This window comes from Teleopsis dalmanni, chromosome 2 (assembly GCF_002237135.1).
Source record: "Teleopsis dalmanni isolate 2A chromosome 2, ASM223713v2, whole genome shotgun sequence".
In the NCBI taxonomy this organism is placed as follows: domain Eukaryota; kingdom Metazoa; phylum Arthropoda; class Insecta; order Diptera; family Diopsidae; genus Teleopsis; species Teleopsis dalmanni.
The window spans coordinates 158,429,391-158,679,681 of NC_051847.1; the positions used below are offsets into that span (position 1 = coordinate 158,429,391).

Here is a 250,291-nt window from a genome sequence, read left to right on the forward strand (position 1 = left end):
ATATAATATTATAATATATTCTAATAATATTAGAATATATATATATATATAATATTATAATATATTCTATATATATATATAACACAGAAAAACGAGTGAGCAAATGGATGTTATGGTAAATGAGGACAAAACAAAGTACTTTCTGTTAATAAACAAATCTTCTAAGCGTCTTAGGTTCCACGCCAAAAAAAATTGTGAAAGATTTAGTTTATAATGACCACACCATAGAGATTCAACGAAGAATAACTCTTGCCGATAGATGTTACTTCGGGCTAAGTAGGCAATCGAGAAATAAATCCCTCTCTCGAAAAACAAAAATCACACTCTACCTGGTCAATTACCAACAGTGATGAGAAGGTGTTAGGAGCATTCGAGAGAAAAAATTTTCAAAAAATCTATGGTTCCTTACACGTTGACAATGATTATCGAATAATCTGGAACAATGAGCTATACGGTGATATTGACATAGTTAAGTGCATAGAAACTCAGCGACTCCAAGCTCGACTCGCGTATTGGCCAATTAAATAAGTAAGTATAAGAACAATTTTTGTTTGTTAATTTAGATTATAGATTTGATGTTCTTAAGAAAATAAGCCGCATACACTTAATACATGTAACGTAAATTTCATATACAAGTAAACTTTTGCTGCAAATAGCATAATTTAAGGAACACGTTTCCGTAAAATACTTCGTTGAAATACCAGTCACGAGTAACGGTTAAGGAAAAAGTACAAGCAACCAAATTAATACCACGGTAGTATTTGAAATTTAATACACCCCAAATTGTTAGATAAAAAAATTATTTGAATACTATAAATTTTAAATAAATTTTGTTTTTATTATTGAGATAAATGCTTTCTTACAATGCTTCATAATTAAATTTGAAAAAATTAAGAATTTGAAAAACTTTACTATTCATTATATATAACACATTGTTATACTAAAAAAACTGAAAACAAAATTTTAATTGTAATAATTATTTATACGAATACATTATAAAATTTATATACTAAAAATAATTATTTTGCCTGTTACGCCCGTTTTGATTATTTCTATAATCCATGTTTCTGCCATTAAAATTTTGGTTCATTCTATTATGTGGTTGATATCGGTTTTGATGTTGATAGCTGTCATTTCTTCTATCATTTCTGTTCGGTCCACCATAATGATTTCCTCTGAAGTTGTTGAAACCTTAAATTGTTAATTAATAAAATTTGTGCATATAATGTGATATCAAAAATGTAATTAATTTTTTACTTAAATGAAAGTAGATAGTGTTTATGTATTTCAAAAATAGTTTGATGGAAATATTTATTTTTAATAGAGCAAAAATTAGAGAAACAATAAGACAAAATTAGCTTTTTGTAGCTTCAGTACCCGTTATACAGATAGTGGTACAGTCAAATTTCCATAACTCCAACTCCAATTTTGCAAAGAAAAGGTTCGACTTATGGAGACTTTGAGTTAGAGATATTTTTTATATTTTTTTTATTGTTGAAAGAAACTAGAATTACATTTTAAGATATTTATTTATTTGCAATTAAATAAAACACAGAAGTTACAGTAAAGTAAAATATTCAGAAATTGGGGTTTGGGACTTTAATTTTTTTCTTATTTTCAATAAAAAGAGATTCCACTTTTTTCATATTGTTATAGTGATCATCATTTGTAGTATCATGCGTTTGGAAATACAAATTCTGAATTTTGAATAAATCTTCTACTTCATTCTTGGAAGGCTGATAAACAATTACATCCACCGAACCCTCATCATCACTTTCCGTTGCGCTTAGGTTTGGATGAACTAATTCAGAGCTATAATGCTCAGTAATATCGTTATATTTAGGAAAGCTTGATGTACAAATTTCATTGTCAAGCTCAATATAATCGTTAAGAGTAGCATTGGAAGTTATTTTATTTACTGTAAACCACGCTGATAGCGACTGGCATTGGCACAAATAAGCAACATAAGAAAGAAAAAATTAAATATTTGGTTTGGAAAAAGGGATCTCCGCTAACAGCAAAATGCATTTAACTTAAAACAAAAATCCGACTTATAGAATGCACTTTCCCATATTCCTATCGGCACGGAACAAAATTTTTGTTCGAGTTATAGAAGTTCGAGTTATGGAAACAGAATTGCATGTAATTTGCTCTCTAAAACCTTGGTGCACTGTTTTTGGTTCGAGTTATAGAAAATTCGAATTATAGAAGTTCGAGTTATGGAAGTTTGACTGTATATAGAGAAACTTAAAAAGTGTTTAATCGACCCTATGCGTTCGTCCCGTTGGGCCTAATTAATTTAATACAAAAATCAAAACATAAATTTATAAGTGTAATTTTTATTTAAAAAAACATTTTTATTTTTTATGTGTTACATTTACACATATTATTTTAACACAAATTATTTTATTAAAAATAAGCACAGTAATAATTAAAAAAATGTTTTAACTTTTTATTATTTTGACAGAGAACGGTACGTGTATAAACAAAAATGATAACTATTTAAAACCGAGTGAGAAGAAAAATTATAAACCAGTATTTCTTATTTTCAATAGTTTAAGTTTTAAAGCTTTTGATGAGAAGGCGATTTTCACTCTTCATTCACCTAGGTCCCACAAAAATGATTAAATTAGTTTCATAACACCATTACCACCCATTGACAAATCGATGGATTTGTAATTGAAACTAGGTACACACTGAAATTATGTTCATTTATAGTTTATTTTCTAATAAACACATGTAGAAGTTCCCAGATCCTCAGAGGGAACTAGTATCAGTTTTGATAATGCCAAGCACACATTCTGGGGTTCAAGACTAATAACACCAAGAGGACGGAAACTTCTAGGAGTTGTGAAAAGTGAAGATCTCGATGTAATTTCAACTGGACAGCCAACTTACTGGCCTTCTGATCGACAAAAAGTCCCAGATTTTATTGACTTTGGCCTAAGCAAAGATATTAAACTATCAACAATCACCGCATTTCCATCAGTTGAACTGTCATCAGACCACTCACCAATAATAATAACAGTACAATGTCAACAGAATAGAACTATCCAAACGCAAAGTCTAACGAAATATATAAACTGGTTAAAATTTCGTAAATGTTTCTTGCCATATGCCACAATATGCTTCTTTAAAAGAGAATAATGAAATTGATGCTAGTGCTAACCAATTTTCTAAAGTAATCTTAACGGGTGCTGAAGTAGCTTCGATAAGAACTGAAAAAACAACCCAAAAAATTGGTGTGACAAAAACAATATTACAACGGAAGAGGAAAGCTAGAAGACTATGGCAACGACATAGATCCCGAAAACATAAAGTTCTATTTGCTAAATGTACTACTGAACTCAAATATGCATTAACGGAAATACATTAAAAATCCCTAGACAATTTTCTATACAATTTGGCACCTAATGAACAAACTGACTATTCACTTTGGAAAGCAACAAAGTACCTCAACAGCCTATCCAGCATGAATCTCCTTTTAGACTAGAAAATTGTGACTGGGCACGAAGTGACTCTGAGAAAGGGGACATATTTGTAAAACACTTGAAAAATGAATTTACTCCAAATGATGCTTCAAATAACATATCTTTACCAATAACAAACCTACATCCCTCGAGCAGCCCACTTATCTTTAAATTAGAAAATATCATTAAAATTATAAAAGATTATAAAATCTCAGTTGCAATGATGAAACAGTTACCACAATGTGCCATTTTACATCTCAGGCATTTATATAATATCCCAAACTTTGGAAAATGTCACAAATAACAATGATACTTAAAGCTGAGAAGGACAAAACCAAAGTAGAATGTTACAAACCAATTAGCGTCCTTCCAGTATTATCAAAAATATTTGAAAAGCTGCTAATAGCAAAAATAATATCAATACTCTCAGCTAATGAAATAATTCCGGAACATCAATTAGGCTTCATAGCTAAACATCGAGAGATGTAGGTTTGTTAGATAATGTGTCAACTTTCTCTCTCATGCAATTGTATTATACACAGCTTTGCGTTTGCGTGACACATTGGAATCATACACAAAGTTATGAAAATTGGCACTGAGAACTTCAACTGGATGTTATTTACAGATATTAGGTCATATATTTCATTCATGTTTTTGCGTAACAGATTAACGGAATTCATAAACAACATATAATTAAAACTACGTAAAGTTAAAAAATAACACGATATTCACTTCACAACTTGCTGTATCAAAGAAAGGGTATATGCAATTTTAGTAGGGAATAAAATTATTCTTTGTTTTGAAATGCGAAATTAAAATGAAAAATATGTTTCTATATTATTGTTTATAAAACTCACCTCCTTGTGATTTATAGGAATCCTGACGAGAGGAATAATTATTATTTATTCCAGCACTTGTATTAACCATTCTATGACCTGCTGGAGCTAAATGTGCACGATTTGTCGATCTATTGAAACCTGTAATTGAATGTTTATAATTATGTTTTAATTATCAATTTATCAACAAAGTAATATATTAAATTTTCTCTTTTGTACTAATAGTATATCTAATAAAAACAACAGTAATAGTCATTTAAAAGTGTAAAAATAATTAATGATATTTAACATAAATTTTGTTAAACTACTTTGGATTAAGATAGTCTTTTAAAACATTCAGACTTTTACCAACTGACTGTATCTAGATTTTAAGTCCAGTCAAAATGGAATGTATAGTTCAAACATGATGAAAACTCACTGGCGCATCGAATTTTTAAGTTAGCGTGTGTTTTCAAAACCGTTTTTCCGCCTGTATATAAGTCAGTAATTAGTAACATTATTGCAATATCGTACATAATGTTAATAATTAAAGATAACATTGTTGTCAGGAGAGATTTGCGTTGATAAAAAAATTGAATACTGAAAAACCTAGAGAACTAGAGCAGTTCGAAATGTAATTCTACATATTTAACTTCAATTTCAGTTACATATTATCTAAATAAGGAAGTCGTGGACATTTCACAACATTGCACACATACTGTTGTGCAATAGAATGGAAATACAATACAATTTCGATAAAAGTGCTCACACTAAAAAATGTTTTGTATTGCGAAAACCTTAACTGAACAAAAACCTCTCGGTCTTTTGAACAAATGTCTTCTCCAGAATATGTTGCATTCAATAGGAATTTATAATTCCATTTAGACGATAACATACGTTTTATATTCAAATTACAATAAGTGTTAATCAATAAAATATATAACATAGTATTAAATAAATTTACAACAAAGTTTTAAATAAAAATTGATACACCAAATATTGTAATAGAAACATTAGGGTTAAAACGTAAAGTGGCCATTAAGTCAAATCTTGCTGACTAGCTTTCTAAGCTTGGCATCCAATTACACTGAACAGCCAGGTTGACCTTGACATGTATATGAAACATACTTTTAATGATATGGTATATTCGGCAACAAAAAGTACAAAGGAAAGATGGGAAAGGCTTAACGCAAGTAAGGTAACAAAAACTATCTGGGAACTTTACCACCAGAAAACTAAAAAATTTTATTCTGACCCTTTCTAGAAAGTGTTACTGAGCAATAATTAGCCACTAACGGAACAGTGACTATTAAACATGCAAGATTGGCTTGATGGAAACTATAACTACAATAAATTTAACAGAACTTGGAACATAGACATGCGCATACCCTAGAAAATATGGTAGAACCCTAAATTTGCATAGGAAGCAAGAATTTTCTGCTAACATAATAATCAAACTAGATAATTCGCTATTGCGTTAAGAAGGAACAATCAAAATCAATACGAAAATAGTGGGCTATGCCTGCATCAGGTCAACTAAATTGATCGTTGACATGTAAACTTCATTAACACTTTTAAAAACAAATATTCGTCGCAAACGTTTGGAGTAGGTCGAGTAATTTGAAAATTGGGCTGTTACTGATACCATAAAAGTGATATTCTCAGATGAGCCTAAAATCAATATGTTCGGATAAAACAGAATGCCATTCGTGTAGTGAGAGAACGAATGATCCATACAATAGCATATGTATTGAAGGAATTGTCAAATAAATAAATGGTTTGGAATTGGTTTTCGTACTACGGAATTAAACATCTGAATATACGGAATGAAAACTTGATACCTTTAATTGAAAGGTAGTTTTAAAGGAAGATAACCTGATGTTTAAGAATAACTTTGATCTTCTGAAAATTGTACATGTAAATATATTTTAATTGATGTATGTTAGATTAATTTTAAAAATTTTATTACCTGCTTTTATTTATTAAAAATAGGTATATTTTTGAGTTTTTATTGTTAGTAGCTGGCGCATTGACTTTTGCTTTTTTCATGTACATATTTGAGCTAAATTGAGTGCTGACTGCTTGCATGAAGTGGAATGAATGAGGTTACTGCTTAATTGATATCAATTTATGTAAATTATAATAGGGAAAATCAGTGTACCAATTTCAATTCTAAGCAGTAATTACTTTTGTAAATAATAGTGAGATTTTTATATCTCAAATTATATAACACATATAAATGAATTATTTAATTTTTACTATGATTTTATTTTTCAATTCAATAATTGCATAAATTAAAAGAAAAAAAACAAATAAAACTAAAAATTTTTTTGAGGTTAGTTAGTATTCGTACGGAATCACAATTTTAAGCAACCTACTATCCTATTACAAAAAAGAAGTTATTGTATCGATTTAAGAAATGTATTAATTTTACTATACATAAAGCCTTACCAATTACTGGATTGTAGTTGTGTGGTCTTGATTCAGGAGCCAGAACTGTAGGAGGTTCAATTGCATTTGGAAGACGATCGGCTGAAAAAATGAATCCTTCTTCATATTCTGGATCTTTAAAACAAACAGTAATAACTTGGTTTTCACTTATATCGTGAAGACCAATAATTGGGGATCTTAAACATCTATAAAAACAGAAATAAATAAAAAAAATTAAAATTAAATTATATGTTTTGCTATAACTGATGTAACGTTTTTAAATTGAAATAATAATTAATATGTAGATTCAGTTAATAACATCGAGTCCATGAAGAAAATGAACTTCATTTAAGAAGTGATTCTCTTTTCATTAATATTGAAAAAAAATTTAGAAAAAATTTATATCTACTATATCAAAGTATTTTTACAGTTTTACAGGTTCTCAACCTCTTGAGAATTTAAATCTGTAAAATTATTTCTAACAGCATTAGTCAAGGTAAAACCCAGATTATTAACGAGTTCAGGGCATAACAACAAAATCTTTGCTGAACTTATAGAAGTGTAACCATTATACAAGCTGATAAGATTACGGTTTAGCAAGAATGAAATATTAAATTATGTTAAATGGAAATAATGGACTACTGAATTACCCGTCCGTTCTTGCGGACTCCCCAGAAGGAGTCAAAGTCATAACGTATGCAGATGATTGCACAATTTTAACTACAGGTTAGGACACCTCTATCGTTTTTGCATAATAATAATATCTTCACCTATCACAAAAATCCTGAGCCACCCTCTTTACTTCCTGGACTAAAAGGTATCTATGACGTTGCCCATAAATATCGGTGAATTCAGAATCCTCATCACCACCAATCAAAGGTCAAATATAAACGTGGACTTATAGCCCTCTACACAGATGCAGTATCCTTTTCGAGACCAAAGTTGTCAGACAACAAGGTTCTCAACAGGCCTCGCCTAACATCTCCCTGGAAGAACGATGTCTCCCCCGTGCAGCAAGAAATTACCTAGCTTAATTGAGACCAGGATATAACCGAGTGCTAAACAGTTACATGTCATGCATAAGCACGACTATTCCTAATGTGTACCCAAACTACAGCTCTACTCCCCATGACGTCGTCCATCTGTTCTGCTGTCCTACAACTCACATAAAACTCCGTTTAATTGACCTTTGGACCCACCCCAATGAAGTTGCCAGATATCACTGTCTCGACCCGGATTAATGTTCAATTAAATCGCACCCACTCAATCCATCCTATCCTCTTTCCGCTACCATCACCTGCAACTATTACCCACCCACTTTCCCATCCATATATTCGTCTTGTATATCCTTTCATGTTATTGGCTTACAGGCCCCCGCGGGTTACAACAACATAAAATGGTTAACATAAATGGAAGAGATCCACTACAGCGTTATATCAATTTTTTTAATATCTTTTAGCTAGGGTCTATTAACCTTGCTAATAAATAAAACTCTCAAAATTTATGATGTAAATAATCTTTTAATCAAACTTTTTACACGAGAGAAAAAATGGAAACGTTTTCCACAATCTCAAACCGAAACTTCAAAATATTTAAAATTGAATTTTCCTTTTTAAATTCAATAAAAGCATAGCCTACTGGGTCGCCACAATCTATTGTATTGTGCTTTCTATTAGCTTTAATTAAAAATACCACCGCTTCATAATAGATAGAAAATTTTTGGAAGCATTAATCAATCAAAAAGCAGGTCAAATATCAAACATTAGCAAAGTATAGAAGTTTTCTCTCTATAGTTTACTAATTATTTGAGTATCGTGTTAAAGTTAAATATTTATCTCTAGTATAAAATTTGGAGCTAATTTTTACTGCTTAATTAAAATACGGAAACATATAACACATAACAGTCAACCAATAAAAAATTTTTATTTTTGCTTAGAATATGCCTTTTTAATTATATTTTTAATTAAGTTTATGTGATATGTTCTAAAAAAAGCTGAATTTCTTTTGCTTAAATTATTTGAGGCATAGAAACACCACTATTAAATTTAATATTCAATTAATGTTTACAAGAATAATATAATAAATGATTCTCATTATCACTCAAAAAAACACTTTATTTTTTGTCAGTACATACCCTTGTAAATCAATATTTTCTGTTGCTGGAAAAACTAATCCACGTACTCCATCTATTACTATTGATTTACTATCTTTTTTTGCATTTGTTGTTTTCATCTTAGATAGTTGTCTAAATACTTCAAACTGTTTCTGTAATCTTCCGATGTACAAACGACATTCACCTTGCGTATTACGGTGAACTAAAAAAAAGAAATTAAAATTTATTATGTATTCTAATTACATATTATACAAAATAAAGTGAATTTTATAATACATTAGTTTTATGTATTATTTGGACATTAAACTACAAAACTAAGAAGACCTTAAAAAATACTTATTTATTAACAAAAACTAATAAATCAACTAAATATATGAAAAAAAATGTAGCAATATATTTATATTTTTGTTATCGAAAATATATCGAAAATATATCCACTTGTAATTCCACGTTTAGACCCAATGAGACACATAGAGCCAATTTTAGCAACCATAGTTAATTATGAATTATATTTTAATTATGGATTTTTATTAAATAAAATTTAAGCTTGTATTTGAATGACTGCAACTGACCATTTAATTATGGATTATGCAACTCTATGGTATAACTTCGCATACAAAATGAAGATGAACTCTAGACCTTATGAATTGAATAGAATTAGTTGCAATTCGCGGAAAAAATAAATATAATTATTAGAACTAATCAAATGGTAGAGAATATAAATACATCATTAGATCGCCAACTATCGTAACAGGTAAATATGGTTTGTAAATCTGGCTCTAAAACATTATATCACAAGTTGTGAAAGACCATCGTATTTGGGACAAATACCGGTAATGAATCACTGTCAGAGTCAACTAAATATATATTATCCTCTCTAATAAAAGACTCCCAACAAAAACTTTCGTTTATACTCTTGGTTTAATGTACTCAAGAATCAGGTAGAATATTCAGCAGAAAAATAATAACTACAAAGGTTTTAAATTACTTAGTAATACATTTTTTAAAAAATGTGGTATAGCACTTTCTACAAATTAAACATTATAGCTAATTTGCTTTGTTCAGTTTCGGCACCAGTCTATTTCGTAGATTAAGCTTTGTGCGTCTGATCTTTATTTCCTCGTTTCAAATTTAGAGTAGAACAGAACCATATCATTGTTTTCGTTACAATTACTGCTCTGTAGTAAAAAAAATGAAATCCTGTTTCGGATAACTACAAATAAAAATTTAAAATACAGTGCTATGTGTCTTACATAATAGCACCCGCACTCACTTTACCAAACAAACTGTCTTCTAAAAAAATAGTCCAGGAACAATGAATAGATAGACATACTATGATTTTATATATAAAATGAAAAATTAATTAGAATTGTACATTTCATATCACATCATAACCGCCATATTGATACCATTCAATGTAATTCGAAAAAATTAACAAATATTTTATTTAAAGATATACAAGTAAAATAAACTATATGTTAACTTATGTTAACGTTTAACTTATCTTATAATTTAAGTGTTGAGAATATTATTATTGTTTTAATTACTTATACTTACTTTCTTCTTTTGTTAGTTTATCGTAAAATGGTGTTAATGCTTTAAACAATCGACGTTCATCGACGAATGGTAATAAAGCAACACCTTGCCAAGCAAATTTCTTTCCATTAAGATCTATTTTGAAGTCCTCGGGATAAAAGTCGATTATTGGTGACTCCTAAAAAAACAACAAAATAAGTTTTGATGTCGATTATTTTAAGAAACTTAAAAAGTGTTTAAAGTTATAGTTATAAAAGCATTTTCTACTCAATTTATTACACCCTTATAAAGAAAGGATATTTTTCAACTTGTATATTATGTATACGTACGAATATTTTATATTACATTTTGTAAGATCAAAAATAAAATTATGTTTATATTATTTAAAAAAAATTAAAATTGTACAACTAGTAAAAGAAAATATATATATATTAAGAAAATCATCAATGATTTACTTTATAGTACTTACTGGATTTGACATAAGATCTGCCCATGGTTTTGGAACATGAGAACTACTTGCGGCTGGAAATACTCCCATTAACTGCTCCAAAGGATTAAACTAAAATTTAATATTAAATGTTAATTGTATATGTTATATTTTATTTATGATACTTTTATAATAATACTCATATCTAAGGAAATTTTAATTTGAATTTTTAAGTTAATTCATAAATCAAAACAATGTCATTCAAATTTAAAGATTACAATCTAAAAAAAATTTTAAGGAAGATAACGTTAATTGCGGGAGTCTAGCATAAACAGCTACAATTGAATCTACCTTAAATTCAATTGCTTAATACAAATAGGCTTATTAAATAATAAATTTTAAAACATCTAAAAATCAATAAGTTTATTGAATGGATTCATGTTCTATACATGAACAAAAGCCTTTAGTTAATAAGGACAACATGCTTTTTATATAATAAGTACGTGTATATAAATTACATCACACTTTTTGTATAAAATGTATCTCTCCAAATACCAATCACCTTAGAATAAATGGAATGAAGAATGGAATTTAATTCTATTAAATTTTTTTTTGTTGGTATTTTTAGATGTTTTGAAAACTTGTTGAATCTTTAAGAGTTTGGTCACATACTAAAGCTGCTTTTGAAAGATAAGATCCAAGAAGCGTTTTATTTTCATATCAAGAACTAAGTCATAACTTGAAAAATAGTTTATCGTAAATTGTTCTGAATAAAACGTAAAAATTTTAAAGAAAATTTCAATGCAAGCCTATATCCAACGTATCATTTACATCAAAGAGTTTCTGGAATAATATATCATATATTGAACTGTTGTGTTCAATCTTTGACCTAATAACAATAATAATAACTTTCACAGGATGCAGACAGAATATAATAAATACAAAATTGTATATAAGCATTTAAACTTATATATATATATAAATGTATATAAATGCAAATGTAAATATATATAAATATAAATATATATATATATATATATATAAATATATATATATATATATAAATATATATATATATATATAAATATATGTAAATATAAATATTTTTTATTGAAATTATTACTTACAGGCTTGGTACCTCTTTCGAAATTAGTCGATAGTCCAACAATATTTACAAAGTCCGATGCAAATGGTGCATAGTGATAAGGAAAATACCATTTCCAGGATGCACACCCCTGATAATAATATTTAAGTACCCAACACAAACCACGAACATATTGCAAAGCAACCGAATACCTAAAACTATGATTTTCAGGTGCAACGTCAAATTTTGATTCGTAATATCTATCCTTAAAACCAAATTCCCATAATCGAACTTCATCATTGACATCATCTTCATCATCATCAAGCTGAGCATCTACAGCAGACCGTTTTCGAATTTGTCCTTGTGTTTCACTATTTCTTAAAGAAGCAGCTTCGCTTTTATAGTTTGTTATAAGCTGTGGCTTTGAACTTCCTGGACCCACTGGAGAAGGACCAAAGACAGATTTTTCAAAATTCCTATTTTGAAATTCGTCTTCACGCCTAGATTTCATCTTCTCTCTAGCTTTAAATTGTTGTTCTCTCCGTTGCCTATCCTTAAATATTTGATCTTCCAAGTTTCCTAGATCAGTTAAAATTAATTGTACTCTTGATAAATCTACTTGACCTGCATTAGTTATGTAACCTCCAGTCTTATAAACGCATTTTTTATAAAGTTCAACTAAGCGATCAACCGCTCCCTCCCTAATTTCAAGACTGGGTAAATGTGGTAAAAAGTCGTTTCCAACAAAGAAACACATAAAAACCCAATCATCAAGAGCTCGTTCAAATACATATTTGAAAGGCAGATTAGGCATTAAAAGAGTTTTCATTAAATATTCACGTAATACACTTAATCGAACAAAGATAAATTTAACTTCTGCTCCAACAGGAACATCAGGCTGAAAATTTTTGATGTTTGAAATATCTGCAGAATTTAAACCTACACATTTGTCCATATCATGACCATATTGCAAACAAAGATCACAGGGGCGCGGTTTGTTTGGCAAAAACTCTTCCCTAATTATAGTAAAATTAGGTTCATGTGTTGCAAGACCAAGCATTATAAGATCTGCATCAGCACCACAAAGTACATGTTGAGTGTTGGGATCATGATCTGGTTGAGCTCGCTGCTTTCTGATATAATCCATTATCTTATGTTCTCCTTCTCCAGGTACATTAGCATCAGAAAGAATAACTTTTATCCCTTTCCATGCGGGATTATTATTCATACGATCATGTATATAATAATGTAAACATTGACTTAATCTATCCATGAATGGTGTGCCAGGTGTTATACAATTAGAATCGAAATGCTCTCCTTTTTCTTTTTCCGGTGGGAGGACATAACCTACATATTTATTAAAATAATTCAAATTAATATTTTTGTTTAAATATCATCTTGTATACCTTTTGATATCAGTTCATTCCGGAGTTTACATAATTCTGCACGTTTTTCAACAGCTTCCTTTGCCGATCTAAAACGTCTTGATCTTTGTTGGTTCATTTTTGCACGTGGTGCAACTCCGTCAATAGCCATATATAAAAGCTTTCGAGGTCTTACAATACCAAAAATTCTATCAATGCAATCGAATATTGCTGTCATCATTTCATCTTCATTTTTGGGCGGAGGTTTATCTTCTGGATGAGTGCATGGATGAATTATACCATTCATATCCAGATATAAGTTGTCAAACTCAACACCATTTGGATTCGGTAATGTAGCATCTTCATAAGTGTTCTTTCCAGTTTCTGTATCGATAGACTTCAAAAAATAAAATTATTAAAAAGAAGTTAAACATTTATTTCTTGTATGATATGTGTGAAGAATTATATTGTACAAATATTAAGAATAAACAAATTTATTTAGGAAATACATTTTAATGGATCCCAAACTAGACACTAGCAGTGTAAAGCATATGAACGAGATTTGTCGGAATTCGAATCCGCTATATGGTAAGGCAAAAATTTTATTTCACTTATAATTTAGAGAAGCAATGTCAAGTTTGCCTAGATATGTGTAATATAGCAACAGTCATTGGCGATCATTCTAAATAGTATCTCTTAATTCCTCGATAACACAAATTCAATTATATCTACATAGAAAGTTGCGAGGGATAATTATAAATATTATCACACAACTTTATTATTATTATAATACATCTATTAAAAATCAAAGAAAACAAGTCGATGCATCTGTAATCTCATATTTTATATATAAGTGTATATATACTTCTTCTAATACCGGAAAACATTTTCGTTGACTTGTTAAATAACCTGAAAGGAAAACGTTTACTCCACAAGTTGTTCAAATCATTCGAAATATGTTACCAAATAAAATAAATTCTAGCAAAATATTGGTTTAAATGTAGTAAAGACATGGTTTGGGAAAACAGTAAAATACCATTAATCTAAATCATTTAAAATTGTGTTCAATTCGGATTACTAAGACATTGGGATTGCACGAGTCATACTACAACTTTTGGAAATTACACTGTTTTTCCACTGGCGGCTATTTTATTTTTGTTCTAGAGAATATATTTTATATGATTAAATAAAATACGAAATACACAAAATTTTATATAAATATTTCTGTGTTTTTATGTTATATTCTTTTATTCTTAAATAATAAATAAAGAAATAACATTACTTTACTATAAATTTATTCAATGTTTAGTTATGTTCTGCAATTAATTTTGAAAATCACTCTACTATCATGATTTATAAGGTTGAATTTATGTAAAGAGCTCACTAATTAATCATGCGGATGTAATGCAGAAATTTACACCTAATTTTTGATCATTTGATTTTTTTAAATCGTTTGGAAACATCGTGAAAATGTATTCAAGAATTTTCAAGCTAGCACTCTGAACTGTCAAAAACAAATATGCATAAACATGCGCCATACGATGCTACGATAATGAAGATTATAAAAACGCGTCCACATTTAGATTGCATTTTTAACACCACACTACTTATATTTTTTAAATATTTTACCTTATTTTCAGTGCATTCAATTATAACACTTGGATATTTTCTGCTTAACCAACGGAAAAATGCCGGAACTCCCATTATTTGTCCACTTTAAACTGTTTACGTTGAAAAAGTAAATATAAACCAAAAAATAAATGAAAACTATCACACGCGTAACTAGATTAACACAAAAAAATGTTGATAACGAAATTGGCACAGGGTAACATTTATATAAATAAATACTTGCATCCATCGTGATTTTACGCAAACATGAATGACATTCATTACATTCATTTATTTGATTGCTATATTAGAGTTAAATTATATAAAGGTGCATCAACACCAAAGCGAATGCTTATGAACGAATAAATATTCTCATGTATTCGAAAGTATTCCAAAAAATGCATGTTGACCTATATTGGCTACGCGAGACATTGGCATCACTGTTGTAATTTGTCAACTGTTATGTTTTTACAAATAGCAAAAATAGCATAATGCAAGCAAATTACATTTTTTATAATAATAAATAATTAACAAAAATTGAAAATAATTAAGGAATACAAAATGAAAAGGATTACTAAAAATGTTGGAAATTTCAAAATAAAACACAAATTTTTGTTTATATATAATTTTTGACATATGATTGCAATATTCGTTGGAATTTCCAATAAAGGATCACAATAGTTCGCTTATTGCGTTGGTAACACTTTTTTCTTCACTAGCCGAAGTATGTGGCCAGTATACAACTACTGGCCTAGATAGAGAAAATAGTGTTGTTGTTTTGCGTACATATGCAGCGTTTTCACCCAGCCACTGTGAGCCAAGGAAAATGTCTATTAGGCGTATTCGGTGGCTCGCAAGTACGGCAAAAAACAGCAAGTTGTTGGCCTATGCAGGCCTATACTGGCCGCAATGTACGCAAAACAACAACACTATTTTCTCTACCTATGCTGGCCAACCACATCGGCCAGTAAAAAAAAAAATGTTACCAACGCAATAAGCGAACTATTGTGAACCTTCATTGAAAATTCCAACGAATAGTGCTATCAAATGTCAAAAATTGAGGAAATAAAAATTCAAACAGAATTCAAAAATTTGAAAAATCTTGAAAAGTAACGAAGAAATAATAAGAATAGAGAAATCGTAAGTATTAAGCACATTGAATTTTTTATTATGTTAGTTATTACCAAGTAACATTTATTTTATTTCATTTAATTTGTAGTTTACATACGTAAAATTAATAAAACAAACATAATTTTTGAAGTTTTTCTAAAAAATTTTTTTATAGAAATATACGCAAACTATGGACCACAAAGGAAACGAAGTGTTTTCTAGAGTGCTACTTGACACGAACATTTATAACATTTAAAAAATACATGAAATAACTTGCATTCCTCGGCCGCTGCAAAACGTTGCTTTCTTCTCCCTACATCGACAGTACCTAAAAAAATTTACTTATCTTAGTGTTTTATTTTTAAATTTCCAATATTCTTACCATTCCTTTTAATTACGTGTTCATTTTAATTTTATAATATTTTTATAAAAATATATTTGATTTATATGCACATATACAAGATTTGCTGTTTGTCAAAACAAAACATTTGACAGATTACAACAGTGATGCCAATGACTCGCGTGGCCAACATAGGCCAACATGCATTTTTTGCCGTACTTGCGAGCCACCGAAAAGGCCTATTGTTATTGTTAAGTGGCCCTTAAGTGGCCCTTAGACATCAACGCGCGTTGACAAACACACGAAGTCTTCTCTCTCCATTACACATTAAATTTACCAACAATTTTTTAAACACGCCTCCAGCAAACAATGCAAAATTTGTTCACTCATCAGTATTAAAGCAATCGCTGAAGTGTCAACAGCGGCTGCTATGCGTAATTTCCTTACGAAAAATGATGTTCTACATTTAATTTATAATTTTAATTTATATATTTATTTTTATGATTTCAATTTATATATTTATTTTCATATATATTATATTTTATATAATTTAATTTTTTTTTGGTATATTTTAATAACAAATTTTCCGTAGGTGCACAATGCAATTAAATTTAAAACAAAATTCTCATTGTAATTTAATGTTTGGTTATTTTTTTTTAGCCCAAGGTTATTAATATTTTAATTCTTCTTAATAACATGTTTTGGAAATTAAAAAATTTTACCTAGGTAGAAAATACAAATATTTAAAATAAAAGATACAATTCATTCATATTTGCAAAGCATCGCATGCTAACGACAAATCATGCGTGCATTTAAACGATGTTTACGCTTCCATTTCTCAAAATAAATTAAATTTTGCATGCCGACCAAATCCGACTGTGTATGCAAAAACACGAGCATGTTTGAAGAAATATCAAAATTTTTTGATTTTCGTCAACACATTTCTTAAAATTTCAAATGTTACTATTACACAAACAAATTTCGCATTTCACAAAGTAGGAGAAAAGTAGGAGAAAAAATTCTCATGTGAGAGCGATTTTTTAGTATATTTGTTGTTTTATCTGAGGCGTGTTTAAAAAATTTTTAAAAAATTGTTTGTGTAATGGCAAGCGCGCGTTGACAACGAACGTTGCTGTCTAATGGGCCCTTTAGACATCAACGCGCGTTGACAAACGCACGAAGTCTTCTCTTGCCATTACACATTAAATTTACCAACAATTTTTTAAACACGCCTCCAGCAAACAATGCAAAATTTGTTTACTCATCAGTATTAAAGCAATCGCTGAAGTGTCAACAGCGGCTGCTATGTGTAATTTCCTTACGAAAAATGATGTTCTATATTTAATTTATAATTTTAATATATATATTTATATTTATTTTTATGATTTCAATTTATATATTTATTTTTATATATATTATATTTTATATAATTTAATTTTTTTTTTTTGGTATATTTTAATAACAAATTTTCCGTAAATGCACAATGCAATTAATATTTAAAACAAAATTTTCATTGTAACTTAATGTTTAGTTATTTTTTTTTAGCCCAAGGTTATTAATATTTTAATCTTCTTAATAACATGTTTTGGAAATTAAAAAATTTTACCTATTTAGAAAATACAAATATTTAAAATAAAAGATACAATTCATTCATATTTGCAAAGGATCGCTTGCTAACGACGAATCATGCGTGCATTTAAACGATGTTTACGCTTCTACTCCTCAAAATAAATTAAATTTTGCATGCCGACCAAATCCGACTGTATATGCAAAAACACGAGCGTGGTTGAAGAAATATCAAAATTTTTTGATTTTCGTCAACACATTTCTTAAAATTTCAAATGTTACTATTACACAAACAAATTTCGCATTTCACAAAGTAGTAGGAGATAAGTAGGAGAAAAAATTCTCATGTGAGAGCAATTTTTTAGTATATTTGTTGTTTTATCTGGGGCGTGTTTAAAAAATTTTTAAAAAATTGTTTGTGTAATGGCAAGCGCGCGTTGACAACGATCGTTGCTGTCTAATGGGCCCTTTATTGGTTACTACGGGCGTGTGCAAATTGTTCTAATTTCATGCTAAACTGGCGACTTTTCTATTTAGGCTCGATTTAGTCACGTTGATAATATTCTAAATACGAAAATACGAGTACAAACATTTCACTACATTATCGGAACAATTTAGAATTTCTCTCAATTAGAACTCAAATTAGATCAACTCACGGTCTATATATTTTATCAATTTCATATCTCGCGATTCGTTGCTGCGTTTCAAGCTTTTATTGTTTTAATTACATCAACCCCTCCACAGAGGTAAATTATAAAATTGACAGTGAGAGAAAAAATAATATGTCGGTTCAAATTTCGGCATGAGAGACAGGAAGGATGTAATTTTTTTGATCAGGCTAGCCAGAACCTCCGTTTCAGCTCGCATAACAAACACCATCGTTTCAAAATTCTCAATTTGTTGTCGGAGACGCCTTGCACAGATTCTTGCAGTGACGTGTGAAGAGAACCCTCTATTACCAGCTGCGCTGATTTTAGTGCCTTTTTGTCGTTTAGGTCATGACTCAATGGTCTGAGTGGACTGGAATTGAGCGCGGCTTCTATCGCGATGAGCACCGTTTGCAGTTCTTTGCTGGTAAAAAGCGCACGGTGTTGATTGTTGATTTTGACTACCGCTGCCCATAATCTTCCAAAATAAGGTGCTCTGGTTGGTATGAAGTTAAAGTCAGTGCCCCCTTTGTGCTTAATATGCCAGATGGTCCTTATGTTCTCGGAATGCCTACATCAGCCCTTTCAACTTTCGATCTGCTGCGACAAAATTTGTCGCATTATCGCAATAAACTTTTTTTTGGGAGTCCTGGAAGTTAGGTAAACTTTTTCAGACATAAAATAAAACAGTTACTAGTCAAATCTCTTACAAGTTCTCATACTGTTATATGTATACTAGGGTGCCATTAATTTTCAAAAGTCGGAAAATTGCCCGCGGCACCCCCACAGATCGGTTTATTTTACTTAAAAAATAATCTGTGTAAAATTTTAGTTCCATTGGATAATTGTAAATGGTATCTCCGACATATTTAATTTTACATAGAAACTATCTTCCTAAAAGTTATAGATCTATTATAGAAGTTATAGATCAGATCTGTAAAAATAAACAATTCACTCATACAAAGTTTTTCTGTATTTTTAATAGTTATTGAATAAAAGATATAATTAGCTGAAATCACCCGATTGAATAAATCAGTTCTATGAATGCGTTTGCCCACATGATTGTACCTATGTTGTTTACTAAATTTGCTACAAAATAAGTCCAACATTTGGATAGTTATATACATAAATGAGTTTCTGTGTTATTCTTGGAATATGGAGTGAGTTTTATAATATTTTATCGTAGTGATTAATTCAAAGTGATTACATTAAAAAGTGTTACCGAGATGTCTTCTTTAAGTTTGTGTAAAAATATATACCTTGTTGGTTATCATTCTAGTAGGTTAACTAGTAGTAAATTACCATCTAATAGGGAAGTATTAAAAGCCCTTTTTTACCATGCTTGTGGTTATGGTTAAGCGAAAGTGCTAGATTAACTATACAAGAAGTTATCATATTTTGGCAAAAGGCACGAATACCAATAAATGAACGATCACAAAGAGTAGAAGACTTAAAAATAGTTCAAAGTTTGTGAGCTAAATACAGCTAGGATATGTGCATTAGGATGGAAAATTGCTACCAGCTCTAAAAGGAAAACAAATGTGAACCGTCCACCTATTATAATCTTATGTGAGGTCATTGAGCAATTACTTGAAATACCTGCACTGAAAAATGGTACCGGAAGAGCACGTGCATCTGCTACTTGTAAATTAATTTTTGAATGGGGTTTACAGGATCACGTGCAAGCTTTAGTTTCTGATACGACAGCTGTAAACATTCGTCCTTTTAACGAAACTTGCTAAATTATTGAAAAATATTTACAAAGAGATCTTTCATATTTAGCATGCAGACATTTACGAAATTATTTTCAAAAGTGTCCTCCATGCTAAGATTTGCAAGTCTGAAAGCCTAAATGTTAAACTATTTCAACGATTTCAAAAGTTGATAATTATACGGCTTAGAAAAAGACAGAGTAAGAAAATCGTTGAACACAGATGATGTGTTACGAATTACAAGTTTCCTTAATAAGATTCGTAAGGATAACCACCCAAGAGATGATTATGGGGAACTTAATTATATTTATATATATTTGCATTAATATATTTAGGAGAAAAGCCGAACTGCAGCGTAAAGTTTCGATCTCTTGGGACTATACATCACGTAACATGGATGGCCAAAGCCATGTATGCATTAACATTTTTTTTATTTAGGAAAGAGTTCAAATTATCTACAGAAGAAGAAAATGCTCCTTCCGATATATGTATATTTATTACTAAATGTAATGTAAGATAAGAAATAAGAAAGAATTCTCTAACAAAATGGCAAATGAAGCGGAAAATGCAGCGGCATCAAATAATATGAAAAGTCTCTTTGATATAACGAAGAAACTAACAGACGAGAGCGTCAAAAGAACCTTACCTGTCAAGAATCTCTCTGGTGAGCTATTGAAAAACGTAAATGATCAGCTAAACCGATGGCGTCAACATTTTATTCAAATATTGAACCTAGAACGCGAAGGTATCGTGATAACGCAAAATGACAACGTAAATGAGTTACCGATTAGGGTTGATCATCCCTCAAAAAGAGAAATAACCAATACAATAAAACTGTTAAAAAACGGAAAGCTGCAGGTCTTGACAATATTCCGGCCGAACCGTTGAAAGTTGATTTGCAACTAACAACGAATATCTTATACCCGCTCTTCAAAACCATTTGGGAAACAAAAACTTATCCTTCTGACTGGCTTCATGGAATTGTAATCAAAATACCCAAGAAAGGAGACCTAAGTGACTATAACAACTGGCGCGGCATTACGGTTCTAAGTTCTGTGATGAAAATATTTATGAAAATTATTCTAGAAAGAATGGTAAAAGTTGTTGAAGTACTACTACGACCAGAGCAAGCGGGTTTCAGAAGCGGAAGATCCTGTATTGACCACATTAACAGTCTTAGAATTATCATAGAACAATCTATAGAGATGCGATCCCCTCTTTATCTGCTTTTCATCGAAAAGGCGTTTGATTCGTTAAATCGAAATTGCATATGGGCAGAGTTGAAAGATATTGGTGTCCCAGCTAAAATGGTCTCAGTAATTGCAAAAAACTATGATCAATTTAAGTGCTCAGTTTTACACGATAACAAACTGCCTGAGCCCTTTTGTACAATTTTTGGCGTACGTCAAGGATGCGTCCTTTCCCCACTGCTGTTTCTAATTGTGCTTGACGCAGTGGCCAAGAGCGCTTATATAGGAAAGGTACGAGGTATTGTATGGAACCCACTGTCACCGAACATTAGGCTAGAGTGTTTAGACTATGCTGACGACAAATGCGAGTTGTCACATCGGCTTGATAATATGCAACAGAAACTTAATGACCTATCTTAAGAGTTGTGCAAAGTCGGACTAAAAATGAATGCACAGAAAACAAAATAAGTTCGAATAAACAATCGAATTAACGAACCTTTGAAGTTGGAAACGGAGACCATTGAGTGCGTAAATGAATTCCAGTATCTAGGGAGTATTGTGTCTGAAAATGGAGGTACAGCGCAAGATGTGATAAGTAGAATAAAGAAAACCCTTGGTGCTTTTACAAGGCTTCGTGAAGTGTGGAGCTCCAATACTTATAGTTTAAGCACAAAGATAAAAATCTTTAAAGCATGCGTTCTTTTAGTTCTCCCGTGTGGTTGCGAAACCTGATTTGTTACAGAAAACATACAAAGCAAACTGAGAGTATTTGTTAACCGCTGTCTCCGCAAAATTTTACGTATCTTCTGGCCAAACAGAATGTCAATTCAACGGTCAACGTCAATGAAATAAACACCATTTTGCAGCCCCTAGGAAGAAACATAAGCAATATTACAGACATAAAGGACGTAGCGTTACGCCGCGAAAGATGGAAGCGGCTTATAGACAGCCTATGCCCAGTATAAGAGGCTGCTCAAAATCATAGATGTCGAGCAAGGCGTATTATTATTATTATTAAAGTGAATGTTAAAGTATAGTTTAATGTATTGTCATCAGTCAAAGTTCATTTCCAAGATTTTAATCTTCTTTCTATTCTCAGTCAATATTAAAAAATTGATGAAAATATATCTGGAGTTACTTTGGAGAAATTATGTAATCATTTTTGGTATTTAAGCTCAGAGCTTGTTCGTTTTGCTTTTTTGGATTTAAATACAAAAACAAAGATGGTTTCGAATTTGAATATAGACAAGGAAGTCAGGAGAGTATCAATAGATCGCACAAAAATAACTGAAATCGCCGAAAAGAAAATTGAACAGTTTGTATACAAACATACTAAAAACATTTTTAATCGTTTCAAGTTGTGCGATGAGTTCATGAAAATATGTCCCATAAAATGGCATGAAGAACTTAGTTTTATTCAAGTCAAGAAAACTCTTTTAAGCTTAAAAGTAGTTAATGATACGACAGAGCGAGGAGTGAAACTTATGCTGGACTTTAAGTCAATTTTACCAATAATGTGATCCGAAAACAGTACATATTAAAAGTTGTTAACGATTACCGTCGTCGTTTTCCAAATTGTAATAAGGATACTTTGCTCCAGCTACTTTAACTTAAATAATAAAAATGATGTCAGAGAAACCTAGAATTAGTTCTTTTTTATTATTAGAAATATTAAATTTTAAACATATTGAATTTATTTTAAATTTTTTAGAAATATTAAATTTTTTGTAAAGCTGAAGCGGACAATTACATTCATAGTACTTGCAAAGCTAGCAATCGAGTGACTTCAGCTTATATTTTCTTTTACACAATAGTTATTAGAAATACAGAAAAACTTTGTATGTTTCTCTGTTTCTATGTTTCTATGTAAAATTTAATATGTCGGAGATATAAGCAACCAAAGATGAATTTTATGGAAAAAATCGTTATTTTCTAATTTTGGGACACCATTTCCACTTATCCAATTGAACTAAAATTTTACACAGATTATTTTTTTAGTAAAATGAGCCGATCTAGGGAGTGCTAGGGAGTGTCGAAAAAAAAAAAATGCCCATATACCTTAATGGCACCCTAATGTATACATTTTAACCGGTGGTTGACCACGAATTTTTAAAGTAGTGTATACAGGACCACAAAAATCGACACCGCTAATTAAGAAAGGTCGTAGTACTTTTAACTGATCCGCACGCAAGTTTCCCATTATTTGTGTCACCAGCATAAGTCTGTATCGAAAACCATTTTTGACTGTATAAATGAATGAAACTAGTTTTTGTATGGTAGCTGATAATTTAAGTGACTTCTTCATTCTTTGGATTTTATCCCTTAATTCATGATTTTGAATTTTTAAGAAAGCCCAATTTAGTTCCTTTGTGGTCGGATTAAAAACGACAGCTCTCTCGTTTTTAGATACGAAAAGTAGAATATAAGCGAAAATTCTTAAAAGTCTTGTATAAGATTAGAAGTTACAGCCTAAATTTGCAATGATGTTGGATTCACTTTTATAAGCCATAAGTCCTACCTTGACTTTTCGTTGTTCCAAACTTTTTTTATCTGTTGATAATGGAAAATGAATATTTTTGACCAGTTAATCGCATCTTGAAGCAGGAGGACCTTTGAATCATATGGAGCTATTAAGCTCGTTAATAGTACAACCTCTGGAAATTATGTATACTGAATTTTGTTTTGACGGAGCGTGCCTCCATAATACGTCATATGACTATTCTTGAATTTCTGATACTTTATTTGTCACAAATGTTATGAGTGTAGACGGATGACTCTTGATCCAATATAATATAACTTCTGAATCAGTCCAAAAATTTGCATTCTTGACATCACAAGTCATGAGTGACTGTACTCGAGTCAATAGTTTAGCCAGAAGGTGGATTGCACATAATTCGCATCTGGATAAAGACTTTGTACTGAGCGGAGCGTCCCTTGATTTAGCAGTTAGTAGCGCAATAATCCATGTTAAATTTTTGTAAAACGGAGTCTTTCCATTTTTTGCTATTTAGAATGATAGTACTAGAGAACTAGAATCATACTTAAAAGAGAGTCTAACTTTGAAGCGTCTTGATAAATATTATCATGCAAAGTTATTGCTAAACTGTGTTTTTTTAACCTTAATCTTCTTAGAAATGTCTTCAAATTCCCATTTTTGGACATGAGAGTTTAGAGAGCAGTCATCTGTCAATTTTTCGTTATGCAAGCTTATTAGGTTACAAATCTAATTTTGGGATTTTCGGTATGTTTAAATGTTTCAGATACAATCCATTCAAGTAACGTTTTCTGAAGCGTTGGAAGATTAGTACTTTATGTTTTTTATCCAATCGACAACAGTTCGAAAAAGGACTAAACTCTTTGACATTGACCAACATTATAAGAAAGTATTAAATGTACCGGCAGAGAAATCATTTAGTAGTATCTATGGAGTATTGAATAGCCTCAAACGACAAGAGTATTAGTTGGTTTCATTAACTTGGTTATGAGGTAAAAATGCATAATTATGGTTAAAATTATGGCTAGAAAGGTGTTTGAATCGGTTCTCCTTATTGGAAAACACAGTCTAAGAAATCCGTATTTTGGAGGGACGACTATGTGATTTGAAGATGTTCGGTACTACCTGGTATTACCTGACGCGACAAGAATATTAGTTGGTTTCGCTAACTTAGTTATGTCGCAAAAATACATACTTATGGTCCGGTTAGAAAGATGTTTGAATCGGTACGCCTTAGTGGAAAACGTAGTCAAAAACATCCGTATTTTTGGAGGGACGACTATGTGATTAAAATGTATTCGGTACTACCTGGATTACCTAAAACGACAGGAGTATTACTTGGTTTCGTTAACTTGGTTATGTCGTAAATATACACAATTATGGTTCGGCTAAAAAGGGGTTTGAATCGGTACTCTTTAGAAGAAAACGCAGTCAAAGACATCTGTATTTTAAGAGGGACGATTATGTAATATAGGTGTTCGGTACTACCAACTATCGACAGCAAGTCGCTGAGCAGTATGATTGTTAGAAGTAACTTGTTGCATTCAAGGATAATATAGTAATAAATAAATGATTATGCGAAAGGGCATCAACTTCGTAAAGTAATTTAATACAATGCGGTGAAGAGCAAATAACGGAATAAGTACATTCATGTGACAGTTAAATTGTTACTGGGCATTGTTTTGCAAAATCGCCAATGATTCTTAATAACAACAATGATATCCGCCTTGATATAAGACAAAGAATAATTGTTATCAATAAGTTTTACTATGGTATCTTTCAGTATCTGGAATTCATCTCAGAATCAGGGACAATATCATAGAATCATAAAGTACCATGGGAGGCTTTTCATTAGATAATTAGTCTTTAAGACACTGGCGACGACTAACGCAAACGTTAGTTCATGTTGTTGATGTTTTATCACGACATTATTGTTGTTTATGTAGATTGAAGACAATATTCCAGCGAAAAAAAAAAGATGCAGAGAATATTGTAAAATAATACAATACAATATCAATATCAAAGCAATATACACCCAAATCTTTTTTTACACGGTTTCTTTTTACACGGATTTGAAGTTACACGGTTGAAAAAAAAAATTTTATTGGAAAAAATTTTTAATCTAGTACGGTTTCAAAATCACTGTCTTGTTTAACACTTGGCATTTTTTTTACATGGTTTTCTTTACACGGATTTCTGAGGAACGTATCTACCGTGTAAAAAAAGAGTTGGGTGTACTATTACATAATTTTTTTTATTTTCTCGTTTACAAACTATAAAAGAACAATACAATTTGTTAGTGTAAACTTGTGATGTATAGCTCGGATTGCTTATTTGTTTTTCTTTTGCTTGTTGCTATATAAATATAGTAGGGCCGTATTCGCCCATGCTCACTGATAAGGTTTGGTGAGTATAAAAATTATTCTTCTAGATATATTCGTGGTGTATAGTCACAAATAATTTTTAAAGTTTGTATAATCAAGCAGAATTATGTCAACACACACGAGGATCACTTTTCAAAAAATAAAAACAACATTTTTAATGTCGATTTTTGTTTTTTAATATTTTAACTTTTACTTCGCACTTAGTATTTTGTGTATTTATACACGTGTTTCGGCAAATTCGCTTTTCCCTTAATCAGAAGAATTCCTAATATATTAGGAATTCACCTGATAAAGGCAAAGGCGAATCATGTGTAGAGATACGTGTGTTTCGCCGAAATAAAAGGTAAATTCGCCGAAATAAAAGTTAAAATATTAAAAAAACAAAAACCGACCCTAAAATATTTTCGAAGCAACAACTCAAAAAATTTAAAACAAAATCAACATTTTTAATATTTTTATACAACATATTTTTCTATTATGTATTATTAATTGAATTAACATCAACTTTGATGTGTTTTGTTTTTACAAATACTTATACTAATATTTTGTAAATTATGGTAATATAATAAGTTGCATTAATAAATGTTTTTATAGCTTTCTCTAAGAATAAGTTTTGGGCTTAAGTCGTTTATTTGACACATAAAAATTATAAAAAAAATTATACTTATAAAATTGTGTTAAAATTTTTTATTATATTTTTAATATATATTTATAATACAGATATTTCAGTCTAATTCTTCAGGAATTAGAAACTTACATTGTTTAGCGAACTAATAAAGAAAGTAGCTACATATTTTTCTCAAAAAGTATTTCGTCGAACTTTACATTACTTACTTTACATTGAATTCTTTTGCAATTATAGTTTCTTTTTTGTCGTGTTTTAGTTCAAATGTACATATAATATTATTATTATATTATCAATAATATAACTGCTTTTTAAGTTTTTCATGAAGTATACACCTGTTTTGTGCATAATGATTCTTACATCAAAGAGATGCGTCTGAAATTTTTGATTATGTTATATTTACCTCTTATCAGTTCCGCTTTGGCAAATTTTGCAATAGACGATGATTCTTTGAAATATAATTCTTCGAATTATATATCTGATCCGATAACAAATGAAAATAGAACAAGTAGATTTTTGTTTGATGCAATATTTCGTATAAGTTCAGGAATATCAAATGTTTTTGGATATCAAACAGATGAGGATAACGATTATAGTGAAGATATTGATGTGAAAAGCTGTGACTGTGGTAAGCTTTTTAAATAACATTATAGTAATAAAGTGTTAAACAAAATTTTGAATAGTAAAAATAATGAAGATATAACAAATTTTAAAAATAAATAAATTTTTAATTTCGAGCAAAACTTCGCAACTTTCACATTTTTAGTTAGGTTAGAATCGACACAAAATATAGAAATTCAATAATTTTACTAAATTTATTTTACACTTCTAATAAATTTAATAAAAAAATGTTTAATAATATCTTTGCAGTCTACATTTCTTAATTATTTTGTTTTTGAATTTAAGTTGTGAAAATTTTAAAATGAAAATTTTGGGTAATGTTTACCACAAATATCATTCATATACACATACATATTAAGATTGATAACCTCAACAATAGCCTTGTATTGAAACAAAACAATGTCGAAACTGTTTTGATTCAGTGTTAATGTTCACAGTGACTTCTTGGGCTGGGACAACATTGTTTCAATAGAACCCCTGTTTGTACGAAAGCTCTATTTAGTTCTCCAGATAAGACTTAATATTTTTATTAACAAATAGTCGTACGACAGGCAGATCCCTAGATTCATTCGTTTGTTTAAACTGATAAAACATATTTGTAAGTATATAAAGATGTCCGCTGTCTTCCAATATTTCCAGTTACAAGTATTTCGATATAGTAACACGTTCTATATTCTACATACCATACAATGTGAATGGTATTATAAAGTATAATATATGGTAATATGTTAAGTAAATTGACAAATCATATTTTAACATTTGTGAGTACATTTACTATACATAGGTAACTGATTTTCAAGTAATTTATAAACAAGTCTCAACAATTTAAAATACAACAAATTCCCATGTATTAAACAATATACGTAAAAATAAAATAAACAAACGAGGTTTTGTATTTGACGTTTTGTATTTAAAACCGAATGTTTTCCAACAAGAAGTATTAACATATAATAGTTCTTCAAATATCAATAATTAAATAAATGTAATTATGAATATATAAGTCAGGATAGGTTGGCGTGGTGGCCTTGTGCCCAAAATCCCCTTAAGCTCAAATATGGCTCGTTTCGCTGAAGGTGAAAGAGAACTCACATACCAAGTCCCTAAGTAACAACTTGGTCAAGTCCCTAATTTTACAAGATAACGATTCTGTCAGCTCTGTAAGCCAATGATGGACACTGACACATGAGGTGGAGTACAGTGTGCACATCATCTGTAGAACCACAGCACCTACAAAGTCATTATTAAATAGACTCAATCTCATAGCATGTCTTCTTAATACGCAGTTACCTGTGCACACTGATACCATAGTTCTGAGCAGGTTACGCCTTAGATGAAGCAGCTGGTACATTCGTTGTCCAGTTTTATCCACCAGATCTTGAAATCTGACTGAAGTATTCTTTTATACAACTTTTTTTAGCTATATTTAGATTATAGCTAAATATATTTTGATATATTTAAAACATTTGTCACTAATTTAACTTGCTGTTTTACCAGAAGCCAAGAAGGCAGCCAATGTACCAAAGCAACTTTCGTGGGGTTGGAAAGTAGAACTGCAGTGATTTGCAAGATAGCTAACCTTTTGGTGTCGCTCAACTTTTCAGTTCCACGACACCAAAAGACAGGTCTGTGAAAAAGGATTGATTCAATGATTAACTGTGATTCAAGAATGAATATGTAACATTTATACATTATTGGAGTATATTGGAATTTAAATTAAATTAATGAAAGCAACATAAACAAGCAAATAAAAACTCATCAATTATGCAAAACGAATGGTCTTAATCATGCTTACATGGACGACAAGAGCTTTTTGTGTTTGTTTGTAGATGATATTTTTTTTAAATTATTGTCTTATTAATGTTATTACAATAAGGATGTATAAAAACTGCACGGCAAATATATAAACAGAATACGAATTCAGCAATAACTTATATCAACTAAATATATATATATGTAGGTATAGTTGAAATAATAGTTAATATAATAATAGTTGTTTATATAATAGTTCAATTTGTATTATTCAGTTAAAAAGGCTGTTGTCGGTTATCAATCAAATTTGGTCATACCGAAAAGAGTTTAGGATTTGTTTATTTATTTAGATCAAAAGAAACAGGTAGGGGCGTTATTTCGATTACTGATATAAGTAGTTATACTTAATAGATGTCTTTCTTACTGTCTTTTTCACTACAATGGAAAAATATTAAAAATTCTTAATAACATTATTTCACTCTGAATGAAACTTCAAGAAAAGATTTAAATCTAAATAATTTTCTAGCAATGGAATTATTTTTTGCTAAATAATTTTATAACAGAATTTTAAAATAAGATCAATTACAATAAATTTATAAAATTAGAGAAAACTAATCTTAATTTATTTTTGATAATCTTTTTAGATTGTGGATTGTCGAATGAAGAAATAAGAATAGTTGGTGGTAAGCCAACTGGTGTAAATCAGTATCCTTGGATGGCACGAATTGTTTATGATGGAAAATTTCACTGTGGTGGGTCTCTCCTAACTAAAGATTATGTATTAACTGCAGCACATTGTGTTAAAAAACTTCGAAAATCAAAAATTAGAATTGTTTTTGGAGATCACGATCAATTAATTACGTCAGAAACAAAAGCAATTCAAAGGGCTGTGACTTCAATAGTTAAACACAGAAATTTTGATCCGGACACATACAACAACGATATAGCATTGCTTAGATTAAGGAAACCGATTATTTTTTCTAAAATAATTAAACCTGTGTGTCTTCCACGTTACAATTATGATCCTGCAGGTAAATGAATCATTCTAAGTATTTTAATATTTTGATAACAATTGCTTTCAAAAAAAAAATTTTTTTTTCAATTTATATATGCATTTACAAAACACAAATAAGTATGTTATTATTTTAAAAGTTTTAAGATTCGAATCATGTTCGGTAAAAACTATTTACTTTTAGTTCGATATAGCTTTAAAATAAACTATTTCAGAATATCCGAATGAAAAAACACTGCAGTATGTTTGAGTAAACACCATTTTATCAACGCGAATGAGAAGATAAATCTTGTCCACTTTAACTAAAAAATGCATAACTGATTTTAGATTTGTAATTCCAACCATTTTGAGATAATATAGAAGTATTATATGAAATAAAGACCAAGTTTATTTGTAGATATACTCGTAACATCATGGTTAAAAGTTTTTATTAAATTTTATAATGTGTATTTTTTAGGTCGCGTTGGCACAGTTGTTGGATGGGGACGAACATCTGAGGGAGGTGAATTACCATCAATCGTTAATCAAGTTAAAGTACCTATTATGTCAATAACAGAATGTAGAAATCAAAAATATAAAAGCACACGAATCACAACAAGTATGCTTTGTGCAGGTAGACCTAGTATGGATTCCTGTCAAGGTGACAGTGGTGGCCCATTACTATTATCAAACGGCATTAAATATTTCATTGTTGGAGTAGTATCATGGGGAGTTGGCTGTGGAAGAGATGGTTATCCTGGAGTATATACCAGAGTGAGCAAATTTGTTCCGTGGATTAAATCCAATTTAGCGAATACATGCTTGTGCTCATAGAAATATTATTACACAAATAGTATACAATCATTCAAGTTTTAATAATGTTATAAAATATTATGTTACATAATATCTTGTATAATAAATAAATATACATCAGAGAGTAAAACTCTTCCTTTTAAATGTTTTTTTTTTACTTTACGCATAGTGAAGAATAAATTAAAATTTACTTAAATTATTATTGTATTCCGGAAAGATATTGAGATGAGCGTGAAACCATCTAAAAGAAAAATGAAAACAATAATTTAATTATTATTCTTTTATTTACTTTTTATTTTGTTAATATTTCGAGAATCAGCGCTAATTTGAAAATTTCAAATATGTATTTAAACAATTTTTATTTAGTGTACGTATAAAATTTAAAAATATAAAATTGAACAGGTTTCGAACAGTATTGAAGTGCATCAACAAAATTTTTTATTTATTTTTAATAAATTGAACTCTTTGTTGACACCTGTTTCAAGTATTGCCAAATACCCATCATCAATAAGATGAAAAATTCATAATATATATATATATATATATATATATATATATATTTGAAAACATAAGTGAATATAAAATATTAACTTCTTTAGCTTAGCCAATAGAGTCAAGAAATTTCATCTGTAAATTCAAAGAACAATAGCTACTAACATAATCACACAAAGGGAATGCATTTTGTTGTGCAATTTATTTTTGCTTTGTGAAAAAAAAATTTATACTTACAGCATTTTATTTTTACATTAAAAAATATAATAGTTATTTTTGCGTTTTTTTTTATTTCTAACCCAAGCGTTTTTTTTCTAGCTTAAGAATAATAGTTTTTTTTTTTGTAAAAAGCAAATAACTTTTATTTCTGAAAAATATAATATAAGCAAACTTAACTATTATTGTTTGTATTATCTTAAAATGAAAAAAATAAGACATAGACATTGAAAAATAAATGTTACAGTCTATACTATTGGTCGTTAAACAAACACTGATTGTGTTTATTTATTGTTCGAACAACAATATTGGGACAACAATTTTTTGCTTCAGATTTTTTATATCAGTGCGGTTTATTTTTTTACTTTGTAAATATATAAACAAATAAATTGGTTTCATCTGTATAGTGAAAACTTGGAAGTAACTCCATCCACAAAAAATTTTTTTTTGACATTATATTGAAGATATTTATTGAAGATATGTAATTTCAATACAAAGGTACCACAGCCATATACAAAATCCTGTTTGAGATTTGTTTAACATGAAGTTTCCCGATCCTGTAAAATTATGATGGGATGATGTTCCAACTATGTGTCAACAAGTTATGGAAAATTACCGTACAATTATTACCGTTATAATTAATTTTGTAATATATTAGCGAGATATCTGTAAACATTAGAGTGTTATAATCCTTTTTTGGTAATATAGTATTGTATGTACAAATATGAACAAATGAAATGAACAAATATGTAAATATTGACTTTGCAGAATTTGTATAAATGAGAGTATTTGATAAATAATTATTAATAAATTAGTAACAATTAATTTTATACTGAAATTTTGAAATTTTAAAAAATTTTATAACATCTCAATATGTCAATAAGTTCCAAATTTAAAATAACTTATGGATTCAAACATTGTATTTACTAAAATTGAAGTATATGCAAAGTTATATCGATGTAAACCATGTAAATTTCCATTAGATTTTACACAACCTATTTATTAAACATGCATAAGCTGTAAATATTTCAAATTAAATACTTTTACTGTTAACAGAGAACATTTGTTTTCGTTGACGAAATGCATATACCTTTTCGTTATGGTGTAAAGGGCATAATTGTCAGCCTATATTCATTCAATTCAATTAAGAACGTTTTTTATTTAAAAATATACTATTGGAACTTTTTTATACAATGTATTTTGCATGTATCTGTTTATAAATAGTATACATTCTTTGCGTTAATGAACTTTAATTTTTAAATTTTCATTAAAAATGTCTTGCATTGTAAATATTTTGATTAAATAAACACAGTAGCGGCTCATGTCTCATTATACATATTTACGTAATATAATATATTACTATCATATGAAATTAAATAAAAGGTAATATGTTATTTCACACATTCCAAAACTGTAATATTACAAAAAAAAAATTGAGTTTTATTTCAATAAAAAGCAATATTAATGTTATCCATTTTTTGTATCCAAAAGGAAACGTAAATAAAATATACTTGTAATTTAAATCAAACTTTGATCAAACTTTTGTTTCAATATATTGTTTTTACTGTACTGGTTCCGTTTGAGGAGTTTTTGGATTATTTTTTTGTCGGAACAAAGCTCGCAGTGGCTTCGGTCAAAACTTAGCGAATGCGTTACTTCACAAAAATAAGTCTAGTTGATGACAAATCGCATGTCCTTGATAGCCAATTCACAATACTAAAACGTGAAGTTGCATACCCGGGAAAGTTCTTGCACAACAAAGTCATAATACAACGTGTTGTAATTATGATATGGTGCCATACCATCTTATTAAAACCACATACCTTCCACATCCACATTTTCAATTTCACACAGAAAAATTATGAATCATTTAGCTATAGCAATTTAGTTTTATCGTTCGTGCCAGACCTTCGTCATTTTCAAAACAGTACAGACTCATCACACTTCCAGACCAAACACCATTCAGTGTTATACAGTGTTAACTTTTTGTGAATGCAATAGTATTTCGACAGTTAGTTTTGGATTAACACTACCCCAGGTGCGACAATTTAGTTTGTTAACATATCTATCAAACGAAAAATAAGTTAGATTATTGAAGAAAATTCGATGCCAGCAATTGTAAAGCAAAGGCTATTACTCGTGTATCCTATGCCCTACGCTTTGAGTGATCCGTGTTATAAAATGACAAACCTAAGAATAAAAAATGATATCCTGGATGTCCAACTCAAAGCTCCGATCATTTTTATTATACATATATTTTCCCTAATATATTCCTCAAACTATAATTGCTAGAAATGCGCTATAGTTAAATAAACAGACTGATGTTGTATGCTAATATTAGCTGCATTTATATGACTTTATCATTATAATTACATTTGTCGAAGAAGTTATGTGTGCGCTAAAATTTTTAGCTCTACTCGCCATACATTTTTATAATTTTTCGTATTTCTCCGATGGAACCCACCAATTTTCGTTAATAGGTGTGCGATATAGTTTGCCGCACATTCTTAGGCTGTAAATTTAAACAGGTTTGTTGTATATTTTTTTTTATATGAAAAAAATTTGTTTCATGTCAGAAATATGTGCAAAGTCTTATTTATTTATTGTTTAAAAATTTAATAATATATATAGAATTAAAAAAACTAAATAGACACATATACCATATATATATGTTTATAGATTTATATCTAAAAAATATTCCTTCAGAATTTAAATTTAAATGAGCTCAAATTTATAATACTAATTAAAAGTATTATAAGTTTAATAATTAACTTTTACAATAATCTATAGTAACGGAGTGAATTTATATTTATAATACTATTTTTGTTTAGTATAATTGACGAATGAATAGGAAATATGTATAAAAAACCGTCATAAAAAATAATTATACAAGATAAGCAGCTTTCATTTAATATGTTGTAATCCAATTAATTAATCCAGGGCTGACCACACCTGTTTCGATCGCGGACCAATACAATTTACTGTACAGATTGGAGGGCCGCAAAAACAAATCCATACGTTCATAGTTGTTTTCGACAAAAATAAAAATACAGTTATAATGTTAAATTTAATTTTATTTTTTTTAATTTATTAATTTAACTTCATTTATTTAGTATACCACAAAAATAATATAATGTACTTTTACTGTTACACCAAAAAAAAATTTGCGTAATTGTAGTAGATTAAAAACATATCTGAGGCTGCACAAACATTAGTCGCAGGCCGTACTTTGGAATCTATCTAATATGTTATATAGTTAATATGTTGTTCAATTATATTTAATTGTTTCTATATTGTTATATAGAATTTAGTAAATAAGTAAATACTCAGTAAAAAAGTTTTACAATTTACTAAATACATGTATAAAGAACAATATAGAAAAGGCACACAATCTTTCAGTTATTCTTTAAGCAAGATCTCAGAAAAAGTAAAAATTATTATAAAATTTAAATAATTTCTTTACTTTTAGCTATATCTTAGAAATTTCAAACTGCAAAAGAGTTTAATATATAATACACCAATAAATGGTTTACAGTTAAGCAATAAATTGAAGTCAAGAATTTTCAAGTGGCCTCCCATAATATTTTGATGTTTACCTTATACTTATTGTATTAGTGTTCAATCTTTTCTTTAACAGGGGCTCGTAAAGCTAATGTCGTTAATGTCACTGTTGGATTAGCGCCGCCTCTGAATAAACATTAATGTGATTAAAAGAAGTACATATTTTAGATTTAATGAGTATTTCTGTAAGTAACAGAAACATATTTAAATCATTTGTAATTAACATAGAGTTAACATACAAATCATTAACACATTAATTTAACATAAAATTTAAATGCATTTGCAGTTAACATAGGTAGACTTAACATACAGTTCATTAACACTTTGTTACCGTTTATGTACCTTTTAATAATATACCTTTTAATGAACATAAACAAATTTTTAAACGTATTTTTATATATTGCATATAAAGTATATGGGAGTTGAATAATGTGCATTATATTGTTGTATATTCTTATATGTATCATTTAAAAACATATTGGACGTGAACAGCTCATTAATTCAGAAGTTTGACATATATACCCTTTGATCTTAACATTTTATTGTACAGAAAAGTAAAACATCATGGATATATGGTGGAACATAGTCTCTTTTGAATGAATAAGGTGAATGACTAACTATAAATTTAAATTCATTTCTGTACGTATAAATTACCTTTGCTATTTCTACTTGAACTTCTATTGAATTATTAGACACGATTTTTATATATAAGAAACAATATTATTCTTAGTTCATTTAAATATATGTATATAATTTCGAATCAACAAGTTATAAAAGAAGCTTTATTTGCATTTATAAAATTATTTGCAATTGAATAAGCAAATCGATAAAGTCAATTCTTATATTGGATTCGCCTGGATATTGAATTCCGCGGTTCACATGTATATAACGCTTTGCATATCGAATTTATGAAGGATATTAAGTGAAAGTGAACATTAAAGTGAAAATAAAAAAATAAATTTATCAGTTACTTAAATTTTTTATAAACAATGGCATCGCATAAGTTTAATAAAAAATACTCGAGAGTATTTCCGGAAACGGATGGTGATGATATTGTTATTAGTGGAATTGCTGGAAAGTTTCCTAATTCTCATAATACATCTGAATTCAGATACAACTTATATAATAAGGTATATGATTTTTACTCAATAAATTAAAACCTTTTGATTTGTAATACAGCGGATAAACCGCAAACGCGAAATCATATAACGCAACGTAAATTCAAAATAAAAACATGACAGAAATTACTCAATAATGTCCTAATGTACATTATTTTTTTACTGTAAGCAAGAAAATGATTTGTAATTAATTTATAATAAATTCTTCTTCAATCAATAATAATTTGAATGATACTGAACCATTTTTTTTTATGAAAATCTACAGTGCAGTGAGTTTCTTTTATTGATTGTAACGGTTATCATTTATTTATTATAACATAAAATACTCATATATTATATTCAAAAATAACTATCAAATTATTATTCAGTTATGTACGTATCTGGCAAATTATCACAAAGGATCACTTTCGACTGTTCATAGAATACAATTTATATCTTTTATTTCAAATTTAGATTGATATGGTTGATGATGATGAACGCAGATGGAGGCATTTTAATTCAGAAATTCCAAAACGCTCTGGGAAAATTTATGAATTGTCCAAATTCGATGCGACATTTTTTGGAGTTCATTTCAAGCAATCACACACAATGGATCCGCAAACTCGAATTATAATTGAGACTGCATATGAAGCAGTTATTGATGCAGGTATATGTCCAAAATCTTTACGCGGTACTAAAACTGGAGTTTATGTTGGATCTTGTATTTCGGAATCTGAAAAAACTTGGTTTTATGAAAAGGTGCCTTCAGGTGGATTTGGAATTACTGGTTGCAGTCGCGCAATGATGGCAAATCGAATATCCTATTCACTTGGGTTGCAAGGACCATCATATTTATTGGATACTGCTTGTTCAAGTTCAATGTACGCTTTAGACAATGCTTTTAGTGCTATACGAAATGGTGAAATTGATGCAGCAATAATTGGTGGTGCAAATTTGTCACTTCATCCTAATGTAACACTTCAGTTTGCTCGGTATGTAATAATAATACGTAATATTATAAATAAACGAATTCAAAATTAATATATTTGTTAAATATTTAAAACTTTTCAATAACTTTACTATTTCAGGCTTGGCGTTCTTGCAGCCGATGGATATTGTCGTCCATTTGATAAAAATGCTTGTGGGTATACCCGATCTGAAGCTATATCATGCATGCTTTTACAACGCAAAAGAGATGCAAAACGAATATATGCCAGTGTACTATTGTCAAAAACGAATTGTGATGGCTATAAACCTGAAGGCATTACTTATCCTTCCGGAAAATTACAGGAACAATTACTTAGTGAATTTTATAAAGAAATTGATATCACACCTGATCAATTAGGATATTTGGAAGCTCATAGTACTGGCACTGTTGTTGGAGATCCCGAAGAATGTCGAGCAGTTGATAGCGTATTGTGTAGTAAACGTAATAAGCCACTACTTGTGGGTTCAATTAAATCAAATATTGGTCACTCTGAAGCAGCTTCAGGTATATGTTCCTTAATAAAAGCTTGTTTTGCATTTGAAACTGGAAAAATTTCACCTAATCTTAATTTTGAAGAAGTAAAACCTGAAATTCCAGCATTAGCTGAAGGCCGATTAAAAGTTGTAAATGATCTAACGGAACTAGAGCAGCCATACATTGGAGTAAACTCATTTGGCTTTGGCGGTGCCAATGCGCATGCACTTCTGAAAGCACATGAAAAACAAAAAATTAATTTTGGACTGCCAGATGATAACCTACCTCGCTTGGTGACCTGGGCTGGTCGAACAGAAGATGCCGTAAATGTGGTGTTTGATGAGGTGGGAAAAAAATCATTGGATGCAGAATTTATTGCTCTACTACAAAACACTCAAAAAGATGAAGTGCCTGGAATGGTTTTCAGAGGATATGGAATCTTTAAAAAAAATGATTCCGAGCCGGCTATTACTCTTGCAAGAGATGTACAACACTTTACAGGCATTAAGCGACCCATTGTATGGGTTTTCAGTGGTATGGGCTCGCAATGGAATGAAATGGGAACATCTTTAATGAATATTCCTTTGTTTAAGGGAACTATAGAAAAGTGTCACGAAATTCTATTAGCAAAAAATATAAATCTTATAAATATACTAACGTCTAAAGATCCTCACATATTTGATAATATTTTACACTCATTTGTTGGAATAGCAGCAATTCAGATTGCGATTGTAAATTTATTACATGAATTAACTCTTAAACCTGATTACATTATTGGGCACTCAGTTGGAGAATTAGGTTGCGGTTATGCAGACGGCGGCTTTACACTCGAACAAATGATTCTTGCAGCATATTACCGTGGTAAAGTTAGCTTAGATGTAGAAAAAATTAAGGGTTCTATGGCAGCTATAGGCATTGGATATAAAAAAATTATTAAACTCTTACCAAAAACTATTGAGGTAGCATGTCATAATAACGCAGACTCTTGTACAATATCTGGTCCTACTGAAGATGTAACGCAATTTATATCAGAACTAAAAAATATGGGTATATTCGCTAAGGAAGTACCTTGTTCAAATATTGCTTATCATTCACGATACATATCACATATGGGACCACAATTATTAACATATTTAAAAGAAATTATACCGATTCCAAAGAATAGATCTAATAAATGGTTAAGTACAAGTGTACCTAAAACAGACTGGGAGAAATTTGAACATAATCTTTGCTCTGCTGAATACCACACAAACAATTTATTAAGCAGCGTTTTATTTGAAGAGACTCTATCATTATTACCAAATAATGTTTTAACTATCGAAATAGCACCACATGGCTTACTACAATCAATACTTAGACAGTCCATTTCTAGCGGAGTTCACATTCCATTAACTAATCGGAACAATATTCATAATGAATTGTTCCTTTTGACAAGCTTGGGAAAGTAATATAACATATAACTCTAATTAATATACAAATATTAATTTTAAATGATTTTTAGATTATTTAATAATGGCATCACATTTCCACTTGATAAGCTTTATCCAAAAATTGAATTTCCAGTATCACGGGATACAGCTAGTATAAGCTCGCTTATAAAATGGGATCATAGTGAAGATTGGTTTGTAACAAGATACGAGAATATGAAAACGAGAGCCAGTGGAGAACGCATTTTAAAAGTTAATATAGGAAGTGATGACGATGAATATATTAGCGGTCATGTTATTGATGGAAAAGTTTTGATACCAGCAACTTGTTATTTGCAATATGTTTGGCAAACGTTTTCCCTTATGTACCATGGTCCCAGTTATATGGATATACCAGTTGAGTTTGATGATATAAGATTTTTGAGAGCAACAAGTATAAGTAAAAACAGTAACATTGAGTTAACGATTATGATTCATTATGGAACAGGCAATTTTGAAGTGAGTAATATTTATACATTTTTAAATTAATTATGGTATTCGTTACCAGACACTGATAATTAAAAAGTTCAATTTTTTTTTAAATTTGAGCGTAAATATTTCAAAAGGTGTAAATCTATATACATAATATGGTAAATATGCTATGGTAAATCATCCTCATTAGTGATTATAATGAACAAAACTACCTAAATGAATATTTAAGCGATTATGTTTCTCATCAAAAGTCAGCAAACTCTGCACCTAAAGCACGGAGAGTTTTTTCATGACATCACATTTCTTGTTGTTTTTTGTAATCGTCATCTATATTTTTATTGTTTAAAATTTTTTTTGAATTTAAAGTTAAAACAGAATCGTGAAAATTTAAGTGCACTGTATATACTGAATTAATATTTTTGAAAAGTTTAAAGAAAGCATCTTCGCATCAATATACTACAAGTTAAATACGAGCAGAAATAATATGGATAGCTAATAAAATAGCATAAACATACTTTCATTTTCACACTTTGAACTACATATTGATAAAATTAAATTACGAATAATTGCAGATTACGGAATCTGGAACTTTAGTTGTAACTGGCAGAATCACTGAAATTGAAAATCCAGTTCCACCAGTACGATACAACTTTAAGGAAAACAGTGAATTTCCAATAATATCAAAGAAGGACTTCTACAAAGAATTAAAACTACGCGGATATCACTACAATGGTACTTTCAAAGCAGTTCATTCTGCGAGATGTGATGGATTATATGGAAATATAGAGTGGGACTATAATTGGGTAACATTTATGGATGCCATGTTGCAAATCCAAATTTTGGGCGTTGACTGTCGGTCATTATTAGTTCCAACAAAAATACGTAAATTACGTATTTTCGGATTACATCACTTTGATGTTATGAGTAAAATGGATCCCGAAAATAAAGTACTTGAAGTATTTATAGATCAATATAGTAATCGCATAATATCTGGTGGAATTGAAATAATTGGAGTTGAAGCTAATGAGATTCAAAGGCGCAGACCTACAGGAAATCCAGTCTTAGAAATATGTCGTTTTGTTCCACAATTTCCGACTCCACTTTTAAGTCTATCAGATGGTATTAGAATTTCCATTCAGTTAGCTTTGGAAAACACCCCTGTACGAAAACTTAAGGTTGTAGAAATCGATACAAACGGCAAGGAACCAATTATAAAATATATTCTTGATGCTGTTGAAGACCTACCACTAATAACAGGCGATTATATGTATCTTACCAATCAAGAAATAGAAGATATTCCTAATATTCACATAGAAAATGGAAAAATAACTTCACAATCGAACTGTAATATTATTATTGTGAGTGGCATACTGGAGGAAGAGAATGAAAATAACTTGACAACTATAAGTAGATGTTTGATAAATGAAGGATATGTAATTATTCGTGAAAATCCTGATTTTGATAGTGATTGTAATAGCATTTGCAACAATTTTAAAATAATTTCAAATATTCGTTTGCATGATAGTAATGAAATTTTACTTCTGCTACAAAAATTACCAGTAAATAAAGAAATAACAGAACGAATTATTGTTGAAGTTTCCATAAATGACAAAGAATTTAAATGGATTAAAGAAATACAAACAGCTTTGTCGAATAAAAATGAAGTCATTGCATATGCGTACAATGAGAATTTAAATGGTTTGTTAGGATTTCTTAATTGCCTCCGTAAAGAACCGGATGGTAATTTGGTTTCCTGTTTTTTCATACAGGATGAGTTAGCTCCCGCTTTTAGTCTTGATAATCCGTTTTACGCAAATCAATATGCTTTGAGATTAGCAGTTAATGTTTATCAAAATGTAAGTAATATAAAATTTGTTGTACTAACCACATGCTTTTTGACTAAAACATATCATATATATAGGGTCATTGGGGTTCATATAGACATTTGAAACTACTATTAAACAATGAAGCAACTATGCGACAGGACCATGTGTATGGCAACGTTTTAAATAGAGGGGACTTATCTTCCTTACGATGGTTTGAAGGACCGTCCAATCCAAAAGACTGCGATGTTAGAGTTATGTATTCTGCAATTAACTTTAGAGATGTGATGTTAGCAACAGGTCGTTTATCTCTTGAAATGGAATGGGCCAACAGACATGATTCTAACTGCGTATTAGGTTTTGAGTACTCTGGAATTAATTTACATACAGGGCGCCGTATAATGAGTATGGTACAAAATCGTGGCTTCGCATCATATGTGGAAAAATCGTCTCCACTGATATGGAATATCCCAGACCATTGGTCTTTGGAAGAAGCTGCTACAGTCCCAGTAGTGTACCTCACCGTTTATTATGCTTTCTTTATGACTTCAGATATAAGAAAAGGAAAAACAATTCTTATACACGCAGGCACAGGTGGCATTGGTCTTGCTGCAATTCGTATAGCTTTAGCTTACAACTTAGAAGTTTTTACAACATGCAGCAGTGCACAAAAAAAACAGTTCTTACTGGATAAATTTCCCCAGTTGAAAGGTATAAATTGTTTTTTTATAAAATTTCCACTATTCATACATATATTTTTTTATAGAATCACATATTGGCAACTCAAGAGATACATCATTTGAATATATGATTCAACAAGAAACAAAAGGAATGGGTGTAGATTTTGTATTAAATTCGCTTTCTGAAGATAAGCTTTTAGCTTCCATACGCTGTTTAGGTTCAGGTGGTACCTTCATGGAAATAGGCAAATTTGATATGATGAACGACTCCAAACTAGGTATGAGTAATTTTCTAAACGAAATAAAATTTCATCCTATACGTGCTGATAGATTACTATATGCTACAGAAGAAAGTGTTAAGGTAATTTTACAAAAACTAAAATATTACATTTTAAAAATTTGTTATAATATATTTCAGGACTTAAAAAGTTTAATGGATACTGACATAGAAAATGGTGTTATTATACCTTTACCTAGTACAGTATTTTCCGCAAATGAAATGGAAAAAGCTTTCCGTTATCTCGTAGGTGGCAAGCATATTGGTAAAGTGGTAATACAAATAAGGGAGAATGAGGGAGATGCCTTAACAGTTCCAATCCCTGTTCTACAACAAGTGTATTTTAATCCTCATCTTAGTTACATTATTGTAGGCGGTCTAGGTGGTTTTGGATTAGAGTTAGCTGATTGGATGGTCATTCGAGGAGCTAAAAACGTGGTACTTAGCTCTCGTCATGGTGTCAGTAAAGATTACCAGAGATACAGATTAGCGTAAGTTAAAACGTTATTATTATTATTATTATTATTTTTATTTAATTCTCCTTAATGGGTTTTTTGGTAAGTTTTGGTGGCCTAAGCCAGTACAAAATATAACACATCATCTATATATTTATTTAAACTATTTTAACTAGTATTTGATTGGTATTTTAAATTAATTAATATTTAAAAATTTGCCAGTAATATGACAGGAATCAATTATAACACTTTTCTGGATGTCATCAATAATTCGCTGGTTTAATTCCAGTCTTCGAATATGCGACAATAAACTTTTTGGCGTTACACCTTCAGCACTAATTATAATTGGAAGGATTTTAATTTTGTTTAGGTTCCAATTACGTTTTGTTTCCACAGCTAATTCTGCATATCGACTACATTTCTCAAAATAAGTCCGATCCATGTTTTTAGTCATTGGTATTGCAACATCAATGAAGACTCCTTCTCGACGTCTTTTATCAACAATAGTTATATCTGGTCTATTGTGCAACCTCGTGTGATCGGAATAAATAGTTCGATCGTAATAAATTTTTACGTCTGGATTATCATATACTGCTTGTGGTGTATACTTATAGTATGGTACATTTTCTCTATCAATAAGTCTATATTTATTGCATATTTGCTTATGTAAAATATTAACCACGTTATTGTGTCTCTTTGTGTATTCTTTTTGTGCTAAGCATGTACATCCTGCCAGTATGTGATCTACAGTTTCCGTTTGTTCTCCACATTGCCGACATTTGTCATTAATTAGCGAAGGGTCTGACATTATAAATTTGCAGTAGTTTCTTGTCGGAATTACTTGGTCCTGTATTGCAATCATGAACGCCTCAGTTTCAGCAAATAGTGTTCCACATGTAAGCCATTTGTGCGACATTATTTTATCGACATTGTCAGCGTTAGTGGATCTATAATATCTTCCATGTAGCGGTTTGATTGCCCAAGCTTGCTCTTTACACTGCCGATCTTGTGCTTTTCTTTCAAAAATTCCTTCCAAATTTAATGGTGTGTAATGCTTGTCTGCTTCGGTTAAAATTTTAAATAAGATATCATTTTCAGCATTCTTTAAAAAATATTCTCTTATTGATATAGTTTGATTGTTATGTAGTTCTTGCAGATCAATAAGGCCTCTACCTCCTTCCTTTCTAGGCAAAGTCATTCGCTCACAACATGACTTTGGATGGTGGAATTTGTATTCTGTGAGCATAGTTCGTATTTTTCGCTGCATCGCTTGTATCTCAGTCGTTGTCCATTGTATTATTCCGAAACAATAAGTCAGAATGGGAATAGCAAAAGTATTGATGGCTTTTATCAAACATTTACCCTGCAGATTCGTTTTGGCTATCTTATGAATACGTCCTTTAAATTCACTATATACTTTATCTTTTACAGCTTTGTGTGCTATTCTTCTGCTTTGAGATACACCAAGAAATTTGTACAGTTCGTCTTCTTCCATGTCTTTAATAATCGATTCGTTTTGCTCAAAATTTTCGAATTTAACGATTTTTCCACGAACAATGCTGATTTTTCTGCATTTTTCAAATCCAAACTTCATTCTAATGTCATTACTGAAGTCCTCGACTATTTTAATAAGCTTATCCAAGGTTTCTCGCGTCGAAGCATATATCTTTAAATCATCCATATACATATTCTTCTGTTCTACGCACATAATATCGTTTTGTGTAAGGTATGTATTTATAAGATCGCTAATACAAGCAGTCAGTATCTTATATATTGTTGGGAGACAAGTAATTGGACGGCCATTTGCTGGGTTTCCTTTAAATCCATTATTCTTCGCCATTAGATATGTTTTTCCTTTCGTAAAAATGATTGGAAATGTTGCAGGTTTTATAGACATTCATTTAAAAGTTCAGTTAATTTTTGATGGACTGTAGTAAATCTTTTAAACCAAAAGTTTTGTATGTGATCAGGTCCAGGAGATTTCCAGTTGTGTGTTTTTGCTATAATTCGTTTGACCAGATCACATGTAATTAGACAAGTTGACATTTTTTTTTCTTGATATTTCTCTTTCTCTTTTTTAATCCAATGAGCAGATTCATTATGTTTTTGTGTTTTGGACCACAATGAACTCCAGTAATTTTCTGCACTATTCTTAGTTGGATATACGTCGTCTGACGTATTGGCATTGGATCGTATTTTTGTATAGAATTGCTTTTCGTTGCTGCTAAAGAGTCTATTGTTTTCTCGTCTTTGATTCGACAACTTGTATTTACGCTGTCTCGCTACTTGTAAACATAGTTTCTGTTTTATAGTGTTTCTTGTGTTAATAATATTAGTGTGATTTGTTTCGTAGCGTGTGTGAAGATTGTATGTTTTTGATATCTTATTGATCCTGTTTTTAAGTCTTCTTGTAGGATTACCATCAATATACTTATTTATTCTTTCTAAGTCTCCTCTTAAATGATCAATTTTAATTTGTATTCTTCGTAGCGTATTACTCTTATTTCCATAAATTGCAGCTCTTCGTGGTCCATCTCAATTGTTATAGCTGATACATATACAATAGTATGTAATTCTTGCAAATTGCTCACATTGTTCAGTTTTATCAGGATCGCATCATTGTTAAGTGTTTCAATAAGAAAACTTAGCTTCTTACTAGTATTAATTTTCGGAATGCGTGGCCTTAAAAGAGGGTTAAGGTTACTGTAAATGTAAAATTGTTGTTCAAAAATCTCATTTAAGCTATGCTGATTACTTCTAAGTCTCATTTGTTCATTACTTACATCTTCCTGCTGATCCGTGGTTTCATCGACATCAATTAAATTTACATTTAAAGCAGGAGGTGGTTGTTCATTTTCCATTTCTATCGTATTTACATTATTACGAGTTCCTGGTACATGTACGTTTGTAGAAGTATTAGTTGATTCAAATTGCACTTGCTCATTTTCTGCAGTTTCTGTCGATTGATCATTACTTACTTCGGCAACCGATTCTTTAATAGCGTTTCGTCTTAATTCTGGTATAAGATTGTTTCTATGAATAACCCGTACTTGATCCGCTAGTCGCTGTTCCGATACATTATAGTCCGGATGGTGCCCAACGAATATTGTATGTAGTGTAGTTCGATATGCTGTCATATCTCTTTCATTGTTTGTAGCTATATAGTAGGCGCGTAATAAACCTTCATTTATAGTATTATTCCATTTTCTGCGCTGTCGTGGTATGCCAGCCACGGTGAGAGCTATATCGGAATGTATATGCTGTTCACCGGACTGCAAAGGTGTTCTATTTCTGTTGTTCTGTGACATACTTGTCGAACAGGACCCAGGTACCAAATCCTGCACGCGAGAGTTATGCGATCCCGACGCGGTGGGGTTATCCGATCTCCCCAGATTTACATTATTTTGTGACTGCATTGTGTACTATTTGTTCACACCTCGTAGTACACGGGTGGTATTTTGTACCTACTACCAGGTATATCGTCCAGCCGCTCCTAACATGGAGTCAGACACTGACCTAAAAGCCACCCATTCTGAGTTTTAGAGATTCTATATTGAGATAGAAGGGTTTTAGAGATTTTGGGGAGACACTTCTTCAAAGGCGGTGCCAGCTCGCCTTGTCGAGGTTGGATTCGAATCTTGTGATCTTTTCTTGGAGATAAAAGAGCCCCTTCGTTTACCCCAATCACATCCATAGACAGCCTCCGCTCATTGTCCGGGACTGCTTATTTAATTTTCATCTTATTCGCAGCTAACCATCATATCTGATGGCCATTCCATTATCCGCAACCTATGGACCCGTCCGCTTGTCTGAGCTCGGCATCCCACGGTACTTTCCAATTCCGTGGGGCGGATTATTATTATTATTATTATTATTATTATTATTATTATTATTATTATTATTATTATTATTATTATTATTATTATTATTATTATTATTATTATTATTATTATTATCATTATTATTATATTATTATATTACTATATTATTATTATTATTATTATTATTACTATTATTATTATCATTATTATTATATTATTATTATTATATTATTATTATTATATTATTAATATTATTATTATATTATTAAATTATTATTATTATTATTATTATTATTATTATTATTATTATTATTATTATTATTATTATTATTATTATCAATCATCACTGTATCAATTCGTATTATAATGCTGGTCATACGAATGAAGTTTGTGATGTTTTCTTAACTGCAATACATTACAAGTATCTTGAAAAACTAATGCGTACCACACGATTAACTACAGAAGCTGGTAATATCACAAATGAAGTTAAGCAAAAGCCTTACTGAAGTACTAAATACGATTAAGTTACAATTGCTAGTTACTCTATTTAATCCATTTGAGAGTAGCTACTGGAAACAGCGACTGTAGTTTAATCATATTTTGGGCATAAACTTAATTTTTATTCACAATAGCACACAGAGTGTAATAATATAAAGATAAAACTCTAAAATAATAAGAAAAATTAATGAATTAGTGATAATATTTAATATTATTTTAATTTTTAACATTTTTAGCTTGTGGAAGACTTATGGTTGTAATGTGATTGTTTCTACAGCAGATGTTTCCATTATTAATGGTTGTCATGAACTGATAAGTGAAGCTGAAAAGTTGGGACCAGTTGGTGGTATCTTTAATTTAGCCGTAGTGCTTCGAGATGCAATTTTTATTAATCAAACAGAACAAATGTTTAAAGAAAGTTTTGTACCTAAAGTGGTAGCTTCAAAACATCTTGATGAAATATCGCGTGTTAATTGTCCTAAGTTGGAATACTTTGTTGTATTTTCAAGTGTATCTTGTGGTCGAGGAAATGCAGGTCAAACTAATTATGGAATGGCCAACTCAATTATGGAACGTATCATAGAAGACCGAATAAAACAAGGATACCCTGCAAAAGCTATACAATGGGGAGCTGTTGGTGAAGTTGGTTTAGTAGCAGAAATAGCGGAAGATAAAATTGATATAGAAATTGGTGGTACTTTACAACAACGTATATCATCATGTTTGCGAGATCTTGATACTTTGTTGACTGTAACTGATGCAGTGGTTTCAAGTATGGTAGTTGCGGAAAAACATATACGCTCTGGAAATCTTAGCATAACCGAAACAGTGATGAATATAATGGGCATACGAGATCTAAAAACAATTTCTTTAGGTACTACGCTTTCAGAAATGGGTATGGATTCTCTTATGGCCGTAGAAATAAAACAAACTCTTGAAAGAGATTTTGAATTAATTTTAACACCACAAGACTTACGGTCTTTGACATTTCAAAAATTACAAGAATATTCTGACGCTCGTAATCAGGATAACACTAAGAATGTTAAAATGATTTTAGCTTCAGATATTCAACTCACAGGAATTGATATGTTACTAAGAAACCTTGGTGATGAATCGCAATGTAATGAGATCATTGTACCACTTAAAACAGCTTCTGACTTATCAAACCAAAACACATCGTCAATTATAATACCTGGATTAGAAGGTACATCGGGTCAATCTTGGTGTAAAATAGGCTCTTATTTAACTACAAAAGCAAATTTACTTCAATACCATCAATTTGCTAACATGACAAATCCTCATGATATAGCTGCAGGCCTTTTAGAGGTAAATCAATTTTTTCATCATTTTTATTTAATGCAATCAAATTATTTTTTAATAAACTTACAGCATACAAAATCTATTTTAAAAATTTCGGAACCATATTATATAATTGGTTATTCATTTGGTACTCTAATCGCCATTGAACTCGCAGCAATGCTGGAAAAAGCTGGCTATCGTGGACAAATATTATTAATTGATGGAGCTCCTCATTTTTTGAAAAAATTAACACTTGCGCGAATTGGCGAAACTATATCAGATAATGATCTCTATAATATAATAATATCTACAATTGTTCATCAAATATTTCCAGAGGAATCGCTAGAGACAACATCCTTAGTATTTATGAAGTTTAACAAACTATCAGAAAAGATGGATAAATTTATGGAATATGTAGCTAAGCAAGATATGTATTCTGAAAATTATACTAGGATTATGATAAATGCCATGTTTAATCGTATACGTATGACAGCCAAATATAATGTAGACGAAGTTAAAGACTTAAAATCTCCTATAACTCTTATACGTCCTGCTGAAGTGTCTCTTCTGGATATAGAAGATGATTACTGTCTGTCTGAGTTAACTTCTGGAAAAGTTATCATGAAAATAATTGAAGGTAACCACAGCACCATGTTAGATAATCCAATGTTACCGCAATTAATAAATGAATATCATCCTGCACGTTTAGATGATAAAGAGTTTCAAAAACATATTTTCGAAAAATGAATTAACGTATTTTTTTGAACTATACCAAAAATTAGTCTTTTTCATCAAAAAAAATATATTTTTTATGATTAATTAAATATAATTTTTAAATACGCTTTAAAGGTTGAAATTTGTTTTACTTCTATGAGCATATATATATGAAAAAGAAATACTTTTTTATGTTAATAAAATTTATACTACAGAATACATTTTTTATATTCGTTTTATTATACACAAAACTCTACATCACAAAAAAAAAAACAAAATTACAACTGTAGTATTTTTTTATATACGTAGGCATTAAATAATATAAATATATTTTATAAAATATTTAAAAAAATTTACATTATTTTAGGACATCATAAACGAATTATACGATTTATAGTTTTTATCAAATAAAAAGTTTTTATACACAGTCTGTATAAAGTTTTATACTTGCCAAAAAAAAATACAAAACGCTTTTTTCCAGTTTTTATTCAAATGAGGCCCTTGTTGAGTCAACATAGCCCTGAAAACGTTTAACAAAATTATCGAAACATTTTTTATACTTGTACAGAATTAGCTTTAGCATATCTGTCGAAACTTTTTATGTGGTCGAAGTGATATCAATTCGTCAATTTAATTTTTTATACTTATCTAAATTGGCTTTAGTACACCCATCGATACCTTATAGATGGCCAAGATTGTATTGATATAATTTTCTCAAATCAGGACTCAAATCAGGTAAATCAGTAATGATCAGTAAAAATACAATTGGAATCTGATGATACACCTTCTGCAAATCTATCTTCGAGAACACGTTTTTGCCTTGGAGAATGCACGTTACATCGTGGATGAACGGTATTGGATAACAGTTCCACTTAGGCTGCACATTGAGCATGCAATTATTGCCGTACAGTCTCCAACTTCCATCGCTCTTGCGAACCATGTGCAGCGGACTTGTCCCTCAGCAGATTGCCAAATATCTGCTTCAACTGTCCTAACAGTCTTTGTCGTTCTTCCTGGGAGATGTTAGGTGGATCTTAGGGATCGACGAATGTATCTTAGAGGAAAGGCTCTACTAGACATGGTGCCATTGGGATGTATTGCTTGGATAACAGTTGACTACGATCTTTTAAAAGAACAATATTTGATTCAGCATAAAGCTGTGTAGTGTAACACTTCAGTAACGTGAAGCGTACGAAAAACTTAAATAGCGTCATAAATAATTATTGCACTTTATAGCACATCTGGCATCTCTAATTAGTTCACAGTTCGAATTTTCGAACAGTGCAAAAGAGAGACAAAAATTGAACTAACGAATTAGTTAGATATTCATTGCAGTTCGAAGCGTTTGTTGGTTCGACTTACTTTGATGCGTGTTTGTGTTGATTTTTGTTATTAAAGTTTAATACTTGTTTTATCTCACTTTAAATTTGTGTTTCATGAATAAATTAATAAACACGACATTTGGTGACCCCAAACTTGAACGAAGTAGCAGCAGAATCTCGCAATTCAACTTTTTAACAAGCTGAAACATGACGACTGAAGGCGAGGCAGTAAGTGCAGCAATCAGCACGACCATACAGCAAGATACAACACCAGCAGAAATTTGTCGCATTGGTGTTAAGCCACCAGTATTCAGCAAACGCGACCCAGACTTATACTTCCTGCAGATGGAAGCACAATTTCGCAACGCACATATCACACAAAACCAGACTAATACGACTACCTTCTGATCAAAAAAGAACGAGAGGCCTATTTTTGAATTCCCGCCCATATTCAATCGGTGCATTTCTTTTTATTTTCATGTTGGCAACACTATTATACACATTCTGTCAAAGTTTAACGCATATCGTACGATTAGTTTTTGTTTGGCGTCTATACAAAAAGTCGAAAAATTTTCGTGTGGCAATTTTTATAATGGATCAAAAATTTAAACAACGTGTGTGCATCAAATTTTGTGTTGCAAATGGATTCAAGTGTGCCGAAACTGTTAAAAAATTTTAAAAAAGGCCTTTGGTGATTTGTATGTGTCGCACCCACGAGTATACGAACGGTTTAAAAGGTTCAAAGACGATCGTAAAAACTTGGACCATGATGAGATCCCTGGCCGCTCAACAACTTCTGTTACTGAAGAAAACATTGAATCGGCGAAGCAGATGGTGTTGGAAAATCGTTGTGAACCGATTAGAGAGATTGCAGTGTTTTTGGGCATCTTGTATGGATCGGCCGAACACATATTAACTGATGTTTTGGGTTTGAAACGCGTCGCTTCTCGGCTGATGGCAAAGAAGCTGAATTTTATTCAAAAAAAGCCTCAGTTTTTGGCCAAAAACTTGACAGCAGGAGCCATGAACGATGGCGCATTGAAACAATTTTGGCTAGATCGATTGCCCGTTGCAGTGCGAGCCGTCGTGTCCATCGCTGATGGCGACCATGACAAATGTGCACTTCAAGCTGATAAAATGATGGAAATTGAGAGTTATGGTTCCATAGCCGCAGTAGAGGGCTCAAAAATTTCTCAGTCATCGCCATCATCATCGATAGAAGAAATGCAAGCTCTAAAAGACGCCGTCTTGCAGTTGAGCAAAGACACAACAAAGTAAAAGAGCGACAGCATACAACTAGAAGATCTGGGTCTCACATTAAAACATATGGTTGTAAACTCCTAACACTGAACCTGGGGCTGAGGAAAAGTTTCTCCTGGCATTTCACTATCGCAGAGGTATCAAAACCAATACTGGGTGCCGATTTCCTTAAAAATTTTAAGTTATTGGTTGACGTCGCTAACAAGCAAATTATTGATAACCAAACGAACTTGCAGACGTTGTGCATTGCCAACAACAAGCAAATTATTGATAACCAAACGAACTTGCAGACGTTGTGCATTGCCAAAATAACAGCCTACTCTCCAGTCTCTTCAATGAATAGTGACAATAAATATCAGCTACTCTTATCCAAATTCAAAGACCTGACTTTACCACTTTCATTTAATTCGTTGGATACAACAACAACAACGGTTCAACATCACATCTACACTAGGGGACGTCCTGTCCGACAATGTACCCAAGTATGTCGCTGATAGTCAACATCACATCTACACTAGGGGACGTCCTGTCCGACAATGTACCCAAGTATGTCGCTGATAGTCCGTCAAGAATTCAAGCACATGTTAAATAAAGGAATTTGCACCCTTTTGAAGAGCGAATGGGCTAGCCCCTTAAATATGGTTCCTAAAAAGAACGGCACGTAGCGACCATGTGGGGATTATCGACGACACAACGCGCAAACGTTACCAGACCGATACCCTGTCCCGCACATCCAAGACTTTGCACAAACATTCAACGTCAAATCGATCTACACTATTATAGACATCGAGAAAACATATTTTAATATACCGATAGCTGCAGAGGACAAGAAAAAAATCGCAATCACCACACCATTTAGTCTTTTCGAATTTAACGTGATGACATTTGGACTACGCAACGCCGCACAGACGTTCCAACGTTATATGGACCAAGATCTTTCCGGTCTAGAATTCGACGTCTGCTATATCGACGATATTTGCATCGCGTCCAGCAGTAAAGAAGAACACTATCAACATGTCACTACGGTATTCCAACGCGTTCAACAGCACAGGTTAAAAATTAATGTGAGTAAATGTATTTTTGGTAATAATGAAGTCCTCCAACAGAGAAGATCAATCACATTACAAAGTTTCAGAAGCCGGTACATGCATAAGAACTACATAGATTTTTGGTCATGCTGAACTTTTATCGGCGATTTCTTCCCAACGCAGCAGTGATCAAAGGTCAGTTACAAGCTATTATTAAAGGCAACAAAAAAAATTACAAGAATCTTGTTGTCTGGACACAAGAAACCTGCATTCCGTGCCAACGTGCAAAGGTCATCAGATACAACAAAACAGCAATTGGCAGCTTCACAACGCCAAAACAACAATTCGCAGCAATCCATATCGACATAATTGGACTACTACCTACCACAAATGGATATACATACTGCTTAACCTGTATCGATCGATTAAGTAGATGGCCGGCAGCAATTCCAATCGAAGACATCCATGCTTCAACAGTTGCTACTGCACTAATTTATGGCTGGATAACACACTTCGAAGTGCCATCGCAAATCAGCAGTGATCAAGGCCGTCAATTTGAATGCCAACTTTTCAATGAGCTGGCACATACTTTAGGCGCGTTTTTGTCTGAGCATAGCAGGGGAGGCAGAATTATTGGAAACGTAAAGGAGGTGAAATTGCTGGGCGCAATACTTGGGATCAGGAAAGGTGATGGTGTTTCTAGAGATTTTTCTATTACACACAGTCAAGAATAAGAGTGACTGGTGAAAAGAATACCAAAGGGTGGGGTTGGGTAACATTGATTGGAAAAGGGCTGCCAGAAGTATACGAAGAGAGAGAGTGTTTATATAGGGGAGTTGTTGGACAACAATAATTTTTAAAAGCCGGGTTCCAATCGATATAACATAACTATGCAATCCTAAACTATTATGAAGTTGGAACCAGTTATTGCAACTATTGCACCTAACTGAAGTTCGTTTTTTGCGGGAATGTGGCAGACAGAACTGTGCCAGGCAGAATTGAGTGGCCCTTCAGGACCAGGGTTATGTTTAATCCCGACCTGGACTTGCTTCTTTGTGAGAGAAACACGTATAAATGACATATGTCAACAAGCACATACCAGCTTGTGAAGTCTTTTTGGAAAGTGTCGAACGGCACTTGGTCGTCAATAATGACGAGTGACTCTGGGAAATAGATACATCGTTCTTAGAACTATTGGCAACGCATTATAATTGTCAGGTGTATTTGTTTACAAAATTTTGTAAACTGTTTGTTTATAAAACTTAGTTGCCATGTGATCAATATCATTTCAGCGAAGAAGATCCAGATCATTGTTTGCTGAAACACGGATATTCACTCCGTTAACATGAACCTTAAAAACTTAAATACTCTAAACTGAATTTTGCTTAAAAGCACCTTTCGCTTACTAAATGTAGTTTAACATAACTTTTAGAAAGAAACATTACTTTTTAGCATATTGTAAACACCTTAAAAGCAGTTTAAGGTTTGAATTGTCAGCTATTAACTGTCAATAGGTATTTGAATTTTATTACAAATATCACTGTTAACAAAAAAAAACTAAAATATGGAGAAAACAAGGAAATAAAACGGAAAAATTTGATAAAAGATGAGGAAAAGTATTTAATTAAAGTATTTGCGGAAAAAGAAATAGTAAAATTGTTGGACGCCAAGAAATATAGAAAAGAGACAATTTATAAAATTTGGACAAGAAATTTAAGTCGGAAATATTGCCATTTTATTAAAAACCTGTAATCGCATTACTGGTAACATTGTAAACTATATACGGGATATTCCTAAAATGTTTATTGTTGTTTTATTATTTTCTTCTACTATTTTCATTACAATATCTTTCTATTTATATCTATTTTTAAAATATTTAAAATCAACATTTTTGATTACCAGCATTACATAAAACGACTAAAACGTAAAACACTGTGGCAGTATAACATAAAACGATTAAAACGTAATAAATAATAAATAACATTCCCATTAAAGTGGTGACCCCGAACACATTGAGAAAAATCATTGTAACGACTGGTCTCATCCAAACAAAACACTTTTCAGAGCTGTAGTAAAGAGATAAGACTACAAGTTCCTGTACCGTACCTAAATAACATGTCTTTGCCAGCTGTCAACGAAGCCGAAGTGGGGCAGCGACTGTGCCGCCATTTTGGCATAAACGGCCAGAGATCATTTTTGCGCAAATCGAACAGTTTGCAGTTGCAAGCATATCTAGCGATGTTACAAAATTCAACACCGTCATTACAGCGATCGAGTCCAGCGTCGTTGCCGATGTAGCTGATGCGGTTTTACACCCTCCGACAACAAGTAAATACATTAACCTTAAAAATCAGATTATAGAGCGGTATAGCGAAAGCGAGCAACGAAAGATACAGCGGCTACTCTCAGAAATCGAGCTAGGAGATAGCCGACCAACGCATCTAGTGAATGAGCTGACAGCTTTATCGGAAGACAAAGTTAGTAACGAGTTCCAGAAGTCTCTCTGGCTCCAGCGTCTACCACCGCAAGTACATGCCATCTTACAGGCATCCAGCGTTGAACTGGTAAAGTTAGATAAGCTGGCTGACAGAATATGGGAAGCGGGAGACTATCACCAAATAGTTGCAGCTATGTCTAATGTGGGCAGCAGGTCAAACGAAACAGACATGCTTTGCCAGCGATTACATCAGATTGAGCAGCAGTTAAGTTGATTGAATTTTGGCGGACACCAGTCGTCGAGAGCTCATCAATCATCACGCAGAAGGAGCCGAACGCGCTCGCAGTCCTCAAATCACTCCGATTGGTGCTAGTTTCATAGCAGATTAGGGAAGCAAACTCGCAACTGCAGCCAACCATGTGCTTAAACTACTAAAGTAAAGTCAAAAACTAAGCATGTCTCAATCGACGTCGAGCCGATTTGGGGGCAGAGCTGTAATAACTCGACTTACGATACAAGATCCGGCAACGTCAACTTGATTTCTGATCGACACGGGAGCGGATCTATCGGTACTGCCTAAGAAATACGGTCTAAGGCGAGGTAAACCAGTTGCTCTTCCAACACCCAATTTATTTGCTGCAAATGGCACACCCATACTACATACGGCACAAAACGTCTGTTGTTATCCCTTGGATTACGATGCGAATTCCCATGGACATTTGTAGTTGCAGACGTTAATTATCCCATTGTCGGCGCAGATTTTTTGAAGCACCACGATCTACTGGTTGACATAAAGCGGAATCAACTGGTAGACAACAAAACGGTCGTAGCAACAAAAGGTTCGGCAGTGAGGGGCAAGTGAGCAGCATCCGAGCCAACCGTATTACAGATGAATACAGCTTCTTGATGAGCGAATACCGTGATCTATCCACATTGAGAGATAACCATCGCACTTGCAACACGCAAATCGAACACTTCATTGAGACTACTGGCGCTCCAGCGTTTGCTCGACCACGACGTCTTTCCGGGGCTAAATTGGAGGAAGCAAAAAAGGAATTTCAATACTTATTACAAAAGGGGATCTGTCAGCCGTCAAAAAGTCCTTCGACAACCCCATTGCATATGATGTTGAAGAATGACGACACTTGCTGACCATGCGGCGATTATCGTATGTTGAATGCTCCAACAAAGCCGGACCGGTACCCGATTCCTTTCCTGCATGATGTAACAACTATCCTCCACGGCAAAAGCATTTTTTCAAAGGTTGACTTACAGAAGGCGTACCACCAGATTCCAGTGGCCGAATGTGACATACGGAGACGCGATTACTACTCCTTTTGGTTTGTTCGAATTCCGTTTCATGACTTTTGGCCTATGAAGCGCAGCCTAAACATTCCAACGATTTATCAACGCAACTTTGGCTGGGCTAAACTTTGTTTCACATACATCGACGACATGCTGATTGCTCTAAAGACGCTACAGAACATCGAGTACATCTTCAAACGGTTTTCGAGCGTCTTCGCCAAGCTGGTCTGACGGTAAATTTTGACAAGTGCGAAACAGCAACCAGCCATGTTTATTCAATCTTACTCCTGGAAATCGCAAAAACGACAATAGAAAAATTATCTGGAAGCCAGAAGACATTGCCGTATTCGAGACTTACAAAGCAGATTTAGCGCATGCTACGATACTCAACTTTATGGCGTCGGATTCACAATTAACGCTGACCACTGATTCTTCCGATACGGCAGTCGGTGCCGTCGTGCAGCAGATTGTAGAGGGCAAGATTCAACCTTTAGCATTCTATTCGAAGGCGTTAAACACAGCACAGTTAAAATACAGCACTTACGACAGAGAACTGACAGCCATCGCCCAAGCTATACAGCATTTCAAGTATGTACTCGAAGGACGTGAATTTATCATTAGAATTCATAAGTCAGTTCTTTACTGATATCCGCCAAATTGCTGGTGCAGACAATTGCGTGGCCGACACGCTTTCGCGTATTGCACAAATCGAATTTGAGGCAGCGAAGGTGGACGTGATAGCAAAAGCACAAGGTTCAGATGACGAGCTGCGCACGCTACTGGAACATCAACCCGACACTTCTTTGAAGCTATACAATACAAAACCGAAGTATTTTGCGACATATCCAAAGGTAATGTTTGATCGTTCGTTCCAGCCAGTTGCCGTAAGTTAGTAATGACAAAACTACACAATTTAGCACACGCAGGCGTAAGAGCGACACGTAAACTGATTCAAGCAGGTTTTGTCTGGCCAGGTTTAGCAAAGGACGTAGCTAAGTTTGTTAAGAACTGTATTTCATGCCAATTATCTAAAGTTCACCGTCACACCAAGTCACCTATAGGTAGTTTCGCAGGTGTAGACGAACGTTTCCAGCATGTACACATAGACATGATCGGACTACTTCCACTGTCGCAGTGTAAACGATACTGTTTGATTTACATCGACCGTTTCTCACGGTTGCCCGTGGTGGTGCCTGTATCAGATATAACTAGCGAAGTCATTGCCGGCGCCTTAATCGAAGGTTGGGTAGCGCATTATGGTGTGCCTCACACCATCACCTCCGACTTAGGACGTCAGTTCAAGTTGTGACGACTAAATTTTAGTTATTTTGTTTTGTAAAATTAAAATTGTAAAGTATCAAATAAAACTTTGATTTTATTAATAAAAAATTTACTTTGGTGCTATTTTCTTAGCCAACTTTTGCATCTCGGGATAATAGTGTTAATAGCCACAGTATAAAAGAAGTAGTTGACGGCTTTAACAGTGGTCAACTAAAAGATTTTGTACTGGTGCTCGTTCGAACGTATAAACGTGTTGACACCACAAGCAAAAGACGTGGCGCGGCTTTGGTGTCTCTTTGTCTCCGATACGTGGCAAAGTTTAAGTTGAATTGGCGATTCCTGATAATCAACGCTGGATATTGTAAGCTGCCCTGATGTACCAGAGAGGGTAAGGCTTATATATGTATAAAATACAGAAGTCAACAAATAATATGTATAAAAATCGAAATTAAACTGAAAACAAGATATTTGTGAAAAAAATGTATTCTGTAATATGCAAACATAATCTTAATTAATTATAAAGTGTAACATTAAAAATTTAATTACTTAATCCACATTTAAGGAATGTAAAAATATTACATAAAATTCTAAGTGAAATATCAAAGTAATCTTCACACGACTACGCTTAATAGAAATTCTTCTTCCCTTATATTTTTATTTAAAAACATTTTATGAGTTTTTTTTTTTATAAATTTTGTTGTATTTAAGTGAACACAAAAAAATGCATTTATAAAACGTTAAACTTAAAATATGATTAATTAATATTATTTTTTTGTAAAAAAAATTGAAATCAGTGAAATATTATTTGCTTATTATTAACTATGAGTAATTGTAAAGACATTATTTGATAAATTGTTTTTTTTTATATTTAAAATACATTTATGGTTATACATATATTACAAATTGTTCAATAAAATTGAAATCAGTTAAATATTATTTGATTATTATTATTTACGAGTAATTGTAAAGATATTATTTGATAAATTGTTTTTTTTTTTTATTTAAAATACATTGATTGTTATACATATATTACCAATTGTTTAATAAAGAAAAAAACTTGAATTCGAAAATAATTACTTTGTTACGACATCTTACTTCAACGGTAGAAACGACATTAGTTGAACGCTGGGTCCCCGCGAATAGAAATTTTCTTGTAAGACCTTGGACTAGGCTGAGAACTACCCCGGCTAGGAAAAAGTAGGTTCATTACAAAGTCAACAATCTTCCGCGAACTATCCAGACTACTGTGTATCAAACACATCCACAAGACAGCATACCACCCCCAAGCGAATGGAATGGTGGCAAGTATGCATAGGACGTTAATAGCAGCTTTGCGTTGCCACAACACTAACGACTGGACGCGTGCACTCCCATTGGTACTGCTGGGGTTGAGAACTACCCCAAAGGAAGATCTTGGTGTCAGTTCTGCTTAAATACTATACGGAAATCCTCTACATGTACAAGGACAACTATTGTCACAAAAATGCCAAAAACCAGGTGAAACCGATTTCGTTTCAACACTACGTAAAACATTGGCTCAGCTGAAGACAATCAACGGTAGCAGGCATGGACATCATCCAGTCTATGTTTCCAGCGACTTACAAACCAGTAAATTTGTCGATCGAGTAAAAAGATCGCTCGAGTAAAAGCTCCACTAGAACAGCCATATGAAGGACCTTTTTAAGTACTGCAACAAAGGGAAAAAAATTCATGATTAACAAGAGAGGGAGCAGGTGCACCGTCGCAGTAGACAGATTGAAACCAGCTTACCTCACCAGCAATGAAGACATCAGCAAGCAGCTTTCGCTACCCTCCGTAGACAATCTTGAGAAGGAAGAAGTATACGATAAGAAGGTTCCTAAACCACCAGCTGACTTTTCAAAGGTTACACGTTCTGGCCGATCAGTGTGTTTTCCAACGAAGCTGTGCGACTATCGCGAGTAGCTGCAGCAATTTCTCGACAATCGTAGCGTACCGTCATCCGAACTTCAACGCTAGGAGGAGGGTACTGTGGCAGCATGACATAAAACGACTAAAATGTAAAACACTGTGGTAGCATTACATAAAACGATTAAAACATAAAACACTGTGGCAGCATAACAAAAAAGGAGAAAAACACAAAACGACGCTTGAGAGTTTTTTGGACAGCGCTCTTTCGACGTACTTGGCTTGCATTTTCGTAGTTGTTTAAATAAAAGTATTGGCGGTAAAAATCAGCAACGAAGTCATTGAAATAAATCTGTCTAAGTGTTTAATAATAGACTAAGCAAAATCGAACACACATAGTGCAGTGCAAAGCAGGTCAGAAGTCAATTCAGAGCAGTGTTCAGTGTTCACAGTGTTTAATGGTTTAAAATTTTGTGTATAGTTAATAAATAATAAATAACATTTCCATTACACGCTCAATAGCTGACTGATTGACAACTACCATAAAAGTTCTTCTATTTCTTGTGCGTAAACGCTTTAAAAACTAATTATAAAATCACTTTTAAAAGTGATTTTAAGACTCGAGTAAACATAGTGTTTATTGTTCCACAAAAAAATCGCTCTGTTTATTATGTTATACAGCAAACGTTTTTATTAACTACCACATTTGTGTATGGAGAGAATCAACTTAAGTGGTAACTAGATAATTTTATTTTTTTTTAACAATTTGCTCGGCCAAATATCATACATTAACTTAAACCAACAATTTTTTAGTTTTTATTACAATGTTTATTACAAAATTAAAAAAAAACTATATGAATATTTCAGCTTATCATAAACACGATAATTTAATTATCTTCCCCACCGTGTAATTTAAACTCATTGGGCTGTTCAAATACGATACACCCTGTTTTATTTCTTATCCTGGAATAAAATATCGATAATTGTATGCATTAAATTGATATCTGCACAATCTTTAATGTGTATTTGCGAAAAGTGCATAGGCTGAGAATTTTTCAATTTGAATTTTAAATATTCTAACGTTTCATCAAGGATAAAAAGAAAATGTCACAAGTTGAACAAGTATAAAAAATCAGGACTACATATTTTTATATACTAAATAATACAATTTTATATGTTACATTTATAGAAGCGCGCTTTTAATAAACTCAAACACGATTTGGAGCCATGGCGTAATATAATTGTTATTTTAGACAGCATTTTGACTTGGGAGAAGACATTTTATCCGGCTACAATTTTCGGCGCCGTAAGCATTTTATTCATCACTTTGTGGTTCTTGGATTTATCAATTGTAACCATGCTAGCACTATTGGGTTAGTGTTTTTACGTACTTTCAAACTCTTATATCAAATAGAAATACTTTCCAGGTCTTTTAACTTTCGGTTTTGATTCGTTCTATCCATTTATTTCGAAATTTTTGTTTTCTCCCGATAACTGGGATGGTAAACAAGAAGCTCGATTCGAACGCGCATGCAATGAAATATGTTCCATTAAGATGTCTATTCAGAATTGCTATGAATTTCTTTTTATTGCAAAAGAACGTAGATCAACTGCAGTAAGTGTATAGAATAAGTTTTATGTGATTATATGTAATTTAAATTTATATTGCTTTATAGTATGCAATTATTTTGAGCATTGCTTTGCTTGCATTGGCTTGGATTGGTGCAGTTATCAATAACTTGTTGTTAGTATACACTTTAGTGCTCATATTAACTTTGTATCCCGGTATACGTGAGAAAGCAGTTTTTAACAATGTGAAAGAGAAATTTGGGGACGTGGTTTCTACAAAGATACAACAAATTTCTGATAAAGTTATGAAAAATGAATAAGCATTAATATATTTAAAAAAAATAAGAAAAACTCATTACTACAGTTAAGTCATCAATTTCGTATTTATTTTATTCTTTATACTACATATATATTTAAATACTTAAAAGATAAGTTATGCACATATTTTATTTATGAAATCTAACATTGACCAAAGTCTCATTAAATTAATTTAATCACGTAAATCTGATATAAATTTATATATTGATTTATTACCAATATATTAAAATAGTCTTAAGACATATGCCATTAAAGAATCTTATATAGTGCTGAATGTAATTATTTCAGCAAACTAAGTTGATAATTATAATAAACTAATCTCATATTAGTCACAAATTTATTGTTTATGTTAAAATTTAATTAAGTAGTATATATGTGTGATTTATTTAAACTTGGATTAAGAATATGCTTAGCATAAGATTCTAAACATATAAAGCATCTGTCATAATATCATACCATGTGTGTCATTATATTATGCCTACAAATCTTAAAATGATTGAACAGAATTAAATTGCGTTAATAAAAAATAATAAATGCATTTTTTTGGTAGATATATTACTATTGTAAGTATAAAGATCTTCAAAACATTTTCAAATTATATTATCGTAAAAAATTTACTTAATTTATAAAAGCGTTTACCAGCAAATTGTATGAAATATTCTAATAAATAATTATGTCGCTTTAAAAATATATTATTATTTTTTACTGCTCAAATTTTAGTTTTCGTATTTATAAAAATAAGTTTTGAGTTCGCTGAACGATAATTAAAATTACCGCAAGATGAAAAATAGAATTGATAATTTTTCTTAGTAGATTGTTTGAGTTGAATTCAAGATTTCCCTTAATGTTAATTTTCTCACCAATATTTGAGCAAAGTAAATATTACTGAAACAAAATATCTAATAAAGATAGGACCATTTATTTTTGTTGTAAACCTTTTATTAGAGACAAAGACGTTTAGAATAAAAACATATCACTTAAGTTATGATCTGCACCTTGACCGTGATCTTGAATGTCGTTCTTTTTTGCTTTTTTTCGATTTTTTATGAAACTTTTTGGAGCGTTCGTTGCCTGAGTCAGTCGTTGTCGAGGAGCTATATCTATCACGTTTTCTACTTTTTGATTTAGCTTTATTTTTCTTTTGTTTACATTTTTTATTATACCTGCTTCGTTCAGGTGAAGTATCAGAACTCATTTTATGTTCGTTACATCGAATCTCTTGGTTACTGTTACTTATATCATAGTAATGAGTATTTCTTTTTGGCGATCGCGATTTATATCTCTGCTTATATTCTCTACGATTTTTTTCAAAACTGTGTGTATTCTTACTATGCATTGACTCTTCGTAAGTACAACTTTTTTTTGATGATGACGGTTTATGATGCATTTTATTATCTATATGACCGCTATGCCGTTCAGTTTTGTAGCTTTTCATTACCTCTCTGTCGTCATTATATTCTTTTTTATGTTCTTTTGCATCTATTTTTTTGTATATATTATTTAATTTTGTTTTATAATTTACATCATCATCTTGCGTTTTTTTTTTTAACTCTAACTGTTCTTGTTCACTTTCTAACGTTTTATATCTTTCATATTTAGCAGTATCTGCAATGATATAAAATTTCACTTACAACATTCAAATAATAAAAATTTCTAAACATACTTATGCACTTCCCGTATTCAGCGTACTCCTTTTTAGATACAGGTTGACATAAAAATTCATTAAAAGCTTCCTTCGTTCCACCAATTGCTAGTTTTACAATTACTCTTCCAGCGTGATCATCAAAACCTTCGATTTGACCGTACATATCTTTATATTTACCACCTAATATTCTGACATATGCCTGTTTCTTAATGACAAGAATTTCATTTTTCTCAGGCTCTACTAATAATGGCTTCACTTTCAATGCTTTATCAGCGCCTAAGCCCATACCTTTTGGTCGAACAAATGGTGTGTCATCTGCGGGTTTATTATCATCTTTTTTAGGAGGATCTTTCCATCCCATTCCACGAAGCAACGCAAACCCAAATTGTTGAACTGGCACGGACTCGTAATCTTCAATCGTCGATTCTTTAGCACCATCTAAAGGCAAATCATTTGCTGTTATGATTTGTAATATATTTTTATTTTCTTGTACATTAAATTTCGATTTTGATTCAGAGAGTAACTCTCTGGCAGCTCTCTTATCCAAATTTTCTTCCGTGGTAAATTCCGTTACACCCGACATGATTTCCTTAACATCGTCTTTACTTTGTTTTACATTAGGTTCATCTTCGTCCAAAAGAACAGCACGCCGCTTTAATAAACTTGCTAATGCATTGCTCGTTTTTTGACATTCCTTTATTGGAATTACCAAAGGCAAATTATCCACTTTTTCACTATAAAAAAAAATTGAAATGTATATATTATGTTAATTCAGTAGTTAAAAATTTGCAATCATATTTTTTATATACTCACTTAATTAGTTTTATTTGTTTTCCCTCTAAACATTTTATTAATTCGATATTATGAGATGTACTTTTAATTTTATTATTTCTCAACAAATTTGACTTTTTATCTGTTTTAGCAAAACCAAATGATACTTTCTGTGAATCCATCTTTATTCGACGCTACAAATTATTTTCTGAAATATAATTGCCTTAATATTGTTCATTCATATCTGTTCAATTTAAACATATGTTTTTAACAGTGTTGCAAAAAATTTGATTTTGTTGGGTTTATTTACTTAACATATATTATGAGAAATGTGCACATTATAATTGAATAAAATAATACGGTATTCTTTGCATGGCATTATTAGATATTCAGACATGCAACCCTGTTGAAAAGTTACCAACACATTTTATTTTATTTTGTTTAAGCAGAAGTCTATAGCGAAAATACTTTATTCTACAAATAATGGGCAAAACATCTAAGGATAAAAGAGATATATATTATCGTTTAGCTAAGGAAGAAGGCTGGCGAGCGAGAAGTGCTTTTAAATTGTTACAAATTGATGAGAAGTTTAATATATTAAAAGGTATATACTGCCGTAAATTTTATATTCTAATTCCTATAGCAAGTTTTTAACAAATATCTAAATGATATATTATAATCATACAGATGTTACTCGCGCGGTCGATCTTTGTGCTGCACCTGGTTCATGGTCTCAAGTTTTGTCCAAACGCCTTTATGAAAATCGCACCGATGAAAAAAATGTTAAAATAATAGCTGTTGACTTGCAAGCAATGGCACCTTTAGCGGGCGTCACACAATTGCAGGGTGACATTACAAAACTTAGTACAGCGTATGCTATAATTGATCATTTCGGTGGCTCAGAACAGAAAGCTGAGTTAGTAATTTGCGATGGTGCACCTGATGTAACAGGACTTCATGACATAGATGAATATATACAAAGTCAGCTCTTATTAGCAGCACTGAGCATAACAACACATATTTTAATGCCTGGTGGGGTTTTTGTAGCAAAGATATTCCGCGGAAAAGATACGAGTTTGTTATACTCTCAGTTACGTATATTTTTCGAAAAGGTATCTATTGCAAAACCGGCAAGCTCTAGAAATTCTAGTATTGAAGCTTTCGTAGTTTGCCAAAATTATCATTGTCCAAAGGGATACGTACCACAAATGATAAATTCAATGACAGACGATATTCAAGATTTGTTAAACGCTACTGAATCCGTTGTAAATCGAGAAATTATACCGTTTGTAGTTTGTGGAGATTTAAGAGGCTTTGATTCTGATATGTCATATAGTTTAAACGTAAGTCAAAATACTCATATACGCATAGGGTTTTTTAAGTTTTTTCTATTTTTAGCTAAACGAAGATGAAAAGTACACTTATCATGAAGTAATCCAAAAGCCCATTTCCCCCGCTTATAATGAAATATTGGAAAAATTAAAAAACTGTTCGATTAAGCATTCTGCTATAACAGTGCAACACAAATCGAATGACAAAATATGAAATACCTAAAACTATCAAATCTAAAATTTTTTTATTTCAATTTATTGTAAAATTTTTTTAATGTTAAATTTCAAATTTTATATAAATACAGCTATTATTTACTTGTTGGTTTCGCGCCAAACTTATAAACCTTTTGACCTTCTGGGAAATCAGGCAATAAGTTGTTGAAATTTTCCACTTGATGAATTTGAGTTTCAGTCCATATACCATCTCCCGTAAAATGAAATTCACACTCAATAAAGTATAGTACTAAACTAAGTAATTTGCACTTGTCTATATCCAATATATTTAAATGCATCTCGGCAAGAAATTGGGGGCATTTTAACTGACTTAATTTTTCCTCGATTAATTGACTTTAATAAAATAAATTAATATTTGTGATAAATATTTAAGGATCATACTTACATTGGATAAAATAGTAAATGAACATTTTTGTATATCTGTTCATTAGAGAATTTCTTTTTTGTTAAACATTCGTATGTGCGTTGAATATGTATAACTGGAATATGACACCAATTTGGATGTCTTGACAGTAAATTGCGTAAAGTATTTCCATCTTTTTTTAAAATGTTTGAAAGAAAAATTATAATATCACGACCTTTAGTCCGATCAGAACCTTCTCTGGCAAATCTTTACATAAATATAAAGCATTTATTAAAATATGTTTACTAATATGCCAATAAAACCCATACTTAACGAATGCATCTGAACCACAAGACAATATATGCAAAGATGCACAACGCACTTTCAAATGTTCGAGATATTCCAAACGTAATCTTGCTTTATTTTGATAATGAACTAAACGTAAAACACGAGGATTAGTGGCCAAAACCTTAAACTCATCAATTTCATGTAAGTCCCGCAATCTTCCCAAAATAGTGTCTGGACTTAATGTTAACAATTCTAAGCAACGTAAAATTGCATTCTCTTTAATACCAAATTTTTTAACATGTTCCATGCTTGTCAACAAGGCGTCACACGTAGACATTAGTATTTTTGGTCGTCGATAAACAATTTCTCGAATATCTATTCCATCTATCGTTTTTATTTCTGTAATTATGCGTTTTATATTTTCTGGCTCAGCATACAACAAATAACCATTTTTTATAATACGTTCCCTTGGAAAAAGAAGATCGTTTTCCAAAAAATCTACAACTTTTTGTACTGATTGAAAACTTTTATGCCGTACACGAGAATAAGTCGTCCAGTGTTTTTCGAGATCTTTCTCGTTCATACCTAAACGTTGTCTTAAATAACAATTTAAAATATTTTGCCGTAAAACCTTAAGCTCGACAGTATCATCACTTTTTAAGTTCTTTGGAGTTTGTAAATCCATACTAGCAAATTGATGTTTTAACTGTGTTAGCATTGATATATTCTGAGGTATATAATTATACATTTTTAATACCGACAGCCTTTTGTTCATAATTGTTACATATTTTGATAATATTGATATGTTTATTGAGCTAAAGCCGCATTCAGTTAGAACGCTATAACGATTTTCTATGGTAGTTGCATTATAATGTAAAATCATTGGTTTAGCTAAAATGTCAGCTATTGTATAATTATGCGCTTTAAGTGCATTTGCAGAATTGATTACATCTTTTCTTTTTGCTGATTTTAGTTCTGGATATTTTTCTAATATAGTTTGCCACTTACGATGAGACGATCCTAACATTATATAAACAAAATAGTATTCAAAATAGTAAGAAATAATAGCTGTTATTATTACCAATATTATGTGCTAGAAAAAACGGGTTGATAGACGGTATTTCATTTAAAATTTCATCATTTAAAAAAACCGGATTTGTTCTATATGTTGAAACAGTTTTACAAAGAGTAGAAAAGTATGTGGTAAGCAGCTTAACTCCTTCTTGACCTCTACTTATCAACATCTTTTTCAATTATAAATTTGTTAAATTATTTACTTTAGTTTATACATAAATTTTTCAAAATGTTAACATATTTACTGGGTAATCAAAATCAGCTGTAGAAAAATTGCAACTTTTTAAAATGTCATGCAAGATTGACATATTGATTGTAACTTTGCCTAGACTAGACGAGATATTTATGTTGAAAGGAAGTATTATTTTAAAAATTGAGGATTTAGCAAAAATCTTGTGTGACTGTGGCTAATGTCTAGTTTAGTCTATTATAATTTAAATTTTATGGAGAAGTTTCGAAAGGTGGTGATCTATAACAACAAAAATTCTTTTTTATGTTATTTCATTTCAATAATTATTTTTTTGCTGACCATATAGGTGTTTTGAGTATTGCCAAATACTCATCATCAGTGGTCTTAGAATTATTTCTTATATTTAATTATTTGTAAATAATTTTTTTGGGCTGCAAGTACCAAAAATTTAACTTTTGCTCTGCAAAATTTAAAATTAAATTCGGCAAAGCAGTGTTGTTCAGCAATAAATGTTAGAATTTGCCCCTTTTAGAAGCAAATTACTACAATTTCGATAAGTTTTAGAGAAAAAATGCCAGTAAGCAACACAGCCTATTTTATAATCCGTTAATAATCTAATTCTTATAATAATAAGAATAATCTAACTTAACTAATTTTATTATTAAAATTGAAATAATATGTTGTCTGTTACAAACAACATATTATTAAAAGGATACAGGTCCGAAGTCCCTGCACTTCGGATTTTTCCTTCAATTGTCTTTACAAATATATTTTTATTATCATAATTAGATACGGTGCCTTGAGTTTATAATCAATAATACAATTTTATCTTATAAAAGCATTTAAAAACATAATGGAATTTTCCTTTAAATACTTAAATGATCAACAATGTCCTTTAAAAAGGACATCCGGTACAGATAACAAGGTTTAGGATATTTATCATTCAAAATAAGCAACATTTAAAACCGTTTTTGTTGCTTGTCTATTGGTTTGTAAAATGGCATTTACACTGGCCTCAAATGGCTCATTTTGCTCAAAAATCGAAAATGAGAAGCAAATGGCTCATTCTTGCAATTTCAAGCGCGAGTGTATTCCAACGAGGTTCGAATGCATTCCAAATATATTCCAAATGCAAAGGAATACATTGAACATATCCTTCATAAAAGCTTTTCATGACATTTTAACAGTTTGAGAAAGCCGTTTTTGGCATATTTACAAAAAAATGTAAACAAATGTATGCTGGTTGCATTTGCTTGAAAACGATGCACCTCTTTTTAGAACTTCTACTTTCCAAAAAGTAATTAATCAAAGTTAAAATTATATTTTTAATTTATATTAGCTGCATTTCAGCAAACCTGATCCGCTCAATGATCTGAATCATCTTTGCTGAAACGATACGGATCACGTTTGAAAATAATTGGCAACGCATGAAATATGCCAGTTGGGTTTGTGTACAAAATTTTTTGATTTATGTGAATAATTTTGGCGCTAAAAAAAAAAGTGAGAAAATTTTGAATACAAAAAATCTAAAACTTGGAAAATAAATAAAATCTGTTGAAATCTCTGAAGTATGAAATGTAAGTTTTTATTTAGTTTTTACTTAAAAACTTAAATTTAATTCTATAGTAAATAAATGGAAATTGCAGATTTTATTAGAATTATCGAGCGAAACTGACTCTTCCATTCCATTTTTAAATACTAGTTCAAGTGTATTAAGCTCAAGGGATGAAGTGCATCAGCATGGATATAGTGGAAGTTTTGTGGAAACGATCAATAATTTTTCCGTTAAAGATTATTTGATTGGTATTTGCGCATAAAAAATACAATGGTTATATATTAATTATGTTTCATATTTTAATAGATTTGTTAATAAATTCCAATCAGCGAATACAAAACAACCGTGATGATCACAATCGGACGAGAGCAATGAAAGAATTTTATATATTTTTGTGGTATATGGCAAATATGAATACTTTTTGCGAATTTGGTATTTGTTTTGGCATACCAAGAGCTTCTGTATGGAGAATAATTGAAAGAACTAGTGTTTAGCTTATATCAATTGCAAAATTTCCATTCGTGATTGACAGCACACATGTTAAAATAAATGCACCTCACCTTAGCAATTAGGCTTATTTCAAAAGGAAGCATGAATATAGCTTAAACTTGCAAGCAGTTTTCAATGGTTTTTTTTATAAACGTGTATGTTGGAGAGCCTGTTTCCTTATGTATTGTTCTGTTTTAATTAAATAAATGTATTCAACTTAATGTTTATATATTCATTTCAAATTAATTGATTTTCATAAATTATCAAACAACACTTTTTTAATAATAATAAAACGTAAATAATTAAAGTAATAATTTTAATTAATTTTAATAATTTTAATTTATAGTAATAGTAATAATTAAAACATTACTTCAAACAAAGAAATAAATAATAATGACATATAAAATAAATAAGTACATAAAATAAATAATAAATAAATAAAATCAATAATAAATAAATATAAATGTAGATTTGTTTATAATTTTACTACACCGTTGCATCGCATTGCCAACCTCATTTGCATTAAAATACGTTCCACTTTTATCTTTTACATACATTCCACATTGAACCAGAAAGTGAACCAGATCAATTGCTGGTTCACCCCATTGTTTTTGTTTTGCATGTAAAATTGAGCGGATCATGTTTGCTGAAACACAGCTATTGTAAGGTTTGAAGGTATATTTAACCTCCATGCAACGTTTTTTTGACACAGGCTAAAAATCAAAATAACAGACAAGTTGAAAAATCAGTTGTTTGAAATGAGAACAAATGAATTACAACGAATTTAAACACTTTCAAATGGCTCATTCGAAATGAGTCATTTTCGGCCAATCTAAACGCCATATAAGACAACCTTAAATTGATAAATATGTGGAATATGGAATAAATAAATATGATATATAATGCCCGCTTTACACATAATACTTGCGGCACGTTTATGTAACTTTTTCACTTCGTTTTCTCAAACGATTTTCTCATTTTTGATAATTAATTACTCGCAATGTTTGTCACAACTGAGAAAAAGCGTTGAAGTACGAAAGTTGTGCTGTCTCATGTGTAATAACAATATTTGCAAGAATGACGAGGCAAACTGATGGAAATCAAAATATTTTGATTTTTCGTCAATCTTGCTCGTTTTTTTCGTATACAATCGGATTTTTGTCGGATTCCACGCAAATTTAATTCTTTTTAAATTTATGAAAGCGAAAACATCGTTTAAATGCACTCATGATTAATTTATTTTTTAGTATATCTGTTGTATTTTTTACTGAAATAATAGTTCCGTTTCAGCAAACAATGATTTGCTCAATTTACATGCAAAACAATTGCAATGGGATGAACCAGCAATTGATCTGGTTCATATTCTCGTTCAATGTGGAATGTATGTATAAAATTAAAGTGGGACGTTTTTATGCAAAATGTCATTGGTAACGCTATTTTAACATATTATACTGTGCAATAAAAAATATAAATAACACAACAGGTGAAAATATAGAGCCTGACAAAAAAGGTAGCACTTCATATTTTATTTTTAAAATGATTAATTATTCTGCAAATTTAAATCATGAAATTCCTATTATTTCTATGCTGATACACTTTATCCCTTGAGCTTAATACATTCCAAGTTATGTTTAAAAACGGAGTGAAAGAGTCTGTTTCAATGTCGTTCGATAATCTGCAATTTTCATTTATTTACTACAGAATTTAAGTTGTTTTAAAGTAAATAATAAACAAAAACTTATATTTAATAATTTAGACATTTTAGCAGATTATAAATTTGGTTATATATATTTTTTATACACAAAATTTTATCAATTATTCTTTTAGCGCCAAAATTATTCATACAAATCAAAATAAAATTTTGTAAACAAACACAGCTGACATATATAATGCGTTGCCAATTACTTTCACATGTGATCAATATAATTTCAGCAAAGAAAATTCAAATCCTTGTTTGGTGCAAACTCAAGATTTACAAATGCCAGATCAAATCGTTAATTTCCGTTTCATACCACTCGAGTGTGAATACGTAAAAGTAGTTTATAAAGAAAAAAACAGTTATACCCATTTATAGTCGAATTTTGTGAGTGTTCTCTGAGTGTTAAAATTATTATGCGTAGCAGTCATCTGATCCATGTACACGAGATTTTGTGGAAATTTCATACTTCGGCGTACTATGGTAAGCATGATGTCTGATACCGGTTAAGTTATATTTACCCAGTGTATGAAGTTTAAGTTTGCTGTACTACCGTTTGAAACGTGTATACTTTTTTAAGAACAATCATTCATGGTTATGTGTCAAATTTTTTTAACTGCTTCATGTACTTGCTGTTGTCGAATATATTTGAATTTCAGAAAGAGTGAAACACAAAATTATATACAAAGAAATACTAGAACACATAATTGTAAAGTATTGGTAAAATTGTGGAAATTTTTTTTCAATTACAAACACGATTTTATCTTTTTGTACTGTTCTTATTTTTCATAATTAAATAATTTGCTAAAGATTTTTTTTAAATAGTTAAATCTACGAGTCATTATGTCATTGCTAAAACTTTTTTCAAATAATTTACTAATAAAAACAATGCAATTGAAAGAATACATAAAAAAAAACCATTTCGTCGAAGTTATTGGATCAAATCATATCTGCAAAAACAAAGTGATTGGAAAGCACATTTACTAAAAGAATTGCTATAGAATAAAAATAAAACTGATATGCGAAATTTTACTTATATGAATGTTTCGCAATTTGAAGGTATTTTGTATTGTAAGTTATAAATTCTTTACATAATTTGCAAAGACAATAAAAAAAATTTCAAAAAAACGTTTATAATTCTTTACATATTTCATTCTTTCTTTACATTTTCTTTATGCGTGCCGCCGTTCCTGTAAAATTGAAGTTAACAATTGCACTGTGCTACTTGGACACTGAAAACGCTTAGTATGTCATGAAGAATTATCAAAAGTTTCCAAAAGGACCATTGATATTATGTGTCTGAGGTGCTAAAAACATAATTTTAGAGACTCAAGCAAAACTATCTAAAGGTGAGTATACTTATGTAGACATTTTAAAAATGCATTGTTATCTGCATAAAATCGCTTTTTCTAAAATAAATATCTAGCACTTTTTAAATTAAAACAATTATTTCAAATTATTATAATTGAATTTTAATTATTTATGGAAGGCACATTCGATTTAATTTGATTAATATCGGTTCAAATGAAAAGAAGCATATGACAGAACTACATACTTCGACAGTTATTTACAAAATGAAATAAAAAACCGAACTAAATATACGCAACAATAGAACAATAATACCCGGTCAAGCAGTCTATATACCTTTTTTAATCAACTAGCTGATGATACCAATGCCAGATGATTACAAACACAATTATCAGTTGCTGGAAACTTTTTCTAACATTGAATTTCAGGACACCATCTTATATATATGTATGTATACTCAATCAGATATGAATTGGCAAATTATTGTGAAATTAATTAATAATAAATAATCGATGATATATGCATTATAATATACGTAGTTAAATCATTGTTTCCATAGTTATACTATTATTGTATAACTGTAGTATATTATAATATATACATATATTTTACATGTTTTTGACTTTACCAAACAATCAGCAATTTAGTAAAATAAAACCAAGCTTATTTTCCTCGACACTTGTTTCTATACACCGACTTATTATTAACGCATCCAAAAAAGTGATATCGGAAAACCAGTGTATAGAGTGTGTCACATAGTATATAAAAACTTATTGTATTTTGAATTTTCTTTTTACATTCTTCACCCATTTAAGGTACAATTTCTTCAAGCAGAAGATTTTTTAAATCATTAGAGCGGTAGTTTTGACTGTTTGAATTCGGCAGTAATTCTTACAATTTATCCTTCTTAGAAAATAAATTACTGTTTCCGTAAACTATGTATTATCTTTTTTCAAACAAACAAGCCAAAATCATATAGAACACAGTACTATTTAGCTATTCGAAAAAAAATAATTGAAATAGATAAAAGCATGGATTGCATTATAAATCTGAACCTAAATATTACATAGTTACCACAATGCCATATGATTAATTTATTTCCTTGTTCGAACTTTTGCGCTTACTTTTTACATAAAAATTTCCCAGTAAATTTTTAAAAAAGTGTAAGCAAATTAGTTCTAACTTACTAAAAACTTGATCTCCTGTATCAATAACTGACCATAATTAAAATTATGTGTTTATAATATTTATTTAGTAACATAGTAATTGTGTCTATATAGTATATTAGCTTATCGTGGAAAGCTGTTAATTATTATAAATAGTATCATCCCAATATTTTTTTCACCTTTGATTGTAAAGCACAATTAACATTTAAATTGGGGCATTATGTATCTTAATTGAAAAGTTTAATGATTTTGTGGACAAATATATCACTTAATTCATCTTCGTAATAGATACCACACTCATCTTAAGATCTAACAAATAGAAACTTAAAAAATTATTATAGTAACATCATAAAATGTGACAAAATGATGCACCATAACAAATAACGTACTTTTATCATTATAACAATGTTTCTACTTATATACCAATAACGCTGGCTATTGAAAAAAAATATACGTATTCTTAAACATTGCACCAGACATATGTATAACGTCATTATTTTTATTTTATAAAAAATTGTATAAAAATAGATTTTTAAAAATTAGTAAACTCGATTTCAAATCCATCACCATAATAGTCAAACTTTAAGTTTGGTACAATTTTTATTTAATTTTTCACAGGAAACGACGGCACCCAACCTCCAAATACGCGTTCCAATTCTTCTGCAACAGATAAACACAATCTGTCGTTCATTTCATTTGCAACTACTTGTATTCCTAAAGGCATGCCACTATTATCAATACCCATTGGTACTTGAGTGACAGGAACATGTAATACATTGAAAATAGCAAAGTAATAGAAGTCTGTAAACTTAACAAGTGGATAATAATGAAAGGGCGCAGTGCGCGGCGAACTATGATAAAATAGGACTCCATTTTCACCTAATATTTCCTTCAAAGCTTCTTTACATTTGATTGTAGCTTCTTTAATGAAACTTTCTTTTTCTTGTGGTAATATGCCATCTATAAGACCAAAAATTGCAGCCATCGAAAATTGACTTCTACCAATTAACTTTTTAAATAGCTCGACAAAAGGGTTTAGCTTAACTCCATTTCCAAGTAGCAAAGAAAAATTTGCTGGTTCCTGTGTCATCCAATATCGCCACATTTTACCACTAATTTCTGAACCTGGTAGTTTAATACATTTTACTTCCTTTCCAGTTAATGACTTAAAATGATTCCGTATTTTTAACATAGTCATTTTAGTTTCATCATTAATGGGATTGCACTGCGGCATATCGTTACATGGTATATAAAAGTAATTTAATTTTTTGAGGTCAACTTTTTCATTTAGTTTAAGTATATCACACATTTTCGGGCCAGCTATTACTTTTAAGATTGGTAATAAATCAGTTGCGTATTTGGACATGGGACCAGCAACTACCATAGTTTCCTTTTCATTTCCTGTACGGAATGTACAACCGCGCATATTTACAACATTCTTTGTTGTTTTATGACCAAAGATCCCACAGTTGAATGCAGGTATTCTAATGGAACCACCAATATCAGTTCCTAAGCCGAACGCTGTGCAGCACGATGTAATAAGCGCACCCTCCCCACCAGAAGAGCCACCACAAGATCTCCTTAAATCATAGGGATTATTGGTATTTCCAATTAACATGTTCCTGGTCTCCATCCATTTATTTACTTCTGGTACATTACTAGTAGCAATAATGATTGCACCACTTTCTTTCATTAACCTAATACATTCCGCATCGTCTTTGGCACGGATATCTTTTCGTGATACTAAACCTAATGTATGTAGCTTGGTGGCAACTGCGGTACTATCTTTTGTTGTAAATGGTACACCTAAAAACGGTTTTTGAATAAGTTCCTGTTCACTTATATCGCCTTTTGCAAATCGAACATCTATTGCTTTAGCCTGCTCCAATGCTTCTGGAAAAGGACCATCCACAACGGCATTTATTTGTGGATTCAATGTTTTTATACGCTCCAAAAACACCTTTACCACTTCATATGACGTTAATTCACGCTCTCGGATGAGTTTTGCTAATTCAACTGCACTTTTCAATACTATTTTTTCTTCACCGGGAGTTAAAGTTGAAGATAAGTGTTTACGTGGACCTAAATACCAACCAAGCAAAAATTCTAACAATTTATCAACAATTATATGTACAATTACTAATAATATGTCCAAAATTGGTTTTAATTGTAATGATAAAGCCATTGCTAGATTAATTTAAATTTAATAATTATTCAAATTATTTCGAATTGCATTACAGCAACAGAGCTCTTCTTTATACTATAAAAAGTGAACTACTGCTTTGCAAATTTTGATGGTTAATGATATTCGAACTTTCGAATTTTAAATTAACCAGAGTTTACACGTGTCAGTTTAATATTTAAAAATTTTAATTTACAACCTTAAATATAATTAGGGCATAAAAATGGTAAAGAACCTGATAAATTTTTGAAAGTTCTTAACATATAACACCTTTTTATGATGTTTATTTAGCAACCTTAATTCGTGCAAATTGTTAACATGTTGAAAGATATGCTAATTTTCGAAATTTTTAAATTCAATCTGTTAAACTAGAATGAGCTTCGCTCTTGTTACAAAATCTGCAATCATGTTTCTGTTTAGCATTTTAGCACATGTTTGGCATGCCAAAAAGAAATAAATGAACAATACAATAAAGCATAGAAGAGTAATATAAAAAATGAATCGATTTGTACAAAATGTTTATTTGATATATTTAAAAAAAACGTTTATCAAGCATTTTTTTTAAATTTAATAATTTAATCAGTTAGCAATTTAATGAAAATAAAAATCATACTTAAACAATTTTCAAACAAATATTAATTGAAGTTATTGATTATACTAAGGGCCATGTTATGCAGAGTGTCTCGGGCACGACATGAGTACAATTGTTGTTGTTTTCAATGCAAATTTTAAATTTGAGAATGAGAGAAAAAACAATATGGCCGTTCAAACTCCGGCATGAGAGCCGGCGTATTTTTGCCCCGGCACTAAGGCAAAACAGTGTTGTTTAGTAATAAATTTTAAAATTTGCGCCTTTTAGGAGCAAACTACTACAATTCTAGTACGTTTTGGAGAAAAAATAGCAGTAAGCAACACAGCATTTTTTTTATAAATCGCTAATAATATAATTATTACACTTTCCGATTTTAAAAAAACGCGTAAAAACTGTTAACAATTATTATAAGATAATATAATAATAAATTAACATTATTACAGCCTCTATGAGTTTTTTCATGCGAGTTATTTTTGGTGGCAAATTGAAAGTGAGCATATCTAAATTTCCTTTTAAATTTAGGCACAACCAAGAAGTAGTAAAAATACAAAATTGGCAATACTGATATGACACTCTGCATAACATGCATTTTCGGCATAGCCCGAAAGAGCTTAATTTGCCGTGCCCATAGACACTCTGCATAACATGGCCCTAAGGGCCATGTTATGCAGAGTGTCTCGGGCACGGCATGAGTACAATTGTTGTTGTTTTCAATGCAAATTTTAAATTTGAGAATGAGAGAAAAAACAATATGACCGTTCAAACTCCGGCATGAGAGCCGGCGTATTTTTGCCCCGGCACTAAGGCAAAACAGTGTTGTTTAGTAATAAATTTCAAAATTTGCGCCTTTTAGGAGCAAACTACTACAATTCTAGTACGTTTTGGAGAAAAAATGGCAGTAAGCAACACAGCATTTTTTTTATAAATCGCTAATAATATAATTATTACACTTTCCGATTTTAAAGAAACGCGTAAGTACTGTTAACAATTATTATAAGATAATATAATAATAAATTAACATTGTTACAGCATCTATGGGTTTTTTCATGCGAGTTATTTTTGGTGGCAAATTGAGAGTAAGCATATCTAAATTTCCTTTTAAATTTAGGCACAACCAAGAAGTAGTGAAAATACAAAATTAGCAATACTGATGTGACACTCTGCATAACATGCATTTTCGGCATAGCCCGAAAGAGCGTAATTTGCCGTGCCCGAGACACTCTGCATAACATGGCCCTAAATAAAAAATTATTCAATTAAGTTTTCCATTTCCATTTTACTAGTAATTTTAACTTTAATTTAGTGCTAATTCTAATCCTTATTATAATGCTAATTCATTCAGGGAGAGACCCGCGGAGGGTCCATTCCGCAACTGTGCAAACTGAATTGTACATAAAAATTTGCTTACATTTTGATTTTGTTATTCCTCAACTGTGAATAGTGAGTTTTATTTGTCAAAAAGTGTATACTTTTGTCAAATTTTCTTCACCGTATATTTGGTCGAGAGTTTTAAAAACAAGAGAAAATTTTGTGCAAAATTAAATATAAACTTGTATCATTATTTTTTTATAGGTTTTAAAAATGGAAAAACGTAAAAAACTGATATACCAGAATGCTATCATGTTATATATGATATTGGGGGTCGATAAAACCAAAACTGTGAAAAAATTTTGTATACACGCAAACGAAAAATTCATTTCTCATCGTGCTGAATGTATTTTTGACAGCTGTCATTGAAGAAATTTGTATTTACATTGAATAAAATCAGTTATTGAAAATAAATAAGTAAACAAAATAGCAGACATTATACTAATTATTATGCAATTTTATAATAATTATTAAAAATTTTTATTTTATATTTTTATAATTTTTTTGCAATTATAACATAAGTTTCAAAATTTTACTATCGTTAGAAAATTCTATATTAATATTTGAGAACAAATTTTTGCTTCTTTTGCTTTTTCATTTTTAAAACCTATAAAAACATAATACAAAACTATATTTAATTTTACCCAAAATTTCCTATTATTTTAAAAACGCACGGTCAAATTTACAGTGAATAAAATTTGACAAAAGTGTATACTTTTTGACAGAAAAATTCATTGTTCACAGTTAAGGAATAGCAAAATCAAAATGTAAGCAAATTTATATGTACACTTTAATATGCAGAGTAGAAAAATAGACCACCTGCTGTGTTCAAGAATTTATCTACAGAAAGAGCAATTCAAAAAGCAACGCATCTTTAATATAATAATATTTCTACTACTTTTTTACTGCAATGTTTTCTTGATATACCATACTGGAAACATGTCAAAATTCGATGTTATTATCGATCTCAGCGGCAGAAACATTGTTTCGCATAAATTCCGTTTAGTAAATTTCTCCTACTAAACTATATGAGTGAAAAAATCTGAGTGTGCATTTACGGATTTAATGTTATTATTTAAAAAACGATTTTTAAATTTTTTTATTATATTTAAATATTTGGTAAGTTTCATTGATTAATTATTAAAAGTTGTAGGCTTATGTTGTCATCTTCAGATATAATTTTTAATTAAATGTTAGGCCGAAAGATTTTAAATTTGAAGTGTTAAAAAAATACAGTGAAACAAAATTTTTTTTTTTTATTTATTTACATTTTGCATTCACTGCAAAAATTGTTTAATAAATGTCTGCATACTAATTTGTTTATTTATATTATTTGCTTATATGGTATGATTTTAGTTCATGCATTTTTAAATATGAGTTGCCATATTTCTTTTAAAATTATTTCGATTTAACCGTTGAAAAACAAAATATTTCTTTACCGCAATAAAAGTATAAATGCTTGCGTCATAATACTTTGAAAACAATTGTAAAATTATATTTCAATTCATACAATTATCTGCTCAGTAAAAACTAGTTACTTATGTAGTTTCAATTGGATGTAATATGAAGAAAGCTTTACTTTTAAGCTTGTAGCGCTTGCTATTTGTACGCATTAAAATTCGCTGAAAACATGCACTTATACGGTTTTTATTGTAATTTGCAATATGTACTATAAAAGCTTGATCTTTGCCCCGTTTTAGGACTTATAAGCATTGAACGAATATTTTATATTCACATTATTTTGTTATTGATCTTGTGTACTTAGTTTAACAATGCATTGAATATTTGATTTAAGTTACATGACAAATATTATGTTTAAAATGTTGAGAGGTGTACTTGCTGTCTATTTTGAGTATGATATTAATAACTATTGCTTTAAAACTACTCTATAAATTTTTTTTATCTTTTACTTTTGAAGTGAAAGAGCGATAAGTGCTCGTTACTTAAATACATATCTAAACGCGTTTATATATAGCTAATGTGCGCGTGCTAATATCTTGTAGATTAATAGTTAAGACGGTGAATGTTTTGTAAACAATAGTAACGAAACATGTGCTAGCCTACGACATTTTCGATGCTATAGGCATGAATAGTAGTCATACTATTTCATAAATACTGTTACTACTGTTATCAATATTAATTAATCGAGAGTGTACGTTCCACACACAATTAGTTACTTTCAAAGCAAATATTTTAAAAAAATTGTTACGATACTGAGTCAGCACGTTATTTTATTTAGCTTAACAAATGCATACATAAAAAGTTTAATAAGTATCGAAAAACATAACGAATTATGCTCAAAAAACAATAGTGCAATTTGTATATAAATTACATGTTAATAAAATAAATAAAGTAAAACATTATATGTATGTTAAAGTAAATAATTGAATTCTATATATATATATTTTGTTAAAGATATTTTAAAAGTTAAAAATGAAATCGGAACCGCCAACGTTAACGTCAATGTTATTGACTTCACCGGTAACAGCATTGAATGGAGGTAGCAATATATATAATACGCCAGTAATAAAAGAATCTACATCAAGTAGCTCTCATTATATATCAAATTTTGAGAATATCTTAGCGCCTGGAAATGAACCTTCCATGACAAAAGAATATAAGCCAAAAGTTGCTTATAAATTCGAAAAATATCTTAATCCTCATAAACTGAAACTGCACGTGTTAAAAAGCGAAAAGGTATGTAAAATTATTGAGCATTATGCGATTCAAAACAAATGCTCCCCAGAAGTTATAAAAGAGCAAGTTAAAGATATAATCAACGAAATCGGTTTGGATCGTAGTTTAGCAATTATACGTTGGTGTGGGATTGCTATAACAGCTATAGGAAAACGAATAAGTTCCGGTATTTATGTGAATACAGCTAGCATCGAGAAAGTCAAAAAGAACTTAGGTTGTAATCCAGTTCTATATTTACCTAGTCATCGCAGTTATATGGATTTTGTACTTATGTCCTATATTTGTTTTAAATATGATATTGAAATACCTGGGATTGCAGCAGGAATGGGTGAGTAAATAATTTGTACATATTTTTATTTTCTAATATAATAACATATAATAATTCATCTTCTTAACATATATACAAATTTTGACATATTATTTTTGTACATGTATCTTAGGTCTATTCACTACAATTAATTAAAGAAAAACGAAATATTATGTTTTTATAAGTTATATCAATTATAAAATTATATGAGATTAATTCTTTGGTTACCCATTTGACAATAATAGTTAATGCCAGAAAAGCTCGATATTTATCTTCAGATTTTTTAAAAACAATAGATAATATATATATATTCTCGTGGTTATACTCATTATAAAAGAGACCAGTGGTATAAAATGATACTAGCTTTCGTATAACAGCTTTTACTTTAACATTCTTAGCAATGTATACAATATACAAATGAGTCAGTAATTTGACTCATATTCTCAGTTTATAACATTTATTTTTATTTCAAGTGTTTGGAGTTTAGTGGCAGAGAGGTGTCATATACCACGCAACTAAAACTCATGTGCCTTATTTGATATTACGCAAGTCATTATCTGTAGTAATATTATAAAAATTACCTATTACAAACAAAATATTAATTACTTCGAATAAATACTTTCAGTTTAAACATTTAACTCCATACTAAAAATAATATGACACTAGAGTATGGTATCTTATATAATACTCTATATATACCGTCTAATGAGAGAAGCTACGATTTTATTTTCGTCGCGTCACATTATTTATTTTATATCATGTCTATATTTTGGTCGAGTTTGTAACAATGTTCTTTTGTGGGTAGAAATGTTATCAACAAGCAGTGTGACTTAAGTTTGAAATTTGGATTAATGGAGTGCAGATCCTGAAAATCTGCGCATGAATAAAAGAAAGATAATCTCTTAATTTGATTTATTTTTCTCTCGCAAGATGAAATAAATATTTTATAATTAATACAGTTAAACTTCCATAACTCGAACTAAGTAGAGTGCAACAGGGTTTTAGAGAGCAAATTACTCGAACTCCTATAACTCGAATAAAAATATTGTCACGTGCCAATAGAAATATATAAGTGCATTCTATAACACGAATTATTGTTTTAAATATGAATTCATATTGGTGTAAGGGGAAGTCCCTTTTTCCAAACTAATTGTTTAATTTTTTCTTTCTTATGTTGCTTCTTTGTGCTAATGCCAATCGCTCTAAATTGCAACCACTTAATAAGGGAGTAAGTGTAACTATCGCAACAGAATCGTAAAAGAAGCACTTAAGCGTATAGAAGCAAAGAAAAAGCAGGATATTACATTTATGGATTGCATAAATCATCTAACAAAAGCTTGAGATATTAATCTAAGTAGTCAAACGATAGCGTACTGCTTTAAAAAAGCTGTATTTGACCAATTTTCTATATTAGACGAACAGGACGACATTTCTTCAGTTTTGAATAACATTGATGAAAACAGTGAATTTGAAACAGAAATAAATAAAATAACTTCCAACTCTTAACGATTATTTTGAGCTTGGCAATGAAATTTGTATATCAAACTTTTCTACAGATGACAATATTATTGAGCATTATAGCTCTGAATTAGTAGATCCAATTCTAAGCGCAACAAAGAGTGATGATAAGAGTTTGGTGTATGAACTTGTTCATCAGCCTTTCAAGGATGAAGTAGAAGATTCATTCAAAATTCTGAATTTTTATTTGCAAACGAATGATAACACAACTGATGATCACTATAAAGCTTGAAATAAATTGGAATCTCTTTTTACTGAAAATAATTTCTGAAAGTTTTACTTCACTATAACTTCTATGCTGTGTTTAATATCAAATGAATAAATAAATAAATATCTTAAAATGAAACTCGTTTCTTTCAAAAAAAAAAAAAAAATTCTCTAAATCGAAGTCTCCATATCTCGAACCTTTTCTTTGCAAAATGGTATTTCGATTTATGGAAGTTTGACTATATATGCTTTCTCTTATATTGAAACACACTGTAAAATTTAATATATCAAAAACATTGTATATATATATATATATATATATATATATATATATATATATATATATATATATATATATTTATATATTTATATATATATAAACACGAAATAAATTAATGGACGTAAATAAAGTTCTAAATGAAATGAAATATATGAAAAGTTTGCTATTGGGGTCATAAAAACGTAAAATAATGAATTAATGATTAATTTAATCTATATATTTAGGAAATATTACGATATGCAAGTACCAGCACTTATACTAAACCTTATTAGATATGAAATTCTTCTTCTTTCTTAGCATAACAGTCCTCGGTGAACCAGTGCTTCCTCAACCATTTTTACCATCTGACTTCATCCGATGAAGTTATAAAATTAATACATTCGAACTAATGACTTGCTTTAAAAGCTGTATCAATTACATTAAACGTTTATTGATTTATTATCAAAGGTTTATGTATAAATCTTAAAACTTAAAAATAAATAAATATAAAATAAATATAAATATAAAATAAATAAAAAAAATTTATATATATTTTGAATTTAATGCTAGATTATAACATACTCCCCTCCGTTAAACGAAAATGCGTCAAAATAAAAAATTTTTTATGAAGAGATATTGTTGAATAACTATAACATGTACAATATTAATAATTTGTTTCACTGAACAAATGTAATGTTTAAGTTGAATAGGCGGTATTACCCAATTGTGTGGCATTACCTGAGCTCAGTGGTTTTAATGTTAATATTTGATTTTTATATTCTATATTTCTTTGTTATTATTTACTAAATAGGTACATACAATTCTGACATTTACTGTGAAGTTCTTAAAATATTTTCCTAGTTAGATTGGGTTGGTTTTATGACTGCTGATACTGTATCATCAAATGATAGTATTGAAATATCGTTTTTGGCTGATTTTTGGATTGATGATTTGCGATTGTTTTGGTATAATGGAGTCTACATATAATCACCTTAAAAAGTTCGAATCTTAAACGTTGAACTGATTTTGTAAAAAAATAGGTTTTTTTATGAAGCTGTGAAATTTGGAACCGCTGTTAAATTTGGCTTGTTTATTAAAGTATATGAACTGAAATAGCTTACCTTATACTACTTGCTTTTAGTTCGTCTAAACTAAGTGTAAACTCCTGATCTCTGTGTATATTAGGTGCAAATACTTGCATATCAAGTTTTATTGCAACTAACGTGTTATTACTATTGTAGGAATGGGCACCAAATGAAATAGGTCAAATTCATTCTAATCAATTCAGAATTTAGGGCAATTTAATGATAATTCACACACTATTCTTTATGTTTCTCGATGCTTTCATCATGTTAATCGTATTTAAAAATGCACGTCTAAGTACTAACCTAATGTTTTTAAGGAATAATTGTGGTGTTAAGCATAATCTTGTGACAGGTATTTATTTTTTAAATACTTACTTAGTTAGCCATTACATACGGAAGTCGTTCTAGGACGCGTCGTGTAGCCAACGCCCGATCAGTGGCTTGCTGTCACATATAATGTCACAGAACATATAATTATTAACAGTGACTTGGATCCCAAGACGCTCAGAAAATTTGTTTGTTGACTGAAATTACTTTGTTGCAAATCTGATGTTAATAGTTTATAGAGTATTGCGCCAGACTTCAAATAATTTGTGGGTATTAGTTAGCAACAACGATCAAACTTTGTATATTAATCCTGAATAATTGATTTTTGATCAATTAAAATGAACAGTACATTTTATATTTAAACGCATTTCATATTTGGTTTGTTATATGATTTGCTTATTCTATTGTTTTCTGCGCAATCCAAATTAATAGCTTAGTATAATTTCACATTGTTCAATACGTGGACGTATTTTTTTTTTTTAAATAATTGTTAAATTAGTAATAAACTGATTAGTCTGCCTTTTGCCGATTTTCTTTCTAATCGTAGTGGAACAGTGCGTTCATTAGGAATTTTAATTTTTTTATTTGTCTTCCATTATAAGTTGCTTTTAAATTATCTATCATATCTTAATTAAGTACCGCGGTAGTATTTAATTTGTATCTTATTTATTTTTGTTGTAATTTGAGATGGTGGCGTTGCTTTTATTGTGCAACCTCCACCAAAACTTCGTTGAAATATTCGTTACTTCGTTATCTAGCGAGTGCTCAATATCATTGTTAGTTCCCATTGATATCATTGGTGAAGCATCTAGTTTGTTAGTTTTGCGGTTAATCTGTTAGCATAATGCATTCCTACTAACTATCGTCAGTATTTGTTATTTTTACAAATAACAAATTTAATAAATTCAGTCATTTCTTGGCTTATGATGGCCACTTAGAATTTATTAATCAAAATCGCCAAAATAAGTGCTTGAAAGCATAATATCCTACTGCAATTTATTTCCCAATGAATTGAGAAAACTATTTCAGATGCATTGGTTCCTATGAAAACAGAAAATAGCACTTGATGTGAGTATTTTTCCACAGCATTATAAAGATATGAAGATTACCTATATATATATTTTTTTTTATTGCATTTATTAAGTTAATATTGGGTAAAACGATTTTTTATTAAAATATTTGATTCATTGTAAAATTTATCGTCAGGGTGACAAAATGTCGTAAAACTTAAACTATGGTATTTTAAAGTAGATTTTGTTGTTTAAATATTTCTGATAAGTTGCAGTTGACTCAAAAATCATTTATTTTGTTCATGCTGCAGATAAAATGAAATTATCATATATTTTAGCTCACAAACTGGATGACGGTGATGGCGAAAGTGACAATGAGAAAGGTCAAGCTTTCATAAGAAATTTAACAATGTGGAATAGTTAACAACGCTGTAAAATTACCGTACAGAAATAGAGTTTTATTAGATTACATTTAAATTAATATATTTGGGCTATGTTTCATAATTTTTTTAAACTACTATTTTCAAATTTGCTATCACAAAAACATAAAACTATGGTTTATATGACATCGATAAATGATTTTCCTTCTATATGATCTTTGGTGTCTCTAACGTTGCTAAAATATCTTGTTTTAAATTTTCCTTTTATTCACAATAATAAGAGTAGTTTGTTGCAGATAATAAAAGTTTGTTGTAGATTAGTAAATTAGTATTTCCTATGATTTGTTAAAAATTAAAATTGAAAGAACTTATAGCGCGGTGCAAACTATAATTTTTGAATGTCATTTAAGTTGCGCTCTCTTTTGCTCAAATTTATTCTAATGTATTTTAAAATTTTACAAATTAATATTTTATTATTATATTGGAGCTGTTTTGAGCTAGTGCACTTAAGCACTTATACTCTTTTTTAACTCCTGTTTCTTCAAAACCCCTCTCTACACCTTGACTAGATTATTGTTTATCACTTCATCACACTAAGCAATAATTGACCTCAGATCTACATACCTCCCCGAGGAGCCTGTAACCATTCTGAGATTTGATAACGAGATGTTGGTAAGTCTGTCAGATTTCGCAAATAGTTTCAGGGCTCTATCCTTTATGTATTTTTTGATGGGATCAATCTTGATGTCCCTGAGGATGTCATTCGTCCTAATGTACCATGGAACTTTGAAAAGTCTTCTCAGAGTCTGGCTTTGTGCAATTTCTAGCTGGTGAATAGTAGTGTTTGAAGCTTTGCTAAACGCTACACAACCATATCAGTTTCCTGTTCTTAACATTGAGATTTTGATTTCTAAATAGCGGTTGGAGGTAATGAAGAACAGCTAATGCTTTTCAGTTGAACATGTTTAAGCCATGTGAATCGTTTGTCCAACGTGATGCCGAGATATTTAACGCTATCCTCCCAGTTTATCACCATATCACCCACTCTCACTCTCGACGAATTCTGTTTCCACTTACGCGTTATAAACAGAGCCTTAGTTTTTTGGGTGGAACTGAAGTTCAAGGGTGTTCGCGAAGGCTTTGGCTTTTCCTAAATCTGTATATACCAAGCCTGTCACGCTTTTTTATTTTATTTTTTTATTTTTATTCCATAAATATTATAACTATCATAGATATCTAGTAATACTTTTAACAAATGAAAATTTGGAAGTTTGAGTTATCTTAAATCATCATTTAAGATAACATGTTAATGATAATGATACATTTCATACAAATTTCAATACAATTCATAAATAAATAAATAAATAATAATAATAAATAAATAAATAATAATAAAAAATTAATAAATATAAATAATTTTTTTTTTTGTGAAGTAAAGAATTCAACTTAATATAATACTTAATACTTAAATAGGTTGGAAGTGAATGTTTTAGACTTCCTTTGTACCCAGCTTTTGGTCTAATAACATACTTGGGCATGTTGGCTTTCTTGTAGATTGATATGTCAATGTTAACAATTTTCAGTTTCCGTTATTCAAATTTCCTATTGGTGAAAATAACTTGAACTTGGAGTTTTTTCGGCGTTTATCTTAATCCCCCAGGTGTCAGACATTGGCCTGGGGTGTCAGACCATTTTTTCACTTCGTTTAGATGATTTTGAAGGTTTGTGATGTCATGGTTTGTTGATAAAAGTCCAATGTCGTCAGCAAACGTTATAGTTAGTATTTCTCCACTTTTTGGCGTACGAATGTCTGAAGTGTAGAGTAGATACAGAATCGGGCCTAATACACACCCTTGAGGGACACCGGCTTCTATTTTTATCATGTAGGATGTGTCGTTTTGATATTGCACAAGGAAGTATCTATCTTTAAGGTAGCTCTTCAGTAGTAAAAAAAATCATTCGCAATATTGTTGATAGTTTGTAGAGCAATCCTTCGTGCCAGACGCTGTCGAATGCTTTAGCTATGTCTAAAAACACACCCACAGTGATTTTCTTAGAGTCTATATTCATTGCAATTTTGCTAGCCACCCGATGAATTTTCTGAATTGTAGAATGCTTTATACGAAATCCAAATTGGTGATTTGACAATAGGTTGTTTTCTTGTATTATTGGTTCCATAAATGAATTTTTGTAAATGAATTTTTTGTTTCTTTTGTTACAGATTTTCATGCTATGTTCGGTATGGGTACGATGCTACGTAAAACAGGCGCATTCTTTATGCGTCGATCTTTTTCGAATGATGAACTCTATTGGGATATTTTCCGTGAATACATTTATTCTTTAGTTTCTGCGTATCATATTGGTGTTGAGTTTTTTATAGAAGGTACTCGAAGTAGAAATTTTAAAGCTCTTGTTCCAAAAGTCGGATTGTTTTCGATGGCGTTGCTTCCATACTTTACTGGAGAAGTGCCAGATATAACCATTATACCAATAAGCATTTCATATGAACGTGTACTTGAAGAGCAATTATTTGTCTACGAATTACTAGGAGTTCCAAAACCAAAAGAATCAACAAAAGGTTTCTTTAAAGCATTAAAAATTATTGATGAAAATTTTGGAAAAATGTTTGTTGACTTTGGTGAAGCAATATCGGTGAAAGAGTTTTTCAGTCATACAAGCGTAGATCGCATGCAAAGAGCTAGTATTGGTACACATCTTCAAATACTTAACAAATATGAAATCGATTTAATAAAAAACTTGGCAAATGAGGTAATGTAGAACTGTTAAATTTAATAATTCAATATAAAAATCTTGTGATTTTTAGATAATTTATCAACAACAATATCGCATTGTTATAACAACATTCAATTTAATAAGTTTATATTATGCTAGTCGAATATATTTGAATTATGCACCTAATATCGATGAACTAGCGCGAGGAATTCATCAATTGAAAAGTATTTTCGAAGAACTTGGTGCGCATGTAGCCGTCAATATGAATCGAATCAAGGCGGATATAATTGAAACTGTTGAAATACATTCCAATATTGTGCATTTTCGTAACGCTCGACTACAGTACACAAAAGTTGCTATTGAACAATTAGCACAGGAAATTGAAACGGAAAGACTGAAAGCACACATTTTAAAGCCTCAAATAATGGCTATTGCAGTACCCACCTTAGCACTACAGTTGTACATAAATCCATGTTTATTTTGGTTAGCACATCCGGCATTTTTAATTTTATCCGCATTACAGCTACGACAGGAACATCAGCAAAAGAATATAATTGAAATTAGCTATAATGATTTAGTTATTAATTTAAAAGCTCGAATTGCTGAATTGGATAACATTTTCAAACACGAATTTATTATTGAATCAAATAGAGAATCAGAGGTAAAATATTAAATATTTTTGGTTATATATTTAAATAATTTTTAAAAACATGTATAAACTAAACAGTAGTTTATGTTAAATTATTAATAATGTTAGAAATTTATAAATTGCAGGTTTCTAGAAATGTTCAGTCAGTAACTATTCTGTTGGTAACTTTTTTACTGTGTAATATATACATTTGAGTTAGGTGCTAATTAAGTTGAGAGTACAAGAGAATATAAAGCAACAATGCAAATGCACAACAAAAAATATATAAATTTTCAACAAAAACAATAATGTTATCTATGTAATTATCTGCATATATAAAATTCATTTAAGCGGATATTAGTTGTTTTTTTTTGCCGCAGATGTACATGTTCTTATTTTTGTATGAGAAACGGTGATCATAGCCATATGTGACAACTTTGCAGAAGAACATATAAAAAAAGGCATTCAGTTTATGTATGTTGAAAGCCCATACAGAAAAAAAAATTTCATATATAATAATAAAATTAATTATAGTACTGTTCTTCATGACAGTAAAATATCAGTAGATCTATCAATCATCGATATTACTCGGTAATATATAATCTATTTTCACAACGACATTTTATCAGCTATATACATATTTGCACCACTTTTTTCGGTTTAGTTTAATACTGTTTAGTTCCCGTATAATTTGTCAGGATATATATCAGATATAACTATATAAAATAAATTAAGAATAACAAGCTTATAAGTAGTTTATAAATTGAAAGTTCACGAAAAACCCTTTTAAGTACAATCATATGAATGAAAACAGAAGTTCTTCTTCTTATTTGTCTCAAGATGCCAGTGTGAAACTTGAGATTTTCAGATTATATCACCTATGCTCGGTCGCCAGAGCCTCGTATGCGAGAACAGGATGCACTACGTATAGGCGAGATTGCCTATTGAGGAGGCTAGGCTGTGTATTCGCATTACTCTTCTATTGAGGCACACACTTCTGCCCCTTGCATCCCGAAAACAGAACTTAAAACTAACAAATCATTTCTATATTCAATTTTTTAATAAATTTTATTGAAAATTTTCTAGTAACTTATTTGAAATAAATGATTTAATATTTTCAGGAGTTCGAGCGCAATCTCAGATTATTGAAAATGCAGGGTATTTTAAGCATATCCAAGAATTCCGGACAATTCGAAATATACGAAAATGATTCTAGTCGAGTGATTTTATCCGCCCTAGCGCCATTTCTTTGTATGTATTATCAGTTAGCTATTACTTTGAATAAGGTAAAAAAAATAAAAGAATATATGAATTAAAACAAAAATATATTTTAATATTCTTTCTTTTTTAGTTTTCTTCGGAAGCCGAATTTACACCAAAAGATGTACTCATTCAAATGCAAGAACGAATAGAGAGTTTACTTCAGGAAAATGACAGTTTATATGTACATCCATATTGTTTTGCTCTAGATAACTTAAATATTGCTTTGAATGCATTTATTCAAGATGATTATCTTAAAAAAGTCAAGGACACAGGCATGTTACGACATTCCAATGGAAAGTCTTTAAAAAGCTTAGAAGATCAAATACTTGTGTATTGTCAGTTGATGCCATTTAAACAATATTATGACGCAACGGCTCATTACTCAATGCAGTTAATGTCTTCTAAATTATAACCGCAAAGTTTTTGCATGATAAGTTTGTTTTCATTTCTCATTCAGTTTTTATATTCATTGCTCAAAAATTATCTAATCGTTGTTATATTTATAGTCGTAGTTATAGTAATGCCAGCGTTTAGCTTTGTTATAGGTTGGTTAAGTAAAGTTTTATAAACAGAAAGTGTGTCCTATATTACATCTAATAGTTTGTGATGTAATTCATAATGTAAATTAAAATTTAAATATTCGCGTCATACAAATTTAATTAGTCAAGCCAAATGGTATTTTGTTAGTATTAAGTATGGATTAATCTAATATAAAGAAAACTTATAACTTAATATGAAATTTAATATATGTAACTATACTAAATTGTATTGTAGTATTTTAATATATGTAATTTATTAATTATATTGTGGACAATAGCATCAAATATACTCTTTTCATACAATTATAAAAACATTTGGTTATATTTATAAGTTGTATTTAATAATAAATTTTCCCAGGAACTAACAATTGCATATTCTATAAATTGCAGCTTCGCAAGTGTAAGACATTCCCAATAAATTAAAAATTTTATTTACACTTCAAATTTGAACACAAATCATATAATGGCTTAAACAGAACTAGTCACTGGTGCCTCCTTCTAACGTAAATGAAATGTAAATCCCCCTTTTGGCATTTCAAGCTCAAGAACTATATATAGTGGATTATAATAGGACACAAAATTAAATAATCGAAAGTTTTAACCACTTTTAGTTGTATTTATAATGTTTAAAGCATTGAATTGTATAATTCAATAATTTTTTTAAGCATTTAATGCAGTAAGAAGCCTTGAAAATATGTTTACAGACAAATGACATAGATTTTAAGGCAAAAGTGCAACGAACCACTAATAAATAATATTCAAACCAGAAAATTTACAAAAACTAATGGACGTTACTTTTGTAAGTAAACAAAAACAACAAATCTATCTTTTTCTAAATTTTAGGATTGATTGTTTTAAAATAAATTAATCAAATTTAAAGAAGTCTTTAAAAGTTAGACGAAAGTCTTTTTTTTGTAATTAAATAAATAATCAAAAACTTGTACGACCTCAAAAAATTAAAAATTAATCGAATTTGTTTTTCAGTAACTCAAGAAACAAGAAACTCATAAAGCTAATAAAAAGTATTAATGTATCGTATTTTCGCAATGGTATGAATGGTTTAAAAACTTAGATTTTTAAAAACCTGATCAGACATTCAACAGAAATTTATATAAATTTCAACTCTGCCTCTTTAACCTTAAACTTATATTTAAAAGTATTACATATTTAAATCAAAACTACAAAACTGAAAGAGAATCATTTAGAACCTTCAAAAACATACAAATTTTATTTTTATAGTTTTTATAAAAAATAGACTTTTTTAACTAATAAATTTGTTATTACTGCTATAACAAATTTTTTATTTATAAACAAACAGTTCAGTTCTATGGCTGTTTTGCTTATGGTAAGACTCCCAAAACGTTTTCATCAAAAGTAGTGTTAAACCGCCTTGAGACATCAGATCTACGGACTTACATATAAATCCCGAATCGAGCGTTTACCACAACGTGACGACTAGTCACTAATACATGTCAATATAATCGACTCGCATTTGAACGTTACATTCTCTTTGCTGAAGACACCTTTCTTTACTCCTAGTAGTTATGTGTAGATTCGCAAAATAATAATTTAATACCAAATTCACATTAGCAACACACATATATGTTTTAATTTATTTTTAAATGGTAAATGTTTTATATTTTGAAATATTTTTTCCGATTTAAATTTAAAAAAATTACATTAATGTTAATTTCTGTATAAAATATAAATTTTAAATTTAATAAACTGATTTAAAACTATTTTAAAAAAATAATAATTTTATGACCTTTTAAAATTATCGTAAAATGTGCAAGAAATATGTATATATATTAATTCATTATATGACGTTTTTCTTAATCATATAATCCGTTTTTTAATTAACTATACTTTACATTCAAAAAAATTTGTCTTATAATTAATACTCTACATTGATTTGAAGTAAAATTATTCAAACCTTTTCCAATATATTATTCGCAAAATAATCGCCGAAACTGTGACATAGCTTTGTCAGCAATAACTACATCCATTAGTAAATATTGAACGTTTGTTTCATCTGCACGTGTTCTGACAACAGCAGCATTTTTATAAAGCCACGTCATTTCATTTCCTCCATTACAAACTTTTATAGTAATTTTTTTCCTTTTAGTTGACAAAAGAATTTGTTTTTCAATTTCAGTTAACAAACTGTGTAAACCAGTCTGCTTTGTCGATGACACAGATATCATATTTTGATTAAGTTTTTCTGGAACTTGTACTAAATCAATCTTATTACCAACATTAATAATTGGTGGTAATGAATTCCTTTCTGCTTCATCTGATAAAATATTATTAACCAAAGATTTTAATGTTTCCTCAACATGTTGTGCTTGTGCTTTACAACAATTATGTGCTAAATCTTGAACATGTATAATAACATCCTATAAAATAAATAATTAAATTTAGTTTTCTAAGTCTAATATATTTTTTTGTTTTTTTTTTTTTTAGAAATATTACAATCAAAACTTACTGCAAGCATAGCATCTTCTAAAGTTGCAATAAAGCATTCTATTAGACCAGTAGGGATATCCGACATAAATCCAACAGTATCCATGTATATAACTTCTAGATTGCAAGGCAAAACACCAGAATGTGCAGTTACATCTAAAGTTGCAAACAATTGATCACGTGGCTGCATTTTATGTTCATTAGTTAAAGCTTTTATCAACGATGTTTTACCAGCATTCGTATAGCCTATTACAGCAATAATTGGGTAATTATTTTGTTTCCGTTTTTTACGTAGTAGCTTCCTGTGAAACAAAGTTATTATATAGAAAACATATAAAAAAATAATTTGATGCTAAGTACCTGTGATGTCTAATCGATTCGAGTTCAAGTTTTAATTTCCGCTCACGTGACTTCAAAAGTTCACGTTGTATATCAGTAAGAGAGTAACCTTGTTTACGAGAAATAGACAAATTATCATCCTTAGCCTGCGCCCATATATATGGTAACTCTGCCATAGCTACTTGTAGACGTGCTTCTGCGCTTGTAGCATGTAATCGCAATATCTGTATTACTACCGAATATCGGTCCATAATTGGTAAATTTAACTCAGCAGTTAAGAAACGTTTCTGTACAAATGAAAGTGAACTCTTACTAACGAACACACATGTTAGAGGTTGTTCATTATTATATTGTCTAGCATTTTTCACTAAATTTTTAAGTTCCTCTATTTTACCCGAGCCAAATAACGTCTTCTTATCTAGGGATTCTATGGGTACCTTAATCGATGAAGCTATATTCCAATTAGGTAATGAACGAACTAATGCCTCAGCTTCTTCGAGTTGTTCATCTGGTGTTCTTTGCTTATTCCGATTAGGACCCCATTTTACGTAAGGTTGTAAAATAAGAACGTTTTGTACAGCATTACAATTTCGTGAAATATTCATTGTCACATTTGCTACCTCATCATACTCTCTAATACGTAAATAATAATAATTTTGTCTAAGTTAAATAGAATTTATATATAAATCATTTCTGTAATTTACCGATCTTGCAAATTTAAAGATTCTACTGGATTACTTTCCGTAACTTCTTCGAAGTTTACATTTTCCTTTGCTATATATATACTTTTTTTACTTCGGATTCCTTTAACTCCTTTATACTGTGTGTACTTATAACGTTTTTGTTCTACATTAATCACTTGAATATATTTTTGGCATGTCCTTTTAGTATACAAATCACTGATTGTTCTTACCGTCGAATTTCTTAAATACAGCATTATTGGCTTATACATTTTGAATTATTTATTCAAATACTAATAATCTTTTAAAGCTGTGTGTTTTCCTTCAGCTGCCATCCAACCGGCTTGGCATGCTTTCGTTCGTTGTGAAGTTACTTGATATGCTGTGCAAGATGCAATAACTGTCGATACTAAAATGTTATAACGGCCTGGGAAACGCGACTTTGCTTCTAAAACTTTCTGTGCAAAATAGCAGCATGAAAAACCTAAAAATTAACATAACAAAATTATTAAATTATACTCTGTATTTATATTTCTTTATAGTTTTTACTTAAGCAGAAAGATGCAAGGCCTGTGAATAGAGAACGAGTCATGCAATTTATATATGAATCAAACCCCGGATGATTGCTTCTTTCCTGATCTTTTAATTGTTTTATGTTATTCATATTTATATTTTAATAAATATTCATATTATATCATATAAAATTGTATAACCCATCGATTTTAAATGAATACCTGCTCTGTACGTATGATAGAAAGAGTGTTTGAAAGTTCATTTGTCCATAAAATAATGTAAAATTAAGAAGCGTTCACACTAAAATCTGCTAAAATTTTTTATTCAGCTCATTTTGAATGAGCCATTTGAAAGTGTTTACATTCGTTGTAATTTGTTTGTTCTCATTTTAAACAGTTGATTTTTCAACTTGCCTGTTGATTTGATTTTCGGCCTATACCAAGAAAATGTTGCATGAAGGTTAAATATGCCTTCAAACCTTACAATATAAACTTAAAACATATTTTTAACTTCGTTTAATTACTTTTTGGGAAGTAGAAATTCTAAAAAGAGGTTCATCGTTTTCAAGAAAATGCAACCACCAAACATTTGTTTACTTTTTTTAGTAAAGATGTCAAAAACAACTTTCTCAAACTGTCAAAATGCCATGAAAACCTTTTATTTAGGGTATGTTCAATGTATTCCTTTGTATTTGGAACATATTTGGAACGCATTCGAACGTCGTTGAAACACCTTCATACAGAATGTGATGAAATGGATCGCATTTTGTTTGCAAGAATAATATGGCGTTTACATTGGCCGAAAATGGCTCATTTTGGTCAAAAATCGAAAATGAGTATCGAATGGCTCATTCTTGCATATAAAATTTCAAGCACAAAAATGAGCAATTTTCTCACATTCTGTATGAAAGACGTTCGAATGCATTCCACATATGTTCCAAATGCAAAGGAATCTATTGAACATACCCTAAATGAAAGCTCTTCATGGCATTTTGACAGTTTAAAAAAGCTGTTTTGACATATTTACAAAAAAAGGTAAACAAATGTTTGGTGGTTGCATTTTCTTTAAAACGATGCACCAATTTTTGGAACTTCTACTTCCCAAAAATAAATAAATCGAATCTAGAAACAAGTTTTCAGTTTATATTGTAAGGTTTGAAGGTATATTTAACCTTCCTGTAACATTTTTTTGGCACAGACCAAAAATTAAATCAACATGCAAGTTGAAAAATCAGCTGTTTGAAATGAGAAAAAATGAAATACAACGAATGTAAACACTTTCAAATGACTCATTCAGAATGAGCCATTTTCAGTTAGTGTAAACGCCATATAAGCCATTTGCTTCTCATTTTCTATTTTTGACCAAAATGAGCCATTTTCGGCTGGTGTAAATGCCTTATAAGATCTATTGCGCGTCTGCTCATTTGCACATATGAGATTTTGTATGTAGAAATCAGTTATTTGTTTCTCATTTGTGATTTTTGACACAAATCAGACATTTGAACCCAGTGTAAACGCCAAATAAGTTGCGGGTATTTTTTTTACATCTCTAAATGAAAAAAATACGACATGTCATATCATATCAATATTTCTTAACTTAAAAATCAATTTAACGTTTTACAACACTACTTGCAACAAAACTGTGGAACGTATTTAACATCTGGATATAAATTTTATTAATGTTGATTTTTGTATGCTTGAATTTAGAGCTAAACTAAAAAATATATTTTAAAAATGTTCGAAGCTACCTCTATGGAACCGCCTCCACCACCATCTGTTCGACTTACAAATGATGATTTTCGTAAATTGCTTGCAACACCCCGCTCTTCAGGTGGAAGTTCATCTTCGCAAACTGCTGGTCAATTTGGGATTGCTGGTAGTACTCCAACAACAGATAGAAAGAAGACTACTCAAGGAACCAGTTCATCGGAACGCAATGATTTGCGCCGTAAAAAGAAGAATTTTTATGCAGCATTAAAAAAACAAGAAGATGGAAAACTACAAGAGCTTTCTGAGAAATATCGAGACAGAGCACGTGAACGTCGTGATGGTGCAAACCCAGATTATCAAAATGTTAGTACGCCAGGTCATGGTAACACAAATGCTTACCGTGCAGTTGCACCTGATATGAAGTCTGGGATAGATGCAGCTGAGCGTAGAAGACGTATTATTCAAGAATCAAAATTCTTGGGAGGTGATATGGAGCACACCCATTTAGTAAAAGGTCTTGATTATGCACTTTTGCAGAAAGTTCGTTCTGAGTTGCAAAATAAGGAAATAGAAGAACAACAGATGGCTGCAGTTGCTGCAGCAACTGAGAAAATAGCAGAAGCAGCAGCTGTAGAGCAACTGGAAGCAGAACGTAGGGAGGCAGAAGATACTACAGCTTTAAAAAGTGCACTATCACGAAATATTTTTAATGTGATACAAACAAAACGTTCGAAAGAAGTACAGCGTATCGACCTTTTTGCACCCGGTCGTATGGCATACGTAATAGACTTAGAAGACGAAACAGGTGAATGTGATATACCTACAACGCTTGTTCGTTCCAAATTTGAAGTTCCTGTGAATCGAGAAGATGTTGCTACATTAACAACAAATGACATTGTAATTAATAAATTGTCACAAATATTGTCATATTTACGTGCAGGAAGCCGTAATAAAAAAAATAAGAAACGCGATAAAGATAAACCACTTTTCTTTGAAAATGATATGGAAGAAATTAGTAGATCTAAAGTAATCAATGATAAACCACTTGGCGATAATATTTATGATGACATTGGTGATTATCAGCCAGCTACTAAAAATACACATTCAATGCATGTTTCAAACAATACCGGCAATAATAAAACTACTTCATATTTTGGTAATTTAACATCAGCTGATGATACCGAGCCAATAGTTTCATTCATACCACCACCACCAAAAATATCTAAAGCAATGGCATCTCGCTTTACAAATGAACCTGAAGGCTATGCTGAATGTTATCCTGGTTTAGAAGAAATGAATGATGCTATCGACGATTCTGATGACGAAGTTGACTACACAAAAATGGATTTGGGCAATAAAAAAGGACCCATAGGTCGTTGGGATTTTGATACACAAGAAGAATATTCAGATTATATGAGTACGAAGGAAGCTTTACCGAAAGCAGCTTTTCAATATGGTGTTAAAATGCAAGATGGTAGAAAAACACGTAAGAATAAGACAGAGAAAAGTGAAAAGGCTGAGCTAGATCGGGAATGGCAAAAAATTCAAGTATGTATATTATAATTTAATTCAATCAAATTTTTGCAGTTTTCATTTTTTATTAGACAATTATACAAAAGCGAAAATATCCGAAAGGAAGTGGCGAAGAACCAGACTATAAAACAGCTAAATATTAATCAACATTTTTAATCTATCTATTTACATTGTATGTTTAAAATTACAATTTGTATGAGATAAGTAGTAAAAAATATTTCGAAGTTTTTAAAATTAAATAAATTCACATAATCACATATTTAAATATTTTATATTATTTAAAAATAAGGGGCATTAAGTTTTAATACTACTTAAAAAACATCTTTAAAAATGTGACCAAATTTAACTTGAAGCATTATATGTCAATTCTTATTAGTAGACTTGAATGCATATTTAAATATGCTATATAATTTTTAAATAAAGATTACTAAGAGTTAATATGCATAAACAAATCATTTTTGAAAATAAAATGATTTAGAAAAGCTATTCCCTTTGTAATATGACGGTAATTTAACCTGGAGCATGTTGATTTAAAATCCCAATTCATAAACTTTTTCATTCTTCTGGCAAATGATAAAACTTACAAATAGTAGTAATTGAAATAAAAATTTTTTATTGAAATTGATCCGGGCATAAATTAATAATCTTCTAATTGTAGAGACACATTCAGTTAATTGCATTGTTAAATTATATTAGTAGTTGTAAATGTTGCGTTTAATTGGTAAATGCGTTCATAAAAAAAAAAAATATAAAAATAAAAATATAAAAATATTCCACCACAATATTTAAGTATTTAAGACATAATAGAGATTTGAACATCTCAAGACGTGGTAAAGATAAATTTTTTCGTTAGTATAGCATGATATAATATAAAATTCTTTTTAATTGCTATATATTTAAAATACAATATAGACAACTTGATTATTGATTCTACTGTTAAACAAGATTCAGTAAAATTTGAATCTATTTTTATGCTTTATACTTAAATGAACACCCTTAGATGTCTTGGCGCATTGTGTTAATATATAAAACTTAAAGTATTTAATAAAGCTTAAAATTCTCTTTGCAGTAGATCTCTTTCCGCAGATCTATTAATATAAAAATCTATAGAAATTTTAATCTTCCTTGCGCATACGATAAGCAGTAAAAAAGTATATGAAAAACTTTCTACTATAAAGGAAGATTTAATCTTTTAGCACGATTACCTAAACCACAGTTACCCGTCGACAAATGTACTATAAAGTTTTAGATATTCCGAATGAATTCTTGAGGCTTCTAGCAATCTTTGTAATAGCCTACGATATCTTTACGACGAGGGATACAGAAAAAAAATTTTTTACAGATTCCTTAAGTTGCGCATTTTAAAAACTGAACGTTTTTTTATCAACAATAATATTTTGAAATTATTTTAGATATATACTAAGCTAAATAGTATCGTTTAATAGAATAAATTATAGATAATATATAACAATTGGAAAATAAATAAAACATTTTGCAAAAGATTAATATTCTTAATACTTGTAAAAAATGTTAATTTTTTAATGAAGTTTAAGTAAAGATATCCAAATCAACAAACTAATGCATCCTTTTTATAAAATGGACAATGTCTCTAGCTTTACATTGTACAATTGTTTTAAAAATGAAAAAACCTGCAATGGTAAATGCAATGCCTTCTAGTGATTTTCGTACAGTTAAAGAGTTGACAACGAGATATTTCTAAAATTTTGGTAGTTTATAATTAAATATTCTCTCTTAAGTGCCTTATTTTCTATTTAAATATTTTAAATCAAACAAAGACACGACTCATTAGTGGTACTATTGATAACTTCCGAGAAATGTTTTATTTCTTTTATAAATTCGGTATATGAATCTGGTTATTTTAAATGATCATTAGTCAGTAAATCAATAAATGTATAATTATATTTATGTGCTTATTATTTTAACATCGACTTATAGAGAATTAATAAATTGTGTGTTATCTCATAATATACTATTGATATTTTAGCAATCTTTGGTTTGTAGATACAATTTTTAACTGCTTATCTATAAGTTTAATACGTTTAAATGTAATGACAAACATATATATATATATTCAAAACAACTTCATTTAGTTTGTTACAGAGTTGAAATTATATACTAATTAAGCGTTACGAAATTATATAATTAATTTTATTTCTTAAAATCTTAACATTAAGTAATATAAGAAATTATTTTAAAACATCAGCGATTGTCCGATTTAACTTACTTTTTACAGAAATATACATTATGTGCAATACAAAACTATTCTTATTATAAAATTCTATACTCATTTCATCATAAATTTCTATTAAATTAAAAAGTAAACAAATTACAAGAATATTGAAAGCTTATCGGAAATCTATGTCAAATTATTTATCAATGTAGGGAGGGACATAATCATGATACATTTAATTTATTATAAAAATTTATATTTCTTTTCATATGACACATACAATGCCAAAAACAAAAATTATACATTTAAAATTTTTAATAAAAAGTTCTTTCTTACAATCATTATTTAAACCACAATTTATTTTAATTCAAAAAAGTAAAAATTTTAAAATTATGAGAACAATTGTATTGATGACGAATATTTTTTTTATATTTTCAAAATTAAAATTGATAAAAATCTTGTAATTTAAATTTTGTACACCACTTACATTTACAAATTACACTTACAAATTTGCAACATCAATGTTGTATAGTATATTACGGCAATTTAATAAAATAGATTTATTTTATCTATTTTATATAGTATATGAACACAAAAAGAAAATAATTAATTATAATACTTAAATTTTTAGATTTTAAATATGAATTTTATTCATCATCTCATTTTTATATTTTTAGGCTAATTGTAACATTTACTTTATTTTTATTTGACACTAAATTAAATTAAAATTGAAAACATAATAATTACTCAGTGACAATTTTTAATTATTTGCGCGTAAATCTCCAACTAGGAACGCCAATGTATACATCAGAGCACTGCAACGAGTCGTAATTTTAACACGCAGAGTACACTCATAAAGAACCAAATATAAATGCGTATAAATATTTTTCTCACACACTACTTATATGTATTCACATTCGCCTTAGGATTGATTCATAAGTATATTTGTAAACAAATGCCGGTGCTAATGAATCGGCTTCACAAGAATGCATACACATTTCTAAGTAGAGTAACATAAATCGCAAATAATTCACGAGTCATAGCACATACTTAAGTAAGTATGAATATACTCATCGAAAATGAATTACTCGATCAGTTGTAGCATTCGTATAAATTTTGTAAGTGCTATTTTTTGTTTAGCAAAAAATTTGTGTGTTTAGTTTTATACTTTTGCCATAAAATGTTGTTGTTAGCATTATAAATACATTTTTTTTGTTTGTGCTCTTGAATATTATGTGTGCATTAAATTAGGTGTTGTTTTAGTAGGAAATTAAATGCACAGTAAACAACAACAAGCCAATTTTTCCCCGACAGAGACGTAATACTCCTGAATAATTCATAAATCATCTACATCATTTTTATGTCGAATGTCAGTGTTTATGAATATAATAGGAGCAGAGTATAGATAGTTCTAAGTGCTGTTAGTTGTATGTATCAGATGGAGTTGAATATACAAAAAAAAAAAGAGTCATTATGCATATAAATGAAATACGTCAATATTTCGGGTGTTGAGAACTCATTGCAGTTCTCTGGTATACATCCTCATAATAATATTTGTATTATTCGATATTTGTATATAAATTAATAAATAACTAATAATTATAATTTGATGTTCGATGATTGATAAGCCGATTAAGATAAATTAAATTTAAAAAATATACACCCATAAAACATTTAAATTAAAAAATATTTAAATATTAATTTAATATTACTTTTTATTACATTGCACCAAAAGCAAAAATGTTTTGTAAACAATGAGCATCCAATACTTAATGGGCCTATTTACACTAGCATGAACGTAAGATGAACTTGACGACAACATGAACTAACAGTTAAGTTTACACTATCATGGACTGTCATGAAGTGTGAAATTTGTTTCGTTTTGTGTAAACACATAAAACTCTTGTGTGTAGTAGTGCATAGGTCAGAAACCCAAAAAACCAAAATATAACATTGTATATCGGTTTTCATGTTCATCTTCATGATAGTGTAAAAAGGCCTAATCGCTTATTTCAAATAGCCAACTCTACACGAACCTCCGAATTGGTGAATTTTCTGTGCTCAAGGATTAAGTTAGACCAACTATGTCACCACAAGGTTAATCTGTAGCTAGAGCTATGCAGATACTTTACCGTAAATACGATAATAATCCTTTGGATAGCAAAAATAAATTGTAAGGAAAAACAAAAAAGTCTATATAATATCACATTTTATATTCTGTATTAAATTACCATATATACTGTAAACAAATATGTAGTGACAACAAAAATAAAAATTCAAATTTGGATATATAAAATAAGTTAAATTTTAAACAATTAATTGCATTATATTACAACTAACCTAAAAATATAGGAGCAGTGTCTCACTCTAATGAGAAGATGATTTATAGTTTACAATAAAGTATAAGTATTACGTATAAAGCATACATGCAGTACATGAGAATATAATAGTTAAAATCTTAATATTTTCAAACTTATCGAATTGATTTTTTTGTACCTAATGGAAAGTATTGTGATATATTGTACATTTTTAAAAAGAAATGTTTTCTGTATAATATTTATATATATACCATACATATAGAAAATTTTGTATATGTACATATACATATATATCTGGAAAGGAAAAAATATTGTTCATTGTTTGTTAATATTGTAACAAAATTTAGAAATCTAACTTTCTATTAAATGCAAATTAAAATAATAAATATTATATTCGATATTATGCAAATGCTGTTAATTTAAGACATATAATTTAAGAGATAGATTTTAATTGATAATAATTCTCTTTTATCAAATTGCAGTAAGAATCAAATCCAAAAACTGTTTTTAACGTAAATGTTAAAATATATATTAAATGTAAACAATAATTATGGGTATATCTACACTTTAGATATCTTATAAAATTCAATGACATATATGACCACTAATATAAGGATATTCAGATGTGTTCTATAACTCATTATTACTATTAAATTATAATAATATTATTACTAAATTTTTTATTATGAAATTACAATGTTATTGAGATAATGTAGTACATAAGCATTAGATGTGATCATTTTTTTAAGTATTCGTTACATCAGTCAATTCTTTTTATTGCACAAAACTTTAATTTTTGAATTAATTTTAATAAGAACGATTATATCTCATATCGTTACCTTTCCTTGTCGCTAATACCTGCAATTTGTGCCAATTATTCATTATTTTCGTGAGTGGATTTTAGCATCTTTCAAAAATATATATTTTTGATATTACCTTTCAACATAATAGCTCACATATGGTTGACTCTGTGATTGAAAAAAATTTAGATCTATTAAGAATCTTATACAGTATGCGTACACAGTGCAGAATAGTATGTTAGGTAATTAATTTAATAAGGTCGTAATGAATCCTCATAAGACTAAAGCAAAGAAGTCATAAAAAATGTGATTAGACGTCTCATCCTATTCCAGACACATAAGACATTCTGCCACTTTGAACAGACCTTGTCAGTTAGTAACAAGAATATACAATTTGCATCCACTGGTCACATAAATTTTTGACTATAAATATATTATTAATAATAAAAAATTTTAAATATGTATTTACCGATAACAAAACCGTTGTCATACATAATTGTGTCCAAAATCGAATGTTTGAATTTTATGTGTTAGATTTCTTTAACATTAAAAATAGTGTCTGTTGTTTACTGTCTATTGTCAATAGACAATTGAAAAATTTCTATCGTTGATAGACAGAACCGAATTTTGGTGCTGTAAACTGCAAACGGATAGAAATTATTTTATCAGCAGTAGATAGATTTGTCTGTTGCGTTTAAGCAGTAGAAGTTCAAACGCAATAGACAAAAAAATGGTGTTGCAACGCTTAATACAAATCTGTTAAATATTTTACACAATCAATTTACCATATAAATTTAATATTATATTTGTTTATTTCATAATACGAAATTTGTCTACCTATCGACTCAGTAGACAAATGTCTATTATCTACCAAGAGGCATTCTATAATAGGTACTAATGTCTATGCAAACGCTTTATTACAAACATTTTTTGGATACAATTATTCTTCTGCTTTGTAAGTTCTGTTAACTGGCATATTCTTATATTTTCTTCGCGTTTTTGGTAGCTAACTTTGATTTGTGTTTATTTAAATATATATATTAAAGTTTAACTAGGCACGCACTGTAAACGTGGGTAGCAGAGTATAGAGTTCTTCCAGAAATGAAAAACAAAAATTTAACAAAGACAAAACTTAAGCCCTATGCATTACTCGTAAACACAGACAACATCCACCGAGAGTGAGAGTTGTTGATATCGCAATTAATTGAGTGAACAGCATTAAATACCTTAGTCAGGCTCTCCGAAAACTCTTCAAAGTGCCATGGTACATCCGCACGAATGACATACTAAGAGACCTTAGAATAGAATTAGTCAGTGAGATGGGTGGGACTTTGCAGAAACCCCCAGCTATCAAAGAGTAAAAGTGCTCAGATGCATTAACTCGGAAAAGGCTCAACATTAGGGCATATATGCATTGCAACCTATTCAATGTGTGACTTTATTAATATTAACCTTAAGCAATAATGGGTCTTTTGCATAGAAAAAAAAAAGAGTTCTTGCTTGATCTCATACTCAGAATTTGCTTAAGATGGTATGCATAAAAATTTTGTGCCTGTGCTTGTGCTCGCAGAAAAGAGTTAAATAAATTCTCAATTTTATTGATTGAACTTTTGTTGAAAAGCTTATTGTGAGTAATTGGTAGGTTTCGTATGCATAAAAATCAAGTTTCTTGATTTTTTGTGAACAGTTGCTTCGAAAAAGTTAAGCTGCTGTTTTTGTGCTCACATTTGCTGCGTTGTTACTTTAAAAATATTTCTCACAAGAGGTCGGAGTTTTGTTTAGAGTTTTAAATAATTTTCAAAAGAAAATAACTTAGTTTCTAATTAAAATACAAACAATAAATTAAAAAAAAAAACAAATAATGGCAGAATTTTTGAATGTGAAATTAAAAATAAAAATTATTAGCAGCGTTTAACTATAACAAATATTTACAATAATAAAAAGCTGTATACATTTTCAAAGGAAAACATTCAATGGCTAGTAGAAGTGAGTTGCAACCAAATTTTTTAGCAGTTACTTGCTTTCAATTTCGATGCCACTAACTTCTTTGTACTCTTTTTTTAAATTAGTAATGGCTTCAATTTTTTTAATTTTAAGTATTGGCAGTTACGATTTTTAAAATAAAATCTGATAATTATGAATTTAGTCTGTCAAAAAAATACCAAATCATCATTTTTCATTTCACACATTTTTAATTCTTAATTCAATTTTTTGCATAAAATAAAACACTTGAATTCAAATTCGAATTTTAACTGAAAATGAATGAAAGCATTTGCAATAACAAATAAGAAACTTTTTACCATGAAATTACAATAACAAATGCATATGAAACCTTTGAGCATTATCTCGCTTAGATTGAGTTGAGTTCAAGCTTCTTAATCTCATTTTTCTGCATACCAAAATCAACTTGAGATTGAGGTTTTGGTGAAACTCTGAAAGTTGAGATCAAGCTTACTATGCTTTGCTCGAAGCAAGAACTCATTTTTATGCATAAGACCCAATAACGTTGTTTTAATTTTGTAAGGCCGCTTAAACAGGATGTATTTTATATATGATGGGCAGGATGGGTAATGTAGGCAGGATCTACTTAAACAGATATCTATATTGTGCTTTGTCGTGTTTTTTCAATCGAACTTGTTCTTTTTCCTTATTTACTGAGCATCCACATTTGCTAAAATTTGGCAAGATTATATAGATCTGCAAATACTTAATATTTTTGAATTCTTTCTATTAACTTAAACCATGTCAAATTCTAGACAGTACAGATTCTGCATATTTTTTGTGCCATATTTCTGAATATATGTTTTTGTATGTACATATATATTATTCAATGAAATCGAAAAAAAAATTGATTTAGTGATTTCTGTCTATTAATATACAATTATTAGCCTATGAGTGGCTCAGACGTGCTCGGTATTTAGAGAAGTAATCAAATTTTAATCGAATTTTAACATCCGTTTTCACGAAATAAACTATATTCCTTATATAAACTATTGTTTTCAATATAGAGGTATTTCGAGCAGTATTAAATTACAACAATAAAATTTCATTATTTTATTAATTAATTGAATTCTGTATGGTCACAGTTGTTTCGAGTATTGCCAAATACCCATTAGCAGTGGTCTTAGAATTATTTCTTGTATTTAATTATTCGTAAATAATTTTTCGAGACTGTAGCCTATCAAATTTAAAGCTCAGAGTCAGTGTTCATTAGCCAACTGACCCAAATCTGTTTTAAACTTTTATGTTCGCACATTTTTCTGGAGTTTTGTTAATTTGCTGTGAAAGTTCATCAACAAATTTACTTGCTGTGTTATATTAGAACGAAATCATAAACAAGCCTGATTATTGCATGATCAAATTATAAAAAATTAAAGCATTTTTTACTTCTTTTCTACGGTTAAGAGTGGCATAAGAGTAGACCATCTTTTTACTCTGCTTTGCGTTACATATATTGGACCAGTTTATTGGACCTTTTAAGAGAATTTATATATATCAGACATTCGGAAGACACAATTTTGTATTCTGTCATTATTGACTCCATAATGTGACCAAAAAGAGCTATTACAGTAAATACGGTTAATTTCTCTATTTTTATAATTGGCACAGTTTAACACATTTATACACAAGTGTAACAGGTCTTACTAAACAACACAAATTTTCATTATTTCAATTCGAAATTTCGAAGATTTACCAAAAGCTGTGATCATGATCGTGTGTTTTTTAGGAAGACCGAAAATGTATGGTATAAAATCGTTTAGACTAAATTTATGTTAAGAGTTTAAATAGTATTAGAATTAGTATTATTCTATTTGATAATGCTTAAGAAAAATACAATTTGGCGCAAATTTTCCAACAAGTATAAAACTTAAACGTTTCACACGAATTCTTGTAACGAATCTGTTTCATTTCAATTTAAAAATATTTAGTGCCAATTATTTTCAATCGTTAAAACCTTATAATTTGAATTTTGTGTACGCCTCTGTTCTACTAACTTTATATCTTTGACACACAAATCGTGCTTTGATTTAGCAGCGAATTTTATTACAGCTTGAGTGGACACTTGCGGAACATGACGTAAATCTAGCCAAACAAGTTGATCACATTTAGACAAATATTCAAGTGAAGACTCTGAAACTAATCGACAGGCACTTAGATTAAGCTCAACTAAATTAGCTATCGCAGTTGATGAAGTACCTATTTGAGCTACACCAGCATCAGTAATACGCTGACATGATGATAGATCTAAATGCTGCAAATGTGGTAAAGCTTGCGTAATGTAACGCAATGCTACATCTGATATATCAGTTCCTGCTAATTTTAAAATTTTTAAATCACGTAAACGAGTTTTAGAATTTGTTAAACCTGGCCTGGAATCCTTAGGTGGTGAGAGTATATCTCGTATTGCGGCATCATTTAGACCACGAACAAAACTTAAATCTAATATTTGTAACGGCGGGCAGAGGCAAGTGTGGAGAGCAAACACTGCTTGTATTGGACAATTTTGAAGTGAGAGATTTTTGAGAGCAGGTAGACGTGCAATTATCCACGCTAATTGTCTTTTAGCAATTTGTGTCCAGTCTAAAATTAAATGTTCTGGTTGACGTCGTACTATTGCGGTAAGTAATGAAGCAGATAATTTATGTTCAGCACAATTCATTGTTTTCCAAAGATCTGGGTCCACCGCTACATTCGACCAAGATTTGCAAACAGAACAACATGCTACTAAAGTTTCTTGTGGAAGATAACGAAATATAATTTTTAATAATGTTGCATCTAAAGCTAAATTTGATGAAGAGGAATGATTGCTATTAGATCCACTGCAAGAAGCATTGTGATGTCCCGCAGGTCTTACCACATACTGTGGTTTTTTTAAAACGCGTGTGGAAGAATTTAACATTTGTTGGGCTAGTTGAGATCTTATAGAATTTTTTTTACGTGAAATTTGACCACCTATATTAACCCCACTCGTATTGCAATCGATTGAAGCGCTAGCATCGACACTATCTTGCATACTACTGCAGATACTTAAACCGTCATCACTTCTTCGTCTTTTAATTTTATCACCAGATACACCAGGAGATGAAGTTTCTTCGTAATGTCGATCAGATTTTCCATCCAAATTATGATGACGTTTTGTTCCATGTTTCCAATTTATCAAATTTGACCCTGTTTCCATTTCTGACTCACTAGTAAAAACAAACTCGTTATATTGACTTATAGGCGGAGGCAATTGATTACTATCAAATTCATTTGCTCCTAGATTACTTCCACCTACAGAAGTTCTTCTTACTTCTGATGATTTTTGACGAGCGCGAAAATGTCGAGGCTGTAAAATTATTTATATTCAAAAATTATAGTATAAAATATGTAATTTTATATATAATTCTACCTTATAGTCATTATTTTTGCCAGATCGACAACAACTTGGGCATTCCCAGCTATTTGGTAAATCTTCATTGACAATTCCCTTGGTATCAGAAATTTCCTCTGTATCCTTAAGTTTGGACAAGGCGCAATCTGGATGTGCAATTTCATAACACACCGAACATTCCATAAGCGCAGACGGCCCCTCAACAGATCCTAATTGTTTCGTTTGAGGCGAAATAGGTGTCTGTCGCCAACCATCTAAATGGCAAAAAACACATTGTGCTGTAACAGGCAACATCGGTGATAAGCATTGACGCATCATACAGGTTTGTTTAGCTCGTCCAGGTCCTCCAAATTTCACCATATCTAAGCAAAAACTACATTCCCCACAATCAGAGCGCTGACATGCAGCACAAACCTTACAGCGGGTACGACGTCGACGTGGTTGACCTGTACCTGTCACATTTGCTGATAATTTTGAATCACAAGATTGAAAACAGTTTTCGCTGGAACTCATATTTTGCCCCAATACATTGAAGATTTGTGTAGAGTTGTTGAAACCAGAACATGTAGCAATAACACTTACAGTATTATTAGTAGAAGTGGCTGCTGCAGCAACTGCATTTGCGAGATGCATCTTTTTCGGTGGACGATATTTTAAACTATCAGTGGGCGACACAAATGTTGCAACTACAATTCATAAAATTAGAATATATTATAGATATAGATGAGTAAAGACATATTTTTTACCTGATTGAATACCATTTGTACCACACTCCTTTTTAATTTCGTCTACTACAGTACTACCATCGCCAAAGTATTCACTTTTGTTATCTGTAGATTCCGTAGTATTCGCAGACTCTAATTGTTGTATTTCACGATTTAATTCAGCGTTTTTACGAGCAATTTCTTGTTTTATTTCTTGCTTAACTTTTGAACGCTCATATATATAAAATGGAGGATACATTTCGCATTGGGGTTGCAATACTGATACACCAGTTACTGCTAACTCCGGCTTATCCTTGCAGTGACGCTCAACTAACGTACGGACATCTTTAATTAAAGCCACGGGATCCCGCACTAAATCAGGCACATTTTTCTTCTGTGGTGGTAAATCGTATAAATATGTTACTATTTCTTTTAAACCAAAAAGCTCATAATGTGTAAGATTAATATGTGGACGTGCTTCCAATTCAATATCGCTAACAGATTCCTCACCATCCAAATGAGCATGTCCTAATAACGTATACACATAACGTGCTAAAACATACCACAGCATCTCAGTGAAAAAAGGATATCTAAATTTTTGTGGAACTTTTGTTGAATCTTCAACTTGTGCTGTCTTTAACTGTTTCACTATTCCAAAAGAATGAAGAAAATTGCCACCAAAAACTAATGACTCGCTTGGGGTGTAAACAGCATGTATCCAGCCCGTGGGAATAAAAAATGTGTTACCTATAATATTTAAAAATATTTAACAATTTTGCAATATCTTCAAATTATACATTTTATGTATGTATTTTAAATACAAACCGGCTGTTAAATAAACTCTAGCACACTTTTCGACTGTATCACCAAAAAATATATCTGACTGCTTGCCGGATAAAACCCACTTTTCATACAGTTGTAAATTTTTCTCTGAAGGTGGTATCAACCAAAAGACCTTGCTTCCTTTTAATATATGATACCAAACACTAGTACCTCCGAAATCAATATGAAAGTCAGTGTAGCAATTCTTCACTGACATTAAACAGTATTTTTGTACTTTTGGATACATCATTTCTCCTATAACATTTGTACCTTCTTTTTGAGCATCTTTTAATTGTTTTGGCCAAACAACATCTACCCAATCGATTTGTCTCACAATCTCAGGACTCTGTATGTATTTGGCTAATCGTGTATGAGAAAACTCTAATGATATGACATTAAGTAGTAGATCTTTTTGTGGATTATCGTAATAATGTTGCCATTCTTTCATTGTCATTTGTAAATTTTTCTGTGTATTCACATCCATTACATCAAGTATTCGACGAGAACCAACGCAAAGTCTAACATCATTTACTGTAAATTCATTTGCATCTGGCATTCGCAAACCCAACCCAGTTTTCTCACGAAATAATAAGGGTACGTTAAAGCCATGTTGTTGCAAAAACCTACAGTCATAATTGAATTACTCTTTGAGATTTATTACATTATAAAAAGGTTTTATACATACGCAACATTTAAATCACATCCTCGCATTTCACGCACCATACCAGATTGTGCAAATTTTGACGACTCAAGTTTCTCAGCAACACTGAACCCACGAGCCCCTTCCATATCATCGTCACCTATGGCCCATTCTTCTAAATAGAGTTTGCGCTGTTTTCGTTCACGCTAAAAATACGATTTTTGTTTTTAACAGGATGATATAAGATGATCATATTTTATAATAAATAAATATATATACTACATATACGTATTAATTAGATTGGCAATAGATCTAAGATTAAGTTATTTGGTCTCTAGTTTTACTTCAACGAAAAGATGTGTAAAGAATATATATTTGGTTCCACTGTCGGATAGTTCTACCCTCATAAAAAAACTTCGACACTACCCTCTAAAGACATTGATGTATACGCGAATTGAAAGCACATCTAATACTCTATGCATATCACTGCAAAAGAAGTGAATAATTATCATCATTGTGACGCTGCCATAGAAAAGGTCACAAAATATTAAGCTAATATGCTGTAAGTTGCGATGCATACTGAACGCTAATTCGAAATTTGTACAAATATGCATAATAAAAAAAGCATATACTATTGCTAACAAATATTAATTTTGAACAGTCCTAAATGATCCATATGATTTATGTATATTACGGATTTTATTCTCTATTCACCGAAATGCTAAATTTCTTTTCTTTTGTGCAGGTGTTTTGTTCAGTGCAAGATTTTATGCAGTCATTCATAAAATTTCGGTTTCGAAAAAAAATGATAAGTTTCAATTCGATTTAACGTTCTTTAACGCTCATGTATCCTGAGTTGACATGGCAATTTCAGCTAAACATGCGAGATAACATGCGACTCTCTCATAGACAGATCATTTGTGGATCTTAGAGGTACGGTCGGAAGTCAGGAAATTTAAACAAGGTATCCCCCAATGAGTGTTCTTTCAGCGATGTTATTTCATATTTATATATCCAAACTCCCGCACTCATTAGAGTGAATCAGAGTCATAACGTATATCATAACGATTGTACAATTTTAGCCACGGGCCAAAACCCTTCCTTATGGTGCAACATGTGGTACAGCATGTGGGCACTATGTGGTCTCATTCTTTGATAATAGAACTGTTCCCGTATTACCAACTAAATCTTCCGCCACCCTATTTACTTCCTAGACTAAAGAGGCATCTTTGACTCTGTCCATTAACATCGATGAATACAGGACTACTACGTCCACCAAACCGAAAATCCTGAGAGTCGTACTGGACAGCATGTTGACCTTTTCTGCACATGTTACGGCGATACTCTTGCAGGTTGGAAAAGACAAAAAAACACATACAAAGCAATAGGCCGTCCTATTGCAGCCTATGCAGCTGAAGTTTGGATCCCACAAAGCTACGAGAAGCAATGGAATAACATACATTATCTTCTATTGGTGTGCAATTATTTTATGGATTCCTTTTTACGTTCGACGTAAATGATCAAGACAAGAGTGCATCGATCAACTTACCTACTTCTACATTTAGTGATGAAGCTCCATCCTTTGCCTCTGTATAACACTGGTACAATAATTTTAATGGTGACCGCAGGTCGCTCACTGACGAAATTCATGAAGGTCGTCCAAAATCAGTTGTTGTGCCAGAAAACATTGATGCTGTGCAAAAACTGATAGTGCACGATCGTCATGTGACATATTGTGAAATTAAGGGAACCTTAGGCATTATTTCCACCAGCATATATAAAATGTTGCATGATTATTTAGGCATGAGAAAGGTTTATACTCGTTGGATCTCCATCCCCCATCATGTGACAAAATCTCAGAAAGATGCTCGTGTGGATTAGTGCACACAAATGCTAAAGTACAATGGTTATGCTTCATCTTGTTCCCGAATGTCAGGAATAAATTGCATGGACAACTATTTTTGTCGGCGAAAAAGGCCGTTGTTGAATTTAAAAACTATGTTTTTAAGGTATCTGAAGAGGATTGGAAAAAATGCTTTGAGAAATTGTTCGAACGCGTTTAAAAAAACATAAATAATAACTCTCGTAATTATAAAATATATATATACGACGTGTTGACTTCGGAGTAACTATTGATTGTTCTTGATCAAGTGACTGCGGATGCTCTACCGTCGACACAGATTACGATTGGTTTCTAATGATGATATCACATCGAAAACACCAAAAGCTTCGGCTAATGTGGACAAACTTCTCGACTGTTCTAAAGGTGCGTAATTGATTGGTATGAGCTCAGATTACCTTTCCGTTTTCCAATCTAAAATTGTACATCACTTTTCTAAGAAGTTCAATAATAGATGTATTCTTTTGACATGAATACTCATATAGAACACGTGTCGCTTAAAAATTAACATACAAAGCAAAGACAAAGTTCGCAAAAACAAGTTCATTTTACTGAAAATTCTTAACTAATATGCCTTTCGCACTACACTGATGGCAAATCTTAAAACTGATCTATTGTGAATGATTTTTGGAAGAAAATGGAAAACTCCAATCAGCTGTTTAATTTAAAAAAGTAATTTTTTTAATAAAATTTGTGAAAACGACTAACAGGTTAGTAATTATAAAGTTCATTAGTTATTAAAGAATTTTCAATTTCTGTGGTCATTAAAAAGCGCAATACATAAATAATTACAAAACACAATCGTTGAAATAAAAGCAAAAACTTATAGACCATTACAAGAAAAATAAAACAGTGCTATATATACTGCTTTTTTAGCATTAACTGCTAATGTTAGAAGTTTGAAAATTATTTAAACGAATTTATTCTCGATCTCATATTACCTATGTGTATATTTATATAAAAAAACTTTTTTATAAAATTCAACAGCAAATTTGTTTTATTTGTTATATGTTTACTGGTTTTGGCAGTGATGCCAAGTTATTCTTAAGCACCAGGAGTTCTTCTATTGGAGCATTTATGTTAAAAGAATACACCTAATAAATAATAGGGTTATTCAGGCAACTGATTTGTTGCTTAGTTGATTCAAAAATTTCATATAAAAAAAATTTAGCATTTTGATGTTAGCGAAACATATGTTAACAGTAAAATACTCATATATTCGTAAATTTATATATCATTAAAAACTATCATACAATTCATCATATAACTAAAATTGCAAACGTGTCATATATCAAGAAGCAGAATATTCAATTTTTAAATTTTTAATTATATTTTAACCCTTTACAAATTATAATTTTACTGAATTTTATTTCTTAATTTATGTTATTATTTTTGCATTTTGTTTTTAAGACAACCTATGCTTATAGCGCTCACACTTGGTTCTGGCAGCACTATTAATCATATTTTCACTAATCTGAGAATCTCCGAAATAGTTGATTCTCTGCTTAGTATCATTTTTGTATGCAAATTTTTGTTGTAATCAACTATTAAGCAATTTATCAGTTGCCTGAATACCCCTTATATAAAAACAAAGCAAAATGATTTTACTAAAAGAGATAATAATAAAAGTCTTATGATATTGTGTAATAAGTTACAAAATAATATTTCTAAAGAATTATTTTAATAAGTCTGGCAACTCTACTAAATAAAATGTAAATAGCATAAATAAAATAAAAACATACCAAACTACATTTTTGTCAATTTTAACATAAAGAGCAACATTAAAGATTAGTTGAAATCGAGCGATAGTGAAGGGTGAGTGATACGAGTTCGCATTCAATGTAGCCATTGCGGCAAGTGTTCTGCACGTCTTTGGCTACAATGCATTAATCACTGTTCGAACATATATTAACACATTATACAAAATTATTACTTTATACTTAAAATTACTAATTTAGAATTTCTTTTTGAATTGGGTATTAATTTAATAGGAATTCATCCAGCGATTTGGAGTTCTCACAGTTGAAGTGGTTGGACACATCCCATTAATTGTGTTACTAAGATTAAAGATTGGATATATAAGATCAACAATTAAGTATAGAATATATAAAGTAAAATACAATAATTCATACAACTCTTGTAACTTATACGAGAAAAACAGTAACAGTAACTAATAGGAATTCATCCGCAAATTTATTATATATTTCAATTAATTTCACTTCACTTACCAATTGGCGACGTTGACCACCTTTTTGAATTTTTCCAGTGGAACCCGCTTCGGTCATAACCAAAATCTATGTAATATTTCAAAGATTTATATTGTTTGAATTTTTATTGTTTTAAGTATAAGTGCCACGGCACACGGTAGTTTACGGCACAGTATTGCCTATATAATGATGTTTATTTATTTTGAAAATGATTCGCGTGAATTCATTTAAATATCTAAATGTGTGCTATCAATTTTTTAATAGATATGATGCGAAGTTTTTAATTCTCAATATAACATTAAACTCCAACACTTAATGTTTTGGGTTGCCAGGTCCAATTTGAATTAAAAATTAACTATTTACTTTTGCAACATTTACTTTTGTTATTTAATAATCATATTTCTGTGAAGTTTAAAAAGAAAAAACAAGATATTATGCTATATATATACCTTCTTAAACTTATTTATTGTAATGTAGTTTCCACATTTTTAAAATAAATTGTAAAGTCCCTGATTTCGGTAACTTGAATGAATTACTTTGTAATTATTTTACTCTATATTAAAATTGAAAATTTCAAGAAAAAATTATTCTCATCGCGTAACAACTTTTAATTGAGCACATCCTTTTGGCGGTTTACTCATCATAACATGTATGTAGATCGTAAAAGCATTAATTGGAATTATAATAGTTGTCAACCCTAGATATCGAGAGAAAACAATAACTAATTAAAGAGCATTTAAAAGTATTGCTGAGAAGGTACTATAAGAATTTTGTATTAAGACTATTCTTTAAATCTAATAGAATATTAAAATTTGGAAATGATTTAAGATTATATGAACTACATGAAAACTTTAACAGCTAAACTAATATTGAGATTTCACAAAAAAGTATGCGTTCATATAATATTTTGCACCTCAACAATTCACATCATAGCACATTTTTCACATTTCACAGGTCAACGAAAATTCTTCGCGTCAGTAAAGCTAGAACGTTGATCGAAATCATGTTTTTTTGTTGTGTCTGCCATTTTGGTCGAAGCACCTTGGCGTTACAGTGAATTTTATTTTTTATTCAACTCGAATACTAGAGGCACAGGACTTCGTTTATCTCAAATACAAACGAGAAACACAGAATATTTTTATGTTTGGAAGTTAAATATTATAATTTATTTGAACTATATTTTTAATATTAAAATTTCCATAATTTGTTAAATTTCAAATTTATCTACGGAAACACATTTTAAGAGCATAATTTTTATTATTTTTGCTAATACACCAGTCATTTCATGGGAATATGTTCACTTCTTTTTGTAATATGTTTTTCACTTTTTTAATAAAATAATAAACATTTAATTTTAACCGTATTGGAAGTTAGATTCCTTCTACTTTTCTCTTCTTCGTAATAATTTTAGCTTGGTGCAACAAAATAGATTTAACAACACGTCCACACCTTTCAATGACACTCGCACAACGAAATTGAAATTTAATGAGAAAAAATGATAGAGCATAGCAAAGCTTGAACCAAAGAACACAGAATTTTAATCACCCAGTACATAGTAGTAAACCAGGGTTTCAGGCAACATTTTTGATGCTTTGTAGTTTTTAGGTAATTGAATATAAAATTTTTACAAGGTTTTTAGTTTTTTAAAAAATTGTTAATACTTTGAATTTTTTAAGTTCTAATTATAAATTAGAAGCATTAACATAAAATAAAATATATTTTAAATTGCACAAATAAATTGCAGGAAAAAAACATATAGTAGGTCTGTTCCACGAGCTTGTAGAAAAACTTACATTAAGACCGAAAAGTTTTCGGAAATTCTCATTTAAAATTCGCGCGCTGTATATTTTTCGATATTTTAAGTTTATGTAGTTTGGCAGCAATTAAGGACAATTACTATGCAAAAAATGAGAGCGATCTGTCAGACAGTTCGTTTACGGCAGCTGTTGAAACCAGTTCACCTCAGTAGTGCGTTGCGAAAAAAACAATGGAAAAAAATATTGAACAAAGAGTTTGCATCAAATTTTGTGTTTCGAACGAAATTTCGTGTGCAGAATCGTTGCGAATGCTACAAAAGGCTTATGGGGAATCAGTTTTATCGAAAACTCAAGTTTATGAGTGGTACAAAGCTTTTCAGGACGGTCGTACGACCGTCAAAGACATTTCGCAACGCACTACTGAGGTGAACTGGTTTCAACAGCTGCCGTAAACGAACTGTCTGACAGATCGCGCTCATTTTTGGCATAGTAAATAAGGACAGTGCTGCCAAACTACATAAACTTAAAATATCGAAAAATATACAGCGCGCGAATTTTAAATGAGAATTTCCGAAAACTTTTCAGTCTTAATGTAAGCAAAACACAAGTAAAGTACAAACTGAGAGTGTAACACAAATAAATTGCCAAATTACACTCTTTATACAGATTTTCATGGTACATCTTAGTGTAAAATCTGATGAGAACACCAGTGCCGCGCAAAAAAACAAAACAAAAATTTAAATTCAAACCAAAACTGTTGATTCATACATCACACAAATTTACTTGAAATAAAAAGTACGAATAAAGTCTATGTAGCATTTTCAAATTTCGACAAAGATGTTACGCTCTCTCAGATGCACTTCTTTACTCGAAAACTTGCTGATGGATCGCACTTGTGTATACACAGTGTTACTCAAAGTTACTACGAGTAGCTCGTGGAACAGACCTAGTATGTATTGTTTATAAATTCAGTTGAATATTTTGTTACACCATTGACAAACTAGAGAAATAAATTATTATTAGGCACCTTCCTTAAATAATAAGTATGACCATCATGCAAATTACTGGAACTCTACGTCCCACCCCAACAAAAGTTTTTTTTTTCGCTTTTCTTCATTAGATTACTTCTAGGCTTCTGGTAAAAACGCAAGCTAAATTAGTGGCAACCAGACTCAATGCTCTTTTCTGCTGGTCTATAATTGATATAATTGATATCATACTGAATTAGGATTTGTCAGTCCCTATCTCAGTGTACTACATTTGCACTTACTGAAACCTCGATACAGAGATCGAATTTCTTATACCTAATAGAAATGACTGGATTTTAGATAGAGTAGTTTCTGTTAATATGGTACACATTTTCACTAACGGCTTCAAAATATACGAAAAGTCGTAAATGGCATAATTTTCTAAAACTGAATGGTTCGGAAAATAAGGAGGAATCCATATTTTAATCCAATTTTATATATGAAATATATACATATAAGAAAACACAATCAAAACGGTATTCGCTTTTGTAAAAATGAGTCAGTTCTACTTAGCAATTGTACATATATATAGAATGGTTCTGCACCTATATAGAACCAGGCTCATGTTTATAAATATACTTTATCATTTATTCTCTATATATAATAAGTGAGCGATTAACCGAACAAAAAATGTAAATTAAAAAATGTCACTGTCTTTTACACCCTTTACACAAAAAAATGTAAAATGTAATGTATATTAGGTTTGTCAAGATTTTTATGACTCACTAAAGGACATACTATAAAGTATGTATATTCTTGATCAGTTCGCATCGATGACTTTATTCAGCTCTGTCCATCTGTCAATTTCATTCAGTCGATCATTTGTTGGATTGACGAAATTTGAACCACAATATTCTACAGCTGATGTGAACACTCAACAATCATATGAGAGAATTATAAAATTTTGTTCATATTATTGAACGTATATACTTTAAATTTTGAACATAACCATAATTAATGAAATGCAGTCTCTTTATTGGCTTTGTCGAAATCAGACCAATATAACCTATGGTTGGTTGCAATGACAGGCTATCACATATTTTTTTTATTTACCTCAATTAGCGGTTAATTTAATAGGTTTTTCGTTACTGTTAGTGAAATACCTCCATAGAAATCTATTTGAACGGCAAAGTCGGGCATTCACAAAGAAATGGTTTACTTTACCTCTAAGTTTCCACAACTTCTGCAGTAAGAACTGTAGTAAACCTTGCAGTATTCACATGATCCTTTTTACAAGTTCCTAAGATATAGTTTTATAGCAGTTCTTATTAGTGTTATTATTATATATATATATATATATTATTATTTCTATATATATTATCATATAAATGAGACCCCAAACTATATTTAAAATTCATAAAATGAAATATGTATATTCATGTATCTAAGCTTCGTTAAAACCAATGCTCGTATCTCTATTTTTTTTTACTTATAATACTATTATATATTTAAATAATATTAAATATTTAAAATAAAACTATTTACGAAAGAAATTAAGTTAGATAGTTGAAATGCTCTCTTTACGAAACATATTTAGGTCAAAGATATTTTAATTATTTTATTTTCATATAAGAACTGTATCAAAAAGTTCAAACGATGGGAATAACGCAGTACTCTAACTTTAAGAAAGACGTACTTAAACCGAAAAAATATTCCATATCTTTCCAACAATTTATATCATTAAAGGCGAGTATCCAATATTTCAGCAGTCCGCGGCTCGACGGTTGAAACACCCTGCTCTAAACGATTTCCTTGGAAATTTTTAAACCAATATTAAAACTGAACCATCTTACCATAATTTTCTTAGTTGTATAAATTTTACTATTTAGTTTATTATTAATCATTTCTAATAATAATAAATCATATAAATGTTTTATATGCTACAGATATTGCAGCAATAAAAATGGACATTCGTCTAGATTGTTAATATTTTGTATTTATATAGAAAAATTTCGCTTTAATACCTTTGTTCTACCTATGGTAATGGCTGTACCAGCTGACTTATCCATTATGTTGCGAAATAGTTTCTCTGCTTTATTCAAATCCGCGGGAACAATAAAATAATGTTGAAGTCTTGAAAGAAGCCTATAGGTTCTCCTGTAGTAGATGGGATAATACTATTTCAACACTGCAATTTAAGCTCAGGGCTGGCGAAGCTAACATTTAGAGGTCTAGAGTAATTAAGCGTTACGCTAATTGGTGAGTCCTCATTAAGCACATTAAATGTGCATTAAATTTGGGTTGATTATAGCAAACCCCTCTGATCTAATAGTAGGTTAGAAAACCAGACTCAAATGTGTACGTTTTGTAGATATACGATTTCTTAGTTTGGGGCCTAGTGCAACACCAATTACTTTAGCTCACATTTATTCTACCTGAAAAGTTGATTGGTTGGCTTGCATCGAATTTGACGTAGCTAGCAGTTTAACCGAGACAGTAGCTCGGTTGAAAAATACTAGGTGTATTGAGTCCAGTTCGAATTTAATGACAACTGATATAAAGTAACCAGTTACGATTTGTCAACATGAAGTTTAATTCACTTTCATGCATCAAAGTTTGAACCATTCTCAGATATATCTTAAAGTTATGCGTTTTTCAATACTCTACTCGTTTATGGGAAATACATATATCATAACTTCCGGTACGGTTAAAATCAATGCAAATATAAACGAATTAGTAACTATTCAATACACATTTAAAAATATGAACTACTGAAAATAATGTGTAGTGTTATTTTATTTTTATTAAGAGCGATTTAATGCTTTAAAAAATGTTATCATCATTATTATTATTAATGAAAACTTCCATCATATAGATATCATCATGTGTTTATTTTTATGTTTTTATTAATAAAATTATTATTAATTGAGAAATAAGCATTATTATGTTAAATACAGCTTAAACACTTTACATACAAAATATATCTGCATCAGTCCATCATAATAATTTCCTAACAGTGCGCAATGAGTAAATTAAGGAAATACACTTCAGTCCCATTCACGCACTGTCGAAAAAGTGTGGAATAAAGAAACGATGAACGATGCTAGAAAGTGTTTCCAGTTAAAGGAAAACTTACTTGTATCACTTACGAAAATATTCATCCTTTTTAAACTACATCAATGAGTGGCATAAGCGAATTTAAATCAACTTTGCCATCAAATATAATAAAAAAAAATTTAAAATAATGAAAATATATCAAATATTTAAAATCACAATCACTTAAGTTTATAAATCTTCATCCATACTATCTGGCTTTAGATTGTTTAAGTCTACCGTAAATATATTATTATTATCAGAAAACTCAATTGGGTCTAGTATTGAATCTGCAGATTCAAAATCTTCGTCAACTGGAGAGTCAAAATCATTTTTCTTGTTAGTAAAAAGTTTGTTGTCGTTCTCAGTTGACAGTGACGAACGTAGTGCTAATGTTGATGGTGGCTTCCAAAGAACTAATGCAGTACAGGGCTTTTCATATCTATTCATTAATACTTGTGGTAAAAATGTTGAATTTTTTTGTGGCCCTTGTAGTTTTTTTAATTCATCACATACACTTATGCGATTAGCATTTTTAAGTTTTTGCTCTAGTTCTTTAGCGGTTAGTTGATAATCTTGATAGCTTAGATTTGTAAAACACTTTCCGGCAGATTTTTTCATGTTTTCACTATTGTTACTTTCGTCTTGTATATATTCACTTGAAATATGCAATCCATTAAAATGCGCTGTGAATTTTTCCTCAGATATATATTGCTTCGTTGGTCTAAATAAAACATTTTGAAAAGCGATAGAATTTCATAAAACAAAACTTACCTTGACTCAACAGGTAAGCCTGATTTACGTTTCTGATGCAGTGAAACACGATTTGTAGTTCCAGTGAATTCCATTACACCGCTATTAGCTGTAGTGCTTGTAGTGGCTAAGTTCCATGGCATTTCCTCCAAACTCCATGGTTCTCCAGAGGGAGGAGGCATTGTGTGTGCTTGAGGTGATATTGGTATGAACATGTTGTCAAATTGGTTGTACTGTTTTTGCTGTTGCCTAGTGGAATAATCATACGTTAAAAGTCTACTTTTTAAATGATAAATTACGTTAACCTTTTAATGGCATTATTATAAACTTACTTTTGCATTTTAAGTGTAATATTCTTTTCATATAGAATATAAGTTTAAAAAATATACAAATTTCGTTTTAAAACTCCCAACCCGTCTCAATATAATGTCAAAGCGAGATTGTTTATTTGTGAATTATAGAAATAACAAAATAATGCTACCAGATGCATTTACATTGAACAAATTTAGCATGTATAACTTGAAAAAAATATATAATATTATGATTTATACAATAGTGTTATACACTAAACATCACTTTGTGTTAAATATATATATACCTTTAAATATTTATATTTAATAAAATTGCATGCCTATGATATTTGAAAAACATTTTTTCTCAATAATATAGTCTGGCAACTAACGAATATAAAATCGTGCTTACTGTGATATAAAAATAGATATAAATAAAATTTCTTTAAATGTTTAGAAAATGAGATACGCACAAATTGTAATAGGACCTGCAGGGAGTGGAAAGGTATGTATTGTTATGATTATTATTAATTATATTTTAGTTAAAATTTTTTTTTTTAGTCTACATACTGCACCTTTCTTCAACGGCATGCATATGACGCAAAACGCACTATTGATATTGTCAACTTGGATCCGGCGGCTGAACATTTTGATTACAAACCAATTGTAGACATCCGCGAGTTGATACAGCTAGATGATGCAATGGAAGATGAGGAATTACATTACGGACCAAATGGTGGCTTGGTTTTTTGTCTTGAATATTTAATGGAAAATCAAGATTGGCTCAAAGAAAAATTAACTTCTGATGATTTTAATGATCCAGATGATGATTACATACTTTTTGATATGCCTGGACAAATTGAATTATTTACACATTTATCTATGGGAAAAGATTTTGTAAAATTATTAGAATCTTGGAATTTTAGAGTGTGTACAGTTTTTCTAGTAGATTCACAATTCATGATCGATGGTGCTAAATTTATATCTGGTACAATGGCAGCTCTTAGTGTTATGGCAAATATGGAAATGCCGCATGTAAATATACTAACGAAAATGGATTTATTAAATAAGTCTGCACGAAATAAACTAGAAAGATACATAGAGCCTGACCCAAAAGCTTTATTAAGTGATGTAGAGGAAGAGTCTATGTGGGGTCTATCGCATAGAAAATTGTCTGCCACAATTGGAAATTTAATAGAAGACTTCAGGTGAGTGAAAAATTTATGAGGAAGACTATGTTTTATACCACTTTTCTAAAAACAAGACAAGACGTTTCTTAATTTAATTTAAGCAAACAATTCGTTATAGATATTTATTTTTTATTTAATTTATTATATTTTTTTAACTTTTTGAATAATAGTGAGTAACAAAATTTTATTAGTTGATTAATTGAAATTATGGCTGACCGACCATACAGCCAAATACCCATCATCAAAATTATTTTAGGAAATATTTTTTATACTTAATTATTCGTAAAGAATTTTTATAGATTCCAAGTACTAAGGGTAGAAATTTTACCTGTCAAATTTAAAGCTCAGAGTCAGCGTTAATTAGCCAATTGACCTAAAGCCGTATTTGAGTTATATGTTCTGACTTTGAATTTTGTTAATTTGCTGTGAAAGTTCATTAAGAAATTCACTTGCTCTGTTATACTTGAACGAAATCATCAACCAGCTATAGTATAATTGAATTAATTATTTATAGGTTTAAATATTTAATTTCAGTATATTACAACAAATTTCAAATTAAAATGTAGAAATAAAATAGATGTTGTTATTTTTAAGTTAAAAAAAACTATTACAAACCTACATCATAAAATATATAATACAAATTTTTTTCCGTTTTTCGCTGAGGTTTTGAAGCTTCGTAACACTTATACTTTGAATGATTTAATTCAAAATCTATTTGAATTTTAAAAATTTTCCGTTTAAAAAGAAGTCAAAAATAATCAATAAACATATGCATTAAAAATATATTACATTTTATTGTGTTTTAACATTTACAAAAAATTTTATTGATTTGCTTTTCTTGTTGGATGGAATGGGTGATTCATGTGTGATAGGTCCGGTGGATTTTTTTCAAAATGAGTTATTTCTTCCATACCTCCGTTAGCAATATTCCAAATATTTGGATTTTCTTTTTTGAAATTGTCGTACCACTTTTTGATTAATTTGTATGGTGATAAATCAAATTTAATTGCTTCCAAGCATAATGTTGCTGAGACCAAAGCAAAATCTGCAATTGTTACATGATTTGCAGCGGCATATTTTGTACCAGATCGTGTTAAATAGGTTTCGAAAACATCCAATGCATTTTTCACTTTTTTTAAAGTCATATCGTTTCGTTTATAATCGAAAAATATTGGAGCCATACTGTGCATTGATATAGCAGAATAATAAAAATTCATATTGAAATATAGTCGATGATTAACAATAGCACGATCATCCACATTTTTAGGATAAAGACTACTATTATCCTTATATTTATCGCATAAATATTGCATGATTGCAACACTCTCAGGAAGGTAAAAACCATCATCATCTAAAACCGGAATTTCTTTTTGTGGATTCAACTGTAATGTACAATATAAAAGTAATTTTATAAATTATTATAAGGCTTAGATCTTATACATATCTCCATACAAATTTATATGATATGGTGTATTAAAAATAGCTTTATCGCATAAAAAGAAAAAAATTATTAATTTCAAATGTTTTATGCTTTATGTTTTTATTGAGGAGGGATCAAGTATATAGGTTCCTCTTGACAATATAATCTAAAAATAATAAAAACTATACAATTCTGACATATTTTTGTTCTCATAACAACAAAAACAAAAAACTGTCTTTTGGATTTTTAAAGTTTTTTGAATTTTAATTTCGCAGATAAACTTTTTTGATCACTATATATATTTATATACATATGAATATTTATATAAATAAAACTGTATATTTGCTATATATTTTATTCAACTTATTAAGTTGTAAAAAAAAACCTTAAACAAAAAAATTTTTTTAGTATTCCACACAAAACGCCAACTGTTTTTATAAGTACTTTAATATTAATATTTTTTAATATATACATCCCCCTTGGCTACGCCACTGACTTTTATTAATGATTTAGTAACTCAATGGAAATCCATAAGGTATTATTAATTATAGTTGGGATCATCATTGCCTTACCTTTGCGTATTCTTCCGTCATATGTTCCGATGCTATATAGTCAACATTAATCAATTCGTAAGGTATTTCCAGTGCAGCCAAGGTCATTCGCACAGCTAGTGAAGGGGGGCCATCGGACACAGCATATAACTTCATATTTACACTTAAAAACAAATAAAAAAATTTATTTAAATATAGTTTGTTATATTAAAAAAGCTTATATTAAAAAAACCAGTTTTCTGCAAGTTTTCTTTTCGAAAGTTGTTTTGGTTTTGTCGTAACTAAAATGCTTCTGAAAGGTAATCATTGAGACTATACCAAGACATATTTTCAGATTAGAACCGCTAACAGGGTTTTTTTTGTGTTTCAAACATTCCGGTATATTTATTATAACTTTTTTAATCTATCGGCAGAACGAGCATAATAAAATGTTTATATTTGATTTCTTTCACAATCTTTCATAGTTTTTTTTAGTATTATTAGATATGGAATATGTTTCTATTTAGACTAAGTTGTAATTATAAAATATTTTTTACTTTATAACAGAATTTATTTCACTCACATTACAATTCTTTAAACTAAACACAACCAACCAAACTATACCGAAACTTTGAGTTTACTGATTGTCATAGAATCTAAACGAAAAATTGTATATTATAGAGCACGAAAGCTTTCTATGTTCAACCTAAACAAGTTACTATTTCTAAACGTGTGAGAATGTAATAATTTGTTTGTGCATAACGATATATGTGTACGGTAATCTTTTATATTTTTTTCATACGTTCCTTGATCTTTTTTCAAATTCGGATGGTATTTTATTATTTTTAAAGCTTTTGAGCTTTTGTATTAAAAAAAGTTTCTTACAACATATAATAACGTTTTTATCTCTATACTCATTCATATATTTATGTGTGATCAACGTTTAAATGTTTTGTGTAAAATTATTTCAGATATAATATTGCAGTTGGAGTTTTCTTATATGGATTTATGTATGTTTGTGTTAAAAAATTGTGTATTAATTATTACTTAGGTTCACTGAGTTGTTTGTAATAGTAGAATAGGAATAGGAACATACATATATACCAATATTCTTGATTAGTTCGACGAGTCTTGTCGAATTGCATCCCAACAAAAAGATTAGGCCAGCATAAACAAAGCTTATCTTGAATTGTACTTTTTTTCCATTTTTTAATTATTAAAAAAAAAGTTATTTATTATTATTTATTATATTATTATTTATTAGAGTTCGGCTAACGCTGTTGGAAGATCTGAGTTTATTTATGAATTAGATATTGTTATACCAAATTACAAGAAGTATTATGAGACCTTATTAACTCGACATGTAGTGTAGTGAAAATGGTTCCTGAGAATGATAAAGCTTATAAAAATCCTTTAATATGTTAATGCGATGTATATTATGTATAATATATACATAATATATACATCATATAGATTATATATAACCTGACATGCTTTTGTTGTTAATATGAAAACTAAAATATGTCAACACTCAATTTTAAAAATATTACAGCTACTGGTGCCAGATTTAAATAACTTCAACAAAGTTTATATGAACTTACTGAGGATATATAGTGGTTATATATTTTATTACTCTTTTAGTTTAAAATAAAATCAGACTAGCTTATAATAACATTATTTTAATTCTCATATGAATAACTGATAAATGTCATACGTACCTATTATTTCGTACAGTATATAAAATATTTGCTTGTGGCTCTCCTTCCGTTTGTTGAGATTGTTTTGTATCAATGCTACAAGCAGTATGTGAATGATTTCCATATAATTTAATTAATTTAACTTGACCTGATTTAGACTTTCTTGTTATTGCATGACTCTTACAGTGTAAATCATGATCTTCTCGTTTAATGCATGTCCAATATGTGCGACCTTCAATAATTTTTCTTGAATAAAATATATAACCATCCAAACAAAGTAATTCTCCTCCTTTTGCAGATCGCAATATTGTTATATTAGAATTTATCTCAGAAGTTGTCGTTTGACTTAAATTATTATCAATTTCCTTATTTTGTGTATTTAATTCGCTAACACATACTTTTCCATTTGAAAATATATTGACAGACTTATTTTGAACATATACAGCCTTCTCCTGGTGTAAGTAGTCGATACTGTTAGAAATGCAAGGTACTTTAACTCGCATCTCATCTAACTTAGTTGGTAATTTTTGTGTATCCTGTTCTTCATCTGATATCGAATCCAATTCACTCTCAAAACTTGATAAACTGTTTTCGGAACTATCGTCATCATTAAATAAATGATTTTTCCTAAATGAATTAGTACAAAATATTTAATTTAATTTAATCAATATAAAATTAATAAAATAACACATGTATACCTATTTATATTCGTACGAATTCTACAGATTCTTCGTTCAATCGCTTCCTTTGATTTGACAAGTATATCGTTGAAATCGTTGCCTTGTGTCTCGGAGTGGGATTTCCACACTTTGTCTGTACTTGTTATTATATTATTTGCGTTTTCTGGGAATAAGTATTTATAAATACGTCGTTTTAAATCTTGTGAATTATCAGGATGTGCGTGTTTGCCAGTTATTTTAACAATCACTGGCCCCTCGTATGTCATTTGAGTTGTAACACGAGCACAACATTTATAAACTTTATGTCGACGTAATGTGCAAGTCCAATATGTACGATTTTTATTGGAACTATGAGAATCGAAATGAAAGATTTGATTTTTCAAACAAAGTACTTTATTTCCCTTAGCTGATGGCAAAAAAATAAATTTAGTTTTTCCATTAATAGTCTTTGCGTTATCTGTGAGTATAGATAGGGGATCATGAGAAAGTTCATAAAGACATGGTGTTCCAGTCGTTCGTCTCTTTTTTTCTGTATTAACAGCTATGCAATCCTTATTGAAATTTGTATTCTTGCTGAATTCTTGAACTATTTTCAAATTTTGTTTGGTTATGAGCTCCGATATTTGCTCTCGACTGTATGGCTCATGTTTATGTTGATTTACGTTTAAGTTGTCTTTTAAAATATGGTGACCACTCGTAAGGCGGGTTGATTTTATACATGCTTCACATGCTAATCGTCGGCGTACACAATCCCATAAATATATCTTACTAGTTTGATTTTTACTTTTTAAACGATATAGAAACCCATTAACAAATATCATATACCGTCCGTATGAGGTTTTAAATATATAGGTTTTTTGTTCCTAAATATATACCAAATGTATTTTACTTATAAGATTATAGGAAAAATTAGGTAAGATAATTTACCTCAAAATCAAATAAGACTACTTTGTTGTCATATGTTAAGGCACAAGGTGATTTTTCAATAATTGATGTTATAGCTTCATTTTGGTTGCAATTGCTTTCTTCTAAACAATTTTTAATATTTTTTGAATTGGTGTTTTTGATTTGGTGTTCATCGGCATTATGTTTAATTTTTTTTTTTAAATTTTTTGCTTCTAAAGTACATGGTTTCCCAGTCAAGTTTGCCTGACGTTTTCTTTCGTAAACCTTAAAAACATCATCAACAGAGCACTTTTCATGTGTATGTTGTCCAAAAACAGATTTAACCTTGTGATTTGATTCATCACCATCTACTACGGTAGTTATAATGCGTGATCTACATGGGGTAAATTTATCCTTGCGTTTATTGCACACCCAGCGATAACCATGCTCTCCCTTGTTTTCAAAATGATATAGAAAATTATCAACACACAACATATCATATCCTTTGGCAGATCGAGCCATAAAGAGTTGTTTTGTATCCATCGGAAATCAACTATAAAAACAAACTTTAGTATATTGAAGGCTACAGAAAATATATGTGTAAAACTCTTTTTTAAAAAAAAACCCGTTCACTTCTTTCCCTTAAAATCCAGAATATTAAGTCAAATACAAAATGTCTGGGATTACGAAAAACAAGATACAGCTGATGGTGATGCCATATGATATTAAATAAATACTTTAAAAAAATGTTTATTTCTACTCTCATATCTTAGATAAGAAGAAAATGTCTACTTAATACCTATTATGTTTTGTAAATGTAAACAAATAGTATAGTATAATAATTCAACTACTTAACCAATAGTTTTTTTATTTTACAATTTTCTTTATTTTAATAATAATATGCGTAATTTTGAACATACAAAACATCATGGAGGCACAGCAATGTCTGTCGTGTATCAGTAAATTAAAATTTATTCTGCATTACTAGAAGTATGAGAATAATTTTAAAATATTACAAAAACTTAAATTGAATACTTATATATAAATTTATATATTTATTTTCGGCATTTGAAAACCAAGCTCTTTCATATCGTTTTTTAAAGAAGACAAGCAATTTATCTATTCAAAATTATGAACCAAGGATACAATTTTAATCGTTACATAGCTCTTTTATTAGCATATATATATAATTGGCAAAAACAATATTTATTAATTTAAAACAATTTTTAAATTATATAATTTTTTCCATTTGCGTTTCTGTTTTGAAATTCAAGGACACAATCTAGTACTATTTTAATGAAAACACAGCATAGTCATCATTTAATTACAACAATATTCACAAATGCCTATTTAGTAAAATATATTTTAACGATACTTACTTGGTTGGCCATTACAGACGTAAGCTGTCCTTGGCTGCGTTGTGTAACACCCGCCAGCCAGCCCGATCAGCGTCTTGCTGTCGCCAGTTGGTTGTACCTAGCACCCCCAAATTGTTGGTCACCAAACACCTGCCTAGATGAAGCACTTTCTTCCATTCGCTTAACATGATCAACCCAGGGAAGCCGCAGGTATGATAAGAGGCTTGTAGAGCGTAATTTTTGTTTGTCGAGTAAGGGTTAGCCTACTTATCCAGAAGTAACATGTGCTTTCAAGTGTTTACGCTAGTTACCAAATAAACAAAGTCTTTTACAACTTCGAACTTAAAATTGTCAACGTGGGTCCCAAGATGCTGAATAGATTTGTTTATTGACAGAACGTTTTTTGTTTTATCCTCATTTATCACAAGATCTATTTGTTTCGCTTGTTTTTTTAAGTTTGAAAATGACACGCTGACGGCATATGCACTTTGCACTTTTGTAGAATATTGTAACAGTGCGGTTTAAACCTTCTGTTTGGATTACCGATTCAAATATTTGTGCCTATTCTGAATCGCATGGGAATGGGAGTTTTTTCCTTTTTCCCAATTTTGCTATTCTGAAGATTATGGGAATGGGAGTCTTGTTCCCTTTCCTTTTAAAAAAGTGTTAAAAAAGTTTTATTAATATGAAAGTAACTTATAATGATCAGATTTTTGAATATATTTTAATAAAATTATTATAATAAAGTTAATATTTTCTAATTTTTATTTTTTTATTTTATCCACACGGGTTGATTAATTTTAATAAAATTATTATAATAAATTTAATAAAACTAAATTTTTATTTACTCTATTTTATTAAAATTATTATTTTAATAAAAGTATTATAACAAATTTAATATATTTAAATTTTTATTTATTTATTTTATCCACTAGGGTTTTTTTCACAAATTAAAGCATTAACTATTGTTATTTAAAACAATGGATAATGAAAGAAACCCAAATTTTGAAATGAATGGGATTCCTAGAATAAGTTAAAATAAACTTTTGCAATTATGCGCAGGTAAAACATTGCTTTTTTTTATTGTAACATCTGCACAATCATAAACTATTATTATTATTATTATTATTGTTAGGGGATGTAGTCCCGCGACCGTCGGGTCTATTATGCCCCCTTTTGGGTTTAGAGTAGGTCTTTAAGCCCTGTTGCGTCTATAAAAAGTATAGTTTTAATGCCTCTTCCGTAAGAATATACATTGCTAGGAGGCTATTTCGAACGTGCCCTGCGCTAAGGTCATTCTAAGAGCACATGTGTGGCCGACTCCTCATTCTCTTTACAGAATCTACAGTTTGCATCCATAAGTATACCCAGTTTTATGAGATCACTAAACTATTTTTACAGTTTATTATATTAAGGGCATTTCTATCCTAACTATATAAATAAATTTGAGTTTTGGAGAGGAACTCAAATTTTAGTTAAAACAATAATTTTAATTAATAATTATATTAATATTTTCTATTATTTAAAATTTTCATTACATAAATTTTTGACAAATAATGCAATTTTCACTTTTAAATTAACATATGATACGCAATTCTTTTCTTTGTTTTGCTCATTTTCGCACTTTTAGTCATTAAAAAGTGCCATGGTTGCCAAAATTCAACAAAACAAATTTGAAACTTTTGTTGTTTCCAAAACAGCTGTCTCCCAAGTAATTCAGAATAAGGGAGTTGTGTTCTTGGGAAAAGCGTGGAGACTTGTTCCCTAGTAGTATTCAAAATTGCTGATTAGTTTAAAGTAGTCTCACGACAAAGAGTCACCCTGTCTGAATCCCCGTTTGGTATCAAACGGCTTAGAGAGTTTCTTCCCGATTCTAACGGAGCTGATGGTGTTACTCAACGTCACATTACATAGTCGTATAAGTTTTACTGGGATACCAAATTCAGACATAGTGGCATTCGTTTTAACGATGTGGTAAGTTATTTTGCACATCGTAATGATGTGGTGCCCGGAGAACATCTATTAAAAATAATGTAGAATTTTTGTGTTAAATAGTTATAGATCTCTAGAGTTAATTCATTTGTATAGATAGACTCAAAAATACTTTTAAATGTTTAGCAAGTAAATGTGGCTGAAAATTAAACGGAAAATCTTTGGCCCAATAATAATTCACTTAACTTTAATTTCTTTATTAATAAAAAATATTTACTAACTCATTTTAAGCGTCAGCTTTCTAGAAGCTATTAATTTTTCAAGTCTAAAATTGTTTCTTAATTAAAAACTATATTTTTTATTTATTTTTAGTCTTGTTCGTTTTATACCTTTGAATATTGAAGACACCGAGAATATACAGGATTTACTGCTGCAAATCGATAATATCATACAATATGGCGAGGATGCAGAAGTTAAAACACGAGATTTTGATCCTCCAGAAGAACTTGACGATTAAAATATATAATAGTAATATAATAATTAATATAAACCAGTAAAGTTCTTTAAAATAAATATTAATTTTTATTTCAACTAATGTTTTTATTTATTTAATAAAATATGAAACAACAATTTAAACATACTCCAAGGTGCATAATAAAATTATATTTTAAGCGAATATGACCATTTAAATATCTTGCTTCTAGTCTACTATCTAGACAAATCAAATTCACAGTTTCATTGGAATATTAATTTTATAAAATATAAAACATAAATTTCAACATACTCCAGAGTCCATAATTAGATTACCATCTTTATCTTTTAAGCGAATACGTCCATTCGAATATCTTGTTTCTTGTCTACCATCTGGATAAATTAATTTTACAGTTCCATCGGGATATTCACGCCTTTTATTTAGTTTCGTGTGGATTTCTTTTTGACCATTAGGTAATGCAATAACTTTATCACCGTTACGCAATTTTATTAAATTTGTTCCGTCTACAAATCTCCACTCTTCCAAGTTTTTTTCGTCTAACGGATTGATAATTTTAATAGAATTATTCGGAAAATGTATTTCAACAACACCATTTTTACGACGGTGCTCTGTTTGTCCATTTGGAAATTCAAGTATTTCTAAACCATCCAAGTAAGTCGTATGCCAAGTATTTGTCTCAGCATAATAATACCTAACTGTACCTTGATTTATATCAGTTTCCTTAATGTCTTTGTTATAATAAAGCATTCGTGTCAGCAAACCATTTGCTGAAACTTTTTTCACATTTCCATTCGGATACAAAATGTCTCTACTACCATCTGCGTTAACTATTTCACGCTTTATATCTCCATTATTTTGAGATATACTTTGTGAATCTTTTTTAATAAGATTGTGTCCTTCGATAAGAGGAATTCCGGAAGACGGATAAGTAATTTTAGGATCAACATTTTCGTTAGATTCTAATGAAATGCCGGTTGCTGACTGATCAGACAATTTCACTTGCGTATTTGTTATTACCTGCTTATGAGACTTCTGTTGTAAACTTTTATTTGTAATATTTCTTGGCGGAGCAGCTGTGTTTACTTTTGTTTCTTTCTGCCGACCATAACTTTCTTCATTGTTTGTAGACTTAAAAAAGAAAAAATAGTTTATTTATTGTTATATATATACGTTATACGTGTACATACTTATTTGCGGGCCATATAAAAATAATGATAATAAATGAGAATCACCAAATACGAAAGGTTTGCAAAAATATTATAGAAAGTTTTATTTAAGTGACTCAAATATATAACCAATAAAATATATAATATAGAATTATTAACCTTTTATAATAAATGTATTTGGTGATTTTAAATAAAACTTTTGACATACCATTTTAGGTGTTAGTTTTGCAATGTTCTTATTAATTTCCTGTAACATTTTTTTATTACTGTCATTATTCAGTCTTAAATTCTCATTTTGTAATTTCTTATTTTCCTTGTTTAATCGATCAATTTCTTCCATTAATTGTCTTTGTTCTCTATCTAAATTTCGCACTTGTGCTCTCATGCGAGACTGAGCTGCTGTATGATCTTGATCTTTTTGTTTCATCTGAACTTTCATGTCCTCAATCTCCTGTTTCATTCGAGATATTTCTTTACGATCTTTGCTAAATGTTGAAGATTTTTGCATACGAATTTTTTCTTCAAACTTACGTTTATCTTCTTCAATTTTCATTCGTTCATCATGCAAGTATATCTCTAACTGTATTTTTTCATCCTTTATTCGCTCGAGTAATTCTGCTTGCTCTTCGTGGAGTTGATTTCTTTCTTGTTCTAGGTCTTGTTTAGCTTTAATGAGTTCTTTATTATTTGTTTTAAAAGTGTCTATTTCCTTCTCCAACTCTTCTAAATGTGTTTTAACTAATAATGTTTTTTCCTGCAATTCTTTTATTAAAGGGTCAGATGAAATAGGAGGAATTGTATTGTCCACACTTTCATTATCTGCTAAAATAAAAGTTATTAAATAAAACAGTTTAAGCAAAAAATTTGTGATCTACTTACATTTTTCTGTTTGGTTATTGATGGTAAAAATCAATGCCTCTTGAAATTTTTTAAAAATATCTTGTTGCTTAAATAAGTCATTTTCAATTAAATTTGAAGTCTCCGATTGATTACTATACACGGTACTATTATCAATTTCGTCTGCGAATCGTACTTGTTGATTATGCTTTACACCACTTCCTTTATTGACAACATTAATAGGAATGCACAAGCTTGACACGTCCATATAGTCGTTTGTATCTTCTTGATCAGAATCATCTTTATTTGGAGATTTATCAATTTCTGGACTTATACCGACATTTTTCATCTTGTCACTTACAGGAATTTCATCTTGTTCTTGTACTCTATAGCAAACCCTATTTTTTAAAAAACGCTTAATAGGTGTATAATTCATGTCAATTGGGCCTTCATCGCATTTTTTTTCGATTAATTCAAAAATACTTAATGTACTGTCGTCCTGCCCCGTTTCATTAAAAATGTTCTTTGGGCGGATTTGTTTTAAAGAAACTGGTTGAATATTTTGTGAATCAAGAACTTTAGCCCAGCTTATTGGCTGTTTTAATTTTGTATCAGAACAAATTGAAGAATTAAGATTTTCTGCAGAACTATGCCTTTCAAATTCATACTCGCTGTCATATTTCTCTGGATTCATTTTCCCAGTTGATAAACTTGATTTAGCATCAAGTTTAGATGTTAACTTTAAAGCACTTTTACTACATATAAGCTGATGCTGAAAACATTTACCATCCTCATCTAGCCGCTCTAAGACGTTTTCTTTTACGTTAGAAGTAGAATTGCTACAGTTTTCTCGTTTTTTAAGTGATGACTTTTTTTTTTTAGCATATTTGTACGACGGTAACTTATCTATACGAAATGTTTCTGGGTCAACCTTAAAACGTGATTTTATACCTTCACCCTTCTTTAAAAAAGGCCTCCTTTGCACTTTTGATTCTGCAATTTCGACATTTTCTGATGTATTAAGAATTTTTTCAAAAACCTCATGCATTGTTCGCCCAAATTGCTTACCAGGGTTTAGTTCACCACTATTTTCCTCACATACTTTATCTGTATTAAATATAAAATAATACAATTTTATTTAATATCTCTAAAATATAAATTTTTACCTGATCCATTCTCTAGACCACGATCTCCACACATTAAACCCATCATTTGGTAAATAGTTTTTTGTTCCATTTCAAGCAATTCACGTTGTTTGCTTTGTCTTTCCTGTAAAAGACATTTTTGTTCTTCCTGCCATTTATTTAACTTTTCAAACCGTTCAATAATATTTACACCTTTGTAATCAGATGAGCAACCAATAACATCATCAATCATTCTTTCAATTTTGAACTAGTAATTTTCAAGCGCTTATATTAATAGCATTTATAAACAAGTTTTGATGTTAGTACAATTCAGTAGTGACAACCTCAAAAACGAAAACACATACACTTTAACAAATAATTGAAATAAAAATATGTGTAGATAAGTTCTTTAATTGAAATATAATATTTTACACACCAGTAAAGCGTATTTTATTTTAAAAATGCTGTTGTGAAACTATTAAACAGAATTATATAATACAACTATTGAATACAACTTAATTTTGACAGCAAACTGCGCTTTGAAGAATATTTTTGTATATGAATAATATAAAATAAAAAATTATTAATTTTCATGTTTAACCCTCTTATGACACATAAATAACAAATTATTTAGCCTACTATATATGTGGTACATATATAAACACAAACTTAAAATGTTTGATACTAACTACATGTGAAAATACAATTAATTAAATGGTTTTTATAACTTAAGAAAAAAATGTTTATATCAATAATAATACCCTTTCGTAATTTTTAGAAAACCCTTATTATAAAATTTGTGATTTTTACACGTTATCATATATATTAAGGCATACGCTATGTTGTATGGTGTAAAATTTTTTTTTTAAATATATTATTATTTTAACCAATATAAATATAAATTCGTAGTCTAATAAATGTAGTTTAATTCAAATTTAATTCAATGTTAATTAATACTCCGTAATACAGTCAAACACGCGACAAACAAATAAGCTTCGTGTAAATGTAGTATACAAAAAGTGGAGCTAAAGAAAAACGAACAAACCTCAATTATCTTGACATATCGAGAAACTCTATTTGACAGTATTCTAGTTTTGGGAAGTAATTTTTCCAAATATATAAAAATTGGACGAATTCGTTTAAGGATAAGTTTCTCGTAATCGTTTCCATTATGCCAGTAAGTGGTTTTGATGTATTAATATTACTTAATAATTTTTTATGGCTAAGCAAGATGATAATAATAGACATATAATGAAAAATGTTTGTTATGCTCATTTTATTCCCAATCCAGGCATATCATTCTCAAATTAAAGAATTTCCACAAGTAGTTGGAAATTTGGCGATATTGCCAATACGAACACAATGTCGTGGCCCAGCCCCATGCAGCAATATTGAAAATGATATTATCGATGAGTCACTTTATTTTTTCAAAGCTAATGTATTTTTTCGTACATACGAGATAAAGGTAAATACAATGAAAAAATCACTAGTTTAAATTAACATGTCATTTTTAGTCTGAGGTGGATCGAGTGCTCATATACATTACTCTTTATATTACCGAGTGTTTAAAGAAGCTGCAGAGATGTTCAAATAAGAATCAGGCTTCTCAAGAAATGTACAGCCTTGCAATTTCAAAATTTGATATACCTGGTGATGCTGGATTTCCTCTTAACGCAGTGTATGCCAAACCTTTAACAAGTCAAGATGCTGGTAAAACTTGATATTTATTGAACGAATATCCTTTTGATGTTTGCTTCTTCTAGACTTAATGCGACAATACTTACTTCAACTTCGTCACGAAACTGGCAATCGTGTATGCGAAAAAGTATTCAGTACTGAAGACGGCAAACCAAACAAGTGGTGGATTTGTTTTGCAAAAAAAAAGTTTATGGAAAAATCTTTGTCTGGACCTGGTCAATAAAATTAATTTATATTAATATATCAATTTATTTCATATTAAGTTGAACGTTTTCTATTGTTTATTCATTAATAAAATAATAATGACATTCTTCAGCATCAATAACTGAATACTTTAATTGTATTCACGTCTTTCTACTTATTTTTAATTTCTAGAATTATTGCATATTTAACGATAAAGATGGTCGGCTTGGATATTAGAAGCTATTTCGGATTCCCATTTATCACCATTGTTTAGTAATTTCTCTTTGTTATAAAGTAATTCTTCATGGGTTTCTGTAGAAAACTCAAAATTTGGTCCTTCTACGATTGCGTCGACAGGACATGCTTCCTATTATATAGTAACATGTAAATAAAATAATTCTTCTTTTAAAATATTAATTACAAACCTGACAAAAACCACAATAAATACATTTAGTCATATCGATATCGTAACGTGTTGTTCTTCGACTACCATCTGCACGTTCTTCCGCTTCAATTGTAATGGCTTGTGCTGGACATATAGCTTCACAAAGTTTACAAGCAATGCAGCGTTCTTCGCCACTAGGATATCTCCGTAAAGCATGCTCGCCACGAAATCTAGGGCTTAGAGGACCTTTCTCAAATGGATAATTTATTGTAGCCGGTTCCTTAAATATGTGAGCTAATGTGACAGCAAATCCACGCACTAATTCTGACAAAAACATTGTTGTGACAGCACGGTCGGTTATGTCTTTCATATCCATACTTAATTCTTTGTTGTTGACATACACATAACCTTTCGGTACAGCGACAATATCTTTGCATTCTGTTTCCTTATTTAACAATCTGCCACTAGATGAGATGGTACGTTGTCCTACAATTAAACAAATGATTAAAATCGAACTTTAAATAAGTTTTTGATATTAATCAATGATGACATAAGTAATCATAACCTTAAAATAGTACACAATTGTGCTTAATTAATAATAATTCACGTTATATTTTCACATAGAATAGTATATTTTACAAACCATTTCGAGTGATTGTAAAAATCCTTTGAGGAAAATATATCTTAAACATGTTTTATACTTTTAAGATTATTTTATGCAACTGAAAATTGAAGTGTCTGTCCTACAAACAAAACAAAGTAGTTGTCAGTACTGCCATTTACAAATGTCAACTTCGTTTCATTGTTTTGCTATAATGTTTCGTGTACAATTAAATTAAAACAATTAAGATACCGTTTTGGTAATATTTAATTTTGAATGAATTAATTTCAATATTTCTTATACTTTACTAATACTGTTTAGAAAATTATCATAGTTCTTTTTCAACTAAAAATAATAATATAGCACACAATATATTTGAAATATTTAGAGCGAGACAAACCTATTTTACATTTGTTGGCAGCGCACCTAACTTAGCAAATATTCACGTAAGATTTTTCTAAAGTGGCGTTCCTTTTATATTTTGTTTTAATATGATTTAATATAAGTGTTAAGAAAATTTCGTACCAATTTGTTTAGTTTATAAATTCTCTTTAATTGCAAAGTGTTTAGAAAATATTATTTTGCTAAGAAGAAAGTTTGATATATAATCTAATAAATGCATGTGAGAAATGTATATTGAAATATAACAAAGAAAGTGAATGAAATGGAAAACCTAAAAATAAATGATGGTTTATTTGCAAAAGTTCAATATTATGTTGTGGGAAATTTGGATGATGAGGTAAATTTATAATCAATTATAAATCCTTTAAAAAGGTTATTTTATTATAATATGTGTTTGTTTAAGATAAACAAAAATTTTTTGTAATTAACTAATTACTAAAATTTTTAGTTTAAATAAATATAGAATACTCGCATTTTACACAAATTGTATTATCTTCTTTTAACGGCCTTATTACTAGCAATGATTTTAATCCACTTTAAATATAATACAATAATTTTATATATTAAATATAACAACAAATATAAATTTATTTCTTGGTTTATCATAATATCACGTGTAGGTTGAAAGACTTCTTAAAAATGGTGGCGCTCAGTCAAAACTGTATCCATCAGATATGGTTACTCACTTGGTGTGTGCGCCAAATTATACTGAAGAAGAACTTATCATGAACTTGGATTTGTATACTTTAATACCTGTAACAGAACAATGGATTATACACTCCGCTAAGCTTGGTCGTTTAGCATCTACAAAAGCTTTCGATCCTAGTATATCTCGCCTATTCAAAGGGCTTAGAGCGGCAATAACAAATGTTAGCATTAATGATCATAAAAGCCTTTATGCCATACTTACATTTCATGGTGCTTTAGTAACTCCCACTTTTGGTCCTAGTAATACACATTTAATATGTGGACAAGCATCAGGTAACGAATATTCTAAAGCTAATTCACTGCCAAAAGGCGCTGTAGTTAACGTTGTAACACCTGATTGGATCATTGATTCGATAAAACAAAATAATGTCCTTTGTTGTGAAGCCTATCATCCACGTCTGCTGAAGGCTGTTGAAAAGCCAAAGAATAATAAACCAACGCAGATAAACAAAATAACTGCACCATCAAACATTATTTCAACATTTGTTCCAGAACCAACATTATCCAACATTCTTGGATTTGATGACATAACTGATAAAACGAATATTGATCAAACCATAAGTAAGACTGATGAAAATGCTGCTAAAAGTATCGAAAATATAAAACTACAACTACAAGCATCTATTCCCCGTAGTATTAGTGACCATACTAATACAAAGGGACAAAATTTGATTAATATGAGTTCTACATTGGCCAGTCAAGATGCAGTTTTAATAAGCACAACAGCAATTGTTAACGATTCAAATGATAATATTAATTTACAACAACAACAACAACAACAACAACAACAAAGTCAGCAGCAAGAAACTCAAAATATAATGCATCAAATTCCTCATTCATTACAGCAACGGCCGCAAAATCATCAACAATCATCACAGATAGTTTTTATAAGACCTAGAAATCTTCAACATAATTCACAACAGCAACAGCATCAACAGAACACAAATCAACCAAATATGCAACAACAAATTCAACATTCCCATCCACAGCCACAGATTATTCTGCAACAAAAAATTATACCAAATGTTCCTGCTACAACTGGTGTAATAGGTCAACAACAACAAAAACCTAACTTACAAATACAACAGCAAATTCTTCAGCAACGAACACAACAACCTATTCAAATCATTCAAAGTCAAGATAGTTCTCAAATCATATTACAACAACAGTTACAACAAAAATCGAACTTACAACAACAAATTCCGAAACAATCACCAATGATTATACACCCTCAATCACCACAAACACCTCAATCGCAACTTCAGTCACAACCTTCCACTCCTCAAACACCACGAATGTCCCAATCACCACAGCAACAACCGCCCCGTACACCTTCGACTCCGACATCAACTGGCAACAACATCCAACAAATTGACTCACGCACACCAACACAAATTGCTATAACCTCGTCTCGTGCCTCTCAACTAGTTATGACTCCTTCACAGATGAAATCACCAACTTCATCTGGGCCACCTCAAGCGCCACGCACCCCACAACCTAATTCTAATGGTCGTCAAACTCCAGCACCACGTACACCACAATCAGGTAATACTACACAAACTCAACAGTCCCAATCGCATCAAAATATTACGATGTCTCCACAAATGTTGCACCAACAAATTTTACGTCAACAACAAATACTCCAACAACAACAATTACAATTACAACAGCACATACAAAATGGACAAAGCTTAACTCCTCAGCAACAAGCGTTACAACGCCAAATACAGCATCAACAGCAGCAATTAATACAACAGCAGCAGCAATTGCAATTACAAATGCAACAAATACATCAGCAACAAGATCAATCACCGCTGTTACAACAAAACTCATCACCAATTGTGTTGCCACAAACCCCATCACCTTCATTATCGCAACAGCAAACACCAAATTCAATGATGCCACCACAATCACCGCGGCAATCACCTGCTCCACAAATGACACCCCCACCTCCTCCGCAGTCCCCACAACAGCAACAATTAAGCAATGGTTTAACTGTACAACACCAATTAAGACAGCAAATACATCAAGGTCGTCACCAACAACAGCGCCAACAGCAGGGTATGACATCACCGCAGCATCAAATTGTAACTCAGCAACCCTTTCAACAACCAATTCAACAACAACAGCGAGTACAATTACAACAGCAGCAACAACAACAACAGCAACAAAGTCCACAACACAATCAAACAATTACAGTGAGTAAAAATATATTTGAAAAATTATATTTTTTTATAGGTAAATTTTTTCTTGCCGATAATGGCGTGTCTTTTTATGACGAAAGAAACTATTTAAAAGTTAGACCGATTCGAATAGCAAAGAAAGGCAAAGACAAAAATTTTTTATTTAATTTATTGAAATTTGGCTGACCATACAACGCTGTTTCGGGTATTGCCAAGTACTCTTCATCAGTGGTCTTTGGAAATAATCAAATTTTATTTAATTAGTTTATAGTCCGTATATAATTTGTTGGACTGCAAGTGCCAGGCTTAGAACTCGTGCCTGTCAAATTAGAAGCGATGACTAATCGTGTTTATCCACAAGAAGCCAAGGCTGCACAAACTTTCAATGCTCAAGTTCCAGGTTTTATTTTTTATATTTTTAAAAAATATTTTTTTTATATTTTTTTATATTTTTCACACAACTCCTGAGTAGAGAACAATAATTTTGTCAAGACGTTTGTTAAACGGTGCATACATCAAAGGCCATACAAATAATTTACAAACTATTTATCTATATTATAGATACTCGTATCTGCCTTGATGGTGATGAAATTTTTAGTTGTATTTTTTGTGGCTATCTGATTTTTATATATTTCAGGAACATTATATTCCTGAAATATATTGTTTAAAGTTATATAATAAGTCTATTATTTTATTGTAAATTTCATTTAAATTATTTTTTTAAAGGTGCATCAATCTAAACAGCAATTAATTTCGTCACAAAAACCAATTGATCCCACAGATCCTGTACAAGTCGCACAGATCTTAAGTAGATCTGCCCCAAGTCCAAATCATGAGTCGCTTATTATGCGTCAGCAACAAATTAAACAGCAACAATTGCAACAGCAGCATCAGCAACAGTTACAGCAACAACAGCAGTTGCAGCAACAACAGCAATTGCAGCAACAACAAACAACACAACAGCAATCTCGTTGTCAGTCACCCATACAGCAACAGCTTTTATTAAATCAACAGCAACAAACTTTACAAACGCAAACTACTATTCAATCGCCTTTACCACAACAGCAACAACAACAACAAATTATACTTAATCAAGGCAATCAACAAGTACTCGCCCAACGCCAAATAATCAATACATCAACTACGCAGGGTCAGCAAATTATACAATCCCATATGATCAACATACAACAGCAACACACTTCAAATCTACAAAAACAGCAATTGCTTCAACAACAGCAACTTGTTCAACAACAACAACAACAACAAAAATCCGGGTTGGTTGTTGGAACACAGCAAACTTCAACACAGACACAGATAACGCCGCAACAGCAATTGCATTATGCTCAACAACAACAAGGCCAACAGAACGTAACAGTGACTACAAATAGTGGAGGGCAAGTTCGTATAATTCAACAAACACTACAGCCTGTTCAACAAACGCGGCAGTCCTCACAAATACTTACACAACAAGTTTCAATAAATAATAATTCGCCACAACAGCAGTTGCAGCCACAACAGCAAGGAAATATTACACCAACGCAACAAAATAAACCAAAATTTATTATAAGTCAACAGCAATTTAACCAGTTGAGCGCTCAACAACAACAGCAAATTTTACAAAGTCAACAAAATCAAAATGTTTTCATTGTAAATCAATCTAATATCGGTCAGCAACAACAAATTATGCAACAGTCACAAATATTGCAACAGCAATTGCAACAACCAGTTCATCAGCAGGCCCAACAACAAATTCCACAGAGTCCCACTCAAATAGTGAAACAGCAACCATTACCACAACAAATTTATCAACAACGTCAGGATTTGGAAGGTAATGTTTTACAATTGCAACAAGGACAGCAACAAACTCAGCCATCAAATCAACAACAATTGATAACTCAAACTCAGGTATATAAATTTTTATATAATTTGATATTTAAGAATAAGAATATTTAAGAATTTAAATATACAACATATTTACGTTATTTTTCTATTTATTAGGTTATTTTAAATCCACAACAACAGCAGCAGCAGCAGCAGCAACAACGTTCTCAACTTCAACAAACAAATGCACCTCAGCAACAGATTGTTATTAATCAACAACTCGTAAACAACGTACAACGTTTACAATACATACAGCAGCAACAATTACAATTACAGCAAAAACAACAACAACAAGGCGCTATTATTGTTAACCAACAACAGCAAAATACTATTATTATTAATCAACATCAGCAGCAACAACAGCAACAGCAACAACAGCAAATTGTTCTTCAACAGCAACAGCAAAATAATACAGCACAAATTCCAAATCAAATTATTGTGCAACAACAAACACAGCAACAACAAAAGTCATTGCAAATTCAACAAATAGAACCATCAAAACAACAACAGCAAATCATTATTCAACAACCAATACAACAAACAGTGCTTATACAGCAACAACAACAACAACAACAACAATTACCGCAACAAGCAACACCTCCAATACAATCACCGCAACAACAGCAGCCACTTTGGTCGCCTCAAAGCCCAGCAACACAACAACAACAACCGCAGTCTGGACAAATTAACGTTGTAGGTAATCAATCTAATAGTAACATTGCAGTAGGGGGTTTAGCTTCACCTCTGCAACAACATCAACTTCAAAATACATCCAATCAGCAAATACATCAGCAACAACAGCAACATTTTATTAGAGCTGTTCGTCCAGGACAATGGCAAACAGGTATACCACCAAGTGGTTCACCTCAACGTCAATTAATTCATGTAGATGATAAGACACATGCACATATTATGACTTTGGATCCTGTCAAAAAAGTTGAATATATAACTAAATTACAAAACAAACAACGTGTAATGTTAAGACAACAAGTACCATATCAAGCTCGCCAGGCGACACCGAATGTAGTTAGCACAGCTTTAAATACAACACCAAGACCGATCGGACCTACATCACATATAATTGTACAAAGCCAAATGCCGGCCGGATTAACTCAACAGCAACAAATGCAGTGGTTACAACAGCAAGGAGCTCGTCAAGTTGTAGTTCGTACAGGTATTTATCATTATCATTCATAAATTATTTTATTTTCATATTGTTATAATTTGGTATGTACTTTAATTTATTCCATCCGCATATCTCTTATATATTATTGTTATACATACAACAATATTGTAACTTCTTAAGCATTTATTTTTTTCTATACAAATATTTGTATTCGTATTAAAATCAAAATCAAAATCATCTCAAATAATATTTTCTATTATTTGCATGTAATATTTAAACAGATTAAAATTTTATAATTTATTTTTAATACAATTTTAAAATATATTTTTTTAGGTGCAGCTCCTGGGTTGAGTCCAATATCTCAGCAACAAGTCGGAACTGCAGCACAATTGCCACCTCAACCACAGCAGCAACAAACATTTAATGCAACTGATCCTAACCAGCAAATGTTAATGCAACGACAACAATTGCGTGTACAGCAAGTGCAATTGCAGCAGCAACAACAGCTGCAACAACAACTTCAACAGCAACAAAAAACTCAGACATTACAAGTTGTGTCGAGTAATGTTGTAGAACAACAGGCAATATCGCAACAACAACAGCAACAACAGACAGTGACTGTAGGGTCCAATAGTTTAATCGGAGCGATAACACCCCAAACTGTTGTTATGTCTTCCAATCTTGTTGCCGATGGGCAACAACTACAACAACAGCAACAATCACAAATGAATTTAAAAACAAAAACTGCGCTGGCTAACATGCTTAGTAATCGATTAGGTAATAATGGTGGAAGTGTATCGATCCAAGTAGGTGGATCAGGTAGTATTCAACAACAAACACAAATTATTGGAACTCCTATTGATCAGATACATCTTCAAACACAGCAGCCGCAACAATTAATACAACAAACTCAAGCATCAGTATCTGTGCCAGCACAACATTCAACACAGATGTCAGTCACACAACAACAACCGCCACAAATGCAAACTAGTGTTTTAGCTACAGGAGTTGTCCCTTCTCAAAATGTTGTGGAGCCATCAGCTGCTGGAACATTACGCCTGATGACACAGCAACGAAATGCAGTATTGCAACAGGCAGTCTCTTCTCCAGTAGTAAATAATGTAGGTGTTGCTCGAACTCAGCAAGAAATGTTACTTCTACAGCAACAACAACAGCAACAATCACAAGTTCGGCGACCTGTGTTACAGACTCAAATTTCTACTACTGTACCTGTAGCTGTAGGACAGCAAGTTGTAGTTGCGGGAAATCAGCAACAAATAACCTCAGCTGTTGTTGGCCATCATCAAGTCGGAGTTGGCCCAGTTGTTGTGCCACCTGGGTTTATACAAGGTCGACCTAATTTGCCAATTCCACCACGTCCTCAATTTTATGGACACAATCCCAATTTAAAATTACCACCTGATTTATTTTTACTTGGCTGTACTTTTTATATAGTTGAGTATGACGAAACTGATGCTGATGAATTGCCTATTTGGAAAGAAACAGTACAACACTTTGGGGCTGATATTGAAAAAAATTATAGTCCACGTGTTACACATGTCTTGTGTCGAACACAACGTCATGGTGTAGTTATGCAAGCGCTGCGTGATTCTAAACGTTGCATCACTGCTTACTGGTTAAGCGATATTTGTTTAAAAAAACAATTTATACCACCTTGGCAACCACTGCATCTACCATTTCCTAGCCAATTTGGATATCAAAAGCCACTAGAACGTTATATTGTGACTTCGAATGGTTTTGAAGGCGAAGAAGCTATACGGATTCAGCAGATGGCTGAGGAGTGTGGCGCAGTGTTCTCCACATATCTCTCGAAACTAACAATGGTTTTAATAAGCAAAAAACCAGAAGGTGAAAAATATAATGCAGCAAAGGAATGGAATATACCAATAGTAAATTCGTTATGGTTAAGTGATATTTGCATTGGAAATTTGAGTGGGCTGTCACAATATGAAAATCAAAAATATCAGCAATATAATTTGGCCGCACCGTTTAGAATCGATTACGGTTTAGTACCGCATTTAATGGGTAAGATATAGTATTCGATCATTTTTATATTTGGTTATAGCTTTAATATACTTAATTTTGAGGAATATATATGAAATGTACTCATTTTTAATTTGTTTTGTATAGCAAATATCTTATTTTTAAGTACAAACATATATATCATTCGATTCATTGCTATATTTCAATGTTTTTTTTTACAATATCCTGTATTATAAACACACACAAGGTGCATTTTTTCTTTATAAATAATATATATTCTCATTTTATAGATATTTTATAAAATATATCTTATTTACAGCTGCTTGGAAATCGCCGATAAACTTAACTCAAGAGGCGCATGAAAGTTTGAAACGTTATCTTGCTGATCCACAAGTCGAGCAAAAATCAAAACGACAAAAAATTTCACCATATAAAGAAGAGCTACCGGACTCCATCGTATGTTTAGAGTATCCACAATCTGAAAAACCACCCAAAGTTTTATTTTCACAAGTTTCAGACCTTGATGGATTAAAAAAAGCTGTGATGTAAGTAAACAAAACAAACGTAAATTGAAATCATAGTTTCCTATCGTAAGGCGAATATACTCAGGTGTAATCGAATTTGATACAATCGAATTCGTAGTAGAAATTAGGTCTGTTCCACGAGCTACTCGTAGTAACTTTGAGTAACACTGTGTATATACAAGTGCGTTCCACCACCAAATTTTCGAATAAATAAAAGCATCTGAGAGAGCGTAACATTCCTGCCGAAACTTTACTTTTACATTAATTCACGGTCTTCATAAATGTTATTTAAGAAAATTAAAGGAATGTCGTTCTGTTCGCTCCATGTAGAAAATTGGCCAAATCCAGCTTTTTAAAAGCAGTGCGCTAACGTTTGACTACCGTTTGCCAGCGACTGGTATTTGCACAAAGAAGCAACATATGAAAACAAAATTGAAACATTTGGTTGGAAAAAAGGGTCTTCCTCAACACTATATTCCGAGTTAAGGAAGCAGAATTGTATGTAATTTGCTCTCCAAACCCTGTTGCATTTCTCTTAGTTCGAGTTATAGAGAATTCAAGTTATGCAAGTTCGGGTTGTGGAAGTTTATCTCTATTACAAAATTACAATTTAGTCAGTTTTATCCAAACTATTAGTAGAACTGTTTTAATAATTAACATTCCTTCATAATAGACTTGTTATTGTGATTTATGTAGACTACATACACAAATTGTTTAAACTTTATCAAAATTTATTTAATAGTTTAATATTTAATAACTTGATTAGCGCTCATTTAATACCTTTGTTTTTTTTATTTAAATCAAATTTAACTTTTCTTTTATAGAACTCTTGGTGGTATAGTTGTGGATAATCCCATAGATGCCACGTATTTAGTGATGACACGGGAAAGCCGAACCTGCAAATTGATACAGGCAGTATGTCACGTTGATTATGTTGTAAAATCAGCATGGGTAGTGGATAGTGCGAAATCTGGAAAATTTTTACCCTTAGACTCGTATAAAATACAATACATTCCAGTAGATGAGAACTTGAAGTTTGATTTGAATACAGTACTGTGCTCTCCAACTCGACAAACATTATTCTTGGGTAAATATTTTTACGTTACTCCTGATGTTTTTCCATCACGAATGGACATAGTAAGCATGATTGAATCATCTGGTGGCAAGGTTGAAGAAAAACGACGGACAGGACTAGCTATTACGGAAGCTTTTTCACAAGACCCTGGATCTTATGTAATAGTAACATGTCCCAGTGACATGTATCTATGTGCTGATCTGGCTAAATATGGAAACCCAAAATGTCATATTGTTTCAACTGAGTTTGTAATGAGTTCAATACTTAAACAGAAATTAGAAATTGAGCCTAATCTCATATCATATTTATATAATAATAATTTTATTAACAACAACAAAAAAACCAAATAGCTACAAATGGATTGTTAACAAGTAATATTTGCATACATTATTCATATATTAGCTATACTAATGAACCAGTATATGTATGTATTTGCATGAAAAAATTTTATAGGATGTTCTGAAACATAATTATTTTTCCTATCAAGAAAAACTTGTAGAGAAAAATTTATAAATTATACATTTTTTTACAATCAATTTATAATTATAAGCAGAGTGTATATATATTTTTACAATAATAACATATATATGTTATATTAATAACATATATATTACTTTGGATATTTATCTATATGTATATATATATACATATATATATATATATATATATATATATATATATATATATATATATATTAATATATATATATATAATATATATATATATATATATATAGATGATAATATATGTATAAGCTAAATATTTTGTTTACTTTGTTCTCAAACACATACGTATATATTTATTTATATGAACATGTGTATATATATGTAAGTAGAAATTAACCTAAGAACTCTAGTAACTAGTGGTCTTCAAATCATTATTTAGCTTTTTAGCTTTATCTTAAAGCCATATAAATATAATAAAAAGTCTAAATGTAAATATATTAAATATATATTTTTTATAAGAGCAGTAGAAAATATTATCTGTATTAATCCGTGTTGTTTGTGTTATTGTTGTATCTGGATGAAGGAAATATTTGACACGTCCAGGCTCAAGATGCTGTATACCTTTCGTTGTTTTGTAGTGTACATGATTTTACTAACATTCTATAAGTTTCATACTAAATCCTAAACGTGTTCTATGATAACACATATCGGTGTGATGTGTAGTAGATTGAGTTTTAGATTGTCCTTTAGAACCGTTCGCTGTCTACTCCTGCGGCAAGGTTAAAAGGGTATCAAATAAAACAATAAAGTTATTATTGTGAATTATGAGGAATTTTTGTGAGTTATTAGAATTCTAGTATCACCGATCAAAACTACTACAAATTTCTGCTGTGGATAGTCTAGTTCAAAGAATAAGGTTTATTTTTCTAAAATGCTTAATAGGTTTGGATTGGAATTGATATAAAATATCTTAATGCTTTTATTATTAGCTATTATTATTTGAATGGCAAATACATCTCAATGTTAATATTGGTAAAATTATCTAGACGAGGTAAGACTCATGTGACCTCAGGTAAGGCGAGATGTGACCTCGTTTGATTGAATGGTAAAAATTTTGGTCAACATCGAACAGGCGTTGTTTCGTTGTGCAAAATAGGAGAAATCGAAGATTCAAAACATCGATTGGGTAAGTGTCCTATCTTAAGAATGCACAGAATGCTATATTTTGAGAAGGCAATTCTTACAGAGGAAAATTTTGTAAATATTATTAATGATGCAGCAGACAGAAGTGAGTTAGTATAATGGCTTTTCGTAGGAATTCACTAGCATGCAGAAACACGGTATCAAACCTCCGACAAATAACCAAACAGGTCGTAGTTGTACATGGTTTATTTATATATTTTTTAAGATATATTAATTTCATTTGAATGAAATAAATAAAACACAAGTTAACATAACCGAAATTATGCCTACTAAGGTACGGCTAGATTGATACCTATTATACCCGACTCGGGAAGCAAAAATGATTGTTTTACTCAGATACTGACCGGGATGATGCATAAGAAAGCAGGGATGTATTTATGGCGACAGAGACTGACCACGCACAACACACCTTTTTTCTGTAATAGGTGACTTCCACTAAGCCAAGAGATACAAGGTCGGATTGGACCAATTAATCCAGAAAATATGGTTGAAAAGATGAAAACGACCACATACGTGGTAAATGATGGAATCAAATGTAATTAAAATCCTTCATGCATAAAAATTAAACCTCGAAGAGGCAGAAACTATTGGTTATTAGTGATTTTTGTCTGCAACTATGTGCAGTCTATATACCGTAAAGTGTCATAAGAGTTTATAAATTGATTTCAGCATTTAATTTTACAAAGAAGCTATACTAGACCAAACATGTCAGGCCTAATAGATTACTGCGAACGTAATAACTTTTATTAATAAAAGTTAATTAAACAAACTAAAGCTTGAGTACCTATTAATAATAATAGCAAATTAGAGTTGTGGTTAACAGAATAATAGGCATGTACTTTAAACGTCATCAAGATCCAGCCTTACACTAAGGTTTATTTCTTTTTTTTTTAGCACAGTATCATATATCTTATAATATAACAATAAAACGTTGAGAAATTTTTTATAACATACTTTCGGTTCGTTAAATTTATTAAGTTTAGTCATGACTTAAGTCAAAAAGTTGACTTAACTGCATTGAACTTTGTTAAAAATATATGTTACACAAAAAGAACATATTATTTTATACTAATTGTTATTAAGTTCTTTGTATTTATATGAATGTTTTGTTCATCATAATGTTGGTGTTTTTACAATATAATTGTTAATTACTTTAGTGGTTAATTTAAACTCAAAAGAAGTATAAAATAATTTAAGTTGTGTTCGTTGAATTTTTATTTTTGAAAATTTTAACACAATCGATCATTTGCCATTTAGCTTAATATAATAATAATTTTACTCATAAAAAAATTAAATATGCAAATATTCAAAATTTCAAAAATCAGACATTTTTACCACCTTTTAATAAATAAAAACCTATACCAATTATACATATACCAATTATTGAATTATTGTTAACAAATTCAATTTTGTCAATAAAAATATATGCTAGGACAATTTTTAACAATTTTAAGAGGATAATAATCAATCATATTTATATAAGTATTTAAGCGATAAGTTGATTTGAATTTTTTATTGAAGCTCCCGCTGCTATTTCTCGGTATTCTTTGCCAATTCATTCAAATATTGCGCTAGCATTCTGAGAAAGCTTGCATGGATGATAAATTTATCTCTAAGCAATACAATATAGGAACTTACTTAAAATTTTATAAGTACATCGACAAAACATCGATTTATATATAATATTAAAAATACGTGATAAACTGAAAATTTTAATTTGAAAGGTAAAATCAGAAAAATAGAAAACAATAGTGCTGCCAACTCGATTTAAATGTTTATCTTTGATAGTTTGTTTTTTGACAACTCAAATAAAAAAGCAATTATGAAAATCTGACAAAATCTTTCAGTTGCAAATATTTTGGACACATATTCAAAATTCTCTATGTATTTCAATAGTTTTAACTAAAAACAATCCATTATATTGTGCAAAGGGGCTGTGGTTTAAATATAAGTGAAGGTTGAGAAAATGGGCTTTGGATTATTACGAAAACTTAAAAGCAATACACGACAGCTGATATTTACCGCTGATATATTTTTACATACAATAAAAAGAGATTTAACAAAACAGCCACCTAAAAAGTAAGTCTGAAAGTGCAAATAACATATTTTTAGACAAACAGCGTTTTTCAATTAATTTGATTTTAAGTATTAAATTAATTGCATAACAAAAATTGTGATACCACTTTATGTGAGCTAAATGCAGTTACATTGTTTACCATTCATAAAACTAGATTAGCTGAAGTAGGACGACTAGAACCAATTAAAATAGAGGGAAAATATGAAACTGGACAGCTCTTTTTGCATCGTATATTTGGATACCGTGGCGTTGTGTTATTTCCATGGTCAGCACGTGTGTATGATCGCGACTTGCACAACCCTAGTAAACAATCTACGGAAAAACAGAAGCTAACGGAATCAGCTTTTATTATAGACAAAGGGAAAAAAATTCCAAGCAATAATGCAGATGTAGAAAAGGATAAAAGTGGTATTATAGACGTTGGAACATCCGACAAACAAACAATACGACAAGATTCAGCAGTTAGTAATACTGAGACGAGTTCTAAAGAGGTTAAGGGTAAATTACATACGTTTTACCAAGTCCTTATTGATTCAAGAGATTGTCCTTTTATTGTGAGTATAAATTTAAAATTCTTTTTATTATAATCACTCAAACTGTATTAATCCAACATAGAGGGCACAAACTGAAGCTGTAACATTTTTAGGCAACCAGGATTCAAATCGGAGTTTGTATGCTATACCTGGCCTTGATTATGTTGCACATGATGATATTATGCCATATTCATCAGCTGAAAAAAATCCCCTTCATCATGAACTGTTTGAAAAATTCTTAGCACCAGATGCTGAAAAAGATCCACCCTTTAAGGCACATGATACATTAAAAGCATGGCAAGAGAAAAATCATCCTTGGTTAGAATTAAGCGATGTGCATAGAGAAACAACTGAAAATGTACGGATTACTGTCATACCCTTTTATATGGGTTGCCGAGAAACACCAGCGTCATCTGTATATTGGGTAAACCTTTACATTTGTCTATAAGTATTTAAATAAATAGTTCAACTTTATACAGTGGCGGTATTGTATTCGATTAGAAAATCTTGGAGAAATGAGTGTGCAGCTACGGGAAAGACATTGGCGTATATTTTCACTTTCTGGGACGCTTGAAACAGTCCGTGGTCGAGGTGTAGTTGGTCAAGAACCAATATTAAGTGCTCGCTTACCTGCGTTTCAATATAGTAGTCATGTGAGCTTGCAAGCGCCAAGTGGACATATGTGGGGCACATTTCGATTGGAAAGGGAAGATGGTCATACATTTGATTGCAAAATACCTCCATTCTCACTTGAAAGTAAACCCGAAGATGGTACTCCTGAAAAGATCGGTACAAGCTCGAAGCATGATGGTACGGAATGAGGCCAAATAGTAAAATCTTTTGATTGATGAACTCTTGTAGCTTTAAAAAAAATACATCTTGTTTTTAGAAATAAAATATACCAAATTTAAGTAGTGAACAAATTTTGGTTGTTACAGAAGCACAATTTTAATTTTAATATAATGCTCAACATTTAGATGAATCATTAAATTGATTCGCTTTTATGTTAATTTAATTTCTGTTTTGGTTCTATTAATAATTCAAAATCAAACAAACGTGCATGCTCATTGATTGAAAATAAATTTCGTAATGAATCAATAGCTGCAATTTCAATGGCTGTTGATGCATCTTCCCCGAAGCCTAAAAAGATTTTTGTTTGAATACTTAACAATTTATTAATATCTACCTATATACCTTTTCCTATCATTTTCTTATTAGCATATATACCAACATTGTAGGTTGCCAATACAGTGTTTTTGCCACAATCCCCAATGAGTCTGGGCTCTGGATTAGGAATATTTTGCAATTTACACGTATCTTTAAGTAGGTTCCATGCGTCTTGAATATGCCAAATTTCTAATAAATCTCGCTGATTTAAATGTGTGCAAATAAAATCTCGTACGAATAAAAAGGAACGTTCAGACCCACTGGATTCCTGTAATGCACCAATAACAGCAAGAAGAGAGCGTGAAAGCGCCTCGGAGGTTGGAGGATATTCCGTATCAAGTAATAAATCTTTCATCCCAAGATGTAATGCAATATACGCCAATGTTTCGATGCTAGTTAAATATTTTAAGATTGCATTTCTTCCTTCTTCCGGAACCTTCGGCAAGGAATACTGTAAATATGTGCTAATGTAAGCTTTTGCGATATTTTCGCCATGTTCAGATAACTTTAAATTGTCATTAATTTGTATATCTGTTTCTTCGATGCCTAAATCACGTTGCCGGTTCGCTTCTTTATGGATGTACGACTTTTGTGTGAACGCAGTCTGCAGTAGGGAAATATCAATATTTTCATTCAATCGCTTAGTAAAAGCATATAATTCTGCACGATAATTCCATTCAACAAAACCAGATCTAGGATTTGGTTGATTTTGGAGATCTATTTTCTTCGCTCGTTTGCGAAGTTCACGTAACGTTGGAGCAACCCATCTCTTTATCGAACGCGGTTCTTAAAAACAACATTATATTATACATAACATATGAAAATAATATTAAATTACCTGTAACTCCTACACTTTTTATTGGAGTTATTAACAACGATTTACTCAACGACCTACGTAACAAATTCATTTTAACAATTTTATCGACCACCGGAATCCAAACTACATATTCCAAAATAGAGTTGCCACCCTAAATTTATTACAATAATATAATCACAAACACTATTAATTAATTTAAACACCATGTTTGTTAATAATCATAAAATATTCAATTAAGGCCGTTTGCGAGTTCGAGTAAATTGAGTTCACACAAAAAAAGAATTAAATATGTAGTTATTATATTAAATTGTGGCGGTTGCATATTCACCATTTAATATTGAAAATGATATGAGTTGGCCATGCAAACATGAACAAGTAAATACTGAAAATGAGATGAGTTGGTTATGCATGAAAATTTGTAAAAAAGCTAAGAATATTTTTATTTAGTAAAAAAGGATTGTCATTCTATTTGCGATTCGAAAACTAAGAATCAAAAACGAACTCGTATAATTTTATCACACGAAATTGAATTATTATTTCTTGTTCAAGTAAATAAATACACAATTAAATTAAGTAGGGTAAAGCCTACAAAATCATTTATATACATTTTATATATATCAATCCATTTATTTTACTTTACTTTTCATTGAAAAGTACATTGGTGCAACGCTTTGCATTTTCAATGAAAAGTAAAGTATGAAAAGAAAAGTGAAATATTTGACAAAAAACTGGTTTCTTTTCACTTTCTGTTGCACCAACACTTTTTACTTTGCGCTTTGCAAAAGTAAACTGCAAAACTTTACAAAAAAACTGCAAATGATTAATTCATTTTGCAAATTTTGCAAAGTGATTTCTTTCAATGCGTAAAATGAAAGAAATCATTAATAAATAAATAAAAATAGTTTTAAAAAAATAGAAATAGAAAATTAGTTTAAGCAAATATTATGTGAATTATTGTTTAAGCATGAACACTTATTTATTATAATGATCAGTTTATTATTATTATAAGTCTGTTATCGTTCAAATTCTCCGAATTATGAACTAAGAAAAAACATGGGTAAAAAATATCCTATAATAGCTAACATTGTAACATTTTTAAATATCTAATTATCCGTATCTAATTATGATAAAATAAAAATATATTTCTATAGACAATAGAAGAGCGACTTCCGTCGTTTTTTGAACCTTGTTTGAAATGTAATTAAAAATAATACAATCCACTAAAATTTATAAAATTAGTTAAGTTAGTTATAAGGTAATTTTGTATAAATTGAGAGAAATGTTCTAAATAAAATCAGTAATTTAGGCCCTTTATGCGTAGGTTTCTTTTGTATTAGGATAATACACAGCGACAAGTAAACTATACTTTAATAACTTATATCTTAAAATTAATTAATAATAACAGATTTTCAACTAAATTTTTATATAAAAGCAACTTATTATATTTGTTAACTTTATTTTTCACTATAATTGTTTTTAAAACAACTCATACTCATACTCTTTACATTTAAATTCTTTTTTCATAACTTTTCAAACTGCAAAAAAAATTAAAAGCATAAAAATGCTTTTAATGGATATACACAATATATGTATATGAATATACACAACTTCTTTATCTACGATTCAATGTCAATAAAAGAAATCATATACAAAAATTTTGTGTTTTGTATTAATATATAACATATAGTTGTACTAAAATTATACAAATATTACAAATTGTAATCATATAAATTATTAAAATAAAATATTATTTTAAAAACTTTTATTTTAAACAAAAATTAAACTCATAAGTACATACTATGCATAAATCATGTACTCATAGCATCAAAATATCAAACAAACAAAAAACAAGCATACATACAGAATCGAAATGCTTTCAAAAACCAATACAAAATGAAAGTGATCTAATTTTTTGGTGCAACGCTTTGCTTTGCATTTTATGCAAAGGCTTTGCAGTGAAATTTTTATTTGCAAAGTGCAAAGTAAATTATGTTAAGTCTTTGGTGCATAACTCAATTCTCAAATTAATGCTTTATGTTCTCAATGAGAGAAAAATGCTCAAAAACTCATAAAAATTTGCAAAGTGAAAAGTGAAAAGTGTTGGTGTAACAGGGCCCAGATCAGCTTTTGCGGCTGACTCAAAAGTGTTGCATGTTTTTACATGCAAACCATATTCAATTACTGAATATGGTTGTCATCTATGCGGAACATTATTTCATACGATAACGATATGAACGTATGAAATACATTCTTATTAAAAAGCGTTTTTGAAACTATTGAATTAAAAATTCAATGTATTTAAAAAAGTAATCGATTGATAAAAATAATTGATCAAAAAAATCGGCGGTCTTGGCACTTCAATTTTTTTAACTTTTTCCAGAAAGAATTAAAAGAAGTGTTTAGAGTTTGTTACATATTTTATGACTTTGCCGAGTAACCGAGCAATGTCTACATACTCCTAATGTTTTATTAAATTTTAAATCATGTTTATGATTTATTATAGCTTCAGTTTTGATAACAATTCGTATCATAGTAAGTACTTGTGCGTGAAGAAAGTCGTTTATTTATTGTTCTGAAGAAATTAAGCAAAAATAACTTCTGACAATATGCATGCAAATATTCTATTATCGAAATTAAAAAAATATACTTTGTTATATTTTGGTTTATATGAAAATGTGAAAACTATATATACTTCGACACCCAAAGTATATTGTAAATATTAGAAGCAACGATAAATTGCTTTTTGGTAAATTATATGAAATAAAATGCAATACATATAACGAGGTGCATTAAATGAGGGTATATATGTGAGGAAAAAAAAAAAACAATCATCTTAACGAACTTTCAATCATTTATGTTGTATATGGTATAACATATATGAATTGTTTTATAGGGCATTTTTTAGAAATCTGTAAATTTAATGGACAGATCTACAAATGCAGTAGTTAAGATAAAACTTTATAGAATTAAAATTGTAAAATACTAGGAGATAGTAGAAGAAAAGAAGAGTTACTGTTTTAAATTTATAGAATAATTTTGGATGTAAATAATTGAATATAATTAATTTTATTTACCTTCATTTAGGTGTTAAATTAAAAACAAATTAGTTTTACAACCTTTATTTAAAAGTTAATATCTTGAAATTAAACTTGTTAACGTACTATATATTCAAAACTTAGTATACATATATATAGTATATATATTACTTGAATGTGGTGTCGCGATAATGCTAGTAACGTGGTTGACGTCCAAAATTTGATCCTTGAAAGAATCCACTACTGGCATTAGGAGGCATTGGCGGTGGAACTCGATTATTGACATGAGGCATAGGACCTGTAGGTCTGTGAATTGGTGGTGGTACTCTGGCATAATGCGCATTGGCTAGCGAAGGTGCCCAATTATTGTTCGGTGCCATTACATATGGTGGTGTTGGTAAAGGAAGTGGTAAAGATGCGAAATTTGATACGTTACTTGTTGAAGCAGTATTACCTGTTGCATACTCTGACTGAGGAGGTGGTGGAGGAGAGACAGCATTAGTCAGCAATGTATGAATTTGTGGAGGCGGTGGTGGAGGTGGTGGGGGATATAAGTGGTAGGTCGCAATAGGCGCTGGAGCAGATAGTGATTCTGTAGACATTGAGTTTGAATTCGCTAGCGATGTAATTGTTTGAATGTTATTTATTTCAGCGCTAGTATTACTTGTAACTGCATTTACCACATGTTGGTCATTCGTTTTATTTGTCAGCATTTTTGTTTTAGTAGCATTAATGGTCGTCTGCCCGTTTTGTAAACTTTTATGATCTGGACTATCTGCACGACTAGGTGGTTTCTGCGGCGGACTACTAGAATCAAAATTAACAATCTTCTGATTTGATTGATATAAATCCAACACTTGATGACATATATCTTCAAGTATCTCCATTGTTACATCAGATACAAACATGTCCCACCATCGTTGATGTTCTGCAGTTCTGCCAACCCAGTCCGCAATGGTAATTTTGCTTAACTTACTTGCTAAATGTATGAGAGCTACAGCAATTATTTCGGGTTCCCATTGCAGGCATACAACTGTACTTAAAGAATCATTAACAAAATTCCATGCCATCTGTACCATCTTCTGTAGTCGTTGTGGGTCACCTTTCAAACATTTGGCATATTTTAATAAAAAACTGTATGGATGTTCGACTTGTAAATCGAATTTAATTGTCTGCAACAAAATGCGTTCTAACGTCATCACCTCTTCCTTAGGATCATCTCCAAATGAATAAAAAAGACTGTCAGAAAGCAATGATCTGGCTGTTTTTATTATATCCCTACATTTCTTCGGTGTCTCCTCAACTTTACCAGCAAGGAATAAGCAGCAACAAGCAGTAAGATAACGTGGAAAACTTTTAAAAGATCGAAATCTATAAAAACGATGAAAATAAACGACTCCTGTAGCCATTGTATTATGCCCCAACCCCATATTTGTACCACATGTCATAATGAAACGGACTCCTTCCTTTCTGTAACGCTGCTCCGTTTCAGGCGGAATGCCATCTCTTAGTGACGGCGTTTCACGCAGTTCCTTCTTCGTATAATACCAGCAAGGCATTGGTTTACTTATTTGCTCAAAGATTATATATTTACGAGTAATACGTTTATTTTTGGAAATTTTTTTAACTTAAAAAGAAAAAATATCGTGCGTTGCTTTTTTTATAAATGTATATGAAATATTTTAAACGAAATAAAAAGAAAACATTAATATTTAGATATGTTCCCGACACCAAAAATTTTTATTTATTGTTAATATTGTAGAGTTTTACTTGTCAAATTATAATGTAGAGTCTACATCGGTAACCGGACTTGTTTAGTATTGCCACATAATTATTAAAAACATTTTTTCTAAGATGGCTTTTAAGGATCGGCAAAAACACATTGCTTTGCTTCAACGAAACGAAATAAGTGTTTTTAAACATAAGCATTTTAAACAACATAAGCATATAAAGTTCTTAAGGAATTTTGACATTATCAAATTTGCTTTCAATAAAAATATTTGAAAAATTTTAACATTTTCAGGGATTTTGAAAGACGCAGCCACATTTGCAAGAATGACAAGCAGACAGCAGGAAATCAAATTTTTTTTATTATTTGTCAGTCTTGCTAGTTTTTTTCGTATACAATCGGATTTCTGTCGGTTTCCATGAAAATGTCATTCTGTTTTAAATGATGGAATCGAAAACATGGTTTTATTAGAAAGCAATTTCAAATTGTTTTAAAGAGTGTTCAAAGTTATGTTTTTTTGTTGTGTTCTGGACCTAAAAAATAATTGATTTGAATAAAAGAGATCAAAATGAATATTATCCTTAAATGAGCTGGGCCCTGTTGCACCAACACTTTTCACTTTGCAAATTTTTATGAGTTTTTGAGCATTTTTCTCTCATTGAGAACATAAAGCATTAATTTGAGAATTGAGTTATGCAAAGTTTTGAAAACACTCAAAAAATGCAAAGCGTTGCACCAAAGTACTTTTCAATGAAAAGTAAAGTATGAAAAGAAAAGTGAAATATTTGACAAAAAACTGCTTTCTTTGCAGTTTCTGTTGCACCAACACTTTTTACTTTGCGCTTTGCAAAAGTAAACTGCAAAACTTTTCAAAAAAACTGCAAATGATTAATTCACTTTGCAAATTTTGCAAAGTGATTTCTTTCAATGCGTAAAATGAAAGAAATCATTAATAAATAAATAAAAATAGTTTTAAAAAAATAGAAATAGAAAATTAGTTTAAGCAAATATTATTGCTGTTTTTGAAATAAATTTAGTTGCAATAATTAAAGGGATATATTACCGGACAATACTTTTAAATTGTGAATTAAAGAGTTCAGTTTCTAAAAAAAATTTATAATACATTTAAAATAAATATTTTATGTGAATTATTGTTTAAGCATGAACACTTATTTATTATAATGATCAGTTTATTATTATTATAAGTCTGTTATCGTTCAAATTCTCCGAATTATGAACTAAGAAAAAACATGGGTAAAGAATATCCTATAATAGCTAACATTGTAACATTTTTAAATATCTAATTATCCGTATCTAATTATGATAATAAAAATGTATTTCTAAAGACAATAGAAGAAAAAATCACAAGTGCCTGGACTTGCGTCGTTTTTTGAACCTTGTTTGAAATGTAATTAAAAATAATATAGTTCACTAAAATTGGTGATAACAGACAACATATTATTTTAACGTTGATAGTAAAATTAGTTAAGTTAGTTTTAAGGTAATTTTGTATAAATTGAGAGAAATGTTTTAAATAAAATCAGTAATTTAGGCCCTTTATGCGTAGGTTTCTTTTGTATTAGGATAATACACAGCGACAAGTAAACTATACTTTAATAACTTATATCTTAAAATTAAATAATAATGACAGATTTTCAACTAAATTTTTATATAAAAGCAACTTATTATATTTGTTAACTTTATTTTTCAATATAATTGTTGTTAAAACACCTCATACTCATACTCTTTACATATAAATTCTTTTTCTATAACTTTTCAAACAGCAAAATAAATTAAAAGCATAAAAATTGTCTCTATGGATATACACAACTTCTTTATCTACGATTCAATGTCAATAAAAGAAATCATATACAAAAATTTTGTGTTTTGTATTAATATATAACATATAATTGTACTAAAATTATACAAATATTACAAATTGTAATAATATAAATTATTAAAATAAAATATTATTTTAAAAACTTTTTTTTTGAACAAAAATTAAACTCATAAGTACATACTATGCATAAATCATGTACTCATAGCATCAAAATATCAAACAAACAAAAAACAAGCATACATACAGAATCGAAATGCTTTCAAAAACCAATACAAAATGAAAGTGATCTAATTTTTTGGTGCAACGCTTTGCTTTGCATTTTATGCAAAGACTTTGCAGTCAAATTTTTATTTGCAAAGTGCAAAGTAAATTATGTTAAGTCTTTGGTGCAACGCTTTTCACTTTTACTTTGCAAAAAAAAGTCACTCATAAATTTTGCAAAGTGAAAAGTGAAAAGTGTTGGTGCAACAGGGCCCTGATTATCAATAAATCATATTATATAATATAATTATATATTATTTAATTAATATATAATTATATATTAATTATATATTTAATATTTATATAAAATGTATAAAAATGATTTAATGTATCAATTATACAAATAATTTTTTTTTGTGATGTATTATTTATGAAAGTTTATACAATTTTTTTTAAAAGCTGCATAAATGAGCTCAGTATAATGTATAGATATCTGAATATTAAATATTTGTAGACTTTTTTCTTAAATTCAACTATACGGTAACAATCAGTATTTGTACAGTGTGGCAATTTCTTAAAAGTGTGTATCAAACATTGTTTGGCTGTATTGTCCAAAGTTTTTTGAAAAGATTATAAATTCTTTTTTCTGCAAATTAAAAATATTTTACATCTATACGTTTATACTTCTTTATGATGTCACATCAAACTTATGGGGAGAAGCCTATACCATTTCAATTGGAGGAGGGCGGAGAGTATTATTATGTCGGATCGGAAGTGGGGAATTATATGCGGATGTTTCGTGGTATTTTGTATAAAAAATATCCTGGAATGACTCGTATTGTTCTTTCCAACGAAGAACGCAAACGTTTAGCTGAATCTGGTTTGAGCTCTCACATATTGGCAAGTTCCGTATCTTTGTTGCGCGCTGTTGAAGTTGATGAAATAATAGCCGGCAATGATGATAAGTATGTAAAAAAATAAACAATATAATTAAATTAATCATTTTTTTCTTAGGTATCGCGCTATATCTGTGAATACATCTGAAAATCCACTACCAAGAGAAAGTAAATCAAAAAAGCAACCACAGTATGTACCAACAATGCCAAATTCGAGTCACTTGGATGCTGTGCCGCAGGCTACACCTATTAACCGCAATCGGGTGCATACAAAAAAAATTAGAACTTTTCCAATGTGTTTCGATGATACAGATCCCACAGCTAATTTAGAAAATGCAGCACAGAAGGAGTGTTTAGTTCCAATTCGTTTAGATATGGAATTAGAAGGACAGAAACTAAGAGATACTTTCACTTGGAATAAAAATGGTTTGTTTTATGTTTGTGTTTTAAATCGTTATTAAAATTTTTATTATAAATATAGAAAGCATGATTACTCCAGAACAATTTGCTGAAGTCTTATGCGACGATTTGGATTTGAATCCTGTACCATTCGTTCCGGCAATAGCTCAGGCAATACGTCAGCAAATTGAAGCCTTTCCATGTGAACCACCTATATTAGAAGAAAGTTGCGATCAACGTGTTATTGTTAAATTAAACATACACGTGGGTAATACTTCACTAGTTGATCAAGTAGAGTGGGATATGTCAGAGAAAAGTAATTATCCTGAAGAATTTGCTATTAAGTTATGTGCTGAACTGGGGTTAGGAGGTGAATTTGTCACAGCAATTGCTTATAGTATTAGAGGACAATTGTCTTGGCATTGTCGTACATATGCATTTAGTGAAGCTCCTTTGTCAACTATTGATATACCGTTTAGAAATCCCAGTGACGCAGATCAATGGGCACCATTTCTAGAGACATTAACAGATGCAGAAATGGAGAAGAAAATTCGCGATCAAGATCGAAATACAAGAAGAATGAGAAGATTGGCTAATACTACAACTGGTTGGTAAATTAATATAAAAAACTATATAGCTTGAAATATATGTAAAATTTTTATTCGTGTACTCTTTCATAAAAACAAATAAAAAAAATCTATTTATAAATAGGCCGCATCATTTAATTTCAACTTGCAAATAAAAATAGTCATTGTAAAATTTTAATAGTCTAGCTTAACATTGATAATTGTTCAATTCTTAATATTCAGCATAACAAATTAGCAAGATTTTTGCAGAGACTTTTTAGAAAATTATCATTTAATATTTTTATTGCTCAAAGTAGAAACAAATTGAAAAAATTTAACATGAAAAAAAAAACTAAGTATTTCTCTTCTTATATTGCATGAACCAAATAAATGCTGTTTTCGTTCTACTTTGAATGAAACTAAGAGTTACTTAATAATAAGCTATAAGTCTTAATGACTTCATAAGCTTAAAATTTTACAATTTAATGAATCCTAAATTTACAATTTGTTTTTAATACTAAGCTTAAGACATAATTTGAAGTTTGTCCCATGTCTCGTTTTTCGCACCAAATACTTCCTATGTTCGAGTCAAAATTGACAAACTAACTGTCAGTAGTATCGGCTTTATCTTGATCTTGATCCCCATCGTAAAATTCATTTTTGGGCTCTATCATTTTATCCTCCTCTGTTTGTGAAATGCGAACTTCAGGATCCGGTTCTTCTTTTATACGTGTTTCTTCCATATCAATGGCGTCTGGAGGAGTTTGTATCATTTGTACACTTGGCGAATGTTGACACATTTTTAAATTTTCATATACATGCTTAACTATCAATTCCAAATACTGTTTAGAATTGGCATTTTCTTGTCGGTTATTTGGTTCTGGGTGCAATGTAAAATCAGGCGCAAAGTATTCTAGATATTCATTCATAGGTATTTCATTTGATATATTTTCATCAACTAAAAGCGAAGTTTCGTGAGTCCAACATCTTGCAACATTGCGTAATGTATAACCACCACCACCAACAACTAGCGTTGGTACGTTAAGACCTTTTACAAATTTTACACACTCCCCATGGCCTTTTGTACTTAGATTAAAGCATCCTAATCGATCACCTGCCAAAGAATCCGCTCCACACTGAAGTACAATTGCTGTAGGGCGATAGAAATCCATAACGGCGGAAATAATCGGTTTAAACACTTGAAAATAACTTATGTCATCAATGCCTTCTTTTAATGGAACATTGACACTATAAAATCGTCCAGCATCCGCACCAATTTCATACATATCTCCAGTGCCAGGAAAAAAATAATTTCCATATTTGTGAAACGAAACTGTCATTACACGATCTGTTAAATAAAAAGCTTCTTGCACTCCATCACCATGATGAACATCTATGTCAATGTAAAGAACCCGAGGATGGTATTTCAATAGCTCTAAAATTCCAATAACAATATCATTTACATAACAAAAACCTGTAAAGACACATATTTGTCAGTATATGATTTATGCAGTGTTTAATAGTTAATAACCAGAAGCTTCAAATTTTTTGGCGTGATGTAAGCCACCAGACCAATTTATGCATATGTCACTATGATTGTGGTTTAGTTTTTGTGCACCTTCCAACGACGCTCCAGTGTACATCGAACAAAATTCAAAAAGGCCATCGAAAACAGGACAATCTTCTCCTACGCTAAAATGCGATAAATATTTTGTATATCCAACAGCTAAAAATGAATCCTATTTAAATATGAACTTTAACTAATAACATAAAACAAATAATTACAGTTGCACTGAATATTTTGCGGTGTAACTTGCTGCAAAAATTCAATATATTCTTCGCTGTGGAAGCGTAGCATATCCTGTGCGCTTGCCCTAAAATAAATTAAAATATTAAATTGTATATAAACATTACTTTATTTATTACTTATAAGGTCTATAAATTTTCATCTTTTTGTGTAGTCCATAATTCATAACCAAACTATGAGTTACTGATAGTCGATGTGGTTTCATTGGGTGGCCAGGACCATAATGAAAATTACCGACATCGGAATTATAAAAATAAGAAACACGCCTATTAGTAGCGCTTCCCATTATATTATAAATGTATTTAACTTATTTAATATTAAAAGTAATTAGGTTCCGTAAATATAGCGTTTTTCATAAACAAAACTAGTAGTAAAACAGCAACTATAAACAAAAGTTTACGCGTTAGTGTAAAATCCCAATCAATAATCATAACGAGTTTAAACTATACGATACAGAATTTACAAATTTACTTGTAAAATAATCAATATTAATTTAGTTTATTAACATTTTGATTTCAAATTGCTATTATTACTTATATATATCTAAATTTGATTTATTGTAGAAATCAAAGAGTATTTTATAAGACTGGAAACTCTATGGAAAAATAAAATACACTTTATTTAAAAAAAAACTAATAACTTATTTCATTTTAATAATAAAACTGTAATATTTTTCGAAAATAAAAATTGTTATTTGTCTTTTAGTTTACACGTACAAATAACTTGTACACTATGCCTTTTATTATAAAACTCAAAAACTATGAGCAAATATGACTGCGAATCAAAAATCAAAATTTCAAATAAAAACAAAAAACAAGTTTACAAAAAAATTTACATAAAACTCCATACAAAATATATGGTTTTTACCCGAAAGCTAAGGGAAAGGCACCTATTACAAAATAACATTTAGAACGAGGGAATAACGGAAGCGAAGAATGTTACTGTTTAGTATAATTAGTGACTAAAAGTAAACTTTTTGGAAACGATTATTATAACCAGTGTTATACGAGAGCCAAGGATATCTTAGTTCCGTTTGATTCTATGAAGATTCACATCGAAATGCTTGAACCTGACTAAGAGGATTCTTTGAGATAGGATGAAGTCGCCATTCTGAAGAATAGCTCAAACAAATTATGGATAAGTTGAACCATTCTGTTTAAAACAGTAAGCCGGTCTTGAGTGGTTCCAAGCGATAGGCAACTTTTTCAGCAAACAGCTGAGAAGCGGCGACAGAAATTGACCTACTAGAGAAACTGGCGGCCTTAGATTTGACAGTAGAAGAAAAGAGTCTTTTAGGAGGATCAGTAACCATAGAAATGGCTGCGAACGATTTTCCAGGCTATACAAAATTTTATTTAAAGATTGCTGGTAATTTGTAAGTTGCTACCTTGAAGCTGAAACTCTTTAAATATAGAGCTGGGTATGAGGTACTCCATACCCAGTGCTATGATACTACCACTGGCAGTTGTATCACTGTGGTGCCACAACTTGAAATTTACACTAGTACAAATTATTAAAAAGTGTGGCTACGGTAATTGCGATTGGGTGCAATTCCTATATAGATGAACGACCCTGTTTTTCTGGGTGTGTATTTTAGAAGCAAAACGACGAATTTCACTATTTGAGTGAAAGAAAATGGTTGTGAATGCTGTCTTTAAATTGTCTTCATCATAAGAGGAAAAAATGTTTTCAGTAGAACAGGAATATTCATATGCATATGCTTAGAGGAGCCGTTTTATACAGCTCCTACATTTTTTTATATTTATATCATGGGCGGTTATGTTAGGAGGAAGTCTTTATTGCACACATATCGGTAAACATTTTTTAAGAGTACGTTATTCATCCAAGTTCAGGTCTAAATTTAGTGTGAATACATCCGTAAAAAAGATGAAGTTGATACAATCGTGTGATTTGATATTTGTGTAATTACTGAGTGTTATTTATATATTGTTATTTATAACAAATACATTATTATTATTATGTTGAAGCTAGTTGAGTCAGTTCATTATGTTATTTGTGTTATAAGAGTGTGTTTGGACTAGACATATCAAATTATATATGCTAACAATAAATTCATGAAAAATGTGTTCCTACATAAATTTTCAAGCTAAATTCAAGTATTTATATGAAATGGTTCAGAAAAATTTTTAAAATATGTAATAATAAAATTATTGTTTGAATATAGACATTGGAGTAGAGAAATTATAAATTTTTATCGTAGATCAATTTTATATTATGCTAATTGCATTGATTTTTAATTAACAACAATACAAATAATAAACTTCAGTATTAAGTATTTATTAAAAATATTCGTCGTACTGTACACTAATGTTCATTTATTTGAAAGTTGACAGCGCTTGACGGTGTTTCCAGCTCGGAATATAAAAATGAGCTAACAGCACAGCTGTTATACAGCTGTTTCAATACAACAAAATATAGTGAAATACGAATAAAAATAAAACGACGAAAGTAAAATCAAAAAATGAATTTGGAGTAGTTTTAGTAGCTGTTATTAAGAAACACAGATTATTACGAAACTTAAGAGCCTAAAAAAATAAATACATCAACTTTGATTTTCATATATAAAATAATAAATTATTAATTATGTTGATAGACCTCTTTTAATGAAATAATTTTAACTACTCTCGAAAATTTTGTTGAATAAACTAAGAAAACTGCATGAAAAATAAACATGCTTACTCTTTTCTATGCAAGTGCGACATTTTTGCAATCATGGCGTATTAAAAGCGTTTGTTGTAAAATAGCTGATCAATTGGCACAGCCAGCGAGTGTTGCGTTCTACGTTTTATCCCCTAACAATGATGGATTTGGTAATTTGCTAACAATACAATTTTATAAAAAATAACTGGTTATAAGCGAAATGAAACTTTTCAGATGCTAACTTGGCTACGTCTGATCTATGTACCAATCGAAAAACTGCAAAAGTTGCTGAAATTTTGTGGCTTATGGGTAACTTAAGAGGATGTAGCATACGCCCAATACAATCATTGAACATAACGCCTTGGATTTCTTTTTCTTCAAACTCAAATTGTATACCGTTTGCATATAAACGTATTCCGGCAACTTCTCTTTATTTAGCTAACAAAAAAAATTTATTTCACTTGCTAATAGAAGCTGACGTGCAATTACATCCGAAACGTGATAATAACCAAGAAGATATTCAGGTTAATATACATATCACATATACAATATATATCACTTCAACAATTTTTGCATGTTAAAAATATAGGATTCGTTATTTTACCCAATTTTTTAATGTTTTCTTCGTGAAAACATAATGCACACATACGATTGTGTTATTGATTAAATGTAAATGTCTGTTGAAGCTAATAAGTAAACTTTTGCAGATTGAAGATTATGGCAAACTTATTGCTTGGAAGATTGATTCTCACCTAGCTGTGTTAATTGAAATAGATGTTGAAAATTTCACTAAATTGTTGATTTCAACCTTTCTACAAAATAATTTATTTATTAATGATCAACTATTAATGCTTAGGATTGAAAGTAAGTTGACAAATCATCATTGTAGTTTTTACAAACATATATTATTGTGCATAATTGATCGATATATATATATGTACAGCTGTAACGTATGACGGAAAGCCGCAGCCATTTGAACTTTTATCTGGGCATTTGCGTAAAGCAACACGGGCCACTACACAACAACTTAACGCAAAAGAGTGGCAGAAACATTTGGATGATTTAAGAGCATTAAGTATTTTAGCAAATCAAGCGACGGAATTTGAATATAAAAAGAATCTTACTGAAGGCAAAACGGGTGTTATAAAGCCCGATTTAATACCAACCGAACAAAAATCCATTGAATTAAGTAATGTAACAGAAACAAGAGCATCAGCTAAAGAAACAAAAACAACAACATATTCTTCTAAAAAAGAATTGAAAGATATTCAATTGTTAGATGTAAAAAAAGAAGAAACTAAAGGCTCTTCCAATAAATTAGCTAGTACATTTGAAAAAACAAAAGATAAACCCACTGATATACAAAAGCCAAAGGATACAGTTTTAAATACAAAATTAAATGCACAGAAAGTAAGAATCGAAAATTTAAATATATTTTTTATATAACTTAATTAAAAATCTACCTCTTAACATCAATTTCATTGAAAACGTATCGATATCGTCATCACATACACCATCGGAATAGTGTTTCCGAAGTAGTTTTTTTTTTCTTTTTTATTACCTCTTGATGTCACAAAATAATTTTTATCTTCCTTTGAATTTGACTTTATTTTCAATTATTTTGAATTTCTTTCTTAGATTACCGGTCAGTTTTTATTTGCTTCCATTGTAGTCCACATTTCCACAGCATAATATTGGTAGCATTTTATACAAGTGCGGTATAATATATAATATGTATATAACTCTGTTTAACCACGTATGTATACTTGATTTTAGTTGTTTCTTAAGAGAAGCAACTAAAATAAAAAAGTTTTGTGATATTTACCCTTTTTTATTTTTACTTTGATGCCTTAAAACACTATCATCAGAATGCCGTATTGCGTTTCTGGAAAATCGAAAAATTTTTAAATCAATATAGTAGTTTGGAGTAAAAAGATATGGGTTTTGAATAGTAAAATATACATTCGGGTTATGTGTGACAGTGGCGAATTCCATTAGTTTCTTCAAAGAGGTTTTTCGAACAGTAGTGAAATACAACAATAAAAATTCATTTTATATTATTTTAGTTAATTGAATATTTGGCTGACCATACAACTGTTTCGAGTATTGCCAAATACCTATCATCAGTGGTCTTGGAAATAATTGTATTTAATTATTCGTAAATAATTTTTTGAGACTGCAAGTACTTGGAATCGAACTTGATTTTTTTAGGTATAAATAAAAATAAGACGAAATAAATTTCAAACTTAACATAATTAAACATATGTAGTATTTTAAAGTTATATTTTTTATTACTGAGGCGTAGAAGTACTAGCATCCTTCAGCAGACATTACTACTCTAGTAGTAATGCTCTTAAGTTTGGCAGCACATCGAAGAAAGGGTCTTTCCTTATCATAATTAATTAAGTATTCCGCACTCTGATGTTGATATTGTAGTATCACATAGTTTACTATTATCATTTTAATTTTATAGATTTTATCATAACCAGTTTACTTTGATATTTTTATGTTGCAAGTTATAGGCATTCTTTTATTCTATGATTAGTTAAGCGTTTTATTTAAATTTATAAAACATTTCACCAATTTTCATTAATTTTAGGATATTGAAACGACTACACTTTCTGATACTGCTCAACAATCTTCTCCTGCAATTAAATCCAAAAAGAAATTGGAAATTTCAGTAAGTGAACTTGAAAAAATTGCCAGCGCTACAGTTTTATCATCTAACGATAAAGCGAAAATTCCTGTTATATCTGATAATCAATCTATGGTTGAATTAAAGTCTGATAATGAAAGTTTTGTTTCATCACTGAAGGAAAAAAATGTATCCACAGTAACATTAATGTCAAATGAACCTAATAATGATGATATTAAACATTCGAATACAAAAATAATTAAAAACAATTCCAAACAGGGTAAGCCTTTAAATATTTTGGTTTATGCAGAAAGTCCTAGTGCCAGAGAGAACGCTTTAACAACCTTGAAAGACATATTGGAAATTGACTTGTAAGTTTTTCTTTTCTTTCTTTTATTATTATAATCTTTTAATTGAGAAATTTTGTTTGTAGATATACAGTCTATGCTATGACTACAGAGCAAGTGGAAAAAAAATTTTGGGTTGATAATACAGCATTACTTGTTGTATGCGGCACAGTGGCTTTAAATATCGGCGAGATTTTTGTAGACTATTTCTTGCATGGCGGTAGAGTTTTGTCTCTTTGTTCTGATATTTTACATTTCATATTACCAACTTATCGTACTGCTGAAGTACGTTTTTTTTTACCAGTAGGGATTATTATCAATATGGTTATTATGATATGCTTATATTTCACAGGTGCGAGAACATGAGCTAGTTCAGTTTTCCTATAATAAATGGCCCAAAGTTAATATGATGCATCACATCTTCTGCTACCAACCGTCACCGGTTAAAAAGAACTTTTCAACCGACAGTGATGATTCAACTCTGCAAAGTGGAAAAAAGCCGTAAGTTCCAATTTCCTGTAATTTATTTCCCGTCGTTTCCTTTTTTTTTTTTGGTCTATTTATTTATTTTAGACTTATTAGACTTATTTATTTATTTTCTTTTAGTATAAGCATTACACTATATTGCATCAGTATTTAAATAATTTTTACAAATTTTTTTAAAATTAAAATATTCATTTAAAATAAATTTTTTAATGAGCTATTATAATTGTGTTATACATATATGATAATTAACTGTCGGGTACATTTTGACTAAATTTGTAAGAAAATGGAAAGTTAAAAAAGTATACCATGTTTACGTAATTTATGTGTTGGGCACAATAAACCCGTGTTACTGTTGTTGTTATCCGAAAAGGTCCCTCTTGGATAAAACTACACACTTCGATAGTTGCAGTACATAATTATCAAATCCATCAATATAACATCGAACCTCACCTGAACAAAAGCAGGTAGCTTTTCAAATAAAGCTCAGAATATCTTTCATTGATCGTATACGGGTTATATTCCACAGCAGTATTTATTATCATAAGGCAATCCAACTAGCTCACACGGGAGATTTTTTTTATTTTCACTAAATTGTTAGCAGATTTCTTAGTTTAAATATATTAATAACTAGTTTCTTTACTTCAAGAGCTCTTGTCAACTATCATTTTCTAAAAATAAGATTAAAGTCATGAGCAAATTCTTTTTATCGTGCGTATAGACTTTTGGCGTTTTGAGCTAGAGATATTGTTATGTTTATTAGTATATATAGTTTGCTTAATTAGCTTACTTTTTCCAGAGACAGCAAAATAAATGTCAAATGTCTTAATGCACAATTGGAACAATTTTTATAATAATTAAGTCACTTAGACCCCAAAACAATAATATTCACAATGAAAAGATATCTTCAGTTCCATTATTTGAACGAATAATTTTACTATTAACATGAAAAGAAGTAACTACATATATAATTATCATATTTAAATGAACAGAATTATGTTTTTTATAATCCGCTTTTTGCGTTTCTATGCAATGATTGTGTATATAGAATGCGACTTATTTAATCTTTAACATTTTTGTTGTAGTTTAAGTCTATAAACTATAATGTTTTTTAATGCGACTTTCTATTTTATATCTGATACATTTATTTTTCAATGAATATCTGCTTTGATTGTGATATCCTTATATATATATATGTGGTGGAACTTGCTTTTTTGTTGTCCTTTTATTTTTTACGTTTTACTTGCCCGTGTGTGTTTTTGTGTATGCATATTTCTGAATTTATGTGGTCACAATCCATAACATACGACGCTTAGAGCTCTAGTGTGTCCAAGGTCAATTGAACTGAAAGATCTGCATGGTGAAGTACATAATCTTGATGTCAAAGTCTTAGGAACAGAAGAGACTTGGAATACTCCTAGTTTGTTATTAGCAAGTAGTGATATTAGCGGCGGGAAAGCTGTATTCTCCCAGGTGAATCCAATTAAAACTTGATATTTTATTTTCACGCATCAAATTAAAATTTTTTTATTTAATTATAGGTTCATCTTGAAACTAATCCAAATCAGTTCGAGACTGATGAAACAAAGTTTTTTATTTTAAAACAAAATGAAAGCTTTCGTTTAGAAATACTTGGGGACTTACTTATGACTTATTTAAATATAAATGTTAAACAAAATATTTCTGCACAACTTGGAGCGAAAAATCATTGTATTTTTAAAAACGCCTATTTTCTTGGTCACCATGAGGTAATTAATATATATTTTCTAAATGTCTTTTTTTAGTATTGGTATTTTCTGAGAAACTGTTTGATAGCTCCTAATTAATTACTCTAATTTTGCGAATTTATAAAAGATTCTGCTAGATAATATTTTACTTACTGCTTACTTATTATTATTGTTAGGGGATGTGGCACTGCAACCGTCGGGTCTATTGTGTTCACTTCAGGGTTTAGAGTAGGCCTCTAACCCATGTTGCGACAATAAAAAGTAGTATAGAACCTACTTTACAGAGTTTTATAGTCTCTTCCTACCGTGTCTTTTGGTTTTAATTTTAATTCTTACAAGAATTGAAATTAAAACCAGAAGCAACACATAGAATCTTATTAATATAAAAGTTGAAAAAAGATAACAGTTGTCAGTTCATTGTGATTTGTAACAATCGGCTAGATATAGAAATTATTGGCGAAGAATTTAGGATAATAGAAAGATTGCAAAAAATAGAAAACTGAATATAGAATACACACATAGTTAAAGTAACTATCCTGATTTCAAAGAGTATGGAAATATATTTTCCTAATATACTCTCTAAGTTATCTGAATAAAAAGTATGTACAGAGCAGGAGGTCGGCTAATTGCGATTATTATATCTTCAATTTGACCTATATTAAAGACATTAAAAGAACAGGTTTAGTATCTTTCATATTAATATGTCAGATTAATATTTTACAAAACGCAGGATTGCATTCATTGACATAGCTGTAATAATATATGTATATATATGTATATATGTGATATATGTATGAATAAGAGAAAAAAACTATAAAAAACTAACGATGGATAATAATTATCCTATAGTAATAAATGCTACCGGACTGGTAGAGAAAAGTCTAGCGGTAATATTTAGAAAAATTTTAAATAAAATGAAAATAATTGATGCAAGACCAAAAGCCTGTAATACTCAACCCAATATATATAGTTCTGTTAATCCAACATTAATATACTATTCGGATAAGTTCCTCTGAAAGAAAAATCTATGTATTCGTGAAATTCAGAAATAAAGGAGATAATAATAATAACATTTTCTATTTATTTAAACTTCTTTAATTATGTTTCTTTTTTATTGAAATTTTTTTCAGGCTAAGTTTCAGCTTCTTGAGAAATTGAAACCTAAATTCACTTCAGAAAATACACTTAATACATCTAAATTAACAATGAAGTTTTTTAACAAAGGAGAAAATCCTGAAAATATTAATATAAATGAGCTTCCAATACTTATTCATTCCTGCCCAGATGATTTCTCTACAGTGGATTATTTCGATGTAATTATAATAATAACATAATTTTTATTTCTTTAATCAATGTATTTTTGTATCGTACAAGTGCTTAAAAACTAAATACATTGGTCGACTTGTTATTTATGCCCCGATAATTAATAGTTCAATGAATATAATAAATGAACTTGATTTGACAAATGGAATTGCGATTTTGCCACGTCAACAAACGGAAGGAGTTGGACGGAGCAATAATCAGGTATTATATTTGAGTTAACATCAATATTTTGTAATTAATGGAAATATTTTATATTAAGTGGTTGAGTCCAATTGGCTGTGCTATGTTCTCATTACAATTGCATATATCCTTAAATTCAAATCTGGGATCGCGGCTGCCTTTAATACAACACATCATTGGCGTAGCTATCGTAAATGCTTTAAAAACACAAAACCTTTATAAGGTAAGTTTGTTGTAATTTGTTGTTGTTATGGGTATGTGAAATGGGTATATATAAATAGGATAATGAGATTGATATATTATTATGTTATTTTTTCAATGGCATCGACGTTAAATTGAGACAATATTTGTGGCATGTTCATGACTTCAGTAAGCAAGGCATTACTCTAAACAGTTATCATGTGTATTCGGTTATAGAAGAGCACTTTAACAAATGATTTCTTAGTTTTTAACCTTTTATGGACGTTAGTATAATTACTAGACAAAATAAATATAATTAATAGGCAAATAAAGTATAATTACAACACGGAATTTAATTGGCCATATGAATTTTAATAACTTCTTTTCCTACATCTATATAACTTCTTCCTACTAAAATCACATTTATAAGTTAAGTTTGTTTGTGATATTAACAGTGCAGTCATCTATATGTGTAATAAATACTTGACTATTTGGATGTGGAATAAAGGAAATTAAACGTAATGAGTAATAAATTGTTACTTGTAGTTAATTGTGAAAAAATTGCAAAGATCCTTTATAAATCGTTAAAGACTCACAATTTTCAATTTTTTATAGCTTTATTTTTGTATTAATATTTTTTAGAGCGAACTTTTGTTTTATACTTTCATTCTGAGTGGGTATTTGTATAATATTTAACTCAATGTAATGAGTGAAATCGATCTAAACTGCCAAATTATTTGTGTCCACTTAACAATTATCCGACAGTTAACGCAATAGGACAATGGAATCAATTATTATTTAATTTTGTCTTTATAGAGAAGTTTCGAACAGTAGTGAATTGCAACATAATTTTTATTTATTTTTTAATAATTGAATTTTTGGCAGACCATGCAACTGTTTCCGAGTATTTTGATTTTATAAAATAATACAGTTTGATTTCAATTATTTATCATTTTAAGTATCACAGTTCAATTCTTAAACTATAGAACTTAATTGTATGTTTGTGGCCTGCAAAGAAGGTGTATGAGATGATGATGATTGTGAAGTTAATAATACAATGTGGCTAGTTGAGTTATTCGAAAATGATAAGAACTCATTAATCACGAATACATGGAAAAACTCACTGTGTGTGAATATTGTCTACACAAGCGGTCGGAAATCAACGTTTATCTTACAAATCTTAAGAAGGCGTACAATATACGTGCATATACAATCTAAATGTTGGTTATGACCGATGTGATATACCTGTATATGCCTTTATGCTAGATATTGATAACAATATCATGCTGACATTAATAGAATTCGCAATTTTTGGCTACGCGACTTCAAGATATAAGGTGTAAAAAGTTTTGGTGAAAATTAGTAATTACTCGTTTTCGGTAGTCTCGGTATGATTTGAAATGATATCTTTTCTTTATCCATTTTATAAAAACCGAACGGTATTTTTTTTTTTTGATATTGAAAAATCTTTAATATAGAAAAATAATTTTCAAGTACCAAAATGATAGCTTTATTTCAATAATTAGAAACGCTCTTTGAAGTCTTTCTTAGAAACGTTTAAAAAAAGAAGTGGTTATTTATAGTTTAATGTTTATTAGATTTTTTTGTTTAATTTTTAATATTTGTTTATCTTATAAATAATTAACAACTTTTATTATATAGTTAGTATTAGTAAATTTTTTTTCGTAATTTGTCTTATATCTATTGCATATATTATTTGGTTTAAAAATATTTTAATATTTATTTTGAAGTTGTCTTTTCTCGATATTAATTCAAATAATTTGCAATATAAATAATTCATAAATATAATAGTGCTCATAATTTCATATTAAAAGAGATTAAATTTAGAGCTTTGTTATTATATAAGAAATATGTGTTAATAAAATAGTGATTACTGAAGGGAATGGTAATATTAATTTTTTACATATTAAGAACTTACACTATCATATATACATTATATAAAATTATGTTAATTATGTATATTAATTTAGCAGCTTAATAAAAGCATACACAGATAAAATTACATTCAAATTATAATATATGAAAACTTTTTACATTGCTTACATTTTGTTTTGGTTTTATTTTTTTAGCACACATTTTTATTTTATACCTGTAAATTACTTAGCACCAGAGTTACTATCAAAAGCAAACCACATCTGCTTCATTTTACTATTTTTATTCTTAAAATACTGATTCAGCAGAACGAGATAATTGTACTGGATGCGAAGGGCTACGAGCAAGACGTTTTTTTGGTAAACGCTCTAAAAGTGTTAATAATTTTGGGAAGTCGGGTCTATCGTCTGCTTGAAAAGACCAACATAACATAAGAATATCTTTTACATCTCTGGAAGTTTGTAAATTCGCCAAGGTTTGTTTCATACCGCGTCCTACTTGCCAAATAATCGATTCATGTGGTTGCATCTTAAATGGAAATTCTCCGCACAAGAGTTCGTACCAAACTGTGCCGAATGAATAAACATCGGATGCTTTCGAATATGGCAAAATCTCTTCATTTGGACGACGTGGCAATAATGCACGCATTAGTTCTGGTGCTAAATAACATAGCCAACCATTAGGTACTCCTAATCCTATCTCACAGTATAGCAACTTTGTCGAACTAAACAAGCCGAAATCTGTAATAATCACTTTTCCGTTCTCGAGAAATATGTTTTTGGTACGAAGATCTTTGTGATAAATGCCTCGTGCATGTAAATATCCCATACCTTGTGAGATCTGTTGAGCAACAAGAGTTGTTTTATTAATTGTGAATTTGTCGCGACGTGTATGTATGTAAGTAAACAATGTATTCCCTTTGCATAATGAAGTAACAATAGCCAAGTATGGGGGATTCATACAAGCACCCATAAACAATACTAAATTTTCATGCCGCGTTTTCTTGAAATTAGCAACTTCAAGTTTAAATGCTTCAAGCATGTGATCATCGTTTAAATAGTCCTCTTTAAGTAATTTTACTGCAACATCACCATGCCATAAAGCACGATGAACTGTACCAAACCGTCCTTTACCAATCTGTTCGAGCAGCAGTAAATCTCCATATGGTATATCCCATTCTTTCAGGGACAATGAGTTTTGTCGTGGCCAATTTCCCGAATCGCCATCTTCCGTTGAATCGAGTCTAACAGGTGTTCGGTCGGAATCAGTACTAGCTGATGTACTTCCAGAAAGAGAAACTGTCTTGTCGCTATCGTTCGATTTATGTGTATCGGACAGTTCGGAGAATGGTCCACGTTTATCTACACCAGCTGAGCTTAGTTTTCGCTGATAAAATGTACCGGTACTATTCACTATATTGCTTATTGTAACAGAATGTGTTGTGACACTTACTGAATTGCTTATGTTTGTGTTGCTATTGCAATTAACGTTTTGTGTTTGATTAACTGAGTTGATCTGTGTTGTAGGTAGACTATCAATTATAGTACTGATTCTTGAACTCGTTAGAGATGTGATATCGTGAAAGTCTTTTGGGGAAGTTACAAAATCTGCGACATGAGATTCACTTGCACTAATTTGCGATGAGTAAAGTGTTTGAGTTGTGCTACCAGCAGCTTGATTGAAGTTTGATGTGATAGTAACATCAGGAAAATTAAACTGGCTCGCATTTTTGTGAAACGATGAAGGAGTTGAGAGCATATTGGAACTTGTGCTCGAACTGCCACCTCCGGAAGAACTCATTACATTTGCACCTGTCATGTAATTACCACTAATATTGTGCTGTGTGACATATTGTTGCTGTAAATTAAAAAGTGCTGGGCTTGAAGGACTTGAGCTATTGCAGCTGGAACCAGGGGAACTGCTGTCGGGATGTGTATTAACTGTAGTTCCAGATTTATTTTTACGTATCGCAGTAGCTCTATTTTTTCCAAGAGTGTTTAAATTAGGAGATGTGTTAACCGTTGGTTGGTTATGACTAATAGCAGAGAATCCAACTTGATCTTTTAAAGTTTTTTTGAACTCGTCCACAAATTCACGTGGTAAACCACAAGAAGGTGGTACATTGGGCTCACAATCTTTATGGCAACGGTATTTGCACTCTTTACACTTGAGGCCAAAAAACATTTGCTTTTGACATAAATCACATGTTGACATCATTTTAAAAACTTTTGTGAAACGATGTGATATAGTGTGACCCATGCCTAATGGCACAATAGGTGTACATGGAGAACGCGGCACTTGTAGATTGTTTGGATTATTATTATTCTCTATGAATATATCTGAGCTAGCAGAAGAATAACTATCTGGGCTGGGATCTGTATGCAACCGGGACCGTGGTACGGTAGAATTATTTGAACTTTGTGATGAAATTAGAGATGGCGGAGAATTTGCGGTTGGAAACGGCATTTCATGAAATTGTAATTCATTCGATTTTGATTTAGACAATGCTATGCCATATTCTTGCTGATTAGTTGCATGTGTTGGCGTTAAAGGTTGTGTATTGCTCAACAATGTTTGATGCTTTTTCATTGGGGGTGGAGTACCAGTCAGTTTAACTCTTTGTGGAGTACCATTTAGACTGCCACCACCAACTGTACTAAAATTATTTGTGTTTGTTGGTGGAGTGAATGGTGAATTGGGCGGTGATGGTGTGAGTGTTAATGTAAGTGTGGAACTTTGCATACTTGTTGCATCATCTGGAGTAGAATTAATAGCAGATGTTGACTTAGAACTGTTTTCGTTATGTGTTGATTGTCGACTATTTTGAGCTTGTTGTTGCTGCTGTTTAGCTTGTTTGACTATCATACGATGTGTTCGGGGTGAAGCTGTGATGCCAATATTTCCCATGCTACCCCGATGGTGATGGTGATGATGATGATGGCGATCCCAAGAATCCCAAAATAAGTTTTCTGTAATTGGTTCTTTACAACCAATACTGTTGTAACTGCTGCTACCACTTGAAAGATCCTTACACTTTTTCAAATTTTGCATTGCTCTCGTTAAACGGCGAACTTCTTCTTCACGATAATTTGGATTGTTACAAAGTATTTGTTTCAATTCATCATCCGTTTGCTCCATAAGTTGCTCAAGAGTTGATAAGCGAGTTAAACAAACATTCAACGATTCTTGACTTAATCCAACAACTCGCAGCCATTGTTTTAATTCACTGCCTGTGGTATGAGGTAAACCGGTTGCTGGAATTCGTTCATTAAGTCGTGCTTTTGTTACTAATAATTCGGAAAACATTCGTACAAGTTTAGCTTCTAGACTTCTAATTTCTTGTTGCGTAAGAGTAACACTAGTAGCACACTGCGTTCGTAAGCCTTCTAATCTGTCTGCAGATATATCAATCATATCCTGTATGACATCTAAATGGTTGAATGGCAATGAATCATCCAATATTTCAGAAGGGGAAGACACGATCTCTGAAGAAGTACTCATAGCTAGTCTGTTACCTTAAAAAAATAATTTAATCCATAATATCCTAAGATATAATTATTATGAAAGACTGAAATTGCATATAGATTATTTATATATGTATAAAAATTAAGATTAAATAAAATAATTTTATTTGAGTTTTATACGTTGAGGAAAACTTTTGCAAAAATAAAACCGACATTTGTCAATTTTCTCTTTTTGTTTGTAAGGTATTTGACGTATATCGATTTTTCATTTGTACAAAATTATTACAAAGTATTTTTAGTATTTGAATTCAAAAGTATAGACAATTGGAAATTTTTAATGCATTTTTTAATGTCTCTCATCATTTTTAATTAATAAAAAATACTAACCCTTAAAAACAAGAATTAAAAAACTTTGTAGGCTAGTTTAACAGTTGACAAATTACAAACGTTTGTATTATCGCTGTTATATTGCGTTAGGAAATCTCAAGTTATGTTATAATTCTAATTATATGCAATATTGATTGTACTCCCAACAAATAATTGATGTTTTTTATTTTAACATACTTTTAAAATCGTTATTGTTGTACTTGAACATTTTCGCGAATTTATGCTGCAAGTGATTTTTTTCATTGGATATAAGAAAACCGAGACATCGAGGTATAAAATTTTTATTTGTGTGGATGGAATTGAGTTCCAAAAATCAAAAATACATTCCACAATGACAATTGTTTAAGGGCTGGAGTATAATAAATTACAAAAGAATTTTATTTATACAACATACAGTGATAACAGACATTTTATAAAATTATTATTGATTTTATATATTTTGTAATTTTTGAAAATCTATTTTTACCTTGTCGCAATATGTGTAGTTTAATATTTAGTAACAATTATGTGCATATATTAATTATTATAACATTTTTTTATAGGACCTTGAAATAAGTATCAAATGGCCAAACGATGTTTATGCAAACGGAGTCAGTAAAATTGGAGGTCTTATTATAAAAACGACAATATTTGGTTCAAATGCTGTTGTTAATGTTGGATGTGGTATAAATCTTAATAATTCAAAACCTACTATTTGTATAAATGATTTGATTAATGAGTTCAATAGAGAAAATCACAAGAATTTACCACATTTAAGATATGAAACTTTCATTGCGCTAATTTTTAATGAAATCGAAAAAATCATCGAAGACGTACAGTCAGGACATTTTAAAGACTTTTATGAATTATACTACAGGTTATGGTTACATAAGTATGTATTATATTATTGTATTTGCATTTTAATTATTTTTATTCGTATTCCTAATAAAAGCCAACAGATAGTTACAATTCTGGACAAAAATGGTACAAAGGAAAGAGCTAAAGTTGTTGGGATTGATGAATGTGGATACTTGAAAGTCGAAAATTCCAATAGTTGTATAATCACTGTTCAACCTGATGGCAATAGTTTTGACATGCTTAAGGGCTTGATCGTACCTAAATACAATTAAATTAAGATTATACGATTTTTTGATGACATATGCAATTATAATTATTTTATGAGAATATTTAAATATATATTGTTGCATTTAATTTGTAATTACTCAACAACAATAAGCTTTAAGAAGATTTAAAAAATTAATTGCGTTTTAAATGATAATTAAAAAAACCATGTTTTATTTAATTTAATACCGTGGACTGCCATTTATCAAATTATAACTTTTCAAATAGTTAATATTATACACATATTGATCTTATGTATTCAGCATTAATATCTTAAAAAATGCCTTTAGTACTCCTTTTCTGCTAATAATAAAAATTATATATTAATGACCTTATAATATTTTAACCTATCTATTTATCTAGTTATTTAAAACATTAAATAAATATATAATTTTGGTTATGAGTATCTTATAAATTTGTTTATTATATATTATTGTAGTATATTCAAGTTGACACAAATGTGATATAAATTTACATCCAATTTAAGTTTCATAAACAACAAGCCGATTTAATATAAGTCCTTTTGGGTGGCTTGCAAGTACGGCAAAAAGTACATGCTGGCCTATTTTGGCCACCCCAGCCATTGGTATCACTGTGCAATCTGTTAAGTGCTATGTTTTGGCAAATAGCAAATCTTGCATATGTGCATATGAGTTAGATTTTAACTTTGAATAATTTAAAAACATAAGCAAACTTTTCCTTGACATAAACATATTGCTTATAATGTAGTTTGTTTTGATTACTTTTAATTCTATTCTGGAAACATATTAATTCAATTATGTTCAAAACATTCCAGATATGTATGCTTTATAAGCTCATAAAATATGTTCAATTTTAACAACAAATTCATTGCTTTATTCAGCCATGTGATATTAACTTATATTAAAATAAATATTTAATTACATTTCAGACAATCCATTTTAAACTTATTAATATAGAGAAGACGGCAATAAAACGCTTTTGTAAGAATAAATATTTTTAAACATTTAAATACAACCCTGATAAATTTTCTTCTGCCCGTTTACTTGCACACAATTTCTTTGACTGCTTGTCTAATTGTCGTCGTCTCTGCAGAAAATTTATTATAGGAATTGCAAATTAAATGTTTAAATAGTTGTAATTAAATTAAGTCGCAAAGAGATTTTTAAAATTAATTGATATATAATTTTTCGTGAGCTGTCGACCTATTAATACTATTTTTCGTCATTTACATAAGCAAAGTCTGCAAATGAATGTTGTAATATATGAATTCACAGATATTAAAAGAAATTAAAAAAAGTTTAGATCATGTCCCGAAATACTGGTCGTATAGATAGATTTGCTCAAATGAGCAAACAAGAGGAGCTAATTGCAAAAAAACGACAAGAGATATTAGATCGGCAAAGAACGAGTCAACTGGCCAAGGCGGTGGCGGAAGCCCAAAATCTTGCAGCGAAACAAAAAAATCCAAATGATACCGAAGTTGGTACTGAGCAGTCAACGCTGTTTTCCCTTTCATCAACAAATTCAGTGGTTTCTATATCGTCAGATTTAGTGGAGATGGATGAGAAAAAGTAAATTCTTTATTTTTTATATGTTAACATAGTTTTAGATAGTAATCACATTGTTGTGTTTATATTTTAATTTTTTTTACACTTCTATACTTGAATTATACACTAATTTTATTGGTTATAGATTAAAGACTGAGCCTGAATCAACTAAGCCAATTAGTAGTATAATAGGAAAAACAGGTAAAATTTCATTTGGTGTTAAAAGAAATCATGCACCTGTTCCTATAGCTGAACAACCTCAGCCCAAAGTACAGAATTTTTTTTGTAATGATGGTTCCTTTTTGGATCATTTTAAAAAAATTATTGAAAAGCATGAACAACCACAACCATCAATTATTGTGTAAGTTTATTGAAAATAACTAAAATAAAAAATGAAGCTTAATTGATGTTTATTTATTAGACAAGCCATTAGCGATACTGATATTACTGTAGAAGATACATGTGTAACACCAAGTGAAGAGAGTTGTGAGGATATTTATCAGAGTGTCAATCTTTTGAATCAAGAACAAGAAGAATCATTAATGCAGCAACAACAGCATCAACAACAGCAACAACACATTCAGCAACAAAATCAAATTCAAGCACATCATCATTTACAAGCGCAGGCACAATTGCACTTGCAACAGGCTCAGTGTCTTACAACTGCAAGTTCGCAACCTATACCAGTACCCTTGCCGGTACCAGTTCCAGTATCTGTTACAGCAACACCTGCTCAATTTGCATTTAATCCTAATATACTACAACAACAACGACCTAAATTATCGAATTTCATACCGCAACCACACGCATTACAAGCAGCTTTTTTTACTACAGCTCCACCTCAGTTGGTGCCACCGCCACCTCCACCAACAACACACCAGACTACAGCTTTTCCTGTGTCAATGACAGTAGCATCTGTTACACCTCCGCCACCACCACCTCCACCTCCGCAGATACCGCATTTACTAGCTAATTTAGCTCCAATTTATATGATACCAGCTCCAGAATCTTTACAACTGAATGCAATACCACCCCCGAAAGAATTTGATTTAAATGCAATTCCGAAGCCGCAATTAAAATTGGAAGCAATTCACATACCAACTGAACATCAACAGACCATAACATTTTGTACTTCTTCTCCACCGCCACCACCTCCACCGCCTCATAAACACATTGAAGAGCAAGTGGAAGACGAACAAAGTACACTACATGAACAAGCGCAACATCAACAAGGTGTGTATTTAAGTTAGTTAATTGACAAAATTGATTGATTAGAAAACATAAAAATTAGTAGTTGTTATGCTATGCATTGCAAAAATAAAACAAGAGTAAAAAAGCAATAAAGTAAAGTAATAGAAAAAATATAATATTTGCTTTGCTCTTTGTTGATGAAATTTTGCAAAGAAAAAAAATTAAAGTTTAATTAATTATTTTATATACGCTAAGCTCGATTTTAAAGGATTTTATGTAGTTTTTTCAGACAACAGTGAAAACAATAGCATACAAATGCCAACATCTATAGATAATCTAATCGATTTGGTAACTGATAATGGAGATGAATATGAAGATAAATTACGAATGCATCAAAATGAGTTGCATCCATCAATGTGGTAATTTTTTTATTTGCATAATGTTAAAAGTTACATAAGTGACTTTAAAGAATTACTAGGCTTAGAACATAATATAGGCCATCATTAAAAAATGATGAATTTCATTAACATTCATTTCAAATATAGAAATAGAAGTGCTTCCGAACAAAAATGGAAGCATTGTTTATAGTTAAATAGCACATTAAAATAAAATTTTTTATTTAAATGTTGAATTGTGTATATTAATACGTTTATTAAATGAGACCTGCAAACTAAATATTATAACAAAAATGTATTTACTATTAAATGTAGATCAGTTACTTGTGTAAAAGCTTCTTCTAAATATCATTTATCATCATTTCATAAAAGATACAAAACTAAGCAATTTTATTAAAATTTGAAGATATAATACATTTCTCTCTTTATTTAATATGACATCGTTAGTTATATGCTATTAACAACGGTAGTAGACACCAATAAATTAAATTTATTTCTGTGTTACAATATTAAAAGATTGAAACTGCTTTTAAGTTAACTATATTTTCTTATAAGTTGTGTTAAGACTGAACTCATTTTGAAATGTTATCCTATATGAAGTTTATTTATATAGTTATATGCGTAATATTAATGCAAAATTGCTGAGCAGGTTTACCGGTAAATTAATGAAAAATATTTACTAAAAATAAAATCGTTTTAATAAAATTTTACAATAGTAGCATACGATAGTAGCAGATTTTGAATGAACAGAAACCAACCGGAAACAAACTTTATCATATTAATCTCAAGTTCATCCCTCTCATTAGTTAAATTCTAAATTAGGTGTAGTGATTCATTTAATAATTCAGTAAGCGATAAAATAGTTTTTTTTATATGTATTGTGTAATATTTTTGTAAAAACTTACCACCAACATCAACGCAGCATTATGTATGACATTCAACATGTAGCTGACTAATCGCAATGCAACCTCATCATGGATTTCTTCAAAATAAATTTCAAATAATCATACTATATTCCTAAGGATATGATATGAAAATATAGTTTTGTATTTGATGTTCTTATTTCTTATCAATTCAATTTAAATTTCAATTCAGGTTTCTATTTGATAAAAATTGCGAGGAATACATCAGATACAAACACGAATTAATTAAACGTCGGCTAAGCAAAGATATTTCTCAAGAGCAAGAAGTGCAAAATAATTCTAATAATGCAGGGTGTAGTAAAAGTGTGACACAGGAGCTTAAATTATTAGATGATGATGAAAAATCTTCTGAAGAATCAATGAATCAATACTTAGTGCAACGTAATAAAGCGGTTGAGAGCAGTTTTTCTGGATTTCGTGCACAATATGGTGAAGATAAATATGATCCTGAATCTGTTATTAGTGGGGGTGAAATTGATTCGGATGATGAGTACAAACGAGGGATGTTGGATCGCAATCGTGACAATATTAAACGACGTATAGAATGTCGTAATGAATTAAGTGAGGAAGAACGTTTGGAACGTGAAGCAGATGAACATGAAGACAGAAGGCAAGATAAAAAAAAATTGCGTAAAAGTCGTTGGGGAGAAAAAGTTAAAATAACAGAAGATTCTTCATCTTCTTCAGGTAAATATAGTCGTTTATTTAAAATTTGAATGACATTAATATATCATTTTATAGGGCTGCCCTCTACCTTTAGCAACCAAAATAAACCAGTTTTGTCTACTATAACTCGAAATGATCCTGCACTCTTACAATATGCACGTCTTAATTACGGATCGACTGAATTAAATGAAGAAGACTGGCAGAAGTGTGAAGAACATTATAAAGTAAACTTGCTTTATCAAGATATGATACGCAAAAGGGAGGAAATAGATCGCTTGGCACGCAGTGGTAAATTTAAATATGAATATGATTCTGATGAGGATGTAGACGGCGGTACCTGGGAACATAAATTAAGATGTGCAGAAATGGAAGCAACACAAGCTTGGGCACAGGCATTGACCAAACAAAGTGAAGGAAAGCATCATATTGGTGATTTTTTACCACCAGAAGAGCTAAAAAAATTTATGGAACAATACGAAGCAAAGAAAAACAATCGACAACCAGACTTAAGTGATTATAAAGAATATAAATTAAGGGAAGACAATATTGGTTTTCAAATGTTGCAAAAGTTGGGATGGAAGGAAGGTCAAGGTCTTGGTACTGATGGTGCAGGTATTGTGGATCCCGTAAACAAGTAAGTATAAATATTATTAAGGTTTTTAAATGACAGAAAAATTACAGTGTTCGCATAAATGAGTTAAAAATATGCCTTGATTTATATTAATAAATGAAATAATATGATTCCTTTGAGGAATGTAGAAAAAGTGTATTCCCCTTGAAAATTAAAAACGTTAAAAATTCACAATATTTCTATTAAACCCAATTGCATAAGAGTAAGTTATTACTTAATTATTATTAAATAAAAACCGTTTTCCATCTACTTTATTAGGTAGTTTAAAATTTGTAAAATACTATTTCTATCTAAATAGTTTTTTAATAAAAATCAATTTAATGTATTAATTTTGAAACTTAAATAAAATATTATAATGCGCTGTGTGCTGAGTAGATTGGCATGCTTCCTAGTTGCACTAGCAATGTGTTCGACTAATTTTAAGGCACCTACCTTTGGATGTTTGGCAACTTCTTTTAAAACCAAGCTGACATCCCTACGTGTGAGTTTCCTTGGGCGGCCACTGCGAGGCGTATTTTCAGTATAACCAGTATTTTTATCATTTCTTATTATCGTCTGACCTGTTGATCGAGTCAAATTTACTAATTTTGATATTTTTACCATAAGATTTTTTTTCATTTCTATGCTTAGTAACCAGATTTCGCATATTACTTGAAATTTCTTTTCGTGGACCCATCGTGTCAATTAAATACCACTCACAAAACACAACTAAGTGCATTATATAAATGTATGACTTATGCCACAAGCATGAAATATGAAAAACGGTACTTTCCCGTTTAACATTTAAATTACTGTCGACTAAATGTAACAATCAATGAAGTGTATGTAGACTTTTGTCAATGATTTTTTTAGTTTTTTTTTTCGAATAACTTTGTTAATTTATATTAATGAATGAATTTTCTTTTGTTTATTATTATTAAAAAACAGTTCTAAACAAAACTGTATCATTACTTTTATCTATTATGTCTTTGGATTTACGAGCTAGCAGAAATGGGGGGTGTATGTAGAGTTTTGTCGCTCACTGTATGTAGGTTTTACAATTTTTCTACCTTATTTAAAAACCAGAATGCAGCGCAGACATATACATATAATTGTCCCAATTATGTTAAAGGTACTCCAAAACAGTCAATTGTTAGAAAATTGATTGTATGTTTTTATTCTGGAAATGTTGGAGTAATCAAATTAAATTTTAAATCTTTTATTTATTATATATATTGTATTTTTTTTTAAAAATAAAAATATATATGAAAATATTTTTTTCATTGTTATTCTTTTATTGTAGAGGTCCACAGCGTGAAGGTAATCAAGGTTTAGGCGTAACTAGTAGCTCTACGCCTGAAAACTGTGACAATGTTTATGATGCCTACAGAAAGCGTATGATGTTGGCCTACCGATTTAGACCAAACCCATTGGTTAGTGGATAGTTGTTTCAAAATAAAAATGTATTATAATTTTTCTACTTTAAATTTTCAGAATAATCCAAGACGAGCATATTACTAATTTATAAGAAAGACATAAATTTAAAATATTGGTTTATTTACAAGTCTATAGATATATAGTTTTTGCAGGCATGTAAAAGTTGGTAAATATATACATACAAATATATTATTGAGCATTATTAAAAAGTTATTTTATAAAATCCTTTTATAGTGGCGTTTGATATTATTAATTGATGCCAATATGTATAATATACCAAAGTTAACTTAATATCCATATAACTTACTAATAAAGACTTTTCGGATTTTCAAAATTGTTAAAAATCAATAATTTACTCCACAGAATCAAATAAAAAGAGTTCTATTCGTAGCTTTTAAAAGAAATATCACCCGTTAGATATTTCATACTTCTTTTCATATGTTACCCTTAGTAGATTTTAGTGTAAAATATAACTATTCTTTGATATTCATAACATACATTATGTTAGAATTGCTAAAATAAAGATAGAAGTTTTTTTAAGTTTTTATAATTAAAATATAAATATAATTATGTTGAAAGCAGATAATAATACAGTAGATCCTCTATAATTTATCAAGTTATTGAATTATGAAGATTAAATAATAAAACTCGAGTTTTTTATTTTTATTATATCTAAACTTTTCGAATAGAAAAAATAAGAATACTGATACTTTTTATGTATTTTTATTTAATTATATATTTAATGATGCAATGTTTCAATTTCGAGTTCTACATCAATTCATTATGAAAAATGTAATATTTGTATAGGTTAGCTTTCCAAAACATTGAATTATGGAGGTAACTGATGCTTAAAATTTATAAAAATTATTGCATTGTTGAGACTAACACCTTTTTTTCTATTCACTTAGAACTGTGACAAATTAGAGAGGTTCATAATTATGAAAGATTTACTGTAATAACAAAGACAGGATATAAATATTTAAAAAATTGTCATACGAGGTTCGTAAATTACAAGAAGAAACCAAAAATATTAATAAAATAATTGTTTCTGTTACGAATGCATCATAGGAATTTAAAATTAAAATTTTAAAGATATTTCTTTATTTTCTGTTTAATTTATTTATATAAAAATTGTATTTATGTAGGCTGTTTACATAATCAAATATTTGAATCGCGTATATATTAAACTGTTTTTTCTTAAATTTAAATTTTAATGCAAACCAAAGCAATAATTTGAAAATTCGTTTGTAATAAAAATAAAAAAGATATAAAACTTATTTTTGTATTGTTAGTAAAAGTACTAAATATTGTATGAAAACTTAACATTTGATATGTTGTAAAGAACTAAAGCTCATAACCGTTAAAAACAATTGCTATTAAAACCGTTTCACTATCTAAAAGGGAATGGGTAATACATAGAGTCTTTAGTCTGTGTTATGGGTAATATTGTGTTTACATGATAATTGCAAAATGTATGAGATTGTAGTCTGGTAAAACACTAGCTAGCAAAAAATTAATATTTATAGAGGAATAAGCGGTCATGAAAGTAATTGCGCTAAGCAATATTTTGATTAGTAAGCACGTAAAATAACAAGAGTATGTAGAATGTAAGAATTTCTTGATTATTTATGTTTAGGATATAATAAGTTTGAAAATAACTTTTTCTAGATTTTAGACAGAATACTTTGTTTAATTTACTTCATTAATTTAGAGTGAAGCATGGGCTCTGTAGTACTTTTTAAGTCCCATTCTATTTACCCTACACGAGTGATATCGCACAAATGAACGAGTGAAATAAACAAAATTGCCTCTCTTTCACCTTAAAATGCGTACCTTCAAATGCTTTTGTGCAAAATACTGTTTCCAATTGCATCGACTTAAATAATTAATATAATAAAGAGTGAATATAAATAAAAAACGAAAGAAACGCTATAACTAGATCGTTTTCATGGGTCATGTACATACTTCTATAGCAGTACTGCTTATACATTTTGGTTGGTTGAATCCATAGCTTTATTTTTTAGGTCAGAGAAGGACAACAAATATTTGTTAGATATTATTTAAATATTTATAGGTATATCTGTAACACATCGGCTGAAAGTTGCTTGGCTAAATTATAAAAACACATTTTTTTGGGCAAATTCGACTTTATAAATCAACATAGTATAGTATCCTTTAAGAGCAATATAGTTATTTTAGCGTTTCTGTCATATTTCGATACCATTCTTGTAGAATTTTAACTCAGTAGTATAAATCTGTAGTAACCTCTGATGTTGTATATATGGACAGCGTTGTTGGTTGTTAGATGGTTTTTACGAATATAATTCATGGTTTTGTGTCATTCGAATAGGTAAGATATGAACAATTATGACAGTCATAAGGGATGAGAATGATGATAAAAATATTTAGCATGTAAATGATATAATGAAATAATTCAAAATATATATATTCAAAATTTTTAAGCCCAAAATATATTATAAATTGTATAAAAATGTGAATATATTTTATTGGTTTTTTTGTTACTTTTACACTTTTATCTCAAGTATTTGTTATTAAAATAATTGTAAGGTTAATGTGCTTATTACTAATTCTATGAATAAAATGTTAAAACTGGAGTTTGATTTCCACGGGCAAGAACAATTGGACACTTGATATCAGTCGTTAACATTTCTAGCCACGACATATACAATGGCGTTGATATTGCTTCCTTAAAAAAAAAGATTAATAACATTATTTAATGAATAAGATTGAGTTCTTCATTTTCACATTTAAAATCAATAAAATGTACATTCAAAACTCAATCTCTTTACAACAATATTAATTCAATAAAAGTACTTTATGGATATAAATGTTTATAATTCTTTTACATAATTCTAATGACTTGCTATGCCTACTGACAAGAAGTTTACTTCCTGAAACACATAATAAATATGTTCGTCAATCCAAAATATGAATAAACGTAGTTATAATGGACCATACCTTGGCGGTAGATTTTGATATGTATGCTCGATGTAAAAATAAAATTTCGCGGCACGTCTTTTCGTTTAAAAATATAAAGAACTATTTGTTATATTTGTCTCTGAATCGCTTTTAATAATCAGTCTCTGTTTATCAGTCTCTATTTTGTATTATATGTGTCAAGTTTTGTACGGGTATTTATTTAAGTCTTTTATTTACATTACCTATGTCAATATACCATAATAAAATATTCTTACCCTTCGTGGCATTGGCAGTGACATAACAACCAATGATGCCTTGAATGAGTATTCAACTATCAGCTCATGTATTCTGAGTTGTCTCCATGTTTTTTCTTCTAAAGATCGCAACTCATGCTCGGTAATAGAAAACTCGTTTGTTGCTTGTTGACAAAAATTTTGTATTAGACTTTTGTGCTTGTTGATTGTTTCCAGTTTTGGTCGATCACTAAGACCTTTAAGCATAATAAGCTCAGAGTACTGGATACGGAACTTTATCAATAAATTGGCCATGCTTAAATTTGTAAAGAGATCAGCAAAAGTTATAAAATTAAAATTATATGTACCTTTTTTCTTCGGCTTTTTCGTCCTTGCCATGGCTAAGAGCAAAAATTCGAAGATCGCATTGCTTCCAATTGGAACGCATAGATATAATGTGTGGAAGTAACATTGTTAAGCCTGAAGCATATTTTTCAATTTATTGTTTTACAAAATCAAAAAAATTTAACATTACCTCCATCATCGTATAACCAAAACACATCAATAGTGCTTTTTGGCTGTTTGCGTGTAAATACGGTTAACATGTTACTTCTCAAAGTATTTACAGAATCGTTTGAATTATCGTTTCTATTTTCGTTAAATTCATTAAGATCTACTAAGTTTGGTTCTGATTCTGCTATTCCTATATTTGGTGTATCGAGACTTGCTAAATTAAGATTAGAATCAACGTGCAACAATTCCGAAGCTGTTACTGAAGCCACACTAACAGGATTGTTAAATCCGAAGGTTCTAACTATTTGAAAATCTTGCATAGGTGTTGTAGGTGTAGTACATTCTAGTTTAACACCTGAAAAATCAAGTCCATTGTTTAAGCGTAATATTACTACTCCCAACCGTTGTGAAAATGAGTTGCTAATAGAAAGAGACATCATTATATATAGTATATAATTTCAAAAGAACTGAAAATTAAGACTTACTATAATATATTGAAATAGGTTTCCACTTCTTCCTTTCGACAATTAAACCAATTATTTTTGTAGCCAATTAATACAATATTTGGACTCATTTTACCCAAACCTGTACATTTTGCCATTATTTTAACACCATCATCCATATTGAACCCATCAATGAGAGTGTAGAAAGCTTTAATTTTGCGTTCATCTAAGTATTTTTGACCTTCTTTAATAATTTTTTGGCTATTTTTATAACCTATACTTTTCTTTTAGTAGGAAAAAATTAATGATAGTAAAATTTTATGAATAACTAAGTCAACTTACTGGTAATATGTTTCCGACAAACATTAAAGAATTCTGTTTGGTAAGTAAGTAACCAAAATCTATCAGTGGTGGACGTATTTTTGGATCACCTGATAGTACTAAAACTTGTGGATTATAATTTTTAACGTGATCAGATACATTTTGCAAACGATACACTGATGTTAACGTAGCTTTATACTGTTGCGCTTGAGTTGTGGAGCCCCAATTTGCTTCAGGTTTACGGTACATTACCACCAAATAGAGTGCAAATATTATGACAAGTGTAATAAGGGAAGCCATCCAATCGATAAGAAACATTATTACAATACATAACAGAAAACCAAATAAACTTAACCAAAGGTTGTAATACTAAAACGAAGAGTAAATAAATTTTTAGACTTCATTTAACATAAACTAATACTAAGCGAACTTACTTTAAATGTGGGACGCCATCCAAGTGGCTTTACAAACGCTGCGTGGAATGTACAGAAGTTAATAAGTGCATAAGAAGCCAAATAAAATGTGGAAATTAGAGGTGCAATTACGTTAAGTTGACCAATGAGCAAGAATCCGGCTGATATAATGAAGGTTAGTACGTACCCACGATATGGTTCACCATGCTTTCCATAAGGTTTCGAAAAGAATATTAGGCCGGGGTATATTTGATCAATACCCAAAGCTTGGACAAGTCGTGGTACAGAAAGTAAATTAGTCAATGCGGTGCTGAGAGTAGCAGCAAAGCAGCCAGCATATATTAATGGTTCCCAAAGCGACATTAGCTGCATCACTGAGTAGGAGTTGGCCAATCCGAACTCGCAAGTCTGTATTATATAATTGCTATTAATATATATGTATATAAATATACATTTCTTTTGAATAAAATTGCATACATTATTTAATTTACATGGTAGTGATGAGCTGATAATACTACCATTAACAAGATCAGCTACATTCCCCGAAGCATCACGTACAGCAGCACTGCCCGCAAAAAATGTAAAAATAACGTACGAAGACATAGAAATCAAAAGTGCCCAAAACGTGCCTTTTGGTATAGCTGCGCCGGGATCCTTTAAATCCCCACAAATATTTGCGCCAGCCTGTATTCCTGTTACGCTTGGGAAATAAATAGCAAAAACACTAAAGGAATTCTGTTGCACTCCTTCTGAAAATCGGTAGTCGGATCCGAAATTTTCTTTAAATACATCCCCTTAAAGATTAATAGATCGTAAAAATCAAAAAACTACGTAATATGCATTTAAGTTCAAAACTCACATGAAAAACCAACAAAGCCTTTGGAAATATATTCTTCATTACCTAGTGGACCAATAGCAGCACCAATTAAAAAGTTAAATATGGCGATAATTATCGTGGCTAAAAGAAAGTTTTGTGCTTTTGTTTCCCATTCCATACCCACACAGCAAATGAATGTTAATAGCAAAATTGCGCACACCCCAACTATTCTTATGTCATTAATGCCATTATCAATAATTTTTAGATCATTTTGCTCTATAATACATAAATTTTAAATACTACTAAAAGAATTTTTTATAATGTTTTGATGTACTTAATAAATCATTTAAAGATTCACAAAATCCAATGGTATTCATTGATGCAGCGACAGCATTCGCGAAAGCGAAAACAACGCCTACAGATGCGCCAAATTCGGGACCTAGCGAACGTGATATTATAAAGTAAACGCCGCCGCTTTTAACTTCTCCATTTGTACAAATCGCTGAAAGTGATAAAGTCGTAACGACGCATACAACTGCAGATATCGCAATAATAGCAAGAGTTTGTAATATTCCAGATTCACCAATCACCCAACTAAGACGCAAAAACAGCATGACACCCCATATATTCAGCAAGCAAGGTATCATGACACCCATTATCCAGCCTAATTTAACAGAATGTCCAGTAGTAGTTCCAGTTTCAGAAAGTGGGTCGGGAATTGGTAAACGCTTGGAAAAAAATATGATACATATATGATGGTAAAAGATTTAAATAAAGAGTCTTTATGAGGAAATAATTTGAAAATGATTTAGTTTTATGATAATTTATGGCAATGTATTATAAAACAAAATAAATTAAGTACTAAATTTTTTTAAATAAGTAAATTTGAATTTAAAATTGAAAACATGGAGGTGTGTCTTTTATTAGAAACTCTTATTAAAAATAACTCTCTTATAAGGTTTACAAAATTAATAACATCCAAAAAGGAGATTTATCAATATAAGAAAATCGACTGAATAATATTAAAATGAATAAAAATTATAAGTGCTCAAATCCAAGCTGAATCAGTAAAAACGAAATACTAAAGTATCCTTGAAATTAATATTCTCATCAGTTTCTTAAAACAGATTGCTTAAGTTTATTGTAAAGAGCTTTTCGAAAAGTGGGTAACTACAACAACAAAAATTCTTTTTTATATTATTTTAATTAAGTAAATTTTTGACTGAATATACAACTGTTTCGAGTATTGCCAAATACTCATCATCAGCGGTCTGGAAATAATTTTTGTATTTAATTATTCGTAAATAATTTTTTGAGACTGCTAGTACCAGGAATCGAAATCGTGCCTTGCCAAATTTGAAGCTCAGAGTCAGCGCTTCTTAACCAACTGACTCAAAGCCGTACTTGACTCGCACATTTTTCTGGGGTTTTATTAATTTCCTGCGAAAGTTTTATTAACAAATTCACTTGTAGTGATTATATTATATTTATAAGTTTATTATTAAAATATGTGAAACTAGCCATCCAATTAAAAAAGCTTAATATTTTAACTTAAAAAGAGACCTAGTCAATCTGGACAGTTTCTTAAAGACTGGGTCAGCCATTCAATTTCATGCATCGCAAACTTAATGTGACTTTAAAAGAAACGTATGTAAATTAAAGATTTTACTATTCACCAACACTCCGTGTACTACTTAGCTAAAAAGCTGGATTACCTACAATTATGGAAAAGCATCTCCTAAATAGAATAGAGGTAAGGAACGTTACTATCTCAACAAGGTGGGAATGTCAGATGTATTTGGAAGCAGATGAAAAGTTAACTAGGTCGACAGCTCTTATCTTCATTAGAAATCAGAAAATTAACTTTAAGTGATTTTTTTAAATTTTTCATAATTTTTTGCATATTTTTGTTTAATATACTTAATGAAATTCCTCAGTTGTGAATTTCGTATAATTAGAGTCACACAAAGACTATTAAATTTTCGGTTTAATATAATCTGTGTACACTTAACATTTTTATTACGTGTGATTATACTATGGATTGGGCTCGATTATTATGGTCATTCCAAGAGATTCATTCATGACTGTTTGTAATTTGTGATACTGCAGAAATATCACAGGGTTTGATATTATTTTGAAACATTAATAAAGCTTAAGATGCTTTTCAAGGGGAGGCATTGTAAACAAAGCAGATGTGAAACACATTTCTTACCCATTCACACCAGCGGTAAAAGTCGTTGAAAGGAATTAAATTTGTAATATAGTTTTGTAATTAACAGCAATTTCATCATAAGACTGATACTCACGGCAGGCCTCTCAATGCGATCGCTTAGGACATTGAAATCCTAAAAAATGTATAGACTTTAATTAAAATACTATATTCAATTCAAGCACAGATAATTTCTAGCTTACTACTAAATTAAAATACTTTTGGTCTGTATAAATGAGAATCTAATTTTAACTTTCATATTCACAATATAGAATATATAATAAAAAAATAAGTAAAAACTATAAAATATTATAAAGAAGTTATTTTTTATTCTCCATCAAATACCGACTTTCAGGTTCAGTTATAGCAAAACGTAATGAAGACCTAATCTTATTTTAATTTTTTTTTTTGAACTAGTAACTATCGATTGAGTAATTTAAAATATTTAATAATAATATTTAATTAATGATGTGCATTTATAATTTACAACTACAAATTTTAATAGAGATTATCATAATGATATATTCTGGAAAGTTTATATACTGGCAGTAAAAATGATTAATAGCTATTGTCAAAAAGAGGAGGCATTCAGAAAAAGTTTCAACATTTTTAGTATGATATCAGCTAAAAAGGTGACAATATTGCTAACATACATATGAAAGACATTTAAGCAAATTGCTGTTTGATTTTATCGAGTAGCGATATGTTAGTTAACTGTCATTAAGTCAATATTGTGTTGACATCTTGACTACGTAATACATTGTACGACCCATACTCGTATTCTATTAGTTGAATAAAAATATTTGGTAACGTACGCTGTCTTATAAACAAAAATTGCTGAGATAAACAATTATGTCTAATTAAGTACGGAATGAAAAAAAAATATAATTCATTAAAAAAAGGACTTATATCAGTGATAACAAAGGAGATAAAAAAGAGCAAAACAAACACATAACTAATTCTCATCTTTTAACCTTAAAAATAATTTAATATATTTTAAAACAGAAATAAAAATTTTTTGACACTATTGATCCAGACTGTGTATATATATTTTTTTTAAATTCATAAAAGTGAGGAAACGTACATATAGTCACTTTAAAATTTATTTTCACTATGTGAGATAAAAAAATTTAGCATAGATTCTTATATATTCTAAAAAATGTAATAAAAACTCGTTTTACTGATACATAAAAAACTTAGCGGATATAAAAGATTGTGTAAACGATCTTAAAGTCTTAGTGTACTATCGCCGAAATTGAATGAAAGACGATACGCAGTAATGTAGATCAGGCTATCGATGCGAAAGAGCTCAACAACGCTATTCAGTAAACAATCCAAAATCTCATAGTATAAATGAGGGTATATGGTACATGAGTTGGGTATGCGTGAGTGAGTGACGCAATATCAGAAGGACTATACAGTTCAGAAGGATCCAGAAAAGGTAGCGGTCAATAGTTTGAAAGCGTCAGATGAATAGACATACTGTTATCCCTAGAAAATCTCTTTCAGGTATTCACATTCCTCTCTGACATGATTGGAAAATAGGTCATGAAACCCATAATGTTTGGCACTGCTCAAGAATCTATACTCGGCCCGATTCTGTGGAATGTCAGCTATAACGATATTTTCAAGATGAAAATCCAGATATACATTTGTGGTTGAATACTTCGATAATATAGCGGTGGTGATTACATTGCGAACAACACAGAAACCCCAAGTAAGCTAACATGGGTAATGTTGAGTTCAAAAATATGGGTGAACTCGCATGGATTAGTTCTAGTCAAAGAAAACAGAACTCCGTCTATAAGGACTTCTCACATGCCGCAAGAAATTAAAATATGATTAAATAATTAGGAATTAAATACACAAAAGGTTGTAGAGTTTTGAAGTCAGATAAGATTCTTACTAGGTCCAACTACAAAACGCCACAACCAAAGCAGACAAAACAACACAGATTCTGAAGTAGTTAATAGCGAACCATAATGAAGTAAGAGGAAACTCATGATAAGTGTGACACATTTGATACTACTACTCTACTACTCTACAGATGGGCCGACTCACTAAATGCATACAGTCAAAAAAAAAGCACCTATTGCATACCATACGGCTTTGAGCGTGGCGGTAATGCAAAAAATTTCCGGAAGCTGTTCTCAATAAGAGACGAATCAAGCAAGTTAGGAAACAATCATCGCCTTTAAAGAAAGATGAATCTATTAAAGTAGTGGTAGAGGGACCGGCAAACTAATAACCACGATTTGGTTATGTTGAACAGCTACCAAGGGAAGTAAATTATTGCCGTACACAAATGCTAACGTATTACGGATACTTCAACAAGTTTTTGAAAAGAAACTGAAAGTTCAAGACTTCGGACTACATTTATAGCGACGCTGAAATAGATGATGCGGAACATTTTTTTCAAGGTGTAAGATCTCGACCTTAAAGTGGAATATAATTAATATATAATATATTCCACATAATATATGGAATATAATAATAATTAAAATAAATTTTTTTATATACTATGAAATTTAAAATCTTACAAAATTATTGGAAAGCATTTGCAAAAATGTTTTATACATAAAAAATAATAATAAATAACAAATAAATATAAAACGTTTAAAATGTTTCATCTAAAACGAAAAGTGCATAAACGTTCCTTTCAGTGTTTAAAATTTAAATAAGGTTTTTATCATACTATTTGTTTATATATATATGTACAATGTGTTAGTAAATGTTAGTTAGTATAAATGTTAGTTATACATAAATGCTAGAGATGATTCCTTGATTAAGTTAATAATTAAATGCGAATCGTTATTTCGTAAATCTAAGAGCTGACAGGTTCATTTTGTAAAATTATCTTAAAAATAAGGTGTTAATGAAAAGTTTTTATAAACTTTTGTACGTTTACATTTTAATATAAAGATTATTTTTTTAAAAAAAACTTTACATTATGTACCTTTTTCTAATTGTCTTAAAATAAGTTATTACATATTACATAAGTTAGTAAATGGGCTTCTCTACAAATTTGTCGTTTAAATAATTACAATGGTACCATAGAATAGAATAAAATACGACAGAGTTCTGGACTCCCAGTGGAATGGAGTATTGTGACCATAGCAAATTCTGTAGTACTAATACTTAACTTCAGTACTATAAAAACTACAAAAAATTGAATCCGTTAGTTTGTGTTAGAGTATATTTTAAAGACGATGTTAATACATCATATAGTTGAAGGTAAATAAAATGTTTATGATTAACACATTAGCCCAAGAATTGTTTCCTTATGTCATTTTACTCAAATCAAAAATTCCTAAAAATCCATTTAATCCCTCTTAAATTCTGATATTCGTGTCATATATATCACATATATAGTTTTAATTTAAAGAAAATGATTGAATTATAATTCTGTGCTAGACCTAACGCCAATATTTATGTATATATATAGTTACTGTATAATTTTTTAATTTCGACAAGTTTTTTCTTAGAGTTCATTTACTATAACATAATCTTTTTAATTCAACAATTTTATTCGTTATCAGCAATTAAGCAGTGTTCTTATCGCTTTTGAATATAGAGTGGTTTTTGAAGTTTTACTACTCAACAGGGCTCCGATACGATTCTGTAGATTTTAAGTACAGACTGAGTATAGCAACCTTGATAGTATAGGAAGCATTAATATACTTGTCCTATAATTATAATTAATTAATATAATTATTTATATATAAAAATGTTTTTAATTGCAATTTATAACTGTTTATAGTTCTCTATAAAGAAATTAGTTTCTTTGTCATAATTAACTTCAGAACAAATATATTACTTGTTTAGTTGAATTATATAAAATACAACTATCATAAAGTAAACCACTGGTATGAAAGTCTTTTTTTATCGAATAAAATTATAGCACTTAAGAAGTTATACTAAAAAGGTATATTTGTTTTCACAGCAATTTAAAAAACAATTAATGAAAAAAAAAATTAAGTGGAAAAAACGTGTCTACTTTATGTTAGCATGCTTAAGTGTTTTCTAAAATTTCAATTGAAAAATAAATAGTTTAACTAAAGGAAACTTTGTTGGTAATATTATATTATAATGATATTATTGTTATTTAAGATTCGGAATTCTTACTTGTTCTCGCCCGGGTTCTCCATGCATTTCACCAATGGACGGTCTTTTAATATTTCTTTTCGATGCTCTGTAGTTATCTAATCTTGGAAGTGATTCACTGCAAATATAAACAATAAATATTAGTAACATCTTTTTAAATATTTTGGATATATGTAAAACGTTAAAAAAGTTTTTTTATATAAATTATTACCAGTATTAAATTAGTAGTAAAGTATGAATTAGTAACACATAAAAAAACTTCTTCTGTTTTTAGATTTGTATAAATATTAAATTATTTGTTTTTAACCAAAATCAACAAATCAATCTATGAGTTGTATTAAATATCGTAATTCATAGATTATCTTTTAGATCGAAATGTTTAGAATTTTTATAAACAAAAAACTTTTAAGAATAATTTGAATTCTATGGTAATTTGAACTTAAATTAAAATTATAAATATTATAAACTGTTGTAAGACTATCAAAGAGAACAAAGAAAAGTGAAAGTGAAAGGGTCTAAACTGCTCTAGTTAGATATGTGGTTTATTATATACGTACGTCTTTAATATTTTTCTATACGTGATTATATAACCAAAAGTACGATCATTCCTATATCTTACTTGGCTCTTACTCGATTTTCGGTAATAAATGTTGTTGTGAAGAGGTGTGTCGAAAGTGTACATCATTGTTCTACAACAATTAATAACGAAATGAAGGTGTTTTTTACAATATGCCACTAGCGGGATTCTTTTTTAAAGGATTTAGGATTCATATTTCATAAACACATATTAATAATAATATTAACATAATAATATTAACTAATATTAACATTGGTTCACAACTTAACTACTATTCGTGAATTTCTTCTTTTTCACAAATTTTCATTATACATAACGTTCTTATATGCACAAGTTGAATTAATAAAAATATTATCAACTTAAACTTAGATTTAAATGTGTTATGATGTTTATAATTTTACTACTTTTATAGTCATTTTTTGTGCAAATGTTTTTTCTTCCTTAAGCTCGATAAGCAAATCAATTTCGATAAGTTGTCATTAGAATTACTCAAGTAATCTTATCGGGTAAGCCCTTTAAAGTTTACCAATCAGTGTAGGAACGTTTCTAAGAAATTTTGAATTGCGTTAAAATTCTTAAAAAAAAAATGATATATTGTAAATTTTACTTGACTTTTTGATATCTTTGATTTTTTTAAGAAACAATCTAAATATCATCGTTGGCATCAATAATTAACTTAACAGATAAATTTAGCTTTGACCAAATAATTAATAAAGACTCCAGAATTCCTTCTCCATTCGAATTCGATCTTTGAATGCTTGATTCCAATGTTGTTAAAGGAGAAGCAATACGAAGCCAAACGTTATTTACATTCATTGATTGATTGAGGATCTAATAAAGTAAACGATCTATTTTCCATTTTGGTTAGATTTTAATTTTCAATAAAGTTGAAAATATATCGTTATTATGTTAAAATATTATAACCAAAAACAATTTGTATTGAATGTTTTTAAGTTACCATACAGTAATAATCACTTAACAAACAAATTAAAAAAAATAAGAAATAGCTAACTTTGAGTAATTTATTTTTATTGTATTAAGTGGCATCTTTTAGATATAATAACTCGTCAACTAGAACATAAAGAAGAATGTTAAGGAAAGAAGTCAATCAGTCAGTTATTTCAAAATATTAAATAGAAAATATAGATGGCTTGGACACACGCTACGTAAGCAAACAAATGATTTTACGCGCAGTGCACTTTCCTGGAATCTTCAATGCTACAGAAATAGATGACGACCAAAAAATACATGGCGTAGAACAATCACCAATGAAACATCAAAAACTATATATAAATTAAGATTTTTGGCACGAAATCGTCAACTTTAGAAAAACTTTGTTACGGATTTACGTGAATAGGTTAAGTTCTATATATTAATTTTATTGAACATGCTTATAATAATAATAAATAGAAAGTATATATTTCTATTTCTAAATATTGTTATATTTCTAAATATTTTAATAAAAACTAGGGATATTGCAAAATTAGATATAGCTACAGCTACGCAAAACTCTGTTAGATTCGTAGCGATAAATGCAGACAAACATTTATGCATTGTTTTTACAAGGAAAAGATATGCTTTAATTATTAAATTTTTCTTCAGTCACTACTCACATTATATTTATTAAATAATCTGAATCAATTAGTTGTGTTTCTTTTTATCTTGATAAATCATAATTAAGTAATCCTAACTAATTTGTTATATTATTTTGAAATAATTTTTTTTTATTAAGGTCATAGCCATTAAATAAAACCATATTTACAGCTAATTTTTATTTTATTTTTTTTAACTCATAATATAATACATGTCTTCCAAAAGCTTTTCAGCACATCTTTATTTACCATAATATAAGTCACTCGTACGTATGAGTTACATTTACTCAACAACGTTTAACTTTTGTTATACGTGCGTATAATGATTTTTAAATTTCTTTACAGATTACGAAGAAATGAAATTTGCTTCCCTTTAACACAATAAAGAATTCTTTTGTCTTACTGAAAAGGAAATAGCATTTAATCAATAAAGGATATATGGTACATAGTCAGCGATTGCAATAGAAAAGTATATGATAACCTCATGAAACGTATTCGCCTGGTAAGGTTAAGCAAACAAATATATGTGCGTATGTGTTTATATAAATATTTTCATTATTTTATGTACTTAAGAAATGTAAACAATGTTTTTGTATGTGTGTGCGATTGAAAATATTTCCACAGCTATTTAAAAACTTTTGATATACGACAATAGAAACTAATTTGAAGAATAATGTGAGACAAGCAAAGTATAAAGATTCAATTTGTTTCAAATAATAAAATGATTACACACCTAACGGTAAATATGAATGGACGCCATTGCGAAATTAAAAACAGCGTTATGTTTCTATTCTTTATATAGTTTATGCCATTGAACATAAATCAATTTTAGATAGTATTAAATAAAAATGACTATCCTTTTTAATATAAAACCATTTTGTTTACTTTAAAATTTTCAAACAGTTCAAATACTCAAAGTACATAAGAATGTGCACCCGTGTTTATTTGAGAAAAATGCAAACATTTGTAATCAGACACACTCACATATTTACTTGCACTAAGTACTTGTTGCTCGTAAGGAATTAGGATATTAATTATATTTTAAATTAATTAAATGAAAATTTTTTAATAAACTTTAATTGTTGAGTTTGACACATACTTTGTTAATTGATATAAACTAAATTTTCGTTCATCCCGTTTTTTTCCTAAAATACTGCCAAAACCGCGTATCGAAAGTCTGGAGTTTCTACGATTTGTAGTGGGGGCAACATTGCTGGTGACTACGTCATCTTCGTTTACGTTGTAGTTGTTGTTGTTGCCGTTTTGTTCTACATTTTCGCAGATAGTGCTCATTTTATTGTTACTGATATCAACGTCATTGTTAGCTTTTGAAGCTTGCGACCGCGAAAACATTTTATTAATAAAATTTCGTTTACGTTTTAATTATGAAAGTCTTAATTGTAAAATCATAAATAGAGTTAATTTTCACTTTTTTAACTTGCTATTGTTTTCATAGTTTAATGCGTATTCAATGAAGTTCACACATCGAATAATTGTAAAAATTAACGTGTCTTCCTTTTATTGCATATTCTGTCGTTTCAGTGCTTGGGTTATGTTACTTTTATTATTTCGTTTGAAGTCGTGTTAGCGATAGGAAATTGATAGCCTCCACATACATGGAAGTAAACCACTCTTACTCATGTACACATTTTTTTGAATGCCGCAAAGTATGCAATATTTATTTGAATGGTACGTGAATCATTTGAGTGGAAATTAAATGTTAGAAAAAAAATATATATATACTTCGATAAAGTGTACATGGTGAATTAAAGTAAATAATTGATATATAATAATTAGATTAACGTTAATAAAAATCTTATGTTTTTAAGAAAAATTTAAAATGTTTAAATATATTTCTTTGTTCAAGAATACAATTTTTAGGCACTAACGAAAATTTTCTGAAAAATTGTATGCATTTTAGCTGTACCACAACTGTTTATATTATAAAAATTATTATTTTTCAATAACCCTTCAAATTCTTTGAGTTTGTCCAGAATTAGAATTATTTTTTTGGCAAAACAATTATTATTGAACGATTTGATATTTCCTAATAACTCCCATCGATTCCATTTCATGCGCTGTCCTATTTGAGGTTTTACTGTTTTAGTATTTTATGCTAAAGTTGCAAAAACTACTTTGTTATATTCTAGTATAAAATATTTAGTGTTATTTTTAGTTATATTGAGGATTTAAAAATTAGCTATAGAGAATATTTCTCTATAGCAATATTTTATATTGCAATATTAATTAATTTTATAGAACTTAGAAACATAGTTACTATAAATATATTTGATAAAAATAAATTTTTTAATAACGATTGAAAAAAATATGAATCGCATTAAATTTGCATTATTCGGTATACCAGGTGTAGGGATACGTTTTCCCGGGCTCTGAACTAAGAGATAAATTAGCGTCTTTGTTTTATCGTTCAGTAATCATGTTGAATTTTGTACCTGAAAAAGATTTGATTTATTTTAAAAACGCAATCTAGAGACTTTCACCTGATTAAGCCGTTCTTCAACAGCAAGCTGAGTCATTTTGGCAGGAAGGCCGTGCTTTGTGCTTGGTTGGAACTTTTGAACTCCGGCAAAACCGTTAATGTACAAAACCGTTACCGCTATCGCAAGCAATTAAATGAATTAAATCAGGCATTAATTAGAAGGTGATTGGAATGGTGCAGAAGTAAAGTGTTTATGTTACTTAACAATGCACCGTCTTACGCAACAAAAACACTGAAAGACACCTTGATATCGCTTGAATGGGGAGTTTGCCGCAAAGACAAGCAGTTTTTTTTGGAATGAAATTATCTGAAAGATGGGTGTAATGTGTAAAAGTCGATGGTCAGTATTTTGAATAAAATAATTAGTTTCCCTTGTAATTATTAATTGCGTGTTTTTTATAAAAAAAAAAAAAAACGAAAACACTTATGCATACACTTGGTATGATGATGGAATAATTTTACTTTTTTAACATTGATAAAAAAATTTTAAAATACATAAACATATTCAACTGCATGCCATTTATCTAAATTAGGTTTAGAAATTAAACTATTGAAATTTAAAATATTGTTTCGATAACCAAAAAAAGAATTAAATAATTAAAATTACATATTCTTTAAGCATCTCAAGAAAAATTTTTTAATTATACGGTAATGTACTCTAAGTTTTTATACCATCAAATGAGTTAAAAAGCTTTTTTAAATTTTTTTTACAAATTTGTTAAAAACACACAAGCTATATCAAGTAAAAAAAGTTATAATCTATTTAGTTTTTAAAATCAGAATTTAAAAGTTTAGAAATAAAATTATAAAAACAAATATTTACGAATAATATCAATTTTTTTTGATGGTCTCATTAAGTAATGTTGCATTATTAATTTCTTAAATAACGATATTTTAATAATATTATAAAGTGTGGAAATTTGTTAGACTTCCCAGATCTAGTGTAGAATTAGAGTTTAGACTCTACAATTGTAGTGTTGACTGTACAGTTGTAGTGTAGACTATACTGTTGTACTGTACACTTTACATTTGTATTGTAGATTTTTTATTTGTATTGTAGTTTTAGTGTACACTGTACAGTTGTAGTGTATACTATATACACTGTACAGTTATAGTATACACTGTACGGTTGTAGTGTAGACTGTACAGTTATAGTATACACTGTACAGTTGTGGTGTACATGTACGCAAACGGTACGCTATAATTTGTGGGTCTGTGTATTGCATACAACCTTAACAAAAAATTTGTTAGTTGAGTACATGCTTCGTGTTTGTGTTTTGTGTGTTTAAATGTATGAAACGATACAAAACGTAATGTTCTGTGTAGTTTGTTTTTATTCATCCTCTAATTCTATAAAATACAATCAATAGTAAAAATATTTTCTAAAACGAATTATAAAAACAAAAGAAGTTTTATTTTATTTTGCTTTAAGAAACATTTTATTTAAAATATTTGATATAAAATGAGCAATTATAATACTATGAATAAAATGTTAGAACGGGCGTTTGATTACCGCGCGCAAGAACTATTGGGCAGTCAATCTCACTTGTGAGCATCTCTAACCAAGACATGTATAATGGTGTTGAAATAGCTTCCTACATTTGTTTGGGTTATAAGAAAATTAATAATTTTGAATTCGTTGAATAAAGGCTAATGTGGATATTTACCTTTCGTGGCATAGGTAATGACATAACAATGAGTGCAGCTTTTGATGAATATTTCACAACCAATTCATGTATACGCAATTGTCTCCAGGTTTTCTCTTCCATTAACAGAATTTCTTCTTCCGTTAAACCGAAATCATTTATTGGATTTTTACAGAAATTTTGTATTAAACGTTTATGTTTCATCAGAGTATTCATATGAGGCTGATCAGTGAGCCCTTTAAGCATTATTAATTCAGAGTATCTGATGCGAAGTTTTTTCAATAAATTTGCCATGCTAAAAACAGATAAAAATTATTTAAAGTTACCAATTATATTTTAAATCTATAATTTACTTTTTCTCTTCAGCTTCATCATCTTTACCATGGCTAAGTGCAAACACACGGAGTTTACAGTTTTGCCAATTAGATCGCATAGAAATTATGTGTGGTAGCAGCATTGTAAGCCCTTTAACAATTAGTATACAATGTTTAACGATAAAGGTTAAAATTCAAATAATATATAATTACCGCCATCATCATATAACCAAAATACATCTATAGTACTCTTTTGTTGCTTACGAGTGAATGTTGTCACAGCATCTAAAATATTTTTCGGTACTTCTGAGCCACCTTTCGTCATGTAAGTGATAGTATCGTTTTGGTTTAATGTGTAATTTTTACTGCTTCTCATATTTGGCATTTCATTGGTCTCATATCCGATAATTGATGAACTAGTACTATCCATGCCCGCCAGATTGAGATTAGAGTCTATGTGTAATAAATCTGAAGCAGCTGTTGTATCGAGCATAGTAGGATTACTGAATCCTTGAGCATTTACTGTTTGTAAATGATTTAGAGCATTATAACTTGATACAGTTATCTCTTGATTCAAATCAGAAAAATCAAGGCCATTAGGCAAACGCAATATTGCTACACCCATGCGATGAGAGAAGGCAGAGCTATTAAAATAATAAAAAAAAATATATTTTAAAATAAAATATAAAAATTCTTATTTTAATTGCAAACATACTATAAAATATTGAAATAAGTTTCAATGTCTTCTTTTTTACAGTGATACCAGTTTGATTTGTAGCCCATTAATAAGATATTAGGAGACATTTTTCCAACACCTATTGACTTTATCATGGCATTAACGCCATCTTCCATTGTAAATCCATCGATTACATTATAAAATGCTTTTATTTTTCTCGCGTCTAAATAATTTTGACCGTCCTTGATAAGGTTCTGCAAATTTTTATATCCCATATGTAACTAAGATAAAAGATAGAAATAATTATGTGGTATAATGATATCCTACATGTATCAGTATAATTTACTGGCAAAATATTTCCCACAAACATCAGCGAATTGTTCTTTGTAAGTAAATAGCCGAAATCTATTAAAGGTGGTCTGGATTTAGGATCACCCGATAGCACCAACACTTGTGGACTATAATTTTTCACATGGTCGCTTACATTCTGCAGTCTATGTACAGCAGTTAGTGCAGCTTTGTATTGCTGTGCTTGTGTTGAGGAGCCCCAATTGGCATCAGGTTTGCGATACATCACCACCAAATACAATGCAAATATTATGACCATTGTAATAAGAGAAGACATCCAATCGATTAGGAACATTATAGCAATACAAAGTACAAAACCAAATAAACTAAGCCATAGGTTATAGTACTAAAGAAGATACGATCTAATATAAAATTAAAAAATAAAGCTGTGATTTAATAGCGATTCCACTCACCTTGAATGTTGGGCGCCAACCAAGCGGCTTAACAAATGCAGCATGGAATGTACAGAAGTTAATAAGTGCATAAGAGGCTAAATAGAAAGTGGATATTAGAGGTGCAATTACATTAAGTTCACCAATAAGCAAAAATCCAGCAGATATAAGGAAGGTAAGTACATAGCCTCTGTATGGTTCGCCATGTTTGCCATAAGGTTTCGAAAAGAATATTAGTCCGGGATATATTTGGTCAATACCCAAAGCTTGAACAAGGCGTGGCACAGAAAGTAAATTAGTCAATGCAGTACTGAGAGTAGCCGCAAAGCAACCAGCATAGATCAATGGTTCCCAAAGTGACATTAGTTGCATCACTGAATAGGAATTTGCCAAACCGAACTCGCAAGTCTGTATTACATAATTTCTATTAATATTTTAGATATTTTGTTTTAAAAAAAATGGCATACATTATTTAATTTACATGGTAGAGATGAGCTAACAATTGTACCGTTAATGAGGTCAGCTACATTACCAGAAGCATCACGTACAGCAGCACCGCCAGCAAAAAAAGCAAATACGGCATACGAAGTCATAGAGATTAAAAGTGCCCAAAACGTTCCTTTAGGTATAGCACCACCAGGATCTTTTAAATCACCACAAATATTTGCACCAGCTTGAATACCAGTTACACTAGGAAAGTAAATAGCAAATACGCTGAAAAAATTTTGATTTAATCCTTCTGAAAAACGATAATCAGAGCCAAAGTTTTCCTTAAATGTGTTCCCTAAGCAATAGAAGTATAATTACAATACAAAATTTTACAAAAAAAAGTGTTTCTCATTACATGAAAAGCCCACAAATCCTTTGGCAATATCTTCTTCCTTTCCTTGCGGTCCAATAGCAGCACCAATTATAAAGTTAAATATGGCCAAAACAATAGTAACTATGAGAAAGTTTTGCGCTTTTGATTCCCATTCCATACCAACGCAACAAATAAGAATCAGTACGAGTATGGCGCAAACACCCACAATGCGAACATCGTTAATACTGCCATCAACAATTTTTAAACCATTGTGCTCTAAAAATCAAAAAATTAAAATAATCAAATTTATATAAACTAAAAGTATAAGTCTTTACTTAACGCGAACACACATTATTATATACTTCTTATTAGATTTGTATTTGCTTAACTTAACATTAATTACTTACTTAACAAATCGTTGAGAGAATCACAGAAACCAATAGTATTCATGGAAGCTGCAACAGCATTAGCAAATGCAAAAACAATGCCAACAGAAGCACCGAATTCAGGACCCAACGAGCGTGATATAATGAAGTACACACCGCCACCTTTCACTTCGCCATTTGTACTAATGGCAGAAAGCGATAATGTTGTGATAACACAAACCACTGCTGAGATCGTAATGATAATAAGAGTTTCCAGTATGCCCGATTCAGCCACAACCCAACTGAGCCGCAGGAAGAGCATGACACCCCAAATATTTAGCAAACATGGTATCATAACACCAGCGATCCAGCCAAGTTTAATCATGTGTCCGCTTGGTTCATTTGGGGGTTCTGGTATTTGTATAGTCTATAAAAAATTTTTTTTAAAATATTTAGTACATTTAGTTTAGTTTAGTTTAACACAGAAACTATTATTTATTTTTTGGATTTTAACTTGCAAACAATAATTAATCACTCAACATATATGTTACTATACATGTTGTATAGTTGTATAACTATCATTGTTTCGGATATTTTTTCTAACACTTATAATTGTCAATTTATAAATGTAATTGTTATTTCTTAAAAGCATATAGTGTCGAATCATTAATAAATTATGTAAGATCTCACTGGAATAATAATAATATTATCTTTGGCGCCTTGATCGCCTACAATGCACTCTGAACTTTACCTAAAATTACAAAATTGCCGGAGGGTGAAAAACATTATTATATGCTAGTGATATTTGAGCTCTGTACAAGATTCGTGGAAAATAATTTAGGAATTTTTGATCTTAATTTTAAAGTACTGAAGTTAATGACAATGGCGAACTATGTTATATAGATAGAGTGTGTCTTTTGTGATCTTCAATAATAATAACATATAAAATATTGTTATCGCTTATATGATTATACTAAATTTTACTTAAATTAATTCATTTATTTTAATTTTATGGGTAAAAAGTTTTCAAAATCTGGAGTATTTCCAATATTAACAGAATAGAAGAAATTGAAATTGACACAATTCTTACTTGATAGATATAAGATATAGATATAATTCAAGAATCAATACCGCTGCTTTGCTCTCCAATTTATATCAATTGGCGCTGCTTCTAACGAAGTTAATAGATTATCTTTGCCTGTAAGAGTTTATATGTTTAAAATTGTCAACTAAACGTTATAGATACGACAATACAAAATTATATTCAATTTGAAAATAAAGAATATAAAAGATAATTTATTTTGAATTGAAAATTTGAAATAATATTAATAAAGGTTTCGTTCAAATCGTACCTCTGAATTCTCACGTTATTGCGATGAAGGACATAGTTTATCATGCGTACGAATTTGCTACAATAATTCTTAACCAGATGTTAAAAGAAGGTGTTATATCAAAAAACCTGTTCAGTAGAGAGTAACTATTACATAGTGATAGTGAAATATTATTGGCGATACCTTGAATGTTAAAAAAATTAACGACATTTGTTTCTGGATATTCAGAATCGAAATATTATGAAAATGCCACCAGTGATCAACTTAGTTCATTTATAACAAACGAAAATACTTTTAGCTAGCTTATAAGATTAAAAAAAGTGAACAGAAATAAAATAGAAAATTATGAATATTAGCTAAATAAAAAGTGAAAAATTAATTGGCTTTAAAATTTATGTTGAAATTCACGGAATAAACATTTTTCACACTAATATTAAATCATATTTGGGAATTACAAAATAGTCAATCAATAACAGTTATTCAAGTTTATAAAAGTCAAATTGATCTGCTACAAGTTATATCAAAGCCCTTTTACAAAATTTCGTTTGATTGCTTCAATAATATATTTATTGAAATATATATAGATAGATGGAAAACCATGTATAAGAAAATCAAAAAGTGCATCGGTTCACTTTAAATTAGTTTAATATCGTATGGAACTCAATAATGTTAGTTCACAATAATTATTCATCGTTAACTTTATAATTGCTAATAATATTAATTAGAACGTTCAGCATCGATAATCATAATTATAAAAGACAATATTGATAAATGCAAACCGCAAGTAACAAACATTTTTTTATAAATATTTAATGAGTTTACTTATTTAGTAAAACTATTTTTCTAAGTTTTTCCAATATATATATACATATAATATGTGTAACATTTTAATGTAAATTTTATTTAAGTTTAAATAAAATAATATAGTCTTGAAGAAGGGGAAAGCTTACTAAATTATTTTCAAATAATATTAAAATTTTAAAATCATTTTTAATAAACGTTTTAAATTGTATATATAAAGTTTTTTAAATTCAATGGGTGTTTTTGTTTCAATTATATGAATTATATGAAATTCAATTTAACATATTATATGTCCAATTAAACGCTTATAATAATTATAACATAATAATATATTTTTGAGACTCATTTTTATATTTAAGGTGAAATAAAAGGTTAAAAAAATTAAATGGTTTTCTTAAGTTATTAAATTATTTATTCAGAAATGGCTACAAAATACTGTTTTAAGCATTAAAAGTTAAACTATTGAGAATTCTCAATTATATATTTATAAATATCTTATTTTAAGTTAGGGGATTTTGAATTGCGGTCTAGACATCCATCGTGCTGCTTTCATCGATTTGAAGTATTTCTTTAAATCGAAAATCCCTCGAGAAATCATAGTATTGAATCTACTTTACTGAGTCTTAGTTCTTTATCCGATATAAAATGCACATTTAAGTATTTTTTAGTTAATGCATTAATACTGGGCAAATTGCTAGCATGTGTTTTGAATCTAATTTTCATTCTACTTACATGTGTAATCTGGTTATTATATTTAAGTGTTTTTTAATTTGCATAAGTTATTTATAAATAAATAATTATATAAAAACTTATATAAATATAAGAAAGTTATATTAGAGTATATAACTATACTTATAGTTATATACTAAGTATAGTTAGTTATATACTATTATAAATATAGTATATATACTCTATAAATGATATAGAGCATATATCAAGTTATATTAATTGAGTTCCAAACTTTGTAGGGAATTGTATGCTATACAACTTTAAATGACGCAAAGAAAACAACATATTTACAAAAAACATATTTTTTTAATCTATGAGCTCGAATATTTTGGCTCTTTGCATATTTCTGACTTAGGAGTAAAATGAGAAAGCGAAGAGCTATAGAAGTTTCCATTTGTTTTGTTTTATTTCAAGATTTGCGCTTTTTTTTTTAACTAATTTGATTGTAGTATTTTTTTTTTAATTCGGAACTGATGAAAACATATATGTGTACTGTTTAACTCTATTAATCCAATTGTAAATAATATGTGTATAAGCTCATTAAAAATATTCTTAACACTATTTTAGAGCCTACTACTCGCTGTCGTTTTAATTACATAGACACTATAAAACCCTACGGAATTAGGAGATGTTTTCAAATGGGATTCATTCAAAGATTACATTTTTATCATTATCTAAGACAATGGTTTCACATTTTACACAACGTTTCTAATAAATTTCTTTTTTAAATTAAAGACATATGTCCAGCCATTAACAACAAATCACACATTCTACTTGATATGGTATTGTATTATAATGCTATAATTTTGCAATTTTTTATCTATATTCTATATTTTATCTATATTAAGAAAATAACAAAGTAATGCAGAAAAAGGACATTGAAAATGTAGCCATATATACAATTATAGAAAAAACCGTTCCTTCATCAAGTTGTTGCGAGGGTAATGGTAGAATCAGTTAAGGGTTAAGCAATAAAATTTAAGTCCAAGTTTCGAATGTTATCTTGGATGACGTTTATATTTTTGTTAATTATTTTATAATTAAATTTAATTAAAAAATGTCTATGTCCAAATGAACCATATTCTAACAATGATAACAACAGGCTACTTATTCGTAAAAACAATAAGTTGTCGCATATGAATTTGTATTGATACATTGAGTATATAATTATATTCAACAATAAAATATTAATTATTATATTTATACTCAATGATTGATATTAATTACCGAGTTGATTTTAATCAGGCTTTACTTAACACATGTATATCAAATGTATATATTACAATATCAATTAAATAAAACAGCAGCAGTTGTAAAATATGCGTTAATAATATATAAAATAAAAAAATAAATATTTTTTGCCACAATTATTCTATACTATAACGTACATGTTATGCTTTTAATTCAAATCAATTGAGTTCCAAGATTTTGAATAATACTTGCTGGAAAAAAGAAAGTATTGCCAAATTTATTTTAAATAAGTCAAGATCACTAGTTTTTTTGACAGGAATTGAAAATGTGTTTTGGAAAAATTATGTATTAAAAGAAATATTAGCCAAGGAAGATGGTCGTTTGGGAATTTCGATAAATGAATTAATTATGAAATAGTCAAACACAATGTGTAGGCAACATCCAGAAAAGTGTTTGAAAATGTTCTGTGTTAGTCCAATTTATCCTTGGCTACCCCTAAGGTTTGTTGCTTTCAAGTAATTTCATTTTTTATTTATGTTTTTAGTGATTAAAATTTGTTTATTTAAGCTTACAAATAAAGCTAATTACTCACGAACCTTATACAGTTTTTTTATTGACTTAATTCTACTATAGGGTAACATGCGTGTATAACTGTTGTAAGTTTTATTTAAAATAAAATTATTTTATTAATATTTAGTTTCGTGCTCATAAGAATAATTAAAACAGGTGACAACAATTATATATATTTGCTTATTTGTATTTTTCATGTTTGTTTAATTTTTTAATTATCTGCTGTATTCAATTTTGTTACTTAACTAATCTTATACTTAAGATTTATTACTGTTGATTAAATGATTTTAAAAATGTGACATCAATTTTGAATCATTAAAAACATATCTCCCACTCCTAGAAAAACTAAATAAAACTGCTTCATTTAATTGTTTCAAGCTAATTGATAAAATTGTTAAAATTAAACTTATTTGATATTTATTCGATGTTTATAAAATTTAGGTAGACTTCAGATTAGATATTGCTCAATTCGTTTGAATGCTGTAAATCAAAAGGCTATAATTTCTATTATATTCCACGTCAAGAAAGCTTTCGACGTCATCTTAATTCGCATATATGGGTATTAAAATTTTTTTAATCAATTGAATATTATATTTATTTACATTTTCAAATGAGTTACTTGTAGAATTATATTGAAGTTACTCTTTTTGTAAATATTGTAATACGGTATTCCCTGTAGATGTACTACATATGCAATTTTATTTGCTCTCTTATTAAGGTAATTTTCAAGTACATTCTTTGATTTTGATTATTTCATATGTAATTAATTGCTGAAAGTTTGATTTCCAAATTTTTCCACTCATAAAAAAGAAAGAATTTTTCCAATTGTTTAGATACCAAAAATTTCAAACCTAAATTCAGAATAAATAATATTATTACGTTTTTAAATGTTGAAAACTATTGAATAGCACTTTATACAATTTAAAGTTAGTTGAGCTACAATTCAGCGTAAACAATAATAAACTTATAATACTCGTATTACTATTTCTGATAAACAACTTAGAAAATCTACAATGACAGCAATGCTATAATATTTGTACTAATAAGCTAATTGATTTTTTATTTGATTTTTACTTTCAATGGAATACGGTATTATTAATTATTAGTTGACCCACTTACCTGTTCTTGCTCATGCTCTCCATACATTTCGCCAATGGATATACGTTTTTGATTCCTCTTGGACATTCTGTAATTATCTAATCTAGGAAGCGTTTCACTATAAAAGAAAAAAAGTAAGAACTTTAACAAAATAAATTATATACAAAGCAGTATGCGGGTAAGTAAATGTTACTGCTAATTTTTTTACATTGCAAATAGTGTATTGCAAATGTATTATGTTTTAGATAATATTAGAGATATTTTTCTGTTTAGCTTTTAGGCTTAAATTTTCATTAATTTTATTAAGTGTGATTCTTTCTTACTGAAAACCATGGTGATACCTAAATATATATATGTGGTTCTACTCAAATCACAAATGTACTGGCGGCATAATTTTAAAGATCACGCTAACTATATGCTCCATATATTTTTCAAATAAATTTTACAGTGGTCGAGACATAAATATAAGACTTTATTACGTTATTTATTAAATATTGAACATGGCTACTGAAAGGAATAATATATTGAACTTCATATTTATATGTTATATCTACTATTATCCGAACTTTTACCAATATGTTTTTAATTTTAAAATTGAAAACTTAAAACACACATTTTTGAGTATTTTTATATTCGAACTTAAAATATAATATTAATCTAATATTCATATCTAAAGTAATGCAGTTAAATATTTAAAGAGAATCAACAACAAATTAGTGAAAATTGAAAATCTAATAGTTCTAATAAAGTAATAATAATACTAACTTAAACTGCTTCATATTTAAGATAAGTAATGAAAGGAAAAGTACAATCCAGCAGAGACGGTTGATAGACAAGTTAAATAAATGTGTCTTATCTTTCTACAAAAGCTGTTATAAATATATCAAGAACTGTGGTATTTCTTTATCTATTTTTAATACTTTTATATTGTTCTATATAATACTAATTACTTTTAAATACCCGTAATATAATCAATATTGTTATTATATAGACTATTTTGATTATGTTGATCTCCAATCATATAGTATTTAATAATTTTTAAATTATATTGTTTCTCTTTGCTAACGTTATTTTAATAAATAAAATTATAAAAACAAATATATATAATTAATTTGTAACCTTATGTAAACAAAGTTCAAAGCTTTCGTTACTTCAGTTTGTACGTTGACTTCATTAAAACAAAATATTGCGAAAAATGAAACATTATTTTAAAAACAATCAAGTTAAAAAATGCATATACATAAAATTATTTTATATCTAATTATCTCAATATTTAAATTAATTTAACTCATTAATTTATTTTTAAAATGAATTAAAATGAGTCATTTGTTGTTCAAAGTGATTTATTATGAAGATTGAATGTAGGCTAAAGCTTGATGTAAGCTGTGTTGATGATAATAAATGATGATGATAATGAAGAAGACGCAAATTATGTATAACATAAAAAATTATAAAATTGCATACATGTTATAAAATAAGAAATTCATGAAATACACAAATTTAAAATATTACTACAATCGAAAATGTTTATAACGTATTCCTCTAAAACGAAGTTCTCTTAATTATCTATCAATTTGAAGAACACATGTACTATAGAACTTTTACCAGAAGCACTGCAAGCAATGTAGATGTACTACATTTATGTACATAGAAGCTTTACACAAATTTGTGTTTCTGAGTTAAGGATATATTAATTTCCTGAGAATAACTTTTAATTTTGCTTATCTTTTCTACAACTTTGAATTTTGATGAGTTTTAATCTGGTAATGAGTGAGCGACGAATTAATAGAAAAATATAATAAAAATGACAATTTTAATGCCTAGAGACCGGTTTGTTTATTTGTAATTTTTAATGAGAAATACTTTGAAGGAAAACACAATAAGGATAGGGTAACTTTGGCTGAACAAGACTAGGTATCACTGGCCGATTTCGGCTATTTTGCAAGGACTATTTTAAGTAGTTGAAAGCATTTGCGTCATTTAAAAACTATAGTATTGGTGATAACATATTTACCAACGACAACCTTACCGAAGAAGATTATCTCAGAAGTGTTCAAAAAAATTTAAAAATACTTGTTTGTCAGGTAATATAAAAAAAAAAAAAAAATCTTGACTAAAAATTTGTGATGTACATTAATTTTATATTTACAGATTATATTTGAACAAATTTTATCAATTGATCATTTTCATACCAATTTGGAGATAAACATAAGTGGGCTTGAAAAAATTATACAATATTTGAAACTTAAATTTTGTTCGATTTGAACATTTTGTAGTAATGACGTTTACTTTAAATGAACTTTTAAAATACAAAAAAAAAACTAAATATTGAGTAAACTATTGCTTACAACGAGATAGATAGAAATGCAGTACATTTATGGTTGATAGGTTTTCTTATGATCTAAGAAGTGGGTCCAAAAAAAGTTTCAAAGTACACAAGCAAACTATAGTAATTATGCGTAAAGATTTTGAACCAAGAAGCCTCTTTGTCATTTTGATAAAACGAAAATTATCTTTAATGCCGCCCACATAGGTGCTATCAAATAAAACTGAAAACTAATACTGAATATATGACTTGAAGTGAGTGCTGAACATTTTTCTCGCCCCCTATCACCGATAAATTTTTCTAAGTTTTTATTATAAATTTGATTTTAAAGTCATGACAGAAGTAACTATTTAACTTTAACAGAAACTGTTTAAGCCGACAGCTGACATGAATCGTAGATTAACATTACCATGGCTTTCTCCGTTTTACGTTCCTAAATTAAATTCTATACACAAAGAAAGAAATAAACTCATGCATATATAATATCTCCACAAAAGAATAGTATTGAAATATAACAATTAAAAATAAAAATAAAAATATATTTAATTAATTCAATTATTCTACAGCTGGTTTATGATTTCGTTGTATTATAAACACAGGAAGTGAATTTGTTAATAAAATTTTCACAGCAAATTAATAAAACTCCAGAAAAATGTGCGAACATAAAAGTCAAGTACGGCTTTGAGTCACTTGGTTAAGGAGCGCTGACTTTGAGCATCAAATTTGACAGGGCACGATATCGATTCTTGGTACTTAGAGTCTGAAAAAAATTATTTTCGAATAGTTAAATACAAGAATTAATTCCAAGAGTACTGATGATGGGTATTTGTCAATACTCGAAACAGCTGTTTGTTTAGCCAAAAATTCAATTAATTAAAATAATATGAAAATAATTTTTATTGTTGCAGCTCACTACTATTCGAAACTTCTTTCTTTTTTATAATAAACTAATTATGGTTAGCCTGATTTATTTGTATTCTTGACTACATAAATATAAATATGATATTATTCATTTTTAGGGTATGACACTAATCAAAAGCCTAATAATATATTATTTTAAATAAATAATATAATGAAAAAATTCAAACCGATGGTTTAAAAAATTAAGTTTGGGCGATTATATTTAACTTCTTAGTCAATTATGAAAATTTGAAACTACGCGAAAACTAATAAATTTCAATTTCAATTATTCACTTTTTACTAACTAAACGTTTTCAAATGTACAGATATAATAAATTCGTTCTTTGTACTAAAAACAGTAGTAATTTTATTTTGCACGAACGCGATGTTATGTAGATAAGTATTTTTATATATTTATCAACTTTATCTGTCTTTATTACAAAAAAAAACCATTGTAAAGCTAGGTTTGACAGTCAAAGGGATATCATTAATCGATTTATCCTTTCACACTCTTAAAGACCGTCTTTCGTCCACTACGTTACAAATATTTTTGTAAACTTAATATACTCTTTTTAGATTATATGTATCAAGGGTATGCAAATTAAGGTAATAAATATTAATATACGTGTAATGCATGATTTTGTAAAACAATTGGTAATGACTAAATAAAAATGTTTGTTAATTACACAGCTAAAATTTTTTATAATTAACTTTGAGGGACTGATAATGACTAAGTTAATAGAAATAATATATAATGTAATAAAAATTAATGTGAAATAGGTTTTGTACTCGTATTAAAAATTTTTATATTTGATTTTAGTAATTTTACTTGGAATATATTATTTTAAGACAATAATCAAATTTAATAAATAAAATTATAAAAAAAATATACAATATGTAAACAAAGTTTTTTTCTGTTGATTATCAAATTATAAACTTAACCAGAAGTAGGAATGTTATTAACTTTTCAAATTTAAATCTTCAATTCTGTGTTATATAATGTGAAAGTTTTCATTGTTTTACTTCACTTTGTGTATAAATTAATTTCATTTATTAACTTAACTCATTTTTAGATTTGTAATTTTTAAGTTGAAAAATAACGTGTATTAATATTTAAATTAAATTCAAAGTCATTAAAAATATTTCTATAGAAATAAATTATGAATGAATTTATTTCATAAAATATGTAAATATTATAAGTAAATATATTTCAAATAAACTTTTAATATTAAAAAATATGAAATAGTAATAAATTTTAACATACTTTGTTAGTTGGTTTAAACTGAATTTTCGAGCTTCATTTTTTTTCAGGAAGCTACCGAAACCGCGGATCGAAAGTCTTGAGCTTCTACGATTTTCTTCCGAGTTTTCAATTGTAGGTGGAGGTCCATTGATGTTAACATTATTGTTATTATTATTTTGGTATTTAACATTTTCGACTATTTTTGGCATTTCTTGTTCATTATTGGTTTTTGATATTTGAAAACGCTCAGCCATTTTGAATGTTCAAAATTATTCTATGCAAAAAAATTTAAAGTTTTTTTATTAATGCACTTAAAATAAATGAAACATATAGTTATTATAATTTAAAAATTTATTTTACATATTCAGATTGATTTTCTTTAAGTTTGGGAGTCTTAAAATATTTTTTTTATTTTTGTATAAATTTGAAAAAAAATAGTTATTTTTGAACACTGCACTTTTTACGCGCGCATCCTACGAAGCGAACATTTCGAAATTTTAACAACGATTAACTGAAAATTCGCTTTTGTTGCTCCTTTTATGCGAACGCAGCGAATTCGTTCTGCTCGTCTATATGTATTAATTGGCAATCAATAATTTATATGCAATATTCGTTTTTAAATCGTAAAAGTCACACTTTGTAACAATTCTAAAACAAATCAAAATGTATCAATATAAAAAAACAAAATCTTTAACCGCCATAAAAAATTAACACTTTAGAGTTTAGCTATTTTACGATAAAATTCGGGATATTTAGTTATATTCGGTAAGCTTACATATTCTATACTTAATTTCCGCTGACACCAGTTATTGTTTTGAGCGAAGTTGAGCAGTAGAATAGAGCAGTATTTATAGAGTAGTTGAAAAGCTTCAACACGGTAGATTGTTTAGATGTAAATATTTCATTCAATTGTTTAACATTTTTTTCATTATAATAATTTTAACAATTTTTTAAACATAATGAAGGATTTTTTTTTCATAACCGATAGTTCGATTGTATATTGAACTAGATGTTTAATTTGGTTTTGTTTTATTATTTTATATTATATTAACTAACAATGTAATTGTTTAAAATTTTAGGTGTAATTTTTTATTACAATTTACAAAATAAAGTCAGGCAATTTTTATTTTATTTACAAAGAGCAACTGATTTCACTCATGTACACGTTGTCTATGCAATACAGCTTTTTGCTCATAACTTTATACCGCAAAATATTTAAACAAAAAACGTTAACGTCTGCCTGGTTGGTAATTTTTTGTGCTTACTAATCGAAGTGGAATTATATGTTCGCTTTAATCGAATTTAATTCGGTTTTATCTGGTTTGCTCTGTATGTTTTGCACTCACTCACTACTTCATAACGAGTTAATTTGAATTGAATGAGTTGATTTTTGCTGAAGCTTTTTTTTCGCTTGTGCTGTTCTTTAGTTGATGTGTAGTCTTAATTCAATCAAATCTGAAAAGAAATGCTCTGAAAACATTACTTCATTCAGTTAGGCTTAAACTTTGTTAAAAAAAATGTGATTAATTTAATATGAAAATATAAATATTCACGAGATTCAAATTAGTTAATTATAAGTTAATTTTGAGAAAAAAATAAAAATTAAAGGTACTTTTTAGGTTATTCAATTTTGTAACGAATTTGTTTTATTTATTTAAACTCTAAGTTTATTTCTCGTATTGATGTGATCACGAAATCTTACAATGTTATATCCAAGCGAAGTATTCTCAATATAGAAATCAAAATTAGTTCTTAACTGTAATATCTTCTTCGCGCTAATTTCATGGTATACTTTAAAGTTTTTACTCTTAAATAGTGTCATTATGTGGTAAGTCAACATAATGAAACATACTATCTAAGAAACATAAAGTTTCTTAGATGTCTTAGATGTGAATAACAATGAAAAGTGATAATTCACCTTCCAGAGAAGAATGTTTTTTGACGATTCTATATTCTTTCCAATTTCAGCATAATTGTTGATGACGGTGTTGATTTAATGAGATAAACAAGTCACTGCTTTTACGAAATGCAGTATAATGCCTAAGTTTATGCTTATAAAAGTACTTCGATATTAGATAAACTCGTTAAGTGAACTGTTGAAGTGAATAGACTATTTAATCTCTATTTCAGGTGAGCGTACTTAGAAGAACTACAGATATGGTAATAATATATTCAAGTATGCTTCAAGTATACTCGTTTTAGTGCTGATCCTTTTAATTAACCTTAAAATAAAGTAATACTTTCAAGTGTGTCCATGGCGAAGAGATATAATGATTGAGCTAAAACTGTTAGTCTTCAAGATACTATATGATCGAAGTACACTATGTGGAACAGGAGATTCAGAAGCAAGAGAAGTTGTTAATGGCCAACCATTTTTGTAATGACAGAATGTGTGATTCGAGAACTCATCTACTATATTAATGTCTATATTACTATTCATTAAAAAATTAGTAATAAATTTTAAGTAGAAGTCAAAAGTTAAAGTACTATTTTATTTAATAACTTTTGCAATAAAATTGTTTTATTTATTTACAAAATGTATTATTCTAATTTTGTAGATTATATATATATATATTATATATACTTACATTAAGTAAAATTTGTTTATTCTTCAATTTCTTTTAGTATTTTTAGTACTAGCAGTACTAATGAACTAAAAAATTAAGACAAATTTTTTGTATACTAACATTCTCTGTTCTTATTGAGAGAAGCAATAGATTTCAAATCATCAAATCAAGTCAAATCATCTCCTTTATTTGAAGAAGGGTTTAGAAAATATTTAGCATATTGATGCCAGTCAAATCTTTTGCAGAGGGAGATCTCTATCATTATAGACAACAAGCAGATAGCATGCTAGACAAGTGCAGCTTGCACTCGCTTTGAACTTTGTAATATACGCCAACGGTGGACGCAGTAACACCACAACCATCACCTTTCTTTAGTCAGTGTTTAGTTACAGAAGCAATAAAAACTTCAAATAACAATGCCACAAAAATAAAATTCTCACAGGTATACAGGACCCCATTGCGAACCCCAATATGTGGCCGAAGCATCCATAGTAACTTCAAATGAAGAAATGTGATGAAAGAAACATCTTTTGTGTTATTATAGTTTCTACTTTGAGAAAAATACCAAAAAATAAGTATAGCCTTCTAGCTTCAGCAACTCGGAAAATAATATTCGATTGAAATGTAGGTGAGGTGGAGTGGGTTCAACTTAATTTTCTCATTGATACAAACGCTTACATTGCCATCCTATCAATATTCTATTTATGAAAACGCAAAATTCAAACATTAGTTGTTCAATTTTTTACAGCAAATTGATTCCATATCAAAACTTGAAGGCATTGGATTCTGCACTGGATTTTAGACTTCATCGAAAATTTGATTGAGAATTCGAAATAGGTGCTATTATAGGCACTGATTCTCTTGAACAAATGGGCTGCATCGTACATATTAAACTCAAGATACTAATGGTAATCTGATTGAGTATGCTATCTATGAACTTATATTTTCCATAAATCGCGATGACAACTATAGAAAGCTGTACACCCGATTTAAACATCTGACTAAGGCAACTTCATACTGTCAGAACGGCAGGTAATAGACTCTAACTACAGGTTAACTAGTGTTCTCTATAGTTCAACAATTCAATGTTCAACTTCAAGTTGCCGAAAATGAATTTGAGTATGTATTCAAATGTATGTTACAACAAAGTATTTGTGTTCCACTAACCCATAGATTAGTGCATTAGCGACCGTGCAGAGATTACCAATAATTATACGTATTTCGAGAGCCTACTATAACAGGAAGGTTGCTAAGTTGCTAAAGGAGAGAGCAACCGGAAGGTTGCTAAAGGCGACAGGTTGTAGACGTCCATCATTACACAATTCAGTCTATAAGAATTCAACATCGCGACATTTCTTTGAGTTTAGCAACGTTGTGCAAACGTTTCAAGGTAGAGATACATAACATACATAGACTTTGTAGTTATCATATTCGCTTTATATAAGTAGTGACATACAAAAATAATGTAAAAGGTTGGGGTATTCTTTTAATATTTAATTTAATGTTTTATAATTACTTACGATCTTTAAAAATGAATGTTAATTTTAATTTTTAAATTAATAAATAAAAATAAAATAAAAATAATTTAAATTAATGAATAGAATTTGTTCATTAATTAGTTAAAGAAATATTTTTGCTACTGAATAATATTATTAAACTTATTATAACGAATTGTTGTACACTTATAAATTATTTTTTAAATTTGTTTAAAAAGTAGGTCAATTGGCTCATTCTGTTATTCGATCTGTTCGAAAATGATAAATAAAAGACACGTGTGCAACTTTATAGAGCCACATAATAACTATAAAATCGTTATCCGCCGCACGTAACAATTTTTGCATATACAAATTTGTTATTGTAATATCACTTGTTATTCAAACTCGCACGATTCCCTGTACTTATGGACTTAATACTAGTATGCATGCAAAAATTATTATCAAAATGCGTAGATAAACAGAGCTATGATATGCAACATGTAAATACTCATAAGAAGTTACATATATATATACATCTTAATAAGTGATTCATATTTTAAAATAGTGATATATCAAATATATTTTAAAACATTTAACATAATTATTATTTTATTCATTTCTAAAATTATAAATCCTGAGACTGTACTTAATGTGTATACGAAATAGAAGCTTTTAATTTACATACATACAATATATTTTTATGTCACATATTATCAAATTATATATGAAACTGATCACATCGTGTTAAATTGTATATGAATGCTCTTTCCTTTATAAATCACATTTTAAATTTAATAAGCTTTCAGTACTGCTTTCGTGCTTTTTTCTTTTTGAAGTCAGAGAAGAAGCAAAATATCAAGCAATGTTATATGGGTACTGGCCTTTGTATCTCAAATAACGATGATATTAGGAAAAGCTTGACTTTATCAGTCAATCCTCAGAACAGATATTAGACAAAGACCTTGTGACAAGGAATAAGTTCACTTCTTCTGGCGGACACCAAAATTTTGATTTGTTAGCTGACAGGTAGAAAGGAGCTCAACTTGAATTAAAGAATGACTTACAAAATTTTTGATATGAAAGTGATCCTAATCGAAAAGTTAACTCTACTGTGAATAGTACAAATCTACAAATATATAATCATAACTTCACTGTTCGATGGAAGAACAACTAACTTGCTACAGCAAGCTGTACATTGAGATCGTTGGTAAACGTTACTGAGCCAATTAAATTAATAACCGAAATGGAAAAAATTGGTCATCAAATACCGAAGGACTTCTCTTACTGCTTATAAATAAAATTAAAATTATAAATCGCTATTAAATGGATGGGATGATATATCCATATTACTCACAGGTTTAAGGTATACACAACATCACATTTTTGTAAAAATGTAAAAATCTTCTTTCAATATTTATTATATTTTCCCAACAATCGCCACATTAAGCTATTCTGAACTTAATTCATAATTTAATTATAATTTATAGTATATTAAAGTGTATACCTAATATACTATATAATAGTATTATTAATGTTAAATTTTAGAATACTCCATGTGCAGTTCCGTAAAGCCGTAGCTAACATATATGATATTGTTTTAATGCGGTAAATATTTGTAAATTAAATTGCTTTGATATGCTGATAGTAATTTGTTTAAAAATATTGTTAATAATATGAACTCTTTGAATTGTTAAGAATAATATTCATAAAATTTTCAAAATACTTTCTAGAGAGGTTTCGAAAAGTAGTCAATAACAAAACTATAACCACCAAAATTATTTTTATATTATTATTTTTTTAAATAATTTTTTTCCTCTTTTCTTACTAATCATACAAGATATAAGTATGAAAAAATGTCTTGAAAATATTAATTCTCATATCTAAATGTACATTATTTGATACTGTACGAGAGCTAATTAAAATTAAATTAAACTAAATTAAGATATTAAATAATAATGAATTTAAAAAAAATTATACAAAGGTGCAAGTTTCACTGCGGAAAATGTAAACCAAATTTTTTACTTACTATGTTATATCAATGATAAGAAAAAAATAAAAATTTTTGAAAAATTTGTCTTGAAGACGGTTCTGTAGTTAATACGTTTCAATAAAAATTTCATTATTATGTATGTAATGCTACGTGAGCCTGCTTTATATAGAGCAAAAGACTGTTAATATTGATTTAAAAAGGTATCTGCTAATAATTTTAGCAGTTACCGGAAAAAAACGCAATAATTACATGATCAGAGTTGGCAACATTAAGTCTCAGCTAGTTAAAGTTGAGGCTATGACTGTGCATCAAAACAATTTATAAATGGTATTTATAAAAATAAATTTACTTTAAAATTAAGTCATTTATTAATGTGATAGTGTTGTTAGTGCTAACTTAGGTAAATTTTAAAATTTTTGCTTGGTATAGAAATAAAATAACATGCATCTCGCAAATGAGATATATGAAAAACTTTTTTGTCATTCTTGTTTCACTATACATGTTAATTAGTTAAGTAATTAAGTAATATAGTAATTTTATAAGAGATTTTTACAAACATATATAATAAAAAACAGGCATGTTTATTTATATTGCTTTTATGTTTAAATTTTATTTAATCCGCTGCATATGTGTTACTATAAAATGTTTTTTACGTATTTTTCGATAATTTTATATTATTATTTTAAATAAACTTTAAAAAAAACTCAATTTAATTGTTTCAAAATAATCTCACTCCAATTATAAATAAATATTATTAGACAAAATATCTTATAAAATTATCTAAAAATAACTTCGATCTGCTTTAAAAATGGTTAATTTTAATTATCACACTTATCACTAAATTGTATATTATCATATTTATTGTCGGTATTTTATAGTTGCTAAACCGTAAACAGATCTCACATGACGCTTATTGACCATAGCCGATGCCATCTTGAAGTGAAATAAAATTACTACAGTGCTAATAAAAATTAGATCAAAATTTACGTCATCGGTCTGATTATAATGATTATGATAATAAATAATGTTAGAAACATTTTTATTGATAGAATGTAATTAATTGGTCATGTTTTTACTAAAGTGGAGGAATATAGAGGAATAAATGGATTAATACCGACCTGCTGGCTGATTTTATAATATTTAAGGTGATAATGGTGTCATCTATACACAATTTCAGATGCAATCAGTATAGAATAGTTTGAAATGTGTGTCAGAAATTTGTAAATGAAGTTGATGATTTATTTACTTATACAACTAATTTAGATTTTTGTAATTGACACATAAGTTTGAAAAAGGAAATCTCATCCAAGATACATAAACATACATAACCAATGTACAACTATAAAGTTGCCTCCTTGAGACAACTAAGTTCAATGCAATATAACTGCCTAATCGAAATAAATATTAAACTGTATTTAAATTTTAGATACCTATTTAATAAACATACTTGACTAAATACCATACTAAATTCAATAAGCATTGGTTAACAAAAGTTTTGCAGTATAAGTTTGCATTATTTATCAGAACATAATTTGCCTTGCTTGTTGCTATCCGAATTCTCTCAATTTCTAATTAATTTTGTTGTACTCATCACAACATTTTTGAAGTAAGTTATACACAAATTTTACTTTCAATTAAATTAAAATTAAATTAAATTAAAATTAAAATTAAAATTAAAATTAAAATTAAAATTAAAATTAAAATTAAAATTATAATTAAAAATAAAATAAAATTAAATTAAATTAAAATCAAATTAAATTAAATTAAAATTAAAATTAAAATTAAAATTAAAATTAAAATTAAAATTAAATTAAAATTAAATTAAAATTAAATTAAAATTAAATTAAAATTAAATTAAAATTAAATTAAAATTAAATTAAAATTAAATTAAAATTAAATAAATTAATTTAATTAAATAAAATAAATTAAAATTAAATTTAAATTAATTAGTTTAAAAAATTAAATTAAATTAAATTGAATTAAATTAAATTAAAGCGAAAATATTAAATCAATTAAATATTAATTAAACTTAATTAAAACTTAAATTAAATTAAATTAAAAATTAAATTAAATTAAATTAAATTAAATTAAATTAAATTAAATTAAATTTAAATTAAATTAAATTAAATTAAATTAAATTAAATTAAATTAAATTAAATTAAATTAAATTAAATTAAATTAAATTAAATTAAATTAAATTAATTATAAATTAAAATTACATATTTTTTTAAAGTTTTTAAAAAAGGTTTTTTTTTTAATAGCAAAAACCATTTTGTTTTAACACTCAAGCGCCATCTACCTATTTCAGAATTAGATTATTAGTTTTCCCTTTCAATCAATAAGATTTAATTAAAATTTGATCGAAACAATAAAAGAGTTTTTGTCTACATTCACATCCAATAAACATACTTATAAATATATAAAAAATTCATATTTATATATATTTCAGATTATAGATTATCATTTTTATTTTCACACCTTTAAATTTGTCACATGTGTATTTGAATACTATATTAAAAATAGATATTGAAACCAGATGGATGTGGTAATGTATAAGATTTTAATTTGACAAAATTGAAATTTTATTTTCAAGTTTATGTTAATAAGTGGTTTTCATTATATCAAACAGGTGTGCGCGTATAACAGACTACTTCAGGCAAAATATTACCTTATCCAGTGATAAAACATTTTAATTCTGTGTTTCTAGCATCTGGGTTTTGGGAATTAAACTTCTTTCTAGAATACGCAACATAATTTATAATTAGTAACAACATATGATATCTGAAGTTTTTTTTAACAAAATGTTGAATATTTTATTCAACAATAAATAAAAATAAATAAAAAAGAAGATAATTTTACCTGCAGTCCAATATATGTACTATGAATTGTAAAGTCATTTCTAAGTTCGACTACAATTACAATTAGGATAATTTTTTAGTGCGCACAACTTACTTTGTTTAAACTTAACTTTTACTAGTATCATATAAAAGAAAAGTTATTGCGATAATACAAAATTAATTAAAAAATAAATTTTTTTCACATGTAAATATATTTAATTATACTTATCTATTGTTGAAAGTTTTCTCGAAGATTTCTCCAACACTTCAGAGTATGTAAACAAACTTTTATTTTGTATACAATAATTTTTTATTTCTATATGATTTTTTTTAGTTGATTTTATTTAACACGCAATATCTACAACCAAGTTTTAACTAACCTAAAGCGGTAAAAACCATTTAAATATAAATAGGTTACAAATTAAATAAACATGACCATTGGCTAGTAATCAGATAAAACCAATAATATTTTACAAAATAAAAAAAACTAAGTAAAAAATTAATTAATATATTAATGACTTACTTAATTACATATCAAGTAAAAATTTCGAAGATTTTATTATTAGTTGGAGTAATCCCAATAAGCTGTAGTGTCAATATATTAATACTATTTATAAAGATTTTATTAGTAAAATAGTATTAAAATAAATAGACATTTTTCAAATTAACAATAAAAATTATTTGTCGTATATTGAATATCCTTTATTTTAAGTATCAATTAAAACATTTCATTTTATAATTTAAATATAGAAAGAAGGACATAGTTGAATTGAGTTGTGTTGGCAGTTAAACAAATCATATATAATGTTCATACGGTGTATATCATATGATATAATATTCATCAACATCCTTTATAAACACTGATAAACTTATTTACAACTTATTTTCAATAGTATAAAAGATTAATATATGAAAGAAGTAAACCTTATTCAACTTATCTCGTTTTATTAAAGGGAATGGGATTCTCTGTCTGATTTGGTTTATTTTTAAAATTTGTTAATTAAACTTTTCAATAAGATTATTTAAATATTTTGATGTGTGAAATTGTATAAGAATGGGACGTAATGCCAATATTGGCATTGTATTTTAATTAGAACCTTTTATGAACCTTTTACAATGGATCTGTGTATATTTGTTTAACATTGAAACCACATTTCGATATTTCTGCCTGATTCTTCTACAAAAATTATTTATATTTCTATTTAGCACTATTCGCAGCTTTAAACGTATTTTAAGCTTTATTTATCACGATTTAGAGTGTTAAATAAGTACAGTATCATTTAAATGCGGTAACATGTGCGTTTAATCTAAGAAACAATAAATTTTATAGGCAATTCATAAAAATCAATAATTTTATTGTTTTATAAACTTACTTACTTTTCATAATTAAAATAAATAAATTTTTATTATATTTTGGAACTGATGTTAACATATTGAAATAAAATGAACTGTTTACTACGAGCAAACAGAAAACAAATCAAAAAGAGTAATTACAGTTGGCGACAAGCTAGTGTAAAACGATTTCAGCAAAAGGTTTCTTTCTTTCTTTGGATAGATAGCCAGATATTTGCTTTATTGATATAATTTCAATTACAATGTTTCTTAAAGCTACAGTTACATTACTACAGATAGTTCTTAACATACATAAGTATTTACCTAAGAGTTTTTAACATTATTTATTTAGACGTTTCTTGTTTTGTAATAGTATTTCTAATCACATCAATTTTAATTTTTTCGAAAAAATTCGAAAAACGAAAATTACATCATTAGATTGTTTTTCTTAACACTACCTTAATTATACCTAAATCTAGCTTATAGCTACTATTTACAATATTTACAAGCAGAATAGCACCTACTGCTGCTTATTGCTAGAAGGTAGGTGTCTCTTACCACTGCATTCGAGCAGCACAATCCATGCGAGTCAGAAGGCAATGCACCACCCCACCATGACACTCCACCAATGATCTCGCTCACCTGTGTACAGCTCTCCCACTGCGTAGTGTCAGTGACCAATTCTTCTATGTTGCATTCAAACACGAATCCATTAACTCATTGTATAGTCGGAACACTTAGTGCAAGGCATAGTTGCCACCAAGAGAAATTCACTGCATACTATATATTTGCTAGCTGTTGTTGGCTGCTGCTGGCTGCTACTGGGAAATACCCAGTATTACTGCATTTCACGTACACGGATCGTGTTGATTCACAGCCTGATCAACACGACCTCTCTCGGCGATGACAATGCAATGAATATCTTTCTTTGGAAATATTCTCTAATAAGTATAGTTTTGTTATATTGAGAAAATATAAGACGACAAATTTGTTTATCCGATTTTTATGCGCGAAAGATTAATTTTAATTAAAACATTGATAAAATATTAGAGGCTGCAAGCAGTTATTGAATGAAGTCCTTGAAAACAATGAATAAAATTTATGTATATATGAATTTAAAAAAATCTTAGAATATTTATTTCTTGTCATATAATAAAAAAATAATTCAAATTTAAATTGGTTGGATGGAAATTCAGTTTAGGTTTTCAGAGTATATATGGAGATTAGAATAGATTATTTTATCGATTTTCACTAAAAATATAGTGACAGTGCTACCAACCTAATCAAAATGTAGCCAGAATCAAAGATCCCGCATAGATTAAATATACAATTTCACCTTAGTATAAAATTAGATTCTTAGATACTTTAGAAGTATCTAACTGAAGTTTGGAGCAACTTCTCAGTGATGATGGTATTGATAATGTAACATTGTAAATATTGAAACTCTAAAGCACGGAAGAAGACAGATGTTATACTCTTGACATTTTGTATATTAATGCAAAGCATTGTTTTAATAGTGAACTACAAAATTCTAATATTTTCCGAATAAATTATTGTAAATTAAATTATACCATACTTATTAATTTTATTAATTTTTTTATTGTATTACACTGATTACATACACACAATAATTAACAACTTATTTTACTTTGTCGTATTCATTTTTAATTTGTTTAACATTGTATTTGTTTGTTTTATTCGAAAATTTTCAATAATATATACATTTAATATGGTATTAAAATTTTTTTTAAATAAATTTCTTTGTAATACTGTATTAAATGTATTTTTAAAATTTCGTAGTGATTATGTGTTAGTTTTATTTATTAATTAGACAGTACATACATCGCAATTATATATTATATTATATGTAATACTCGAACTTGATGAGGTGTTACAGTGTTATTCAATAAAAAAAAATTGTGAACAAACAGTAACAAAACTTTTTTAAATTACTGATTTTAACTATTATATAAAATTTAACGGTTTAGTTTACATTAAGACTATATTCATTTATTATAGTACTAATTCTTATAGTACTATTATAAATAGTTTTTAACTGTTATAGAAAGTTAAACGCTGTAGTTAACATAAAGACGTATTTATTATAAAATGATATAAACAATGTATTTCAATATATAACAAGTAATAATAATTTTTGGCACATGTAAATAATATAATTTTTTTACCTCTTTTAAAAGAGGTAAAATCTTTCAGAATTATAATCCTACCAATTGAATTCTTTATAAAGACGAGTTAAAAAATCTGATTGATTTATATAAAAATATATACTGTTCTATATATATATCAATTATCAAATAATATCAATTGCAAAATAAAAAAAAATAATAAAAATAACTAATTCTTTACTTGAATATATGTTGTTTTTTAAATCTGTTTTAAAGCGATTCTAATAAAAAATATTTTTTTTGGAAAAGTTACAATAATCATTATCAAGTAATTATAGGATATCAATTTGGATTCAAATTTGTCAGTAGTTCAACATAGTAATTGTCACATTAATCTACTGATAGTACTTTAAACATTAATTTTTTTAAAGACTATAACAATAACTAAGCTAATTTATACCACTAAGTGTGAAACATCACTAGTGTAGCCTGGGGAAAATCGTGGTGGCATAAGATTTCCTTGAGGACGTAATTTACCCAGTGAAGGTGTATGTAATCCAATTGTTATAGAGGATTTGCTTCCATCGTTGTTAAAACGACGATTCCGGAGTATATCTGAATCAGATGGCCAAGCACACTCAGGTCCCCGTTGTCCTAATCTCGGGTATCGCCTTTTATCGACAGCTAAACTTATAGTTCCAGTTCCATGAGAATTTAAACCAACATTGTACTGACGTTGCATAGCTAGAGAAGCACGTATTGTTTTACGTTTCTATTATTGATGAAAATTTACAAAATAATACTAATATTGAACAGTTACACATTAATCGACTTACTTCAATAGTACCCCGCCATTTATCTGCTGCATGTCTGGCAATATCAAGTCGCTTCTGTTTTTTAACTTGATGCTTTTTATAAATTACCTCTATTATAATTAAACAAATACCACCACCAATTCCAGCTGCCACTAAAATAAAGACGCCTGCCATGTTTGTGAGACCTAACGTATTTGGTGTTTTTTCAAATTGTTCACAAAGTTGTGCGTTACCGTGAAATATCCATTCCTTATCTAAAGCCTCCATAAAACCACCTTTAACATTAGAAAGAAGTAAGTAGTATTTTTATTTTAATCAAAGTATTTCACTTACTTTCATGAAATTCTAATATTGCTAATGTTACCGAATCTGTCCAAGGGGAACCCTTCTGTAGGCCTATGCCGTAGCCGCTGCGTCCAAATAGTTCCCCAGCTGTTACAAGTTCACAGTCTTTAGATGCTTCATATTCAAGTCGCGATGAGTCCCAGATAAAAGCCATTAATTTACTAAATAATTTAAAATTAAATTATAAATTTATTAATTTTTTATTAAAAATTTTACGTTCTATGACAAGGAATCTGGTTCAAACAGAAAAGAGTAGTGAAAGCAAGGAAATTTTTAAATCCAAAATTTTAAATCAACTAGATAATTGGGTTAATCATACAGCCGTCTAAGCTATCAAATATTCATTTTCAGTAGTCTTTTGAAGAATAAGTTTAATTGATCGTCCACAATTTTCGGATTGCAAGTGTAAGAAATTAAACCCTGTGAACTTTGAACAGCAATTGCAATAGGTATTTATGATTTAACAACAAAAATTGATAAAACTCTAAAAATTTTAATAACGCAAATTAAGCGTATGTTGGTTTTGTGAGTTATCATATGGGTTCACGGTTCAATTTCCAAAATTGCAAAAACAATTTCAAAACACTTGCGTCCAAAATATATATAAAATATATATATATTTGGTCAATTCAACAGATTTTTTAAAGAACACTGATGATGGATGTTTGGCGATATCTAAAACAACTGAAAACACTAAACTCAAGAAATAACTTGATTAAAAAATTTCTTTTGGATTTAAAAATTTTCTCATTATAATCATCCTTAATTTTTAATTAAAATAGGGAAAACTATTATTTGAAAAAGGGTTTTAGGAAACATTCACTCATTAGCAATTATAATAAGTAAAAGAAAATCTAAAGGCAGGCTTAGAATATTAATTTTTGTTAGTATATATAATAAGTTAGATAAAATATTAATTAGAAATAGTAGAAAAAACGAGTAGTAGGGGAAGAATAGGAACACAATAAATTTTCGTTGCCTGTTACCCCTTTTTGACATCCTCTATTGCTTGTTCAGCTGTATCGTAATTATTAGCTTCCATTGTGCGATACATATTCGATAATTCAACTTGCCGTCGGAAATACATATCGACTGAAGACCCTTTTACCGTAGCACAAGTCAAATTTTCCATTGTATTTCGTAAACGAGCATCGTTTATGCCACTCAACTTTGTTTTGGGTCGTTCCAACACGAGAAAAGCAGCTAAGTTGGCAGTATATGAGGCAACTATAATCATAGCAAACCCAGCCCAAACCATACCAAGAACACGTGCGGAGAAACTGCGTGGTGTGCCTTCGCCAATGCCACTATTTAATAATACACCCCATGCAAACCATATAGCTGAGCTAAGATTTAATGCTTTCTCTTCATTGCTGTCAGAATGCGAGAGCTTAAATCGTCCAAACGGAGAGAATCTATGTAAGCAAATAGTAAAAAAAACTTTTGTTATTAAAATAATAATCATTCAAACACCATAAGGATGTATATTACTTTAAGTTTTACATGCCAAAATATTTCGCAGGTAATATTTTTGTAATTTGTAATATTTTTTTAATTAAAAATTAATTTTTATATTGCAAGGGAAATTGATCTTACCTATCAAGTAAGTATAAAACCAGTGCTACCACATGGACCGACACCATTACCAGTATCCACAGCGTGTTGCTAAATGGTTGCAAAAAAGACACCAAAGTACTCGAACGTGATGGTTTCTTTTCGAGTATTGTGATGCCTTGATATTTGAAGGGTTTTGAGAATTCTATGTACTCCGCACGCTCTGGATTAATGGTGAGTGGTGCGACAATCATGTCGGCATGTTCATTCACCAGTTCACCGATTAAGCCGGTCCATTCTTTGCGTGCGGTCATTGTGCCAGTAGTTTGATTTTTAAGTATATAATGTCCAAATTGTCCATCCGGCGAGAGAGCCAAATCATACGTAAAATTGATACGATTGGAAAGAGCTATTAAAAGATCAATGCAGTAGCCGCGACAGCAATTTTCATTTTCTATAAATAGTTACAAATAAAATTTATGAAAAATACTTGAAGAAAAGAGCAATACACAATTTATTTAATAATTATTTTTACATAATTAAAACATAAGAGTGGTAGAGATGACGTGTTTGTCAAAGTCATAGTCACCACAAATAAAAAATATGGTAAGTATGGTATTAAAAACATATATGCAAGATTGGTCATTTAAGAGACTATTTCGAAATTAATTGATTGCAGCAGCAAATGGATCCATAACACAGTTATGAACTTTAATGGTAGTTGGATATATTGAACCTTCTGTAAACTTTATTTCCTTGTCATTTTATTTTCAAGTTGAGTATAGAGTTGAGTTGTAGTAAATCTCTAGGTTAGTCATACTTTCCATTCACTGATTAATAAGATGGATATCGGGAAAGATATTGATATTTGATGATTAAATGATCTATTATCTCTTTATAATACTATAATGTGTTGTGATATTCTTACAAAAAATCATAGTCATATATAAAGAAAGGTAAAAATGTGCCACCACGAATTTTTTCTATTAATCTATTCGAATTTGTATTTATACAGATAATGTAATTTAAGCGGCTTAAATTATCTCAAATTTAACCGTAAACCAATAATAAACTTTGATTTTCGTATTAAGTGATGAACATATAAAACTTATTGTAACAGATAACTTAGCATTATTATTCCAATCGTAATAGTCTGTTAAGCATACCACGCAGTGGTTATACAACTATGGCTAAATAGTCAATAAATTCAAAGCGAACAATAATTGTTTTAAGAATCATGGAATCATAAGGAAAACTATATAAGGAATAAAATTAATAGCAGAGTGATAAAATATTCAAAGATCTTGTATATAACAAATATACTGACTTACCGGTTCCTAGTGATGCATTAAACATTGGACATGGAATTTCATCGTCATAGCAACTATTGTCATCATCAGTCAATCGACGTACATAAACAAAAGGTTTTTCTTCAATTGTAAGAACTTTCAGATGTGTTGGTATCATAATACCTTCAGGTTTTTTCTTTTGTTTACCGGGCCACAATATTTGACTATCATTAATTTTAAGGCGCATTTTAGCTTTCTCCTATTGAAATGAAAAAATACATATATGTAGGTGTGAAATTATCAAACTAACCGAATCATAATAAAATTTTCCAACAACTTGTTTCTTCTGTTTTTCCCGTATGTTTGTAATATCGTAACCGGCATATATTCTATCCCCATTGTCATCAAAGGCTATTTGACCAGTTTCGCCAGTGATATTGCGAGTCTTCAAGTATTGGAACAAACGCTTTCCTATCATGTTACAATTTGAAATTAAAATAAATCCACGTATGTTAAATAAATTAGAAATGTACCTGATTCCCAATTGACTCCAGAGTCACCACAATCTTTTGGAGCTTCAGTTATTGTTTCATTAGACATCATTTCTTTAATGGCAGATGCAAGCACATAAACACTATCCTATTTGTACGATTTTGGAAAATAAGTATCATAAAAACTGTATTAGTGTCATGAGTAACATTAATACTGTAGCATAAGTCTCACTCTAATGTGTCCCTTATCGCTGTTTGCATGCTCCAGCTGTAGCCCCAAAATGCCGTCAGGTGTGTTGTTTGCGTGTAACGCTTGTTCAGTTACAATCCAAACATGTCCGGCCTGAGTCATATTGTTAAGAGCAGAGTCATGAAAAATAACTTGAGCATCTTCGGTGCTAAAATTCAAGAATAATATTATAATTTTTAATGTCTGAGAAAGTACTTATAATGTTTATATTTAAATCTTAATTAAAATTAAAATATTAATATTATAATTATAAAAATTTTTTTTTTAATTCCTTCGCTATTTGTACATCTGGTTTATAGTAAGAAAACATTAAGTACTTGGTTGAATCTGATGAAGGAAAGTTTTATGTTGACATTGAAGATATTATTCTAAACAAGATCTACGGGTCGTGTTCTCTTGAGTCTTCGAGTTTTCGTAATAACAATGATAAAATATTAATTAATTAATTCTTTTTCTGTTCTTCAATGTGGAAATATTCAATCACCATTAAGAAATCACATTTGAAAATATTAATATTTTGGAAAAAAAAACTTGTAAATTACATAACTTTTATATTTGATATCTATCAACATGATAACAATGTTGAGGCTAGTTCAGTCAGTGCACTTGAGCACTTTTTCTTTCTATTAACTGCGAGGTTTCTTCTTAATCCTTCTCTACGCCTTACTGGATTATAGATTTGCATACCTCCCCAAGGATTATGGGGATTATATCTCCAAATAGTTCATTATTTTAATCAATTCAAGTAATATAATGGATGCTTTTAAATTCAGTAAAATAATTTTTTTTTAATTTTTGAATTTTATTAATACACTTTCTTTAATTTTTGAAAGCAATAAACGCCTTTGAACTTGCCTTGCATAAACTAAATAGACTCTTGATTGTGCAGTTTTCATATCAATCAAATGTTCTGCAAAGCTTTCCAATTTCGGCTCAAATTCCACAATCAATTCAATGTCAATTCGCACATCGATATCATCATAATTGGTTTGTGAAGTGGTTTGGAAACGACCTAAAATTGCTCGTCCATCTGTGTCGGAACTATGAATTATTATAACCTAATCACAGAAGAAAAAAGAAGAATTTTTTGTATGAATAAATTAAAAGAAAATAGAATTTAATCTAAATGAAATCATTTTCAAATAATAAGTTAAATAAAGAATTATTATTATTAAATTTATTTTTGTGATTTATGTAATATTTTAAATTTAAAAGAATTATAAAAATATCAATAGGATATATTGAATCTTGATAACAATTGTACAGAATTCAGAGTATTGAATACAATACATAATATTATAATAGTCATTCTTAAGAGATTTCGATCTAATATAAAATATATGTCACAGTTATACTTAAACAATATTCAAATATGTATTTACATTATACAATATTTTCATTATACTATCATTTTCTTACAATAATTTTATTATATATTATCAATTTTTAATTGTTCACTTATTAGGTTGCTGTTAGAATTTAAGAAAAGGTGGAAAAAAAGGAAAATTCATTAATTGCTTTCTATGTCTTTGTCCAGGACCATAGACGTAGCGACTTCAAAGTCACTATGACTTTCAAGACGTAGCGACTTGGAAAACGTTATTCCATAGGAAGACAGATATAACAAAAGTAGACTTGTTGAATTTCCTTCGTTTCATCTGAGAGATCAATTAGTTCAACAATGATGATAGACTGAGTAACAACGGTTAGTGTTACTAGCCTCTCCCAACAAATTATGACTATGGGCGATTTCTATGGGCTATAGGTGTCTTCGAGTCAAAATAATTGTAGTTGTATGAGCACGCACTGTCTCAACTTCATCTAGCACGTTAAAGCTTTAAGTAAACTTAATGGCAGTATATTAATAGCAGTATATATAAGTAACTCTCTGTTACTTATATAATAAATTTAATTTGTGACGCAATAATAAAGTCGATTCATTAGATTTTAATATAATAATCATTCACTCTACTTTATTAGACTAATATTAATATAAAAAATGTTCGACTTTGTTTAGTTCAAATAAATATATTAATAAGCTTTTCATGAGCAATATGCTTTTACTTTGAATTCGTATATTAAAATACACACACAAACAAACATTTGTACTGGTTATTGTCAATTACTTTATAGCAATATTATTACTATATCATCACAATTTAAAACTCCCATAGGGAAATCTATTTTATACTTGCCTTCGTATAGCCAAAATGGCTAAGTATTTCCAACCAAACGTCTGCTTGGTGATAATAAGGTGGCACGGTACGTAAGAAGGAAACATGAATGTTTTTATCGGAAAATGCGGCATCACGCGAGGATATACCAATTACAGGAATTTGATAAAAACCACTCGTATAACTGACAGCTGCAGGTGATAAATCTCCTGAGGTTTGTTCATGTGATACAACGACTGCATAAACCTGAGAATTGAAAAAAAATACCATAAAAATGTGAAAGAGGAAAATGGAAATTCTGATAGAGTGTATAAAAATGTTGATGTAAATGTAAAATGTGTTTACATCTTCTAACAACGATAGTTCATAGACGTAATCAAAGGCACTTACATGTTTTGTAGAGATAGTGATTATTAATATAAAATCGATATTTCATATTTTTGATATTATATACATATATACATACAGTATTAAATAAATTCATAATTTCATAAATCCCATTGAAAATATAACAGTAGGCAACAATCTGTAGGTGAATAATAATATATTAAATTTACGATTTGCATTCAATTACTGGTGAGATTACACAATTTCCGTATCATTTCCTTTCAATAAAGAGAACGACGCGGTACTAAAATATTATAATTGGGATTAAACTGTTGAATAGATGCCAAAGGAAAAATGGAGCAATGAATTGATTTTATAAGTACACATTTGTAACCAGATATATATATGGATGTGAAAAGTATTTTAATAAATTATTTTTTTCGTTAGAAATACCTTATATGTTAATAAATACCCAAATGACGTTAATTTCAAGTTTTTGTATTTAAAAATTATAATTGGTTTTTAACTTAATTTGTTATGTTTTCGAAAGAATAAAAAGACTATTCGTCTGAACTGTTTTTATTAATGATTTTGGATCAAAATTTCTTTTTAGGCAAGCTATTTTTGACACCTTTTATCTTTGTTTATATTTAAAATGGATTAGAAAGTTGAATATATTTTAATTTTAAAATTGATTGATAGAATAAATGTAATGCCAGCTGATTAATATTATCTTTCTGAATCAATATGATTTGTTTGAAATTTTGAAATTTAAATGAGAGTTTTTTTTTGGAAAATTATTTCTTAGAATTAATATTAGTTACGTTTAACAATACAGAAATTCTATCCTATATATTAGTATAAATCTATAAAAAAAAGTTTTAAAATTAAGTGATGTACTGTTGAGCCTTTTCCGAGTTAGTACATTTGGACACTTTACTCTTTGATAGCTGTGGAGTTTCTGCAAAGTCCCACAAAAAATAAAGATTTAGAAAACTTAAGAAAAAATTTTTCTATAGCAATAATTATTTAAAAGCACTCATACGCAATGTGATAGCAAATTTAAAATATGTGCAATGATATAGTCACTATACTCACTAACATTTAACACTATTTAATGTTCAAAAGTATTAAGTGATAAAAATTAAGATTTCTGATGATGGATATTTGGTAGTATGTGGACCAAATATATTATGGTGAGTGCGAAATAATATTTATCTCATAAAAGTTAAATTTTTCTTATTATACATTTTTTTAAAAATGTGTGGTTTCTTCTTCGACCTGTGTCCGATTTAAAAGCAAGTAATTCTTGTTTGAAAATAAAATTAACATTTTTTGATTAACAATCTACTTAATTTCTTTGTTTTAACTGTGTATTGTGCATATCTATTGTTGTCTCAGTTTAGTATACAATAAATCCATACTATCAGCTATAATAAATAAGAACTTTAAGCATTTTTGAAAAATTAGTATGTACCCAATATATGAATATCGTAATCCTATTGGACTAGATAAAACAGCATTTCACTGCCAGTAATTAATTTTACGATAGCATACAAGAAGCAAGAGGTGGTAAAAAGGCGCCAAATTCTAATGGAGTGAAGATAGTATAGAAAAAAAAGTTGATAGTCTACAATGCCAAACACAGGTTTTAGAAATCTAAAAAATATCTAAAAACTATAAAAGAAAATAAATATAACATTCTATTGTTCCTATTGTTATAACCATATATTATAAGGTTATAACATATATTATAAGGTTATATTATAAGGTTATAACAATAGAAATTGAGATCACTGTAAAAGTTAAGAAAGAATCGTACAGATTATGTATTATTTTTGAAGTGAAGTTATTCATGAAGTTATTCATATTTAATATTATTCGTAATCCAGTCAAGTCCAAAGTACAGTCATCAATATCTTATGCTGATGCTGTGAAGAAAGGAAGTACAACCCATGACCTTCAGTCCAATTCCCACTTGCTGGCCTCCTACTTGGAGAAAGTTTTGGATTATATGCAGGCACAGCTCAATACAATGATGAAAACTATGATGCAGACCATGTTACAAAGTTTAATGCCAACCTTAGCTTCTAAATGAGTACATCAACACAACGCCTAAAAATTGTTACGTGAAATGCCAATTCCATTATAAACAAGAAACATGAGGTCATCCAATTCCTGAAAATAGACATCATGTTGATCCAAAAAACATTTTTGAAGTCAGCTATCCAACTTAAAATCCGCAACTATGTCGTCTTCAGGTCTGATAGAGTGTCAAGAAGAGGTGGAGGCACAGCCATCCTGATTAAATTTAGCAATAAGCACTATGCTACAACCAACAACCTTTAAACGCTCGAAGCAACATCCGTAGCGGTCGAACGCCAGCTGAGCTTGCAAATGCTTCCAAATGAGCTCGAGGCTCTCCTCAACAACGACACACCAAATTTCCTAGCCGGCGACATGAACGCATACCATAGCAGCTGGGGTGACAGAAATTCAAACAGAACTGGCAGGGATATTGGTGGGCTCGTCACAGAACACTTATGGCAATCTGACGGTTCGCGACAGGTAAACTGACACATTACGGCAGCCCGAAAGGCCACGTAATTGACTTCGGAATATCAAAAAACCTGGAGCCGAACGTGCACATAGAGGTCCTTGATGAACTGGACTCGGATCACAAACCAGTCCTTTACATTCTTGAAAACTGCTCAGTAAACAACATGAATCCCACGTACGTAACCACCGACTGGAGCGCATTTAAGAAACAGGTTGATGTTGCAAGTATAAACAATTGTCCAGAAACTACTAAGGACATTGACGTCTGTATCCAGAATCTCACACTCAAGATTAAGGAGGCCTTGGATAATAGCTCCACCACCAAAATCAGAAAACCAAGTAGTTATTTCTACCCGCCGCAGTACATCAAACAAATATTCAGGCGGCGAAATGCGATTCAAACATTTGCTCAAATAACTGGACACCCGATAAGCAGAAGAGAAGCCAATTGCCTCTCCAATGAGATTAGGAAAAAAATTGGCAACCACAGTAATGAAAAATGGTGTGAATTTCTGTCAGGAATAGATACAGGTAACAAAACCTTCTGAGCTTTGAATAAGTACTTCAGGCTTAAACGTAAACCGACAGTGTCGCCTATTCATGGAGCGATCAGCATGGCTCTCACAGACATAGCCAAAGCCGAGGCTTTTGCAGATTCTTTGGAGCTGCAATTTCAACCCAATGTTGATATTAATTATGACATTCAGGAGGAAGAAATTATTAAAGAAGAGGCTGGTAATTTTAAGACCAGATCCGCACCCGGACACGACAGTATCAGCAACAAATGCCTGCGTAATCTCCCAGAAGACGCAAACCAATGCATCGTTAACATCATCAACTGCATGTTTAAGCTTGGCAAGTTCCCAAAGGCCTGGAAGTTGGCCTCGGTTGTAGTGTTTCTTAAACCAGACAAGAATCCCTTATTTCCGCAGAACTAGCGCCTCATCAGCCTGCTTCCAACTCTGGGGAAGCTAGCAAAACGAGTAATTCTGGCTAGGTTAAAAACAGTGGTAATTCCACCTTAGGTCCACCTCAGGAGATATGCTGATCTATGGTCCGTCATTAGTTAAAAGATAAATAAATGACAATAATTCTAGTATAGTTAAAGTTTAGTGTGGGGCAGGGATAAGCCCCCCAGTCACAAAAGAGTAAAAGTGTGCACTAACTAATAGCACTAACTCAAATCACAGCAACAACAATATATATAGTTTATTTGTAGTTTATAAGAGAAAAATAATTAATAAATTGTTTTAAAAACAAAAAATTGAAAATTGATCCCAAAAATATTCAGTTTTTGTTTTTAAAATTTAATTTACATTGAAATTTGTGTAAGTAATTGTTTGGAAAAAAGTAAATATTTTATTATAAACTTTCATGAAATTTCAATATTCATAAAAGAAAAAAAATGCCACTTTTTGAGAATTTCAATACAACAAATCAAACTTCACCACATTTTGAGAGACATGAAAGTTTTGTCAGTAATGTACTCCGTGTAAGTTTACATAAGTTTATAAGACTAACATACTATTTCAAATTCAAATTATTTGAGTATGAATATTATCAATATCAATAATTACTTTTTTACCAATATGATCAATAGAAAATAATGTTTATCTTTAGATACCATGTTCTCTTATCCTAATTTTACCACCAAATGAGCGCTGTGCCTACGTTGAAGAATATCCTGAGGAATGTAAAACTGCAAATTTTCTATTTGACTATATGCACCTTTATTACTGTGTCATAAGATTTCCATGGGAACCATTGACCACATTTATTGGGATACTGGTTTTAGTTTTTGTTATTATGATTTTGTTTATGATTTTATACAATAGCGCGGACAATTTGTGAGTAAAACTCTAACAATTATATACATTATTAATGTATTTTATTTCTCATACTCTGTTTATTTTACCCTGATTTATAGTTAATGCAACAAAAAGAAATCACTTTTGTAATTCTAGTATTTATAAATATTTTAGTTATTACTCGTTGATCATTTTTTTCATGCATTATCCTAAGATATATATTTGTATATTTTTTTATTTTACTTTCTTTCGAAACCAAAGAATTGTTTCGGTCCCATGTATAGACTGCTCTCTAATATTTTATTAGTATATATATTATTGGTCATAAAAACAACAAAAAGTTAAGTGTCGAATTTGCATTTACATTATGTCAAAAGTAACACTTTTTAAATGTACTTATTTATGTGGAACTCGCTTTAAAAATTAACCTTCATTTTCAACAATAGCAGTTTGTTGAAACACATTAATTTTTTTACTAACATAATTTATATTAACATTTACTGTATAATATTGAATTTGATATAGAACTTTTAAATAATCAAATATTTATTGTTTTCTTGATATAAACAGCTATGTATGTATATAGTAATAATCCCTTCATGAAGGTATTATAGTCACTTTTTTATTTTATGTATTACACATATTTTAATTTGTTTGTTTTTAGATAATATATATTTATATTACGAGTATTTTCCTTCAGTTTTTGTCCGTCTCTGCAATCGCTCTCGAATTTACTTGGACTTAATGAAAATGTCGCTGGAGTTACATTATTAGCTTTTGGTAAATAAATTGTTAAATTAAATTAATTTTTTATTTTATTAGTTTATTTTAAATTTAACAATTTAATAATAATTAAGTTTTTATAATTAATTTTTGTAGGTAATGCTGCCCCAGATGCTTTCACTAGTTTTGCTAGCTTAATATTTGAAGAGCGCGTTATATATTCTGATGTATTTGCAAGTATGTGCTTTGTGTATATGTTCGTCGGAGGGGCGATCGTTGTTAGTATGCCATTTAATATTCGGCCCTCAATTTTTTTGCGAGATATTGGTTTCCTTTTGCTTACCGTGCTTTATTTAGGTGAAATTCTTGGAACTAAAAAAAAGGTTTCTCTGATCCAAGCAATATGTAAGTTGTCATTTGTATGGATTTAATATAGCTTATAAAAATGATCATTTATTTTAACATTTTATAATTTACTAATATTGTGATATTAGAAGTTAATATTAACTAATTATCTTTTCAGCCATTTTATCCATTTACATAATATATATAATAGCAGTGATCGTAGATCAATATCTGGCGAAATATGTTGCAAAAAGTATACTACCTCATGCTTTATATACAATTATATTTCTTAATTAATTTTCTTATAATTCTTTTCGACGAACAGAAGTGGATGAAAGAATGGAAAAATTAAACACATTTAATATTAGTGGTTTGTTGCATGTATTTTTATTTATTAACAAAATACGATTATATTTCTAAAATAAGTCTATATAAGGACTTGATCTGTATACTGATTTTTAATTTTTGATTTTTTGGTTTTTGAATTTCTCAAATTTTTTTAGAAAAGACTCAACTTGATGATTTACTCACTGATGTCGGTCTTAATGACAAAGCATTGCCTAAAAGCGAGGAATCAGGTGATGAACCACCACAATATTCTTTTTTGGGACAGTTTTTCTTAACTATAAGTCCATTTAAAATTGATGACTGGAAATCATCTCATTGCTTTTCACGTTTGATCATGATTATTTCAATACCTATTATCCTGCCTTTAAAAATTTTTATACCTGTGGTAAATGACGAATTGCCTCTAATCGGCTGGTCCAGGTTGTTAAACAGCATCCAGACCATTATTTTACCGACATTATTTACATATATCATTTGTAAGTCACATTTTTATAGAGCACTTATAATATTATTACGCATTAACTTCAGAAAATGAAATTAATGCATATTGAAGGGGAACACCCGCCATTTAAATATATAATGTAAAATATATTTTTTTAAATAGCATTAATAATTAATATTATATAATATGATTGATATTTATTACGGTGTGTAAAATTTAATATAGTTAAATCTTAAAAAAATCTAATTATTATAGAAAATAATTACTACAAGTAAACTACTACATGATATATTATATATTTTGCAGTTTCACCTTATTATTTATATGTGCTAGCCGCTACTTCTCCGTTCGGAATTTTATTATTTATTTTTACAAAAACAAATACTGTGCCCTACTTTTTTTCTGTAAGTAAATTTTTATATATTAATTTTATTAAAAAGGGTAGGAAATACGGGTATGATATAAGTGTGCATCTCGAATATAATTTGTATTGTTCAAATTTTTTGAATATTGAATATTGAAAAATAATAAAAATTTTTTCTATTCCAAAGTGCCAAGGTGGAACGTTTTTAATTTAATATTGTATAAAATGATACATATGCAGTTCTTTCATAGTTTTTGTCTACATTTCGTGATAATTTAAATGGATGAGTAGGTCTTTTACAAGACTGGAATGTTAAGAATATTGTAAAATTCTTGTACTATTACTACGAATATAATTTTATAATCATTTTCTGTCTTCAACTCAGATATCAATAATCAAATCATATTATTTGACTACATTTGATCAATAATCAAATTTGTTATAAAATTACAGGAACAAGCACTAGAATAGATTTAAATGAAGTAATATAAACCACATAAACTTCATTATAATTAATTTCAGTTTACTTTCATTAAGAAGTTGTTTGGAAAGAGGATTATAATATCATTTTAGCACTTAGTTGTATCAAATTAATGTTATTAAAAATGATTGAATTTAAATAATTAATAAAAAATTTTGAAGATGCATATTTCATATCTATTTCCATATCTATTTCTCTGAAAAAATATAGGTAACAATATTTTAATTAAAAAAATTGTCTAGTTTTATTCAATTCTCGGGGTATTTGGTTCTATATTTGTTATTTACTCGGTTGCTCAAGAAATTATAAGCGTCTTGGCAGTGATTGGCTACTCTTCTCAATGTAGCAATTCTTTTCTTGGCTGCACTTTGCTGGCATGGGGTAATAGCATTGGAGATTTGATAACGAACACGACCATGGCAAGATATGGCTATCCGAAGATGGCGTTTGCTGCTTGTTTCGGTGGACCATTAATAGGTATTTTATCTTTTTGAATATAACTTATGAATTATTTTTAATTATTTCAACAAAAGCTTCACTTGTTTGCATTGGCGGTACGACAACAGCCCGAATACTAGCTACCGGTGCTCCTTGCGAAGTGTGTTTTTATTACAAAAATAATTATTTAATATAATTGGATAATTTTTATTTCAGATAGCGAAAGGTTTATTTGGAGAGAATTCTGAAGTCTTTCTTGTGCTTTGCTTAATTTTTTCAATATTGGCTCTAACTACAACTAATTTCCATATGCGTCGATGTGTAGGTGTATTCATGATTTCACTATATGTTTTATACGTTATTTTTACTGTTTTATGTGAATTTCAAGTCATTCACCCATATGGAACAGATCACAGTTTAGATGCCAAAATAGAACCAGGAAACCTTTAATTTTTATAATAAAATTATATATATAATCTTACCCTTTTTTCAATTAATTTATCACAAACATTGAAAACCGTCTTTATTGGATTTTTATCCATACGTATTGTTTTATCATAATATGTTACTTTCCGTGGGACATATTGTTGATCAAAATTTAAATGCTGAAATACAAAAATAATAACATTTATATTAGGTATTAAATATTAAGAAGATAATGAAAATACGCAGTTGAAAATAAAATTGGTGATAAATATACTAAAAATATATAAGAAATAATGTAATAATAAAGGAGATTTATTTAATTTTAATTTTTTAGAAAACGATTAAAAATTTCTTATATAACTATAATTGGAACAAATCTTCTTGGTTTTTCAAAACTACTTTGTACATATAAACTAATAGTAATTTTTTCCATAGTGGTTTGGACGCTACGATTGAAGTTGTTAATATCAGTAACAAAGAAGACTGAATGTATTAGTAATAATTAGGTGAACTACGGTTATCACTTAAATCAGAAAACCCTGATGTCAGCTGCCGGAGGAATCGTTAATTAGAAATGAAATCATTGCTAGAAATTGTTTTAATTACTCTGAAATCATATGCATTTTCTGTGTATACAGTTAGCATCGAGGAAATAATTCTTGAAATAATCCTCTATTATAGAATAATTTATTACAACATAGGATGATTAAATGTGGATATAGACTTATATGTGTGAAAAAATGGGCCTACGGGCTTAAACCTTCTTTTTTACAACTCATACTTTTTCCTTTTTTTCATTTGAGAATTACCATTAGCTTTAACTTTATATTATTCTAAAGTTTATACGTAATAAAGTTGGTATGTTTGTATAGAAAATAGTCCAGCGAAGTTATTGACATGCCTCGTAGAGATATAAGTATTATGGTAGGATTGATGACAGCCATTAACAATAGGAAACCATGCTAAGTGTTGGAATAATCCTATCAATGACTATTATCACAGCTGTTGAGAATATGAGGAAAGTGGTTCACATTTGGCCTATATTTGTTTGATCATTGAATACTAATCAGCAGGACGGTCTCCTTTAAAAAGTATCTTAGGGTTTTATATTTTACTTATACCTGAAGTGATTGAAATAGGAAATACATTGTGTTTACTAAATTTTTTTCCTATAGATTTTTACACTGAAATAAAATTACAAACTATCCATTTTTTAAACTAACTTCAAGTTTAGTTTAAATTTTTTAGATAGTTTCACTGGTAGTTGGGTACACATTTCTCACGGTACTTTTAGTTAAGCTTGGAGTACAGTTTTTTTAATTATAATAATAAAAAAAAAACTCAATGACATATCAGAGTGCGAGATGAAATCTTAATGACACAAAGACGAACTATTGTTCATAATATTTACACTTTGCTAATGTGATAATCGTATTGTGAAATTAACTAATAATTAATAACAATTTTAGTTATTTATACGTAATTATTAATTAAAGGTATGAATCTTTATTATATTATATTTAAGAGCAAGCTATAAAAAATTATTCCCACATATGTGCAAATATTCACATAATTTAATACCTAATTATGATATAATGTAATTAATATATTTTACGGCATTGACTTCAGAATTTTTCTTGGAAGTTAGTAATATTATACTAATATATTTTTCTTTTTAAATATAAAGTTTTTTAATTCAATATAAAAAGTAGAGTTATATTGGCAAAAAGACATTTTTTGTGTGTGGGATAAAAAAACAATTATTTTAAAAATACATTTAGTTATAACAATATTATTTGTATAATTTTAAGAAGTCATGTGCTTCTAAATGTAAATACATAGAATATATGAGTATAATGCTTCAAATTATTAAATCAACAGACTTTACTTTAATTTCGATAGATTCAAAGTCTTAAAGCAAACAATATTGTAAGATTATATAATTTATTCTTGTTAGTTTAAACGATCTTCTCCAGAGATAGTATAATATATGTCATAAGTAGCCTTGTACAATTGTTCGTTCTAATAATAAAAATATTGTAATGTGAATACTAATTTTTCAAATTCTGTATTGTATGCCTTTTTCTCTCATAAATTCAATATTTTCAAACTTCTAGGTCCAGAATGAATAACTAAATGCATATATAGAGTGTATACTCATATTATACAAAAGAAATGACAAACAAAAAAATTATAACAACAAATATATCCCAGTAATTATAACCAGATAACTTGAAATAATTGGAAATGAATTTTAAATGAATTTCAAAAAAAAACCTTTTTAAGTGTTTTAAATGTAGATTTGGTTAATTTATTATGTAGTCGTTATTAGTCACTTTCAATTTTCTTTATTTGGAAATTATTAACCTTACAAATTACTTACAAAAAAGGTAAGCAACTTCTTAAAAGATAGAAATTAAAATCTAAAAAACAATGCATAATTATATTAAAGAAGTATAGAGTTAAAATTATATAACGTACCGCTATTGTGGTCCGAAAATGTATTTCACTATCATAATCATTAAGCACTCCTCCGATATTGTATGTTGACGGGTTTTCTGATCCTAGTTTCTGCGATAATATTGTTTTGAAGCATACGAACCATATAAACAGGGACGAAATTTTTTTTTTTGCTATCATTTCTTTTAAGAATAAACGTTTTTTATGTTGAGGTTTTTTTAACGATTAAGTTGATGTAATCTAATTTTAAAAATAGAGAATTATGAATTTAAAAACAAATAATTAATTGCTATTAATTGTAAATGCTTTTATTTCAAATGTTTTGACGAAATGAATATCATTAAAATGACTTTTTAAATTTTATTATGTGATACATATTTGTTAGCGTAAATATCATTAAAATGATATTCATTTCGTTAATAAAAAAATTTTAATTAAATTCAAAGATTTAAAATTCTTAAATCTAAAGTTTGTTCAAATTCATATTAATACACCTTTTTAAGTTTCGTTTCGAAAATATGAAAATATATTAATAATAAAAATATATTACAATAATATAAATTATAATTAAAAAATGTAGATATTCAGAGAATATATTACTTATAAACGTACATTTATTTTAAGTAAATGCGAGAAAAATTAGAGTAGCATTCCTATATGCAATAAATGCTTTTAAATTTTTTTACGTTTATTATTAATACTTAAGTAAATTTTAATATATATTAAGAAGATCTCTCTCACTGAACGTACTACACTACATGATCATATGTTTTTGACATTGTTGTTAGATATTTACGTTCTCGCCTGATAAATTTTCGCCTACGAAAATAAATCATATACCACTTGTTGCAATTGAACGTATAAATTTTATATTTCCGTCAACAAAAAACGAAACTATACAGAAATAGTAGAGTTGAGTATTTTATAAACATTATTTTTATTATTTATGTGTATATTGAAAGTCAAAAATTAA

General features: G+C 29.5%; 32 protein-coding genes across 54 annotated transcripts; 14 read left to right on the forward strand and 18 right to left on the reverse strand.

Annotated features, from left to right (window-relative positions):
- Positions 1–6,618: 6,618 nt before the first annotated feature.
- Positions 6,619–15,032, reverse strand: LOC119678401 (5'-3' exoribonuclease 2 homolog). The gene is made up of 8 exons (XM_038090210.1): positions 14,869–15,032; positions 13,282–13,636; positions 11,919–13,222; positions 10,834–10,923; positions 10,386–10,542; positions 8,850–9,030; positions 6,737–6,921; positions 6,619–6,667 (listed from the first exon to the last, which is right to left on the reverse strand). The coding sequence occupies exons 1-8, from the start codon at positions 14,941–14,943 to the stop codon at positions 6,663–6,665; spliced, it is 2,352 nt and encodes a 783-aa protein (XP_037946138.1). The 5' UTR covers positions 14,944–15,032; the 3' UTR covers positions 6,619–6,662.
- Positions 15,033–27,156: 12,124 nt separating this feature from the next.
- LOC119684796 (trypsin-1) lies at positions 27,157–31,230 on the forward strand. The gene is made up of 3 exons (XM_038098921.1): positions 27,157–27,543; positions 29,930–30,316; positions 30,755–31,230. The coding sequence occupies exons 1-3, from the start codon at positions 27,285–27,287 to the stop codon at positions 31,108–31,110; spliced, it is 1,002 nt and encodes a 333-aa protein (XP_037954849.1). The 5' UTR covers positions 27,157–27,284; the 3' UTR covers positions 31,111–31,230.
- A 4,951-nt stretch (positions 31,231–36,181) lies between these two features.
- Positions 36,182–49,524, forward strand: LOC119684795 (fatty acid synthase). Of its 2 annotated transcripts, XM_038098919.1 has the most exons (10): positions 36,182–36,488; positions 36,930–37,447; positions 37,544–39,361; positions 39,419–39,842; positions 40,388–41,671; positions 41,737–42,349; positions 42,405–42,679; positions 42,737–43,086; positions 47,606–48,695; positions 48,759–49,523. In XM_038098919.1, the coding sequence occupies exons 1-10, from the start codon at positions 36,348–36,350 to the stop codon at positions 49,413–49,415; spliced, it is 7,170 nt and encodes a 2,389-aa protein (XP_037954847.1). In that variant the 5' UTR covers positions 36,182–36,347; the 3' UTR covers positions 49,416–49,523. The 2 variants fall into 2 exon arrangements, with proteins under 2 accessions (XP_037954847.1, XP_037954846.1); XM_038098918.1 differs by having other exon boundaries at positions 42,405–43,086; positions 48,759–49,524.
- Positions 49,525–60,782: 11,258 nt separating this feature from the next.
- LOC119680273 (ADP-ribosylation factor-like protein 6-interacting protein 1) lies at positions 60,783–62,375 on the forward strand. Its single transcript, XM_038093009.1, has 4 exons — positions 60,783–61,024; positions 61,092–61,275; positions 61,330–61,517; positions 61,579–62,375. The coding sequence occupies exons 1-4, from the start codon at positions 61,007–61,009 to the stop codon at positions 61,789–61,791; spliced, it is 603 nt and encodes a 200-aa protein (XP_037948937.1). The 5' UTR covers positions 60,783–61,006; the 3' UTR covers positions 61,792–62,375.
- Positions 62,376–62,687: 312 nt separating this feature from the next.
- LOC119678070 (G-patch domain and KOW motifs-containing protein) lies at positions 62,688–64,490 on the reverse strand. Its single transcript, XM_038089721.1, has 3 exons — positions 64,248–64,490; positions 63,453–64,168; positions 62,688–63,394 (listed from the first exon to the last, which is right to left on the reverse strand). Exons 1-3 carry the CDS (start codon positions 64,385–64,387, stop codon positions 62,772–62,774), a joined length of 1,479 nt encoding a protein of 492 aa, XP_037945649.1. The 5' UTR covers positions 64,388–64,490; the 3' UTR covers positions 62,688–62,771.
- Positions 64,491–64,586: 96 nt separating this feature from the next.
- LOC119678071 (putative tRNA (cytidine(32)/guanosine(34)-2'-O)-methyltransferase 1) lies at positions 64,587–65,831 on the forward strand. Its single transcript, XM_038089722.1, has 3 exons — positions 64,587–64,809; positions 64,893–65,548; positions 65,604–65,831. The coding sequence occupies exons 1-3, from the start codon at positions 64,689–64,691 to the stop codon at positions 65,748–65,750; spliced, it is 924 nt and encodes a 307-aa protein (XP_037945650.1). The 5' UTR covers positions 64,587–64,688; the 3' UTR covers positions 65,751–65,831.
- On the reverse strand, positions 65,788–67,730 carry LOC119678069 (transcription termination factor 5, mitochondrial). Its single transcript, XM_038089720.1, has 4 exons — positions 67,483–67,730; positions 66,443–67,421; positions 66,156–66,380; positions 65,788–66,103 (listed from the first exon to the last, which is right to left on the reverse strand). Exons 1-4 carry the CDS (start codon positions 67,643–67,645, stop codon positions 65,845–65,847), a joined length of 1,626 nt encoding a protein of 541 aa, XP_037945648.1. The 5' UTR covers positions 67,646–67,730; the 3' UTR covers positions 65,788–65,844.
- A 4,321-nt stretch (positions 67,731–72,051) lies between these two features.
- Positions 72,052–91,170, forward strand: LOC119682833 (dihydroxyacetone phosphate acyltransferase). Of its 4 annotated transcripts, none has more exons than XM_038096353.1 (9): positions 72,052–72,114; positions 72,231–72,476; positions 72,610–72,754; positions 72,895–73,160; positions 80,437–81,046; positions 88,033–88,580; positions 88,636–89,205; positions 90,294–90,458; positions 90,524–91,170. In XM_038096353.1, the coding sequence occupies exons 5-9, from the start codon at positions 80,455–80,457 to the stop codon at positions 90,845–90,847; spliced, it is 2,199 nt and encodes a 732-aa protein (XP_037952281.1). In that variant the 5' UTR covers positions 72,052–72,114; positions 72,231–72,476; positions 72,610–72,754; positions 72,895–73,160; positions 80,437–80,454; the 3' UTR covers positions 90,848–91,170. The 4 variants fall into 4 exon arrangements, with proteins under 4 accessions (XP_037952281.1, XP_037952283.1, XP_037952282.1 ...); XM_038096355.1 differs by having other exon boundaries at positions 72,231–72,464; XM_038096354.1 differs by lacking the exon at positions 72,052–72,114 and having other exon boundaries at positions 72,227–72,476.
- LOC119682834 (fatty-acid amide hydrolase 2) lies at positions 74,327–76,150 on the reverse strand. Its single transcript, XM_038096357.1, has one exon. The coding sequence runs from the start codon at positions 76,062–76,064 to the stop codon at positions 74,484–74,486; it is 1,581 nt and encodes a 526-aa protein (XP_037952285.1). The 5' UTR covers positions 76,065–76,150; the 3' UTR covers positions 74,327–74,483.
- Positions 91,171–92,238: 1,068 nt separating the features above from the next.
- Positions 92,239–94,754, reverse strand: LOC119682835 (putative GTP-binding protein 6). Its single transcript, XM_038096358.1, has 4 exons — positions 94,481–94,754; positions 93,798–94,409; positions 93,460–93,739; positions 92,239–93,370 (listed from the first exon to the last, which is right to left on the reverse strand). The coding sequence occupies exons 1-4, from the start codon at positions 94,726–94,728 to the stop codon at positions 92,921–92,923; spliced, it is 1,590 nt and encodes a 529-aa protein (XP_037952286.1). The 5' UTR covers positions 94,729–94,754; the 3' UTR covers positions 92,239–92,920.
- On the reverse strand, positions 94,556–95,200 carry LOC119682836. The gene is made up of 2 exons (XM_038096359.1): positions 95,006–95,200; positions 94,556–94,940 (listed from the first exon to the last, which is right to left on the reverse strand). Exons 1-2 carry the CDS (start codon positions 95,118–95,120, stop codon positions 94,750–94,752), a joined length of 306 nt encoding a protein of 101 aa, XP_037952287.1. The 5' UTR covers positions 95,121–95,200; the 3' UTR covers positions 94,556–94,749.
- Positions 95,201–96,577: 1,377 nt separating this feature from the next.
- On the forward strand, positions 96,578–98,421 carry LOC119682202 (protein Red). Its single transcript, XM_038095571.1, has 2 exons — positions 96,578–98,226; positions 98,283–98,421. Exons 1-2 carry the CDS (start codon positions 96,703–96,705, stop codon positions 98,352–98,354), a joined length of 1,596 nt encoding a protein of 531 aa, XP_037951499.1. The 5' UTR covers positions 96,578–96,702; the 3' UTR covers positions 98,355–98,421.
- Positions 98,422–103,157: 4,736 nt separating this feature from the next.
- On the reverse strand, positions 103,158–116,638 carry LOC119679822 (jmjC domain-containing histone demethylation protein 1). 6 transcript variants are annotated; one of them, XR_005252435.1, is made up of 10 exons: positions 116,527–116,638; positions 115,189–115,569; positions 111,106–111,266; positions 110,424–111,043; positions 109,641–110,345; positions 108,913–109,580; positions 107,718–108,849; positions 103,741–104,160; positions 103,657–103,688; positions 103,158–103,578 (listed from the first exon to the last, which is right to left on the reverse strand). XR_005252435.1 is itself a non-coding variant. In XM_038092388.1 (8 exons), the coding sequence occupies exons 2-8, from the start codon at positions 115,243–115,245 to the stop codon at positions 104,087–104,089; spliced, it is 3,417 nt and encodes a 1,138-aa protein (XP_037948316.1). In that variant the 5' UTR covers positions 115,246–115,569; positions 116,527–116,638; the 3' UTR covers positions 103,158–104,086. The 6 variants fall into 6 exon arrangements, 3 of the variants coding, with proteins under 3 accessions (XP_037948316.1, XP_037948315.1, XP_037948314.1); XR_005252433.1 differs by having other exon boundaries at positions 103,158–103,688; XR_005252434.1 differs by having other exon boundaries at positions 103,657–104,160.
- A 4,133-nt stretch (positions 116,639–120,771) lies between these two features.
- On the reverse strand, positions 120,772–122,246 carry LOC119679826. The gene is made up of 3 exons (XM_038092394.1): positions 122,071–122,246; positions 121,760–121,987; positions 120,772–121,709 (listed from the first exon to the last, which is right to left on the reverse strand). Exons 1-3 carry the CDS (start codon positions 122,076–122,078, stop codon positions 121,178–121,180), a joined length of 768 nt encoding a protein of 255 aa, XP_037948322.1. The 5' UTR covers positions 122,079–122,246; the 3' UTR covers positions 120,772–121,177.
- A 146-nt stretch (positions 122,247–122,392) lies between these two features.
- LOC119679824 (GPN-loop GTPase 3) lies at positions 122,393–132,283 on the forward strand. The gene is made up of 3 exons (XM_038092393.1): positions 122,393–122,533; positions 122,590–123,236; positions 132,093–132,283. The coding sequence occupies exons 1-3, from the start codon at positions 122,489–122,491 to the stop codon at positions 132,235–132,237; spliced, it is 837 nt and encodes a 278-aa protein (XP_037948321.1). The 5' UTR covers positions 122,393–122,488; the 3' UTR covers positions 132,238–132,283.
- On the reverse strand, positions 123,989–129,256 carry LOC119679823 (glutathione S-transferase 1-1). 4 transcript variants are annotated; one of them, XM_038092390.1, is made up of 6 exons: positions 129,230–129,256; positions 128,473–128,983; positions 127,564–128,408; positions 126,887–127,492; positions 125,211–125,352; positions 123,989–124,600 (listed from the first exon to the last, which is right to left on the reverse strand). In XM_038092390.1, exons 2-6 carry the CDS (start codon positions 128,971–128,973, stop codon positions 124,040–124,042), a joined length of 2,655 nt encoding a protein of 884 aa, XP_037948318.1. In that variant the 5' UTR covers positions 128,974–128,983; positions 129,230–129,256; the 3' UTR covers positions 123,989–124,039. The 4 variants fall into 4 exon arrangements, with proteins under 4 accessions (XP_037948318.1, XP_037948317.1, XP_037948320.1 ...); XM_038092389.1 differs by lacking the exon at positions 129,230–129,256 and having other exon boundaries at positions 128,473–129,111; XM_038092392.1 differs by lacking the exons at positions 126,887–127,492; positions 127,564–128,408; positions 128,473–128,983; positions 129,230–129,256 and adding an exon at positions 125,752–125,858.
- A 67-nt stretch (positions 132,284–132,350) lies between the features above and the next one.
- Positions 132,351–135,895, reverse strand: LOC119679031 (uncharacterized protein PFB0145c). Of its 3 annotated transcripts, none has more exons than XM_038091174.1 (5): positions 135,777–135,895; positions 135,383–135,684; positions 134,259–135,323; positions 133,588–134,198; positions 132,351–133,341 (listed from the first exon to the last, which is right to left on the reverse strand). In XM_038091174.1, the coding sequence occupies exons 2-5, from the start codon at positions 135,591–135,593 to the stop codon at positions 132,496–132,498; spliced, it is 2,733 nt and encodes a 910-aa protein (XP_037947102.1). In that variant the 5' UTR covers positions 135,594–135,684; positions 135,777–135,895; the 3' UTR covers positions 132,351–132,495. The 3 variants fall into 3 exon arrangements, with proteins under 3 accessions (XP_037947102.1, XP_037947100.1, XP_037947101.1); XM_038091172.1 differs by having other exon boundaries at positions 133,588–134,201; XM_038091173.1 differs by having other exon boundaries at positions 133,588–134,201; positions 135,383–135,706.
- A 478-nt stretch (positions 135,896–136,373) lies between these two features.
- Positions 136,374–137,300, forward strand: LOC119681486 (actin-related protein 2/3 complex subunit 3). Its single transcript, XM_038094696.1, has 4 exons — positions 136,374–136,517; positions 136,632–136,805; positions 136,855–137,050; positions 137,104–137,300. Exons 1-4 carry the CDS (start codon positions 136,512–136,514, stop codon positions 137,259–137,261), a joined length of 534 nt encoding a protein of 177 aa, XP_037950624.1. The 5' UTR covers positions 136,374–136,511; the 3' UTR covers positions 137,262–137,300.
- On the reverse strand, positions 137,297–138,427 carry LOC119681485 (NADH-ubiquinone oxidoreductase subunit 8). The gene is made up of 3 exons (XM_038094695.1): positions 138,250–138,427; positions 137,647–138,092; positions 137,297–137,588 (listed from the first exon to the last, which is right to left on the reverse strand). Exons 1-3 carry the CDS (start codon positions 138,296–138,298, stop codon positions 137,427–137,429), a joined length of 657 nt encoding a protein of 218 aa, XP_037950623.1. The 5' UTR covers positions 138,299–138,427; the 3' UTR covers positions 137,297–137,426.
- A 225-nt stretch (positions 138,428–138,652) lies between these two features.
- LOC119686180 (centrosome-associated protein CEP250) lies at positions 138,653–148,644 on the forward strand. Its single transcript, XM_038100681.1, has 7 exons — positions 138,653–138,946; positions 139,230–141,515; positions 142,227–143,405; positions 143,499–144,555; positions 144,841–146,553; positions 146,831–147,056; positions 147,860–148,644. Exons 1-7 carry the CDS (start codon positions 138,872–138,874, stop codon positions 148,458–148,460), a joined length of 7,137 nt encoding a protein of 2,378 aa, XP_037956609.1. The 5' UTR covers positions 138,653–138,871; the 3' UTR covers positions 148,461–148,644.
- A 2,868-nt stretch (positions 148,645–151,512) lies between these two features.
- LOC119678969 (polymerase delta-interacting protein 2) lies at positions 151,513–153,309 on the forward strand. The gene is made up of 4 exons (XM_038091100.1): positions 151,513–151,838; positions 151,991–152,390; positions 152,452–152,793; positions 152,849–153,309. The coding sequence occupies exons 1-4, from the start codon at positions 151,726–151,728 to the stop codon at positions 153,188–153,190; spliced, it is 1,197 nt and encodes a 398-aa protein (XP_037947028.1). The 5' UTR covers positions 151,513–151,725; the 3' UTR covers positions 153,191–153,309.
- A 30-nt stretch (positions 153,310–153,339) lies between these two features.
- On the reverse strand, positions 153,340–154,509 carry LOC119678970 (39S ribosomal protein L44, mitochondrial). Its single transcript, XM_038091101.1, has 3 exons — positions 154,375–154,509; positions 153,564–154,322; positions 153,340–153,509 (listed from the first exon to the last, which is right to left on the reverse strand). Exons 1-3 carry the CDS (start codon positions 154,442–154,444, stop codon positions 153,376–153,378), a joined length of 963 nt encoding a protein of 320 aa, XP_037947029.1. The 5' UTR covers positions 154,445–154,509; the 3' UTR covers positions 153,340–153,375.
- A 2,947-nt stretch (positions 154,510–157,456) lies between these two features.
- Positions 157,457–159,036, reverse strand: LOC119682888 (cyclin-K-like). Its single transcript, XM_038096424.1, has one exon. The coding sequence runs from the start codon at positions 158,945–158,947 to the stop codon at positions 157,583–157,585; it is 1,365 nt and encodes a 454-aa protein (XP_037952352.1). The 5' UTR covers positions 158,948–159,036; the 3' UTR covers positions 157,457–157,582.
- A 2,618-nt stretch (positions 159,037–161,654) lies between these two features.
- Positions 161,655–163,152, forward strand: LOC119680232 (SWI/SNF-related matrix-associated actin-dependent regulator of chromatin subfamily B member 1). The gene is made up of 3 exons (XM_038092945.1): positions 161,655–162,123; positions 162,173–162,480; positions 162,536–163,152. Exons 1-3 carry the CDS (start codon positions 161,849–161,851, stop codon positions 163,066–163,068), a joined length of 1,116 nt encoding a protein of 371 aa, XP_037948873.1. The 5' UTR covers positions 161,655–161,848; the 3' UTR covers positions 163,069–163,152.
- Positions 163,150–165,285, reverse strand: LOC119680231 (histone deacetylase 3). Its single transcript, XM_038092944.1, has 4 exons — positions 164,946–165,285; positions 164,805–164,893; positions 164,551–164,745; positions 163,150–164,493 (listed from the first exon to the last, which is right to left on the reverse strand). The coding sequence occupies exons 1-4, from the start codon at positions 165,110–165,112 to the stop codon at positions 163,622–163,624; spliced, it is 1,323 nt and encodes a 440-aa protein (XP_037948872.1). The 5' UTR covers positions 165,113–165,285; the 3' UTR covers positions 163,150–163,621.
- A 1,872-nt stretch (positions 165,286–167,157) lies between these two features.
- Positions 167,158–181,479, forward strand: LOC119680235 (biotin--protein ligase). 3 transcript variants are annotated; one of them, XM_038092951.1, is made up of 14 exons: positions 167,158–167,657; positions 167,722–168,011; positions 168,195–168,351; positions 168,431–168,897; positions 170,087–170,493; positions 170,556–170,754; positions 170,822–170,970; positions 172,287–172,425; positions 172,494–172,700; positions 173,810–173,992; positions 174,054–174,203; positions 174,262–174,405; positions 180,649–180,977; positions 181,038–181,479. In XM_038092951.1, the coding sequence occupies exons 1-14, from the start codon at positions 167,519–167,521 to the stop codon at positions 181,213–181,215; spliced, it is 3,138 nt and encodes a 1,045-aa protein (XP_037948879.1). In that variant the 5' UTR covers positions 167,158–167,518; the 3' UTR covers positions 181,216–181,479. The 3 variants fall into 3 exon arrangements, with proteins under 3 accessions (XP_037948879.1, XP_037948878.1, XP_037948880.1); XM_038092950.1 differs by having other exon boundaries at positions 167,159–167,657; positions 172,269–172,425; XM_038092952.1 differs by lacking the exons at positions 168,195–168,351; positions 168,431–168,897 and having other exon boundaries at positions 167,160–167,657; positions 172,269–172,425; positions 181,038–181,478.
- Positions 176,242–180,432, reverse strand: LOC119680233 (kinase suppressor of Ras 1). Of its 4 annotated transcripts, none has more exons than XM_038092946.1 (2): positions 180,284–180,432; positions 176,242–179,770 (listed from the first exon to the last, which is right to left on the reverse strand). In XM_038092946.1, the coding sequence occupies exons 1-2, from the start codon at positions 180,312–180,314 to the stop codon at positions 176,544–176,546; spliced, it is 3,258 nt and encodes a 1,085-aa protein (XP_037948874.1). In that variant the 5' UTR covers positions 180,315–180,432; the 3' UTR covers positions 176,242–176,543. The 4 variants fall into 4 exon arrangements, with proteins under 4 accessions (XP_037948874.1, XP_037948877.1, XP_037948875.1 ...); XM_038092949.1 differs by having other exon boundaries at positions 176,398–179,763; positions 180,107–180,432; XM_038092947.1 differs by having other exon boundaries at positions 176,398–179,770; positions 180,107–180,432.
- Positions 181,480–182,319: 840 nt separating the features above from the next.
- Positions 182,320–188,189, forward strand: LOC119684169. Its single transcript, XM_038098138.1, has 8 exons — positions 182,320–182,760; positions 182,882–183,097; positions 183,158–183,969; positions 184,208–184,346; positions 185,418–185,932; positions 185,987–186,545; positions 187,825–187,954; positions 188,016–188,189. Exons 1-8 carry the CDS (start codon positions 182,495–182,497, stop codon positions 188,040–188,042), a joined length of 2,664 nt encoding a protein of 887 aa, XP_037954066.1. The 5' UTR covers positions 182,320–182,494; the 3' UTR covers positions 188,043–188,189.
- Positions 188,190–190,455: 2,266 nt separating this feature from the next.
- Positions 190,456–203,591, reverse strand: LOC119684170 (bumetanide-sensitive sodium-(potassium)-chloride cotransporter-like). Of its 2 annotated transcripts, XM_038098140.1 has the most exons (12): positions 203,220–203,591; positions 199,973–200,069; positions 193,973–194,366; positions 193,681–193,914; positions 193,299–193,615; positions 192,843–193,229; positions 192,430–192,777; positions 192,130–192,371; positions 191,667–192,064; positions 191,500–191,611; positions 191,174–191,447; positions 190,456–190,665 (listed from the first exon to the last, which is right to left on the reverse strand). In XM_038098140.1, the coding sequence occupies exons 1-12, from the start codon at positions 203,471–203,473 to the stop codon at positions 190,549–190,551; spliced, it is 3,174 nt and encodes a 1,057-aa protein (XP_037954068.1). In that variant the 5' UTR covers positions 203,474–203,591; the 3' UTR covers positions 190,456–190,548. The 2 variants fall into 2 exon arrangements, with proteins under 2 accessions (XP_037954068.1, XP_037954067.1); XM_038098139.1 differs by having other exon boundaries at positions 192,843–193,615.
- Positions 203,592–206,036: 2,445 nt separating this feature from the next.
- LOC119681071 (bumetanide-sensitive sodium-(potassium)-chloride cotransporter-like) lies at positions 206,037–219,672 on the reverse strand. The gene is made up of 12 exons (XM_038094141.1): positions 219,374–219,672; positions 214,905–215,001; positions 209,206–209,590; positions 208,841–209,074; positions 208,464–208,780; positions 208,018–208,404; positions 207,603–207,950; positions 207,296–207,537; positions 206,794–207,224; positions 206,620–206,731; positions 206,288–206,561; positions 206,037–206,215 (listed from the first exon to the last, which is right to left on the reverse strand). The coding sequence occupies exons 1-12, from the start codon at positions 219,604–219,606 to the stop codon at positions 206,099–206,101; spliced, it is 3,177 nt and encodes a 1,058-aa protein (XP_037950069.1). The 5' UTR covers positions 219,607–219,672; the 3' UTR covers positions 206,037–206,098.
- A 12,328-nt stretch (positions 219,673–232,000) lies between these two features.
- Positions 232,001–249,542, reverse strand: LOC119682514 (glutamate [NMDA] receptor subunit 1). The gene is made up of 13 exons (XM_038095975.1): positions 249,340–249,542; positions 246,915–247,037; positions 238,619–238,843; positions 237,279–237,481; positions 236,406–236,571; positions 236,216–236,321; positions 235,993–236,153; positions 235,725–235,941; positions 234,436–234,847; positions 233,826–234,254; positions 232,828–233,000; positions 232,516–232,769; positions 232,001–232,451 (listed from the first exon to the last, which is right to left on the reverse strand). The coding sequence occupies exons 1-13, from the start codon at positions 249,496–249,498 to the stop codon at positions 232,134–232,136; spliced, it is 2,946 nt and encodes a 981-aa protein (XP_037951903.1). The 5' UTR covers positions 249,499–249,542; the 3' UTR covers positions 232,001–232,133.
- LOC119682513 (putative cation exchanger C3A12.06c) lies at positions 242,850–246,911 on the forward strand. 3 transcript variants are annotated; one of them, XM_038095973.1, is made up of 12 exons: positions 242,850–242,975; positions 243,104–243,330; positions 243,992–244,071; positions 244,171–244,251; positions 244,372–244,419; positions 244,538–244,612; positions 244,685–244,729; positions 244,863–245,183; positions 245,456–245,553; positions 246,237–246,471; positions 246,528–246,592; positions 246,649–246,911. In XM_038095973.1, the coding sequence occupies exons 1-12, from the start codon at positions 242,889–242,891 to the stop codon at positions 246,880–246,882; spliced, it is 1,596 nt and encodes a 531-aa protein (XP_037951901.1). In that variant the 5' UTR covers positions 242,850–242,888; the 3' UTR covers positions 246,883–246,911. The 3 variants fall into 3 exon arrangements, with proteins under 3 accessions (XP_037951901.1, XP_037951900.1, XP_037951899.1); XM_038095972.1 differs by having other exon boundaries at positions 244,171–244,419; positions 246,649–246,753; positions 246,821–246,891; XM_038095971.1 differs by having other exon boundaries at positions 244,171–244,419; positions 246,649–246,902.
- Positions 249,543–250,291: the final 749 nt, after the last annotated feature.

Coding starts and splice junctions, on each gene's coding strand:
- LOC119678401 (XM_038090210.1), bottom strand. CDS start 14,943: ATGGGAGTTCCGGCATTTTTCCGTTGGTTAAGCAGAAAATATCCAAGT. Junction 13,637..14,868: donor TTGAATGCACTGAAAATAAG/GTAAAATATTTA, acceptor TATTTTTTGAAG/TCTATCGATACAGAAACTGG. Junction 9,031..10,385: donor TAAACTAACAAAAGAAGAAA/GTAAGTATAAGT, acceptor TCTTTTTTTTAG/TTCACCGTAATACGCAAGGT.
- LOC119684796 (XM_038098921.1), top strand. CDS start 27,285: ATGCGTCTGAAATTTTTGATTATGTTATATTTACCTCTTATCAGTTCC. Junction 27,544..29,929: donor TGTGAAAAGCTGTGACTGTG/GTAAGCTTTTTA, acceptor TAATCTTTTTAG/ATTGTGGATTGTCGAATGAA. Junction 30,317..30,754: donor TTACAATTATGATCCTGCAG/GTAAATGAATCA, acceptor TGTATTTTTTAG/GTCGCGTTGGCACAGTTGTT.
- LOC119684795 (XM_038098918.1), top strand. CDS start 36,348: ATGGCATCGCATAAGTTTAATAAAAAATACTCGAGAGTATTTCCGGAA. Junction 39,362..39,418: donor CTTTTGACAAGCTTGGGAAA/GTAATATAACAT, acceptor AATGATTTTTAG/ATTATTTAATAATGGCATCA. Junction 41,672..41,736: donor CAGTTAATGTTTATCAAAAT/GTAAGTAATATA, acceptor TCATATATATAG/GGTCATTGGGGTTCATATAG.
- LOC119680273 (XM_038093009.1), top strand. Junction 61,276..61,329: donor AACCATGCTAGCACTATTGG/GTTAGTGTTTTT, acceptor AATACTTTCCAG/GTCTTTTAACTTTCGGTTTT. Junction 61,518..61,578: donor AAGAACGTAGATCAACTGCA/GTAAGTGTATAG, acceptor ATTGCTTTATAG/TATGCAATTATTTTGAGCAT.
- LOC119678070 (XM_038089721.1), bottom strand. CDS start 64,387: ATGGATTCACAGAAAGTATCATTTGGTTTTGCTAAAACAGATAAAAAG. Junction 64,169..64,247: donor AAACAAATAAAACTAATTAA/GTGAGTATATAA, acceptor TTTTTTTTATAG/TGAAAAAGTGGATAATTTGC. Junction 63,395..63,452: donor TGAATACGGGAAGTGCATAA/GTATGTTTAGAA, acceptor ATATCATTGCAG/ATACTGCTAAATATGAAAGA.
- LOC119678071 (XM_038089722.1), top strand. CDS start 64,689: ATGGGCAAAACATCTAAGGATAAAAGAGATATATATTATCGTTTAGCT. Junction 64,810..64,892: donor GAAGTTTAATATATTAAAAG/GTATATACTGCC, acceptor ATAATCATACAG/ATGTTACTCGCGCGGTCGAT. Junction 65,549..65,603: donor ATATGTCATATAGTTTAAAC/GTAAGTCAAAAT, acceptor TTCTATTTTTAG/CTAAACGAAGATGAAAAGTA.
- LOC119678069 (XM_038089720.1), bottom strand. CDS start 67,645: ATGTTGATAAGTAGAGGTCAAGAAGGAGTTAAGCTGCTTACCACATAC. Junction 67,422..67,482: donor TTTTCTAGCACATAATATTG/GTAATAATAACA, acceptor ATATAATGTTAG/GATCGTCTCATCGTAAGTGG. Junction 66,381..66,442: donor GGTTCAGATGCATTCGTTAA/GTATGGGTTTTA, acceptor ATTTATGTAAAG/ATTTGCCAGAGAAGGTTCTG.
- LOC119682834 (XM_038096357.1), bottom strand. CDS start 76,064: ATGGCTTTATCATTACAATTAAAACCAATTTTGGACATATTATTAGTA.
- LOC119682833 (XM_038096353.1), top strand. CDS start 80,455: ATGAAATCGGAACCGCCAACGTTAACGTCAATGTTATTGACTTCACCG. Junction 81,047..88,032: donor TGGGATTGCAGCAGGAATGG/GTGAGTAAATAA, acceptor CTTTTGTTACAG/ATTTTCATGCTATGTTCGGT. Junction 90,459..90,523: donor TAGCTATTACTTTGAATAAG/GTAAAAAAAATA, acceptor TTTCTTTTTTAG/TTTTCTTCGGAAGCCGAATT.
- LOC119682835 (XM_038096358.1), bottom strand. CDS start 94,728: ATGTATAAGCCAATAATGCTGTATTTAAGAAATTCGACGGTAAGAACA. Junction 93,740..93,797: donor GAATCGATTAGACATCACAG/GTACTTAGCATC, acceptor TTTGTTTCACAG/GAAGCTACTACGTAAAAAAC. Junction 93,371..93,459: donor TAGAAGATGCTATGCTTGCA/GTAAGTTTTGAT, acceptor TTTATTTTATAG/GATGTTATTATACATGTTCA.
- LOC119682836 (XM_038096359.1), bottom strand. CDS start 95,120: ATGAATAACATAAAACAATTAAAAGATCAGGAAAGAAGCAATCATCCG. Junction 94,941..95,005: donor CCTTGCATCTTTCTGCTTAA/GTAAAAACTATA, acceptor GTTAATTTTTAG/GTTTTTCATGCTGCTATTTT.
- LOC119682202 (XM_038095571.1), top strand. CDS start 96,703: ATGTTCGAAGCTACCTCTATGGAACCGCCTCCACCACCATCTGTTCGA. Junction 98,227..98,282: donor GGGAATGGCAAAAAATTCAA/GTATGTATATTA, acceptor ATTTTTTATTAG/ACAATTATACAAAAGCGAAA.
- LOC119679822 (XM_038092386.1), bottom strand. CDS start 115,245: ATGACCGAAGCGGGTTCCACTGGAAAAATTCAAAAAGGTGGTCAACGT. Junction 111,044..111,105: donor GGATGTGATTTAAATGTTGC/GTATGTATAAAA, acceptor TTATGACTGTAG/GTTTTTGCAACAACATGGCT. Junction 110,346..110,423: donor TAGAGTTTATTTAACAGCCG/GTTTGTATTTAA, acceptor TAAATATTATAG/GTAACACATTTTTTATTCCC.
- LOC119679826 (XM_038092394.1), bottom strand. Junction 121,710..121,759: donor GGCTTACCTGTTGAGTCAAG/GTAAGTTTTGTT, acceptor TGTTTTATTTAG/ACCAACGAAGCAATATATAT.
- LOC119679824 (XM_038092393.1), top strand. CDS start 122,489: ATGAGATACGCACAAATTGTAATAGGACCTGCAGGGAGTGGAAAG. Junction 122,534..122,589: donor GACCTGCAGGGAGTGGAAAG/GTATGTATTGTT, acceptor TTTTTTTTTTAG/TCTACATACTGCACCTTTCT. Junction 123,237..132,092: donor AATTTAATAGAAGACTTCAG/GTGAGTGAAAAA, acceptor ATTTATTTTTAG/TCTTGTTCGTTTTATACCTT.
- LOC119679823 (XM_038092390.1), bottom strand. CDS start 128,973: ATGGATACAAAACAACTCTTTATGGCTCGATCTGCCAAAGGATATGAT. Junction 125,353..126,886: donor TATACTGTACGAAATAATAG/GTACGTATGACA, acceptor TTTGTTTTTAAG/TGTAAATATGAAGTTATATG. Junction 124,601..125,210: donor TGACGGAAGAATACGCAAAG/GTAAGGCAATGA, acceptor TGTACATTACAG/TTGAATCCACAAAAAGAAAT.
- LOC119679031 (XM_038091172.1), bottom strand. CDS start 135,593: ATGATTGATGATGTTATTGGTTGCTCATCTGATTACAAAGGTGTAAAT. Junction 135,324..135,382: donor TGGTCTAGAGAATGGATCAG/GTAAAAATTTAT, acceptor TATTTAATACAG/ATAAAGTATGTGAGGAAAAT. Junction 134,202..134,258: donor CAATAACCAAACAGAAAAAT/GTAAGTAGATCA, acceptor CTTTTATTTTAG/CAGATAATGAAAGTGTGGAC.
- LOC119681486 (XM_038094696.1), top strand. Junction 136,806..136,854: donor TTCGTACATACGAGATAAAG/GTAAATACAATG, acceptor TGTCATTTTTAG/TCTGAGGTGGATCGAGTGCT. Junction 137,051..137,103: donor TTTAACAAGTCAAGATGCTG/GTAAAACTTGAT, acceptor TGCTTCTTCTAG/ACTTAATGCGACAATACTTA.
- LOC119681485 (XM_038094695.1), bottom strand. CDS start 138,298: ATGTTTAAGATATATTTTCCTCAAAGGATTTTTACAATCACTCGAAAT. Junction 138,093..138,249: donor TTTTACAATCACTCGAAATG/GTTTGTAAAATA, acceptor GTTTAATTGTAG/GACAACGTACCATCTCATCT. Junction 137,589..137,646: donor TTTATTGTGGTTTTTGTCAG/GTTTGTAATTAA, acceptor ACTATATAATAG/GAAGCATGTCCTGTCGACGC.
- LOC119686180 (XM_038100681.1), top strand. CDS start 138,872: ATGGAAAACCTAAAAATAAATGATGGTTTATTTGCAAAAGTTCAATAT. Junction 141,516..142,226: donor AACACAATCAAACAATTACA/GTGAGTAAAAAT, acceptor ATTTTTTTAAAG/GTGCATCAATCTAAACAGCA. Junction 146,554..146,830: donor TTTAGTACCGCATTTAATGG/GTAAGATATAGT, acceptor TCTTATTTACAG/CTGCTTGGAAATCGCCGATA.
- LOC119678969 (XM_038091100.1), top strand. CDS start 151,726: ATGGGCTTTGGATTATTACGAAAACTTAAAAGCAATACACGACAGCTG. Junction 151,839..151,990: donor ACAAAACAGCCACCTAAAAA/GTAAGTCTGAAA, acceptor TCATAAAACTAG/ATTAGCTGAAGTAGGACGAC. Junction 152,794..152,848: donor CAGCGTCATCTGTATATTGG/GTAAACCTTTAC, acceptor AACTTTATACAG/TGGCGGTATTGTATTCGATT.
- LOC119678970 (XM_038091101.1), bottom strand. CDS start 154,444: ATGAATTTGTTACGTAGGTCGTTGAGTAAATCGTTGTTAATAACTCCA. Junction 154,323..154,374: donor AAAAAGTGTAGGAGTTACAG/GTAATTTAATAT, acceptor GTTGTTTTTAAG/AACCGCGTTCGATAAAGAGA. Junction 153,510..153,563: donor TAAGAAAATGATAGGAAAAG/GTATATAGGTAG, acceptor AAATCTTTTTAG/GCTTCGGGGAAGATGCATCA.
- LOC119682888 (XM_038096424.1), bottom strand. CDS start 158,947: ATGCCTTGCTGGTATTATACGAAGAAGGAACTGCGTGAAACGCCGTCA.
- LOC119680232 (XM_038092945.1), top strand. CDS start 161,849: ATGATGTCACATCAAACTTATGGGGAGAAGCCTATACCATTTCAATTG. Junction 162,124..162,172: donor ATAGCCGGCAATGATGATAA/GTATGTAAAAAA, acceptor TTTTTTTCTTAG/GTATCGCGCTATATCTGTGA. Junction 162,481..162,535: donor TTTCACTTGGAATAAAAATG/GTTTGTTTTATG, acceptor TTATAAATATAG/AAAGCATGATTACTCCAGAA.
- LOC119680231 (XM_038092944.1), bottom strand. CDS start 165,112: ATGGGAAGCGCTACTAATAGGCGTGTTTCTTATTTTTATAATTCCGAT. Junction 164,894..164,945: donor AAAATTTATAGACCTTATAA/GTAATAAATAAA, acceptor AATTTATTTTAG/GGCAAGCGCACAGGATATGC. Junction 164,746..164,804: donor GCAAAATATTCAGTGCAACT/GTAATTATTTGT, acceptor ATTCATTTTTAG/CTGTTGGATATACAAAATAT.
- LOC119680235 (XM_038092950.1), top strand. CDS start 167,519: ATGCTTACTCTTTTCTATGCAAGTGCGACATTTTTGCAATCATGGCGT. Junction 168,012..168,194: donor ATAACCAAGAAGATATTCAG/GTTAATATACAT, acceptor AAACTTTTGCAG/ATTGAAGATTATGGCAAACT. Junction 173,993..174,053: donor CTACAGTGGATTATTTCGAT/GTAATTATAATA, acceptor GTATCGTACAAG/TGCTTAAAAACTAAATACAT.
- LOC119680233 (XM_038092946.1), bottom strand. CDS start 180,314: ATGTTCAAGTACAACAATAACGATTTTAAAA. Junction 179,771..180,283: donor CAACAATAACGATTTTAAAA/GTATGTTAAAAT, acceptor TATTTTTTTAAG/GTAACAGACTAGCTATGAGT.
- LOC119684169 (XM_038098138.1), top strand. CDS start 182,495: ATGTCCCGAAATACTGGTCGTATAGATAGATTTGCTCAAATGAGCAAA. Junction 183,098..183,157: donor CCACAACCATCAATTATTGT/GTAAGTTTATTG, acceptor TTTATTTATTAG/ACAAGCCATTAGCGATACTG. Junction 184,347..185,417: donor GAGTTGCATCCATCAATGTG/GTAATTTTTTTA, acceptor ATTTCAATTCAG/GTTTCTATTTGATAAAAATT.
- LOC119684170 (XM_038098139.1), bottom strand. CDS start 203,473: ATGTTTTCGCGGTCGCAAGCTTCAAAAGCTAACAATGACGTTGATATC. Junction 191,612..191,666: donor TTGGTTATACGATGATGGAG/GTAATGTTAAAT, acceptor AATATGCTTCAG/GCTTAACAATGTTACTTCCA. Junction 191,448..191,499: donor GAAAAAGCCGAAGAAAAAAG/GTACATATAATT, acceptor TACAAATTTAAG/CATGGCCAATTTATTGATAA.
- LOC119681071 (XM_038094141.1), bottom strand. CDS start 219,606: ATGGCTGAGCGTTTTCAAATATCAAAAACCAATAATGAACAAGAAATG. Junction 207,538..207,602: donor TTGTGGGAAATATTTTGCCA/GTAAATTATACT, acceptor CTTTTATCTTAG/TTACATATGGGATATAAAAA. Junction 206,562..206,619: donor GATGAAGCTGAAGAGAAAAA/GTAAATTATAGA, acceptor ATCTGTTTTTAG/CATGGCAAATTTATTGAAAA.
- LOC119682513 (XM_038095971.1), top strand. CDS start 242,889: ATGCCACTTTTTGAGAATTTCAATACAACAAATCAAACTTCACCACAT. Junction 244,072..244,170: donor AGTTACATTATTAGCTTTTG/GTAAATAAATTG, acceptor TAATTTTTGTAG/GTAATGCTGCCCCAGATGCT. Junction 246,472..246,527: donor TTTCGGTGGACCATTAATAG/GTATTTTATCTT, acceptor TTTCAACAAAAG/CTTCACTTGTTTGCATTGGC.
- LOC119682514 (XM_038095975.1), bottom strand. CDS start 249,498: ATGATAGCAAAAAAAAAAATTTCGTCCCTGTTTATATGGTTCGTATGC. Junction 236,572..237,278: donor GTCTATTTAGTTTATGCAAG/GCAAGTTCAAAG, acceptor CTTGAATTTTAG/CACCGAAGATGCTCAAGTTA. Junction 235,942..235,992: donor GAAAATTTTATTATGATTCG/GTTAGTTTGATA, acceptor TCATTTCAATAG/GAGAAAGCTAAAATGCGCCT.